Source organism: Balaenoptera physalus, assembly GCF_965194825.1.
Source record: "Balaenoptera physalus genome assembly, chromosome: 15".
NCBI classification, from domain to species: Eukaryota; Metazoa; Chordata; class Mammalia; order Artiodactyla; family Balaenopteridae; genus Balaenoptera; species Balaenoptera physalus.
In genome coordinates, this window is record NC_138894.1 from 3,625,541 (window position 1) to 3,913,898 (window position 288,358).

Here is a 288,358-nt window from a genome sequence, read left to right on the forward strand (position 1 = left end):
AGATATGGGGACATATGTATATGTATAACTGATTCACTTTGTTATAAAGCAGAAACTAACACACCATTGTAAAGCAATTATACTCCAATAAAGATGTTAAAAAAAAAAAAGATAAGCAGAGGAGAACAACTAACATGAGATATATAGAAAGTAAATGACAAAACAGTAGGTATAAGTCCAGCTTCATCATTAAAACATTCAATAGGCATGGACAAAACAGTCTAGTCAAAAGACAGATTATCAGAATGGATAAAAAATGGAAGACTCAATGATAGGTTGTCTTCAAGAGACATATTTTATACTTAAACACTCAATTAGACTGAAATAAAAGGATAGAAAAAGGTATACAAGGAAACATTAACCATAAGAGAGCTGGGGAGGCCATATTAATATTAGACAAAATCGAATCAAGAAAAGTAATATTACTAGAGACAAAGAGGAACATTTCCTAATGATAGAGTCAATACATCAAGAAGAAATAGCAATGATAAATGTATGTGCACCTAACAGAAGAGCCTGAAGTTATATGAAACAAAATTTGAATGAATTGAAAAAAGAAATCAATTCAACATTTATAGTTGGAGATTCCAATATTCTTCTCTCAGTGATTGATAGAACAGTTAAATGGAAATCAAACTGACCTAATTTATATATATTCTCTACTGGCATGTCTATAATACTCCACTAAACAACAGAAGAATACATCTTCTTCTCAAATGCACATGAAACATTCTATAGGATAGACCATATGTTAAATCACAAAGAAGTCTCAAGGAAAAAGGACTGAAATCATACAAAGTATGTTCTCCAACTAAAAGAAAATTAAATTAGAAATCAATAATAGAAAAAAACTCACCAAACCAGCAATAGAAAGGAACTTCTGTAACCTAACCCACAAATATTAGAAAGCTAAACAACATATTTTAAATAATCCATGGGCCAGAGTAAATTACCAGGGATATTAGAAAATTTCTTGAACTGAAAAAAATGAAAATACAATGTATCAACTTTTATTGGTTAAAGTTTTTTTTTTTTTTTTAAATTATTATTTATTTATTTATTTATGGCTGTGTTGGGTCTTCGTTTCTGTGCGAGGGCTTTCTCTAGTTGGGGCAAGCGGGGGCCACTCTTCATCGCGGTGTGCGGGCCTCTCACTATCGCGGCCTCTCTTGTTGCCGAGCACAGGCTCCAGATGCGCAGGCTCAGTAGTTGTGGCTCACAGGCCTAGTTGCTCCACGGCACGTGGGATCTTCCCAGACCAGGGCTCGAGCCCGTGTCCCCTGCACTGGCAGGCGGATTCTTAACCACTGCGCCACCAGGGAAGCCCCTATTGGTTAAAGTTTTATACTTAAATGCTTATATTCACAAAGAAGTAAAATCTAAAATCAATAAGCTAAGCTTTGGATTCAAGAAGATAGAAAAGGGCTTCCCTGGTGGCGCAGTGGTTGAGAATCTGCCTGCCAATGCAGGGGACACGGGTTCGAGCCCTGGTCTGGGAAGATCCCACATGCCGCGGAGCAACTAGGCCTGTGAGCCACAACTACTGAGCCTGCGCGTCTGGAGCCTGTGCTCCGCAACAAGAGAGGCCGCGATAGTGAGAGGCCCGCGCACCGCGATGAAGAGTGGCCCCCGCTCGCCGCAACTAGAGAAAGCCCTCGCACGAAACGAAGACCCAACACAGCCATAAATAAATAAATAAATAATAAAAATAAAGGAATTCCTTTGGGGGGAAAAAAAAAAAGCACCGTATCCCTGCTGGAACTCTAAAACCAAAAAAAAAAAAAAAAAAAAAAAAGAGAAAAATCAATCATAAAATACGTAGAATGGAGGAAATATCAAAGCAGAATTCAATGAAATAGAAAGCAGAGAAAGAATAGAGAGAATTGATGAAACTAAAAGTGAGTTCTTTGTAAAGATTAAAAATGGGACCAACCAGAGGTTGGAAGACTTTTAGTAAAGGTTCAAAAAGTAAATATTAATAGCTCTGCAGATTATGTATGGTCTCTGTTGCATATTCTTCTTCTTCTTCGTTTTTGTTGTTTTACAACTCCTTAAAAATGTAAAAACCATTCTTTATTCCTGAGTTATACAAAAACAGGCTATAGGCCAGATTTGGCCCATGTGCCATGGCTAACCCCTGAGCTATACTGAGCAGGAAAAAAGACACAAACTGACAAAATCAAGAATGATAGAGGAGACATCATTACAGACTTTACCGTAATTAAAAGAATTATAACAGATTATTATGAACAGTTTTATGCTAACATTGTAGACAACTTTGAGGAAAAGGAAAAATTCCTTGAAGGATACAAATTACAAAAACTGACTAAAGAAAAAAGTTTTAAAGTGAATTAGACTCCTATCAAGTAAAATGGATTGAATTAGTCATTTAAAATCTTCCCATAAAGAAAATCCCTGACCCAGGGGGCTCCGCTAGTGAACTCTATCAAACATTTAAGAAAGAAATAATACCAATCCTACACAAACTCTTTCAAAAATAGAGAATAATGGAATATTTCCCAATTCACTTTATGACTCCAGTATTACTTGGTACCAAAGGCAGACAATGATATGACAAACCACAAGATCCTCTTCCTTACGGATATAGATGCAAAATTCTTCTAAAAACTTAGCAAACTGAATCCAGCAACATATGAAAAAGATTATACACTATGACCAAGTGGCATTTATCCCAGGAATGCAAGATTAGTGTAACATTTGAAAATCAATTAATGTAAGACACCATATTAATAGAATAAAGAACAAACATAATAGATGCAGAAGAGAAAACATTTGACAAAATCCTACATTCATTTATGATAAAAAAAATCCTCTCACCAAATCAGAATAGAAAGGAATGTCTTTGACCTAATACAGAATATCTACAAAAAGCCACAGCTAACATCATACTTAAAGGTGAAAGGCACACTTGTTCCCTAAGACTGGGAACTGGGCAAGGGATGTTCACTCTCACCACTTCTAATCAGCATTGTACTAGAATTTCAATCCAAGGCCATTTATCAAGAAGAAGAAATAAAAGTTACTCAGATTGGAAAGAAAGAAGTAAAACAATCTCTATTTTCAGAGGATGTGATCTTGTATACAGAAATGTTGATGTATATGACTAATAAACTATTAGAACTAATAATTCGGAAGGTTGCAGTGTACAAGAAAATAATTCCATCTTCAATAGCATCAAAAAATAGGAATAAATTTAGATAAAGGGGGCAACACTGCAAACTACAAAACATTATTGAAAAAATTAAATAAGATCTAAATAAATGGAATGATCCTATGTTCATGGATTAGAAGTTTTAATCTGAAGATAGCAATACTCCCCATATTGATTTACAGATTCAATGCAGTCTCTATCAAAATCCTAGCTGTCTTATTTGTAGAAATTGGCAAGCTTATCCTAAAATTCGTATGAAAATTCAAGAGAACATTAAACGCGCCAACATTCGAATTATAGGGGTCCCAGAAGAAGAAGAGAAAAAGAAAGGGACTGAGAAGATATTTGAAGAGATTATAGTTGAAAACTTCCCTAATATGGGAAAGGAAATAGTTAATCAAGTCCTGGAAGCACAGAGAGTCCCATACAGGATAAACCCAAGGAGAAACACACCAAGACACATATTAATCAAACTGTCAAAAATTAAATATAAGGAAAACATATTAAAGGCAGCAAGGGAAAAAAAACAAATAACACACAAGGGAATCCCCATAAGGTTAACATCTGATCTTTCAGCAGAAACTCTGCAAGCCAGAAGGGAGTGGCAGGATATACTTAAAGTGATGAAGGAGAAAAACCTACAACCAAGATTACACTACCCAGCAAGGATCTCATTCAGATTCGATGGAGAAATTAAAACCTTTACAGACAAGCAAAAGCTGAGAGAGTTCAGCACCACCAAACCAGCTTTACAACAAATGCTAAAGGAACTTCTCTAGGCAAGAAACACAAGAGAAGGAAAACACCTACAATAACAAACCCAAAACATTTAAGAAAATGGGAATAGGAACATACATATCGATATTTACCTTGAATGTAAATGGATTAAATGCTCCCACCAAAAGACACAGGCTGGCTGAATGGATACAAAAACAAGACCCATATATATGCTGTCTACAAGAGACCCACTTCAGACCTAGAGACACATATAGACTGAAAGTGAGGGGATGGAAAAAGATATTCCATGCAAATGGAAATCAAAAGAAAGCTGGAGTAGCAATTCTCATATCAGACAAAATAGACTTTAAAATAAAGACTATTACAAGAGACAAAGAAGGACACTATATAATGATCAAGGGATCGATACAAGAGGAAGGTATAACAATTGTAAATATTTATGCACCCAACATAGGAGCACCTCAATACATAAGGCAAATACTAACAGCCATAAAAGGGGAAATTGACAGTAACACAATCATAGTAGGGGACTTTAACACCCCACTCTCACCAATGGACAGATCATCCAAAATGAAAATAAATAAGGAAACACAAGCTTTAAATGATACATTAAACAAGATAGACTTAATTGATATTTATAGGACATTCCATCCAAAAACAACAGAATACACATTTTTCTCAAGTGCTCATGGAACATTCTCCAGGATAGATCATATCTTGGGTCACAAATCAAGCCTTGGTAAATTTAAGAAAATTGAAATCGTATCAAGTATCTTTTCCGACCACAACGCTATGAGACTAGATATCAATTACAGGAAAAGACCTGTAAAAGATACAAACACATGGAGGCTACACAATACATTACTTAATAACGAAGTGATCACTGAAGAAATCAAAGGGGAAATCAAAAAATACCTAGAAACAAATGACAATGGAGATACGACGACCCAAAACCTATGGGACGCAGCAAAAGCAGTGCTAAGAGGGAAGTTTATAGCAATACAAGCCTACCTCAAGAAACAGGAAACATCTCGAATAAACAACCTAACCTTGCACCTAAAGCAATTAGAGAAAGAAGAACAAAAAAACCCCAAAGCCAGCAGAAGGAAAGAAATTATAAAGATCAGGTCAGAAATAAATGAAAAAGAAATGAAGGAAACAATAGCAAAAATCAATGAAACTAAAAGCTGGTTCTTTGAGAAGATAAACAAAATTGATAAACCATTAGCCAGACTCATCAAGAGAAAAAGGGAGAAGACTCAGATCAATAGAATTAGAAATGAAAAAGGAGAAGTAACCACTGACACTGCAGAAATACAAAAGATCATGAGAGATTACTACAAGCAACTCTATGCCAATAAAATGGACAACCTGGAAGAAATGGACAGATTCTTAGAAAGGCACAAACTGCCGAGACTGAACCAGGAAGAAATAGAAAATATGAACAGACCAATCACAAGCACTGAAATTGAAACTGTGATTAAAAATCTTCCAACAAACAAAAGCCCAGGACCAGATGGCTTCACAGGTGAATTCTATCAAACATTTAGAGAAGAGCTAACACCTATCCTTCTCAAACTCTTCCAAAATATTGCAGAGGGAGGAACACTCCCAAACTCATTCTACGAGGCCACCATCACCCTGATACCAAAAGCAGACAAAGATGTCACAAAGAAAGAAAACTACAGGCCAATATCACTGATGAACATAGATGCAAAAATCCTCAACAAAATACTAGCAAACAGAATCCAACAGCACATTAAAAGGATCATACACCATGATCAAGTGGGGTTTATCCCAGGAATGCAAGGATTCTTCAATATACGCAAATCAATCAATGTGATACACCATATTAACAAATTGAAGGAGAAAAACCATATGATCATCTCAATAGATGCAGAGAAAGCTTTCGACAAAATTCAACACCCATTTATGATAAAAGCCCTGAAGAAAGTAGGCATAGAGGGAACTTTCCTCAACATAATAAAGGCCATATATGACAAACCCACAGCCAACATTGTCCTCAATGGTGAAAAACTGAAACCATTTCCACTAAGATCAGGAACAAGACAAGGTTGCCCACTCTCACCACTATTATTCAACATAGTTTTGGAAGTGTTAGCCACAGCAATCAGAGAAGACAAAGAAATAAAAGGAATCCAAATCGGAAAAGAAGAAGTAAAGCTGTCACTATTTGCAGATGACATGATACTATACATAGAGAATCCTAAAGATGCTACCAGAAAACTCCTAGAGCTAATCAATGAATTTGGTAAAGTAGCAGGATACAAAATTAATGCACAGAAATCTCTTGCATTTCTATACACTAATGACGAAAAATCTGAAAGTGAAATTAAGAAAACACTCCCATTTACCATTGCAACAAAAAGAATAAAATATCTAGGAATAAACCTACCTAAGGAGACAAAAGACCTGTATGCAGAAAATTATAAGACACTGATGAAAGAAATTAAAGATGATACAAATAGATGGAGAGATATACCATGTTCCTGGATTGGAAGAATCAACATTGTGAAAATGACTCTACTACCCAAAGCAATCTACAGATTCAATGCAATCCCTATCAAACTACCACTGGCATTTTTCACAGAACTAGAACAAAAAATTTCACAATTTGTATGGAAACACAAAAGACCCCGAATAGCCAAAGCAATCTTGAGAACGAAAAATGGAGCTGGGGGAATCAGGCTCCCTGACTTCAGACTATATTACAAAGCTTCAGTAATCAAGACAGTTTGGTACTGGCACAAAAACAGAAATATAGATCAATGGAACAGGATAGAAAGCCCAGAGATAAACCCACACACATATGGGCACCTTATTTTTGATAAAGGAGGCAAGCATATACAGTGGAGAAAAGACAGCCTCTTCAATAAGTGGTGCTGGGAAAATTGGACAGGTACATGTAAAAGTATGAAAATAGAACACTCCCTGACACCATGCACAAAAATAAACTCAAAATGGATTAAAGACCTAAGTGTAAGGGCAGACACTATCAAACTCTTAGAGGAAAACATAGGCAGAACACTCTATGACATACATCACAGCAAGATTCTTTTTGACCCAGCTCCCAGAGAAATGGAAATAAGAACACAAATAAACAAATGGGACCTAATGAAACTTAAAAGCTTTTGCACAGCAAAGGAAACCATAAACAAGACCAAAAGACAACCCTCAGAATGGGAGAAAATATTTGCAAATGAAGCAACTGACAAAGGATTAATCTCCAAGATTTACAAGCAGCTCATGCAGCTCAATAACAAAAAAACGAACAACCCAATCCAAAAATGGGCCGAAGACCTAAATAGACATTTCTCCAAAGAAGATATACAGATGGCCTACAGACACATGAAAGAATGCTCAACATCATTAATCATTAGAGAAATGCAAATCAAAACTACAATGAGATATCATCTCACACCGGTCAGAATGGCCATTATCAAAAAATCTAGAAACAATAAATGCTGGAGAGGATGTGGAGGAAAGGGAACACTCTTGCACTGTTGGTGGGAATGTAAATTGATACAGCCACTATGGAGAACAGTATGGAGGTTCCTTAAAAAACTAAAAATAGAACTACCATACGACCCAGCAATCCCACTACTGGGCATATACCCTGAGAAAACCATAGGTCAAAAAGAGTCATGTACCAAAATGTTCATTGCAGCTCTATTTACAATAGCCAGGACATGGAAGCAATCTAAATGTCCATCGACAGATGAATGGATAAAGAAGATGTGGCACATATATACAATGGAATATTACTCAGCCATAAAAAGAAATGAAATGGAGGTATTTGTAATGAGGTGGATGGAGTTAGAGTCTGTCATACAGAGTGAAGTAAGTCAGAAAGAGAAAAACAAATACAGTATGCTAACACATATATACGGAATCTAAGGGGAAAAAAAAAAAAAAAAAAAGGCCATGAAGAACCTAGTGGCAAGACGGGAATAAAGACACAGACCTACTAGAGAATGGACTTGAGGATATGGGGAGGGGGTGGGGTGAGATGTGACAGGGTAAGAGAGTGTCATGGACATATATACACTACCAAATGTAAAATAGATAACTAGTGGGAAGCAGCCGCATAGCACAGGGAGATCAGCTCGGTGCTTTGTGACCATCTAGAGGGATGGGATGGGGAGGGTGGGAGGGAGGGAGATGCAAGAGGGAAGAGAAATGGGAACATATTGTATATGTATAACTGATTCACTTTGTTATAAAGCAGAAGCTAACACACCATTGTAAGGCAATTATACTTCAATAAAGATGTTAAAAAAAAAAATAAAAAATAAAAAAAAAAAAAAAAAAAAAAAAAAATTCAAGAGACCCTATATAACTAAAACAATCTTGAGAAAGAAGAAAGAAGTTGGAAGATTCTTAACAGTTATGAAACTTACTACAAAACTACAGTAATCAATACTGTGTGGTACTGGCAGACATATAGAGCAATGGAATAGAATCTGGAGTCCAAAAACAAGCCAGTACATTTATAATCAGTTATAATCAACTTATAATCAGTTGATTTTCAACAAAGGTGCCAAGACAATTTGATGGGGAAAGCACAGTATTTTCAACAAATGATACAGGGACAAATGGATATTGACACTCAAACAAATGGAATCGTGCCCCTTCCTCATTTCATACACAAAAACTGACACAGAATGAATCATTAATATAAATATAAAAGCTAAAACTATAAATCTTTTAGAAGAAAACACAGGAGCAGATATCCATGATCTTGTGTTAGGCAAAGCTTTCTTAGATATGACACCAAAAAAATGAGTGACAAAAGAAAAAATAGATAAATTGGACTTTCTCAAATTTAAAAAATTTTCTGCTTCAATGAATACCATCAAAAAAGTGAAAAGACACAGAAATAGGAGAAAAATAGAAAATAGAAAAAAATTAACCCAACTTTAAAAATTGACAAAAGATCTTAATAAACATTTCTCCAAAGAAGATATAGAAATGGCCAATAAGCACAAGAAAAGACACTCAACACCATCTGCCATCACGGAAACTCAAATCAAAATCATATTGAGTCACCACTTTATACCTGTTAGGATGGCACAATGAAAAAGACAATTATACCAAGCGTTGAGAAGGATGTGGGGAGATAGGAACCCTCATACACAGTCGATGAGAATGTAAAATGGTGCAGCCACTTTGGAAAACAGTCTGGTAGTTCCTCAAAAGGTTAAACATAGAATTACTACAGGGCCCAGCAATTCTACACCCAAATTGTTCCTACCCTCAAATATGCCCAAAAGAAATGAAAACATACGTCCACATAAAAACGTGTACATGAATATTCATAGCAACATTAATCAATAACAAACAGTGGAAACAACCAAAACTGATGAATCGTTAAGTACATCCACAAAGTGGAATGTTATTCAGCAATAAAAAGAAGTGAAGCACTGACACACATGCTACAGCGTGGGTGAAATTTGAAAACATTATGCTCAGTGAAAGAAGCCAGTTACAAAAGACCACATGTGGTATTATTTCATTTGTACGAAATGTCCAGAACAGGCAAATCCAGAGACAGAGCATCTAGTAACGCCTCAGGCTGGGGCGGGGGAACTGGGGTGAAATGGGGAGTGATTCCTAGTACCGCTGCAGTTTCTTTTGGGGGTGATGAAAATATTCTAAAATTGCTTGTGATAATGGTTGTACAACTCTCCGAATATACTAAAAACCACTGAATTGTTAGAAAAGCCCAGTGAACGTGCAGATGCAGTATGTATTTCACACGTGAGCTAGCTGGTGTTGTAGGGTCGAAATACTAAGCCTCCAGGGTGTCCACCACTGCACTGGGTGATGAAGATAGACACACATCCTTCACAGAGCCCAGAGCCCGGCTTAGCACATGTCAGGCAGTCAAGTTCAACACTGACAAGTCTCAAAATAGAGAATTTAAAACAGAACAAATTCCATGCTTTCCTTGTGCTATATTCTGTCTCCGTCTGTCCACCGACTGGGAAGACATTTCAGAATCCTTCCGACCTCTGAAGTTAACCGTACGAACTGCGTGAAACCGAGGTTTCCAGGTGCTGGGATCCACATACCGGACGGAACTTGTAATAAGCTAGACCTTTGTGTCCAGGTGCGGGAGATTTGTTTCAAGCCCCCAGGGAGTATTCTGGCGCGGTGTTGCTGGGTTTGCTTTATGTATTTTCCTGATTGCATTGACCATACATTTCCATCAGCTTGTAGGGGTTCCCATTCTTCTCAGCAGGCCGCTGATCTGTGTCATAAACGGGCCAGCCTCTCCCGCACTCACCAGCCACTGAAAGTACATCCGCTCACAGACACGCCAACAGGCTGGGACCAAACCACAGGTCTTGTCTCCACCAGTTGCTCTTTCCATCTCAGTCTGGAAGATGGTTCCCTCTGATCTGTTCCCTGGTAACCTGATCCCCTCCCTTCTCATCTCCAGGAGCCCCAGCTAGGTCTTCAACAAAAACTCCTGCACACCTGCCTTCCCCTCATTCAACCACAAGCTTCTTTAGGAAGGGATGTCTCTCTTTATAACACCTTCCTTGTGAGTTCCTGTACTGAGACTCACACAGCACTTTCTATAAAATGCGCACAGGCAAGGTAACTTTTGGTTCAGCTACCACTATTAGCCAGAGACTAGCTGGGACTCTGAAAACAGATTTTTCCTGCCATCTATTTCTGGTAAAAGAAAGTAGATTTGTAAAACCCAAAGGATTGTGCCAGGAATTTAAAAAACAAAAAGACTTTGTAAAAACCTTCTGGGATGTGTCCGGGATAAACAGACAGACGTGATCTTTACCGTTACAGTTTCGTTTGGAGTCGAGCGGATGCTTGCCACATTGGCTTGAAATGTCACCCCTAGAGATTCATCTTTTAGTTCCAACACTTCTCCTACTGTGTAAACGTAAATTCTCGAAAGATAGGTAATATATTAAAGTCACATGGTTTTTACTATTGTAGTGTGAATTAGTTGATTGGTGTCTCAGGTGACAGCTCACAACTCCTGAGGACTTGTTTTTGCAAGAGATACAAAGACACGGCCCCCAAGTTTATTAGGGAGGCGGGTGGGCAGATCCAGCCGAGCAGTGATGGTGCAGGCGCGGAGTCCGCAGGTGAGCTGGCAGTGCCGGCACCCAGTTGGAGGACACAAGGTGCCTCTCAGGAGAGGGGGCAACGCGAGGAGAAGGGGGGAGAGGCTGCCGGAAGGAAGGAGGAGACGTACCCACCCCAGAACGCACACGGAGATGCCTGGGGCCACTGGAGTTCTGAGCTCTCCGTGCAATGCTCCACTGCGGAGCTGGCTGGCACGGCAGCCAAAGCTGTCGCGAGGTGTCTGATCCCAGCTCACCGTGGCCCTGTCACTCTGAGAGGCTGCTTCTCAAAGCTGTGAGAGGTTCCTTGAACTCGGCCTGAAGGGTCCTCCAGCTATCCCACGCTTTCTCCTCACCAGGCCCTACTTACATGTGAGAACTTCCTTCCCGACTCCCCGCTCGGGCTGTAGAGAAGGCTCCCTGGTGCCCGGTTTCTCTCAGGACCCCGCCGCCCTGGCTGCTTGTGCTTCTCCGGTGACCCCTCCCCATGTTAGACCATAAAGGCCTGGAGACAAAGTGATGCTATTCATGTTTACAGCTCCTGCGCCCAGCAGAGAGGAGACCCTCAAAAACTAATAATAACAAAAACAATTTTCTTAACAAATGAAGTGACTAGTTTACAGTATTATGTTTACAAAAATACAGCCATGAATCAGTATTTCTCTGAGTAAATAAACCACTGAATTTGAGAAAGGTATTCTTTCCCAAGGGCTTTGCCACGATGGGCTCCTTGGGTAGGTAGAGAGCTATTTATGAAAGCAGGGGTTTTCACTTAAATCCTTCAGTCTCCTGGAGCGTTCAAAGCCCCTATACACACACATTCTCAATTTCGCAAGGCAAAATATATCTTTCTCACCTGTGATTTCATTGACAAATTATTTACAAAGCTAAAAAGGCTTTTTCCTGGGCCTTTGAAGAGGTCCCTTTTGTTCTTTGCCATATGACTGAAAAGCAAGAGCAAATCCACACTGCAGAAATAACTGTGCCGTATACCATGTGGGTCAGATAATGCTCGGTAATTCAGTCATCTGGGCCCTTTCCATGTGAAACTGATCCTGGCTAACAGGGCCAGATGAATTATGGGCTTGGGATTTGATCTGGCAACACCATAAATCACAAGGAACTAGGCACCCTGAGACTGAATTCCTTCTACATCTTCCCTGCGAGGGAGGAGGGGTCAACCAGCTGGGAGCCATGGACCCTTGAGAAGGCCCCGCCGCCTGCTGGGCCCAGGCTCTCCCTGGCTAACGGGGAGGTCCCTGCCCTTAGACCAGCCTTTCCTGTAGGGGTCCCCTGCCCTGTCAAGTCTGGGAAAATCAAACCAAACACTAAAAGACTATGGCACTAATAATACAGGGTGAAGGATTTCCAAATCTCCAAGGATAACATCTCATCAGGGATCAGGACTAATTCATCCTTTTTTTGGTGTGATTTTTAAACCTCATTTAACCTTGATAGCCTCTTGAATTTGTTTTTATTTAAATAGGTTGAAATGATATAAAAGCAAGTAAATAAATAGGCACATAAACTGGAAAAAAAAATCATTTTGGCTTAGGGATTCCAATACTGTAAAATTTTAATTAAGCACAAACCAACTTACTAGAATTCTAAATTAGCTAGAATTTTTAATATCCCAGTATGTATATATAATCATGTATTATTACTTTCGGTCTGTCCACATCTTTATGTATAATGTTACACTGGCTGAATTTCTATAACCCTTCAGTTTGGAAACCTGGGATTCACTGATAAACTTACTATTAGCACCTTTTTCTTTCAAATATTCCATTTAAAAAATAGCTTATATACATATCTAAAAACAGCTTACACATGCTTATTTTTAAAAAATAGCTTATATATACCTCCCTAAGGGAAGTCTGATGGACATAGCCAAGTTTAGAAGGCGTGCAATACCGCGATTCAGTTTTGACACTAGCCAGGCAAAGTTAGCACACGGAGTTAGGACTTGGTCCCAAAGAAGACTTCCCTCACTTCAGGCACCAGCCCCAAGTTCCAGGGTTCCCAAGGCACCCACACTGCTGACCACCAGGCTACAAATCCAGAGGGGCCTCACGACCCTCTCAGGTTCAATAATTCCCTGGAATGACTCACAGAATTGAGGAAAACACTATACCTATGATTACAGTTTATTATAAGGGATACAAATCAGGACCAGCCAAAAGAAGAGACCCCTGGGGTGAGGTCTGGGAAGGTTCCAGTCGCGGAGCCTCGTAGAATTAATGTGCACTACCCTCCTGGAACATCGATATACGGTCACCAACCAGGAAGCTTAATGGAGATTTAGTGTCCTGAGTTTCTGTTCTGATTTTATTAAGTAGATAATTGATTAAACGACTGGCCACACTCAGTGCCTCCGTGTCTGGACTGTGGCTTCCACGTGAGGGGTACACCCTGGGGAACATGCCAGACACCCCACTAGGCCATGGGAAAGAACATCAGAACATCGAGTTATATCTATATCGATTTTTCATTTGTTTGGTAGGTTTTACGGTGTGCAGAAGACATTAGTGTAGAAGTACATGCGTAGACACACAATGCGGCGCTATGCTCAGACATTTGTAACGATAAGAATTGTGCTCTAAATCAGATGGAGAGCCGTGTTTTAGAGATTGAGGAGGTAACGTCTCTCCAGGCTAATATCCTACATTTGGTTCCTTCTAACAGACCATGATGTATTCCCCTCTCTTGATAGATTTACCCCAATACACATTTGTTTTGTTTTGTTTTAATGAGGCCCTCAGACCTTGGGCATAATATCACGCTTTGCACTGATCTCTTGGTGTTCAATGTTAGTTCTCTAAATTTGAAAAAAAATTGTTTTTCTCTCCACTCTGCTGTAACAGCTTCCATGCTGGCAAATGCAGTCAAACCACCTAATCTTTCCAGGAGGGAGGACCAAGATTGCTGGCCTAGGCTACAGAGCACCTCCCTTTCTTCTCTTTCTCTTGTACTGGGGGCGGCAGTCAGTGTCTACACCCTCTGGACACCTGAGGGAATCACAGAGTTGTCCTCAGGAAGCCGACAGGTGGTGCTGTGGTCCTGTGCTCCGGATGGAGCCGGGGACGCAGTCAGAGAGCTTGTTCCCAAAGGGAGGACAGAAGGCACCTGTCACCGACCTGCGCGTGTCAGGTAAGGACGCTCTGCTTCACCGTATGATTGTGGAAATAATGGCAATTCTCAAAGGCAGCCCTGAAAGCTGGCGGAGACTGAGAAAACTCTTCCATTTTCCCCCAAACACAATTTGACAGTAGCTTTCTTTTTGGCTGGAATTCAGGGTTGGAAATCATCAAAGTTCCCAAGGCTGCAGGACACGGCCGGCCACGGTGGGCGGCCCCAGCGCTGGTGACGGTTTCATGGAGTTGCACCTGTCGTGATGACCTGGTAAACGGTCCACGGGGGGCACTGGCTGTCCAGATGGCCCCTGGGATCCATGCTGTCAGCAGACCCCCTTCCCAGCCCACCCAGACCCCCAGGTACCCAGAGACACTCCCCGCTGCGGTGCCACCACTAGAATCTCTCCTTCCTCTTGTCACACACCAAAATGTACCTTTCCATGGCCTATTTGTCTCCGCTAACTGCAAAGTATTTGAATGAAGACTCCTAGAAACAAATTTTCCATCGAATTGAAAACCTTTTATCAATTTCAATTTCTCTAAAACTGAAATATCTGGCCAGGCGTCGGGGAGGCCAGGTGGGGATATTTAATGGTAGAGGGCACTCGGGTTCCCTTAAAGCCATTGGTTTTCCACCCTGGCTGCACAGAATCACCTGGGAAGACTTCTAAAGTCCTGATGCCGCAGGGGACCCCAGCCCAGGGCCATGTTATGATCTTTGCGGGCCCCTCCTCTGTAGAAAGTATTGAAAATCATACTTTACGACTGTATTGGTAGAAAGACAAATATCTTAATGTTGCATATAAAACCTTTCATCTAAAAGTTCTTTTTCTTCTGATTTTAGACAAAATACAAACACTCTGTGGGCCCATAGAAGTTTTGTGGGCCCCAGGCACCATGCCAGCTGCGCCTGGTGGGTGAGTTGGCCCTGCCAGGAAGGGCGAAAGCAGACTTTTTTGGGTGGAACTAAGGCTTCAGTGTTTTTCCTAACATCCCCTGCCATTCCAGGGAAAAGGCAAGGTAGATGCTCACGCCAACCATCCAGGAAGGAATGCCTACTCGCCGGATGGTGAAAAAGAGACCAGAGAGGTCACCTTCCTCTGGTCCCAACAGACCACACACAGCCAAGGTCAGCCTGAAATTCTGGCAGGACAAAGCAACACTAATTCCATCATCATCATGCCTCTGGGATTCTGACCCTCACCTGCCTGATAAGACAGCCTTGAATCTTAGAGTGGAAGAAACAGGAAGACCTGTACACCCATCTCGTTTCTACATCAGAAACAGCCCTGTTGCGGAACTGCCTGGGCCAAGGTCATGGAGAGGGGCTGGAGCCAGAACACGCCTCCACATTTCACTGAAGGCCCCAAAGGGCAGCACATGAGCTGCAGGCCAGGTGTGGGGCAGGACGGAGCAGGGCCCATCATTGTGCCCAGAAGCTTACTGGACCTGGCATCTCACAGATGCCATTTGAGCCGAGTTTTAACAAAAGTTCCTGGGTTGCCATGGAGATGAGTTTGGGGGCTGAGAAGGCACAAAGCGTGGAATGGGAGGGGAGTTCGAGTGTCCTCCAGTGCCATTGACTTAAGTGTTTCCCATTAGGAATCAGGGCATTAATTAACTGCAAACACCTGAGTCATTTTCTTGGCGCCCTTTCTTGCAAAGGCAGCCAAGCAGCGGAGCTGAGTGCTTAGCTGGAGGAATTCTTTGTGCCTTCTGTGTACACCCCCTGAAAGTAAATACAATTATCGTCTGCCAAACCTGCATTCGTACAGTTTCCTCACAGCCATCAAATTAAAAATTGGGATTGGTGCACAGGTAAGACAGAGATGGAAATATAGCCCAGAAAGTGAAGGAAAGGACTGTGGGGAAGTAAAGCTTAAACGCTGATGACAATATATGTTTTCCTTGGTGGGGATGTCCTTCTCAACACTGCAATCAACACAGCTTGAAGCAGCCTTTCTGAGCCCATTACTGTTGGCTAGTTATTATGGTTTCTCACCAAGTCTATGCCCAGCGAAGTACGACATAAAAATGTTTTAAAAGCCCTTGATCTATCTTGCATTACTATTTTTAATCACTGCTTAGAGGAAGATTGAAAAGAAATATACCAAAATGTTAACCAGATTTGTGCTCGAGAGATGGGATTGTTTTATGCTTTTTCTTCTCTCATATTTTAAACTTTTTATTTTGAATTAGATTCACAGAAAGTTAGAAAAATAATACAGAAAGAGCCTGTGTATCCTTCACTCAGCTTCCCCCAATGCTTACATCTTACATAATAACTATAATACAATCACCAAAACCAGAAAGTTAACTATTAATCTGACTACAGACCTTATTCAGATTTCACCAGTTTCTACATGCCCTTGTGTGTGTGTTTCTATGCAAATTTATCACATATGTAGATTTGTGTTCTCATGTTTTTAAAACTTTTTATAATGAAAATGTTCTTGTCTTATTATAAAGAGAAAAGCTTTACTTTTAGATTCTTTTGTGGGAATCTGTCCCAGAAAAAAAAAAAAAACTCTAAATATGTACATTGCTAGGCTCAAAAATATTTCTCGTTAAATTACTTATAAACAAATTTAAACCACTTAAGTGTCCAACTTGATGTAATTGAATGGAATTAACTGGAGTACATTCGCTTACTGGATGTTGTGCAGTCGTATGAACTGTTTACGGAAAAGGATGTGATAACAGGTAGGTGTCATGATGTGGTTAAGTGGAAACAAGCTACCAACTGGAAGATGACTGTTGAAAGAGGTCAACACACATGGTGGGGGAACAGGAGGCAGACATACTGGAACCATTCTTCTCCACTTTTCCTAGATTTTCCAAAATTCCCTTCTTGAGAAGGACTTTCAAATTTTAATGTGCATCACTGGTGACCTTATTAGAATACAGATTCTGATTCAGTGGGCAGGGGTCCAAGCAGCAAATAGGGGCCTAAGATATGTTTCTAACAAGCTCCCAGGTGATATTGATACTGCTATTCCATAAGCCATCCTATTCAAACAATGGATTATAAGAAAACGGACCTTTTAGAAATAAAGTGCTTCTTATGTTTAAAACTGGCCTCAAATGACAAAGCATACCAAAAAAAAAAAAAAGTCCATCAAAATCTCCAGATTCCACTTGGATTTCAAGTAACAGAAGTGCAGACCTGGCCTCATCCAGCCCTAGATGGTGAGATTATTCCTTTGCTCTGAGTTACCTGATTTTTTTTTTTTTTTTTTTTTTTTTAGCCACGCCACGCGGCATGCAGGATCTTAGTTCCCTGACCAGGGATCAAACCAACGCACCCTGCATTGGAAACGCGGAGTCTTAACTACTGGACCACCAGGGAAGCCCCCTGAGTTATCTGATTTTACTGAAGGTGGGAGCATAGTTTTCTACAAACTCTTAGCTGTACTTGCTTCAATCCAAAGCTTGAGACTTGCTGACACACTGCTTCCCGGGGAGACCTTATTTTGTCCCTTTATCATGATGACTAAGAACCTAGGACCACACAGAAGGCAGGAGAGCAGCGCTCTCGGACCTGACAACTACCTGCTTGTTCAAGAAAAGTAACTTGAGGAACCCAGACGCCCCTTATCTCTTGGCGGCCTGAACCATGAAGCACTTTATTTTTCTTTTAATCTTTCAGCAGGGGCTGTTTCTGTTCTTTGGTTACCAAATTAGATTACGGTGCAAAACTTTCTATTTTTAAAACACCGCGGAGTCTTTCTTGGGAGTCAATAAAGCAATATGTGATGCCTTTTATTTATGTTGTCATAGATTCCAGGGCTCTTCTATGAATAGATTTGACCTTTATGACATATTCTTATTAAAACACATGCATGTTCTGTGCAGAATATATGGACTTTAAAAAATGTCATCGGAAAATAAACTCCCTAAGCTTACATGAGGGTGTTTTATGCTTTGCTTTGGTTTAGCCTGGATATAACATGCACACCTCTTTATGAAGTTGCTATCATACTGTATTAACAGTCTTGTAATATCTGCGTTATCTTACTTCATGCTCAGAGTAGCCCTGGGAGGAAGCAGGGCAGATGTTCCTAATTCCAGGTCACTGGACTGGCTCACCGCAGTGGTTATTCCACAGCGGTTCCCAGAGCTGTCAAAACTGCTCCTTCTAGGACCTGGTCTGGCACCTCTACGGGGACACTGCCTGAAGGCCACTCACAGCCCAAACTGCTCTACAAATATATCGATGAAATAGACTCGGAGAAAGGGAAAGTTACTCCTAAATATTCGTTGGATGAAATGGAATTTATGGAGAACTGCCATCTTGGAAGAGGTGTCTGCAGTGAACCACATTGTTTCCATCTGCTACTGAGTCCAAGCTCGTCCTGCTCACCACACGACAGGTCAATAAATTGAGAGACCAGTTGCTGGGGCAAAGAACAGCGACTTTATTCGCAAAGTCAGCAGACCAAAAAGACGGTGGGCTCGCGCCCCAAGGAGCCGTCTCGCCTGCGTCAGCGGTCAGGCTCCTTTTATACCAAAAGGGGCGGGACTAAAGCCCAGCACTTCCTGGTTCCCGGCAGCCTCCGGAGGGGAGGTGTTAATTTCTCCCTCGTGCAGTCATTCACAGGTGGGCCTGCTCAGGAGGGTCCCTGGGGGCTAAACACAGGTGTTTGAGCTGAATGCTCATTACCTGGGAGGCAGGGCTCCCAGAGATGGGCCGTGATGTAGAGTTCAAGCTTACAGGCAGCATTCCTTTAGTGATTAACTGGTAATAGGATACAGAGGTTCTTCTCGATGCCAATTAACCCCTGTCAACGTCCATTCCACAGTCTTGTGGGAAAAGGCACAAAGACTGCCCTGGCTATTTCCTACTGAACGGGGGCGATGAATATTCTTCAGAATCTTTAGTTGGTAGTAAACACTCCCCGTTTTTGAAGACAGAAATTCAAGATAAAACACAAACAGCACTTACAAGTGCTAGCCTTCAGAGAAGCAAACGAACCAGTTCACAAGTCGGGTCAAAGTCCAACAACTCCTTCCTCTCTCCGACAGGGTATACCCCACTCCAATACGAAACAAACTGGCTTATTCCAGAGAAAAAGCCCCAAACGGAGAGGAATAAAGTTGCCGGCTGTACACGCCGGAGCCACTTACCCTAGCGTACGCAGCCCGTCGGCTCCCAAATGTCGATTCCTTCCTTCCACTGCCAAGCGCTGGGGCGGCCGGTGCTGCTTCAGAGAACTTTGAAGGGCAGATCCTCAGGACAGGGGGTCCCGGCAGCTGCTAGGGTCTCACCCCAGAATTCCCCAACCAGGGCGGGCAGGCCACGCACGAGCAGCAAGGCTCCTGGGTGGCTTCATCAAAATTGGTTACTAAGTCTAAGCTTGTACTGCTCGCCACACGACAAGCGCATAAATTGAGAGGCGACTTGCTGGGGCAAAGAATAGTGACTTTATCTAGGAAGCCAGCAGAGCAAGAAGTCTTGTACCCCAAAGAACGATCTTGCCTGCGTCAGAATTCAGGCTCCTTTTATACTACAAGGGGCGGGACTAAAGCCAAGCACTTCCTGGTTCCCGGCAGCCTCCGAAGGGGAGGTGTTAATTTCTCCCTCGTGCAGTCATTCACAGGTGGGCCTGCTCAGGAGGGTCCCTGGGGGCTAAACACAGGTGTTTTAGCTGAATGCTCATTACCTGGGAGGCAGGGGTCCCAGTGATGGACCCTTATGGATAATTTAAGTTTATAGGCAGCATTCCTTTAGTGATTAACTTGTAATAGAATACAACGGTTCTTCCCTATTACACACCCAGCCTAGATAATGACACTAATCAGAAGTGTATTAAAACCAAGTCTCTAATAAACAGATTGTGGTCTTTGTACACAGTGGAGTTCTATAGTCTAAGGAGAACAAATGCTCTCCAACCACATGCAACAGTATGAATGAATGCATCTGTAAACATAATATGCAGTGAAAGAAGCTATGCACAAAATAATACACCCTGCATGGTGACATTTATATAAAGTGCAAACACAGACAAAAGGAATGGAATCCATGGTGTCAGAGGTCAGGAGAGGGTTCCCACTGGGAGCGTGGTGACTGGAAGTGGCAGGGGACAGGATTCTGGAAGCACTGGTAACATTTTGCTGTTGTTGTTGTTGCTGTAGAAAACAGATTTTTAAAAAAACACTTAATTGAGTTATGATTGACACACAAAAATCTATTTGTATTTAACGTATAAAACTTAGTGAGTTTGGACATAAGTATGCACCTATGAAACTATCACCTCGATCTATGCCATAAACACATCCATCACCTACAAAAGCTTCCTGCTGCCCTCTTTATGATTATTCTTTGTGTGTGTATATATATGATAAGAGCACTTAACATGAGACCTACCCTCTTAGCAAATGTTTAAGTATACGATACAGTAATACAAACTAGGGGCACTGGGCTGGACAACATATCTCTAGAATTTACTCATTTTGTATAACTGAAACTTTGTACCCTGTGATAATACCTCCTCGTCCTCCCATCTCCCCAGCCCCCAGCAATCACCATTTTACTCTCTGCTTCTGTGAGTTTGACTTTTTTAGATTCCATGATCACGCAGTGTCTGTCCTTCTGTGTTCGACTTATTTCACTTAGTATCATGTTCTCCAGGTTCATCCATGCTGTCACATGTGGCAGGATCTTTTTACTTTTTAAGGCTGAATAATATTCAACTAAATGTATATATATGCAACCGTACATTTTTCTTAATCCATTTATTCATCAATAGACACTTAGGTTGCTTCCATGCCTTGGATATTGTGAATAACGCTGCCGTAAACATGGGAGCAGAGATACCTGAGATCCTAATTTCAAGTTTTTGGATACACACCCAGAAGTGGGATTGCTGATTGTATGGTAGCTCTATTTTAAGTTTTTTTGAGGACTCTCCATGCTGTTTTCCACAGTGTCTGCACCAATTTACATTCCCACCGACAGTGCACGAGGGTTCCCTGCCCCGCAAGTCCCCCCTCAGCAGCACTCGCTATTCTTGTCTTTTTGATAATAGCCATTCTGACAGGTGTGAGGTGATACGTTACTATGGTTTTGATTTGTGTTTCCCTGGTGATTAGTGATGTTGAGCATCTTTTCATATACCTGTTGGCCATCTGTATGCTCAAGGGCACAGTTCCACACCCTGGGCTTTAAAAAAATCTGGTTATTTGAGGATTTTCTGTTGTTGAGTTTTGGGAGTTCCCTATATACATTGGATATTAACCCTTTGTCAAATATATGGTGTGCAAATATTTTCTCCCATTCTGTCAGTTGCCTTTCATTTTGTTGATTTTTTTTCCCCTTTGCAGCAGCTTTTCAGTTTGTTGTTTCCCACTTGTCTATTTTTGCTTTTGTTGCCTGTGCTTTGGGTGTCATATCAAAGAAATCATTCCCAAGACTGATGTTGAGGTGCTTTTCCCTTATGTTTCTTATTAGAGTTTTATGGTTTCAGGTCTTCCATTTAAGTTGTTAATCCATTCTGAGTTAATTTTTGTGCCTGGTGTAAGATAAGATTGCAATTTCATTCTTTTTTATGTTGACATGCAGTTTTCCCAACACCATTTATTGAAGAGACTATCTTTTCCCCATTGTGTATTCTTGGTGCCTTTGTTCAGATCAGTTGACAAAAGACTTTGAGACCAAAGAGAAATGTAAAGACTCTGAGTAATATTGTTTCATGATATGGGAGAGAAAAGAGACAATATTTCTTAATTAAACTGTGATTTTTCAATATTTCTCATTATCAGGTTAACTGGCACATGTTATAAGACTCCCGAATATGTCACCCGTGTTGCTAGAAATTCACATATTCAGATGGGCCATCCACTTTTCTGTGGGGTTTTCTCTTTGGGAAGGTGGCAGCTCTCTCTAAATATAGGGTGGCACATCTTGCTTCTTGATCTGGAGAAACACTGGGGTATTCAGGAAAACCTTTGAGCTGCACGCTTCCCCTGAGTGCACATTTCTGTGTATTCTATTTCACTGAAGAAGTTTTAAAATCCTGTTATTGGCATTAAGAATTGAAAGGCGGTAGGGTTACCTCTACCTCTGCAGCCCTCACACCCCTGCCACGCGAAGCCTTCTGACCTCACGGACCCAAGAGCCGCCAGCTTACTCCCTGGGGACTCAGTGGGGACTTGTAAACCCAGTGGAGCCCTTTCTTGAATCTCCAGGATGGCAGACCAGCTGTTTCACCTCTTAAAACACTGACCATTGGGCTGCTTCATCCTGGCTTCTGACTGTGGCCCAGAGCCATACCCCCCTCGCCTCCCCCTGGGATGATGGAAGATGCTGCCTGGCCCTGACCGGCCTGGGTTGGGGGGATGCCGGGTCCTCTGCTGAGGGCGCATCTGTGCTGTCCCAAGTGTGTCTGCCCACGGGAGACCAAGAATCTGTCCCTTTGCTCAGTGCTCCTCGGTCCATGGAAGTGGGGATCATTCTCCTGCTTTTATTCTTTCAGGCCTCAAACATCTGAGCCTAGCTGGGCAGGGCCAGGGGCGGGCCTGACGGCACAGAGGGGAGAGCTGCTGTCCGTCTGGTGAGAATTTGGCCCATGTGAGTTTTGATTAACATCCCTCGGAGTGAAAGGAAAGCTGGAGCTTGCTGGCAGGTTTTATCTGGACACTGTCGGTTTTGCTAGGGAGGATGGCGGCTGCCTTGGGGACCTGTGTGGGTTCCTCCTGACCCCTCGGAGGCTGGAGGCCCTCCCTGCTGTTTCCCTGCATCTTCCCACCCTCTCCCACCCACCTGTCGTAGCAGCCGCTCAAGGGCACAGTTCCACACCTGAGCTCTGCAAGGTGGTGCTCTGAAGGGCTGGGGCCTTGCATAACGGTCCATATTCAGAAGGCGTTCCCCTGGCTGGGAAGTGGTGGCAGCAGAGACGAGCCTTGCTCTGCTTTATAGCCTAAAGGCAGATTGTCTGGAAGTCTTCACTCTTTGGGAGGATGCAGCTTAAGTCGTTTGGAGCAAATTTTTCCAGGTGATGTGAAAGAAGCATTTATTGGAGCTGCGAGTGGAAACAAAGGGCAGGGCTCTCACGGGACAGGAGGTGTTTGTCAATGAGGTGGAGAGTGAAGTCAGGAGCTCTGCAATGTCTTCCAAGTCTAACATCCCCTGTTTGTAGTCTCTGTTTCTAAATTAGGGAAAATATGACCAAAAGTTCCGAAGGATAACTCATCCTTCACTCATCCAATTCACTGAGGACTGTCCATTAGAGGAAAAATTAAAAGTGAATAAAGGAAGCCGAAAATGTTTAAAGGTAGAGTTGACAATTCTAAAACCTAAGAAATTGTTTTAAGAGATGAATTCAAACTAAGTAGGAGCTGACAGGCAGAGAAGCCGCACAGAACTAAGACCACTGAGTGAGTGCAGTCCCAAGGACACCAGAAGCATAAAGAAGTCAGGTGCAGGAGAGCCTGTGCAGGGCTATTTGGTGGCTCCATGAATTTGTCAGGATCTGCTCTGTCATTCCCAGGCCTGTCCCATCTTCCTGGTCCAGGAGGGAGTGAAGCTTGAGCCACTTCAGCCGACATCTAGGAAGAGAGAACTGTGGCTTCAAGGAAAGCGATTTCCTGTGAGTGCCTTGGGCAGGTCTGATTGCATCTCATTACCTAGAACATCTGTATGTGACCTCTGTAGCTGCAAGAGAAGCTGGAATGCCTTTTGGTTGGGCAGGAATGCAGATTTTGTTATTTTGAGAGAAGGGAAGAATGGCTATTTCTGTCTGCCTCTACAGAGGGTAATATATAAAACTCGGGACACACAAAACAGGTAAGAGAGGTGATGATTCGCTCTACATGTGACATTTTGTTTTCCCTCCGTAGCAAAAGCCGTGCCCCGCAGCTCAGCATCCGAGAACCTTCCTGACAGCCCCTCCTCCTCCCCCTCCACACTCACCTCCTCGTCACACCCCAGGCAGCCCTGCGCTTCTGCTACACGAGGGACCTCTGAGTTCTGAGCCTCTGCTCGCTTCATCCCAGCTTGAAGCTCAATTCATACACGAGGGGCCGTGCTAAAACCACTGTGGCCTTGACCACTGAGGCCATGACCTCCCTGTGCTTTGGGAAATTTAATTTCATTCCCTCTTACTTTTACCTCTTTGTCTTTATTTTCCTTCACTTTTTAAACCCCCAGACCCTCTCCTCCTTCCGCATGCTCACCTTTCCTCTTCTGTTCCCGTCTCCCTTGGCCCCCAACCCCTTCCTTTGGAAGAACCATCCTTAGAGGAATCGGGCAGTGGTGCCTCCCTCCAATAGACACGGAGCTGAGCTCGGCTTTCAGCCAAATTGCCAGTTTTGTGCAGTGGTTGGAGCTCATTTTAAGACAAAAAGCCTTGAGGTAACAGAGGATGAAAACAGAGGCCACGGAGATGGGCAATCTGCATTTACTTAAAACAGTTTCATGGGGACTTCCCTGGTGGCGCAGTGGTTAAGAATCCGCCTACCAGTGCAGGGGACACGGGTTCGAGCTCTGGTCCAGGAAGATCCCACATGCTGTGGAGCAACTAAGCCCATGTGCCACAACTACTGAGCCTGTGCTCTAGAGCCTGCGAGCCACAACTACTGAGCCCACGTGCCTAGAGCCTGTGCTCCGCAACAAGAGAAGCCACCGCAATGAGAAGCCTGCGCACCGCAACGTAGAGTAGCCCCTGCTCGCTGCAACTAGAGAAAGCCTGCGTGCAGCAACGAAGACCCAACGCAGCCAAAAATAAAATAAATAAATAAAACGGTTTCATGGAGTTGGGTGTTCCCTTTAATAGGCAATTTAAAACAATATCAACATTTACGTGGCGTTTATACATCTGGGACTAATACCGCCAACCCCTCCATCCTGAGGCACTGAGGATTATATAAACACCGGTGGTCTGAGCCTTCGGGGGAGCAGAGCAAATTTCTCTCTGGAGGTGAAATCACTCTTCCAGGGACGAGGGGGGCCGTTTGCAGCCCGGAAAGAGGATCTGTGCTCAGTGGTCCCGACAGCCCTCCAGGAGAGCGCGGTCCCCTGCCGACGCCGGCCGCCGAGCCTTTCAGGCCCCTCATCCCTCCGATCAGCCAGAATCCCAATCAATCCATCAACCGAGGCACAGAGGCCGAGACTGCCGTCCTCAGCGGTTTACCCGATCCCGTCTTAGCTGGGCCAAAAGGAAGGCGCGAAGACGATTACTTTCCTCTTACAGACCCAAGCCATCTTGCTAAGTGAGTGGATCCAGAAGCAAATGACAGCAACGAGAACTCGGACCCCAGCCTCACCCCGGCTCACACACCACACATGCGGCAACTCCTGGGGCCGGAACAGAGGCTGCAGGCTCCCCTGGGTCCCCACGTGTGGACCTGGACAAGAGGCTTTTGCTAAACAACTCTACTTTCCCGTGGAAGAAACAGCGGCACTTTCCCACTTGGAAACGACTTTTGTTAAAATTTCTTTTTATAGAGAGACTGAAAGCCCAACTGTGTCCAAAAATGGCTCAGCAGAGGGGGTGGTGATGTAAACAACGTCTTCCTCTCAAGTTGACAGAGGCTCATTATCTCCACATCGCTTCCAGCACCACCAAGATTAGCCTGTGTTGATTCTGAAAGTTGTCGCCTCCAAGGTTACAAGACACCCCACTGCCTCTGATCTGCAGATCCCTGGGGGCCTCTGATCAGCCGAACACCGGCTCCTGACCTACTTGGAATCTGCACCAGTGGAAACTGTGCGGACTCTTGTAGAATCGGGGGCTGGATTATAGGAGTACCAGGAGATGCTGCAGGTGAGGGACTTTCACTGTTACTGACCCCAGGGCAAGGGACCCAGTCTTTTGTCTGAGAAAAATACTGCCAAGGAACCACGGGGCGGTCGAAGAGGCGTTTGGACGGTTGAAGACTCAAAATGAGGCTAATTGTAGAGAAAAAGCAAGGAAACAAAAAAGGGAGGGAGAAACTTCAGGAGGGGGGGTCAGAAGAGGAAGGCTGGGTTGAAAGCAGGATCAGACATCAGAAGAGGGGCCGCCAGAGGCAAAGGCTGGTCCTCGGGGCTGCCAACCAGCTGCCTATCTGGCCTGAGATCATTTCTTTGTTGATTAGACTAGAACGTCAGAATGCTCGGGATCACGACAGTACCCCGGTTCTGGGCTTCCCTCCAGACCAGAATCATCCCGCCTCCCATCTGCTTCCTGCAGCAACCCCCATGTTTCTAGCGACAGCTGCTCACAGCCATCTCTCCTTTCTAAAATGTGAGCAGCAAGGAGCACATCCCTGATGCTTTGTTTAGCCTGCCTTTCCGTTCAACTAGCAGGATTGCATACTGAGAAGTGCCTATGTTGCACGCAAACACCACGCCGTTTCATTTAAGGGACTGGAGCATCCGCAGATACTGAGGGACGATCGTGTATCCTGAACCTGTTTTCAGGTTGCCCCTTGCAGATCCTCTCGGCACCCCAAGTGTTTGGTTTCCCCTTTTCTTAAAATTTTTATTTATGTTTGGCTGTGTTGGGTCTTCATTGCTGCGCACGGGCTTTCTCTAGTTGCAGCGAGTGAGGGCTACTCTTCACTGCGGTGCACGGGCTTCTCATTGCGGTGGCTTCTCTTGTTGCGGAGCACGGGCTCTAGGCACATGGGCTTCAGTAGTTGTGGCACACGGGCTCAGTAGTTGTGGCTCGCGGGCTCTAGAGTGCAGGCTCAGTAGTTGTGGCACGTGGGCTCTGTAGTTGTGGCTCGCGGGCTCTGTAGTTGTGGCTCGCGGGCCCTAGAGTGCAGGCTCAGAAGTTGTGGCGCACGGGCTTGGTTGCTCCGTGGCATGTGGGATCTCCCCGGGCCAGGGCTTGAACCCCTGAGTTGGCAGGCGGATTCTTAACCACTGCACCACCAGGGAAGTCCCTGGTTTCCCTTGAAAGCCTTCCCTGGGCCCGGGTAAGTGTGTGTTCGGTTTCTGAATGCCAAGCCCTTGCATCATTTCAGCTTCCGCACAGGCTTGGGCAGGACAGCACAAGTGTTCCCACTCCCTCTGTTAAGCTGTCCGTCCGGGAACTGAGGCTCTCCGCGCTGCCCAGCGCTCGCCCGTCCATGGAGCGGAGATGGTCCTGACAGAGCCGCACAGGGGCCTCTGCCTGAAGCTCGGAAGGAGGAGGTGGGCGTGTCCTCCTGCTCAGTGTCAACCGTTCACATCTTTTCCCAACAGAGGAGAAAGTCCAGGCTCGCTCGATATCTTGGCACCAAACTTAACAGATATTCTTTCTTCCTTTTTCTCAAGAAAGAGATTCCTAAGCGATCGTCCGTCTCCACGAAGCAAGTACTGATCAGCATGGCTTTAGTGTTGCCCTTCCTTTTCCAAAACCGCATCATTTATTGATGGGGGCAGGCAGGTCAGAGTCGAGGGAAGACGACGAACAGCAGGTTAATTGCGAAGCCCAAAGTGATGGCGTGAGAGGAAAGGAAATGGGTCTTGATGCTGTCCGTCTGCAAAGGGACCTCACACTGCAGGAAAGGAGTCCTGCTGCCTTCGGGGCAGGACTGCTGCTGACCTTGCAATAAAGCTTGGAAGGACCACACCCGACTCACTTGAACAAAGAGGACAGAGTCCTGGTTCTTGACGCTGACCCCTTGCTTTGTGGAGGATTGCCACCGAGGACCAGAGAGGTCAAGTGCCTCACCCAGCAGCACACAGAGCCTCTGTCACCCAGACTTCCGTTTTTGTTCCCCTCCCTCACAACTATTTTTGGCCAATTATGCCTATATTGCTTATTTGGCAATGTTTTCATGAGTCTAAAATTTTTGATTTCAGAGCCAACTCTATTGTTTGAAAGAAAATTGGTTGAACATCAAGGTTTTCTAACCACTACACAGATAACTTTTGATTTCATCGTGTGTTATTTTTAAGTGTTTAAAATTCATTTTAAAACATTTTTCTTATTTCTTATTTACGTTTAGAAATTTTAGATACTTAAAAAATTGTGGTAAGATATACGTAATATACAGAAGGTGAAATTTAGCATTTTAATTATTTTATGTGTCTAGCTCAGGCAGAGGTGCCAGAGAGCGAACGGAAACAGACAGGCACCCCGAGGCCTGGGCACAGAATCGGCACAGCGTCCCTTCTGTTTCAATTCACTGGCCGAAGCGAGTCACGTGGTCGAAGTTTAGGGAGGGAGATGTGTTCTTCCTCTTGGGGAAAAACCGTAAGTTCACACAGCAAAGATCCAGGTACAGAGGGGGGCTGAAGAACTGGGGTCAGTAATGCACCCTCCAAATCCAGCTGCGGGAAAATAACCGAGCACAACCCATCCTCTCCAGAGAGGCAGTGGCAGCCCGGCGGCATCCAGATGTGCTCCTTCAGCACCGGACTGAGGACCGCAGCAGAACACAGCCAGAACCCGGCAGGGCGAGGGTGTGAGAGAAAGAACCACGCACCTGCCCCTCCCAGGGCGCTACCTGGGCTCACCAGCATGGCAGCAGCCGAGAGAATGAGGCACTAGCCTTCCCCACGCGGGTGGAAATTGTCCCTTTGCCTCAGATTCTCTTCACAGAATCTCAACCTCAGAACTTCATTAAATGGCAAAAACAGTCTTCTGACTATTTTGCTAGAGTAAACCCTGCTCTTTCCTACAAGAGAAGAAAGAAAAAGTATACCTTCCACCTTGCGCGCGATCCCTCCAGGATGCAAGGGCCGTTGGCATCAGAGGGCTTTGCTCTCCAGCAGCTGGAGGTGAGCACCTGGGACGAGCTCAGAAGCAAACAGCTCGGCCCCTTCTGCTGCCCCTCGGGATCCAGGTGCGGGGCCAGGTAATTAGAGCGACATGCCTGTGGCTCGGCTCACTGTGGCAAGGCGGGACACACGGGAACAGAGTCCCAGCCAGGCTGGGCTCCTTTCAGATGCCAAGTTCTCATGAACATTCCGGCCACATCGTGGTCCACATCAGGGATGCGGCCGTGGCAGGGCTGGGTGGCCCCAAGTCCCCTGCTGCCCGGGTCTGGTCACAAGAGGGAGTGTCAGAGACACAGGAGGGAGGAGATGCCGGGGTCTCCCCTGCACAGCTGCTCACTTTGGAAGGGCCCGGCCGTGGGCACTCCTCCGTCCTGAAAGCTCTCCCCAGAGCTCTTCCTCGGTCACAAGGATCTGAATGACCCCTTTTACTGAGACCATGTCTTGGGGAGGCAGGGCTCTGGGAAGCAGAGTTTACGCAAAAAAGACGATTGAGGTTGGAGGTGACGTGATGAAAATGGACATCAGGGAGAACAGGAGAGAGACCTCTCTGTGGATGGGTCTAGACATGGTTAGAGAGACAATAAAACTAAGTGTATTTGTATTGCTAATCCGTGGTGGACATGGCAGATTTTTTTCCATTTTACCAAAGTGCATTACTGAGGACGGACAGATGTTGACAAATCTGTCCCCCAAACTCTTTTTTTTTTTAGTTATTTATCTTATTTATTTATTTTATTTATTTTTGGCTGCATTGGGTCTTTGTTGCTGCGCGTGGGCTTTCTCTAGTTGCAGTGAGCGGAGGCTACTCTTCGTTGTGGTACACGGGCTTCCCATTGCGGTCGCTTCTCTTGTTGCAGAGCACGGGCTCTAGGCGCATGGGCTTCAGTAGTTGTGGTGCACGGGCTCAGTAGTTGTGGCCCGTGGGCTCTAGAGCGCAGGCTCAGTAGTGGTGGTGCACGGGCTTAGTTGCTCCGTGGCACGGGGGATCTTCCTGGACCAGGGCTCGAACCCGTGTCCCCTGCGTTGGCAGGCGGATTCTTAACCACTGTGCCACCAGGGAAGTCCCTCCCCCAACTCTTAAAATACAAAAACTAACCCAGACCCACAGCATTTCTGTTTGCCCCTAACTGTCCCTCCAAAGACTTCATCACAGCTCTCCCCCGCATCATGGCTGTATTTCCCTCCCCATCAGCTCTGGGCTTCCTTCCTTCTGGAACAAGCTGGACCATAAGCTCTTCGAGGGCAGGTATCCCCCCGCCACCCCTCTCGCTGGAGCATCCCGGGCTCTGACTTGAGCCTGGCACATGGAGGGTGTTCAGGCACCGTCTTGGCATGGATGCAGCCTTGTGACACAGCCAGGACAGAACGAGCCTGCAGGGACGGGAGCTCCTAGTGGGGGCAGCCTTAGACGCTTCTCCGGCCTCTCCCAACTTTAGCGATGGAGGTGGTGGTGATGGCAACTTGACGTAGGTGTTCTTTGCTCAGAGAGGAAACCCATGCATGACTCAGCTCAGTTTATGCAACATTCCCTCTATTCTGGGCCCTGCCGACTGCATCCTCCCGGGATCCTTTCGTACACCCTCTCCCAGGTTTGCAGGATCGGGTAGTTGGAGCTGTTGGCTCCACCAGGTTCAGACCCAGTTCTGGCAAGAACTCCTCGTGGGTGGCGCTTGTCTTTCCTGGTGCATCTCAGGAAGAGGCGGGCCTGCTCTGGGCCTGCTCAGAGGTCAGTCTGCCATTTGCTATCACTATAACTTCCCACCCAGAAAGGATGAGATGGGGTGACCTATAAACTCCCACCAGAGTCTGCTTACATCCACTGAAAACACCGGGGCAATAAGAACACACTCTGACCTTGGCAATGGCCACACTGGTGGGGTCAGCCCTTCACAAGAGCTCAGCCTGGGGCCTCGCATTCAGGAGGCCCTCGATCATAGTGGCTGCTTTTACATTATAGATGAGAAACCCAGGGCTAGGAGAGTTAAAAGACTTGCCCAAATTTCCCTGTCAGTGGGTGGCAGAACTGGGAAAAAAAACCCAGCTCAGTTTGATCTAGAAAGTTTGGTCTTACTCCCCGACCGCGCTGCCTCAGTGGGGACACGGCTGCGTGGCAGAGGCCTCGAAAGCCAGACTAAGCCCCCGAGGGGCTCTCCCCTGTGGGGAATGGGGAGCCCTGGATAGTTGGGTAGGAAGCAACCAGAGACGTGGTAACTTAGAAGCCCGTCTGGCGGCACAGAGTAGGGGGATTTCTGTGAACAGACGCCAGGGGCAAGGAGACCAGCTAAGATTCTATTTTAATAGGAAAGGGTGATGGTCCGGGGGGAACGCCGAGCTTCTGTCCGGTCCCCGGAAGATAATGGAAACACTGGGGAGGGGACCCTGGGCCCCAGGGTCTGAGGACCATAAAACTGGGAATCACCTTCTTCTCAGCCCGCTGCTCAATAGCTGGGTCACCCAGGCTTGAAGACGTCTAGGCAGGTCTTATTCCTAAGTGTAACCCAACAAGGGAAAGAAGAGGGTGAGATACAGTAACAGGAAGATGAAGTGAGGGCTGTAAGTGGAAAGGAGTGTGTGTGTGTGTGTGTGTGTGTGTGTGTGTGTGTGTACGTGTGAGTGTGCATGTGTGTATGAGTGTGTGTGCATGTGTGTGCTGGGTAGAGGTGTGGGAGTGTGTGTATGTGTGCGTGTGCATGTGAGTGTGTGCTGGGTAGAGGTGTATGAGTGTATGGGAGTGTGTGTACTTGTGATTGTGCATGTGAGTGTGTGCTGGGTAGAGGTGTGGGAGTGTGTGTACGTGTGCGTGTGCATGTGAATGTGTGCTGGGTAGAGGTGTATGAGTGTATGGGTGTGTGTGTGTGCGCGTGTGTGTATGTGTGTGTGCATGTGAGTGTGTGCTGGGTAGAGGCGTGGGAGTGTGTGTACATGTACGTGTGCATGTGAGTGTGTGCTGGGTAGAAGCGTGGGAGTGTGTGTACATGTGCGTGTGCATGTGAGTGTGTGCTGGGTAGAGGTGTATGAGTGTATGGGTGTGTGTGTGTGCGCGTGTGTGTATGTGTGTGTGCATGTGAGTGTGTACTGGGTAGAGGTGTGGGAGTGTGTGTACGTGTGTGTGTGCATGTGGGTGTGTGCTGGGTAGAGGTGTATGAGTGTATGGGTGTGTGTGTGTGCGTGTGTGTATGTGTGTGTGCATGTGAGTGTGTACTGGGTAGAGGTGTGGGAGTGTGTGTATGTGTGTGTGTGCATGTGAGTGTGTGCTGGGTACAGGTGTGGGAGTGTGTGTACATGTGTGTGTGCGTGTGTGTGTGTGCTGGGTAGAGGTGTATGGGTGTATGGGTGTGTGTGTGCGCGTGTGTGTATGTGTGTGTGCATGTGAGTGTGTACTGGGTAGAGGTGTGGGAGTGTGTATGTGTGTGTGTGCATGTGAGTGTGTGCTGGGTAGAGGTGTGGGAGTGTGTGGGACTGTGTGTACATGTGCGTGTGCATGTGAGTGTGTGCTGGGTAGAGGCGTGGGAGTGTGTTACGTGTGCGTGTGCATGTGAGTGTGTGCTGGGTACAGGTGTGGGAGTGTGTGTACATGTGCGTGTGCATGTGTGTGCTGGGTAGAGGTGTATGAGTGTATGGGTGTGTGTGTGTGCGCGTGTGTGTACATGTGCGTGTGCATGTGAGTGTGTGCTGGGTAGAGGTGTGGGAGTGTGTGGGAGTGTGGGAGTGAGTGTGTGTGTGTCCACGTGTGTACATAGGATGGGGCGCCTGAGCAGAGGACCAACTTCAAGCCGCAGGTACACGGTTGCATCTGGCAGTGAACATCGCAGGCACATCCCTTCCATGAAGTTACCTTGGTAGATGTGCCCTATAGTCGGGCCCCTACTCTGAATACTGGACCTTCCGATCTACGAGAAAGAGAAAGTCCCGGCATCTGCTGTTGTCGCAGGGATCTACCCTACACGCAGCCACACACTTCGCGCCCCAGACGGCTCGTGCTTTGAGGCCACGAGGACGGTGGGGCCGTTTCTCTACCTCGACTCTGTCGCCCTGGTGGGCACACGGCGAGGTGGGGTGAGGCATAGGCTGGAGGGGGGCTGGTGAGGCCACTTCAGAAAAGACGGGAAACTGGCGGTCAAAGTGCTGGCTAGAGCCCTCAACACAGGCAAGAGAAGCCTTAGGTGTAATTTTGAAAGCTTTGACAAACGCAGATTAAATCTTCAAGAGGTTGGCTACATGTTTTGGGCAGAGGGAGAAAAAAAATTTTTTTTCAAGTACAAGAAACTCTGGTTGAGAGGAGCAGATGTGTTACCAAGAGTTGCACTTAATCACTTAGCCATCATTTCCTGAGAACTCCTAAAGCCTCTGCTTTTAGGTTAGAGATGTAGCAGATTGACCTCAGGAGGAAAATCTGATTCAGCCTAGATTCAATCTAAGTTGATTCCAATACCTCCAAGACCCAGGGGCATTTTAAACACCACAATTGCGTCACTAACTACTTAAACAACTTTCTAACTGCCCTGTCATTTTTGAGTGGCTTTTGTAGCTTCTCACATTTCTGACACAGCCGTATTTTAAGTAAAATATTATTATTTTTAAGGTATTCTGCCCTTTCTCATCATCTTAAAAAGATCTTTATTATTTTCCTCCAGGCTGATTTCGTTTCTCTAAGGTCATCGGGGAAAACCCTCTGGTTTCTGAAAGCTTGCCTTGGAAAGCCAGCGCGTGGTGGAGATCCAGTGTCCAGATGCAAGACTCACACAGCCGGGCAGCAGGAGGGCCAGATGCCCTCGCAGCCTCTCTGCTCTGACCCTGTGCCTCAGGGCGCCCTTCACCCCGATGTCCGTGTGAGGCGGGGACGGGCTGCCCCAATGCCCGGCCAGCAGCCAGGGAGGTTCTTGAGCCTGATGACACCCAAGACCTCCACTTTCCTGAAAGGCAGAGACGTGCTTCCAGCTGGGGGCCCCCGAGGTGAAGCAGGGGCCCAGTGGGGATCCTAAGAGGGGTGTTGATGACTTTGTACAACAAATGAAATAATTTGAAAATGATCCTGGAATCTCTCATTTTCCCCTTAGTTCCTTCTTACTTACCTTCGGGTCCATCGCTCCTGAATTTCTCTAGAATTATTGAAGCGGATGGATCCGTGAGCACATCTCACCTTGTAGACGGGCCCAACGGCTGTGGATGGAGAGACAGGGCTACCCTGTGTCCAACCCCTGCCCCTCGCTCGTCCCACGTCTGCGCCCAAACCCAAGGACCGGCCACGGCCTGGAATCTCTACGTCCTGCATCATCCACCACTTGGGGTGATGGAGAGCCCAGTTGTCCTAGGAGCGTCACAAGTGCTGGTAGCTTCTGTCCCTGAGCTGCGCCCTCCACATCCCTGTAGGCAGATGTGACCCCTGACCTCCCCTCCTGGAGCGTAAGCCCCAGAGGGAGGGTCTGGGGTCTGGCACTGCCCACAGTGCATCCTGAGTCCCAGCACTTGGCCTGGCCAGGGCAGTCATTCAGTTAACATTCTAGAATAATGAACAAACGACCATCCCTCCCACCGTTACTGCTCCTTCCAGGCATCTTTCCTAATCTCCTTAGCACGTCTCCAAAGTCCAGGGGATAAAGAATGGCTTTGGTATTATTTCCATTGTCACCAAGTAATCCTGTCTGTCCTTCTGCTTCTGTCTGTGTCACCTCCATCTTCAATGTGAGGACAAGACACCCCTGGCAGCTCCGGAATGTGAGCCCCTCAGATTCCCTGAGGCTGGGTCCAGTCGGAGCTGGCACCTCGGGGCTTCCTAATTTCCCTCTGAACAAATCGGGGTGCGGAAAAGCCCTTCCTGTTCTTCTGCAGCTTCTTCAACCTTGCACACAGGCCCCTGGCTGCAGGGGGGCTGGTCACCCACAGTATCTTACACTGACTGCTCTGGGTGTTTCTATTCTGTCTTCCAAAACCCACAGCCTTGTTTGTGCAATTTCTTTAAGGGTTCGGGACCTTGGCCTTGCTTTCCAGTGACATTCCCATGGAACTTGAGAGATGGACTCTTTCAGAGCACACACTCCCTTGGTGACATCAGCGGACTGCCTGGGTCTGCGGGAACATCAGGGCCACGGCCGGCACGGCGCCAGCTCCAGGGCAGCAGGAAGGAGGGCGGGGGACAGACGCGGCCAGCTTGGCTGTGTGTGTTTTTTCCTTTCTCCTCCTTCCGAAGGGGAAGAGCCAAGACCCGCTTTCTTGGCCACATGCTCTTCAAGAATGTAACGTCGGGGGAGAGAAGGGAGGAGATGCTCTGGGATGAGGTCCAAAGGATGCACGTGCCGGTCCAGCGCCCTCGTTTGGGGCACTCACAGGCTCTCCCTCCCTGCAGCGAGCAGGTGGCGGGGCCTCTCGTTGGAGCCTCCCCTCCACCCAGCAAGGCTCTGTCCTCAGAGACAAGAGCCTCTGTGACCCCTTGAGGCGGGAGCAGGGAGCAGGCCCTGAAGAAGCCCTGCTCCCCCAGAGGTTTCCCGGAACTCAGCCCGTGGATCTGGGCCTCGACCTGATACGGCAGAGTCAGCGCTCACGAAAGCGGGGGCAGCTCCCCAAAACCACACTCTCAGAAGACAGGAAATCACAAAACGCTGGATACCGTGTTTAAAAAACCAGTCTCTGCACAGAAATAACTACCTTTCATATAGAAAGTATGAGCGTTTGATAAGCAGATAAGGCAGGCGGTGGAGGGTGGAGGTCCTTGGCTGCCACCCCCTCCCCCCCAGCCCCCTGCCTGTCACCAGTCACCAGGCGGGGCCGCCCCCAGAAAGGCACGGAGCCCCCTTCCAGGGTCCAGTCACGACTTGGTTCATCGAAGACCACTTGTGCCGAAATAAAATTTTTTCAGCCCTTAATTTTAGACTTTTCACCCAACCATCTTTCTAAGCCTGTCAGAAGGTAGCCGTGTCACTGGGTTTCCCTGTATCTCCCTTTCCCCAGCCTCCTTTGGAGAGACTTGATGAAAACAACAAAAGTAAGAGAAAAGTGGCGAACGAGGCAGGATGTGAGCTGGAGGAGGCTGGCGGGTCCTGGGGCAGAGCTGGACCAGACTCCTGAGGGGAATGGTCACGCAGCAAGTCGAGGTCAGGCCTGCAGGAGCTCAGAACGGTCGGCGCCTGGCTGGGCCTCTTTGGCTGCTCAGACGTCTGGCCTTGTGAAGGGAACGCCTTTAAGTCCATCCCATGGCACTTGTATTCTGGAACCGCAGGGCAGGAAGCGCTTGTTGGAGGCCTTGGGGTCAGGACCTCTGCTGTCCAGGTCCTGGATCGCTGGGTCGCTCCCATCCCCCCACTGCCCCGAAGTGACTTCTTCCCAGCGTTAGCATGTTTCTCTCCAGACAGCCCTGGAAGGCTGGGGCCTCACGCTGCAAAAGGAGAACCAGAACATAAACTGGTCAGCAACTTGGTCTTGTAGGATCCTGGGGGAGGGCGCATCCTGGTAAAAGCGGCAGAAACCGGTGGGTGGGGACCGGGCAGTGCGGCTGGGTGACTCCTTGCCCTGCTGGCAGGCCTGCATCCCCCAGAAGCAGATAGCAAGCGGGAACAGGGCAGAAATTCAGGGGGTGGGGGTAGGTGCTGAGCAGCCCACCCCAGACCCGCTTAGCCGAGCCCTGCCTCTGACAGCCCCCAACCGGGGGGCAGTGCCTGCGGTTCCAGGTGCCTCCACGGAGGGTGGGCAGGGAGGGGTCCCGGGGAGAACCGGCTGCCCTCACTCTGCCCCAGGAGGACACCTGAGTTGGGGCTTGGGACGTGGAGGCCACTCGACGGATGTCTGAGGAGTTGGCCACATCCAAACTCACCCCCCGATGGGGCTTAGACCCAAATCTGTCCAATTTGAAGCACGTTGTTTTTCCTGGATCAAACTGAGAAGAAAAAGTGATTTCTCCATGCAGATCATCGGTGTCAAAGGTCAGGGAGCCGAGGGGGTGGGGATCAGCTGCACAGACAGACAGACAGACATGGTTCGTCAGAGGGGAGCCCGCTCACCACGCGTGTGCCAGGAGGAAGCAGGGATGCTGGGGACACAGGTCACAGGAGACTTGCGGGAAAGCAAAGGACCAGTGTGTCTGGGGACCACACGGTGATGAAATGCTGGGGCCGCCTGGAGGACTCCGTGATGGGTGGGGTTCTCGGCCTCGAGATTTCCCAGGACAGAGGGTGTGGGCCGGGGTTCTCCAGAGACACAGAACCGACAGGGTACACAGAGACATGCAGACGGGGTTTATCACAGGGATGGGTTCACACTGTGACAGGGCTGGGAAGGCCCACGGTCTGCCATCTGCGAGCTGGAGACCCAGGAGGCTGGTGTGTAACCCAGGCGAGTCTGAAGGTGTAAGTTCTGGACGGAATCTGGAGGACCGAGGGCAGGAGATGGACGCCCAGCTCACTTGGACGGCAAGGTCTCCTCCCCGCACCTTCCCTCTCCACCCAGGCCCTCAGGGGATTGCACAGCGCCCACCTGCACTGCGGAGGGCGGTCTTTCACTCAGTCCACCAATTCAGATTTATTTTTATTGAAGTCTAGTTGATTTACAATGTTTCAGGTGTACAGCAAAGTGATTCACTTATACATACATACAAACATATATCTATTCTTTTTCAGATTCTTCTATAGGTTATTACAAAATATTGAGTATAGTTCCCTGTGCTATACAGTAGGTCCTTGTTATCTATTTCATATATATTGTGGTGTGTATCTGTTAATCCCAAACTCCTAATTATCGCTCCCCCCTTTCCCCTTTGGTAATCATAAATTTGTTTTCTATTTTTTCTATTTGTTTCTGTTTTGTAAATAAATTCATTTGTATCAATTTTTTAGATTCCACATATAAGTGACAGGGTATTTGTCTTTCTCTGTCTGACTTACTTCACTTAGTATGATGATCTCTAGGTCCATCCATGTTGCTGCAAATAGTGATATTTCATTCTTATGGCTGAGTAATATTCCATTGTATATATACACCACATCTTCTTTATCCATTCCTCTGTTGATGGACATTTAGGTTGTTTCCATGTCTTGGCTATTGTGAATAGTGTTGCTATGAACATAGGGGTGCATGTATCTTTCTAAATTACAGAGTTTTTGTCTTTTCCAGATATATACCCAGGATTGCTGTATCATATGGTAGCTCTATTTGTAATATTTTAAGGACCCTCCATAATGTTCTCCATAGTTGCTGTACCAATTTACATCCCACCAACAGCGTAGGAGGGTTCCCTTTTCTCCACACCCTCTCCGGTATTTCTTATTTGTAGACTTTTTGATGATGGCCATTCTGACCGGTGTGACATGACATCCCATTGCAGTTTTGATTTCACAGATTCAGATTTTAATATAGTCTGGAAATACCCTCACAGACACACCCAGAAATAATGTTTGACCAGCTAATGAAGCTCCCCCTAGGCCAGTCAAGTTGACACAAAATTTACTATCTCAGAGGGGAAATCACAATTTAACACAAATACTTCCACAGGGCAGGGTTAGCCCAGAACCCGCTTCCTGTCTCGTGCAAAAGCTGTACCAGTCCAGGGCTGGGCTGTCCCATCTGGAAGCATCACCACCTGCAGCCACTGGACCCTTGGAGCGTGCCTGGTCTGAGCTGAGATGTATTTAAGTGTCAAACAGACACTGGATTTAGAAAACTTACTTTAAAAAATCCCAAAAAAGAAAATATTAATTTTATTGAATACTTGTTGAAATAAGATTATTTCGATATATTGTTTTAAATACAATATATTATTAACCTTAATTTCAAGTGTACGTGGCTACCAGGAAATTTAAAATGACATCTGCGGGTTGCGTTTTTGTCTACTAAACCGGCACTGATCTAGAAGGAAATCAAAGATTCCCTTTCACAAGTTTTCTGACTCCAAGACCCCAGGAAGGAAGGGCTCTGTGGGACTTCCAGAATTGTCTGTTTTGAACTCCCCCACCTGAACCTTTAGGCCCTCCTGGTTCTCCAGAGTCAGAGACACCCAAGAAGATGCTCCTCTAGTCAAAAACACGCCTCCCCCAGGGACCCCTCCTAAAAGGGCCTTGGGAAAGGGACCCTGCAACGGCCTGGAGACTCTGTCTAGAGCACACCCAGCGCCGCTACAGCATCCCACGCCTGTCTCCCGGTGCCCGTTTCTCCGTGTGCTCTGTGGTGTGACCTGCAAAACGCTGTTAGCGAGCTCCAAGGGAGCTTTTCCTAGTGCAGGAATCCTCAGGGCCTTTATGCATCACTAGGTGTTGTGACTCCCCGAGGGCCAAACATTTCCCATGACTTTCCCCAAATCGGACGAGGACGCATCCCTGCCGCCTGTTTTGAGCATCGGCTGAGCGTCCACGAGGCAAGGCAGTGTGTTCTCTAACATCCGTCCTGCTCGCGGCCCTCCCCCTCCCTGGAGGAAGCGGCCAGAGCTACGAGGTACCCACGGCTGGATCTGAGCGGGAGCTGGAGCTGCTTCTTTCTAGAATATTTTGTTCACTGGCATTTGGCAAAATGGCAGTTGATTTACCAACAAGAGGAATTTGCCAATTTTCAACCAACCACTTTCCTCTGCCTGGTTTTGACATTCTCTCCTCTAGCCCTTGGAACAACTTAAGTGCCCTCTGATTTACATGATCATAGGAGAGCTCAAAAAAATACGTGTAATTTCTGTACTGGGGGTAAGAGAGGGAGCCTTCCAGCAATGCCTGACTCATTTAACTCGGGGGGAAAATATATTCGGTTTCCAACAGGCAGCTTTAAGATTTGCAAAGTGTTGGCTGAAGGACCTTACTCAGTAATCATCCGTATTATTTCATAAAGGGGCTCTAACCCTCCCAGAGTGCGGGGTGGCAGAGGATAAAACCGCTCTGTGGCTGGTGGCAGGGAGCTAACAGCAGGCTGGGGCTGTCTGGCTGGAAGGGGGCCAAGAAGATCATTTTCTTCCATCCATTTTGCTAACCGTGGCTGCTATGACATTCCACCCCAGGCCGCCCGCCCTCCTTGCCCCCTACCCCTCTGAGATTCTCCCAAAGACTCCACTCAGGCTACAGAGAAGCTTACAGCTCCTGCTATCCGCGTCGATCATTAGGGTCCCACATCCGGCCCATTTTTCTCAAAAACCAGAATGCCGCAGGTAGGCTGGCCTTGCCACCCGAGGCATTTTCTTACTCCTAGCTCTGCCTTGGTTTCACATCACTCAACAATCGTTTATTAAACAGAGCAGGTGCGCGTGCCAGGCCTGGGTCTAAGGGTGGGTCACAAAGAAAAGCTCCCTCTGGACTCTGCGCAAATGGACGAAATCGGGTGAGTTGGTGTTTTTTTTAAAAAAGCCCTCATTGGTTGAACTCATTGTTCCTCCTGGTTTCTTTAATCTTGATGACAACTGCATGAAAGTCTGGTCCTGATTCGTGCTGGACCGGGTCTGCCTCGAGAACCCTCCCCACGGAATCTCTCCCACCGCGCTGAGCTGCCAGCGCCCCAGCCTTGGGGGACCTGCCTTCCCTTCTCCTCGGCGTCCAGTCCAAGGGCAGGGCCACTACCGGACGCGCGGCCTTCTCCGCCTCTCAGCAGGCTTGTCGCTGTGCTGAGGCAGCAGAGACCCAGTTTCAGCTGACAACCTCATACCGCAGGTCAGGAAACAAAAGAGCAGTTCAGTTCTTGCGAAAACTTGCCAGATTTCCGTGCAACCGATTTTTCCTTCGTGAAGTCGCTTTTTGTGTTTCCATCACGGAAGTGCATTCGAAGGAAAATGAGTCATTGCGGGCATGCTCAGCACCGCTGGTCTCCCGCGAGTAGGTCCATTCCTGCGTGAAGCTATTAATTTCCACTTCTAGGGTTTTCAGATGTAAAGCAAATGTTTGATGTAACGCACACCACTGCCCTGTTATAATTAAACAGCCTCTCACGGCCTTAATTGGCGAAGCACTTCATCGACCAGCATAAATTTGGTCCTTGGGAAGACTGCTTTTACATTAGTTTGACACAGGGGAAAACAGTCACGAGCCTTTTCTTTTCTTTTTTTTTTTTTAAAGAGCTCCTGACTTATTTATTTATTTATTTATTTATTTATTTATTTATTTATGGCTGTGTTGGGTCTTCGTTTCTGTGCGAGGGCTTTCTCTAGTTGTGGCAAGCGGGGGCCACTCTTCATCGCGGTGCGCGGGCCTCTCACTGTCGCGGCCTCTCTTGTTGCGGAGCACAGGCTCCAGACGCGCAGGCTCAGTAGTTGTGGCTCACGGGCCCAGCTGCTCTGCGGCATGTGGGATCTTCCCAGACCAGGGCTCGAACCCGTGTCCCCTGCATTGGCAGGCAGACTCTCAACCACTGCACCACCAGGGAGGCCCACGAGCCTTTTCTTGATGGCCGCTCCCCGCCGGCTTCCAGCAACTGCTGCTTCTTGCTGGCCTTGAGGTGATTCTCACGCCGGGGGACGGCCCAGCACACGTGGGCTTGAAGGGGAGTCTCCAATTATGGATCAAATAGATTCCACTCGGTTCCTCTGCAACACCATTCTGGGCACAAGTGCCCCGTATGTACCAGAAGCTGGTCCTGGGGTTTAAGATGTGGCCCCCATAATTCTAAATGTCTTCTTTCATCTACTTTTTTCCGCTGCAAAGTGGGGATGCTAGATTCCTGCCGGGCCTGACAACCTAGAATTCCCCCCCACGCAGCCCAGAGGGGCCCCGATCCATCCCTTCTTGACCAATTATTAGGGCTGCTGGGCTGCCACATCCAGGCGAGTGCTCGCCCCGGATCCTAGAACCGTGAGGGAGTTGAAGCAGAAAGGGGTTTATCCCAGGCGGCTGGGTGGCTTCCAGAATGCTTGGAGAGCGGGAGCAGGGCCCAGGAGGAGCCACCCAGCAGACCCAGCTGCACCCATGATGACCAGGCAGGGGCGCACCACCAGCGCCCAGCCCGCACCTGCTGGCTCCTGGTCCCCCCACCTCTGCTCTCCTCAGACAGCGACGCAGGTGTCTCGGGCTTTGCCTTTCTGGCCACCTGACTGCTTCCAAATGAAATCTCCCCCGTTTGCATCAGGTGGTGGACCCGAAGCGATGCCAGCTTCCAGCTGCACCGAGGGGGGCTGAGGAGGGAGCCTCGGGCCTGCAGCGGAAGCTTCACTTCCTCTCGTCATCACCTCCTGGAAGCCCGCCAGGTGAGCCCAGCCCCCACGGTCTGTTACACCTCCTCCTCTCTGTTCCCAGGCAACATGATTGTCTCCGTAGAAAACCTGACGGAATTCACAAAAAGCTATTAGAATCAATGAGTTTAGCGAGGTTGCAGCACACAAAATCCAAATACAAAAATCAAGTACTTACCTACATCCTAGGAACAAACAATTGGAAATTGAAATGAAAATCAATTTTACTTAATATCACGTCAACTATATTAAGTTCTTACGGATAAATCTGACCGAAGATGAGAAAGATCTGTGCGCTGAAAACGGCAAAACCTTGCTGATGGAAATTAAAGAAGATTTAAACTAATGGAGATATAGACCTTACTTATAGGCTGGAAGATTCAATTCTCCTCAAATTGATCCACAGATTCAAAACAGACCCAATCAAAATCCAAGCAGACCTCTTTTTTTTTTGTAGAAATTAACCAGCTGATTCTAAAATCTATATGGAAATGCAAAGGACCTAGAATAGGCAGAACAACTTAGAACAAAGTTGGAGGATTAATGCTACCTGATTTCAACAATTATCGTAGAGCTACAGTAATCAAGACAGTGTGTTACTGGCATAGACATTGGCAAACAGAATAGAGTTCAGAAGTCGACCCACCCATATATAAACAACTTAATTTTGACAAAGGGGCAAAGACAATTCAGTGAAGAAAGGATAATCGTTTCGACCAATGGCGCTGGAACTATTGAATATTCATATAGTTTCAAACATTGATAATTTACATTCATGTAAAAAGTTAAGTTTGGATTCATAACTTGCACCATATACAAAAATCAACCCCAAATGGATCATAGTCTTAAATGTGTGACAATAAAACATCTGGAAGAAAGCATAAAAGAAAATCCGTGTGACCTTGGGGTTAGGCAATGATTTCTTAGTTACACCACGAAAAAGAATGATCTATAAAAGAAAAACATTAACTTTTGCTCTTTGAATGACACAGTTAATAGAATAAAAAGGTGAGCCATAGGCTGGGAGAAAATATTTGCCAGATATGTCAGAATAAAGATTTGATAACTCAGTAATAAGAAAACAAACAACCAGTTTTAAAAATGGGCAAAAGGTTTGAACCGATATTTTACCAAACAAGATATCTGGATGGATGGCAAAAAAAGCACAAGAAAAGATGTCCAACATCATGTGTCATCAGAGAAATGCAAATTAAAGCCACAGTGAGACATCACGACACACCTGTTGCACTGTCTAAAATCTAAAAGTGCTGGTGAGGGTGTGGAGCAACTGGAACTGTCCCTGGTGGTGGGCTGCAAAATGGCACAACTACTTTGAAAAAGAGTTTGGCTGATTCTTGTGAAGGTAAACCTACACTTACTACGTGATCCAGCTTTCCCACTGCAGGCACTTACCCAAGAGAAAAGAGGGCACGAATACATATCCAGACCAAGACTCAGATGTTTACAGCAGCTTTATTTGTAACAGTCAAAACTGGAAGCAACTCAAATGCCCACTAGCAGGTAGGGGGATAAATTCTGATCCATCCGTACAACGGGACACTCTTCTGCAAAGAAAAGGAATGGATTGTGGAAACATGAAACAGTGAGGATAAGTCACAAACAAGCCAGATGAAATGTGTACACACCGTGTGAGTCTAGAAAATGCAACTCATCATTGGTGACGGAAAGCAGGTGAGTGGCTACCTGGCGGAGGGCTGGGGGAAGGAGTACAAAGGGGGCAGGACGGGTCTGTTCTTTATCTTGGTTTGGCGATGGTTTCGCAAGTGTATACCTAGGTCAAAATGATCAAACTGTGCACTTAAATATGTGCAGTTTGTGGTATATCAGTTACAACTCAACGAAGCTGTTAAAGAAACAACTAGGACAGACTAAGTCTGCCCTCTACTCAGACTCTCCACTTCACTTGGACGGGAAGCCCAGCTCATCCACTGGCCCAGTGGGACTCATACCCTCCAGCTTCTCCCGGCCTGTCTGCTCTCCTCTCTGCCTTGATCACTCAGCTCCAGATGCAGCATGTGTGCTCTTCACACAACTGTTCAAAGATATCAGGCATTTGTTACCCGGATATCTCTGTGGCAAGCTCCTTCCTTTAAGCCTTTGCTAAAATGTCACCTTCTCAATGACACCCACCCTGACCACATTATTAAAATCACATGTCCAACCAGCACCCCACCAAAGTTCAGGCCCCTTTCCCTATTCTATTTTTTCCATAGCACTTATCACTTTCTAATGAGATAAGGTAATTTACCCATTTTTATGTTAACTATTTATAGTTTGTCTTCCCTCCCCCCCCAACCCCAGAATATAAGCTTCATGAAGGTGATGTTTACTGTTTTTCCCCCTGATGCATGTGGAGACCTGGCACAGAGTGGGCTTTCAGTAAATATTTGTTCAGTGAATGCATGAATGACTCACTAATACGTGAGTAGTTCTCGCTCAGGCAGAGGTAATAACCTGTATAACCTACATAAATGCTGTTATAAAATCCAGCTCAGAAAATGCTGACATACTTCTTTTGAGAAATGGAAATTCTTCTTTTTAATGGGGTTGCATTTGTCTATTATTTCCTTCAGGATTTACACATTTTATAAATTTTTTTCCATTTCAAATTCACAAAAATCTTGTTTAAGGCGTCCTCTAAAAGCTTTGCTTTTCACATTTATGCCTTTATTTTGGCTGGGATCATGTCTCCTGTTGTAAGTAAGAGGGTGAGAGGTCCTCGACGGTGGGCTGGGTGGTCTCTCCTCCTCGCGGATTTGCGATGCCCTGCCCCCTTCTCTCGAGACCACCACCTAACAGCTACGTCTGGACCAAATGTCTGCATAATGTGGTAAAACTGCCCTTTCCCAGTTGTTCAGTTTTAGGCACTTTCTATCACGTTCCTGCTGTGACAGACCAGGACTTAGCTTCTGCATCCTCTCCTCCGTCTCCCTGTACTTGGGATCATTTTCTTCTGGCCATTTTCTCCCATTTTCTGGGGGTGAGAATTCCTCATAGTTGATTGTTAGTTCTTATATATCCTATACTGTTCTTACCTTTTCTCTCTATTTTAGAAGATTTTTCTCAAAAGTACTACTCAACCCCTCTGATAAATCTATTAATAAGGGCATCTTATGTTTAATTTCCAGGAGCTGCTTTGTTTTCTCCCTGTTCTTGCTCTGTAGCACCGTCCTTTCCCTCTCATGGCCACACTGCGCTCCAAGGACAGAATTCTTCAACAGTGAGAGGTACGGGCTGGAAGGAGAAAAAGGGGCCCAGCTGGGGGACCCGGGGAATTCAGGTGGATAAACAGCCCAGGGGAACTCTGTCCCATAAAATATAATGTGACCCAATTATGTCATTTTAAATTCTCTAATAGACACAGCTTAAAAAATGAAAAGAAAGAGGTTGGAATGAATTTTAAGAAAGCATTTTCTTTAACCCAATAGATCCAATACATTTTCATTTCAACATATTATTGATACAAAAACGTATTAATGAGTTATTTCACATTTTTTGGTGCATCTTCGCAACTGGGTATGTAATTTACACTTCGGCACATCTGGACTCGCCACATTTCAAGTGCTCAAGAGCTACACGCGCTAGACAGCTCAGGCCAGCTCCAGGCTCATTTCAAAGCTGCCCTGGCTCCCCCAAGAATGTCCTCCAGTCTTTCTGGAACCTGACCCCCAGCTCTGGCCGCCCTCCTGGCCCATCACTCCTTCCCAGATCCCCGCCAGCCGGGCCTCACTGGCCCCCGCCTTGGACATCATCTGTATTTGTGCATTTGCTCCGGGTTTAAGCCCTTTGAAAGTGCTGGTTCCCCAGGGATTGCCCCGCCCGTCTCTCCACCAGGTCTGGTTCTGTGACTGGCATCCTTGGGCTCCACGTATGAGCCCAGCTCTGCTGTCCCAGCCTCCGTACCCTGGGCTACTGCCCAGCCGACCAGCCTCTCAACCCGGCTAGAAAGGCTGCAGCCTGAAGGTTTCAGGAAAGCTGGGACAGGGCTCATCCCTGAGATCCTGAGCCCTGGAGCCGGCAGGCGACCAGTTTCTGCCCAACCTCGAACTCTGGGTGGGGTGCGTCTCCTACGTGTACGGGCAGTTCTGGTCACGACTGGCTCAGGAACTGGGGTGGGCTGGGGGGCTGCCGTGTCCAGGGCCTGTGCTCAGCACCTCTGTACTGGCGGAGAGAAGGCAAAGCCAGGATGAGGCAGGACAGGGGCCCCCAGTGGTCAGGCCAGGGGCCAGGGGTGTGGAGTGAGGCTCAGGGCATCTGGGGAGCTCCGCCCGCCCCAGCCCTCAGGGAGGGGCTGGGCAGGTGTGCCTGGTGAGTCAGCCCTGGGCCCCGCTGCCCTCCCGATGACTTCCAGCTCACACAATAGCACAATCGGGTCACTGCCTTTGGCTGTGGCTTCCGTTGCTACCCAGGGACTCAGCCCAGGGACCTCTAGGGACAGAGGGAATCGGCTGTGAGAGGTCTTTGTGTAAATCTGTCCTCAGGAAGGAGCCAGGGTCACGGAGAGCAGGGATGGCCCAGGAGGAAGAGGAGCCGGTCCGACGAGCTTGGACCACTGGCCTCTGGGTGTCGGAAAGTGACAGGGAAAGCTTATCAAAGTGGTGTGGATTGACCGTGCATTTTAAGCGGGTTTGCAGACAAAGGAGCTTGAAAGTCTGAAGCCCAAGAGAGGAACCCAGTCAATGGATGTCTGGGCGGGGACCTCCCCCATCATAAAAAAATCCCTGTAGCGGAGAAGGCAAACCCAGATTCCTTTTAGGAAAGTTAAGCCACATTGTTGGGGATGACAATGATTTTTTTTTTTTTGGTAGATAAATATTTCTCAATCCTAGGAAGATTTTTGAATTAAATATATAGATGTTTAATCGAATTAAATTATAGCATTAATATTTTTGAGATAAGAAACTGTATATTTGGTAGTTCATGTATTTATAAAATTTAAAAGAATTTGGCTTGTTAATTTAAAATGTATAATTGAATTTAGACTTTTGAATTTAGGTTGGAATCTTAGTAAATGTATAAATAGCATTAGAGTATTTAAGAGAGCTTAAGACTTAACCATATTTATACGTTTATTAGATTTCCAAGGATTACTTAAGTACTTGGAAAGGTTTGTTAATTACATAACTTAAGTACTTAAAAAAGGAAATTTAATTAATAGACATATAAATGAATTTAAAATACTTAAAGGAGTTTAATTCCATTTTTAAATGAAAACAGACATTAATCAAAGTAATTAAAAGGAATTGTCTAATGCTGGGTTTGTAAATAGAATAAGAAGATTTGTAAGCTGGATTATAAAATTTAAGGAAGAACCAGGGTTTGGTAACTGTATTTTTTTTTTAACTCATGTAACTTGCTTTCGGATAATCTTTTCTATTCTGACACATGCTACAAGATGGATGAATTTTTAGGACATTATGATAAGCTCACCAAAGGACGAATACTATATGATTCCACCCATATGAGGTCCCCAGAGGAGTCAAACGCACAGAGACAGAAAGTAAATGGTGGGTGCCCAGGACTGGGGGGAGGGACTGGGTAGTTAGTGTTTTTAAGGGGGACAGAGTTGCAGGTTGGGAAGATAAAGAAGTTCTAGAGACAGATGGGGGGGGGGATGGTTGCACAGCAATGTGAATGTACTTAGTGCCACCAAACTGAGCCCTTAAAAATGATGAAGCTGGTAAAGTTTGTCATGTGTATTTTACCACAGTTTTTAAAAAACTCACAATAGGTCACAGGCCACATGTGGTGTCTAGTTTAAAGGATTTTCCAGAAATGTTGTGGTAGATTAGACAGATAAGAAATAACAGCTCTACTGAACGAGACCCTGGGCTCCTTTCCAGATGACACGTGATCTTAATCCGAGATGCAGACCCAGGGGCCGGTGGTCTGTCCTCCCACAAGGTTTGCATATAAATCAAAGTACCACTGGGACCTGGAATATACTTTCCGGCCAACGTGCGATCATATGCCCAGGCCTCCTTCTGAGTGTTTAAGGTGGGTTCGGTTTAACTCTCATTAAGCCAGAGAGAAGGATGCGATTTTCGTATTTTACAACTTCCCTTCTTCTCTCTTGTTAACCAGCAAATATTTGCTAAGCTCCTGCAATGTCCGGGAGAACAGTGTTAAGAACTTTGAGAAAAGTTTTTAGGTTGAACCTTAAGAAATTGCCAACATTCAACCATTCTGACCTGGAAAAAAAAAAAAAAAAAGGCAATTTTGTGCTGTTCAACCTGATCTAGAGTTGCTGACAGTCTGATGGGAGAGAGGAGACACACACACACAGAGAGGCGGGCTAGCGGCAGTCAGGCACAGACACACGCCAAGGTCTCCCAAGAGGGTCAGCGTGACCAGGAGGAGGTGGGGGTGAGGCTGGGATGCGGGCCCGATGGGCAAAGTCACGCTTATTACAGAATCGGCCGCAGAAGGGAGGCGGGAGTGCCTGGCAGAGCCTGTCTGTGGGATTGTGAGAACCTAGTTTTGATCAGGAGACGCTGAGAAGCTGAGGGGCCAAGGGCAGCGGGATCGTGCCAGCTTCTGGAGTTTGGACGTCATCGTGCCTGTGGGCAGGAAGGAGCGGATGGGCCTTCCTAGCAGCCAAGCGAGGAGACGGAAGCCCGTGTCCGGGAAGGACGGATGGTTGAGGGGAGGCAATAGGCAAGGCAGTGTGGTTGGCAGTTCCTACTCAGCACGGGGCGGGGGGGTGGGGCAGGAGGAACAGGGAACGGGGCGCTGTGAACTGGGGGCCCGTGAGCCCCTCACCGAGGAAGAGGTGGTGCGGGGCTGGAGTGGCCGTGGGAGCTGCCCGAGAAAGGCAGGAGCAGGTGATGAGGTGGGGCGGGGGGAGGACGGGAACACAGACGGAGACAGAGCTGGGCTGACCAAAAGCCAGAAAGATGACGGAACTTCACCTAGACTATTAAAAGAAAACATGTGGATGCACTAACCGTTCCCAGCCAAGCAAGCATCTTTTTCAAGGGCGTCCTCAAGGCACGTTCAGGGATGAAAGGACTGAATCCACTGCTCCTTTCTCTCAGGTTGATTCACGCAGAGCTATTCGACAAATACTGAGTACCTACTATGTGCTAAACACTGCTGACAACACAATATCCCCGCCCTCGTGGAACTTAATTCCAGCCCTACGAGGTATGTGTGTACAGACAGTAAATAATAACCAGAGTCAATCAGGGAATTATCCAGGATGTCAGAAGTTGGTAGGTACTATGGAGGGGAAAATAAGAGCAGGATAAGGGAGATCAGCATGGCCAGGGCGGCTTCACTGAGAAGGTTCTCAAGGAATCTTTCTACATGACCTAGATTACGAATTCAGTATTCTGCACCATCCACCATGCTGTTAACTGACTTTGTTACATTTTAAAATTTGACAAACGGGTTTCTAACAGGCATTTTTGATGAAAACATTGACTAACGATAAAATTATTTTCTAATACCACCAGAAACCAAGCAAAGTCAGCAGCAGAAATCTCTCTCCTAAATATTTTTCTACAACCAGTGCAACCGATGGGACACTGATTTTTATTCACCCAATTTTGGCCCATGCCATTTAAAATACATAAGGATTTTAAAAAATGTACTTTTCGGTCAGATCATTCATATCCACTGTAGAAAATCTGGGAAATATTAGAAAGTGTGAAGAAAATAAAATGTCACCAATTCCTTACAATGATTTCTAGATAGTTTTATAACCAAGGCCACCATTCCCACCTAAAAAAAACCCCAAAATACAAAACAACAACCCTAAAGATCTACCACGGGGAGTCAAAGGCTGAACCACAGTAGAGATGGGCTTTCTCCAAGGAACGAGCCAAAGCACTTCAGCAAAGATGTTGCCCTCAAACCTCCAACACCGAATGCGACAGGTGATGAATTAACATCTATTTGGACATCTGCATTCTGGTTGGGCAAATATGTTAATTGGTTTCATTACTTCAAGGTCATGCCTTATCATTATTCTCTACTCTTCATGGCATTGGAAGGGAGCTCCTGGTCTTTGTAGAAAGGAATTCTACATCTGAATTCCATCTGTGACTGGACCCATGTTCTAGGTTGAAATCGTTTGAACCAGGGCTCTGTGGTCCCACCAGCAGATGTGGTCTCGAAACTCGGATTACCAATGGCTTCATTTAGATAATAACTCAGCATATTAATCTATTTTTCCCTTTTCATTAAGATCATTTAACAGGCTGTACAAAGGTTCTAAGCATTTTACATTATTATGCAAAGCAGCTCACCTTATCTACACATATGATAACGTCTAACAGTTATAATATCACCCTTAAATGGCTGAGCAGAGAGTAGGTCTGCACCCGTGCTTCCAAGGCCATGAAGGCACAGGGGTTTCAGGACTTGGTGGAGGTCATGCTGCTGGAGTGACCCAGGTCAGGCCTCCCATAGTACTTACCAATTTCAGGCTTAGGTCCAAGGTGGACGCCAAAGTTGCAGTTCAACAACCAGGAAGGGAGGACCACCGCTTCTTTGGCCTTGGGGTTTCCCCAGGCCGTGACCTATTCTTCCACGGGCTCACCCATCAGCAGGAGCTTGAGTACACGGCTCTGGTCCTTTGGTTCCTGACTTTGGCTGCAGAACCTGGTCCCCGAGCCGAGCTTAGGAGCTGGCCAAATGCCCGTCCCCTGGGGAGGAGGCCATGCATTTTAAGACACTGTCACCGTGAGTTTTTTGGGTTTTTTTAAACATCTTTATTGGAGTATAATTGCTTTGCAATGGTGTGTTAGTTTCTGCTGTATAACAAAGTGAATCAGCTATACATGTACATATATCCCCATATCCCCTCCCTCTTGCGTCTCCCTCCCACCCTCCCTATCCCACGCCTCTAGGTGGTCACAAAGCACCGAGCTGATCTCCCTGTGCTATGCGGCTGCTTCCCACTAGCTCTCTATTTCACATTTGGTAGTGTATATATGTCCATGCTTGGGTTTTTATGCCAGCCGTCAGGCTCATCCATCTTCAGTAGTGACTTCCAGTCAAGCAACAGGACCTCTCCCCCGCCGCCCCCAGGATGGAACATCACGTGTCTTCCCAGTTAGCTTGTGAGGCTGGGAGCTGTGCTAGGAGAAATCCAAGTGGAGGTGCAGGCAAATAAGGAGTGGTTTGGTTTTTTCTGTTTTAAAAAATCCCATTCTAGTCATTGACAACCGGATGTTTCTCTCCAGACAAGGCACAGAAAGGGCAGGCTGTGAGGCTGCAGGAGGTGTGCACACAGAGTGGGAGACAGAATAGTACCTGCCGTGCCGGCCCCACTACCCACAGGAGGTCCCGGGAGCCCCTGCCCTCCAGTGGGTATCAGCGCAGTTGAGGAGCTCGTGGAGGAGCGTTTTCTCACGGGTGGAGCTGTTACCCTCCAGGTCTGAATCGCTGTATCCGGCAGTGGGGTACCACCTGCTGAGAAGAGGTTGCTCCGGGCTGCATGTTTGCATCTGGCTCCCCAACAGAATCTGGTGGTGGAGGGATCCCACTTCTCCAGTTTCTTCCTTTAGGGTAGTTTGCTGTACATGGAAAAGACTGTTATCAAACCTGTCATCAGATGATATCCTACTTAAGAACTTATGAGACTACCATCATTTCCTTAATATGGCAGTGTCTTGATTGAAGAATTATACTTTTAATTTTCCTGGTCACCTTCCTCGGAACAAGCATATATTTTTAGTATGTCCAACTTTTTCCATTGCCTCTAAGTTAAAAAATATTTGTATTGCAATAGTTTTTTGTAATATTTGTAATGCAATAGAAAACTGCATTTTCTACCATGAAAGAGGTAGAGCCTTAAAAAACCAAAACTTTCTTTTCCAATCCATTCAAGTCGCCAGCATCATCCACATAGCGAGAGCAGCCAGAGAACCATAAACACATTTGTCGACCCTTGGAACCTACCAGTAACGTGTGCATATTAACTAGGTACGCGGTACCTCCAGGGAAGTGCTCGGAAGAGGCAACCCGCGGGCCCGTGAGGGGTCAGGAGGTGGGGCCTTCGGGCGGCGATGAGGTCGTGAGGGTGGGGCGCTCCTGAAGGGGGCTAGCGCCCTCATCAGAGCAGGCGGGGGGCCGCTGGCTCTCTCTCCGCCATTGGAGGGTCCAAGTCGGAGGTCTGCAAACCGGGAGGCCCTCGCCAGAGCCCCGCCACGCTGACACCACCACCTCAGACCTCCAGCCTCCAGAACCATGAGGAGTCAATCTGCTGTTTCTACGCCACTCGGTTATGGTATTTTGTCCCAGCGACGGCAGCTGAGACAGGGCAAAGGTCTTCAGGACCTTTGGCTGTTGGCTTGCTCAGCTTTTGCCTGACGCTCGATGGCTACGGTGCTGCCAGCTGGGGCTGAGAAAGGTGAGGGCTTCTTCCCAGTAACATGGAGAAAACCAAGGGGTGTCCCCCTCAAGAGAGGTGACTTCCAGGGATGCGGGCTTGTCAGCTACCCAAGTGAGGATGCGGTCAAGCGTGGCGTTGGGGCTGCAGCTCCAGGAGGAGGAGTTGGCTGGAGCAGCACCTCTTCAAACGCTGGACGAGGCTGAGCTCTAAGAGAGGGGGCGGGTTGGCTCTAAGACCGCAGGGTGAGGACCACGCTCCCTGTGGGCCTCCTGGGGCCAGAGCTCTGGGTGGGGCCCTTGAGGAAGCCCGCGGGGAGCGAGGGCAGCGTCACGCGGGTCACGCGACACACGGAGGCCTGGCTGGCGTCCCTTGTGGTCGTGGCCACATCATACGATCCTGTCCAGGGCGCCACCCCAGCCGACCCCGCACGACCCTCAACACAGAGGTGGAAGCAGCCCTACTGACTTGTGCGCAAACACTCATAAAGGCTGGATAATTTGCTTGAAGTCACGGGGCCAAGAAAGATGACCCAGCACTCCCACCAGAGCGGCCACGTCTGGACAAGGGACGCTGTTTCTGGGGACAGCAGAGGGCACCCGGGCCGGGTGTTAGAGCGGAAATGATGTTAATTACATGAATCATACGCTCACAGATGAATAATGCTGGATTCTAGTGAGCAAATGGCCAAAACTAGACCTGTGTTTATTGGAAAGTAGCATTTTAAAAATACTTTCAAGCTTTTTTATCCTCTCAGTGCTGAACTTTGATCTTGAGAAATTATTCTGGCATTCTGGCGCTGGGCGGTAGAAATGGTGAGAAAAAGTAGATTATAAACCAGTAAGTACATAGAAACCAAAGACAAAACTGTAAGGCACCAAAAATGCTTTGTTTGGAAATGTCAGAGTTTCAGGAGATACAAAGATTCTAATTTACAATTTAAGACTTTAATTGGTGAGGCACTTTGGAAGAGAAGATGGAGTTTTAGCTCCTAGAAACAGGATTTAATGGCATTTGGCAAAAGTCACTTGTGAAGAGCCTGGTAGTTCCAGACTGTAATGCACAGGCTGTGAATGGAAAATGAAGGCACATTTGATGCAAACAAATGAGTAGAGACGACCTCATTGTCCCCTGCTGTCTGTGCAAAGAGGCAAGGGAACAGCAAAACCAGATTTGTCCAGGCAATCTCTGGCCAGGCAGGAAGGTGATGGCACAAGTGCCACCTGGACAGAGCGTCGGTGGTCCACACTCCAAACCACACGGGTACCCTGCCTGGCACCCCCTCCCCCGCACCCACTCTATCGACAGGCTCATACTGGGACGACCAGTTCACCCTTTGCTGGCCCACCTGGTGCTAGGACGTCCCGGAGTGCAGAACCTCAGAGATACGAATCCTGATCGAGCCCACGCAGCTGGAGACTCCTACACGGTCGTTTGAGATTAAAAATAATTGTCAATGGCAACTATAAGCCTTAAAGAAGCTCCTGAAGCCAAAACGTGTGTCTGTAGCGTGTCCTTTAATTGCTTCTTCCTGAACCGCTGTGTAAATCAGCGTTCCTGCTGTCCAGGCATTCACCGTGTACAGGGATTCCCACAGGGTGTCAACGTGGTACACACAGCAGGCAGATCAGAGTCGGGAGGAAGTGGGATTTCCATGACAACGTCCAGAACCCGCCTGTTTTGGCTAAGGTGATGGTCTGCCTCACTAACCTGGAGCTCTATTCTTAGGTAACTAGGTGCCCCCAACCTCAGGTCCCAGACACCAGACGTCTAATTTCAAAGGCAACAACTAAAGACACAACGAACTCACAGAGAACAGGAATGGTAGATTCAGTGCAAACTCTCACCACATACCTTACTTCTCCTGGAAGCCTCCCCGGCCGCTGTTGGGAGGGCGTGGCCCCGAAGCCAGAGTCCTGGGCTTGTCACATGCCCCACGAGGCACCAGCCATGCCCCGTGCGATCACCGGTGCCTCACCTTCTCCATCTGTGTGATGGGGACGATCCCAGGACCGCCGCGAGGAGCTGGGACGAGGATGCCATGTCCGGCCCAGAGGGAGCGCTGAGCACACGTCAGCTGTGATCTGCCACGGGGGCACCAAGGCCGTGCCCTGTGGCTCTGTATTCCCGGTGCCCAGTGCCCTTGGGGGCTCGACAAAGGCTTTCCCGAGCGCACGGAAGGCAGGCGGGACGGAAGGCAGGAGGGACAGGGGAGAGGAAAGCTGGAGGGGGGAGAGGAAAGCTGGAGGAGGGAGGGCTAGCTGACAACAGTTTGGTGAAATATTTTTAACAGATAATTTCCAAAGAGTAAAGGTAAGATCAAGCTTGAGATTCTGGTTCCTCTTGGAGTCGCTCTAATTAAAATTTATTATTTCAAGATACAAAAATGCGGCAGTAGAAAAAGGAAACACACAAGTAATAAATTTGTTAGAACACCTCTCTAGAAATGCTCCCCTTCGGGCACTGAGCATTTCAGGAAAGGCTGCAAGGGCTCCTGCCCCATCGCTGAGTCCGAGCTTTGCCACAGATGAACACACACAGAGTCGTGTCATAATACTTTTTTATTACAATATCCAAAAAACTGAGTATGCAAGTTTAGGAGGTCTCAAGACCCCTTCCTCAGCTGTAGGAATGTGCCATCTCAAGAGTGTATATTTAAACTATAAAGGAGTTCAAATGTAAAGAAAAAAGAAACTGCAATTTCTTCATAAACATTCTGTGTCTCCTAGAACCAATCACATATCCTTTTGTAAACCCTGAAAAATTTCCCTGTAAAGCAAATTTTATATATATATATATATATATATATATATATATAGTGTGTGTGTGTGTGTGTGTGTGTGTGTGTGTGTGTGAAGTGTTGGTTGCTCCCCTTTCCCAAAGATCAGCTGTTTTCCTTAATCATCTGTATTAGTGTCAACAAATGGCTATAGATACATATTACTTTGAGAATTAAATATATCATTGTGAAATTGAAACGAGCCGAAGGGCAACAGGAAAAAGCACTATGCAGATATGCAGATGGCACATCTTGGGTGAACATTTCCGAAACCTCTGTCTTTCCGAGTCTCCGGACTGACTTTCCAGGACTTCTTTTCTTTATTGCAAGTGCAGCCCCAAAGGCACTGGACAGCTTCTCCCCTCCCGTCTCACCCGGTGGTTCCAGTATTGCTACGCGTGCCCGGGGTCACCCCCGGAGAGTCTGGGAGCTGTGTGAACGCAAATGACACAGATCCAGGGATGCCGGGACCAGGACAGGTGGTCCCTGGGCAGGTGCCACCCAGGGCCCGGCCCCGCTGTCACGTGCGCTGTGGCTCACGGAAGTAAGGGCAGCTCCGGTGCGTCCAAACCACGCCCGATGTCTTTAAAGGGGGTGGGTTTGCTGGCACGAGCGATTTGAACAGACTAAGGCTGGCTCCCACGGAGAAGGAATAAAGTGAGCCGACTCGCCCCCTTCCACCTCCCCGTCACTAAAACCGTCCAGGAGGGCCTGGGACGGCAAAGGAGGGCGGATGGCAAACGACCCGACCCGGACAGAAAGGGAAACCAGCTGGAGAGAGCAAGGACGGGACGGCCGCCGGGAGCGGGCGTGCAGGAGAGGCCGGGCCGGGGCGCCTTTCCGGGGCGCGTCCCCTGGGCTCACTGCAGCGCCCGGACGAGGTAGAGCTTCTCCCCGCGCTCGCTGGTGAAGATGGGGGCCTTGTGGTAGTGTGCCACCAGCTCATCCATGGTGTGGAAGCGCCGCTGCCCGATGCAGTAGACGTCGTCCACCAGCTGCACCTTGAAATGCTTGTTCTTCCCTGATGCTTTGAGAGACACGGAGAAGTCACTGGGCTGCAGGGGAGAGAGAACACCAGTTACCACCGGGCCCTGGGCCACGAGCCGCGAGCAGGGCCGGGGGCGGGGCACCGGGCTCTGCATCCACGCCCCGGGGGTGCGGGGGGGCGGCCCCTGATCTTCGCGATGACCCGGAGGCCGGCTGAGATGCCCACGTTCTGCAGTGAAGAAAACGGACGCTTTGCTTAGTAGGGTTTCGGTGCTAAATGTATGTCGTTATTCGAAAACTGGAGACTCGTTATGGAATGGACGGCACCAGTGTTAACCGGTGTTAAATGTTCATCTCCCCGAGCTATTTCTTGAATTTGTAAAAAGTGATTTCTATACAGGCAGCAGCTAGAAGTTTCACTTTCTCTGACTTCTACCACTATTAGAAGTTCACCCAAGAGCATGGTGCTGGCACAAAAACAGACACATAGGTCTATGGAACAGGATAGAGAGCCCCCAAATAAACCCACACACCTATGGTCAATCAATCTACAACAAAGGAAGCAAGAATATACAATGGAGAAAAGATAGTCTCTTCAGTAAGCGGTGCTGGGAAAGTTGGACAGCCACTTGTAAAGAATGAAATTAGAACATTCTCTAACATCATATACAAAAATAAACTCAAAACGGATTAAAGACCTAAATATAAGACTGGAATCCATAAAACTCCTAGAGGAAAACATAGGCAGAACGCTCTGACATAAATTGTTGCAATATTTTTTTGGATGTCTCCTAAAGCAAAGGAAATAAAAGCAAAAATAAACAAATGGGACCTCATTAAACTTAAAAGCTTTTGCACAGCAAAGGAAAAGAAACCATCGACAAAATGAAAAGACAACCTACTGTGAGAAAATATTTGCAAATGATGTGACCAATAAGGGGTTATTTATATATATCCAACATATATAAACAGTTCATACAACTCAATATCAAAAAACAAACGACCCAATTAAAAAAATGGGCAGACAAACAGAATAGACATTTTCCAGAGAGGAAATGAAGGTGCCAACAGGCACATGAGAAGATGCTCAACATCGTTAATCATCAGGGAAATGCAAATCAGAACCACAAGGAGATATGACCTCACACCTGTCAGAATGACTGTCATCAAGAAGAACACAAATAGCAAATGTTGGGAGAGAGTGTGGAGAAAAGGAAACGCTCTTACACTGTTGGTGGGAATGTAAATTGGTGCAGCCACTGTGGAAAACAGTACCGAGGTTTCTCAAAACACTAAAAATAGAACTGCCATATGACCCAGCAATTCCACTGCTGGGTATATATCCAAAAAAAACCCCCAAAACCCAAAATGCTAATTCAAAAAGATACATGCAGCCCAACGTTTCTTAGCAGCATTATTTACAATTGCCAAGGTGCAGAAGCAACCCAAGTGTCCGTCAACAGATGAATGTATAAAAAAGATGTGGTACATATATACAATGGAATACTACTCATTCATAAAAAAGAATGAAATTTTGTCATTTGCAGCACAACATGGATGGACTTGGAGGGCATTATGCTACGTGAAGAAGTCAGGCAGAGAAAGACAAATACTGTACGATATCACTTACATGTGGAATCTAAGAAATACAACAAACTAGCGAACATAAAAAAGAGGCTGACTCACAGATATAGGGAACAAACTAGTGGTTACCAGTGGGGAGAGGGAAGCGGGGAGGGGCAATATAGCGGTAGGGGATTAAGAGGTATAAACTTTAGGTATAAAATAAGCTACAAGGATATATTGTACAACAAGGGGAATATAGCCAGTATTTTATAATAACTGTAAATGGAGTATAACCTTTAAAAATGGTGAATGACTACATTGCACACCTGTAACTTACAGAATATCGTACATCAACTATATTTCAATTTAAAAAATTTAAATTTTTCTAATTCTAAGCTATTTAAAAATAAATATTTTAAGAGCAGTGGAAAATTCTGGTTGCATTTTAACATGGTTCATAGTATCCCAGAGGCGGCTATACTATGGTTCACGTACAGATTTTATTGAGAAATGTTTAAATTTGTGATTATGTCAGTGCCCTACGTATATGTGAATGTATTATATTTTAGAAAGATATTATTACTTTTATTAAAATTAGTCTTTCATCTTATTTATTGAAAAATATGTAGGGTAAGACATTGAATGAGGAATATTCTTTGGGGAAAAAAAGTATTGCTGAATTGGATAAACAATTGGACTCACACGAGACAGGCCACGCCCTGGATACGTGCGCATGAGGGCACAGCATGTACGCTCTACATGGGTTTCTGCTCTCTTGGAAGTGGCCATCCAGTGGGGAAAACAGATAAAGAAGGAGCTGGTATATAGGTGCAAACTGTGCTGAGTTCTGCAGAGAGAAAGGAGAGAGTACTGAGGTGGCGCAGGGCATTTAAACTCGGGGCGGGAGGTCAGGAAAGTCCTCCACAGAAACCGGACCTGGGCCCGAGAGGCGCGCTGGTGGGTGAGCGCTGGGGAGGGGAGGGGGGACGTCGGTGAAGAAAGGGAGAGGGTCCTGCCTCTCCGGAGGCACTAAGTGGCCGGCGCGGCTGAAGGAGAGGAGGACGGACACTGGCCTCCCTCAGTGGCCTCAGAATAAAACCCAACCACCCACCACGGCCCACCAGGGCTGTGTCACCTGTCCCTGCTTCCCCAGATCCAACCAATGAAACAGAAGGATGCCCCTCCCAACCCCAGTCCCATTTTCACTCCTGTTCATGTGGTTTCTGAGCCAGCCTTTGTCCCCCTCCTTGGTCGACCATTCCCGTAGGTCTCAGCTCACAAGCTGACCACCCTGGAGAAGCCTCCCCATCCAAACCGGATAAGCTCTGCCCCCCTTGGCTACTGCCCAGCAGAAAGCGTCCTGACGCATCAGGCCGGGTAGGGCGGCGTCTAATGCACGGCTGTGTTCCGCAGGGAGCCCTACGGATGGTGGGAGCCCGATAGTCCAGGTCTAAACTGAATTCCTAGACCAGGCTGCCTCCTTTCTCCAAACCCAGGTACTGCTGGTGACCACCCACCAGCCCGGCCCCTGCTTCGCATCCCTCCCAACAGGGCAAAACCAGCAAGCACCCCGCCCCCGTCCTCTGGCTTTTACGCCGACTTTGCAAACATTTGATTTAAGGTGATCAAATCTTGCAAAACAAGAGATCACTCCACATAAACGAATGACAACTCAGGGAAATGGGGGTCTGAGAAAATCCAACTCTGGGGCGGGCTGCCACCTGTCACAGCTGTCGGCAGAAATGCATCTCAGAGACAGATGGATTTATAGTTTATATTTGTGTGTCCCTTTGCCCCAAACCGACCAAATAAAAACAAATCTTTAAGGGAAAAACCTCACCTTATCTCCATACTAAACCCAGGGCTTGACAACTTGGAGGAAACCCAGGAAGAGACAGGAAGTTTTATCTCTGATTAGGCCTTGGGCTATGTATTATTTTCAGAATCATGGCCATTAGAGGATTAGGGGCCCAGAGCAGCTGGGAAAGGAGACACAGAACTTGAAATTTATTTCCCCACCTTGATCTCTTAGAAATGAATCACCATGGGGTGAAGATCTTCTGAGCCAGCCCAGGAGGGCAACTGGGGATGGGGCGAAGGGGCCTTGGATGGCCCCTCAAGAAGAATGAATCATCACGAACGCTGATGTCACAGATGACCCTGTCAACCAGCTAAACAGCACAGAAGGACATTCTAAGTAATCATCTGCGCAATTCTCAAATCACTACTATTTTCATGAAACTGAACACGATGGATGCGAGCTGGCCTCAGTGTTTTCAGTATTCCCACCCAAGTTGGATGTTGTATATGGTTTTGAAAATAGAACAAACTAAAACAGGTACCGCCCGACAGGTGCTCCGCACCAGATGGCCCGGAGCCTCGGCCCCGGGGCCACTGTCACACGGTGATCAGTCCTGGCGGGTGAAGGAGAAGCTCCGTGGGCAGTCACCACGCCCCTGGGTCCAGCAGCACATACACACTGCGGACCGCTCAGCTCTCTCCTGGGGCTTCAGGTTTTTGTGAAGTCATATTTAGTTTCAAGCATCTGTTAATTTTTATAAGCATATACATTCTGTGCTGTAAGTCTGTGCCTTCAGATAAAGATAGAAGGCGACTTCAGTTTTATAGTTTAGCACAAGCCAGGCACTGAGCTAGCTTTAGAGATACTTTAATCAATTCATAGACAAAGTGGCATCGTACGGAGGGAGTAGGTGAGTCAGTCAGAGTCGGTATGTGATAGGCTCAATTTTAATTAAGCCCCATGATCAACAGACGACTCTGAATTTGCTTTTAATTTAAGCTCCTTAATTTAACATCATGGTGTGTCATGTGTATATGCGCATTACAGCAGTAAAACCAATGCAGCAGAGAAAGTAATTTTTAATCTCTGAGTAGAAACCTTGAAGTTAAGGACGTAGAATGAACTAAATTTATGTCAAGCAGGGCTGCTGAACCTTTGGGGAAATCTCAATTCAGCATGAGTACATTTTCCAATCTATGTACTAAAATGCACTGTTACGTGTTACCACTGAATTCTAAACGAAGCCTGAAGATGAACTGGGCCAGTGGTTCTCAAACTGAGCTCCCAAGACCGCACCATAAGCATCTCCTGGGAATCTGTCAGGTGAAAAATCGAATTCTCAGGAACCCCTGAATCCGCAGCTCTGGGGCGGGGCCCAGCCATCTGTGTTTCATGAGCCCTCCTGGGGATCCTGATGCAGTTTGAGAAATGCTGAGCCAAACCACCAGAAGTGTTTTCAAATGCTCAGAGCCACGAGGACACGACAGGAATGCGATTTACGGGCTAAGTAGCCTCTCGAAGGAGGCGGCTCCACGGCCAAGCTCACCCCGAGGCAGCGGATGCCCTTCAGACTCTGTCCTGAGAAGTCAGGCCCTGCTCTAGACAGTCCCTGTGGGGAAGCCCCCCAGAAGGGACAGCAGGGACTCTCTTCCCTCCACCCCGAGCCGGTCCCCTGGATCTGACGGAGACACGGCTGCTCCAGACCCAGAACGAACCTGCCCCGCACGATCCCTGAGAACTCGGCCCCGTCGGCCTTGTACACGAGGGCTGTGATCCTTCCAGGCTCAGCTCCCAACAGCCTCCGGGGAGTCGAGCGAAGAAGGACGGAGCCGCACTCGCCTGCACTGGCGGGGGGTGCCGGCGGGAGGGCTCAGCGATGCTCCAACGCTAAGCTTGTCACAGAACCTTGACAGGTGTCTGCTGGCCTGTCTGCATTGAGCAAGAGGACCGAAACCCACCAGCCCAGCATCTGTGGCGCGAATGATCTGGAGACGCAGGCCCACACGAGGGAGCGCTGTGCGCTTCCCACGCTGGGTACAGGGAGAGTCCCTCATCCAGAGCCAACAAGCCACGGTCATTTCCGAGGTAGGGAGAGAGCTGGACCGGGAACCCCTCCCAGTGGTGGGAGCTCGAGCCAGAACTGCTGCGGGCCTGGATACAGGGTCTCTGCATCATCGAGAAGCTGAAGACACGCTTTGTCCAGGACCCGGCTGTTTCACCCCAGGACGTGCTCGGGTTCAGAGGAGCGTGTGTACAGGTGCAGCAGGGGACAGGGTCATGAATGTCTGAGCAGGACCACTCATGCTGGCCCCAGGTGCTGACATGCCTCACGTCCACCGCAGGAGTGGATAAACACAGGAGGGGACACTTCATCACACAACAAAATGAATGCGTCAACACGGACTGAACAATCTCACAAAGTGTGGACAAAAGAAGAAAGTAAGAACAGAACAGCCACAGTGCGATACCAACTGTACAACCCAGAAGCAGGCAGAACCAAAACAGACAAACATAGGTCTAAAACGGTAAAGAAAACGACCAGCTCACAATGAAAGGGAGCAGTGATCCCTGGCAGGAGGTGTGGTGCAATCAGGAAGCACACACAGGTATGGGAGTAGCTTCCAGATGGCCAGCAACGTCCTACCTCTTGACCTTGACCTGGGCCCTATTTTTCGGCCTTCCTGACCTGGGTTCAACAAGTACTTTATTTATTTATTTATTTATTTATTTATTTATTTATTTATTTATTTTTGGCTGTGTTGGGTCTTCGTTTCTGTGCGAGGGCTTTCTCTAGTTGCGGCGAGCGGGGGCCACTCTTCATCGCGGTGTGCGGGCCTCTCACCATTGCGGCCTCTCCTGTTGCGGAACACAGGCTCCAGACGTGCAGGCTCAGTAGTTGTGGCTCACGGGCCCAGTTGCTCCGCGGCATGTGGGATCTTCCCAGACCAGGGCTCGAACCCATGTCCCCTGCATTGGCAGGCAGATTCTCAACCGCTGCACCAACAGGGAAGCCCCTCAACAAGTACTTTTCAAATGAAATTTTTTGGGTATTATGTGTCACAATGAAAGATGTCCTAAAGGTGCTGAACTTGAAGCTGGAAGACCAGGCTCGGCCACTAGTGAGTCACGGGGCAGGGGCACATCTCTCTTCAAACACGGCTCCACCCTCCTGTCCACTCCCACCCCGACGTCCCCTCTTTGGGACACCAATTACATGTATGTTAAACCTCTCACTTGGTCCTGTAAATCTTAGTTCTGTTTACGACAACAGAATACCGTAAACTGGGTGGTTTAAAAATGACAGAAGTGTATTCCTCACGGTTCGGGAGGCTGGAAGTCCAAGGTGAAGTAGCCAGGAGATTCAGTGTCTGATGAAGACCTGCTTCCTGGTTCACAGCCAGCCATCCTCTCACTGTGTCCTCATGTGGCAGAGGGGCCGTGGAGCTCCCGGGGGGGTCTCTTTTATAAGGGCACTAATCCCATTCATGAGGGCTCCCTCCCAATCCCATCATATTGGGGATCAGGCTCCAGCCTATGAATTTAACAAGGCGGGAAGTTGGGGGGGAAGGACAACACACAAACATTCAGTCTGTAGCAAAATCTCTACGCTCTTTTCTGTATTTTCTGTCCTTTTATTTTTTTGCATGTGTATCCTAACATCTCTCTTCCTCTGAGCTATCTTCCTATTTACTAATCCTTTCTTCAGCTGCATTTAATCTGCTGTAAACACACCAAGTCCTTAATTTCATTTACTGTATTTTTTAGTCCTAGGACTCTCACTTGATTCTCCCTTATTACTTCTAATTCTCTGCTCACATTGATCTTGCTGAGTTTCTTGAACCTATTCATCCATATACCTGAAAGACTGCATTTCAAAACTCAAAATCTGGACTTCCCTGGTGGCGCAGTGGTTAAGAATCCGCCTACCAATGCAGGGGACACAGGTTTGAGCCCTGGTCCGGGAAGATCCCACATGCTGCAGAGCAACTGAGCCCAATTGCCTCAACTACTGAGTTCCCGTGCTGCAACTACTGAAGCCCACGCATCTAGAGCCTGTGCTCCGCAACAAGAGAAGCCACTGCAATGAGAAGCCCGCACACTGCAACGAAGAGTAGCCCCCGCTCAACACAACTAGAGAAAGCCTGTGCACAGCAATGAAGACCCAACGCAGCCAAAAATAGAAATAAATAAATAATTTATAAATAAAAACTCGAAATCTGTGTGTCTGTTCTAATGTCTTTTTTTCTCCCCTTTGATTTTGGTCATCTAGTTTTCTCTCCTGGTAATTTTTCTTTGAATGCTGCATATTGTGTATAAAAAAAAAATCAAAGAGACGCTTTGAGGTTCTCAATGGTGTTACTGCCCTCCGAGAGGGTTTGCTTTGCTTCTGCACCCAGGGTGGGCAGGGCACCTTAGTTCAATGAGGGATGTAAGTAACTGATTACAGTCTGGTGTTATTCCCAGTTTGCCTTTGATCCCAGTGTATAGACTTTTGGGGGCCCTGCCCCCTCAGTGCGCCTGACCTCCCATTTCTGCCCCCCAGCACCATAGACTACTGAAGGTCTACTTCTCTGCTGCTTTGTGTTTGTCTCAATGTTTCGTCCAGCTTTTCTAGCTGTCTTCAGCAGAAGCGCCGGTCTCTAAGAAACCGATCCACCATGAGCAGATGGCCACATGACACAGGCAGGCGGTAACCCATCCAGGCCCCAGTTCTCCACCACAGTCGTGCTGCTGAGAAGCAGGAGAGCTGAGTCACTGGCTCCGTTACCGGGCTGCCTGCTCTCCTATTTTGGCTCCTTTACTTACTGGCTTTGAGACCTTGGGCAAGTTTCCCAACAGTTCTTCAGGTTTTGCAACTACGGAACAGAGATAACTCCTGAAACTGGGAAGAGACTGGGGCAGTTGAATAAATTACAGTAATGTCAGAAGCACAACATCTTTGGGGAGGTATTAAGCAAAACTGTCACCTAGTGGCCCTTCTTTAAGTTCCTTCTATGAAGCTTTATAAAGCCATCAGCATCTCGTCAATTTTTAAAAACGTCTTTCAGTTAAAGTCTCCAGAGAACATACTTTCCACACCACCTACAAGAGGCCTACATCCTATCACAGAAGCACTACACCGCGCTGCACCTTGATCACCATCATCAGTGCTTGTTTACATGGCTCTCCTACGAGGCTCTAAGCTTTTTGAGGGAGAGGCTCCTTCTTTCTTATTTTTATATATTTGGGAGAAAAAACTGGGCCTGATACATAATAAGCACTCAACAGATGGTCGCTGAGCTAACTGGCCCAGGAGTGACTGAGGCTGTACAGACCCCTACGTCTGCCACCTGGTACCTCTGAGGTCTCCTCCTGGGTTTCAGCAGAAGGAAAGGAACATCGCTGACATGAAAGCCACCTGTCTGTTCTCTCTTTAAACACAAAGGGCAAAGCACGATCTCCTTAACTTTAATTTTCAGTTCCTTTTGTCTCCTATCTTATTATCTGTTTTCTACCTGGGCTACTCGTACTATTTGTCTACCGCTGTGTAACAAATCTCCCCCAAACCCAGTGGCTTAAATAACAATTTATAATTGGGAATTTGGGAGTACCTTAAACCTTGACTGACCTGGAGCCACCAAGCTCCATCAGGCTGTCGTGAAGACATGGGCTGAGGCTGCGGTCATCTGAAGGCCCAGCTGGGGAAGCAGGTCCACATACAAGGTGGTCCGCTCACATGAGCCGCTCGGAGCCCTCCGTCCCTGGTCTTGCAGCCTCCACAGTGCTGCCTCAGCACCTCCACAACGCGACGGTCGGCTCCCCACAAATCAAGCGATCCCAGACGCAGCAAAGCCACATGCATTTACGATCCAGTCCCCGGAGTCGCCCACCACCTCTCCTACCACATTCTGTTCATCAGATGTGAGTTATCAAGTGACACCCTGCTGATGGGGAGGCCGTCACCTCCACCCTTTGAAGGGAGGGGTATCAGATGATTTGTGGACATCTTTTTAAGCCACCACGGGACCGCAACTTGTTAAAGCTGCCTTGGGCTGGACTAAAACATAGACTGGGTCCTGTACCTGTTTCCAGTTTTGGAACTAGCTTCCGTCCTCCCTTCAGTCCTATCTTCCTGCTTCTTCCCACTGCCCAAACTTCCCCATGGTTCCCTTTCTCCTTATTTGGTATAATTTCTCTTTGCAGAATACTGTGCTAACTTTTCAAATTCAATTCGAACATCACATCACTTCTTGTTCTCTCCTTCCCTCGGACTATTCTTCGAAGGATTGACTTTTCTATTCTCACAGTTTTTGAACCTGGGGTTCTGAAGAATTATCTGTTAGTTTAAGTCATTCACTCACCTGACATTTTAGGAAGTCATTTTCCAAGGGGAATGTGAGGACAGCTGATAGACTGATAAAAAACCACCCCCTCTCAGGGCTTTTATTATTATCACTATTTTTTTTTAAGGTTTTAGGTCCCTATTTGAATATAATCCCTCTAAGTACTAGAACCTGATTGAACTCCACGTCTCCACACCGGGATCACCGTAGGTGCTCAATAAGTGCACTGACAGGTGAATCTCCAATTGGGAGCATCTCTTCCACTATTCGTTCCTTCAGGTAATTCTTACATCTTACCTCTTTGCAATTTCTGCTCACAACAACTTTTAGAAAGGAAAACCAAATTATACCCTCTTTGATACTATTTCTACAGCTTCACCAACTTGATCCATTGTTTCAAACACTTGCTGAAAAGCACCTTTGCATTTTTATAAAGTAGACGCCCTGGTCAAATATTTCTCTCCTTTACTCAAGATTTAATCACGATTTTCTCATCACCAGTATTAAAAAAAAAAAAAAAAAGGAGCACTGAGAACAGCCCATAATATCCTTTGCTTCATTCTCCATCCCCAATAGCCTAGGTATTGATATGATTTTTTTCTAAGCATGTGGCTGTGAAGAAATAATAGAGGAAGCAGGGACCTTGCTCCCAGGCCCTCCTGAGTCTTTTTTTTTTTTTAATAAATTTATTTATTTATTTATTTATTTTTGGCTGTGTTTGGGTCTTCGTTTCTGCGCGAGGGCTTTCTCTAGTTGCGGTGAGCAGGGGCCACTCTTCATCGCGGTGCGCGGGCCTCTCACTATCGCGGCCTCTCTTGTTGCGGAGCACAGGCTCCAGACGTGCAGGCTCAGTAGTTGTGGCTCACGGGCCCAGTTGCTCCGTGGCATGTGGGATCTTCCCAGACCAGGGCTCGAACCCGTGTCCCTGCATTGGCAGGCAGATTCTTAACCACTGTGCCACCAGGGAAGCCCCCTCCTGAGTCTTTAATAACCTTAAAATGTCCACGTATCTTTCACTTCAGATTTTAGGGCAAGATGAGAATAGAAGTGCCCCTGGTGTGGTCTACTGAGCCTCCCAGGTGGGCGCTGGGTGGATTTCTGGTCATGCTGGTCTTCAAGCACCAACAATTGATACAAATATTTAACGCTCTCTCTGCCCCCAAAGAGGGGTCACCTTGTCGGTTTCTTATCAAAAGCTGTATCATTCTTTCCCCCTTGTCTGATACATGGAAATTTTTCTCTCTTTTTTGCTTCTTTAAGGAAGGTATTCTTTTGTCCAGAGAAGTAGTTCCTTTGCCAAAGAAACCTGAGAGCCAGTGGGCTGAAGGCAGATTGTACTCCGCTGATCAATACTCTCCCGGTTCTAATCTCAGAAAAGTGGCCTTCCAGGTCCATCACCCATTAGATCACCGCCACCCCCAGCCGCCCAGCAGAGCCTTTTTAAATCAAAATTGACTCCCTCTCTATACAGGAGCTCTACTCTTTGTGTTTACATCAGTTTACCTTCTAACTGGCATTTCTATTCTCCTATAAACGTGTCTCTGAAATATTTACTCTATAGGCCTAAAGCCAATCCCACAGGTGACATGATCAAATATTATGGCTCTCATTAGCTTCTGAAATAAACCTGTTTACACAAGTGAAGAGAAATCGACCAGCAACCACAGTACGGCCCTCAAAGTCCATCTACCTAATCTTTCCACGGAAGTGTTTACGGTCCATTTGTAAGTTAGTATGTGCATGTGGGATTATCCCTCTCTGCGTCCCCAGATGCATTTCCTAAAGTTAATGGGAACACCTCGGAGGACAGACTTTTAGAATACTGCCCTTGTCATTCTCTGTCTTTCGGCCATGCCATGCCTGGAGTGACTTATCAATAATAAATGGTATTATATATTTACACATATCAATTGACAGCTTGTGGCATAAGTACAGACAGGGAATCAATTTTGATTACAAGAAGGCTATACCCTGGTGGTCCAGTGGTTAAGACTCCATGCTTCCAATGCAGGGGGCACAAGTTCGATCCCTGGTCAGGGAACTAAGATCCCACATGCTGCGTGGCATGGCCCAAAAATAAGAAACTAAAATAAAAATAAAAGAAGGCTCTATTGGACGACTAGGGAGGGTGATCTAACAGAATGATAAAACAGCTTTCTGTGTTACAAGCTCCATGGGGCGACTCTTTTATTTCTCTGTGCTGCTCTCGCCGTGCTACTGAGGCCACGTTTAGGAACTGCTTGGTAACAGCGCCGTGAGAAACACCCACAAATAGGCCAAAAGCGCAGCTGAGACTGAAAGGCTCTGTGCTGATGTAAACCGGAACCACAGTGAGGCACCACTTTGCACCTATGAGGCTGGTGATTATGAAAAAACAAAAAACCAAAACAACAACTGTTGGCAATGATGCGTAAAAACTGGAACCCTTATGCACAGCTGGTGAAAGGTAAAGTGGTGCAGCCGCAGTGGAAAACAGACTGCGGTTCCTCAAAAAATTCACCAACGAATCACCATTTGCTCCAAAAACTCTGCTGGGTATAGACCTTCAAGAACTGAAGGCGGGACTTGAACAGACACTTGCACACCCATGTGCACAGCGGCATTATTCACGGTGGCCAAAAGGTGGAAGCAACCCACGTGTCCTTTGACAGATGATGGATAAACAAAGTGTGGTCCATCCATACAATGGAGTATCATTCAGCTTTAAAAAAGGAAGGACATTCTGACCCAGGCTACAGCATGGATGAACCTTGAGGACATTATGCTGAGTGAAGTAAGCCAGACACAAAAGCACAGACACTGCATGATTCCACTTATACGAGGTACTTAGTCACATTCATAGAGACAGAGAGTAGAAAGCAGCCTGGGGCTGGGGGAGGGGATGGGGAGTTATCATTTAATGGGGACAGAGTTCCAGCGAGGGAAACGGAAAAGCTCTGGGGAACGATGGCGGTTAACGCTTGCACAGCAATGTGAATACGCTTAACGTCGCTGAACTTGCACTTGAAAATGATTAAAATGTTCAACTTTTATGTTATATATATTTTGCCACAATAACAAACATTTTTTTAAAAAGCTGATGTGCTAAAAACTGGTGAAATTCCGGTGGAAACCTTGTAATCTGGACAGAGGAAACCAAAGTAGCAGGCTGGGTGAGGACACGTGCTCTCCTGCCTTGGAAGTTACTGCAGGAATCGGCAGGGGGGTCCTGGCAGAAGGGATGCTGAGAGGAGGGGCCTCGGCGGGGGTACAGAGGAGCCCATCATTTCCTTCAGCTCACCCTCGACACGGCTCAGACCGGCTCCTGAACCAAAAAGGGCTGCTCCCCTCTGGCCTGGGGTCAGCCAACAGTCATCCCTGAACTTGACGTTTTGCTATCTCAACCTCCTCGAAATGCAACAGGGATTCTGCCCGGCTCTGGCTGGCACACCCACCGGGCCTCCCGAGTATCTGAGTATCGGGAGTGTTAGTGAGATGCCTCGGACACCATCTCTGCTGGGCAAGTACGTTCCTCGCCCGCATCTTGAGACCAAAACGTAAGTGCTTCTTGTAGAATTTCTTCTGCAAGTCGCCAAGGAACTGTTTCCAAAGGACACGCGGTGAAGACCCCTGGCAGCGGGGAGAGAAGAGGCGGGCGTGCCTGCCTGCCTCCAAGAAAGAAATGCTCAGCAAGCGCCGAGCAGAGCCGAAGGCAAACGCTCCTCCCTCTGTCCAGGCTTCTCACCTCGCTTCACAAGGTGCTTCCCCTTCACCAGGGGAAGAAACCACAACCCGGGCAGAAAACACCCGCCGGAAGGGCCCACGTGCGCCTGCTGGGGCGGTAGCCCCCCGCCCCTCACTCCGGGTCTGCCTGTGCGTGTGTGCTGTTAGAAACAACAGGTACAGTTCAAAGAAACCCTAACAATTTCAACCATTTCCTCTCATTGCTAATAGAGCGCAGTGACCATCAGACTATAAGCCTTTCACCTCTTCTGTAAACCAAAGGGGGCCCTCGGTCTAGAAGACAAGCCTATTCAGGGTTATTTCTATAGTTGTTTCTTTCCAGCTGTAGCTAAAAGTAAAGACTGAAAGGTCTACACATTGCATCCACACACACCTTTCTAATACATTAAGTGCCAAAACCTTATTATATTTGATCCAGTTTTTTTTAAATTTCCACTCTACAGCTTTTTAATATTTGGGGGCAGTGCATGATGTGTCATCTTGTTGGCCCTTGACTCCTAGCTCCGCGTGGGACTCCAGGAAACGTTCTCCCCATTCACGTGTGGAGATCGATTGTCCAGAGCGTGCGCGTGGACAGTCCCTATTCCTAACAGGGACTAGCGATTTTACGTGACAGCAACATAAATGTTTACATCAGGGAGCTAATGATCTGAGGGACTGTTATGAAAACACTTCTGAATACTATCATGGATGAATTATTTACTTTGACACGGTTTTCTTTTCTAGCTTGAGAGGGTGGTTTTTCAGTTGCCAGTGGTTTACTGGACGACCATCTCCCTCCCCATTACACTTGCAGGCCTGAGGAGAGGGCGTCTGGACCCTCTGGCAGGTGGCAGCAGTCATGCACCAGAGGCCACCGGGTCCGACCCAAGCTCACGAGTGCGTGAGCAGGAGCCCAGGGGGCAGCGGGCGCAGAGGAAGGGCTGGGCATCCCCCTGCTGCGGCCCCTGCCGGGTCCCGGTCACCCTGAACCCACACGCACGTTCTGGACAATCGACCTCCACACGTGAACGTGGAGAACACTTCCTGGAGTCCCACGTGGCACAAGGCGTCAAGGGCCAGCAGGACGACACACCATGCACTCCGCGTGCGGAGCTGGCCGTGACGGGGCTGGCACAGCCGTTACGCCTGTGAGCACAGGATCCGCCGTGGGACCCAGGAGCGCGCCCGCAGGGAGGTTTCCCAGAAGCCGAGGTGGCGGAACGAGGCGTGAAGGCTGTGTGTGCACCGGAGGGGGCGGGGACTGTACCCCGGAGTCCTCCGGATGTGTGCAAAGGTCCAGAGGAAGAGAGAGCAGGGTCCCCGCAGCACGGCAGGAGCACAGGTGTAGGAGGGAGAGGCTGGCGGGGCTCTGGGGCCTGGAGGGATGCAGGTGTGGACAAGGGGGACCTGCCAGCTGCCATCAGCCATGTGACTGCGACTCCCGTGAGCGTCCGCTGGCCCAGCCCGGCCTGCACGGCCTCCCTCTGCAGGTGCCGTGAGGCAGGTGGGTTTCAGGTAACAAGCCTCTCTCTGCTCTGCTTTCTACATCATCTCCCTCCAAACAGAAGGGATTTGGTCCTATTTACCTTCTTTTACCCATAATACAGCAGAGATGAAACTCCATCCGTATACACTACTACTATATGTAAAACAGATAACTAACAAGGACCTCTACTCAGTACTCTGTAATGGCTTATATGGGAAAAGAATCTAAAAAAGAGGGGATACATGTATACGTATAAGTGACTCACTCTCCTGTACACCTGAAACTAACACAACATTGTAAATCGACGACACCCCAATAAAAATTTTTTAAAAGTTAAAAACAAAACAAAACAAAACTCCATCTAAATCCCTTCATAACAAATGATAGCGTTGAGGCTGAAATTCCACGATTCTCAAGTGCCTTCCGTATTACTGAAAGGCCGGTTATTCTTTGCCTGCTAGTTCCGTGCTCTGTTAACAAGCTCTGTGCCAACACAGGAGCCCCGAGGTGGAGCTCGAGGTGGAGCTCGCACAGAACGGAACCAGCAAGGCCCCGCCTTTGGGAAGAACTGGGAGCCACACCTTCAAACGAGGCCTCGGGCAGCTTAGGGGTCCTCCAGGGGCCCCAAGAGAAAAGAGGACACACTGAGCGGGGGCCACTATTGATTATACTTTAGGGACTAGCTTTAGATAGGACTCGTGTCTTCTTCACTGACCCCAGTATAGGGTGCGGGGCTTTGCATCTTGTTTGGTTTTTTAACGTCCAGTATTGAAGAGACAGTCAGGGCCGACGAGGCTGGGGTCTGAGAATTAGGTGACGAGGAGTGAGCTCTTCTTAGAAAAGTGCCCAAACGAAATGATCTTTGTGGCCCTTCCAGGTTTAAGAATTAAATATGCTTGAGGTGAGAAATATTTTTAAAAATCTAGGCTTAAAACTTCCATCAGGTCCTGGGCCAAAAACCTGACAATTAAAAACAACATTATGTTTGCAACCGGAAAGATGCATACAACAGGCTTTTTCTTAACATTAACGAATTTATGAGGAAATATCTAGGGATCGTGGTGTCAGACCATGGACTTAGGAAGCTTGTCAGCAAGTCTCTGCAGGAGGGAATTCAGGCCATGCTGCTCATCTTCTGAGCTGTGTAGGGAGCAAACCTCACTCCGCTCCGGCTCTGAAGCCTTTCCCATCCTCTGCCAGAAACGCACTGCAAACACAGCTGGCTTGTCACCAAACTCTAAACAGCTAAAAAACGAACAGAAAACACTTTCCGGAGATGAATTCCACTCAACAAAACCTAACGGTCTACATAAAATTAAGCCTTATGGTAATTATAATCTTCACCTTTAAGCATCTTTATATTTCTTGGAAATGTAGTAGTAAGCAGAAATGAGTTTAAATAATTGCTGTAAATATGTATAAAACCATGAAGATGTCACAACAGGAACCAGGGGTTTTCAAAGGGTGGTCCCTAGATCATCCACATCACCAGAGAATTGCTAGAAAGGCAAATTCTTGGGCACTTTGTGGGCTGTTGGGACCAAGCCCTCCAGAAGCTTCTGGCACACCTGCAGTTTGAGCACCACTGATCTGGAGAGATGGAGTGATGAAACTGCCTGAAAACAGGGTTTTGGTTAAAAGTTCCAATTACTATAAGAAATGCAATTTGAAAAATATAGCAAGGAACTATGCTAATCCTTCTATTCTGTTTCTTCCTGGCCAAATAATTTTAATAGATTTTTTTTAAAAGAGTAGGAGATGAAACCCAAATAGACTGTTAGTGTGGCCAATATATACAGTAAGTTATCTTTAGCAAGTCTTTTCACACGTGAATGTGCTGTATGACAAAAGATTAGTATCTAAATACTACTGTCGGACACAATAAATAAGGTGAAACAGATGCTCTCTTTGGGATCCTTAATGTCTTACAGAGAAAAATGCCTTCCTATACCACAGGCTGATGCTTTGCAGACCTCATCCTAGTTGTAACCTGTCACTTTCTATAGTAATGGAAAAAATAAGACACTGACCACTTACAGAGCACACAGAAATCTAGTAACTGGTTATTCTTCATCGTAAGTACAGCTTCCTAACCATATCCACAGGATAAGACTGAGCAAATATATAAGGATTTACGATAAGCATCAGAAGGCAGGTAGGAATTTTGAATTTGCTAGATTTAATGAGGTTTGGATTAGCAGGTGGAGGTATAACGGTTACACATGGAGAATAAGGAGCCGTACCGTTTCATCTTTAGCTGCTGAGGATAAATGACAATTGCAGATGAGGGAGGACAGAAAGGGAGGGGGAGAGAGAAGATGAAGAAAGAACAGTCGATATTAAGATTCAGGACAGGAAAGAGAGCCAAAGCAGGGTGGTCCGGTTCATTCACTGACTGATAAAACATGTCTAACAGATACCTCTGAAACACCCAGCATATCACTGACCTGGGATACCGCAGGATATGCCAAAGTTTTGCTTGTTTTTCTGAAATATGCACATCTCTCCCTCCCCCCCGCATCCGTCCCCCGCAAGCACAGATTTCCCAGGACTCAGAGCTGGGTATATTTTTACTTTTCAAAACAGAAAAATATGAAATATTTTTAAATGCAAAATATCAAGCAAGAGTCGAGCTTATTTATCTTGGAATCACTCAGGATATTTTAAAAATGAAACACATCTTGAAGATGCACTCTAAAAAAGCCGTACTTACAGAGGAATCACAGGTCCTGCAGTGACCTCAACCAAAGGTGAGCCCTGGGCCCAAAGACCACAAGGAAGGAAAGGAAATTAAATGGGGAGGCCTCTGAGTCCGGCAGGAACGCTGACCCAGGAGCTGTGCAAGATTATGAAGCTAAGGGCTCACACCGGCCTGGCGGTGGCTTTGGAAGCCAGGCTCTCACCTTAGGGATGCCAAGATGAACAGAAAAAAAGACAAAGCAGGGGAGGAAAGGAGATGCGGAGACAGTGGCAGGAAGCAGAGGCAGTGGACGGCGGAAAAGGAATAAGCAATGGACTTGTCCATCTGTACGTCCGGACGGTTCCTCACGGCTGCAGACGACAGCTGAGGACAGACTGGCTATGAGCAGGAAGACAGCGCAGCTGGCCTCTCTCTGTCGTGGCCCTTCAGGAGAAGAGCAGCGACACGCCTGAGAGTCCCCTGAGCATGCCTTTGGCACAAGGCAGGCGCACGAACAGCAGAAAATGCCACATCACGGTGAGTTCCATCAGGACAAGCAGCCCTGCGCACCCTCGGACCACCTGACAGCCTTCAGCCCAAGCCAGTGCCACCGTGGGTGCAGAGCTGACCAAGTCCCAGCAAACAAACCCCTTCCTCTGCCCCGGGAATCAATGGCCCCAGCACACGATGAGATGTCGTAGCTTGGTTTTCTAAGTTAAAAAAGAAGGAAAAAAATCCGGAAAGGCTCTCATAAAAAATGGTTAAAATAAAATATAAACAATTAATGTCTCAATGATTTAGAAAAAGTTAGCTTTTTCTCTAATAACGCGAGACAAATGCGACACTGGAGCTTCTTCAAGTTCTGGGATGGAGGCCAGATAAAGCAAGTACCCCTCCACCTCCGAAAGGACTCGGTCCCGAGATCAGACAGTGACCGCTGCCTGCATGTGTTTGTCTCACGGAAAAGCGACAGGTCCTCCCTAAGCCAGCGACGCCTCTCCACCTTCTGCCAAGGACGGTCCCCTACCCCAGACCCGGAAAGAAGGACATGGGGCACTGTCTCCACACTGGGGGGCCGCTTTCGCCCCTCTCCCTTCTAAGACGTCTCTTCAAACCCAACGTTCCTAAATCAAGACGTTACTCCTCGACTCTGGATCCTACCTGGCCCTTGATCACCTCCTACTGTGATCGGGTTACCGGTGCTTCCTCTGAGTTTCTCTCAGGAGGGTTGGAAGTGCTCCGGACCCGATCTCTGAAGCCTCCGCCCTGATCTGTGCACGGAGCTGACCTCACGTTAGAACAACTTAACGTGATGTCCTGCCAGAAACCACCAACTCTGGATAAGAAAAGCTCAGGGATATCATATGATATTTGTCTTTATGGTATCGCTTATATGTGGAATCTAAAAGAAAGGTACAAATGAACTTATTTACAAAAGAGAAGTAGAGTCACAGATATAGCAAACAAACTTATGGTTACCAGGGGATAAAGGGGGGAGGGCTAAATTGAGAGAATGGGATTGACATACACACACTACTATATATAAAATAGATAACGAATAAGGACCTACTGTATAGCACAGGGAACTCTACTCAATACCCTGTAATGGCCTATATGGGAAAAGAATCTAAAACAGAGGGAATATATGTATATGTACAGCTGATTCACTTTGCTGTAGACCTGAAACTAACACAACATTGTAAATCAACTATACTTCATTAAAAATTTTTTTAAAAAAGAAAGAAAAGAAAAGCTCAGCATTCAGACTTCAGATGCAGTTAACATTCAGGCCCTGTGCGCTTGCCCAAGCACAGGGCAGGCGCCGCCGTCTCCACGACCTGCCGCCACCATCATGGGGGCCAGTTTCCACCACCATCACATCTGCCCCCCTCTCTTAAGGGGAAAATCACTTCTGGGGCCTCGAACTCCTCCCAGATCAGTCAACAGGGAACCTTGACTATGCACTTACTTATTGTGGTATCAACCTTTTCAGAAGACAACAATTACAGTACATAGCACGAGCTTACTAGTCTTACAGGTTGCGTTTAAAAAATTAAACTGGGACTTCCCTGGTGGCACAGTGGTTAAGAATCCGCCTGCTAATGCAGGGGACACAGGTTCGATCCCTGATCCAGAAAGATCCCACATGCCGTGGAGCAACTAAGCCCGTGCGCCACAACTACTGAGCCCACATGCCACAACTACTGAAGCCTGCACGCCTACAGCCCGTGCTCTGCAACAAGAGAAGCCACCACAATGAGAAGCCCATGCACTGCAACGAAGAGTAGCCCCCGCTCGCCACAACTAGAGAAAGCCTGTGCGCAGCAACGAAGACCCAATGCAGCCAAAAAAATACAAAATAAAAAAAATAAAAATTAAACTGTAGTCTGCAGGAACCAATACAAAGTAATTACACTGGACTCTATCTTCAAAACTCTCCTTCTGGGGGGACTCACTCTGGAAGGTGTATTTGTAGGGATCGACAAAACCGGTTTAGTAGTACCTCCACAATGAAAACACAAAAAGGCTAATTCCTGTGACACAGCCCAGTTCCCCAAGACGGGCTCGGCCACACACCTGAAACACAGACCTCCGAATTTGTGCTGGAAACCAATCTGCTCCAAGTCGAGAGGCCTCATGCCGCCGACTCTGCTCACACACACAAACTCCTCTCTCTCAACAACTGTCTTTTCCCTTTCGGTTCTCTTCCTAAGGGCTTTAAAAGCTTTTCAGAAATAAACTCAGTGGTGCCTGAGGCAGAGATGTACTGAGGATTACACGGCTTAAAAAGCAAAACCAACCAACCAACAAAAGGCGGTGTCAGAAACTGTGTGCCCGCCTTGCTGAGAACATCTGATGTGTCTCAAACCCAGAGAGGAAACAAGGTCAACCGCCAGGGCTAAGACGGCGTCATTAACAGGGGGAAACCAGGGGAGAAAATGACATTTGAGTCTGCACGACAGAACAGGGGTGATCTGAGTCAAGAGGCAGCAAACCTTCAGAAGCTAACAACACACTGTACTTACCGTGCCATCTGCAAGAACGCACCTCCCGGAGAAGAGGTGCAGCTAAGGCCGGGCAGTCCAGGCGGATTTCAGCCCAAGGCAGAGCGGGGCGTCTCAGGACACACACCAACTGTGTTCATCCCTCTTAACATGAGCCCCAAATACCCTTGCTGTTTGAGGCCTTTCACACACCTGAGAAGGGAATGGCACACGCACGCACACACATCTCTCTGCTTCCTTCGAGCGTTCCACTCACCGAGGATTCTCTGTCCCTGATGAGCGAGCCGCCCTGCGCGCCCTGTGCACACACGCACACGTGTACACATCACACACACAGACACGCACACACGTGCACACACACGGGCACACCCCTCTGCCCCCCCAACCCCGCACTCACCGAGGACTCGCTGTCGCGGACGAGGAAGTCGCCCTGCACGCCCCGCGCGTTGAGCGCACACTCGGCCTGGTGGCGCGTCACGTTGCCGTAGTACCACTCGCGGCCCGCGAACCGGCCGGCGCGCGCAGGCCCCGCGGGGCCAGAGCCGGCGTGCGGCGCCGGGCCCTCGCTCAGCACCACCACGTAGTTCTTGGGCACCAGGCCGACCTGGCCGCGCGCGTTGCGGCAGCGCCACCACTCGGGGTCGTTCTCGGGCTTCTCGATCACCTCCATGGTCTCGCCCTTGTCGAAGTTGAGCTCCTCCTCGGTGACCGAGCTGAAGGGATACAGCGTCTGCACCACGTGCAGGACCCGCGCGCCCTGGCCGTTGCTGAGCGCGGCGCTGGGCCGCAGGCTCGGGCCCCCGGGCGCGTCGGCGGCCGCCTCGTCCAGCTCCTCCAGCACGTAGTTGGACGGGAACCAGCCCACCTGCCCGTTGTAGCTGCCCCGCCACCAGCCGTCGCTGCACTTCTCCATGACGGTGACGCGCGAGCCCTTCACCAGCGACAGCTCGTCCTCGCGCTCGGCCGCGTACGCGAACTTGACCACGGCCGGGATGCTGAGGTCGTAGATGCGGTCGGCGCCGCCCCCGTTGGCGGGGAACTCCGCGTCCATGCTGGGTGTGGGCGATGCATCGCGTGCGCTTGTCTTCCTGCGGGTCCTGCCGAGGCCTGCGGAGACACGGCAAAGCTCAGTGCGGGGACGGGGCTCAGCGCGCGGGGACCCGGCATGGGCTCCACGCGGGCACGGGGCTCAGCGTGCGGCGACCCGGCAAGGGCTCAGGGCGGGGCCTGGTCCAAGGGGCAGCAGCTGCACCTGATACAGGACGGACTGGGTCCCGTGTTTGGTGACCAGCCAGTCACCAGCAGAGAAGGTGACAGTGGCTAAATGCCTAAAAGCTGCGAATTACCAAAACTGATCTCTCTGCTTTCCTCAAAAAACTGCTAGAGCGCCAGCAAACCGAGAGGATAAAACAGTGTAAAGTCTGAAAATGATTTGAGAGCATCCCCATGCCACTACTACAAAAAACAAAACAAAAACAACAAAAAAACAAGGCATCAGGACAGAAAACATCTTATGTGTTTTGGATGGGAAGTTGGACAAAATGAGCTTGCAGAGCCGCCCCAGCTCTCAGCACCCCTCAGGGCTGGCCTGTGCTCAGGCCAGCACCCTCTCCTCCATTCCGAGGACACTCAGTGCCCTCCCAGGGCCACCTGGCAGTGGAGCGGCCCCACTGGGCAGAAACCCATACCCCTCCTTCCTCCTGTTCTTTTCTTTCAACACTGCAGAGACTTCCCACAAGTTGTGATGAGTGAATTAGAAGAAAAAAAAAATAGCCGATACATTAAATCTAAGGCAGAATTTTTCACATTCTGATTGAAAAACCATTAATGGATCAGAAAATCGGTTTAACAGGGTTGTGACCAGCCTGTATGTAGGTGCTGTCTTCTTTTTAAAAGGGAACAAAATAGAAAATCTCAGAGTGCATCAAACATAGAATTGCTGCTTCAGTCACATATGTGAGTCAGTGCTGAGCTATAATGTGAAAATTATCCCTTCCTGTGCCTGAGGAACACAGCTGGAAAAGCCCTAAGCTACAAATGCTTTAACCTGGTTAAAATGCACAGAATTCCGGGACCTTGTAGAAAGCGAGCCGAGGGGAGGAAGGCACGTCGGCCCCAGAGATGGGGATGTGCCCCTGGACCAGGGGCCCGCCGTGCCGCTCACCCGCCATGTCTGCCAGCTAAGTCAGTGTGGAGGTTTTCGTGGCATGGAAACTGTGGCCACTGGCAAGTGTTTGTTTCTTCCTGAAAGGACACCAAAGCGCTTTTATGGGTAGCTTGTACCTCCTTCTCCCTTAATTCCCTGCAGTAAAGACAGCTTGGTCCTGAGAATTACCTTTGCTTCTACTCCCCTGCCACGTGGGGAGGTCAGAAGAATAAAAGGAGGCATAATGATCGTGTCCAACCACGGAGAGTTGGGCGCTGGCTTCCAGAGCAGACCCGCCTCAGGCTGCGTTCTCTGCCCCGGGACACGTGCTCTGCTCAGTGCCACCAGCAGAGCAAGGAGTGTGAGGTGACAGCACTCCCGTGATAAGCGCTCATTCACTTGGGTCTTCAAGTGGAGACACCCTTTTTCTTTTTTTTAAAAATATATTCATTTTATTTGTTTATTTTTGGCTGTGTTGAGTCTTCGTTGCTGCGCGCGGGCTTTCTCTAGTTGTGGCGAGCGGGGGCTGCTCTTCGTTGCGGTGCGCGGGCTTCTCATTGCGGTGCCTTCTCTTGTTGCGGAGCACAGGCCCTAGAGTGCCTGGGCTTCAGTAGTTGTAGCACGTGGGCTCAGTAGTTGTGGCGCACGGGCTTAGTTGCTCCGCAGCATGTGGAATCTTCCCAGACCAGGACCCGAACCCGTCTCCCCTGAATTGGCAGGCGGATTCTTAACCACTGCACCACCAGGGAAGCTCCGAGACACCAATTCTTTAAGCTAATGGCTTCTGCTGTTTCTTTTTGTTCTTCAGTGTCTTACTCAAGTGCACGGGAAATAAAGAGTAAGCCGGGACACTGGACCAAGTTAAACACTTAGATTTCCACGTTAAGAGTTAATTTGCTTTACACCTGAAGACATGAACCTCTCAACCTTTGATCTCAAAGCTAGGTGAGTTCAACTCTGCAATGACACGGCATTGTGATGATTCAATGGCGTCCTAATCCAGAAGGCACACAGGACAGTTCATGGAAGTAAACTTCCATCCAGAAGTCTTGGGCACGAAGGCCTTCAAACCTCCCGGGGCAGTCGGCACGCCGAGCAGGAATGGCCAGGCAGAGTGCAATATTTATGGGTAACAAAGATTTCAAGAAATAACATTTAAAAATAACTCTCTAGGAAACCTTTCCAAATTTGTGAGCAAGGAAGCCTACTTGAAAAGCCAGGGAAGAGCAGCTTTTAGAATATTCATCAAGACGTAAAGGTGTCATCGCACACTACTATATATAAGATAGATAACCAACAGGGACCTACTGTATAGCACAGGGAATTCTACCCAATATTCTGGGATAGCCTATATGAGAAAAGAATCTAAGAATGAAACATATGTATATGTATAACTGAATCACTTTGCTGTACACCTGAAACTAACACAACCTTGTAAGTCAACTATAATCCAATAAAATTAAAATATATATAAAAAAAGGCAGAAAGGTGTCAAGATCAACAGAAAAGACAACGGCAGACCTTATGCCTCGTAATACGTCATGGAAGACACTTACGTAACTCAGTCATACTGCTGACTTACGAACATACTACTTTGTCTGCTTTTTTCAAACACAAAACAATTTAATTACTTCAGCCTTGAGCTCCTTCCAGGAACCTTCCTAGACTCTGGGGAGATTGAGATAAGACAGGCACACTCCCTGCCCATAAGAGAAGCTTATATGTCTCTATCAAGACTGGAACTTTCTACATACAAACACCCCTGGAAAATTAACCTGTTTTGCTCTAATATGACCTAAACAGTCTTTGAGGCAACTCTGGGCTGGGGTCTTGGGGACAGCACAGCAGAGTGACTGAGAGCACAGCCCCAGCAGGAATCTCGAGTCAGCCACTAATTAGCTGTGTGCTCTTGGGCAAGTTACTTAGTCTCTCTGGGTCTTAGTTTTCTTACCCTAAAATGTGGACAACGATGGCACTGGATAGTCTGCAAGGGGGGGCCATAACAGACTGGGGGGCTTCGACAACAGAAACGTGTTTTCTCATGGTTCTGGGGGCTGGAAGTCACAGATGAAGGGTCAGCAGGGCTGGTTCCTTCGGAGGCCTCTCTCCCTGGCTTCCAGACGGCTGCCTTCTCACTGCGTCTGCATTCTGTGTCCTAATTTCCTCTCCTTACAGGACACCAGTCATGCTGAATTAGGGCCACCCTCAGAAACCTCATTTAAACTTAATTACCTGTTTAAAGGCCCTATACAAATACAGTCACACTTTGAGATTCTGGGGGATGGGACATCAACATATGAATTTTGAGGGTGGACAAATCAGCCTAAAACAGGTACCTAAATTCAGATTACACATATAAAGTACAGACCATGCTTTATGAATGACAATTATTACTCTTACTAACTGAGCTGGGTGTTGAATTTCTTTTTTCTCAGATATTTTACCAGGAGAGGGTCTAAGTCCTCTCTGAACACTCTTGGCCGTGGCCCTGCGTGCCAGACGGCCACCCAAACAGAAACTTTGCCCATCAGGCGTTTGGCATCTGGGAGACATTATCTTATGGGAGCAGAGATACATGGCGGCCGGCGCAGTGAAATGCAAGAGGCAGGTGTGTGTCGGGGGCGGGTAGGGAGGGGCCCGACCTCACTGACATCTACATGATGTGAACCTCACAACGGTCCTGTGACAGACCAGGCTCCCCCCATTTCTGCAGATGGGGAAACCGAGGCTGAAAGAGACCAGGGAACTGGCCCAGCACACACAGCCAGCGGAGTGGCACAGACAGACCCTGATCCAATGAAAGCCTATTTAATCCAGAATCATGAAGAAGCAGAGTTCCGTTAGAGGCTAGTGTGAAGCGCGATGGCAGATGCTCATTACTTGTGTCATGATTTCCATGGGCAAATGCATTCAGGGCTGTGAAATGGGGTTTCAAGATCCCCTCATGCACCCTCCCAAACTGTGATGAACCCTTCCTCTGATTCTAGGGAATGAAATGGGCCCTGTGTGTCCGGGCGGAAGTGGGGCTGAGGTTAGGGAAAGAAGGTTTGGGATAAGAAATACATCAGGAGCAACAGGCCAGGGCCCCAGGACAAGTTTTGGGGCGGCTGGGGCAGGCTGGAGGGGGCGTTGGGTGGAAATGTGTAAATAGAACAAAGTCACCTGGGTTGTTGACAAAGGCTCTCCCCGTTTCCTCTTCTTCCCCAGTTCTTCCCTGACCCTGATTCTGCCCGAGGCCAGAGCCCGGTGGATGGGGCCGAAGGGCTGGGAGCCCCGGGGAGCCCCGGGAAGCAGCAGGAGGGAGCAGGAAGGCGTCAGAGGGAAGGGGACCCACCCACCAGCAGCCAGGGTGGCCTTTCTGAATAAGGACAACCAGGTGAAGGGCTCCGGAGAGTCAGGCGGCTGGGATCACAAGGACGTCGAACGAGCCGGCTCTGGAGGTTCAGGACCCCGTCACCTCCCCCTGCCTGGACCTCACCCGAGGCCACGTGACTGCCGCTGCATGCCAGCTACGAGATGCCAGGTTGGAGGGGACGGAGACCCGTGTGTGAGCCCCAGGCTCTGGACAGCCTTGGCGTCCAGGCTCTAATTCAAAGGCAAATCCGTTATCTTTTAGGGAAGGAGGCAGTGTGGGAACTCCCCTGCTCCCCACTTTCTCTGCCTGTGTATTTCCCCACATCTTCTGCTTTTTTTTTTCTTCGTTCATTCAAGTCAGACCACCTCCTTCTTCCAGTTGTAGCAAAAACACAGCCTGACTCCAATGTGTGTTTTGATTTTAACAAGGATAATGTGATTAATTTCCTTCTATGATTTCACATTTTTCCCGACAGGAGAGGCAAGAGCCTCACACCCCTCCTGCCAAGTCCCAGCCCATCTTCACCTACTGAACAGTAACTAACCAGGACCTGGCCCACCAGATGCCCTTGCTAACCGGGGCTTCCGCTCACCCCCTCTCTGGGCCACGTTTGGGAGAATGTGCTTCCCAGCCCTTTCCAAGGCCTGCTCCCCAGGGCCAGAGCGTGGATTCCGGGGCAGCCTGGGCCGCAGACGGAAGCGCCTCCCAGAGCAGCTGGCCACACTCCTCACCACACCCCGGCCTCGGGTACCGACCATGTGGTGCGGGACACCCAGGCGGCTCCGGCCAGGCCACGACGGACGGACCAAGGCCCAGGGAGCACGCACGTGTTCACAAGATCTAGGACGAATTCAAATGGTGTGCTTGTCTTTTAGTTCCCAAGTTCATCGTAAAGTCCTCCACTGTACAGAATGTGGTGTTTGGACGTTTTGCTGCAGGTGTTGATGCGGCCCGCACTGGGCCCATCACATCATGGATGAGGATATGGAGAACGCGGCCACCAGGAAACCTTTCCTACTGCCAGCACGTTGCATTCGGTGATGTGAAGCAGCTTTTTTCCCGCAAAGTTATGACTTTCTCTAAGCTCGTTCAATAATGTATAAACTGCCATACCTTCCACGAGGAAAGAACGAAGAAGGAATGGAAATCACTTTAAAAAAAAAAAAGCAAGATGCTGTCTGACGTGGCAGGTGCTCAGGATTCTAATGTCCTCCGTGAAGACCAGGCTCTGAGAACACCTCAGTTTCCTTGAATCTACGATCATAAAGTTGTGCTATTTAAGATGGAGAGGAAATCTCAGAGACGGGCTTGCTCAGCTGTGTTCTGGTTCCTGCTGCGGGGAGCAGGCTGCCCGGGAGGGGCACAGAGCTTACTCTCCCCGCCCCCAGCGGCTCTAGTGAGCTGTGCCCCCCACCCTGGGGTCCCAGGCAGGAGCCCCTCCGCAGCTGCCCCCGGACAGTCGGCCGAGGGAGGTGGCAGCCGAGCTCCTCAACGGGGCCACGTCCACAGTCACCACATGGAAGACCAGCCACGCGCTGTGCAACACACTTTATCTGCATTTAACAACCGTATAAAAAATAACGTGTGCCGGGCTTCCCTGGGGCGCAGTGGTTAAGCATTCGCCTGCCAACGCAGGGGACACGGGTTCGAGCCCTGGTCCGGGAAGATCCCACATGCCGCGGAGCAACTAAGCCCGTGCGCCACAACTACTGAGCCTGTGCCCTAGAGCCCGCGAGCCACAACTACTGAAGCCCACGCGCCACAACTACTGAGCCCATGTGCTACAACTACTGAGACCGCGTGCCACAACTACTGAGCCCGCGAGCCACAACTACTGAGCCCGTGTGCCACAACTACTGAAGCCCACACGCCTAGAGCCCGTGCTCCGCAACGAGAAGCCACCGCAATGTGAAGCCCGCGCACCGCAACGAAGAGTAGCCCCCGCTCACCGCAACTAGAGAAAGCCCGCACACAGTAACAAAGACTCAACGCAGCCAAAAATAAATAAAATAAATAAATTAAAAAAAAAATACGTGTGCACCATCAGGAATAGACATTTGATTCTGAGCAGACAGCGTCATTTTAAGTGGTAAACAGCTGAGTTGGATTTAAAGGTAAACTATGCTTTGAAAAGACCTCACATTTACTAAACTTAAGGATTTTTTGAAGGGCCACCGTTTAGGATCAATGCAGTAGTTCTCTCTTGCTTTAATCTGTTCCGCACCCTCTACGCCATCCCTCTTCAACAGAGTTCCTCTCTTCTCGTGGTCTCAGCAGGGCCCGTCCCCAGGACTCGGAGCAGAGCTCCCCCTGCAGTCTGGGGCGGGGGGAACCGGCTCTCGGAGCCAGCCACACCCGCAGGCGCCTGTGTGAAGGAGAGGCCCAGAGACACAGAGACAGCACCTGGATGACACGAACTGAGCCCGGGAATCCAACCACACTTCCCAGTGATGTGAGCTAATCCCTCTTTAAATTGTCCTCTTCTTCCTGTTGTTTGTGTTTTCTTTAACTACTTTTGAGTTGATCTGTCACTTCGATTAAGGGCTCTGAAAAAATAAAATGACCCTCCCCCACTCTTGCTCCTCTGCTCCCACCTCACCTCCTGAAATACGCCACTCAGAAAAGAGGTATGCTTGGGTGAGTACGCCGCAGAAAACAGAGTGAAAGTTGCAGAGCCCCCAGGCTTGTGCGCGGGGGTGAGCAGACACAGGCCGTGCTTCCTAATCCCAGGGCAGCCTGGGGTTGAATATTTACCCCAAGAGCCCGCACTCGAGGTCTGTGACCCTGGGAGGCATGGACGTTAGGCCTAACCGACCGAAGCCCCCCGACCTCGACTTCTGCTCTGCTCTGCACGGGGACCCAGGGCCACCGGCCCCATCCGAGGTGGGTCTCGGAGGACCCCCCACCCCGGGCAGCCCGGAGAGCGACGGGCTGGTCAGTGCAGAACATCTCAGACTCGGCCAGGGCTCAGGCCAAGCAGACTGGGGCGTGGCTGCCCCAGGTGGCACCTGCCCCTCCCGTCACTCAGAGGCGCAACCGCTGCTGCCTGCTGGACGTGCGAGCCTGGGGAGGGTGAAGAACGTGTGGAGAGCAGGGGGGGAACCGGGCAGGGGCCCAGGGAGGGGACGGGAGGGGAGGGAGGAACAGAGACGCGTCCGGCGGAGGCAGCATGACTGTGGCGGGCAGGGCGCAGAGCTGGCCCATCTCACCCTCGTCCCCGCGTCACTGCTGGAAGATACCGCACGTGGCACCGCACCTGCCTCACTGACAGGGACCGGGTCCACTCGAAGAGGAGGACACCCCACCTCCCAGCCGCGTCCAAGACGGAGGACCAAATGCAGCCCTGGGCGTCCAGCTTCGTCGCCCTCCCTGGGCTTGCACGCCCAGCGGGTCGCACCTCGGCCACGCCTCTGAGTGAGTGGCGGGAGGGGCCGGCGCCCCCTGGAGCAGCCGGGTGATGGCTCTCGTGCCCAGGCCTGAGACGCTCGGTACCGTCCCGCTGGTCCCCGGGGACGGATTTCACCCGCATGACACCGCAGCCCTGCGGCTGCCGCTGCCAGGGCCACATCAGCGCCAGCAAAGCAGACGCTTGCCCTGTAAGGCCCTGACAGCAAGCGCGGGGAACGCTTTCTCCTGACGGGCGGGATGTGCCAGACCCCAGGGAGGTGAGGATAAAGTCGGGCCAGGAGCCTTTCTCCCGCTAGCAGCTTAAATCGAGCTTTTGAAGATGAAAACCACAGTCCTTTCCTAAAGCGGAGTCAGCCTGCTGTACGGCCTGTGGGAAACACCGGGGGCTCCACGCTCCCCCCCGAAACTGCCATGAACCCAGGGGGTTTACTTCTTTATTCCTAGGCATGCGCACCTTAGGTGCGTACCCCTCACCCTACGATGAAACGTGCCCTTATGTGCCGTACGGAACCCCCAAGTTCAGGCAGGGGTGGTCCAGGACGGGGCAGGGGGAGGAAGGAGCCTTCATCAGATGGATGGGAGCCGCCACCCCTGTGGCAGATCCACACGGCCCGCGTCGGGCCGCCAGCTGGCCGAGGGACAAAGGAGCCATTCACCATCCACGTGCCCAGATGGTCCCCTTTCCAGCGGGCAGAAGTGCCAGCAGCCAGCACAAGACGGAGAGGCGTCGGGGGCAAAGGCTACCATCGCACGGGTCCACGGGTCCAGGGCCCAGAACCGGAACTTCCATCCCTGCCCGAGAGAGCCCGTTCCCTTGTGAGCAGGCAGGCAAATAACATGACAACGCGTAAGCCTGAAAAGAACTGGTTCAGAAGCACAAGATGATCTACTAAATGCTTACGTCAAATGGTAACACGGATGCTAGTGAAAAGAATATTTTAAAAAACTGTAATTAAAAATACATCTTCAGTACCTCTCAACACACATACCTGCTGCATCAGCACAAGCATCTCTGAGTGTGCAGAACGGGGGTGGGAGTGGGCCGCGGACACGCAGGGATTCAACGTGACCTTCTGAAGCACCACGCAGTGTCAGCCCCTGGCAGGAGCTCACAAGCGCAACTTTCTGAGCCCACGCCTGCTCAGCAAAATGAAATATGGTAACAAAAGAGAGAGAGTGAGTAAAGGGACGACACACTGGTGGGTGCGAGGGGCTGGCAGACAACTGGACCCCAGTTCTGACCCCGCTCCAGGCCCGGCTCCTGCCCCACTGGCTTGTGGCCTTGGCAGTTCTGCACTCTCTTCTCCCGTTTCTGCATCCGTAACACGAGGATGTCAGTGGCACTGGCGGGGCGGCTGTGAGGGTCCAAAGCCTGAGGAAGGGGCCGAACGCAGCGTCTCGTACACAGCAGGAGCCGCGCGACTGTGGCCGTGGTGTTGACTGCTCTCATCGCTCCATAAATTGTTTTCCTCTCTGGCTGAGGGCCAAGGTCCGCTGGAGAAAAGAACAGGTGGTGCTTTCTCCACGGAGGTGCACACGTGTCTGTTTTCTCCCTAAAACGCTCCTGCGGGACAGCCTGACCTCAGTCCTGCTCTCTGGGTCAGGAGCAGCTAAGACACGAGGGCCGCTCTGAAGCATCTCAGGAGAGAATGCCCCTCAAGTGCAAAGCTGGCCTTCAGTTAGGAAGTGGAAGAGGCACCCCATCTTCCCAGGCTGGACAGAAGGGCTTCCGCGACCACACGCTGCTCTGGACAAGGCGAACGCTGGTTACTAAGAGGCCAGGCCCCCGCCGGCTCCAGGAAGGGGTCCTGATGTAGCTGGGCTCGGCCTCCAGGCCCTCGCTCCCGGCTGGCTTTTGTGGCAGCGCCCTGCCTGGGCCCAAGGCCTGCTCCTGGCTCTGCTGTGAAGCACCTTGTTACCCTGGACAAGTTACTCAACGTGCCTGATTTTCATAGAAAAGCTGTGGACCAGGATATCTCCAGAGCCCCCTCCAGGATTCAAGAATTCTACACAGAGAGCCCAAAGTGTCGAGTGAACTTCACTTTTTAAACTTAACCGTACATACTAGGCTACACAAAAACAACCACCGAAGAACCGTAAGTGGCCCTTTTGGATCCTACAGCCAACTCCTGTCACCAGTGTTTGGCTGAGCATGTTGGGCTAAATATTACAGGACGGGTCACTTTAGAGCAGTGCCTAAGGACCCCAACCATTTCACTACCAATTCACGCTCCACGATGAACACCCACTTGTAAATTTTCCAAGCTAGACACTCAACTGCTTTGCTCCCTGAAAAAAGCCAAAGCTACAAAATCAATGGAGATTCCCCGCAAACAGCCACCCCAGGATGGCTGGCTTCCAGGAGGAAACACGGGCAGACCCCCAGCCCGAAAACTCACCAAGAGCTGCCCTGCAGGTGGCTTCCCAGCCCTGAGAAGCACGTGGGACAATCTGGATGCTCGCAGAATCCGTGAGTTTGGAAGCAGAGGAAGGAAGTTCAGAGCTGAGAGAGAGGGACGGCAGCCTGCGGGGGCTGATCAGGGCAGCGGCTTGTGGACAGAGATGACGTGAGCAGGGGCTCAGCGAGGAGAGAAACACTCTGTCCACTCGAAGTCACTGATGCTCGACAATTAGAGCCCGGCCTCACCTGGGTCAGGTGAGCAGGTGCCCTCCTGTACAGAGAGCAGCGGTGGGTGCAGGGCGGGGGGGCTCGGGGGAGGAGGGGCCTGGTTGGCCTGCCAGCAGCCCCAGAGGCTCTGCAGTTGGCACCACGGCACCCGTCCTGAACAAACCCCCCTGCGCCCCACACCGGCCCCCGGGGACAGACATGAGCGTGTAACAGGGAAAAGGAACGTTTGAGACATATGGATGAGATCTAAAAATGAGTGCGGGCCATATGGGGAAGCGCAGTTGGAAACACGGAGAGAAGATTTTACTTAATTCTCAGCATCTGTGGTCCACGTTTTCTCTATTCTAAAACCAAAGGCTCTCACTTGAGTAACTGAGTCAAGAAAGGCTGGTATCGATGTTCTTTAGAAAAACGATAATTTTAAGAAGAAGCAACCCAGGTGCCAGTCGCTGGGAACGAAACTGGGAAATGCTTTACATGGTGTCCTTGTCCTTCCTCAGGGCACGAGGGGCCCGGGGGCCGGCGCGTCTGGCTTCAAGACCCCGTGTCACCGCACACCTGCCTCTCCTCCATCTCCCGAGTGTAGACCCCTCCTCCTTCCCCATCCCCTCTCCTGGCTTTTCTCCCATTAGCGTTCTTTTGAACACTCTGTCTCTATTTTGTCTCTAATTATCCTCCCACTAATCTGTTGTGAGTTGTTTTACGTTTCTTGTTCTAAATACTTGGACACTTACAATATATGCAAACAAATCCAAGTTTATTTTGGGCGCTGGCACCACAATCGCTGTAGACGTTTCCATAGTCTGTGGGCATTACATCTGGCGGGTCATTTGTACCGTGAACGATCTCGCAAGACAGAATTCTAAAGAGTTCTAAGTTATGCCACATAATACGTAATTCGGGTTCGTACAACGATAGATTATACAACAGAGACCGAAAAGGTCAACCTCAAGTGTTAAATGCAGCTCTGAAAACCCAGAGCCCCTGCTTTAATACGGGGAAGAGATGATAGTTTGGAGAAGCTGGACCTTTAAAATCAAATTGAGATCTGTCAATCTTCTTCGCATGTTACATACAAACTTTTCATGGGGCGTGGTCTGGCTCTGCACTTTAAGTGACAAAAATGTACTTGGTACTTTTTGTACTGATTGCTTAGAAGGTGACTGAGTTTAGGAAGTATGTTTAAGTGACATGTAAAAAGACTAACGGTAATTTTCTTATTCTTTACGGACATTCAACCTAGAAAACCAAACTACTTCTAAGACAAATGCACTATAAAGAATCAGCTTCTCCTCTTCGGGTTTATACAGAGCATACTGACCACTAAGGAACTGGGAGGCATGGACCAAACTCACTCGGCAAAGATCCCTTCCAGCACGTGTCGCGATCAGGCTTCCGCGGAGAGGGTAGACGTTTCAGGACTGACTGCCTGGTGACAGTGGTATTGATGCCAGGAAGAAGTCACCTGTGCAACTTGATTTTGATGCTACGTGTGTAGAAATACTTAGCAAACAGATGCAAATGCCAACAGTGATTATTTCTGGGTGATAAGATCACAGGTGATTTATGGTTTTTTCTATTTTCCAATTTTTTTTTTAATAAGTATGCCAGTCTTCAATGAACAGTTTTATAAAAGACAGGCATTTCAGAGATGACAATTCTGAGGACTACCTGAGTGCAGAAACCCGTGTCACACAAAGAGCCTGTGAATGGCAAAGACGGCTGAAATCTCATGCGCGCAGACCCCCTGAACGTGCCTGCTGCCGACACAACTGCGGCCAAAATAAGCATCGATTTAAGGAAAAGCAGGTGTGTTCCTGGGACATTCGGCTTCCGAATCATTTTAATTAACGGCTCCTGCTCCCCTCAGTATGGAGGAAACAGGCAGTTATTGATAAGTGAATCCCCCAGGGCCGGGAGAAAACGATGCTCATGTAGTAGCTGGTCCCCTCGAGTCCCAGGGGCTGCAGCAAGGGTGGGAGAAAACCTACCCAGCCGTGCAGGTGGGACCAGGGAGCGACTGGATGCACCAATACCGATGCCAAGCAGGCAGCATTCCCCCCACCCCCCAGGGCTCCCTGCAATCTGAATCCCCAACCCCCGAGGCTGACCAACAATAGCAGAGCTTGAGGGGTCGGGCAGACCTGCTTTGAATTTCAACCCATCACTTACTGTGTGTTCTTGGGCACACACATCCCTTAACCTCCGAGTCGCATTTTTTTCACGTGAAATATAAGGATGTTATTACATTCCTCTGAGGGTTACTGGGAAGATTAAACAAAAAGGTGTACAGGTAGGCAGCACCAACGAGGCACACAGAAATCATTATTACAGCCTACACGCCGGAAAACGCACCCGACATCAGTCCCGGGTCTCGGGTTGAATTTTTCTGCTGCATTAAGCTTTCCCTTTGGCTTTGGGTGCGACGTGGGTGTCGGGAGCACAGAGATAGTGGTTACGGAGCCCGCGGGTCCCAGGCAACGGCTGGCACAGGGCCTCCTCGGGGCCTTCCTGCCAGGGGAGGGCTTGGGGGCGGCTGTAGAAAGTAGACGGAGGCCTGGGACCCGCCCCCGAGACCACAGCGGAGCGGAACCTTGGTGGAGGAACCTCGCGAAATGCCTCAAACGCCAGGGCTCCCCTGCAGGCCGAGACAGAACTGTTTCTACTGGTCAAAAACTAAGCTTCCCGTCAGCACAGCCCGTATGTGACAGCAAAAATCTGAATTCTCTCTCCTGAAGTTGAGACTCATGCCTGAAGCGTGAAACATCCCCACCAAAGGGCCTGCCATCAACTCCAACGCGTCTCGTCATCACGGCCCAGGTTCTCTTCCTACTTCCCTAACCCTCTGGTCTTTCTGCTGGTTGTTCATTCAGGCTGCAAACCCTTGAGTCACCTGTGACTAACCTGCTGCTTCACTCCCAGTTGGCACAGAGTTCTGGGCCTTCCCTGCGAAGCCCAGGGCCGGTGACATGCCCCCGGGCCACCCTGAGGTCTTATCCCCAGCCTCCTGCTGACACACTGGCACCTCCACTCCCACCCCGAGGACCAGGATCAAGGTGCCTGCCATACACCCCGACGGCCACCCCTCCGTCCACCACGGGACAACCGCTGGGACTCCCCTTTTCAAAAGCATCAGGCCTAATGACGGGGGCCTCCCAGTGCGGGTCACCCAGGGCCCTCAGTGCCACCGGCTCACTCACTGTCCTCCCACACGCCCCCTGCTCCCAGCCTCTGCCTCTCCCTCCACCGAGGACCAGCCCCGAGTATCCTTCACGTGAAGGATTTCAGTCTCAACCATCTGATGAGACAAGCGGTCCCTTATCCCGCCCTACGGACGCCGCAGCTGAGGCTCTGCGGCTTCCACGGCTCGCCCCGAATCGCTCAGCCGGCGTGTGGGCGTGTGCCGAGCCTGGATTTGAAAAGACCCCAGCCTCACCCTCCTATGCATGCTGCTTCCGCAAGGATAAGAGAGGCCCGAGTGGCCCCATCCAGCCGTTTCTGGTGGGCCAGCGCCACTGTCCTAAGGACCCCCGCGCACCCGGGCCAGGGTTACTCTTCCGGTTACCTCACAGGCTCCAGAGAGTCAGGGGCTGAACTCTGCCCGCCGGATGAAAGAACGTGCCGCCGGCCTCCCCCGTCTGATCCACACACGCCCTGTGACACGGTGCTGATCTCGACAGCACGTCTGCATCCCTGTTTCAAAGCTTTTGGTTATTGTTCCCAAAGGTCGCTCAGCGGGGAACCAGGTGGCTTAGAAGGACTTCCAAGGGACGGAGCGAGGGAGGGACGCCTCCAAATCAGCCTGCGACAACCAGCGACTACAGCATCCGTCACCCATGGCTCATTGGGACAGATCGCCTGCCCTGCTTCAGCCCTACTGGGAACGCTTCTGATCACAGCAAAGACCCACAGTCCTGCGGTGCCGGAAAGAAAATCCCCCCACGGCCTCACCAGCACGGAGGCCGGAGCCCATCTCTCGCCCCATCTCTGTTGCAACAAAAATGCCTACATTGAACTGGCACAGAGCAGCCTGGGCCGGTCCAGCAGGAAGCAGGGTTCCCTCACCTGCCTGCCAGTGATACGGAGGGAACCTGCTGGATGATTACGGGAAGTTCTGAACCAAGTCCCGGGGAACCGTTCTGAGGAAGAATCGGTTGGCACGTTCACACCCGGTGGCAACCTCGTGTGTCAGGTCCAATCTCAGCAGGTCCTCGGCGATCCTCTGACCTCTGAAAGACTGATGACAAATGTAAGGCCCTGCGGCACCGCAGATGCCCGGATAGAGCAGGAAGCCCGAGGTACAAGCTCTCCCCTGCTATGACCCAGCACCAAGGCCTGGGGTAGTCCCTAAACCACTCTATGTCTGCCTGTTTGGTTCAATGTACAGAGAAGCTGTAAGAACAGCACAAAGGACGTTATTTTCCCTGAACTATCTGAGAGTAAGCCGCCAGCGTCCTGTCCCATCACCTCAACACCTGGCGTGCGTCTCCACACACAAGGGCATCCTTCCTCCTCCACACAAAACCGGGACGTTAACACCGATACACGATTACTGTCACACTCAGACCCCACTCCGGTTTTGCTAGTAAGGCCCTGGTTTTCATCTGTAAAACAGGGAACCCAGTATCACCAGGATTCCCTCTAACATCCTAGCTGCTTATCTCTGTGACGCAGCCCCATCAAACACCCACCCAGTAAGCCCTGATATTCAACTTGGTGAAAAAAACCCAAGTTCAAGCTAAAGGCATGTGACCCGTCTCTGTCACAGGCCTTCTCTCGGGGAAGAAGCTCAGTCAGCCGTACACGGATAGGCCTCGAGGAACCCTGGGAACTTCACCCCCAGGAACCGCCCCTCCCCGACCACAAGCATCAACCCAGACAGCGCAAGGGCTCTTTTAGTTAGTGAGCGCTGGTCCCCTCCGGTAGCCGCTCTCTGCTCCCAGGTCTGGCTTGGAGTCGCAGAGGTGGGGGGCCGGTCCCGGAGCTCATCACCGGCAGGTGACTAACTGACCTCAGGCAGGGTCGCACCGGGGCCAAGGCTAAAGCAGCAGCCCTGGGGGCAGCTCACTTCTGGTTCCACGTGCCGCAGGAGGTGGTCAGCGAAGGATGTGTGTGCCTTGGAACAAACCCTCCACGGGCGGATGCTGACAGGTTATAAACGGAACCGTAGCTTCCCGGGTAGCCCAAGTCAGCACCTGGGCCCAAGGCAACCATCGCGAAGACAGGTAACCTTCGGGGCTTCGGCGGGTTCCAGCTGCTGTCGTCAAGTGGTGACAAAAACCGTTCTTCAGTAAAATCCCTCCCTGGGAGCAGCTTCCCCATCTCACAAGATTTAGCACAACGCCTTCCAACACCTAACCTGCATGGTTTCATGAGTCGGGTTGTGTAAAACACCAAGGCCGGGCCGGAGCCCAGGAACGCACCGAGCCTTTCAAAACATCGCCTGGGCTCTACCGGCAGGAACAGTTCTTGAGGATGGCTCCTTGTTATCTGTGGAAAAGCTCTCTCTGACTAATCGTGATCATAAGTTGAACGTGAGAGGAGACCTAGTGTATCAACGTGCTACCCGTCTACAAATATGAGCTCATATTGTTTTATTTAATTATAAATTATTAAGGGAAAAGGAAGAGCGTTAGTCCTTTCCTAACGGAGAGACCTTTTCGGGAAAGGTACTGCTTTCTGGAGGTTACTGTAACAAACTATTACATGTGATTAAATTAAATTGGCGACCGACCTCAGCACAGCACAGGGATACAGGAAAGCAGGAGAGAGCTCTGCCGAGTCACGGTTACCTGCAGTTAGAGATGCCGACACACAAGGAGAACACAAGGACTTTGACAGGGAGTCCGGTGCTATTGTGTTTCACACCAGGTGCCTGCCGGGGAAATCTTAACCACGGCTTTAGAAACTGGGTGGATTTCCGTGGCAGTAGAATTACAAATGTGGATGATGTCATGAGCCGCTATTAGAAGGTCAACATGTGTGGTGGTGTTTTTGACGTTGTTTTCACGCCTTCTAATACGCAGTAGAGAGAATTTCTGCTGGGTGCATAATCAGTCTACGATCACGCTGTAATTCCAACAGCACACCCGTCACGGTAGTTTACGCAGCAAGCCACGGATGCTTTAGCTCCAGTCTTCTCTGTAACGGAGACCAGCGGGCGACAGGAGAGGCTGCGGAAAGTTTTCCCACCTTCCTTCTCGACGCTGATGCCTTGCCAGGTCTGACGATGGAGAAATAAGTCACACCGCCACGGTGGTTCTTGTCGGGGTACCGCCCTTCTCTGTGACACCGTTCAAGGGGGCAATGGAAAACTCACGCCGAGACAACAAGGTCTCTCTTTGTCCAACAAAAGCAAGGCTTTGGTGACCACGACAAACACATAGAAGCAAAAAAGACAGACAATGAGTGGGGGCATTTCTCCCCGGTGACGGGCATACTGACCTCCAACAGTCTCTAGACTACAAATATTAACTGCCACGAATAGATATGGACGTTCAGAACACAGCTTTGTTGGTGTTTTTACATTAAATAATGCTAGGTACAAACGTTTCCAAGGCAGTAATGTGCCTGGCGGGGGAGGAGGCCTGGAAAAGGGTGGTCAGTCCACAGAGGAGAAGCAGGTCTCCCCAGCACAGCTCTCGAGGGCCAAGCAGAGCCGAGGGGAGAGGGTTAAAGAGAAGCCAACTTTGATTCTATTTAAGGAGGAGCTTTCTAACAATCTGTGTTCTCCCAAAATGGAACTTGGCTGGCTCTGGGGAAGGAGACGTGTGCCCGCAGAGCTGGGGGGCCATCTGTCGGGGTGGGGGAGCCAGCCCGGTGCCCACACGAGGACAGGCTGTCTGAGCCAGGCCCCCCGAGTTCTGAGAGGAGCCCCGGGGACTGACTGCCGCTCGTGAAAAACCGAACCCCAGCGCCAGATGTGCTTCGGAGCTCAGCTGTCTTCTCGTGCTAAAAACTGAAGGGAGGGATGACAAGCTGTTCAAGGGAATTTGTAGGTAACTCAGAGGGCTTGCTTCGCCTTATTTCACTCCCCAGCGTTCCGTTCCATTTCTGGGTGTTTCATTCTTTACTAGAATGTTGAGAATGTAGTTTTGAAAAAGGATAAGAAGACAAAACAAGTCAACAATGTTGAGCATCTCCAAAAAAAGGTACTTTAGTGGGTGAGAAGCTGAAATTGGAAAAAATAAATAAAATTAAGCGCAGGGCACTCCTAAAGTATTTACCTACTCACGCTCCCCGCATGTCTTAGTCACAGTTAATAGAGAGTTATAAGCACAGGACAACAACGTTTCTTTCAAGTGACATGCTTGGAAAAAACGATAAAGAGGGTCACTTTTGTGAAAAAGAATCAGATTGCTCATGAAAAACGGAATTTCTCCATCAGGCAGAATCTACGGTAGCTGGTGTGATTCTCACGCAGGCCAGTGTCTCATTTCTCTCTCCAAGCCGTGAAAATAACCTAACCCACAACACAAAATTCCTACCCAATGAATGAAGGCTTTACTTGGTTTTGAAGAGAGTTAGTGGACCCTTCAAGATTGCAGAAAATGAAAGATGAATATTTTGCAACACTCATCACATTCAGAGTTTAATTTTCTTTTCAGGTTTCCTGCCTGTTCCCCTCCTTCAAGTGAAACTAATTCTCTTATTAGAATAAAAAGGAAAACCTCAAGGAAATGTAACATGGGTGATAACATTGACCTGTTTCAAGAGCAAACTCTTCCGTGATAACCATCGGTCCCGGGGGCCACCCACATGGTGCTCACAGAAGTAGGCATTGCTGACTTTCAGGAAGTCACCCTCTCGCATCCTCTGCAGGACGTCCACGCAAAGGCGGGATCGGACACCATCAACTTCAGGGGACTTGGGGTCTTTCCCACATCTGGACACCAGGAAAGGGAACAGGCACGTGGGAAGAAAGCTGGGCGCCCAGCAGGCCCCCTGCGGGTCACCCTGGCGGCCTCGCATCACACCGCCGCTTGAGTCCCCCTGCCTTAGCTGCCACCGTCCAGGACTGCGGCGTGAAACGCCACCAATTTAACAGAGGGAAAAAATTCCCCGGGTTCAAAGTGCTTTTTTGCCATCTCCTCCTCTATGTGCAAACACCACACACACAGGACTTCGTGAGAGAGAAAAAGATTTGATGGGATGACCTGGGCGGACCTGGGGAACATGCCCGGAGGTGGTCATTCCATTTCAGGACCCTCCAGAAAGTTGATGGCAGGAGACAGAGACATGCAGGGGGCTCCGAAACACACAGAAAGGCCAGCTTACGTAAACCTCCAAACTCGAGAGCCTCTAGGAAATGACCAGCCGGTTATTTCTGCACTGGATCTCTCAATGTCCAGAGATTTTTTAAAAAAACAAGTAGAAAGATGTCAATATTTAAAACATACCCCCCTTTTTTTTTTCCCCTCAAACGCAAATGAAAGAGATGCCCTCCATCCCGAATCCCGCTGAGAAAGCACCAGGCCCCCCCTGCCCTCCAGGCCGGGCCCGGGGTCCTGCCGCACCCGCCACTCACCGAGCGTGTCCTTGAGGTTCTTCACGAGGGAGCCCTTCTTCAGGCTGTTCTTCCTCTCCACGTAGTTGGACGGCACGTAGCCCGTCCTGTTGGCCGCGTTCCGCACCCGCCACCAGGTCCTGGAGTCGTCCAGCAGCCACAGGCGCTCGTTCTTCTTGATGTCCAGCTCCTGGCCTTGCTGGGCTGTGTAGTCCCACTTGGCTATGACGATGACCTCCTCTGTCATCTTTCATGGAGTCCTTCTGCCAGCGAAACATTCGGAGAGGCTCATTAGACACCCGGCCAAGCGCCATGGCTACTGCATCCACTCGGAAAACTACACCCGGACAGCTTTTCGTTACAGCTTGGCAACCAGCTGTCTCCAGGGTCTCAAACACTCAACCTTAAGATGACCTCCTTTCAACAAGCTTTAGTGCGCTGTTTAGAAACGGTGACCTTATAAAAGCGAATCTTAATTTTGCACGTGGGGAGTTCTGCTTCTCTGCTAAAAACAAACAGCAACAACAGAAAACTTGCCAAAAAATTCTAAATAACCGTATCACGATTAAACGTGTTCACTGGATTAAGTGAACACCAGATCCTCAGAGCTGATATCTTTATTTTCTCAGGATAAGCTGAATTTTATGACCATATTTAATGACCGTGACACACCCAAACCGCAATGTGGTATCCTGGATTGGATACTAAAACATGAAAATTAGTGAAATCCAAGTGAAGCCAGTCAACAGTCTACCACTAACCAGCGTTAATCTCTCACTTTTGACAAATGTCCCTGGTCAGGTAAGATGTTAGCACTAAGGGAAACTGAGTGAGGGGTGTCGGGAATGCTTTGCACTATCTTTGCAGCTTTTTCATAAATATAAAATTATTCCTGGAACTTGAAACACAGATGTTTATAGCAGCTTCATTCATAATTGCCAAAATTTGGAAGCCATCAAGATGCCCTTCAGTTGGTGATAGATAAATAAACTGTGGTCCATCCGGATAATGGAATATTACTCAGTGATAAAAACAAATGAGCTGGGCTTCCCTGGTGGTGCAGTGGTTAAGAATCCACCTGCCAATGCAGGGGACACGGGTTTGAGCCCTGGTCTTGGAAGATCCCACATGCCGCGGAGCAACTAAGCCCGTGCGCCACAGCTACTGAGCCTGTGCTCTAGAGCCCACGAGCCACAACTACTGAGCCCGCGTGCCACAGCTACTGAAGCCCACGCGCCTAGAGCCCGTGCTCCACAACAAGAGGAGCCACCGCAATGAGAAGCCTGCGCACTGCAAGAGAGTAGCCCCCGCTCGCCACAACTAGAGAAAGCCCGTGCGCAGCAACAAAGACCCAATGCAGCCTAAAATTTAAAAAATTAAAAAAAAAAAACAAATGAGCTGTGAAGCCATGAAAAGACATGAAGGAACTTCAAATGCACACGACTAAGTGGAAGAAGCCCATCTGAAAAGGGTAAGACTGTATGATTCTCTCAAAGACTCTCTCCTTGACCAAACTTTAGTCAGGCTCCTCTGAATCCTCTTCCCAGACCAGGCCTGGACTACTGTATTTCTGTGTCTGTACTTCCATGTCCATTGCCCAATTTCAGCAAGAATCCTGCTGAGTTGGTTCAGCCAGAATCCTCCATCCCTCACCCAGGTGATGTCTGACCATCCTGGCCTGTTTTCAGGAAGGACCCTGTTAGGTCAGGGCAGCCAGAATCCCCTCTTACCTCTGATGTTTCCTCTTAGTAGTTTTCCATCCATCTACTCCCCACCCAGCTCCTGGGCTATACATTCCTACTCTTCCTTCTCGTATGTGGGCTTGAGCCCAATCTCTCTCCCCTATGGCAAAAATCCCTCGGAGTCCTCCCCTAAGTAAAGTCTGCTTAACCGTCCTTTAACAAGTGTCAGTTTTTCTTTAATAATTCCAAGAATATAACATTCTGGAAATGGCAAAACTACAGAGACGTTACAAAGGTCAGTAGTGGCCAAGGGCACAGGGGAGAGAGGGGTAATTAGGTGGAGCACAGGGTTTTTAGGGCAGTGAGACAATTCTGCACAATACTATAATAGCAGACACATGTCGTGACACATTTGTCAAGACCCATAAAACATTCAATACCAAGAGTGAACCGGAATACAAAATTACTCCAAAATTAAAAGTTTATTAAAACAAACAAAAAAAGACAGTACATTGCATACCTAGTTAAGTCAATCCTGGAAGTAATAAATAGCAAAGGTATACCTGAATGAGCTATTTCGTAACTTCTCGGGTAGAAGGTGGGCATTTTTGCAGCAGAAAAATTCAACATTCAGTCCTTTAAATGACTAGACGTTTACTCAGAACTAGGAAGAAATGAATAATGGAAAGACTATTGACTCAAATCCCCTTCTTTTCTGACAGAGAGGAGTTCTCATTATTTATAGGGATGGCTTCAGGATGACAGAGGGGACCTAGCGCACTGACTCCACAAAAGCATGCATCCCATTTTTAAATAACATGACACTTTCTGCTAGATGCTAAAGACACTTATAAATAATACATGTTCTCCTCTTTCATGAATTAACTTCCAAATTTAGAGATAACAAACCTTTGGGGAAGGAGGAGATGTTTCATAAACCTTATGCATAATGTACACAATATCCAAGAAGATAGTGTTTACACAAATCTCATTTCCAAATTGTAGACAATATTGTTATCTACTTTCAGAAAATCTCAAGTCTACGCCATGTCTCCCTCTATACTGAACTCACTGTCAGGTTAGACTTCTGAAGGTCATGAAGGTCGTTTCTCTTTTTTCAGTAATAATGGGAGGGACCAGAGCAGTAATAGGAATGGGCTTCAGAGAATATTTTATTTGAATACCGGGTTTGTGTCTTCATTACAGTTTCAAAAAGAGATTTTAACAAGAACAGACCATCACTTAAGACCAGTCAAAACAATTTATAAATTTTCTGCACGACTTAGCTACATGAAAAGCAGGTAAGTAAGGCACTGGCTGGGCCTGGTAGGTCTCAGTGCACATCGAACACCACACGGGAGGGAACCTAGAAAATGCTGTGCCCGGCTTCACCCCCATGGGACCCTCTAGGAGCTGGGCCTGAGCATCCACAGTGTGTCACAGGCCCCAGGTGACTCTGACAGCCCTCCTCACAGGTGCTCTTCCTGGGTCCGGGGCGTGGACTAAGCGCACTGCTCAGTCTGGGGGAGGACACTGGAGTGCATGGGGGCACTCATTCACTCGGCAAACACCCGCCTTTCAGGGAAGTGTGAGCTTTCAGGAGACAGAGGATCAGAGATTCAGTGCCTTCCTGAACAACAGAGCCAGGGTTTGAGCGCAGGGCTGTGCTCCTGTGCTCACTTCTGGGGTGAGCTGGGGAGGGGGTGAGAACTAATGTGGGGTCTTTGACAGGCTTACTCCACCCAGGACATCTGTAACTCTGGGACAGAAGAAAAATAAGTTTCCAAGCACCTAAAAAATGAGCAGCTGTTCCTTGGACATAACAAAGGCCTTTAAACCTGTTGTAATTGACTTATGAAAGCTTCCCATCAGTATAAAAGCTTCAGGAGTCCATCAAATCAACAACCACCCCACCCAGGGATCACAGCCCCCCGTCAACAACCACCCCACCCAGGGGTCACAGTCTCCCATCAACAACCATCCCAGCCAGGGATCACAGCCTCCCATCAACAACCACCCCACCCAGGGATCACAGCCCCCCGTCAACAACCACCCCACCCAGGGATCACAGCCCCCCGTCAACAACCACCCCACCCAGGGATCACAGCCCCCCGTCAACAACCACCCCAGCCAAGGATCACAGCCTCCCATCAACAACCACCCCACCCAGGGATCACAGCCCCCCGTCAACAACCACCCCACCCAGGGATCACAGCCCCCCGTCAACAACCACCCCAGCCAAGGATCACAGCCTCCCATCAACAACCACCCCACCCAGGGATCACAGCCCCCCGTCAACAACCACCCCACCCAGGGATCACAGCCCCCCATCAACAACCACCCCACCCAGGGATCACAGCCCCCCGTCAACAACCACCCCACCCAGGGATCACAGTCTCCTGTCAACAACCACCTAACCCAGGGATCACAGCCTCCTGTCAACAACCACCCCACCCAGGGATCACAGCCCCCCCCCTCCCCGTCAACAACCACCCCACCCAGCGATCACAGCCTCCTGTCAACAACCACCCCACCCAAGGATCACAGCCTCCCATCAACAACCACCTCCCATAAGGATCACAGCCTCCCGGCAACAACCACCCCACCCAGGGATCACAGCCCCCCGTCAACAACCACCTCCCCAGGGATCACAGCCTCCCATCAACAACCACCCCACCCAGGGATCACAGCCTCCCGTCAACACCACCCCACCCAGGGATCACAGCCTCCCATCAACAACCACCCCACCCAGGGATCACAGCCTCCTGTCAACACCACCCCACCCAGGGATCACAGCCTCCCATCAACAACCACCCCACCCAGGGATCACAGCCCCCCATCAACAACCAGCCCACCCAGGGATTACAGTCTCCCATCAACAACCACCTCACCCAGGGATCACAGTCTCCCATCAACAACTACCACAGCCAAGGATCACAGTCTCCCATCAACAACCACCTCACCCAAGGATCACAGCCCCCCATCAACAACCACCTCACCCAGGGATCACAGCCCCCCCGTCAACAACCACCCCACCCAGGGATCACAGCCCCCCGTCAACAACCACCTCACCCAGGGATCACAGTCTCCCATCAACAACTACCCCAGCCAAGGATCACAGTCTCCCATCAACAACCACCTCACCCAAGGATCACAGCCCCCCATCAACAACCACCTCACCCAGGGATCACAGCCCCCCATCAACAACCACCTCACCCAAGGATCACAGCCCCCCATCAACAACCACCTCACCCAGGGATCACGGCCCCCCATCAACAACCACCCCAGCCAAGGATCACAGCCCCCCATCAACAACCACCCCACCCAGGGATCACAGCCCCCCGTCAACAACCACCCCACCCAAGGATCACCGTCACCCATCAACAACCACCCCACCCAGGGATCACAGCCTCCCATCAACAACCACCCCACCCAGGGATCACAGCCCCCCGTCAACAACCACCCCACCCAGCCTCACATCAACAACCACGTCACCCCAGCGAAGGCTGCCAACCAACAAGCTCTATCCCAGAGCCTCTGAAGGCCAGCCAATGAGGACACCTCACTCGAGTACAGTCCACCAATCAACAACCTGCTCACTTCAGCGCTTCACATGTCAGCCAATCAACAGCTGTCCCGTTGTCCTAAGCAGCATCCGCTGTTAAGGGTCAACCAATCCGTGAGAACTTCCGCCTCAGATACTCGGCAGATACCGACCTGGTGGTGCGCAAAGCTTCCTGAGCAGAGCTGAGTGGGGGCCGAGCGGGCGGCCAGCGCCCTGGGTGAAGGCGGATGCGGTCAGGGTCCCTTAGGGCCCCGCTGTGGACCAGGGGAGGAGAGCCGCGTGGACGGGGACACGGACTGGGGGCTGCACGACCCGGTGGGCGAGGGAGGGACAGGACGTGAGGGCCGCGCTCAGGACGGGGCAGGAACCCAGGGCTAAGCAGGAGGAGGCGGCGTAAATGACTCCGGACAGCGCCTTAGAATAAAACCCCGCATGCTTCCTCTCCTGCTTGCGGTCAGTCAGCGCGCAGGTGCAGCAAGACCCCCGCCCCGCCCCGCCCCCCAGCACCCGGGCCACAGACCCCACGGCCTCCCCTCGGACGCCCAGCCTGGAGGGAGCCGTGCGGGGGGCGAGAGTTGGGGGCTCCACCCGAGGCCCCGGGAAACTGCTCCAGGAGCCCAGCCGGAGCGGTTCCTTTCAGTCGTGAGCGCTTTGCTATCAGCGTCGGACAGACTGCAATAGCAAGAGGCTGGAGCTGAAACAAGATTATTCCCCAATAGAAAGGAGAGTACAACTGACTTAAATTCCTAATATGGAAAAGCTGTAACAGAGGAAAGTCTGAAAAAGTACATTCTGACTGCTGAAACTTTAAGTCAGAAATGGGATTCTGATTTAGTCTAAGAATCACAGAGGTCAGATGCAAAGCATAATGCACGTTTATCCCTCCAGCTTGGGCAGTTCAAGAAAATCTAATTTTTTGCCTTCATTAACTAAGCTAGTTATCACCCACCGAAAGACAACAGAAAGGAGAGCCACGAATTTAATATTTTATAGCCAGATCACGTCTCATGTCATGTGACCAGTCTGGAATAGAGCTTAGCAAGAACCCCATGCTATACTAAATAAAAGAAATTCTCAGAAAACCTAACATGATAAGCTGCTTTTTCAAGTCTTGGATGGAAGAAGATTTTTTTAAAAAACCCAAACAGACTAGAATAGCTATAAAAACTTTCTTGGCCCAGTAGTTGTCACTAACTCCTAAAATAATATCAGTCCTATTCTGGGACTCTCTTTCTAAAAAGGATCCCCTGAACTGCGTCTTGGCCAGTTTATGACTGGGTTACATAATCCTCCTGATAGCCAACAGCCCAAAATGCTCACAGGTACCTGCAAAGGGGTCACGGGAACGAAGTCGAAGCGCTCGGTCATAACTGCAAACAGAAAACATGAGTCAAGGATCTGGGATTCGACGCTTAGCTGAGCCATTTGCGCGTCCTCCTTGGCCTTCGGCTTATTCTGTAAAATGGGAGCAGCAGTATTTGCCTCGCCTCAGAAGATACTTCAGATGCTCGGGAAGCAGCCTGATCATGTCGTGTTTAAGGGGTCGGGGTTTTGTGTCATACGGGCCGGGCTTGGAGTCCTCTGTGCACCTTAGCCCAGCTGCCCTTCTGTCACACGGGGTAAGAAGAGCACCTCACCTGGGAGCTTGTGAAGACAGTTCCGGGCACCCTGCCCACACAGAAAGACCCAGAACGGGAACCACAGTCAGAACGAACGCGCTGTGTGCACTGCAGCACACGTGGTCCGTGTAGGGGGCGGGGCGGGGGGGGGTTGGTCCAGTCCTAGTGACCCCTCCCTCCCTCCCTTCCTTCCTTCCTTCCGTCAGGCTCTCCTGAGCAGCAGATACGCTTCCAGGGCACCAGGGTTCCCTGGAGAGTGTGCAGACCCAGGGTCCGCTCTCCTGTGATTCAAGCCCCAGGCACAGAAGCACCTCTGCAGAGACCCCTCCCCTTCCCTCCCCATCTAAGTGTCACCGTCCAGGGTCTCCTCCCCAGAGGTCATTAGTGTACGACCTACGGCTGTCCTTCCCCGAGAGCACTTGCATCACCTGAGGTTACCTGTTCACTGTGTGGGACACCCTGTTATGTGCTGACAGTGGCTGCTGAGGCTTCAGCCGCCCTGTTTAATGGGAAGGTCAAGGAAAGGCAGACTGATAACTCAAAGTTAACGTATTCAATACATCTGCCTCATTCATCCTTCTACGGACTGACCAATCTAGCTGGCCTCAGAGAAGACCAGGGTCATATGGCTTTAAAAAAACTGCCAATCCCACTGTGTAATAGAAACCTTACATGGATGGAATACGATTTATTGAATTCAATTCAAAACAGAGACAGAGACAAAACAGGTGTAACATTTTACCTCTAGGATGTTAACTCGGAATTTCAGAAAAATACCTGTGTGCACACATGGATAAAGACATATCAAAATATAGAGCTATGAGCAAATAACTGGTTTAGAGAGGAACCAGGTAAGAAAAGAGACTGACTACATGAAAAAAAAAAAAAGTCACACTTGCCGTGATTTTCAACATACGGTCTGAATTACTCCAATAATATAATCTACTTCAAGATGCGTCTTGAGGATTTTTCTTTGTACCATCTCATGCCTTCGAGGCAGTCAACCGATTATTATGGAAACTCACTCAAACAGAGGTTTTCTGTAGATGCAGTTGGAAGAATAATAGCCCAGCGCCCCAAAGAGGTCCACATCCTCCTACCTGGAACCTGTGAGTATGTCAGGCTACATGGCAAAGGGAATTAAGGTCAGCTCATCTTGAGGGAGTATCCCGGGGGGCCCGGTGTGACCACAGAGCCCCCATGAGCCGGAAAGGAGACAGAAGAGTCAAGGAGGGACCTGCCAGGACGAGGGCAGCCCCTAGCAGCTGGAAGAAGCAAGGAACAGGTTCTCGCCTGGAGCCTCCAGAAGGTACCAGGCCCTGTGCAACCTTGACTTAGCCCTGTGAGACCTGGGTGGGACTCGTGACCTCCAGAACGGGAAGAGAATACAGCAGCCGCAGAAAACCAACGCAATGAGCAATCGTGCCAAGGTCAGTCCAAACAAGGAACACTTTCTATGTTTTCCCTCATTTATCACCATGTTTTCCTCCCTTGGTTCTTATTTGCAAACACTTCAAAACAGTACATTTGCATTAAGGAGACCCACTCAAAGAAACAGTCTCAGAAGCAGCTTTAAAAGACCTTATAAATTCTTGATTAAAGTTTCAGGTCGTGTTGTAGATAAAAGACTTTCCAGAGGCCAACGAATCTGACAGGAGTTGGCAGGAACCTGTGGTGTCCTGGGTGGACAGAAAGGTAGGTTGGTGGCTTTGTACAAGCAGTATCGCTGATTACAGCTGATGCGCTTCAGCTTTAAGTGGGACACAATATGGAATCTCATGGCTGTTTCAACTCTCAGCAAGTTAATTAACCTGTGACAGGGGTCAAGGTCTTACCACTTCCCTGAGGTACAAAAATACACTATGTGTAAAAGAGAAAATAAACAAAGAGAGCAGGCTTGGCACTCAGTCACAGGAGGAGCTGCCAACTCCCCTCGTGCCCGTGGGGCTGTTTCCTAAGTGAGCTCATCCGAGGTCTACAGCCACCCTCTGAAACAGAGAGGATCTACACACAGCCTGAGTGAATGATGAAACGGGGGCTTCGAGATATCAAATAACTCGTCCAAATCCACAGGCTAGAAAGTGCCTGGGCTGGGATTCAAACCCATGAGAACGGTCTTATCCCAAAGCCTGAGCTTCCTTCCTCTTGCAGCTGGTGGAGTCCTGGGTAGCAGAATTTTGCAGCATGGCCAAAAAAAGAAATCCCAAGGGTAAGGCGGGTGCCAATAAACAAAAACTGAATTTCAATTTCATTTTGATAAATTTCATCCGTGAAAACACCTGGGGGAAAGAGAAGTAGCTCCTATCTTCCAGGTCTGATCTGGGAAGAGCCTCGCTGGTGTTTTAACATTTTACTTGAGGAGAGGCCAAGGAAGGCCAGACCAAGTTGAAGGATAAACTTTCCCAATTTCAAAACACAAGGTCAAAGAGCTCCATTCCTCACGCCCTTCCCTCTGGGGGTGCGGGGGGGGGGGGGGAGGGGGAGGGGGGGGCAGGGAAGCCCATCTTTCCTGCTGTCTCCTGTCCTGCTGTCACCCTGAGCAGAGGCCTCTTTCCTGCAGCTGCTCCTGCTGGGCGTGGCTGAACGGTACAGGGCAGAGGCTTCTGAGTCTCTAAGACCCTAGTGACCTTTGCTCCGTGGGTTATTCTGGAGAATGTCTTTTTATGATTTTTCTAATTTTGTTGGATCACAGTCAAAGCCTGTGGCCTGTACAGTCTCTGTCTTTTGAGTCTGGAAAGGTCTCCTCTGTGGGCACCGATGGGAGCCATTCCCGGGAATGTTCCTCTCTGGTCGGAGGAGGCCGGGGATGGGAGATCCAGGCTCAGCACCTACCAGTGAGCGACCCTGGGGGGAAGTTGCTTAACTTCTGACCTCCGTTATTGTTTGCAGACATCAGGATGAAACGAGACAATCACAGGAAGTACCCGATACCTGGTCAGTGCCGGGTAAATGTTAGACATCCCCGCTCTACCTGTGTCTGTGTGACGCCCAGGGGCAGGTCTCACTGGACCATAATTCTATTTCTGATTATTTGAGGAAGCACCGTATCACCTGCACCAGTTTACACTCCCACCAGCAGTGCACAAGGGTTCCAATTTCTCCACACCCTCACCAGAACTTGTCGTTCTGCTTTTTGGTAGCAGACATTCTACTTACTGGGTGTGAGGTACACAAAATTTCCTAAATGAACTTTCTTGAACAGGACTTGTTAGTGGATGGCAATTCTCAATAAAGACCAAATTTTATACTTCTTTAATAAATCTAGGGTTTCTGCTGCACCCTCTCCCCGTCTTTTTTAAAGTGAATTTCTACTATTAATTCATCCTTCCTGCCAGGATCAGCACTTCTCTCCCCCAAATTAAACCACATTAGAAAAATACCTTAAAATGTGAGTCAGTTTTCAAGAGATAATCACCCAGCAACTCATTTTACTATGTGAAATGCCTGGACAAAACCAGTATTCCAAAGACTAGCCTATAAGTCCATACAACTCCCTAGCACCTAGGAAATTTTACAGAAGAAATAGGACTGGGAACTCTGTTGTTTCAGCTAGAATCTGGGAAATACTATTTTTCGCACATAATTTACTGCTCAAGCCCTGGAGTTCCCATTCTGCTAACTTTTGCTAACCTCTCTCAGTTTCCTCCTGGGTGTCTTAGACATTCATCACACTGGGAAGAAGGTCATGAACATTAGGTAACAGCCAAGCACCATCATTTTGGAGAATCACAGTCAATTTAATAAGCCAATTTTATTATATGGTATTAATTGTAAAACAGATGAAAGTCCATAAAACTGCACTGGACTTGGAATCAACACTGCCTTACGCCAACCTGGAAGACATCACAGTTAATGGAGTGATGGGAGAAATGCCAGCAGTGGGAAAATGTCCCCAAAAGTCAGATTCACAGAGACAGAGCAGAAGAGTGGCTGCCAGGGGCTGGGGGGAGGGGGAAACAGGGAGAGGTTGGTGAAAGGGTACAGTAGAAGCTTACAGCTATAAATGAATAAGCTCTGAGGCTCTAACGTAAAACATGGTGACTACAGTTGATAACGCTGTATGGTATAATAGAAATTTGCTGAGAGAGCAGAACTTAAATGTTCTCACCAAAAAAAGATAAACATGTGAGGTGACAGATGTGCTAATTAACTAGATGGGGAGAATACTTTCCCAATGTATACCTATATCAAATCACCACCATGTACACTTTAAATATCTTACAATTTTGTCAATTACACCTTGATAAGGCTGAAATTTAAAAAAGAAAAAAAAGGAAAAATACCCCTTTTTGAAAATGGACATTGATATCTTTGGTGAAACTTGACCTTCCTCTAAAACGTCAAGAGAGCATGAAGTATTTTCAGGCAATGCACACCACTGCTCCCAAAGTAAACAAACAGCCCTCTGTCACTGTATTTACGGGTTTATTAAGCCTTGCTATTTTTTTCCACAACCATGAAAGTAGTTGTAACTTCTATAACTTAAACACCTGGTTCATAAACATACCAAAGTATAAATGTCATGAGCTTCCTTGAATCATGCTAATGAATTCAGCTACACTATTGGATACCTGACCTTTTTCCTGGCTACCTTATTATTCAGGATTCTCTGCCTAATTCCAAAGCATACAAGGGTAAAAGAAGCAGAGTGATTTACAAAACACACCCTCCGTGATCTGGGTCTCCTAGCATCCAAATATGACTAAGCTGTCACAACCATTTTAGTTCTTCAGAGGTATGTGGTTTATGCCCACATTCCTACACATTCTGGTTTAGATTTTCCTATTTAATGGGAAAGGTAGTTACAGAAAGCCCCTCTGTTCCTCACTCTGGGGACAAGCACCTGCACCCGTCATGCTCAGCAGGGCAGGGACCCAGTTCCTGAGAAGGGACCGGAGCTACTCTGGTTTAATTACTAAACAGACACCTCTACAAATTCTAGAAAGATAAATGCTAACGTTTATCCCAAATGTACGCTTCTCTTAAGGAAATCTTCCCTATCATTCAAGAAAACAATGAGGAAATAAAGATTTCTAGCATCTGTACGCGACTTTTTAAAATAAATTTTATTTTTTAGAACTGTTTAGTTTCCCCTATTATTAACATCTTCCATTACTATGATACATTTGTTACAATTAATAAACCAATATCGATACACTAACTAGAGTCCACGTTTCACTCAGGCCTCCTAAGGTTTTTCCCTAATGTCTTTTTCTGTCCCAGGATCCCATCCGGGACACCAGCTTGCCTTGACTCGTCACGTCTCCCGACCCTCCTCTTTGCCGACAGTTTCGCAGACTTCCCTCGTTCTGATGACCCTCTCGTTTTTGAGGAGGACCGGGCAGGTGTGCTGCACGATGTCCCCCGGGTGGAATCTGTCTGATGTCTTTCTCCCCACAAGGGCTGGGCTCTGGGCTTTGGGGAGGAGACCACAGAGGTGAAAGGCCACAGTCCCTGCGTTGTCTCGGGGTGCCTGCTGTCACTGTGACTGCCCCCTGGGCTGACCCCGTCACCTGGCTGAGTCCTGACTGTCCGGTTTCCCCCCTGCAAAGTCCTTCTCTCCTCCTCCCCCCGGGCTTTGGGGAAGGAGGCTCCGAGCACAGCCCACAGTTGCCGTGGGGGTGATGCGCCACCTCCTTGACGGACAGGATCTGCAGAAATTATCTGGGATTCTGCCTGGGAGATTTGCCTCTTCCTCCCCGTTTTTAGATTTATTCAATCATTTATTCATATTAGTATAAACATATTTATTTCATACTTTGAGCTACAACCAATACTTATTTATTTTGTTGCTCAAATTGTGCTAACTTTGGCTGTTGGGAGCTCTTTTCGTTGGCTCCTGTGTCCCTCTGACATACCCTGTCATTGCAAGTGTGTGTCTATGTATGTGAATTTGTGTGAGTCTGTGTGTGTGTGAGTTTGTGTGTCTGTGTGAATTTGTGTGTGTGAGTTTGTATGTCTGTGTGTGTGTGAATTTGTGTGAGTTTGTGTGCCTGTGTTTTTGTATGTGTGTCTGTGTGTGTGTTTGTGTGTGTGTGTTTTTGTATGTGTGTTTCTGTGTGTGTGAGTTTGTATGTCTGTGTATGTGTGTGTGAATTTGTGTGAGTCTATGTGTGTGTGAATTTGTGTGAGTTTGTGTGTGTGTTTTTGTATGTGTGTGTGTTTGTGTGTGTTTTTGTATGTGTCTGTGTGTGTGTTTGTGTGTCTGTGTTTTTGTATGCGTGTCTGTGTGTGTTTTTGTATGAGTCTGTGTGTGTGAGTTTGTATGTGTGTGTGTGTTTGTGTGTTTTTGTATGTGTGTCTGTGTATGTATGTGAGTTTGTGTGTGTATGTTTGTGTGTGTCTGTGAGTTTGTGTGTGTGTTTTTGTATGTGTGTATGTGTATGTGAGTTTGTGTGTCTGTGTTTTTGTGTGTGTGTGTGTGAGTTTGTGTGTTTTTGTATGTGTGTGTGTGAGTTTGTGTGTGTGTGTTTTTGTATGTGTGTCTGTGTGTCTGTGTGTGTGCACACGTGCATGCGCATGCGCTCAGAGCACATCCTGACTTTCTGGCGCCGCGAGCTACTCCGGCTCACCGTGTGTACCTGCCGCCCCAGTCTCGGGACCACTGCGGCGGATTGTACTGGCACCGGCGGGACCTACGTCCCACTTCCGGTGTGTGTGACACGCAGAGCCCTCCTGCGGTGACTCCAGTCCGGCTCCTGGGTGTTGTTGAGAGCAAAGAAGCTCCTGTGAGTGATGGGACTTGATGTGTCTTCCACGCGCCTTCCCTCCCACCACACAATGCTTTTAGGTGACACCTTCCGCTGGGTCCCTAACCTGCTGCTCACAGCGTCTGCCCTGCGGCCATCCGTCCCCTCCACGTCCACCGTCACCTGCTTCTCCAGGTTCGGCACCATCACCCCCTCGCTGACCTGCCCCGAACCGGCCAGGCTGCCCTGGTCCCACCTGCGGTCTTGGCTGTACGTACTTCAGCTCCTCCAAGCATAATCCTTTACCCTCGACTTAGCGGAGCCAGGACGCGGTAACACGTCAGGAGCGCTTGCAGAGGTGTCCGTGCTGTAAGTCAGAGCCCCAAGCGCACGTGTAGAGAACTCTGGCGGCACCCGCTCCCCACCTGCCCAAGGGCAACCGATCGTGCGAGAGACGCACCCGCCCCCCGGCCCACGTCCTGTCGTCCTGTCTCTGACCCCGGCTCAAGGGAGCCGGGTGCTGCCTGGCAAGCCACGCCCACGTCCTCCGTGAACGCCCTCCCTGGTGAGGGCTGTTCCAGATCTTCCCTCTCTGCCCTTGAGCACCGCCTCCCACTCCCGCGTGGAGCTGGTGAATGACCTTGCCTCTTCTTCACTGAGGAAGCAGAAGCCATCGGGGGTCCCAGGGCTGCAGGCGCCTCTGTCCCTCCGGTCCCCGGGTGACCGTCGGGGGCCGCCTCCTGCATGCCGGACCCCACCCGCCCCTCTTCCCGAAGGGTCTGCTCCTCTGGTCATCCCCCCTTCTCTCCACCGTGGCACGAGTACTCCACTCTCTTCTCGGTCATCCTTCCTGCCCGCTGACGGCGGACACGGCCCGTGAGCCCGTCGGGGGCAGCCGCCCTTCACTCGGCTCCCTGGGGTCACGCAGGCCTGCTCTGCCTCCTGCCTTGTCTCTTACTGGCCCCTCCTCGTACCCAGAGATGCAGCGGCCAGGCCTCGACCCTCTCACCCCCGTCTCTCCCCAGGCTGCTCCCAAACGCGGCCTCCAGCCCTGCTCCCCTCCAGATGCCGCCTGCTACCCCGTCGCGGCGACACCTCCACGTGGACGCCCCACCGCCCTCCAGACTCATCCAGACAGAGCTCGTCGCCATCCACACCGAACCAAAAGCAAAAGAAAACCAATCACACGAACAGCAACCACAAAATCCCACCCCCCGTCTCCCCAGGTCCCCTCTGAGTACACGAACATGAGACGACCATTCACCCAGGTGCCCGTCGGGGCAAGAATCCTAGGACATCCCACAGCACGTGGCGTCCCCATCCGTTTCATCAGCAAACCCCGCAGGCTCGCCTTCAAGATCCGTCTCAGATGGGACCAGCGCCGGCCGTGCCGCCGCCCAGCTCCGAGCCAGCAGCAGCAGGGCCCGGACAAGGCGGCCTTCTCCTCCCCGGTCCATCCCCACCCTCTGGTCTGACTCCCCAGCAGCAGCCTGTGGTACCTGCAAACAGACAGCGGGCTGGGCCTCCTCCGTTCAAGCCCCGCCATCCCTTCCCATCACACTAGAACACAACCCGAAGCCACTGCCAACGCCAGCTCTTCCGCCAAGCCCGCAGCCCCTGCTCCCTGGCACCTGCCTTGCCCTCCTCTCCCTTTCACGTCTACATCCCATCCCTGATGAAACCCAAGCCTCCGCCCAGCCCCACGGCCCCAGCTCATCTAGAAGAGCTGCTGCATCCCCCCTGCCGCCCCCGCCCGACAATTTCCCTGCTCTGCTTTCTCTCTTCCTGGCACTTACGGGGACTTCGCGCATTATTTCTGGCTGTCTTCTCGCTGAGTGGGACTCCTTGCAGACAAGGATTCTGTCTCCGCGCAAACCGAGAGCGCAGAAGCGCCTGAGCCCGTGTACCCAGCAAGCACTGGAAGGCGTGCGTGGACGTTCTGCAGCTGTGCCCGCCCCACCACCAGCGTGGACACAAGACACTGAGATGCTTCCTCCGACGCCGAAGCCCTGGTTTGCGGCTGGATTCAAATTTAAGCAACTTCATTTAGAACAATCTCACCTCTGGATACCGTCATTGTTACTCTACGTAATAAGGGCTCTTCACTCATGAGGGAAGCCATGGAAGAATTCCAATTGAAAATTTAAATTTCATGTCGTGCAGCTACTTTGAATAAAACGGGGGAAGTACATGGAAAATGCATAAATATTCATGAAATACAGATCAATAAGGAAGGGTGAATCTTCCAACTTTTTCTGACAACTGGTGAGAGCCAGCAGCAGAAAAGGAAAGATGAAAGTTTAGCAAAGCTCATTAAACTACTGAGAAGGCACCATCTCAGACTCTATGATATCCCTGGCAAAAATCAGTTAAGTACTGTCAATAAAATTCCGGCATTTCAAAACCTTGCATTTATCTTTATCAGCCCCCAAATTTAAAAATAGGTTGTTGAACACTGAAACAACACAAAATACATATAAAACCCTTCCAGCAGAGTTATAAGAATACAAGACTCCCTTTTATAAGAAAGCATTAACGTTTATAAATAGTGGTATGCCATTTGTGCCACTGCTGGCACAGTAAAAGACTCTGTTCAAAGAAAGTCTGGATTCTCAAGTGAGAATTATCGATCTTCATAGATCAAAATGTGATGAAATATACTTGTAACGAAACCAGTACATATAATAACAAAGGACTGGTACCTAGAATATATAGAGTCCTGCAATTCATGAAGAAACAGACCAACAGCTCAATTGAAAGCAAGTGAGGACAAAGTCATTGCCCAGAAGGACAGCACAGAGGATGAATCGACACAGAAAAAGCTCCACCTCGTCCATGATCTGAGATGACAGTGAGATGCCTTTTTATGCTAGATGGACAGAAATGGACCAGGTGATGGATGGCCCGAGTGTCAGGGGGGCTGGGGGGCAGTGGGAGTCCTCATATTCTGCCAAGACAGGAACACGGCAGCCCTGCCCGGGGAGACAACGTGGGGTCATCTGGTAAAGCTGGGCGCTGACACAGCACACGGGAAGCACCTCCATGCAGAGAAACTCTGCGCCGGGTCAGGGGGCCTGCAAGCTGCAGGCAGAGCAGCCCTGCTTACGTCGGTTAAAGAGGGGCCGTAAATGAGAATAAATGAGAAAGGAGCAAGGCAATGGATGGCCGAGTAAGTAAACCAATGGGGGAGAAGACCAACTTCCCCAGGAGAATTCAAGGAAGTGACATCGATCCTCCCCGCTGGAGGAGGTAGAGCGTAACTCCCACCCTCAGGGCGGGCTGCACCTGGAGACGCCCTCCCAGAGAGGACACGCTAAGAGCGGGCAGGAGACAGCTGGCAGCCGCGCCCGCTCACCGACAGGTCAGATGCACGTGTGAGCCCCGATGCCCTGCGGTGAAGATGGCACTTTACCTCCGTGGTCCGCCCGCCAAAGACACACTACCCCAGTCCAACGAGGAGAAAAAGAGCGGACAAATCCCACCCGAGGGGCACCCAACACGTCCTCCTCAAAACTGCCGCGGTCAGGTCATAAAAACGGGGCGAGCCTGAGGAACCCACAGCCTAAGGACACACGGCAACTACCTGTGCCGTGCGTGATGCGGGTCCTGGTGGGACCGTCCACAGCCGCGGTCGTCCTCACTCTGAAAGACGCTTTATCTGATGTTAGCACAGACATTCCTGCCTTCTTTCCACTGTGATTAGTGTTTCCATGGTCTACCTTTTTCCATCCTTTTATTGTCAACATATACACACACATATAAAACGTCTATACAGCATGCCAGGAGAGTAGAGGGCACCGACTTGGCTGGTATTTCACGCTGACAGGGAGGGGTGCCGTGGGGAGCAGTCAGGAACGGCCCCCGCCCCGGGGCTGGCGCTGGTCAGAGGAGTTCAGGGCCCTTTACCCGGGAACCCATCTGGAACCTGGCTCTCATTTGGGAATAAAAATTGTCCGGCATGTTAGTTACATTTTTGCAGGACAAGCCCTGAGTGACCAGGTGTTCTGAACAGCGGCCCCCTCAAGTTTTCCATCCCTGAGACAGTCAAAGTGACAGCCTCCCCAGCCCCCCGCAAATGTCATCCACACTGCAAGCAAAACACCTGTGGGAACAGAACTGGGTCTCTCGGGGTCATCCTCCCAGGGACAGGGAACATCCGAGGCCCAGCCCTTGAGTCAGGAAGGACACAGCGTAATCATCTTCTGGTTATCAGAAGATCCGCTGGGACCCTACAGGGCCAGGACCTCCGATCCTGATGGTCAGGATGCGTAGACGGGAGAGGCTCGGACCCTGAGGGCTGGAGGGTCCAGTCCTGGAAGGGAAGGCATCGTGAAGGTCTTCAGGGTTTGCAGGGTATGACACAAGTGACAGAGCGGGACTGACCACGTGCACTGCCTTCTATGAAAGTGGAACCAGTTCCCATCCCTTCTCTGCAGGTGACCCAGATACTGGCCCCACTGGGCAAGAAATCCCTAAAAGAAGAGAAATGATCATTTCCCTCTCACACGAATAATACAGACTCTGCCATGTGATTTCTCCACCAAGGACCTCCGCACCTCCTCCCCCCGCCCCCACCCCGGCTGGAATCTCCAAGCACAGAACACAAGGCGTGGAGGGCAGGTATCGGCTCCTGGGCCTGCTGTGATCTCAGCACCACGGTGCCCGGCGCTGCTGCCTGCTTCTCTGTCGTGTCTGTTCGATTTCTGTGCCTAAGAGCAGTCTCCCTCGAGGGTCAGCTCCCTGCAAGGATCAAAAACCACAACTGCCCAACACACACTGTAATTAGGCCTGGAACGGAATTTTTTAAAGGCTCAGGAATTATCTGAAGTGTGAATATATGAAAATCCTCCAGTGGAGGACCTCAGAAGTTCCCTTTAGGGAAGACGGGTGTCAACATACAGACGCTCAGGCCCCTTCAGCCCGCTCCAGGTTGGTCTGAAGTGGGGTCCGAGCGTCCCAGGCGGCCCCGCGAGGACAGTGCACATTTCAAGGTGGCCCAGGGCACAGCGGGGGTCAACGTGCACAAGGGGAGCCGGCAGGGCCAGGGGGCCGATCCCCCACCTCCCTCTGACCTCACTAGGCCTCAGCCCCAAACGAGCCCCGCGGCGCCCCAGCTGGCAGGGGATGCAAAACCCAGGGTCCGGGTCAGCAGTTTCCAAACTGGTTATCAGAAGGACTTGGGAAGCTCCAGAGAGAAAGCACGAACGTCTAGGCTTCCCCAAATTCGAGTCCCTGGAGCTGGGGCCCGGGGTGCGTGTTTTCAGAGGTCCTCCACGACCCTCAGAGGGAACCAGGTATGGGGATGTCTCTGATGAAGCACTGACACCTCGGTTCTCTCCTCCTCCAGCTCCTCGGAATCCCGGGGAGCTTTCAGCCCCGGAGGCCCGGACCTGCCCGCCCAGCCCAGAGTGCAGCCGGCAGGCACGGGGCAGCCGAGGCCTGTGTGCCTCTTCTGGAAAGAGGAGGGAGGTGGGCCGTGGTGTGTCCCTCTCCACACCGCCCCCAGCCCCTAACCCAGCGTCCGTCTCCCCCTGCGCCCGCCCCACGTGGCCAATGGGAGAACGAGGGCCGGCAGCCTCGGCCTCTGAAGCTCAGGGAGGCCCCGGAGTCCTTTCCTGGAGGTGGGACTCAGGTGGCGGACGGGCGCCACGAGGTTGCTGCGCCTGGGGAGGGCCCTAAGCTGTCGCACACCCTGACCTTTGCCCAGAATCTGCGGGGTTGGCTGCAGTCCTGTCCCTAGATGCCCGGATCACAGACCCAGCGCTCACCCAGTGCCTCCGCGTGACTGTCCCGGAAACTAAGGCCCAGAGGGCAACACACACGATGGGACTCTCAGCCCCTCCACCGCGCACCTGACGCTTCCTCCAGGAACTTCTGTTCCGAGCACAAGTTGGGATCTACCCCCTGGGAAAACATGACCAACGTTCTGCAAAACTGTCTTCATTAAGAGCTTCCGGGTGATAAGATGTGGTTATTTGAAGGCGGCCTGTAAGCATGCAGCTCCTCCCACAAAACAGGCCCCCACAGACCCAGGCTACCGACAGGGAAGATGTCGACGGCTTTCCCAGCTCTTGCCGTCTGGGCACGGCATGTCCCTCTTAGCCTTTGTAAGTGCCACAGCATCTACCTCAAGAACTCAGGTTCAGAGCACAGGCTACAAACCCCCAATGTCTCCAACCAAAGCCAGTCTGACTGGGCAAGGGGGTCTCGCATCCCCTCCGTTTCCCACTCATTCCCTGAGAGCTGGGGGACCCAAGCAGAAAGCAGCGTTCTGCGGAAACACCCCGTCTGTGGATGGAGCATTCTGCTTCCCCAGTGGGCCGGGGGCTGCCCTGGGCTGTCCTTGACCGCGGCTCACCCCTGTGTGCCCAGGGGGGGTCTGCACACAGAAACGTGGGAGAGCCAGGGGCGGGCCAGGGAGCCTCCACCAATCCCACCAATTCACGTGTCAACGTGGCTGTGGGACAAGGTCGACTCCGAGAGGCTCAGAAAGCAAATGTCATCTCACAGGGAGATGTGGGGTTGGCCCCCAGTCAGGGCCCAGCAGGTGGACACGGTTTCCCCACTCACCAAGCACTGAGGGGTACTGGCCTCCATTCAGAACCTGCTTCTGTTACTATCCTGTTCATTAACACAGCACCAAAAGTCGCTCTCCTTAAACGGTGATCTTTCACGGTCTGAGTTATTCATCCTGTTTTATAACCATCTTAACATCTTGGAGCCAGACAGTTTCCAAAGAACGCACTTGTGGTGTTATAACAAAGGCCAACAGGAAAGTCGACCCTGATCAGCAGAAATCTGAAGCTCAAGGTGCTCTCTGCGCTGAGACACGCCAGCGACAGGGGAAGGGGGGGTCCCTGGGGCCACCACCAACCCTCCACGGTGTTCCGGGACCACCAGGCTGCACTGCACTTTGCCACACAGCCCCTTCAGATCAGCATGCACTGCAGGTGGGTCCGTAGAGGGATTTTCATTCTGCCGTGGCAGTTTAGCGCTTTTCAGCTTTACTGAGGTACACTTAACTATGCAAGGAGTTGCACGTATTAAATGTGTACAACTGGGTGAGTTTGGACATATGCAAACACACCTGGTACCATCACCACAAACAAGGTAATAAACACATCCATCACCTCCAAAAGATGTACCCGTTCAAGGTCTAGTTTGCTTTTCAAAAGCCTACACCCCCCTACCCGGCAATACACACAAACACACAGCAGGAATATGTTTTGCTTTTCTGGAGGAAGGGGGCCAAGGAAAACACTTCACCTCTCCTACTTTGGGAACCTCAAGTGCAGCAGTGCTTTATTTGAAGCTCCGTGTGGCCGGTGTGGCTTGTTTTTAAGAATCGCTCTCTCACATCTGCATCGTCTACACGCCTGGTCCAGGGACTCCGAGCAAACAGCGCGTGTGCGGTCAGCACCCTGCAGCCCCGGTGCAGCCGCGAGTCACGGGTCACCGTCTGCCGGGCCGTCTTGGCAAGTAAAGCAACCTCTCCTGGCTCTTTTCCAATTTTTATAAAATGGGGGTGGGGGGGACATAGCCACATCACCTGATCTCAGAAAGAATCTATATGAAAATGCCTTTGTAAACTGTAAGGTACAATTCAGAGAAGAGTGGAGAAATGACTGCAGTTATGAATTCAGTTCTACAATCTGTCCTAAGCAAGAGAACTGGGGGCAGGGGGTGGGGGGAAGGATTTGCTTTTTGTGTTTTTAATTTGTGTCCAGCCTTCGAGGAAGCCACACCGCTGGGGCATGTCGGCTGTGACAGAAAAGAGAAATGCCTGGCTAAACTTTGACCGTCACCTCAACCATCAGAAAAGGATGATTTCACTGCTACGTAAAGAAACGGTAAATCTCGACTTTATGCAGCCTTGCTCTGGACACAGGTGCCGTGGGAAGAGCAGGGGACCCCAGGGATGACCTCACACACAGGAAGTGTAGGAGGTCCTTCAGCCTCCACAGATGACTTCCCTCTCAGAGGTCAGTTGGGAGTCACAGATACACGGCAACATCTGGGAAGATCACAGGTGCAGGTCCCAGGCCTGCTGAGCTGGCCTCAGCTGGGCCTTGAGCTGCTGAGCTGGCCCTGGGGTCTTCAGGTGGTACCGAGGCCTTTGGAAGATTCAGGTCCTGTCTCCTACCCCCCCAACCCCTCCCAAAGCCTTCCTCCCTCCTCCCATCTTTAGGTTTCCAAAAGGGGCTCGCTTCCAAACCCTCCTCGGTTCCTCGAGATTTTGCTAGGGAAAATAAATAAATAAAATTCACGGTCAAGTAAGAATGAAAGGCTTTGGGTCAGGAAGATGTGGGTTCACAGCCCACTCTGCCCTACGAGCACAGGGTTTTGGCCAGGTTGTTTCATCTCTCAGAGCGTCGAGGGGTCCCAGGCTCAAGGTAAGTACGCAGATAACAGGTCGCTGCCGTGTCATTGCCACGGAAGGTCAGAGCCGAGGGGCAGAAGGAACGCGGGCTTGGAAGCAGCAGCTCGGGGCCAGAACGGAACGCTGCTTGTGGGTTCCACTCTGTGACCCTGGGCAACCCTCTTTGCTCCCCTGACGCTCAGTGTCTCTGCCTATGAAATGGGGGTAAAAAGATCTGCATTCCAGCCCCAGATAATATCCTGCAGGAGACATGCGGGGGGCGGGGGGCCAAGCACCTGGCAAGTGCCCGGTACATTATAGCTGCTCCCACTGACTCCCACTGACTCATCAGCAGGTTAACTGTGGTAGAATCAACACAGCAATATTTTTTTTTAGCAACGCTCAATACCTATTGGTCAACTATTTAACCAAGTATTACAGATCTAACCACTACATCGACTGGAACATCAAAGGCTACGGCCATCCCTAGACATTCAGTAGCCCCTAGAAAGACCCAACTGGTCCAGCTGCAGAGGCCCTACCCCAGGTGCCTCAGGGGTCCCAGTGAAGGGGGAGTGGTGGTAAGGGGATAGGATGGTCCCTTCTATTCTGGCAGAAACTCAACAAGGTACTTTCAGGTATCTAGCCTCCCAGCAACAGCTGTGACCCTGAAAACTTAATGACAGAGAAATGGGTCTTGCATGTGAAAAGTCTTTCTAAAGAATCTCTGTGGGTGCAAAGTGAGTGACCAGCAATCTCCAAAATACCAAAAAGCTGGGATATGGTAATAAAAGACAGGAGTAAATTTAAGTCAACTTTACTTAGTATATGAACCTTGGGAAACTGCTGTTATAAAAATTGAGGTTGGGGCTTCCCTGGTGGCGCAGTGGTTGGGGGTCTGCCTGCCAATGCAGGGGACATGGGTTCAAGCCCTGGTCTGGGAGGATCCCACAGGCCACGGAGCAACTAAGCCCGTGAGCCACAAGTACTGAGCCTGGGCGTCTGGAGCCTGTGCTCCGCAACGGGAGAGGCCGCGACAGTGAGAGGCCCGTGCACGGCGATGAAGAGTGGCCCTCGCTCGTCCCAGCTGGAGAAAGCCCTGGCACAGGAATGAAGACCCAATACAGCCAAAAATTAATTAATTAATTAATTAATTAATTAATTAATTTTTAAAAAGAAATTGAGGCTGATATGAAGACAAGTAATAAAAATTTCTTTTACTAAAAGAAATATGACGGGATAGCATTTTTACAAACATGAAAGTGAAAGACATGCTTAACTTATTTTCTCCTGCTGGATGCACAATTCAACAAACCACTGCTGCTTCTATAGTAGAATGGAAAATGATGCGTACAGACTTAAAATTGTTATCAGCTTAAAATAGACTATTATAAGATGTTTTATGTAAGCCTCATGGTAACCACAAAGTAGAAACCTATAACAGAGACACAAAAGAGAAAGAGAAAGATATTTAAGCATACCACTCCAAAAAAATCAGCAAATCACAAAGAAAAGAGACAAAGAGGTGAAAAAGAAACAAAAGAATATAAAAACATTAAGAAAACAATTTTAAAAAGGGAAGTACATACCTATCAATAATTACTTTAAATGTAAATAGACAAAATTCTTCAATCAAAATACACAGAGTGGGGCTTCCCTGGTGGCGCAGTGGTTGAGAATCTGCCTGCCAATGCAGGGGACACGGGTTCGAGCCCTGGTCTGGGAAGATCCCACATGCCGCGGAGCAACTAGGCCCATGAGCCACAACTACTGAGCCTGCGCACCTGGAGCCTGTGCTCCGCAACAAGAGAGGCCGCGATAGTGAGAGGCCCGCGCACTGCGATGAAGAGTGGCCCCCGCTTGCCGCAACTGGAGAAAGCCCTCGCACAGAAACGAAGACCCAACACAGCCAAAAATTAATTAATTAATTAATTAAAAAAAAAATACACAGAGTGGCTGAATGAATAAAAAACGAGACCCATCTATATGCTGCCTACAAGAGACTCACTTCACCTTTAAGGACACACACAGACTGAAAGTGAGGGTATGGAAAGATAGCCCATGCAAATGGAAACCAAAAGAAACCCAGGGTAGCTTATTCTTATATCAGACAAAATAGACTTTAAGCCAAAGAGTGTACTAAGAGACAAAGGAGGGAATCATATAATGATAAAGGAGTTGACCCAACAAGAGGAAATAATAGTTATAAATATTTATGCACCCAAAATAAGAGCACCTAAATATATAAAGCAAATATCAACAGACCTAAAGGGAGAAATAGATAGCAATACAATAATAGTAGGGCACTTCAATATACCACTTTCAACAATGGATAGATCATCCAGACAGAAAATCAATGAGGAAATTTGTACTTAAACTACACACTAGACCAGATGGACTTAACAGACATTGACAAAACAGTCCATCCAACAGCAGCGGAATACATATTTTTTCTAAGGCACACATGGAACATTCTCCAGGATATCACATGTTAGGCCACAAACAAGTATTAATAAATTTAAGAAGACTGAAATCACATCAAGCATCTTTTCCCATCACAATGGTGTAAAACTAGAAATCAGTTACAAGAAGAAAACTGGAAAATTCACAAATATGTGGAAATTAAATAGCATGTTACTGAACAACCAATGGGTCAAAGAAGAAATCAAAAAACATCTTGAGACATTAAGAGGTACAAACAACTATGTTTAAGCAACAAGGATATATTGCACAGCACAGGAAAACATAGCCATTATTTTGTAATAAATTTAAATGGGGTATAATGTATAAAAATATTGACTCACTATGTTGTATACCTGAAACTAATATAATATTGTAAATCAACTATACTTCAATAAAAAAAAAACCCTCGAGACAAGTGAAAATGGAAATACAATAGACCAAACCTCATGGGATGCATTAAAAGCAGTTCTAAGAGAAGTTCAGAGTGATAAAAACCCACATTAAGAAAAAACAAAGATCCCAAATAAACAACCAACTTTACACCTCAAGGAACTAGAAAAAGAACAAATGAAGCCCAAAGTTAGTAGAAGGAAGTATAGAAATCAGAGCAGAAATAAATGAAATAGACTCTAAAAAGATCATAGAAAAGACTGATAAAACTATGAGCTGTTTTTTTTCAAAAGATAAAGAAAATAGACAAACCTTTAGCTAGACTCACCTAGGAAAAAAGAGAGGACTCAAACGAACAAAATCAGGAAAAAAAAAAAAAAAAGAGGAGACATTGCGTCTGATACCACAGACATAAAAAGGATCGTGAGAGATTAATATAAACAATTATATGCCAACAAATTGGACATACCAGAAGCAGATAAATTCCTAGAAACATCAAACCTATCAAGATTGAATTATGAAGAAATAAAAAATCTGAACATACCAGTTATTAGGAGGTTGACTCAATAATCAAAAACCTCCCAACAAACAAAAGTCCAGGACCAGATGGCTTCACTGGTGAATTCTATCAAACAATTGAAGAATTAATACCAATCCTTCTCAAACTATTCCCAAAAAATGAGGAGAGAACACTTCCAAACTCATTTTAAGAGGTCAGCATCGGCTTCCCTGGTGGCACAGTGGTTAAGAATCCGCCTGCCAATGCAGGGGACACGGGTTCGAGCCCTGGTCCGGGAATATCCCACATGCCGCAGAGCAACCATGCCCGTGTGCCACAACTACTGAGCCTGTGCTCTAGAGCCCGCAAGCCACAACTACTGAGCCCGTGTGCCACAACTACTGCAGCCGCATGCCTAGAGCCCGTGCTCCACCACAAAGAGAAGCCACCTAAATGAGAAGCCCACGCACTGCAATGAAGAGTAGCCCTCACTCGCCACAACTAGAGAAAGCCCACGCACAGCAATGAAGATCCAATGCAGCCAAAAATAAATAAATAATTAAAAAAAAAAAAGAGGTCAGCATCACCCTGATACCAAAACCAAGAACACTACAAGAAAACTACAGCCCAATACCCCTGATGAACATAGATGCAAAAAATTCTGAACAAAATACTAGGAATCTGAATTCAACAGCACATTAAAAGATCATATACCATGATCAAGAGGGATTTACCCCAGGGATGCAAGGATAGTTCAATACCTGCAGATCAATCTACATGATACAGCACATTAACACAACAAAGGACAAAAATCATATGATTATCTCAATAGGTGCATAAAAAGTATTTGACAAATATTCATTTATGATAAAAACTCAACAAAGTGGGTATAGAGGGAACATACCTCACCATAATAAAGGTCATATATGACAAGCCCACAGTGAACAACATATTCAACAGTGAAAAGCTGAAAGCATTTCTTCTAAGAGCAGGAACAAGACAAGGATCCCCACTCTTGTCACTTATTGAACACAGTATTGGAAGTTCTAGCCACAGCAATCAGACAAGAAAAAGAAATAACAGGGACCCAAATCAAAAAGGAAGAAGTAAAACAGTCTATATTTGCAGATGACATGATATTATGCATCATAATATCAAAAACCCTAAAGGAAACCCTAAAGACTCCACCGAAAAACTGTGAGAACAAATGAATTAAGTAAAGTTGAAAGATGCAAAAATCAGTTGTGTCTATACACTAACAATGAACTATCAGAAAGAGAAACTAAGAAAACAATCCCATTTACAACTGTATTAAAAAGAATAAAATACCTAGAAATAAATTTAACCAAGAGGGTGAAAACTTGTGTACTGAAAACGATAAGACACTGATAAAAAGAAGCTGAAGAAAACACAAATAAATGGAAAGATTTTCCATGCTCGTGGATTGGAAGAATTAACATTGTTAAAATGTCCATTCTATCCAAAGAAATCTACAGACTCAATGCAATCCCTGTCAAAATTCCAATGGCATTTGTCTCAGAAATAGAAAAAACTATCTCAAAATTTGTATGAAACCACAAAAGACCCTGAATAGTCAAAGTAATCTTGAGAAAGAAGAACAAAGCTGGAGACATCACGCTCCCTGATTTCAAACTGCCATTGACCCTTGAACAATGCAGGGGTTAGGGGCAATCAAAAATCCACTTAGAGCTTATAGTTGGCCCTCTGGATCCACAGTTCTGCTGTATTTGCAGTTCCACATCCATGGATTCAACCAACCATGGAAAGTGCAGCACTGTCATATTTACTATTGAAAAAAATTGGAGTAAAAGTGGACCCCCACCGTTCAAACCCAAGTTGTTCAAGGGTCAACTGTATAGTCAAAACTATAGTAATCAAAACAGTATGGTATTGACATAAAAACAGACCTTGAGATCAATAGAATAGAATAGAGAACACAGAAATAAGGTCACTTAATTGGCCTAATGTGGGCACTTAGTTTACGAAATAGGTGCCAAGAACATACAATGGGGAAGGTCAGTCTGTTCAATAAATGGTGTTGGAAAAACTGGACAGCCACATGCAAAAGAATGAAACTGGACCACTATCTTACACCATACACAAAAATCAACTCAAAATGGATTAAAGACTTGAACATAAGACCTGAAAGCATAAAACTCCTAAAAAGAAAACATAGGGGGTAAGCTCCTTGACAACTCTCTCGTGATGATGTTTTGGATTTGACACCAAAAGCAAAGGCAAAAATAAGTAACAAGCGTCTGCACAGCAAAGGAAACCATCAACAGAGTGAAAAGGCAACCAACGAATTGGGAGAAAATATTTGTAAATCATATACTTGATAAGAGGTTAATATCCAAAATATATAAAGAACTCATACAACTCAACAGCAAAAAGACAATCAGATTAAAAAATACGTAGAGGACATTTTTGCAGAGATGTGCAGATGGCCAACAGGCACATGAAAAGGTGCTCAACATCACTAATCATCAGGGAAATGCAAATCAAAACCACAATCATATATCACCTCACACCTGTCAGAGTGGCCATCATCAAAGGGACAGGAGATAACAAGTGTCTGATGAGGGTGTGGAGAAAAGGGAACACTCTCGCACTGTTGGTGGGAATGCAAATTGGTGCAGCCACTATGGAGAACAGTACGGAGGTTCCTCAAAAAAAGTAAAAACAGAACTCTCATGTGATCCAATAATCCTACTTCTGGGTATCTATAAAAAGGAAATGAAAACAGGATCTGGAAGCGGTATCTGTACCCCCATGTTCACTACAGCATTAGCCATGAAAGCCAAGATATGGAAACAACCTAAGTGTCCATCAATGGATGAATGGATAAAGAAGATGCGATACGTCTGGAGCCTGTGCTCCGCAACAAGAGAGGCCGCGATGGTGAGAGGCCCGCGCACCGCGATGAAGAGTGGTCCCCACTTGCCGCAACTAGAGAAAGCCCTCGCACAGAAACGAAGACTCAACACAGTCATAAATAAATAAATAAATACATAAAAGAACGTGAATTTCTTTAAAAAAAAAAAAAAAGAAGATGCGATACATAGGTACGTATATGCATGTAAACACACATACATACGCGCAGGAATACTGTTCAACCACAAAAAGGAAGGAAATTCTGCCATTTGTGACAACATGGACAGACCTTGAGGGCATTAGGCTAAGTGAAATAAACCAGACAGAGAAAGACAGACAATGCACGGTAGCATTTACATCTGGAAGTTTTTTAGAAGTCTAAGTCCCAGAAACAGGGAGTAAAAAAGTGGCTGCTACGGGCTGGGGGGTGGAGGAAACAGGGAGAGGCTGGTAAAAAGATTTCAGCTCTAAGACGAATAAGGTCTGAGGATCTAATGTGAAACATGGTGACTACAGTTGATAACACTACTAAATAATTCAGATTTGCTAAGAGAGGAGAACCGAACTGTTCTCATTTTTAGAAAAGGATAAATATGTGAAGTGATGGGTGTGCTAATTAACTAGATGGGGGGACCCTTTCACAATGCATACGTGTATCAAATCAGCACAACGTACGCTTTAAATATCTTACAATTTTATTTGTCAATTACCCCTCAATAAAGGTCGAAAATGATGCCTACGCTCACATTTACGTTTTGGGTATTCACATCAGCAACCGACACAGTCTGAAATCCAGGTCTCGATTACTTTCCTTTACCCGTAAGTCTTGTCCCCTACGCACCGTCTTCCCCCCATAACGCCCACATCCTTCCACTCACTAGGCTTCTCTCCCGGAAAAGCCTCCAAGTAGATTTTCAAAAGATAAACAATCTTCCGTACAGCATATGATGCTGTTCACATCCTCCATCCCCAGGAAACACCAGCCAGCTTCCCACGACAGTGAATCACACTCAGTGTTCAGTTATCCAGGGAAGAATTAGGCACAGACTATACATTGTCAAGTTCATTCCAGTGGAAAAGGAAGGGGTGTGTGGCCACGCTCCTCCCATGAGCTCCACTCCCCCTGCATCAGGCAAAGTCAAGCCAGGGAGTTCTGAAGCCCGTAACTTCAGTGTGTGTGTGTGTGTGTGTGTGTGTGTGTGTGTGTGTGTGTGTGTGTGTGTGTGTGTGTGTGTGTGTGTGTGTGTGTGTGTGTGTGTGTGTGTGTGTGTGTGTGTGTGTGTGTGTGTGTGTGTGTGTGTGTGTGTGTGTGTGTGTGTGTGTGCGTGCGTGTAGTGGGACGTTGGGGAGGGCAGGGAGGAGTGAGCTGGGAGACAAGAATACAGGGCAGGGAAATGCAGCCCCTGGACACAGGGGGCTCGGGGACCCCCTCAGGTCACCCTGAGATGCAGCTCAGACATCCCTCCCCAAGACCGCTCCCCTCAGCCCAGCGCCAGGGGTAGGCAGGCTGAGACGGCACCAACTTGGGGTGCCCGGCAGCGGGGAAACGCTTCCGAGGCTGACCCCTCACGTAGCACTCTACCAGGTCAGCACTGCTCTCCTTTCTTTCCAGGACAGGGCAAGTGACAGGCTGACCAAGCCGTCACTTCTCCTGCGGGCACATCGAAGACCTCTGACCCAGCAGCACGTGCGGGTTCCCACCCGTTACTGCTTAAACGACGTGGAGACCGCTTACCCGCTAAGCCACCCAGCCTGCCCTGTGCCACGGGACCCATGACGCCTCAGCCCCACTCCCCCCTTCTTTAAAACTCACTCAGTTTACCCTGCCTCGGGCACCTGAAACTTGCTCTAAGAGCCTGACTGCAGCTGTCACCAGAGCCCCAGAGCTGTCAGGGTCGCACCCCATCCCACAAGGCCACGAGAAAGAGAGTCCGGAACTGTATTTCATCTATTTTTGTAGCTGCTAAAACAGTCACTGCAGGAAAAACAGCCCAGAATCCAGCTGTGCTCACAGTCAATATTTATTACACGAATGGACAGCCCTAGTGGTTTTCCCACTGGACAGTTTTCAAAACCACGAAAGTAATTTTTAATAAGTAAATCAGGGCTTTGGTGTGGCTCTCATAAACTTATAGGAGTATTTGTTTAAAATTACGTGCATACATATAAATATTTTTGTAAGTATATCCGCGTGATAATCTACGTATGACTGTCCATCTAGTGGTACCCAGGCATCGACTCTTGTTTGTGTGATGGTTACAGACTTCTCCTGGGCACCTGTGCAGAATATACTGCCCCAATTAAGCGTGTGACTTCCCCGACTCACCACTTTCTGGAAGAGGACCCTGACAGTCACTGAGAGTCTATTAATGTCACCCATGACCAAGACCTTCTAAAGAAGTCGTGTCAGACTCCGTGACTGATGAATCACTAAAGAATTCTGATGACCAGATTCCAGGATCTGCGCTAATTCCTAGCTTATATTCCCATGAAATCTGACAAACTGATTAATACATGACTGCATTTATAAACGACCAAGTTTTAAAAGGTTCCACTTCAATGGCTATTGAAAACGTTGAATGGTCATAACCAAGACTTTTTTATGTAATGGAAACCTCCCAGGATTAGACATGAAACACCCAAAGGCGTTCTACCCGTATAAGGTCTGGAAGAGAAACCTTGGAGGGTCCGACCAGCGCCTGGGGGGATGTAAAGCCACTGAAAACCAGCAATGTCCTGGGGGAAGGGGGACCTCAGGGTCACTTACGGGGACACAGTAAGGGGGAGGGCTTGGATCAGCTGCTGAGATGAGCTCTAGGCTCTCAATTCCAAACCAGGACCCAGACCTGGAAATCATAATGGACGCCTCCCCCCTTTAAACAGGTGGGAGACTGTCGTTCGCTCCAAGGAAATCATAAAGGAGAATTCATCATCTTACCCTATGAAACACTACATATTGATTCCATGCCCTGTGCTCACCACACATCAAAGGGGAACGTAATTGAAATCAAGCTGGTTCCAAAAAAAAAAAAAAAGTGGTTGAGGAGAAAAACCTGACTTACAAAAATTTTAGTAGTAGTTTTAGACCAAATGAAGGAAAATTCTAACTTATATTAAACTAATAAATCTACAGCAATCAAACCAAGAGATTTTATGGTCCAAAGTTATACGTTCAAGAATAGTTTAAAGCCAAACTTATGGTTACCAAAGGGGAAAGGTGGGTATATGTATGTGTGAGTGTGTGTGTGTGTGTATATATATTCAGTCATATATATATGACTGAATCACTTTGCTGTACACCTGAAACTAACACAACATTGTAAATCAATTACACTCCAATGTAAAATAAAAATTTTAAAAAAGAAAAAGGATAGTTCAAAGCAATTTGTGCATAATAGAAGCAAAATAAGGTTTTGAAGGAAAGCTCATAAATTGGGTGTTACCCCTACACTTCGGGGCAACACTCTGGAGGTGAAATTGGACCTTCTCATAAAGCACTTCTACTGCCCAGACAGAGCTGGGACCCCAGATGAACTGAACCATTAGACAGCATCTCTTATAATCTAAATCAAATATCCCAAACCCTTTGTTAGGGCTGAGAAATGTCTGTTACAACACGTGCTTCTGTCCAGTGTCTGCTATGATCTCAATCCACATGCTGTATCACAGGCACGATCTTATTTTAACGCACGAGCAGATTTCTCATACAAACCCTTCCTCAGAATCCTTATCTATTTGCATGTTTTGATGCAGACTTATCTTCCCAGCATCCAAATTGGAATGAAGCCTTCACTAGACGGAGCTCACCCTGAAGACAGCTCCTATATATCCTGGACCACCGCCCCCCGTCCCCGCCACCGGCCCAGGCGGCACACAGGAGGCCCAGCTCCTCCAGACCCAAGACTACCTGTCTGGCCCAGGAGCAGAGGCGCTGGGGTGGCTCACAGGTTGGAGGTGCCCACTGTCCTGCTTCCTAGCTACCTGACGCCACCACGTGCCAAAGCAGGAACGGCGAGTCTGATTTTTGAACCAGATCCGTTGGAAACTTACATTTTATGAGGCTCAACAAATCACAGCTACCTTTATTGCCATTCTACTAATGCAAAGCGAGCATCTGAGGCAAAAGCAGCAAGTCCTCCCGTCTGTTTTAGGCAGGAAGCCCCACTCACCTTCGGCACTCAGTTAGGAGAGAGGACGCACGACACGGAGCTCCTCAACAAGTGAATTCTTCAACTGACAGCGCCCCCGAAGTCACCAAGCTGCAGGAATTCTCCAAATTCTCAAATCCAACTCAAACCTCAGCAGAGAATGGTGATCCGGGAAATCACTTGTAGAAAAGGAACATAGAGAACCTGAAAAGAAACAGAAAGAACCGTCTATTAGGACCGCTTGCTTGTTTGATTTTAAGTCACTGCTTGAGAGATAACTGATTATTTATTTGCCTGAAACCATTATTTTTAATAGACCCCGGAAAACAGGTGCTTTATATTTACTGACCTCAACCCAATCAGAAACGCCCTCACCCTGCTCCACCTTCCAGGCCCCGGGCCGGCTCGGAGGCGGAGGCTGGGAGGGTTGGGGACCCCTGGCCATAGCCGAGGGACCTAAGGTCCCAGGTGTCTCCCAGCCCCCTCGCCCCAATGCCCCTGCCCATGGCCTCAGAGACTGCCGGAAAGAAAAGAGCGGTGCCAAGTGGAAATTCAAAAAGCCTGTCTGGGAGCCTAATTAGGGAGAAGAATTACAGAGCGTGGCCATTTAAAGTCATTTAGAGACTCCATCTCCTGCACTGGCCGTTCACTGAGAGAGGAGTACCCCTTCCCCCCAACCCACAGCTTTGTGCTTCTTGGGGTGAACGTACACACACTACTCTGTATAAAATAGATACCTAACAAGGACCTACTGTATAGCACAGGGAACTCTGCTCGATACTCTGTTATGACCTCTATGGGAAAAGGATCTGAAAAAGAATAGATATATTGTATGTGTATAACTGATTCACTTTGCTGTACACCTGAAACTAACACAACATTGTAAATCCACTCTACTCCAATAAAAATTTTAAAAATCCCTGCAGGAATCTGAGGACAGCATCCCGAAACTACAAGGAAGTCAAGCCGAGGAGCTGACAGAGGGGACCCGCGGTCCCCTCCCTCCTGGCCGTGGAGCTTGCTGTCACCTCATGGCCACCACACCTGGGTAACCATTTTCAGTCCCAACCTATCATTTCAGGGGACCCTGAGGCTCTGTGGACCTCCGAGGGGGTTCACTGTCATCTTTAATTACACTTCAGACCCAGAAGGGATCCGTCCTGACAGTTCACTCAGACAAGATCTATTAATTCATCCCCGGCATGATGATGACCCAAAACGTTAAATACCCCACGGAAAAGTCGAATTCTATTTTAGTCAAATAGAAAAGGATAATTCAAGTAGGGCTCTCATAAAAATGTTATAAGGCAAGTTCATAAATTTTGATTAAAAAACGAATTCCTCTTTATGCATTCTCTGGCATTATTTTAAGGGCTTGCATGATTCTTTTCAAACGTACGATTTAACACAGGACAAGGCACTGGGCAAACACAGCGGGGATACGAGATCGGGACAAGATGTTAGACATACAACAGGATGACGGCGCCCTTCTCCCTGCCAAGCGTTTACAGTAACACGACAGGTTCTGCAGAAATAGACGTTCTGGTATCTGGACTTGGGGGTCCTGACCAAGGATTCTGGTTTCTCACTGTGGGCCTTACACGTGCCGTTTACTGGAGAAAGTCACCAGCTAAACACAGCTGCCCCCGCAAACACCAGCGCTGTATTCGTATTTTCATGGGTCCTTCTGGACTTAAGTTGTAGTTTTAAATTCTTCATTGAAAAGTGAACATGCCTGAGTCAGATCTCCCCAAGCCGATGCCCGTGGGCCTCTGAGGGCTGTCTGGGTTGCTCTCCGCGTGCACAATGCTCTCACGGGGGGTGTTATTTAACCCTCCCAATAACCACCCGGCTTAGATATTAACACCCACTTTTATTACACGGGGCTTAATGATCTCAGACAGGTGAAAGGCTCTCCTTAGTAGGCTCTAGAGTGAGGAGTGCAGGCCTCCAAAGCTCTAAACTAAACCCACCGCACCAGTAGCAAACTTAGTGCCGGAGAATTTACCCGCCCAGTGCAAAAGCACGATGGCCTGGCTCTGGAAACCCCGTCCTCTGACACTCGGTGTGGCGGAAAAGCCATACCAAGGTGCAGGATCTGAGCGAACGGAGAAGCCCCAACCAGAGGCTCTGCTTCAAGTTCACGTAAAGATGCCCTGGCCACCTGGGGACTGACTGTGGGAGATGCAGGGGCAGCGTTTTCCTTGAGAAAAGCATTTCACTGACGAAGCGTCAATGAACGAAGCACACACCTTAGACAGAAATGAACACAGAGACCAAAACCGCTCTCTTGCTGGGTCTACATGCAGTCTTCCCACTACCATGCTTAACGTGGGTTATGGGCTTATTCAAAACCTCTGTTAAGGATGAGCATTTCAGATCAGGTCTTCATTACAACCTGTGATCAAATCCATCAGGAAAGCGTACACTTTTGTGCAGAAAACCACCTCCGACTGCAAACACTGCCAGGTTCAAGGTCACTGGGACCGTGGAGGCCCTCACCCAAGAGGTCACTCAAGGACGCCGCACAGCCCGCTCAGGCAGGAGGGGACACATGGAACGGTGCACGCTCGTCTTCAAAGATATTTCTCCACGAGCATCACCTGCATCTCCCCACAGAAATAAGAGAGGAGGAGGAAGGAGTGGAAAGGAATTAACACGAATACCAAACGCACCTCGTTCTCCACATTGATCTGGACCCCAATCACTTTACCAATGCAAAATCCACGCGATTATCTGAATTCCCTGCAACAATGAGGTTTTCTTTTTCTCAACTATGTTTTGGAAAGCCCAGGCCCGACCTGGGGCTCTCCACAGCCTCGGGGGGCGTTCGGCTGAGCGCCCACACCGGCGAGGGTGCCCGGGCCTCGCCGGGGTGGCTGTCCCCCCAGGAGCACCGTCTGTCCCCGCGGGCCTGGCTTCTGGACGCCCAAGCCAGCCGTCCCAGCCCAGCCTGAACTCCCAGTGCCACAGGGTGCCTGCCCCAGCTGGTCTTCTGGGGAGTCTGGGCAGTCTCCTCCGAACCTCCGTGCGTGTGGCCGTCCAGTGTTGGCGTCCGTCACTAACGGGCTTCCCTGCAGTGGAGTCTTCGGGGTTAATGAGAGGCCCGTGCCCTTCTGCTGAGGCCCAAGGTCACTGGACACGCTGCCCTGCCCACTTCCCAACTGGCCGAACTGCCCAGGGGACTAGAATCCCCAAAAGGCTCCCTGCAGAGACCAGCCTCCCTCCTCCTGACTCGCAGAAACAGAGGAGCAGGCTGGGGAGAAGCGCCTGGACAGGTCCCAGAGGACACAGCCCTGGCGGCTCCACCTTCACCAAAGCGTCGTCCACCTTCACGGCAACCCTGGGAGACACACCTGACCATCAGCTCAGGAACGAAAGCACCAGACCCTCAGGCCACAGCCAGGATTCGAGCCCAGGCCTGTCTGACTGCAAAGCCCTCTTTCTCCCCACGAAGATCACCACTAAAGGGCCAGAACCTGGACACTCGGGCAAAGGTCATCCGTCGCCACCATCTGTCTGGAGTGTCTGCCACGCTGGGGGGCCCTGCTTCAGCCCCCCAAATCAGGGAGGGACAGCATCACACGGCTTCCAAGACTCAAGCCCATAACCACACACACCACCTTCATTTGAGAAAGGGGGAGGAGAGGCGGGGGAGGGATGGGAGTTTGGGGTTACTAGATGTAAACTATTCTCTATAGGATGGATAAACAAGAAGGTCCTACTGTACAGCACAGGGAACTATATCCAATGTCCTGGCGTAAACCATAATGGAAAAGAACATAAAAAAAGAACATATGTATGTGTATAACTGTGTCACTTTGCTGTACAGCAGAAATTAACACAACATTGTAAATCAACTATACCTCAACAAAAATTTTTTTTAATAAATTATATAAATAAATAAAAACAAAGGTACTGTTTCTCTTAGATGTCAATGCAGAAAAAAAAAATGACTGAGTAACATTATCTGACTGTTGAACACTGCACACAAGCTGAAGACTCCCAGGTTACAGCAGGTGACCATCATGACTGAACCTCATACTTTATGCAAAACACACCCAGGGAACCACCCAGACCCCTGATCTGCAGACAGAGCTAAAAGCAAATGTCTTTTTTCTTTTATTAAAAAGAAAAAACAAGCCATGATTATTATAGGCCCTTTCTTCTGCCTCTTCCCCATCCCAATGGGACACCACTCTCCAGACCAGACCCCTCGGTGGCCCAGGTGGTCGCCCAGCTCAGAATGAACACCAGGATCGCCCCCTGACCAGGCCCACCTGGGCCAGCGTGGCCTTGCTGACCTCCTGCAGAACTGGCTGTATTTCACATCTACTCAACGACTTGGTGGAAAACTTGATTCGAGTGGGAGAATGCTGGTTTCAGACAGGCAACAGAGCTACACTAAAGTCTCCTTGAATGATCTGGCTGAAGATGAACCCTGGTTCCTGCCTCGTGTGGATGGACACCAGACCGCGTAGAAAACGCTTCTGGATCTGACAGCCGGGCTTCCAGGGAGAGGACCCACCCACCTCTCATCACCCCTCGCGCAGCGGCCCCGCCAGGCCTCAGTGCTGACGGCCAGAAGCGGGGTTCCACATATCAGGAGGTCCCGCCGAAATTAGGACTCTTACTCAAGATAGAGCTGTCCTGAAAAGGAAGCCATCAAATTTTTCCGCAATGGGCTGGAATCGATTTTAAACGATAACATTGGTTATCAGTTGATTGTATCTGTGGATCAGACGTTGATTAATGAAAACGGGGCAGGGGCTTCCCTGGTGGCACAGTGGTTGAGAATCTGCCTGCTAATGCAGGGGACACGGGTTCGAGCCCTGGTCTGGGAAGATCCCACATGCCGCGGAGCAACTAGGCCCGTGAGCCACAACTACTGAGCCTGCGCGTCTGGAGCCTGTGCTCCGCAACAAGAGAGGCTGCGATAGTGAGAGGCCCGCGCACCGCGATGAAGAGTGGTCCCCACTCGCCGCAACTGGAGAAAGCCCTTGCACAGAAACGAAGACCCAACACAGCCAAAAACAAATTAATTAATTAATTAATTAAGTTCCTCTTTAAAAAAGAAAACGGGGCAGAAAAAGCACGAGTTTCTAACTCTGTGGACAGCCTGAGGGAGACAAGCCTTCCAGGACGGAGAACAAAACTGCCCGCAGTGGGTCAGCCACGCGCACCGGGACCAGAGTGGCACAAGGCCGTGGGTCCCAGGCCCGGCTTAGCCCCCACACGTCCCGGTGGTCCTGCGCCTCTGTGTCCTCTTCCGTGACGAGGGTCCCTCTGCTCCAACCCGTAGCTGTGAGATCAGCACATGGGAGTGGACGTGAGAATTATCCAAAATCGATGGTGTGGTACCAAAAATGTATTAAAGCTTATATGACAAGGAAGTCATAACGCAAATCTTAATATGGACTTAAATTTTATAGTCGCCGCCTCAGAATTCTAGCAGAGAGGAATGGCATCAGTAACACCAGTTCTGATGGTTTGTAAGCTTTTGTGTATATAGTTGATGTTAGCCTCTTAAATACAATAGTCCCCCATCCTCCAAAAGTCCTGAGAGGCGTTTGTCTTAAGCTCTTTCCACTAACCCAAACCGTAGTTTTCAGAATCAGCATATATACATGTGTGTGTGTGTGTGTGTGTGTGTGTGTGTGTGTGTATACATCTCAACAGCATAACTAGACAGTCTAATTACATAAGACATTTTAAAAGGGTCACCCGCGTTCTTTATGAAGTGTCTGCAGGATTTCATTGTTGCCCAGGTAACTACACCACTAATAAAAAGCATGCTGACCAAAATAAACCTTCAACACAAAAACACACTAGAATAAAACCCCTTTTGTTGAAAACGACAGACAGAAGGAAAGACAGACAGAAAGGAAGAAAGACACACACACAGACAATGAATTCTCATCCGAGATAACTTAGACACCAGGTGAACCAAATGGCCCGTCTTACTGTAAGTCTGTGGAAGCACTATTTTGATTATTTTGCTGAAGTTCACGTCCCTAACCTTTGGGGGATGAAGGACTGAAAGAATGAGGGAAACTGCAAGAAAGGCCATACACACATACACACACACACACTTTTTAAAAATAGAATCTTGGAAAGCAGGCAAGAAGCCCAGACCAGGGTGTGCCAAGAGGGGCTACAACTAATAAACTTGTGGGGTGGAATCAGGGGGGAGGTATAATTTTACTTTTAACTGGATTCTTTTCTGGAACACGTTCACACTGTGTCTCACTCGGGTAATGAAGATGGAAGCTGTGAGATCAACTCCGTCCTCCCTTTCCTTCCCTCCTCCACTCCGTCCTCTGCCAGAAGCCTGGCCGGACACGGGGAGCCCCTCCCTCCCTCCCATCGCCGAGCAGGCTGCGAGGACAACGTGTATTACAGAGCTCCAGGGATCTGGCGTGTCACACACCCACCTGTGTCCCAGGTCACATCACATCGCCGGCCTTTTAAGAAACAGAACAGGCCTCTCACCATGAGTGTGGAGGACGGGTTTTTACAGCAATTAGATGAAGGTGATGGGAAAAAAAGACCGGGAATGGCCCATGCATGACCTTTGGCATCTGAGCAGCCCCTGGGAGGGCAGAACTATTAAGCTCTGCAGCAAAAGGTCAGGAAAGATTTCGTGGGAAGGTTGGCTTTTTTTTTTAATTTTATAAATTACTGGTAACTGAGAAGCCTCCTGCAGAATGGATTTGGGTCTAAGAAATGGTGAAAAAACACCTCACTTCACATTGCCCTACTTCACTTCTGATGGGTAATGAGTCAACGTGATGTGTTTCCCCCATTTTTGTGTAGGGTTGATGCTCATGTAGATTACAGTATCCCATAAATGTATTCCATAAAAATTCCACAACGTATAGAATGAAAAGGGAGTTGAACAAATTAAATTTTCCCATAAAAAAAAAAGGCTAAGAGTTATAAAAATGTAACTTTCAGACAACAAATTTATGATTATTCCAACTGAATAGAAATTTTAATGTCACTGTGTTTTTAAAGTATATTTAGGGGGCTTTTGAATATTCTGAAAATGGTCAAAGTGTATTCACCCACATTTTCCCCAAATGCCAGCTGCTTTCACAATTCTGTGCCTTCATGTCTGCTACTTCTTCCGCCACCCGGAGAACAGCCTTCCCACCTCCAGTCTCCCAAAACCACTGTCCAGCCAAATCCAACTCATTGCCCAGGAATGAACTCAACCGCCCCATCTTCTGGAACGTTCTACAGGAATGTCCTCCATTTCTGCAGCCATCGCTCTTTTATAACCAAACTCCCCTTTTAAAGGCTGTGCAGACACAAGTGCCTCTAGGAAGGGACGTCCACATGCTGGTGTCCATATGGCTCTCGGCAACATGGCAGGCTCTCGGCAAAATGACTCTTATCAGACATTCGTCATCCAATAAACTTCCACTTCCTCAGTGATATCTGTAAGATCTGATGCAACTACTGTGCAATGCCTGGCCCACTCAGCGCCCCAGAGTCCAGAAGCCTCTTCTCCCAAACTTCAAACCAAGAGACCCCAAATCCCTTACACAACTACCTGAACCAGCCCTTCAGTATCAACACGGAGCCTTCAACACAGAAAGCAGCACATCTCTGCCAAAACCAAATGATGGTTCTGCTTAGGAGCCATATGTCTTCATTTTATTGCTACAAATTTATTTTTCTTGAGTATTTCATTTACTATATAAATTAGCAAGAAGCCAATGAGACAGACTGAATGAATCAAAGAGGACTTCTAAACTCTAAAGCTCAAAAATGTATAGATGACTTCCCATGGCAGCTGCCCAATTGATGTCATCCATAAAGCCATGTAAATACTGTGTCTGGGCTGAAATCCAATTAAGTCATTTCTGTCCGAATATCCCCAAAGAGCCTCCTGCTGAGTCTGAAGTGGAAATAATTGCAAATGCCAGATTAGCTGTGTAAGCACTTCCAGAGCTGAAACCCAACAAGAGCATGAAAATCTACATGCCCAGCTTTTCAACTGGGCACAAAGGAAACATTTCAACGATCATCTGGCAGAAAGAAAGCCCACGCCCTCGTGCAGCCAGGTCTCCTTAGATAATCCTCACGCCCTGCACGCGTCAAAGAAAAGCTGCGATCCATTCATTTACGCGCGCAGTGAAATGACAAACTTGGGCTCCACCATGCCATTCTGTGCACAGAGGAAACAGAATCAAGACGAGATTTCAAGCCTTCTCTGAATTCATCATTTCCCTGACCGACCCCTTAGGCAGGACACCCTGAAATCAGTAAACCCTGAAATTCACCACCGTCTCCATGCATGTAACTTGTTCCGTGAAAATGTGCAAGCAGAGACAGGACAGTCAGGGAATAAGATAAATCTCCCCTGTACCTTGTGACCCATTACTCAGATTTACAACTCAGCAAAACACAAGGTATCTTCAGGTGACGTGCAAGAGCTGAAACCGGCGTGTTCTAACCACACATTCCAGAGACGGAAAGGGTCCCCCCTGCCTGTTCACTGCACGCAGATCTCACTGAGACCTGTTGTATCGGACCATCTGGAGTTGGTTATGACACCAGCCCCAGGTAAGAACCACTGTTGCAGAGAAAAGGAGAGCAAGTGAGAAGGGTCGAGTCAAAAACATTTATCTCCAAACCCTCCATATCGAACACCAGGCTTGTCTGAAAGAAGAGTCACCCAGGTGATGAGGCCAGCCACGCCTCCGCATGTGACAAAGGACACAAGGAACCTCTTCCAGTGGCTGCACAGCCCAGTCTGCCTCTTACCAGCTGCGTGCTGTGGAGGCTGTCACTTGGCCTCGGACGCTGGGTTTCCTTGGAGACAGTATCAGTCACCTCATTGATAAAAATAAAGTCACACTTATTCAACGGAAATGTGATGCACATCTGCTCCATGCAAACACCGTATGTAAATAAGACACAGCACAGATGCCGTCCTTCTTAAGGGACTCGGTCCAGCGAGGGGCCAAAGTCAAACGTGGGATGACACAGTGGTGCTTCTTTATTGTATCTGCTGCAAGAAAACTCACCTATAAAAAATTCAGTTAAACTTTTCTAGATAACTTCGAAAGCAGATGTGTGCTATCCAAAATACCTGCTAATATCTGCCTTAGAATTAAAAAAGAAAACTCTAAGGAGACAAGCAAACAGTGTATATATGAACATAATAGTTTTACATAAAAAGTAACTTATGATGGACTAGAAAGCAGGTCTGATCTCTCCTTCCCGAGACTAACCTTCCAACAGTGAGAGGAACTGCAGTGTCCCTTGGGGCCTCTTCTGCAAGCAAAACCTTCCTAAGTTGAAAAATGACTCTTCTGGATGGACTTCAAGATAAGTCACCCCACAAGTACTTCGGAAGCCCTCCGAGCACTGTGCCGGGTGCCGGACACACAACAGGCAACACAGACGTAGGCTTTGCCTCCACAAAGCAGACACACAGACAAGTGGACGGTAAGAGCCCAAACAGGGGAGCTCAGGCCCCTGCGGGTCACCCTCCATCACCTCTGTATGTGACACGTGGCCTCGGTGGGGACATCCTTGCAGAGAGTGGAAACGCTGACGATGCGAAATGCACGTCATTGCTGCCTGGGACGCATCGCGTAGGCAGCGCCACACCTGCACGGCCTCTCACACTGCACCTGGCAGGTGTTTTCTGAGAGGAAGCAGAGGACACGTGCACTTCCCTGACCCTCCTGGTCCACGTCTTCACTCCACTTTCAGTCCGGCGCTCCAGCTTCTCGAGAGTTTTCGTTCTGCTTCAGCCCCGGATGACCTCATCCCTCCATCCATGCCTCACCTGCAAACCCCACACGCCCGTTTCCAGGTCTCTGTGTCCACGCTGCTGTTCAGATCATGGTCAAGGGCAGGACACACCTGAGACCTTCCTTGGGAGGGAGCAAACTAGCAGACCGCACTCTGGGGACGGCCATCCCATCAGCTACCAGTGCACACGACAGTCCTCCGCGTAGGGAGACGGGCGTGTCACCTGGGTGCGTGAGATGCCAGCTCCATCCCCGACTGGCCTGTCTTTCGACAAAATGCCTGTCTCTAAAGCTCAGTTTTCTCACCTATAAGATGGAGGACAAGGAGAAAAGCATTACCTTGCATACCTGCTGTAGATACTAAATAGCATACAAAGCACCTGGCAAAGTTCCAGGTCCATAGTAGGTGCTCAGAGAAAAGGCTACTTTGTCCCCTGTACTAGCATCTTAATATAAAGGGCCGGCGGGGGTGGGGGTGAACAGAGGGCCACCCTGCCCCAAACACCCCACCTCTGAACCGGGCCTCCAGAGACGACCCAAACAACCCCGGCAGCTGCCATCGCTGTGGAGATAAGAAGCCGCTGGGGGGTACTTCCCTCGCGGTCCAGTAGCTCGCTTCCACTGCAGGGGGCTCGGGTTCGATCCCTGGTCAGGGAAGCTCCACGAGCCATGTGGTGCGGGCAAAAAGAAAATAAAAAATTAAAAAGTTTTTTAAAAAGTGTGCAATTCAACGGTTTAAAAAAATAAGAAGGAAAGGGCTTCCCTGGTGGCGCAGTGGTTGAGTCTGCCTGCCAGTGCAGGGGACATGGGTTCGAGCCCTGGTCTGGGAAGATCCCACACGCCGCGGAGCGACTAGGCCCGTGAGCCACAATTACTGAGCCTGCGCGTCTGGAGCCTGTGCTCCGCAACGAGAGAGGCCGCAATAGTGAGAGGCCCGCGCACCACGATGAAGAGTGGCCCCTGCTTGCCACAAATAGAAGAAAGCCCTCACATAGAAACGAAGACCCAACACAGCCATAAATTAATTAATTAATTAATTTTTTAAAAAGTCAATTTGTATTTTAAAAAATAAATAAATAAGAAGGAAAAAACACAAAAAAAGAGAGAAGCCACTGGGGGGGGGGGGGTGAGAGGACGTGGGGGGAGGAGGGGCACTCGCCGTGCTTCCTTTGCGCCCTGGACCACACTCGTCACCAGACTGGCTGGAGCCAGCCCTGGGCTAGGGCCTCTCACCACTCTGTCCCTCGGACCTTCTCCTTTTCTTTCTGTGAACGTCCTACACCCTGTGTGTGTGTAAACAGACTACGAAAGTAAAAACGCAACTGTCCCTCAATCATGCGCTGTGTCACAAGACCATGCAGGGAGGCAAGGGAGATGGTCAGCGGATGGGGCCGGGGTCCCACAGAGCACGGCGAGGGCGGACGACCACCGGCCATCCCCAAGGAGCCGGAGGCCCAGGACAGCAGGGAGGGTCCAAGGCGAGAAGGTAGGGTGACATCTAGACCTGAGGGCTGCGTTCACAAGGGGGTCCAAGCTGACCCAGCCACCTGCGGAATCAAGCCACAGGGCGTCGGGGGCTGGCAGAGACGCCCGCAGGCCTCCCGGCTTCACGCCCACTCCGTAATCTGTGCAGTAGTCTCTCTCCTGATCTTGCTTTTCCCTCCATTTAGAAAATCAGAACATCTGCCGGCTCCAATCTTCCAGCCCTCCTCTCCTTCGAGGCCAGCGGAGAATCCCGGCAGGACTTACGCCAACCAGCCGTGAACACACATAATCCTCCCAACTCGAGCCCTGCGTGTGCAGCGCGAGGTGCTCTCCCACAGATTGCCTCCCGTCTCGGTGCAAGTCCTTCTTAACGATGTGTGTTCAATACGCTCTGTCTTGAAGATCATTCTTGTGGACAAAAGACAGCAACCAAAACACACAGACACACGTGACACTTGATCACGCGGGCTCCTGCTCCCGGTGGCACCTTCACGAGCGCCGAGCCCAGACGTCCCGCCATCCTCTCAAAGAGACCAAAGTCAGACCCTGGAACGCGTGGGCGAACCTCCCTCACCGGGACCGGCTTTCTGCGTGCTCCTCACACGTACCTGCCCCTCTCTTATCCACCCTAAGCCCTGCCCTGCCTACCTTCACCTTCAGCCCACGAGTCCAGGAATTCTGTGCCGCGGAGCTTCACACACCGAGGAAAGGAAACAGACCGAGGAACTGGCTGTCACTTGCTCAGCACTTACTGGGGATACAGACAAGGCTAAGGCTCCTCCTGCATCGTCACCTTCCGTCCTAACACCAGGACGACACTTCACTGTCCCCAATCACACCAGAGAAGTCAGGGGATGTACACAGGTGTGCCATGCGCACAGGTGTGCCCAGTGCACAAGTGCAGTGGGAATTGCAAGCCCGCTGACCTGGGAGTCCCTAGCCTTGACCCTGGGCACGCTGCCCCTCACGCGGAGACCAAGGAGAGCCAGACGGCGCAGGGTGACCGAGCCAGACGCTGCACTGACCCTTTCTTCCAGAGGAGCAAGTGCTTAGGGGGAAACCAGTAACGGTCTCTGTCAAACACTGAGGTTTCACTGTGTCATCTGAACACAGACAAGATTCCTAAATGATACAGACTTCCTAAAGACCAGAAGCTAAACTTACTAAAGAAAGTTCTTCAGGGAACTCTTACATACTTTCCAAAATGTTCCTCCCCGCCCCCATTAAAAAGATGTTGTCACTGGGACTTCCCTGGCGGTCCAGCGGTTAAGACTTTGCCTTCTGATGCAGGGGGTACGGGTTCGCTCCCTGGTCAGGGAGCTAAGATCTCACATGCCTCTCTGCCAAAGCAACCAAAACATAAAACAGAAGCAATATTGTAACAAATGCAGTAAAGACTTTAAAAACGGTCCACATCAAAAAAATCTTTAAAAAAAAAAATGTCACTATTTTCATTCAAATTTCCCACCAGGCATCCTTCCCTCCTCCTGCACCCAAGAACACAGCTGGCAGGATGAGGAGGGGGGTCCAGGCGAGGCCAGCGTAATGACTTCTTGAATGGATATTCATTTTTTTACCCACTTTTGGGTGCACAGTGGAGGGGGCCATCTGCCTTCTACCCCGTGCCAAACACTCAGTGACCGACCTTCAGGCCTGTGCTGTTTCATTTACCTACATGTAAGCACAGGAATTAGCTTTTCTTAGACTTTGATATAATGCCACTTTGTTTTGTTTATTTAAAGTAATGGGAAGATTGCAAAGAACTCACCTGTTCATGTTTGGTGTGGGCTATAAGGGACAGACTAATGACACGTGAGGAAATAGGAACACAGACCCAAAGCACCTGCGAATTTGGTGCATGATACAGGGTGCCAGCTCAAGCACTGGGGAAAAGGTAAGACTTCTCAAAACAAGGCCACAGGATACCTTGGCAACCGTCTGGAACCTTCACATCCTACGACAGGACAAACTCCAAATGCGTTGAAGATTTACAGTGAAAAACAGAAGCATAGGAGGACATATAGAAGAAATACTTTATAACCTTGAAGGAAGAACTTTTTTAAAATCTAAGATTAAAAATCCAGAAACCACAAAAGATGGATGAATTCAATATATATAAATATAAAAACTTTTGTACATGTCAAAATATACCCCAGGCAAACTCAAAACACAAAAAGTTAGGGAAAATAATATTTGCAATTCATGACACAAAGGGCTACTTGTCCTGACACAGTGAGCGCTCCTTAAAATTGATTAGAGAAGGGTGGGAGGGAGGGAGATGCAAGAGGGAGGAGATATGGGGACATATGTATATGTATAACTGATTCACTTTGTTATAAAGCAGAAACTGACATACCACTGTAAAGCAATTATACTCTAATAAAGATGTTAAAAAAAACTGATTAGAGGAAAAGAAAAATTGGTTAATTTGAAAGAAGAAAAACAAATCAAAAGAACAATGGACACAGGAAAACCAGGAAAGAAGATACCTGGCTCTCAAACATAAGAAAAGGTACTGCACTTCACTCATAATAAAATAAACGTAAACTAAAATCACACCAAGATATCACCTCTCACCCATCAGGTTGTGAGATCAGAAAGTACTGGGTGGGCCAAAAGGTTCATCTGGTTTTTTTTCCGTAAGATGGTTCTAGTAGCACTTAGTTGTCTTTAACTTCATTCGAAACAATTTTGTTAGACCGTACGTGACAACTGTCATATCAGCGCGCATTTTAAAAGACTTATCAAAATTGGTGAATTTTTGTGTAGCCATTTTAATATTAAAGACGGAAGAAAAAAAGCAACATTTTCAGCATATTATGCTTTATTATTTCAAGAAAGGCAAAAACACAACTGAAATGCACAAAAAGATTTGTGCAGTGTGTGCAGAAGGTGCTGTAACTGATCGAACGTGTCAAAAGTGGTCTGCGAAGTTTTGTGCTGGAGATTTCTCACTGGACGATGCTCCACGGTCGGGTAGACCAGTTGAAGTTGACAGCGATCAAATCGAGACATTAACTGAGAACAATCAATGTTATACCACGCGGGAGATAGTCGACATACTCAAAATATCCAAATCAAGCGCTGAAAATCATTTGCACCAGGTCTGGTTATGTGAATCACTTTAATGTTTGGGTTCCACGTAAGCTAAGCGGAAAAAAACCTTCTTGACCGTATTTCCGCGTGCGATTCTCTACTTAAATGTTCTGTTTTTAGAACAAATTGTGACGGGCAATGAAAAGTGGATACTGTACAACAATGTGGAACGGAAGAGATCGTGGGGCAAGCGAAATGAACCACCAACCACACCAAAGGCCGGTCTTCCTCCAAAGAAGGTGATGTTATGTATATGGTGGGATTGGAAGGGAGTCCTCTATTACGAGCTCCTTCCAGAAAGCCAAACGATTCATTCCAACAAGTACTGCTCCCAATTAGACCAACTGAAAGCAGCACTCGACGAAAAGCGTCCAGAATTAGTCAACAGAAGACGCATACATAATCTTCCATCAGGATAATGCAAGACCGCATGTTTCTTTGATGACCAGGCCAAAACTGTTACAGCATGGCTGGGAAGTTCTGTTTCATCCACCGTATTCACCAGACATGGCACCTTCGGATTTCCATTTATTTAAGTCTTTACAAAATTCTCTTAATGGAAAAAAAATTCAATTCCCTGGAAGACTGTAAAAGGCACCTGGAACAGTTCTTTGCTCAAAGAGATAAAAAGTTTTGGGAAGATGGAATTACGAAGTTGCCTGAAAAGTGGCAGAAGGCAGTGGAACAACAAAAGAGGGAATACTTTGTTCAATAAAGTTCTTGGTGGAAATGAAAAGTGTGTCTTTTATTTTTACCTAAAAAACCGGAGGCACTTTTTGGCCCACCCAATAGGATAATAGTAGCAGGGCATCTGTGTCAACTTCCTACTTTGTGCAATTTGGTTAAGATGTGAGGGAGCTGGATAAAGGGTATACAGGAATTCTTTGTACTATTTTTGCAACTTTTTGTAAGCCAAAATGTACTTCAAAAGTAAAGGTAAGAAAAATTAATTTTAAGTGTGATGAAATAGCATACTGCAATGGGTGGCAGTGGACACAGGTGCTCACAGGCTGGTGAGGAAAGTACAGAACCACACGGCGCCACGGGGAATGCGGGTAGGACGTATCAAAATGGACCAAAAGGACACAGCCGAAATGCCATCAGTAGGCAAACAGTTTAATAAACAGCACCATACTGAAGTACCATCCACCTGCAAAACAGGATGAATGTCTCTAAGTTCTAAATAGGCAAAACTTCAAACATACATTCTGAACTCAGAAAAGTAAGGTAAGGACATTTTGGGTTCTTCTCCGCAAATGTATTTTGAGATGCCTCACCCGAGTGAACTTAACTATGTACCAGGAACCTTGGTGGGTTCACCACAGGCTTCTCCATCTAAACAATACATAAAAACATGTTTTTAACCCAAGCTACGCAGATCTTTGGGGAACCTCACTAGTCCCTTGTGACAACATAAAGAGGAAAGCGTTCCACGCTTCATTCATTTCTTCTCTCCAAATCAGTCCCCAAACTCTAAGGCTACTCTTTATTAAATCGAAATGCAATTCACAGACCATAAAAATTCACCAACTAAAGTGTACGATTCAGTGGTTTTACTTATTTTTAAAAATAAGTAAAGGAGAGGTGCCTTCATATTATAAGAAGAAAGAGGCAGAAAGCCAGAAGAAAACAAACGGCTTGAGTAACCTAGTACTTAGCTATTTCCAGAACATTCTGGATGTACACACAAGAAACCGTGGCCTTGACCCTGCTGAGGCACCATCTGGATGCCTGAGACAGAAGGGAGGCTTCCCTTGATGTTAGGTTTCAGCTGCCTTTTTTAAAAAAAAACGTGCGTTAAAATTTTTTTTTAATTTTTTTCGACAAAATGATAATAGTAGATAGAAGAAAACAAAACTTAACAACAAGCTAACTTTAACTCCTACGCCTTTCACAGAATATCAAAATCCCACAGAAGTTATGTTCAAACACGCATCTTCGGGAAGTAGGAGATAATTGAATCCTGGCTCTGAGACAGATGGATCACAACGGTAAATTAATGAAAATGGAGTTGTAATTTTGTTCTCCTAGGAAATGACTTGAATCAGATTAATACAGCTAGTCATCCTGCAGTCAGGCCTTACTTAAGGTGATGAAACGGCTTAGATATCTGCAGTCAGTGTCAGAACCTTTAACAAGTTATGAAACCATAAACTAATGAGTCCACACTACATCACTGACAGAGTTCTTCAGTGCCAGACTTCTGAGCTGGTTTTCTTTTCTAGAAGCATCCAGTTTCTATGGGAAGGCAGACACCAATAGGATTTCCCAGTTTAAGGCCTTTTGCTCTGTTTTAACTGATTACGGTTACCAAAGGCTTGGTACCTACCCCTAAGCCCGACCACGGGAGACTCACAATGAATCCACGACGTCTTCCTTTACCGTTACGAGGAGCTTCGCCCACCGCTGGGCAGGGATCCCACAAGGCCAGGACCGTGATCCCCGTCAATCCTGAAGCCCGAGGGGCTGTCTGGAACGTGGTCCCCCCATACCTGCGCAGGACTGCTTAAGAACTTCATCCCACCTGCCCCATCAGAAGGCCACCTGCCGCTAGGGGTGCCTTCTTCTCCTCCTCGGAAAGACGTGGAAACCACTTTGCCCTCACAGGGCACTACTCCCTGCCCTAGACCCTGAGTTCAACACCCACCACCCAAAACCAACACAAACCGTTTATTTCTGTGCTGAATAAATTAAAAAATCAACCAAGCCTTCAGACCCCTGTCAATATTTAGGGGCTGCCCCCAAAGCTAGTATAAATGCTGAAAAAGCGGTGAGTCCTTCCAAAGGTTCTCAGTGTCCAAGGGAAGAGGCCTGTAAGTCAATGTCAACCCTTCCTGAGAGGGGATGGGGGGAGGCAGGGGAAACACTGAACGAAAAGGGTTGGTGGTATAAGATGCCAGTCAAGGGCCTAAAAAGGATAATAAATGTTATCTCTTGGCGCCGTGAATCTAAAATCAAAAGGGATTTTGGTGACTTGATCTGTTTCTGCAGGACCACCCTTGTAACCATCACAGGACACTTTCACCCCCATGAGTGCCATCCAAGCAGCCCCAAGAGTCCAAGTTCACAGGAAAACGTTGAACAAAATGATCCTATAAACCCAGCTCCCCAGGGCTGACAACCTGTGAGCCATCACCTTACTGTCTGACTTTCCCATGACACCTCTTCCTTTCCACGGAATCAACCTATACTGCGTTCACTTGTGTCACAGAGACATGGTCAGCGTCTGTCCAGCTGGCTGAACTGACCTGGTGGAGGCTGGGCGGTACCGGAGCGGGGAAGAGCGGTGACGCAGGACCTTAGGGAAGGACACCACATCACCTGTCTCCTGCATCACCACAGGCAGGAGGGATGCTGAGATCCAAGGCCAGCAAGCCCATCACAGCACCAGACACGACCACCTCCAACACCTGCTTCCAACGCCCCGCGATCACACCCTAGGCCCCCCCTCTGCTAATGCTTGAGGGCAACCAGGGCCCTCACCGATACCCCTCAGGTGTCCCGACATGAGAAAAGGAGCGAGCTCCACAACCATGTCACCTGAAACCACAATGAGATGGAATCACTCACCCCTCGTCTTAGTTGAAACTGAGTATCTCATAAGACACTGAAGGGCGGCATGGGAAGTACAGAGATGGGAAAAGTTCCCCCAGAGGAAGGGGGAATGTCATCAATGACAAGAGAACTTCCTAAGAGCAGCAAAGCTACCCACTGCCCACTGGTCACCTACACTCACATGTGCCTGTGAATGAACTTCTTTCATAAGCGGGTAGCACGTCAGGATCCACTGTGAAGCCGCAGTGTCACCAGAATCACAATTTCAACTTCAAGCACTTTAAACCGTCCTGCTGGTGGGTGTTGCATGTGCCTGCACCGAACAAGAAATCCCATCTTCCTGAGACCCGTCATAAAGCAGAATCTGCTTCCTCCAAAATACCTGGTCGCACACAGGATTTATGCCAGAGTAAAAGGAAATAGCGCTTTCTGGTGCTGGATTCTCCCTCCACGCAAGCCGGTAAAGCACAAGACATGGATGTTCTCCTGTCTTTTCATTGTAAATGGTTTACGTTTTCCTAAAGCCCTAGAGGTAAAAATCTAGTTTTACTGGAAAAGAAGGGAGAAAAGGGAGGAAAAAGAAGAGAGGGAGGGAGGGAAGGAGAGAGGGAAGGAGGTGACCCAAGCTCTCAAGGCCCCTTGGGATCAGGCAGGGTTTCTGACCAGACACACGGACACGGACACGGACACGGACACAGGGCCTGATGCTTCTTGGCTGGAAGGCTGCCCCACGCGCTGCAGACGCTGAGCGGCTGCCCAACCCTCCCTCGAGTTGTGATGATCAAAAACATCCCCAGACATCTGAGGCGATGCCACACGTCCCCTGGGGATGAAATCACCGGGCAGAGAACCACTGAACTAGAATACATGTAAATTAAACAGGCCAGGTTTGGGTTTTTTTTAAAACAGCAAAAATAAGGCAGAAATATTCACGCATTTTCTAACTATTATGGGACAGGATTAGACTATTTAGGCGGCAGTCGCCTTAATTATCCCTTCCAAAATAACCGAGTAAGTAGGCACACACGGTTTAACTCAATGTCATGATTAACTAAGATACAACTTGCCCCATCATTAGAAGACAACCCTTCAAACTCTAGTTTGGGCTAAGTGTATAGACTATGCTACTGTTTATCTAAGAAAACATCAAGTATTAAAAACAAATATCTAACTTATGAAGACATGTACGTGCTTGCATTAGAAAGCAATAAATACAAGGGGGAAAACAAAAATAATCCGTTTAAAAATAGCGATGGAAGGAGAGAAGACAGAAACACAAAGTGAACCTCTCTGAGGACATTCTTTTGGCTCTGGACCGTGTAAACGGTTTACATAATTATAAACCAATATTAATTTTTTAAGTCCTAAAAATCAAAAGCAGAATGGAAACAAATTAACCAAATTATATACTGAGGTGGTGGCATTAACACAGAGAGAAAATACTCTGAAAGACTTTGAAGCACAGTCATTTGACTGCATTTTCCTAGTGGGATAAATGGTAAGGACAGAACATCTTCAGCTGTTTTCAGTACTCACGGTGTTGCCAGAAATATTGGTGGAGATATCCTAAACCTTTCTATGGTTTGTGTATAAATAAAGCAGGATAATCAAGCGAGTAAGTGATTACGTTCATGTTCTCAGGGACAAAAATTTTCGGCCTAAGAGCAAAGAGATACAAATATAAAATCAAAGAAGTAAAATGCCTTGTAATTCTAATTTTGAATTAATAATCGTGTAAATTTACAATAGATTATGTTAAAAAAAAATAGATCAAAACAATACCACCGGGCTTCCCTGGTGGCGCAGTGGTTGAGAGTCTGCCTGCCGGTGCAGGGGACACGGGTTCGAGCCCTGGTCTCGGAAGATCCCACATGCCGCGGAGCAACTGGGCCCGTGAGCCACAATTACTGAGCCTGCGCGTCTGGAGCCCGTGCTCCGCAACAGGAGAGGCCACGACAGTGGGAGGCCCGCGCACCGCGATGAAGAGTGGCCCCCGCTTGCCACAACTAGAGAAAGCCCTCGCACAGAAACGAAGACCCAACACAGCCAAAAATAAAAATAAATAAATAAATAAATAAATAAATAAATTTATATAAAAAAAAAAACAATACCACCTTTGTCCACGGAAAAGCCCCAAACACAATGGCCAACCGGGGGGCACTGAGCATCCCTGACTCCCAAACTGTGGTCCCCAAATTCCATCTCCTGCTGAAGGGAGCCCGGCCAGAGGCAGACACTGGCCTAAGGAGCCTGAAGCCCCACAGGTGCTCACCAAGCACCCCCAGGGAGCCGGCACTGGCCGCAGCTGGGCCTCCCCACAGCAGCAAGGATGTCAGCTGCAAGCGACGGAAACACCTGAGAAACACCTGAAATCACGAGCTCCTGATTTCTCTAAAACCAGACAAACACCTCACTGGTGGCTTATGAGGACGTGGGGGAACCAGCACTACTTCCTCTGAAAACTGCCAAATAAAGCACTGACCTCCCAGCACAACTGGGCCTTGGGCACAGCTGTGTGTTCTCCTCGCTGGGCTGGGACGTGTGGAAGGGCAGCCAGGGCCGAGGGCCAGCATGCCTCTGGAATGATGAATCACGGACCATGGCCACGACCTCCACGCCTCCCGCGTCCCCCTGATACCAAGCAGGACCCTGTGGGGCTCCTGGGCACAGAAACCTTTCTGCGTTCCCCAATTCTTGATTACAGGAAATGGGCTTCATTCAGTCTCCAGGACCTTCCCTGAGTTCCAATGGGCAGGTTCAAACAGTTGCTAATCAGGGAAGGGAGGGGATGCAGGGACCAGGGAGGAGCAGTCAGGAAACAATAGCGCAGCCTTGGGCCAGGGTCCTGGTTCCCCCTCAAGGGATACACACAACAATATCTTTGAGCTGTTTTGCAGACACTGAAATCCCCTCCAGGTGGGAGACGTTAACTGTCTGCTGCTCACAAGCACGGAGACCCCAGACCTGTTGGAACCAGAAGGTTGGTGATGCCCACTCCCGATTACCTCACCACCAGCCAATCAGAAGACTGTCCACGAGCTGACCACGCCCTCTTTGAACCATTACTATGAACCTCCTCACCACCCCCTCCGGGCTGGGACACACAGTCTTGAGGGCATTAGCCCGCTATGGCCCCCTTTGCCTGGCAAAGCAATAAAGCTATTCTTTTCTACTTCACCCAAAACTCTGTCTCCGAGATTTAATTCGGTGTCAGGATCCAGAGGCCGGATTTGGCTTCACCCTGACAGAAGCATGCATGGCACCATGGAGTCATCTTGCCAGAAAATCAGACCAGAATCAGCTTTCCATCTGGCCGGCAGTTTACAGGACACACGAGGACACAGAAGAAGGCTTAACGGGGGTCTAGTTAGCAAACCGCAGCAGTGGGAAACCCAAACTGGGGACAAAAGACCCGGTTCCTGCAACCAGTCAATCCACAGTGGGGGAAAATATGATTCCACTGCAATGTATGGACCTTATTTGGATCTTGCTTTGAACAAGCAATTTTTCAATAAAATGTTTGAGATAGCTGGGAAATTTGAACACTGGCTGCCTATTTGGTTCAGTTTATTAATTAACAAAAATTAATAAGGAATTTTTGTTACTGGAATATTTCCTATGATATTTTCAGATGAAAGGATAACTGGGATTTGCTTTAAAAATAAATCATTGGAGAGGGTGGCACTTTAGATAAACAAGACTGGCCATTAACTGGTAAGTCCTGAAGCTGACATATCCATGATTCATTCTTTGATTCTACCTTAAGAAAACGACACTGAATTGATTACGCTGTTAACTAAGAAGTCCCATCTTACAACAGGACAGCATCAGAAGATATGAGAGCTTGAAGGGCCTTTAGAAAACTCTAGGCTCCAGACTGCTTTCTACCCACGAAGGCCAGCGAAGCAGCTCCAGGGCAGAGAGCTGTTACCCGCGAGGCCACGACGGGCACCTCCTGTCTCCCCAGTTATCAAGGCCTGACCGGGTAGAGGAGATGGGGGAGGCCACAGAGGAATCACTACAGAGCCTCATGCACACTGCACGTGCCTGCGGTTTACAATCAACTGCTAAGACACTAAGGCCCTTCCTGCTGCTTCTGAACATACTTCCAAAAAAAAAATTAAAAAAGGTTTTCAGCAGGTTGAACTCTCCCCTGCTACCCGCCCAAAATGAAATCCGTTCATTCGATAGTCTTACCTATGCAAAGGCTGCATATACAACAGATATTAAAACGTTTAGTGTCAGGATTCCCTGGTGGCGCAGTGGTTAAGAATCCGCCTGACAATGCAGGGGACACGGGTTCGAGCCCTGGTCCAGGAAGATCCCACAGGCCGCGGAGCAACAAAGCCCGCGTGCCACAACTACTGAGCCCGCGTGCCGCAACTACTGAAGCCCGCGCACCTAGAGCCCATGTTCCGCAATAAGAGAAGCCACCGCAATGAGAAGCCCGCGCACGGCAACCAAGAGTAGCCCCCACTCGCCGCAACTAGAGAAAGCCTGTGTACAGCAACAAAGACCCAACGCGGCCAAAAAAAAAAAAAAAAAATGTAGCGTCCTACGAAAACACAATGAATAACAGCAGCTGTGTCTTTTTCACACCGATCAGACTCTGCACACTCCTCCCGGCTCACGGGCGACAGGAAGAGTGTGAGGCCCTGATGTGTCTGAATTATAAAATTATAGAAATGAAAACCTGCATCAAGCCCTTCCTTATAGAGGTCACGGTGATCAGTTCTAGTATAAAGTGAGCCAATTAGAAATGTTCCTTCCTCTAGAAAAGTGGACCATATAAGACAAAGGAACACATCGGAGCGCTGTATAAACAGACAGTAAACTACACACATAAACATACAAGAGTAAGGACATCCCAGGGACGGTGAATCGAATCACGAGACCACCGCTGGAAGCGCTGGCTGGAGAGGACGGTGAGAGGGAGAACGTGCATTCCCTAAACCCACACCCCATACACCCTCGGCCCCTGCCGGCCCCAAAGGACAGTCATCCTTAAATCCGCACAGCTCACTAGCCTTCTGGGGTCAAGAGGCAGAGATGGGAGCACGGGAGGTTAACGGTGGGGGGGGGGGAGGCAGAGGAAAAATGGCCAAGTCCTTACAATGCGGCTGTAATTGACATCCCTACCCAGGCTCCTCCAGAAGAAATCCACATTCTCTTACAAATTACGAGAAATTAAACCCTAAAGGGAAGGATTAAAGCTCTTCAGCTCTAAGCACTTCACTTAACAAAGGAGAAAAGGCAGGTGCAGGGCGGGTGAGCCCCAGGCCACAGGGTTTCGGGGTGGCTCACGGTATCAGGCCCCTTCGGTTACGCTGGTCCAGGGTATTTCCAGAGCCCCAAAGCGTCCTGAGCTGGAGGGGCCGCACCCCAGCAGTGTCCTCCAACTCCTGTCAAGTTCCAACGACAAGAGAACTGTCCTCGGGGTTTGGATCTGTGTGCTGATGTGAAAGGGGGACCGTCGGGTTCTGGCTGATTCCTTATGAAGCCCTGTGGGCGACAGCTCTCCTCGCTGGCCACATGGGCGTGAACGAGCCAGCCAGACCCCTCCTGGGGCACAACTCAGAGGCCAAAGCTCAAGAGGCGAACGCTCCACCCACGTCCTGACTGTGCACACCAGCTGGCGGTGACAGGCCCACCTGGATGGGGCCTCCCTCCCCCAGGGGCTCAGAGAACAGGGGCACCTGCAGCCCACCCGGCGCCCAGCTGTTCGCCTGAAAGTGAGGACAGGCTGGGGGCAGCGAGACCCCCCCCCCACAACTGGTGAGACAGTCCATGCAGCCTCGCCTGGAACCGGAGGCTCCACCAGGCTCCTCTGGGATGGGGGGGGGGGCTCGCAAGAAGGGGCCGGTGGAGGTTCAGGGGGGCTCCCGGGCCCCCTGCCCAGGGATCCACTTTCCAGCAGGCCACGTTGCCCGCGCCAGGCCCAGAGCCTCACCCCGTGCCAGCCAAGGGGCCTGAGAGGCAGAGCCCGGCATTGGTTACCACCTTCAGTCAACAGTGCGAGGGCCACTAAAAATAGGAGGTAAGCGATTATACAGGCTGCAGGAAGGGAGGAGACGAGAGAGTCTGCAATCATAATCGCATCAACCGATTCTGATGACAAAAGCGCCGTTTCCTAATGGCTACTTTTACATGTAAAACACGTGCAGGCCCTCCTGGGGGCTCCGAGGAAGGAGAAATGGGGTACCGCATATTTAGCTCACAAATCAACTCTTAATCCCGCCCATCGTACAAACAGGGGATAACATTTCACACGGCAAAAGCAATAAACACTGAGGTATTTGAAGATGGGCCAGTTCTGTTCTTTTGCGTTCAACGGATGCCTGAGGATACCAGGATGCTAGACTCCGACGCAGACACCCCCCCATCAAAGCAGGGAGAAGGCAGAGCCGACATCCACGTGTACAAAGTCAGCTAATGCTACCGACGCCCAGGCTGTTCTTCCTTATCCGGTGGCTCCACCTGCGCCAGGACCAGCGGACCAGCGGCAGCACCACCTGGGAGCTTCTTAGAAATGCAAATTATTGGGGCCCACTCCAGACTCCTGAGGCAGGAACTGGGCACGGGTGGGGTGCGGGCAGCATTCTGTGTCTTAAAAAGCCCTCTGGTTAATTTGGAACAAGTTCAAGTTTGAGAACCAGGAACCACAGGGCCGGATCCTCACAAGAGACCGTGACGGGTAATAATGCTTTACCGGGTGTTTTCCAGACCTTTATATTGGCCGTAGTACTAGGATGGTGCCGGGCAAGACAATCAGCTTCATCGGAAAGACGCAGAGAAACTTCTTCGCTGGGAAAGAACTCTCTTATTTGGATCAAAAGAAGTCGGTTAATTTTTTTCTCATTGAAAGAAGTTATTAAACACCTGGGTTCAAGTTCACCCTCGGCCCGGTCATCACCCCATGGGACGGTCCCGGTCAATCAGCTGAGGAAGGAGAACAAGTTCGGGCCCTCGACTGGCCCAAGCACTGGAGACTGGAGGCCTGGGGGAGGGGAGACTGGCGGCCTGGGGGAGGGGAGACTGGCAGAGAACGTGCACTAAACAGATCGCGGTCATCATACATTTTAAATAGGAATCTGTCTATATCCATTTAGAATTCTGGAAAGATGAAATGCAACTCCAATACATTTTTAAGAACTGAAACCAGTAAATAAGAGCTCTATGGTCCTCTCTAGTCTTCCTCTGTCAAAAACACACACAGAATTAATACAGATGGCTTTTGTCCTAAAGCACAGGGAACTGAATGGCAATGGTTTAGAACTGATTTAAGCTATTCTAGAATGAAGAAAAGGAAAGAAGAAAACAAGGAGGGGGGGGAAATATGCATTTTATGGATAAAGAACACTGACAGAAAACAAACAAACACCAGAAAGCCCTAGGAGAAGGGACACTGGGGGAAGGTTAGTCAGTTCTGCAATGGTAAACAGAGGAGTCTTACATGCCCTATACAAACTGTGATAGATGGTACAGCTACATATACATATGCAAATGTTTAAATATATAGTATTTCTATTATTGGGTTGGCCACAAAGTTTGTTCGGTTTTAAGTGACTAAAAGACACATTTTTCATCTTCACCAAGAATTTTATTGAACAATGTATTCGCTAACTGAACGAACTTTTTGGCCAGCCCAACATCGGACAAGAGATGAGGTACAAGCAACAGTAGTTTCAGAACATCTAGCCCTGTTAGGAAGAAAAGTTAATCGGGGTAGACAGACAGCACTCACGGGGCCGCCGGGGGGCCGGCAGCTGCCAGGTCCTTCACAGGCTTAACTTTCACGGCCCTGAGTGGAAGGAACCCCCAGGCATCTCGTGCCCAGAGAGGGGCAGGCAGAGCACCGAGGGCAGGCGAAGGCCAACCCCAAGGTGGGGAGGCCAGGCCCCCAGTCACAGGCCTTCCTGGGCCAGCCCACTGCCTGCGCCGGGGCGGCTGGGATGAGGGGGGTGCCGGGCGCCAGGCCCTGCGCCCGGCTCGCGCTCGGGTAGCCATGACTGTGCTGTTACGGACTCGGGATAAGCGCTCTGTTCTATGTGTTCGGTGTCACAGGCATCTGTCTACACGCCTCCTCCTCCCTCACATCGGGTGCTGAGATGTCTGCAATTTGCTGGTCCGTCCAGCACCCTGGTCACGCTGCCCTCCACAGAAGAGTGGATAAATAAAAGGCCGCCTGAGTGGATTAATTAACTGGTAGAGAAACGGACGATGGAAGGGACGTGAGAATAAGGCTGGTGAGGCAGGAGGTAAAGGAGAAATGCCACGGCCACACATACGTAGATGAAAAGACGCGAAGAAAAACGAGGTGAAAGATGCTCAGTGCCGGGGAAGGCGGTCTGGGTTGAATCGTTGGCCTCTCCCTGGGGCATCTTTCGGGAATGGACCTCTCTCACCACCAGCAGCTACGAGCACTGGCTCGCCGGAGCGCACCAGTGAGAACAGACAGACACAGCAGGTCCTGGGAAGTAAGCCCCCTACCCCGACCTCCCGCCAAGCCCCAAGGCAAACGGCACTGCAGGGCAGGGGAGGGGAGGGGAGGGTTGCAGGCTGGGGACACTGGAATGAGTGTCAGAGGAGCTCAGGCGGCTTCCAGGCCACCGGAGCTGTTGTAAATCTGACATTTCCCGTGTGCCCAGGGCAGAAAAACCCACTGGGTCCATGCAGAGTGTGAGAATAACCATAGTACAGCTCTCCACCGGCTGTCTTTTGATTGAGTCCCTTTTATCTTTTTGGATAATAGGAATTACACCCCCATGGCCATACCTCGACTACTCTCTCCTAGGACATCTCAAGGGAAGGAACCTTCCCACCAGGCTCCTCGGTGGCAGGGGGAAAGGATGGTCCCAGTTCTTCTCCCATCTGTCTATAGACACTACAGCCGCCTCGGGCTCCAGCTGCCCAAGTGCACCCACGGTTTCCTAACTTCACCCACATCTCCACGCAACCAGCATCACAGGACGAACGACTTGTGTGTATCGTAGGAACACTGAAATGGGAAATGTCAGGAAGGCTAGTGGCCTGAGGTCACTCCCCCGCTGGCTTCTCGGGGCATGGACCGGTGGCTGGACCTCAGGCCCGGAGCAGGGAGCAGGCGTGCCCTCCCCAGGCCAAGCCTTTCATGCCCTTTGTTCCCAATTGTGATGGCGCTACAGTTTCCATGAGGTGAAGCGAGAACCTTTCAATGGAAAGTTACAGAAACAGACTCACAGACACAGGAAACAGACTCACAGACACAGAGAACAGACTTGTGGCTGCCAAGGGGGAAGAGGGGTGTGGAGGGACGGACTGGGGGTTTGTGGTTAGTAGATGCTAACTATTATATATAGGATGGATAAACAAGGTCCTACTGTAGAGCACAGGGAACTCTATTCAATATCCTGGGATAAATCATAATGGAAAACAATATGAAAAAAGAATACATGTGTATAAGTGGATCACTTTGTTGTACAGGAGAAATTAACACAGCACTGTAAATCAACTCTACTTCAATAAAAAATAAATTAAAAAAAGGAAGTGTTTATTACAGCCTGACCCACAGATGTGCTCAAGTTAAATGTGAGTGATGATTATTTTTATTATAGGAATGAGTCAGTGCATTTATGCTCACCTATGTTGTAAAAACCCACAAACCTCTTCACACTGCATAGCCCGGACCCTTCCCCACTGGGACGCGGGGAGAACGACATATATTCCTTTGCCCTCTCAGCACCGTCCCTGGTTCACAGTAGAAACACCAAATGTTTCTTGGATTTAACATGTCCCTTCGCCTCAATAAATGCAGCACCAACACTTATGGGCCTGAACAGGCTGTTTTAAACACCTTGCTACGGCAGCGAATTAACCCCTAACCCCTCCTCCCCCTTTCCCCTACCCCCAGCTCAACCAGCAGGTGGCAATGCTTCTCCCTGGGTACACCACTGGAGTGGGAAGAAAGGTGGCAAATTTCTGTTAAAAATAACATGGTAAACACTTTCCTGAATAAAAATGGATTACATCACTGCCAAATCCATACACTAGACTGTGGTGTGGAGGCAACATCCTACAGAAGGGACCTGCCCCTTAGCGGAAGGGGGTCCAGATAATTACACGGTAACCCTAAAAGGCATCCGCAGGGAAAGAGCATTTCACTTTGTCCTGCAAATCCCAAATTCATTCAGATTTCTGACTGTCCCAGGCAATAACATAAAGAACAGAAATGACTCCTACTTTGGGAAGGAAAGTCCTTGTCACCCGTCCCCGGGGCCTCTGCATGAATCCCCACCACACACTCAGGGAACAGGCTGCCTTGCTCTTTCACTCTCCAAGAGCTGAAGTTTTCCATTTTTAATCTCTTACCAGAGGAAAATGTAACCTGGACATATTTATACAGGACTATTACTTGGAATGTTCATTGGGTTTCCTCATGCCAACCTGGTTTACAATCCCCAAGGGAGGCAAAGTGGAAAAACTACGCCCTTATTCTAAGTAAGGGTTGCCTCCCTAGGAACCCGCCCACTGTGGGAACTACCACAGATCAGCACACGCCAATTCAGGTACAAAGCTGACAGCCAGCAAGAAGGGCCAGCGCAGAGTCACGTCTGCATGAAGCTATTTTACCCTAAAGAGAAAGCATGGTATACGTGAGCTCCATGCAGAGTCCCAGAACATGGGCGCCCTGAAACACTCACTAGCTCTGCCTCTGACGGAAAATTCTATCGGAGGCAACTCCTATCCAGCTGTAGACCAGTTAACATGTCAGTAACATCTGATCAGGAACAAATGAATGCAGAGACTGCTAACCGCGCCTCTGTCCTCCCCATCTTCCAGGCTAGGCTCTAAGTCTTTTAAGACTTTTTTCCTCCTCCCTCGGCCCACCTATTTACTTCCTCATTAGCTTACTGGGTTCTTCTTTCAAAATATCTTTGGGTGATTTACCCTCTTCCCTCATCCCTGGTGTCAACCTTGTCGACAAAAATCTCACAGCAGCTGAGCCCATACCTCCAAGAACAAGAAGAGCAGCCAACATTTCAGCGCTCACTGCCGGCGGGGCCGTCAGGGGAAAGGGGGACGAGAAGGAAACACACAAAGCGCAGCGAGGCCGGCAAGGCTGCATCCACCGTCCCTGCCGCCGCGATGGGAGGGTCCAGTTGAGAGGGCAGCCACACCCCGTGCATTTCTGGGCTCCGCCTCAAGAGCTAAAGGGGTGCCCTGATGCCTCCCAGGGAGCATGGGCAGGGGCCGGACTGGCTGAGCCCAGGCAAACCCAGGAACCCGCATACACTGCCTGCTGCCAGGGCTGAGCCTCAGAGGAGCCCCGAGAGGCCAGGAGCCTGCCCTGTGGGCCGACCTCTGTGCCAGGAGCACCTGCGAACATGCACGCGTCCCTCCGCAGCCCCCCAGTGGCCGACGGGGGACCTGCAGGGGGTCACAGCGGCCGACGGGGACCTGCGGGAGGTCACGCACGGCCGAGGGAGGGAGTGGCAGGGCCTGCTTCCCACAGCTCCAGGACCCATGTCGGCTGTTCCGTGCTGCGGTATTTTTATTTACAGAAAAGGGGTTTATCTCCAGCAACTTGGCACTAGGGCTGCAGGTCGCTAAGCGTGTCCTCTTCTAACAGATACGAGGCTGGTCTTCCGCCTGCAACGCTCAGAGCAGGGACGTCCCTGAATTTACCCGTGACACAGCAGCTGCACGAGCCCATTCGAGGGACAGGCCAGCACCCAACAGCTGAGCCGGGGTCAGGCCGAGACGGCCATGGAAGAAGGTTGGATGGATGTTCTTTCTTCCCCTCCCAACTGCACCCATCACAACCGGAGCACAGTGAAGGGGGCCCGGCCCTATGTGACTGGTGTCCTGGTAAGAAGACGCAGACACACAGGGGCTGCCACGTGAGGGATTGGGGAGGCAAGGATGGGTGCCCACGACCTGGGAACCTGAAGCTGGAAGGGGCCAGGAGGGACCGACTCCCCCTGCAGGTTACAGAGGGAGTGTCAGCGCCCTGACCTCCGACTTTCGGCCTCCAGAACCGTGAGACAACAGATTTCTGTTGTCTTAAGACACCCAGTTTGTTGCCACAGCCCTAGGAAACTGATAGAGTTAGTTTCTGGGAACTCGGGGAGGCCTCCAAGGCCAGACCGTGGCCGTTCTTCCGAAAGGCTCCAGCCTCGACGGCCGACGTCCTACAGTTCAGCGGCAACTAAGTGGCACCAAGGAGCCAAACCTGATAAAGAACCAAATGATTTCCTCTTTGACTTTAATAATTGGGGGGCTTTTAAAAATGGCTGTAAAGCCATACACAAAAAGCGAAGGATTCTCTTTTAGAGCTGGATCAAAGAAATTAAAAACACCTGGGATCAGACACGCGCTCTCACATCTCTGGGGAAAGAAATACGCTGCAATAATCACTCAACTCACTGACCACAAAACAATGCTCTTTGAAATTTATAATGCTCTGAAGAAACACCAAAAGAAGTGACTTAATCATTTACACAAAATAAAAGCTTTAATAGGGGAGAGTCAAGAAAGTCACCTCCAGGGGATACGTATTAAAAATCAAATATCAACACTGACAAATCAGTAACGTTACCAGCACCAACAATTACTAATCTACATCATCTCATACACACGGCAGACATAAGGCACGTAACACACGGAACAGTACACAAATTGCCCAGCGCTCTTCAGAAGTGATCAGGGGTTGAGGCCAACTCCGTGCCCACAATCGGTCCTAAACTGTCATCAGCCAACAGCATCACACGGGACCCTGCGTTCTGCCCCTTCCCACCCGAGCAATCTCCACCCACCTGTGGTGGAAGAGACCCCCATGGGGAGGTAGATGTCCCAGGACGATGTGGATCTTATTTTACCATCTGCCCTCCACCCCCGTCCTCGGTAGATAGAAAAGTACCCGCACATGCCTGCTCATCAAATTGCAATAAGATGTTCGCGTAAAGCACAAACCCAGGCTCTCGGTTTCGAAAGGATCTATCACCGTGCCCGGGCGGCTGACCCCTGACACGACCATTGGCATTTGTGAGCACAGCGTACCCGGGGCAGGGGCTCACCAGGAGCTGCAGATGCTACGGGGGATGCCGTCCATCCTCCTCGATTCGGCACAGCCTCGGCCGTTCCGAGCAAGCCCGCCCGCAAGAAGGGAGCTAGGGAACCTGCCTCCAGTGAGTGACAGAGTGCAGGCTCCCCGGGGAGCGGGGCTGGGCCCAGCCAGGCTCAGGCAGCTTACGGAGGGCCCTGGACACGCTCTCACCGCCACTGCTTGCCCCTTCTAGATCCTTACGCAGTTCAAGGAGAGCCCGACGTGAAGGCTCGCTGCCGCCCTGTCGGTGCAAGGCCAGCGGCAGCCAAGAGCCAGGCTCTCTCCTTCCCGGCCCGCGTCAGGGGAAAGCACAGCAGATCCCAGGAGGGGTGACAACCAACTCTCAGAGCTCTGCCCTCCCCTAACCCTCCCTGGCCGACAAGCTCCAGCAAGGCAGCTTCCCGTCCATCAATCCGAGGTGCCCACGACCTGGCCTGGCCCCAGGGCAGCTCGCTGCCTGCATGCTGGCGGGACAGCCGCCCTCGCCGACAGATCAGCTGCAAGCGGTGCTTGTGATGACCTGAAATAAAGGGGCAGCGCCCATCTCACCCACGGGCACATCGCAGCAGTCAGCAGTCACTGCGCCTTCACCCACCAAAAACAGCCAGCCTCACAATCGGGAACGTCAGGGACGCTGCGTCAGCCCATGTGACCTGAGGTCAGTTCTGGGGACACGCGCTCGTTGCCGCCAGTGCTGGAAAGAAGCATAACTGCCACCCCTCCCCCGAACCCCCCGCAGCTGCTGCTTCTCCACGGACAGCTCCGGCCAAATGATTTCAACGGGCGGGATCCTTGGACTCTCAGAAATTATCAGAATTACCAGATCCTCAGCACGACGGGGCCCTGCCTCCCAGGAGACAATTCGGGGGATGAGGAGGCGACGCGTATTAACTGGAGAAGGCCCGGGGGGGTAACGCAGAGCCTTCAAAGGGGAGATGCCATTTCAGGCCCGCAAGGAGGCGGGGTGGGGGGGGGAGGTGGGCCAGGCACCGGGAACGGCACGTGCAGAGGTCAGGGGTGGAAAGTGCATGTCCTGGCTGGCAATGGCTGGTGTGGAATTTACAAGTGCCACACGGTGGACATCGAGGCAGAAGTCAGATGCGTAAGGAGCCCAGGCTTTAGCAGGACGTGGGGACCCAGAGGCTCATAGGAGAGAAGTGAAACAGTGTGGTGTATGTATTACAAAGTCGAATGCAATAAAGAGGCTGACGAGAGGGAGAAAAATCTGGAGCAAAAGACACAGGACCACAGCCGGCGAGAGATGAAGGCCCCGCGTGGGCAATGAGAAGGGAGGGCCCGGGTTCTCAAGGCTCCGGGGACCACACGCTACCCTAGCCCTGTGGCTGCAGGCTCAGCACCACTTTCCACTCGCAAAGGGGTCCTGGTGTAGACAAAAATACGATCACCTTACTCCATTCCATTTGGACAGGTTGTAGGGCATGAGGGAGAAGCAAAATGTGCAGGTGGACATAAGCATTTTAACCCAGAGACCAAATAAAAACACGTGTGTGTGTGTGTGTGTGTGTGTGTCCTTTAGATAAACTCACACATATGAAGCCAAAGTGTGAAAACTTGGTGATGGACGTCTACGTGTTTATGACTATCAGCCCCCAACTCATCCCAGATGCTGAGAAGCAAAGGTTTTAATACTGAAAATATCACGTTTAAGTCCTTTCAAATGTTCTACAATAAAACTCATTACTCTTGATTAATCACGCAATTAGAAAATGTTTTTCAATTCAAAAACATATGCCTAGTTTCTCATGCATCCAAAATATGCTTGGTTAAAATAACGTCATATCATAAGGAAAAGGCAAAAGTACACAAACAGAAGGAGGAGTGGCTTATGAAAATCAGAGTAGAACTGAATTAAACGATCGAGGGACAGCAAACACGTAAACGCCAGAGAATTCTCAGCGGTAAAGCGTGAGGGTGCGCATGCGATGTTACGTGAGCAGGCAGGAGAAGGAAGTCTGATCACACCCGGTTCCCGTGGGCGCTGGTCCCCCAAACTGCTCTTCTCGCGTCAGTTCCTCCTTTTCTACAGCGAAGAAAATTAAGCCCATCATACAGATTTAGGAGCTCCCCGAAATAAACATTCTGCCCGGGATGTATGTGTGTATACAGGGGTGTGCTATACACCACGGACTCACCAAGAAGTCCAACGCCAAAGCTGATTCGTGGAATAAAATCAGAGTTCTGCCCCCCTTCCTTCTCCTGTGCACCCCTTCCCCCAGCCCCAGAGTGGGGGTAAGTCCCCCCCTCCCTCCCGCACCGCGAGCCGAGCCACAGCACACAGCGCGCCAGCTGGTCCTCCACAGAGTCTGGACTCTGGGGCCAAAGTCGGTCCCAGGAAACCAAGGTGAGCTGCAATGCTGCACCCTCCCCCTGGCAGGGGGTAGGGGGGACACTGCCACACTCTGATACGCGAAAGACACTATAATGATTAGATGGCAATTGACCTAAAGCAGCCGCCTAATTAAATTAATGCAAAGAGATTAAAAGCCCTGAATGCTGGCCTTTTGAGTGATTCTGATACACACTAATCATTGCTAATAAAATTACTCTCAGTAACTTCTCAATTTAAATCTTTTAAAACCAGATTTCTGCATTTAGAAAACTATATGTTCTTGGAGCATATTCGCAAAGCTCTTTTTAAAATAATCTTTATTCCAATTTATGTGCACAACCAGCACGGTGACAAGGGCCTCCTTTCCTCCCGTCCAGGCGCAGTGCACGGGGACGCCAGCTGGGCGTGCAAACCCCACGCTGCCCCCTGCCCTGGGGCCCTTTTCCCTACGCCCAGCGCGTGGTTATTATGAGGGCGCCTGCCCTGCAGGACAGCACCCTCTACCCCGCGGGGGACGGTCCCCCGACTGGCTGAGCACCCCACCCGGGAGGTGGGCTTCAGAGCAGAGCCAGTGGCAGACACACACCCCTCCCCTCGCGGCCGGCGGAGGCCACTTCCCACCATGCGCGCTGGAAGGGGGACAGAGGGAGGGGCTTCCCAGGCCCCCTACACGCCGCACCCAGCACCGGGTCCCCTGCCAACATCCCCTGACAAGACATCTGCCCTAGTGACAACTTCCTCTCTTGCTCAGGGAGCTGGAGAGGGCGTCTGTCGCCTCCCCAGGCCCACTGGAGAAGAGAGAGGCACATGTGGCGACAGAAGCTGGGAGCCACACAAAGTCTAGCCTGAGACGAGACAGCCTCCCAGGTCAGCGGGGAAGCTAGGCGGATGGACAAGGAAAGCCCTCTGCCCTGGCTCGACCCTCCTGAGCCGTCACCCCAGCAATCTTCTCTTCGGTGAGAGCCAGGAGGACACAGCATCCTCTAGATGCCTGGGGCTGCTTCCTGCGTGTCGCTGGTGAACTGCCTGCACCAGGGCTTCAAAGAGAGGCCTGGCCCTCCACCCACCACGTGACCTGCCAGGGGAACCGCAGGCCCCCGGGTCCTCACACTCAGCACCCGGATGAGGAACGCACACGCAGGCGCCCAGGACCCGTTACCCAAGTCCAGCAGCGCCAGTCACCTCTGTTAGCCCAGGCCGGCCGTGCCAAGCCTGCCTCGGTGCGCGCGTCCACACCAGCGGGTGAGCAGGTCTGCGGGACGAGTGGACCCTCCCCCGCGGCTGGTCCACCTCTGACCCCTCAGGGAAGACGCCCGGCAGACACCACCATTGCCCACCACGGGCCAGCGCACTGGGTCACGCGCTCTGCCCACACCTCGAGTGTCCCCGCGCCACATGTGGCTGCTGGTATGGGCATCAGTACCGCTCTCGTGCCGCCGGGGAGGAAAACTGGAAAGCTCTGTTTCCCAGGCCCGTGCCAGCCGGATTCTTGTTAGTTCTGCCGGAGAGTGGCCCTGGTGCGACATTAAAAGGCAGGCGGAAGGGCAGAGACTTGCGGTCCCCGCCGGGAGGCTCCAGCTGCTTCCCGGGGCTGGGGGCCCGCATGAACCCACAGCTCCTCTTCCTGCTCGGGGGCGCGGTGCAGGGGTCCTGGATTTGCTCCCCAGACCTAGGACAGCGGCAGCTTCTTAGTTCCCATCTTTGGGTGACTCACCTTCTCCCGTGGCTGCTGCAGCCCTTCTCACACTTCATACACACCCCCTGTCCGATCCGGCCTGGCTGAAATTCCTGAGAGGTTCCCATTTCCTAAGAGAGAGGCCCCAAGGAAGAACCCGCGGCCCAAGTAAAGCAGAAGTCACCTGGAAAAGGAGGTCGGCAGTGGTGACTCCCAGTCGAGTAGAAACAGAAAGAGACCAGAGGGCTGTGTCACTCCTCACCTGTCACCTGGGGTCTGATGGCTAACGATCCCTGGGCCTGGGCAGAGACCACGTCGCCCTGCAGGACAGCAGCACTAGAACCAGCTGGGCAGGCAGCCTGCAGGAGGAGGCCGCAGGAGGAGGCTGCGGGAGGGAGGCCAGAGGAGGAGGCCACAGGAGGGAGGCCGCAATAGAAGGCCACAGGAGGGGGGCCGCAATAGAAGGCCACAGGAGGGGGGCCGCAGGAGGGAGGCCACAGGAGGGAGGCCGCAGGAGGGAGTCTGCAGGAGGGGGGCCGTAGGAGGAGGCCACGGGAGGAGGCCACAGGAGGGAGGCCACAGGAAGAGGCCGCAGGAGGGAGGCCACAGAAAGAGGCCGCGGGGGGGGGGCCGCAGGACGGAGGCCACAGGAGGAGTCTGCAGGAGGGAGGCCGCAGGAGGGAGGCCAGAGGAGAAGGCCACAGGAGGGAGGCCGCAATAGAAGGCCACAGGAGGGAGGCCGCAATAGAAGGCCACAGGAGGGGGGCCACAGGAGGGAGGCCACAGGAGAAGGCCACAGGAGGGAGGCCGCAATAGAAGGCCACAGGAGGGGGGCCGCAGGAGGGAGGCCACAGGAGGAGGCCGCAGGAGGGAGGCTGCAATAGAAGGCCACAGGAGGGGAGCTGCAGAAGGAGACCACAGGAGGGGGGCCGCAGGAGGGAGGCTGCAGGAGGAGGCTGCAATAGAAGGCCACAGGAGGGGGGCCGCAGGAGGCGGCCACAGGAGGAGGCCGCAGGAGGGGGGCCGTAGGAGGAGGCCACAGGAGGGAGGCCACAGGAGGCGGCCGCAGGAGGAGGCCGCAGGAGGGGGGCCGTAGGAGGAGGCCGCAGGAGGGAGGCCGCAGGAGGGAGGCCACAGGAGGAGGCCACAGGAGGGAGGCCACAGGAGGGAGGCCACAGGAGGTGGCCACAGGAGGGAGGCCACAGGAGGAGACCGCAGGAGGGGGGCTGCAGGAGGGAGGCCACAGGAGGGGGGCCGCAGGAGGGAGGCCGCAGGAGGGAGGGAGGGAGGCAGCCAGCCCTCAACAGCCACTCAGCAACCAAACCTATGAGGAAATTCTCAAGTTCCTTTCCCTAGTCATGTTCCAAACGTCAAAGGTCCTTCTCTGGGCCAGGGGACAACCAGGATACTCACACGCAGCCCTCCACGGGCGGGGAGGGGAGGCGCAGGAAGCAGCCGGCGTCCACAGCTGGGTGGCCCTGCACCGGCCACACAGATGGCCCACCTGTCACACGCCTGGTGACAGTGGGTCCTGACCCCGCCCCCAAACTTTCTTTGGCTACTTCCAGATGACGTTGAAATTTCAAGATATTTGGAATGCTTTATGGAAATAAGGGAGAACGATAGGAACCGAGTGTGCTACAGGAAATCCAGGATGTGACCACCATAGGTGGGACAAATGTTGGGGGCCTCCCACCCCACCCAGGACAGGAAAGGGAAGCGAGAGCTGCCGGTGACACCGGACAGCAGCGCAGACCCCGCCGGGACTCCCTGGGGACGGCCGAGGGCCACACGTGGCCTCCTCCACACCCACCTCTCCCCGGAGGTGGCCTGCAGCCAGGGACATCCGCGGTGCTGTGCCACAGCAAAACGCCAGGCCTTCATTTTCTTCAAGCCATGTCCTGGGTGGGAGTCATGAACTCCCTAAGCAACTGGGGGTCAGCAATCATGCCTCATACTGGTTTTTTTTTTGTTTTTTTTTTTGCAACCGCAAAACCAAAGGGAACTTTAACAACCAGCTTGTTCACAGATGAGGAGATTAGGAGCATGACTAGTGCATAAAGAAAAAAAATTCACATCAGAAAAATCCCAGTGAATCAGCGCAGCTCTTGGGAAGCTTACACACTGGGAAGTGGGGGTACTCTAGTTATGCCACCCAGGCACGGGGGTCAAGAAGGGAAGAAACCTAATTTTCAACAGGGTATAATTAGCTGATTCTTCTTCACTTGAAAGGTAGCCTGAGACAGACAGCTCCTTTGCCTACAGCAGAAGCTATTTAAATTAAGCCGCAAACTCATACATAATGTTTAAAACCCAAAGGAGACAATAAAGAACATATCAAGGGGCTACCATGACATGTGAGAAAAATAAACAAATGGGAGGAAACACAATTTCAAACAAACCAATTTGAAGTTAAAGTTAAAAATTACATTCTGGTTAAAAATAATACCAAGAAATGTTATATACCTGGAATTTGCTTTACAATAAAGTAGTGGGAGCATGGCAGGGGGTGGAGGGAGGGGCGAAGATGGGACAAGACTGGCCCCCAGCTGCTGACCGCTGGGGCTGAGGGACATGCTTGCTGGGGTTACCACTCTCTATATTTCAAAACTGTTAAGAATTTAAAATCCACATCAAAACAACCAAATTCTCACCAACTAGGTACCCGTGCACCACACACAGTGCAAATTACTTAGCGCGGAACGGGCACATAAACACCACCCTCGCCCGTGAACATCACTGATTATTGTTTTTCACGAAATACAGTTAAGTCAAAATCGGATCACAGGGTATTCAGAAGATGGTACATTACTCAATTTCTAAACGATTCAATCTGGTACCCATTTTAGAAAGTCTTTTTTCAATTACACGTCATATAAAAGTTGGTAACTGTATTTCATTAGATGAACACATAACTCAAAGAAAAAGTTGCTTTATCGATGAGATACTAGGTATTACTCAATCGGAGTCCCACAGATACCGCATACAAGTTGCTAAATAAACGTGAGTTAAACCTGGATCTGCTCGTGGACACAGATTTCTGTGATGGGGCACCACACGACTTGAGACCCACCCACCCCCACCAGTGTCCCCCATGGTGGGGTCTGTGAGTCCTCTGGCCACAGCTGACCAGACCGGCCGTGGACCGCTGCCCTAACAGACAAAGGAAGGGGCTCTGGGGCCCAGATACACCACTCCAGGGACTTGGCACCAAAGGCACCCCTCTACCCTCCCCAGGCGGGCCACCAGATTCCGACCAATACATCAGCTTTATTTTTGCTCATATAGAAAACACTGAGCGTCGATCAGACCATCATCACACAGGGCAGAGGAAGGGCTGCTGGGCAGAGGACCCTGTACCCAAAACCTCCTTCACGGAGACACCTGTTAGGATTCCTAGACGTGTGGTTCACTTGGGGGCTCTGGCATTTTCCTATGATACAAATAGGCGTTTTTTTTTTTTTAAACAAACTAAATCAGGTAAACAAATCATCCTCCAACTACCCAAAGGAGTCCACACCACCGCGCGCTCTCCGAGAAGCCGCCGGGGCCGCAGGCTGGGGGAGCAGGGCCGCCCCCTCCCCTGCAGGGGCGCCAGGGCCTCCCACATCGTTCAGCACAGAGCAGACACTCAAATACTTGTTGAACAGGAGACTGAAGCTTGAAACCTTTCAAGGAAAAGATAACCACAGACCAAGAAGCTACAGCATCTAAGTAACGCACTATGATGTGCTGAGGTGTCGCTGCTATGGTCTGAGTGTCTGTATCCCCCCCAAGTTCACACGCTGAAATCCTAACCCCCGAAGTGATGGGCCTGAAGGTGGGGCCTTTGGGAGGGGATCAGGTCGTGAGGGCGACACCCCCTGAATGGGACCCTACAGAGCTGCCGGCCCCTGCCACCAAGTAAGGACACAGGCGAGGCCTTCACTGACCGCCGCCCTGGATCTCCCATGTGCGGTCCCCGGGACTGAGAGAAATAAACGTCCGTGTCTATAAGTGCCCAGTCTGCGGCACTTCGTGATATCTGCCTGCACGAACCGGGCCTGTCACTATAGTGCGGGCGCTCTTACAGGACTCGGCGGTAGGTGTGAGGGGCACAGACGACACAGGAGCCTTTCCACTGAGCCTAGAGCCCCCTGCTCTGCAGGCCACACACACACATCGCGGGGGGTCACAAGCAGAGCTCGGGAGACGTGGCTGCCCTCCGAGGTGCCCTCCCTGGCCGAGAAGCCAATTCCAGAAAGCGCTCAGGAAACAAAACTCAGAGGCCCCAAAGGTGTGCCGTCTCCTGCCGTGTCCCCTGCAGGGAGGGTCTCGAGCTGAGCCCGCAGTCACACATCCAGGCTCGGTGCGGCCAGACGTCCAAACGCGAGGCTGCCCCGCACGGAGGCAGGGGGTCCAGGCCCGGAGATCAGCCCCTTCCGGAGAGTCTGAGATGGGCCGGGCCGTCCGCACGATGGATACGAATGAGAGCAGGACGCGGCCCACACTCACAGGAGGGACCAGGACACGCTTTCCTTTCTCCAGGCATCACCCCCACTAGCCATGCGCAGGTGGGTGGGACACGGTTCTATCTGGAAGGTTCTCCTGGGGACTAAGAAAGCAAGTGGAGTGTATGAGCTGGGCCTTGAGAAAGTTAAAATCAACAGTCTAACTCGTGGCTCTCCAGCTTGGGGCCAGAAAGGCCAAGCATCCCCGAGAGGCTCTGAGAGGCGTCTGGGAAGCAGCCGAGAAGAAACTGCTCTCCGACACCGTCAGCATCCCTCACGGGGCGCCCTCCCCGCCGAGACACCTGTCGCAGGTGAGCAGGGCTCCGGGGCATGGCCGCAGACAGGGGACAGCGTGCCTGCTCTAGCTCCCCGAGGCTTCAAGCTGAAGTCCTGGACGCTTCCGCAGCAGCAAATTTCTAGACGGTGGCAGGGAGGGAATGGAAAATTAGGCCCTCCAACTGCCCTGGGAGGGAGCGAGTCAGCCAGAAGCCCTGGGAACAGCTGCAGGAGAAGCACAGAGCTGAGCGGTGGGCGGGTTTGTCCACGGAAGGGAGCCCTGGACACCAGCAGGGTTTTCCACTTCAGACAGAAGAAAGTCAGGTAGGGGCAGCGGCAAGCTGTGTTAAACCAAGGCACATGCTTTTCCTAGAAAGGTTTACGAAGTCACAGCGAGTCTCAGTAGCTTCTGTTATGACTGAACGTTTGTGTCTCCCCCAGATTCATACACTGAAGACCTAATCCCCAGGGTGATGGCATTTGGAGGTGATTACAAGTCCAGATGAGGTCAAGAGAGAGAGGCTCCGACGGGATAAATGTTCTTAGAAGAAAAGGCCAGAGCCCCTCCCTCCACCCCATGAGGGCTCAGCAAGAAGGCAGCGTCTGCAAGCCAGGAAGTAGGTCCCAGCAGAAACTGAATCAGCTGTTCCCTTGATCTTAGGCTTCCAGCCTCCAGAACGGTGAGAAATAAAGGTCTGCTGTTTAAGGCCCCCCAGTCTGTGGTATTTAGTTACAGCAGCTCGAGCTAAGACAGCCTCTACTTAAGAAACATTAGCTTTTAAAAAATTATCCTTTAGTCACAAGAAAATAACATTTAAAATACATCACCTAAGCCATGTGATGAGAAAGAAAATACTCTTAAAATATCTGTCCAAACCATAACTTAGTTTCATGCTTCTCACTATACAGTCAGAATGAAAAGTATGAAAGAGGACAGAAACAGTGATATTAACAGCAGGATTGTCAACATGGAAAACTGAAATTGTAAGCAATCTAAAAATCTGTCTAATGCACTATAGCTTACTTCCCTAAAATGACTTTCTTGAAAATCTGAAAGAATAAAAAGGCTAAAAATACTTTTTCAAGCATACTTTTCTTGACCTGTTACAATCAAGATGTCTGAATGTAAAACAACAAAAATTAACTCAGAACACTTGAGTATCCGCGTCCATACAGGCAGGCAGCCCTGTGTGACGTAACACGTGATTCAGACTCTAAAGTGGGACGCCCTCATTTTACAGATCAGAGGCCCATGTTTCTGGAGCACACCCTTCGGAAACGATAGGTTTAAAATAATAAAATTATTATTAATTTTATAATTTTAAAATAATAAAATTATTTTAAACGGGATATTTTGATCACACACATGCATTTTACAGTAAGTTTCAGCACTTCTTAGCTGTAGAAAAACACTGTATTTTATCACTGATGTAGCTATAACTCTTAGAAAGATAAAAGCCAGATACAAACACCACCCTTTAAAGATCTTCAACATTAGACAGAGTTTAGCACTAAGTCTACTTCTAACTCAAGTCACAGTAACAGAAACTTTAATCATGCCCTCAAGGTTTGAAGAATTTCGCGTAGGCCATGTCCAAAATTCTGATGATATTTTTGCATTTTTTAAAATTCTGATTCTTAGAAATTTCTTTAGCAACCATGCCCCACTCACACAGTTCCCGGACTTTGCTTGCACTCATTTCTCCTCATTTGCGTCCTCACAACAACCCATTTTCCAGTGAAGGCCACTGAGGCCTCCAGGGGTGAGACAACAGGCCTGACACAAAGTCCTCCTGGTTGGCCAAGATCTAAACTGTTTCCAGAATCCTGGATTTCAAACTACAAGGAAAAGCTAAGAACTCAACACTAAGAATGCAGATGGGCTTCCCTGGTGGCGCAGTGGTTGGGAATCCACCTGCCAATGCAGGGGACACGGGTTCGAGCCCTGGTCCGAGAAGATCCCACATGCCGCAGAGCAACTCAGCCCGTGCGCCACAACTACTGAGCCTGCGCTCTAGAGCCCGCGAGCCACAACTACTGAGACCGTGTGCCACAACTACTGAGCCTTTGCTCTAGAGCCCACGAGCCACAACTACTGAAGCCCGTGCGCCTAGAGCCCGTGCTCCACAACAAGAGAAGCCACTGCAATGGGAAGCCCGCGCACCGCAACGAAGAGTAGCCCCCGCTCGCCACAACTAGAGAAAAGCCCATGCGCAACAACGAAACCCAACGCAGCCAAAAATAAAGGAAATAAATAGAAAAATTTTTAAAAAACGAATGCAGAAACATCACGCAAGGAAGGGAGACCAAAGCCTACGTGAGGAATGAAAATCCCAGTTCTTCCCTGGCTTTCCTCCTAAACCAGCCTTACTGGCTATCCTCAGTGCGCACGGTCCATGCCAGGAAGGGGCCTGACAGCTGGCTCCCCGCAGCGGGAGCTGCCAGGACCCAGATCTAATTGACCCTGTGGTTCCACCCGCAGCAGGCGGCGGGACGGCTTCTCCACGCAGCCCATTTCTCAGAAAACCTGCAGCCACAGATGCCTATCTTCCACAGTTTCATTATTCTTCTTGAAGTTATTAGAAGCAGAGTCACAATTTTTGTGCCACACTTACACAGTCTGTATCTCTGAGCTTCCCTAGAAATGTTACTATATTTTTCCTGAGAACCAGGAACTGGGGGAGTTAGCTGCACAGTGAGAGCCGTGATTAGCCCAGAGGGTAGAGAAGAATGTGAAACGAGACCGCATCAGCTGTTTAACGGAGGAGGAATGTTCTCCAAGGGCGCACAGCCCGCTGGGGAGGAGGAAGGGTGGGGAAGCAGTCAGGCGTCCTGATGCGGCTCAAATACGCGTGGTCCTGGCCCCCAGTTCCCGGTACAGAGCTCCTAAGGCCCGGGAATGTCCGGAGCGATAGGAACGTCCCTGGTTATTGGTACCCAGCCCCTTACCCCACGCGCAAGCTGAGGCTAATGAAGTGGCCCAGCGCTGGCCTCCCCGCATGGCTTCGGGATGGGGCCAGGAAAGACCGGCCCTGAGATCAGAGAGTGAGAACTGCCGGCCCCACCAGGGCGAGGAGGGGGCTGGAGGAACAAGATGCAGGGAGCCCGCGGGCTGCTCAACACCCCGATGTGCTGGGAGGAGAGGGCACTCAGACTCTGCGCCCCCCGTCCCCCCGAACACCTGGCCCTATGCCTCTCCTCCCTCGGGCTGTCCCTGAGCTGTATCCTCTGTAATAAACCATTGATAGTAAAGTGCTTTCCCGATTCTGAGTCATTACAACAAATCATCAAACCTGAAGGGGGCAGGGGGGTGTCACAGGAACCCCCAGCTCATGGCCAGTGGGTCAGAAGCACAGGAGGCTCAGGACTTACGCCTGGCGTCTGAAGGGGCGGTCTTGTGGGACTGAGCTCTTCACCTATGGGGTCTGCACCGACTCTCAGTAGCTGGTGTCAGAATGCAACTGAAGTACAGGACACACGGTTGGTGCCAGAGAATCCAAGACCCGTCCAATTCACAAGCCTCTGGTCCCACGGCTACTGAGCGCTCAAGATGCAGCCAGTCTGGCTGTGTCCTACTCTAAGGACACACCGGGTCTAGAGACAGGCACGAAAGAAAAAAGCACAAACGTTTAAAAATCACATATCCCAGACTTCCCTGGTGGCGCAGTGGCTGAGAATCCACCTGCCGGTGCAGGGGACGTGGGTTCAAGCCCTGGTCTGGGAAGATCCCACATGCCGCGGAGCAACTAAGCCCGTGAGCCACAACTACCAAGCCTGAGCTCTAGAGCCCACGAGCCACAACGACTGAGCCCATGTGCTACAACTACTGAGCCCACGTGCCACAACTACTGAAGCCCGCGTGCCTAGAGCCCGTGCTCCACAACAAGAGAAGCCACCACAATGAGAAGCCTACGCACCGCAACGAAGAGTAGCCCCCGCTCGCCGCAACTAGAGAAAGCCCGCGCGCAGCAACGAAGACCCAACGCAGCCAAAAATAAATAAAATAAATAAATAAGAAAAGGACTAAAAATAAAAAATAAAAATCACATATCCCACTGGTTATTTTTTATAAGTTGGAATGATATTGGGCTGTATACACACATTACTAAAATTAATTTCATCTCTCTTTCTGCTTTCTTAATGGGATTACGAGGAAATTTAAAGTTCCCCATTTAGCTCGCATTTGTGGCTTATATTACAGTTGTAGTGAGTAGCGCTGTTTTAAATGCCTTCACTTCTGAAAATTCAGGGACTGAAACCCTGTTTGCATCTCAGGTTTTTACAGGTAGAAAGAGAGCGGCTACCAGGATGGGAGGGTGTGCGTGACGACGACGAGGCGGAGAAGGCGCAGATGCGCACGCAGTGTGTACGCTGCGCTGGGTCTGCGGGGTGGGTTCGCCCTAACGCCCCCTAGTGGCGAGCATCCCAGCCTCTTAGCACAGAAAACGGCGCCGAGCTCCCGCCAGCAGTGACAGCGCGAGGACCCCCGACTGCACCCCCGTGCGTCCCTGCACTCCAGGGTGGGCGGACTTCTCCCGGCAAAGGGCCAGATAAATATCTCAGGCTTTGCGAGCCAGTTTCTGCTGCCATGACTCAGCTCTGCCCCCCGTACCGGGAAGACAAACAGAGGCCGCGTTCTAATACGACTACTCAGGAGACCAGCCTGGGAGCGGGTCTGGCCCCCAGGCCAGAGTGTGCCAACCCCTGCTCCACGCTGCTAAAAGCAAGACCACGGCCCCCAAGTGGAGTCACCTGCCGTAACCCCACGCCACCAAACTGAGACCTCATTACAGTTTCCGCTCTCCCAGAAACGGAATCTTAACCCAGTGGGTCAGGAACCGCCTGACCAGCACCGGTCAGCTGCCTGGTAGACACCTGCCACCCGTCCCCTACAGGAAGGTGACCCTGCAATCACCAACCCGCTCTGGCCAGCGTCACTTCCTTGTCCCTGCTCCCTTTTGACGATCAAAGTCCTTCATCTGTCCAGCTCCTCGAGGCGCCTCTCTCTCTGCAGATGGGACGCTGCCTGATTCATGAACCATTGAATAAAGCCAATAAGATCATTAACACTTACTCAGTTGAATTTTATTTATTTATTTTTTTTAATAGAGGCAGCAGGGCACATAGGCGAGCCCATCTTCCACCACTGACTATTTATTTTATTTATTGATTGATTTATGACTGTGTTGGGTCTTCATTTCTGTGCGAGGGCTTTCTCTAGTTGTGGCGAGTGGGGGCCACTCTTCATCGCGGTGCGCGGGCCTCTCACTATCGCGGCCTCTCTTGTTGCGGAGCACAGGCTCCAGACGCGCAGGCTCAGTAGTTGTGGCTCACGGGCCTAGTTGCTCCGCGGCATGTGGGATCTTCCCAGACCAGGGCTCAAATCCGTGTCCCCTGCATTGGCAGGCAGATTCTCAACCACTGCACCACCAGGGAAACCCCGAATTTTATTTTTTAACAACACCATGAACAGAAATAGAAATCCTAAATACGTGATTCTATCTAACATCGGTACGCCAAAATACAACATTTATAAAGGATACCTTTCACAAAATAGGGTACTGTTGAAACAAGGCTGACCCGGGGAAGTGAAAGCCTGCAAGGTCACTTTCTGTTACTTTTACTGGACATCACAGCAGGCCATTTAGGCATCGTCCCTAGAGGTAGTAAGTTCAACGTGGATGACGCGTGTGACAAAAGTGAAATTAAAATGTTCACCCAAGGGAACAGATGGAGGGATAAAGAGGCCTCCTGGTCAGCGTAGGTCCTGCCTCTGCAGAGGGAGGGGAACACCAGGGCCCACGTGTGTCCTGACCTGGGGGGCTTCCTGCACAGATGCCACGCACCTGGGCGGGCGAGCGCCGCTGTGCTCGAGGTGCCACGTCCTCTTGGACGAGGTACCCACGCCAGCCTTCTCTCCACTCGCAACTCTGACCGACACTCTCGGCACAGCAGGAAAACGCAGCAGGAAGGCTCCAGTCGGTTATCAAACTAATTTGAACACTTTAAAAAATATTGGCTCATAAATCTAAGACTCACTACAGATGGAAATGGTTTGGGGGAAAAACCCACACGCCCTCCAGGCAGAGGGAAGGCCGAGGAAAGGAGGTGTGGGGACCCAGCGAGGTGGTCAGGCTGTGCACCTGGGGACCCTCACTCCTGGCTTCTCTGCACGGACCACCCTGAAGGGGGCCTGGTGGATAAACCCCCAGGGGACGCAGTGCAAGCGCAAAAGAACATCGAAACCAGAAGGTGAGGGAGACAGAAACCCGGGGAGTCTGCCCCCTCGCTGTGGCCCCCCGCACCCCGCAGCTGCAACGGGCCCCCTGTCCATCCCTGTCCACATCGTGCTCCCCTCCCCCCCCCCACTACCCCCCTTTCATTCTTTCACTTTCTTTGAAAATCTTTTTAAAGGGTACACGATAAAGTGATCTCTACTCTGCCTTGAGCCGACTAGGGTTGGTCACAGAAACCCGACACAGAAGCAGGGCTGTCGTTTCAGGGAGTCCTGCCTGGCAGGGAGCACAGCCGGCTGAGAGGCAGGGAGGACCGTCAGGCCTGGATGCCATCAGTCACCCTCCGCTGGGAAACACACACCGCCTGCCACACACGGCGGCTCCAAACCGTGCGGCTGTGTCACCTCTGGAGCTTGCACGGCTCTCCTGGGCACTTCGCTTGTTACCGGGCAACAGACAGCACACACCCGGCTAGAGACTCTTCCCACGTACCCCTTCCAGGCGTGGCAAACGTACTGGAAACGTCTTGCAACGCTCTCTCTGACATGGTCCTTCGAGATCAGATCACTGTTTAAACAAGAGTGGTCCCGTTACCTCTGCCTCACTTGGCCAGTGACCAAACCCAAGCTAATCCTACGCCATCACCCCCTTTATGCCCCAAACAAGGCTCCAAAGAATGATCTGTTACTAACAAAAATTAAATTCACCCTCAAAGGGACAAGACATGCTGGGGACACTCCAGATGCTGTCACAGAGTCCTTTCAAGAACAGCCACCAGCTAGGAAGTAAGCTCCAAGCTTGGCCTTGGGATGACCGGGAGGGAGCTCTGACGGCAGACAACACTGGCCCTGTTTCATGGTCACTCTGAGGTGAGGCCTTCTGGAACCCGTCGACTCCAGGTGCCTGTCCAGAGGGGCCCTCCCACCCTGGGGGAAACAGATGCTTGCACATGACCGAGAATCGGTGTGGCCGCTTTAGAAGGGGGGATTTTGGAAACACGTATCAAGAACCATAAAGACATCCATACCACTTAACTCTGCAACCCCTCGCCGAGGAACTTACGTCAAGGAACAGCTCAGTAGAAGAAAAGAAATATAAAGGAGCACACAGGCACCTCGTCTACTGGAGCAGGAATTTAAATGACCAAGTCAGCGGCGAGCAGCTTACACTACTGAGGGCGCTGTCCCTCTATGGGATATCGGGCAACAAGAAAACATCACCAAGATTACTAATAAGGTGGGAAAATGCTCATATTAAGAAGAATATGAAACTGTACAAATGGTCACACATACACTTCCAAGGACTAATGACAAACGTGAAAAGTTTCTCTTTTAGGATGTTAAGGTGACAGGAAGCGTTTTCCTTTCTAAATACGGTCTTTAAGAGTTAGTTAGTAGGTTGCCTTTATCATTAAAAGAAACTCCACCAAAAAAAGACAAAAAGAGCAGTGCCAGAAAAGATGTCTCGGAAAGCCAGGTCTCATATGGGAAGGTGTGTGTTCAGCCTGCACGTTCACATTCGTAGCTGGCAGTGCTGCAAACCTACCTGTGGAGACCAGAGCAAGTGACCGGGATCATTCTGCTCCCAGGGAAGGGGCAGCCTGGAGAGCCAGCAGGCACAGCGGGGCAGCTCCCGCGGGGATGCAGCCCTGAGCGCACACAGCTCGCCAAGCCCAGGCGAGTGCACTAGGGATGCGGGTGCACGAGGGATGCGGGTGCACGAGGGATGCGGGTGCATTAGGGATGCGGGTGCACGAGGGGTGCGGGTGCACTAGGGGTGCGGGTGCACGAGGGATGCGGGTGCACTAGGGATGCGGGTGCACAAGGGATGCGGGTGCTTTAGGGATGCGGATGCACTAGGGATGCGGGTGCCTTAGGGATGCGGTGCATTAGGGATGCGGGTGCACGAGGGATGCGGGTGCACGAGGGATGCGGGTGCATTAGGGATGCACGTGCACTAGGGATGCGGGTGTACTAGGGATGCGGGTGTACTAGGGATGCGGGTGCACAAGGGATGCGGGTGCTTTAGGGATGCGGGTGCTTTAGGGATGCGGGTGCATTAGGGATGCGGGTGCACGAGGGATGCGGGTGCACGAGGGATGCGGGTGCATTAGGGATGCGGGTGCACTAGGGATGCGGGTGTACTAGGGATGCGGGTGCACAAGGGATGCGGGTGCTTTAGGGATGCAGGTGCATTAGGGATGCGGGTGCACGAGGGATGCGGGTGCACGAGGGATGCGGGTGCACGATGGATGCAGGTGCATTAGGGATGCACGTGCACTAGGGATGCGGGTGTACTAGGGATGCGGGCGCTCGAGGGATGCAGGTGCACTAGGGATGCGGGTGCACTAGGGATGCGGGTGCACGAGGGATGCGGGTGCACGAGGGATGCGGGTGCACTAGGGATGCGGGTGCCTTAGGGATGCGGGTGCACTAGGGATGCGGGTGCCTTAAGGATGCGGGTGCACTAGGGATGCGGGTGCACTAGGGATGCGGGTGCCTTAAGGATGCGGGTGCACTAGGGATGCGGGTGCACTAGGGATGCGGGTGCACTAGGGATGCGGTGCACTAGGGATGCGGGTGTCTGCTGCACCCCTCCCACCTGCCTGGTGAAGACGCCCAGCCAGCCGCCACCAAGGGTCACCGCACACGTGTGCAAATACAACACACCCACGTGAAAACACTCCAGAAAGGCCGCCAGGACCGCACTCGGATAAATTCCCTATTTACACGGGGAGGAGGCAGCCTGCAGGGGCACAGTGAAGAGCGTTATCAGAGGAGGGCAGACGAAACGTTAGGTAAATGTCGGCGGTCGTTACCGCCAAGCTCATTCTTGAGGAAGGGTCCTCCACACAGCCCCGCAGCTGATATCACAGCTCCGTGCACCAACTCTTCTTCCAACCTACTTCTTATTTTATAACGTATTTCTGTGAAATACGGGGTCAAAAACTCCAGGGACCCTTCTGCCGTTAACACGAGAACCAGAAAGTCAAACTCTTTAATGCGAGAGATTTTTAAAAGTCCCTGACAGTTTCCTGACGCTGGAAGTTACTCTAAACCCCTAAGTCCCGAATCCACAACCCAACCCAATCACTAGACTATTAAATCATCACAAATCCCAAAACACTATTTACATTCATTTTTTTCAGATAATAAACAGATATGTAATTTCCCACTATGACAATTTAAATAATTAAATTTACAAAAACTGACTAGGTCTTCTATCTGATTTAAGTACAATTAATTATTCTTAGGTTTTTCTTACACACAAAGGATTTTATGTTATGCGCTTGGGGGATGTTTTATCATCACCGCATGACTGGAGAGACTTCTGTGAGGCAACAAAATTAAATTACTTTCCGCGACACCCATGTGGACCATCTCTGGCCCGAGGCCTGGGTGCCCAGCAGCTCCGTCATCAGATAAGACAGCACCCGGACCTGCCAGGCCCACGCACTGTGCCGTGCACGCCCTCCCCATGTCAGAAGGGGAGGCCCAGGGCCTCCCGCTCAGGATGCTTTTAAATGGTTTTCATTTTATGCAGTTGCATGAGAAGACAGTTACTAAAGTATGATTTAAAAAAAGAATTTGAGGGATTCCCTGGTGGTGCAGTGGTTGAGAATCTGCCTGCCAATGCAGGGGACACGGGTTCGAGCCCTGGTCTAGGAAGATCCCACATACCGCGGAGCAACTATGCCCGTGAGCCACAACTACTGAGCCTGCGCGTCTGGAGCCTGTGTTCCGCAACAAGAGAGGCCGCGACAGTGAGAGGCCCGGGCACCGCGAAGAAGAGTGGCCCCCGCTTGCCGCAACTGGAGAAAGCCCTCGCACAGAAACGAAGACCCAACACAGCCAAAATAAATAAATAAATAAATAAAAATTTAAAACTGGAAAAAAAATAAAAAAGAATTTGAGATGTACATGTGCTTCTTTAGGAATACGCTAACCAAGAGGGTATGGCAGGTCTAATAACCCCCGTAATTTCAAAGGAAGATGAGAGTAGCCCAAATCCCAACCATCTGCAACCACCACGATGGTTTGATACAAAAGCCCGGCTCATTTCTCTGATGGCCGTGAACGTCACCCGTTGTGCTCCCTACTTTCACAACGGAAGGAAACACTAGTTAATAGCTAGTGAAGATAAAAATGTAAGTTTTTCACCCCAAGGCCACAGACCCCCTGAAGTCCATCCTCTCCCCACAGGGCCCCCGGAATAAGAACCGCCTTTGGGGAACCACTCAGAACTTCCCATGATGTCATGGACCAGGGCAGATTCAACAAATCCCTAGATTCCAGATTCGGGCGGGGCCCCAGGGAGGACCGTCAGAGCAGAGGCTCCTGTGCTGTTGTAACAGGAACGCGTGCGGATGTGCGGAGACAGCCCGAGCCAGGAGCCCAGGGCTGGACCAGTCCCCCACTCCTTCCCACACCCCTGGTTCGACGCTCTGCCACCTACTCACTACCGTTGCCTCCAGCAAGCCCTCTTCCAACTTGAAGCTGGAAGGAAGCTGAAGAGACCACCTTGTTCAGCCCTGCTTCTACATATGGAACGCTGCTTCCAGCAGACTTGCTATAAAGAAAACCCAAGCCCAGCCAATTCCAAAAATGCTGTCCTTAAACGTTTCCCAGCAAAGTGGGAGTTCTCATTTTCATGTCATGATTCTTCTACACATAGACGCCAAAACTCACATAAGCAACCCCAGTCAAAACAAAAAATTCAGTGAAAGATTTTTTTAACAATTATCAGAAACTACAGGTCAAAATAGAAGTCATAAATTATACTTTAACACGGAGGCATGGATTTAAAGAAAATAATGTTCAAAAAAGTCACTGCAGATGTTTATATGCAGTCAATTTTAATAAACAAAATGCACTAATACAAGCTATATGAATGCGAATGAACGTAACTGATTCTCTCTAATGTACGTAGCTCTGGGGAGGGCGGAACGGTAAGTAGTATCCCGACAGGGGGCCTTCCACCTCCACCCTCAAAGCATACCGTCAGTGGCAGGGCGCAGGGGAGGTACAAACAGGAAAGCGAAATAGGCTACCGGCCCTATTAACCCTGACCCTCTCTGCACCCCGGAGAAAGGCCAACCACCCTTCGGCCTGATCAGCCACTGGAGGAAAGCCCCACGCCATCCCCTCCCCAGGCCAGCTCCTGAGCCCACTCCCCGCAGCCCAAATCTGCTAGCACGCACACCTGGAGCCGCGTCAGGGCACCTGGGCAGCTGGTAAGGGCCGCCAGAGCGGCTGTGTCCACAGATGCAGCGCACCTTCCCTGGGCTGGGACTGCAGCAGGACCTCCGCCCGCCCTTCACCGGGTCTGCCTGATTACAGGATGGCCATCTCAGAGCGTGAAGCGTCGGGCCTGTGCCGAAATCAGGAAGATCTGCTTCTGGTTTTTATTTGCCCAAATTGGACGAAGTCCACGGACACTCCCATCGTCACACGTGCACACACTCACCTGCTCTCACTCACACACACACATGACAGAACCATTTCAGACAAGCCTGGCACTGAGGACCGCCCTCCTCTGGCCCAGACTGACCTTTGCAGGGCAGGGTTCACAGCTGTGACTCCATTTCCCTCCACCGGACCTCTGAGGGCGTTGGGCTTCCTTCCAAGACTGCAGCGCAAACAGAGGAGCCCTGGGTCACTCCCCAGTGGGCCCGCAGCGGACAGCCTGGCAGAGCCGACCTCGGCCAGGAAGTCAAGGTTAGCGGGGACAAGCCACGTTGATATCATGCACCCTTGATAGGATGTGATGTAAATGTCGCTCTCCCTCTGTGGTCTTCTCCCCCAAACCTGTGATCCAGCCTAATCACGAGAGAAACACCAGACAGATCCCAACAGACGCTCTCCCTCTGTGGTCTTCTCCCCCAAACCTGTGATCCAGCCTAATCACGAGAGAAACACCAGACAGATCCCAACAGACGCTCTCCCTCTGTGGTCTTCTCCCCCAAACCTGTGATCCAGCCTAATCACGAGAGAAACACCAGACAGATTCCCAACAGAGGAACATTCCAAAAAACACCTGATTGGTCCTCCTCAACGCTGAAAATATCGTCAGGAGGAGGAAAGTCTAGAAACTGTCACAACCAAGAGGAGCCTCAAGAGACACCGTGAGTAAATGGAATGTGGTCTCCAGGATGGGATCCTGGGGCAGAAAAGACCATTAGGGAAAAAGTAAGAAAATCCAAAAAAGTACGGACCTCAGTTAACAATGAAGTACCAGTCTTGGTTCATGAGCTGTGACCAGTGTACCAGAGTAACGGAAGACGTTAACAACAGTGGAAACCGGATGCTGGGTATGGCAACTCTCTGTACTCTCTTTGGAATTTTTCTATAAATCTAAGACTTTTCTAAAATTAAAGGTTCATTTGAAAATATATACGTACTGTACATACTACACATAAATCCATATATGCAAAGCAGAACATGAACGCCTTTCAACAATTACACAGTGTACTCTGGAAAACTTAGTAAAAACTGTACTCAACAAAAGGAGATAAACACATTTATTGATTGGCTCAACACAACAGTATAAGGTTATTTACTTGGTTGAAACAGTACAACTTTTGCTGTTCTTCAGAAAACACATGACCTGTACTTACATACATAAAATAATACTCTACACGAGTCTGTAAACGACAACAAAAATCTTGCTTCCTTGAATGAGACCCAAAAAAGACTTACTTAGCATGCGTTAAATTCTCTCCTATTAAGGTCCCTGAGAGCCAGGAATCAATGTATTCCAATCAATCTTTAAAACGGCCAACACAAAACTCATACTTCAAATTAAATTCTCATTATTCTCAAATTAAGTTTCACTTAAACACTAAGCATTAATTACAGCGTATCACAAATCAATTACAATGTATCACAAAAACTATTTTACACTAACCCATGTCATCAAAAGTTAAAGGAGGAACTGTAAACTAGTTCAGTGTGAAACAGAGGACAAATCACTAATTATGATTTGAATTGTTTTGAATGCCAGGATTAAATTATTTCCGGATGCTAAACAGAAACACAGAATCTGGTCCACCGACTTGCTGTTCAAAGGACACAATGATTTGGGAACTAGATGAGGCCGAGGTCAACGACCTGAAACACTGCATTTGAAAAAATACAAAAAATAACATCTATAATGGAGCGAACAAATAGTTCACATTTCAAAGGAAACACTTCAAACTCGACAATCAGGATAAAAAACAAACCCGCAAAATGCCTGAACAGGACAGATTTACAATATTCATCACCAATCCAGGCGAAGCAGTAATCTGACTAAATAAATCTTTTCTAGATTAAAATGTAATGGCATAATGCACTTATACCGTCATCAATTAGAAAAAAAAAAAAGGAATTAGAAGTATCAGTGGGCTTCCTGACACCGGCGTTCCATTAAAAGCAGCAATAAGTAGTTTTGTTCTTTTTCTTTTTAAGAGCTCAAAGTCGTAGGCAAGTAAATCACATGTAAGCAGAGTTTATATAATCTGAAAATTACGGAGTAGTTGACCCCAAAACCACATGTTCATCCTAAGCAAACTGACAGCGTGGCCTCACACAGGCCCTGGAAGACGGCGCCGTCCCGGGAAGGGAGGGTGGTGTCGGGGGAGGACAGGGTGCCGGCCCCAGCTGCAGTGGCCACAGAGCTTCACCAGGGGCAACTGGGACCATCCCTGCTCAGCGGACACTCCACGGTCTCAGGGCTGCCTGACTCTGCCGAGATTATCTGAAATGAATTCTCCCTGGCCTTGAGGACTTTCCAGGGCTCTTCCCTGCACCACCCACAGGACCCCACAGAGAAGCACGGGCACTCGTCTTGTACACTGAGATGAGAGTCGATCGTGAACCTGCAAAATCACTCTGGGCTGGTTCACAAGCTCCCTGAGGGCAGGGCTTTGTGTGGTCCACCTTCGTATGTCCATGGCTCCTAGCACGGTGCTTCTGCTGTAGCCGGCACTCTAAAGTCTTCACTGGGTGACAATTCAGGGACAGCAAACTAGTCCGGCAGTCTGATCTGTGGGTCAGATCGGGATGGAGAAGGCAGCTTGTGCTTTGTCCCCGCACACGTGCCCTTCGGTCCTCCAGCCAGATTCACAAAAAGGGACCAAGCAGCCTCAGTTTACCACGCGCAGGCCGGTTCAGCCACTCTGCTTTGAAGACCCTGCTCGAATAAGGAACTGCACAGCTGCAATTTCTAAACAGGGAAGGCAGAGCCACAAAAGGTCTTTGAAAACATCAGCGTTAAGCCCCTGCTTCGCAGAAGATGAGACGGAGGTGGAGAGGTGTTAGAAGCGAGCCGGGCAGCTTGGGCCAAACTAGCAGCAGGGGGAAAGGAGCACGTGTACCCTCGCTGCTCACAGGAAACCAGACGTCTCGAGTTCACATTTAGACCAGCTATTACTGAAGTTCAGGATGAGGCTGCTTGAAGCCAGCCCCTATCATAATGAAAAGGCAGGAAGTTACTGCATGCCGGCAAACGTTTTATTTTGAGGGAAGAGGGGATTTCAATACCGTAAACACAAAGCCCTGAGGAAGCCCTGCGTCCCGCAGCTCCAGATCCGGGGCATGACCTGACAGCAGGACCCCTGCGGCCAGTCCCTGCCCCTGTGACCCTCACTTTCCTTCTCTCCGCAGTGGCCAAGTCACAGTACTTGCTCCTCCACCGATGTGTCAGGATCAAATGATACAATGACACACGCAGAACAATTAGACACACACAATGTCATGCAGCACACAACTGCAGAACCTCCAAGTCTGTCCAGAGAGTTACTATTCATCTTTCCTAGGTCTTTCTCAGTGCCCATGAGGATGGGAGGTTAAGGAAAGAAAAAGACTGACTGTACTTTTAACCATCTCCACCGAGAAAAGTTCAAAAATGTCCAGAGCGCTGATTCTGTGTTTATCCTAGCAACAGAACAGGAAGAGAGGAGATACAAGAAGTGACCAAGTAAAAGGGAAGAGCAATACAACAGGAAATGATTTACAGAAAACAGATCTAGATTAAGCCAAGGAAACTTCTAACCGGCAGCCCTCTCAATTTCTAGGCTTCTCTGACTTTATCAAGTCAGAGCCTGCTTATAAAGAAAAAGAAGTACGGACAGAACATGACAATCAAGGCCAGCTAACAGGCAGCTCTGCCACTGAGCCAGACGCTGAAAGACACTCACAACCCAATTATCATTTTCCCTTTCCTCTTCCCTGGATAAGGTCTAATTTGTGATATTTTGGTCCTCTCTCCCCTGAAGAGTTTATTTTAGAACTATATAAAAAAAGGAAATAAAACATTCAAAAGCTAACAGATGTGACCAGCTCAAAGATTAGCAGGCTGAATCTAGGATCTTATAAACTTTAGTAACAGCAAGAACTTTTTTTTTTTCTATAAACAATCACCAATTGTAAGGATTCTGAGCTAAGTAAACAGAGGTCTTTGATTAAACCAAACTCTGAAAATCAACTACCTATTAAAAGCCATTGATAAGGGACCCCATTACTTCCCTGTTTGTGGACATTCTAAAGGGAATGTGTTGTCACCCCGGTTCAGCCAGATTTCATAATGCTTCCTACAAAATCAGCATTTCGTATTTATATGGTCCAAAGAGGCAGAAGGAGAAAATTTAAAAAACAATGCATGCCATACTTTACCACCAACAATATTACAGATAAACTATGGTTAACTCAGTTATATTAAAGTTTCTCCTTTATATACTTAACTGTAGAGGTGTATAAATACTGTTTAGCTTTCTAAATAGGTATTATTTTTCATGTTTACAAAACTGCAGGGAAAAAATGATCTCCAAGAGGGCAACTGTGTGAAAGAATACACGGGCCATTAATTGAAAGGTTTAAGCAAAGTATAAGAGCAGTTGCTGGTAACAAGGCTGCTGAAACACTGACTTTTCAGGCCAGTTGACCCTCTGATGTGGGGACAGTCTGGTGCATTGTGGGATACAGGCTAGCATCCCTGGTCTTTGCCCACTGGACACCAGGACCACTCTCCACTCTTGACAACTGGAAAATGTCCTCAGACACCACCAATTGTCCAGAGGGGCAGAGCCACCCCTGGTTGAGAACCACTAATTTACATACAAGAGTAGAGGATCAAGTCTCAAGTTCCTTTTTTTTTTTTCTTAATTATTTGTTTACTTATTTATTTTGGCCGCGCTCTGCAGCATACAGGATCTTAGTTCCCCAACCAGGGATCGAACCCATGCCCCCCGCATTGGGAGCGCAGTCTTAACCACTGGACCGCCAGGGAAGTCCCATCAAGTTTCTTTTTTTAATATTAACCCCTGAAAAGGTATCCTCTTGCATTTGCAAAAGTGAATTGCTTTTATTTCTTAACCCAAATCTACCAGCTAGGAAAATTCAAAAACGAATGGGAATTTTCAGGTATGCAGTTATGTTGAAAACATTTCTGCCTTTGACTGTAACAACCCTCTCCGACCTGAGACATTAAGGAAAAGAGGATCTCCTTCTTCCAGAAGGCAGGGCAGCCTTCCCTCCCGGGGCTGAGCTCGCCTGGTGCAAGGCACAGTCAAGTTCAAGCAGCAACAATTACACACCGGAGCCCTCATCTACGACCCTCAACGGAGCCTCAGTTCCACCCAGGCACCCCTGAAAATGAAAATGACAACAGCAGAGGGTCTGTTGTCCTCCCATTTTTAAGAGGACAGTTTCTTTATAGTCACCGCTGGGTCTTATCTCCTGAACCACATGAAAGAGACCTACGACGGAGACACTAAGAAGGGAAATGAAGCAGCAGAGACGTCTTAATAAAGGGAGGGGAGCTTGTACATACGAGCCAGGCCAGTCCGAAGAAGGCAGTAACTGAACACGTAAAGGAAAACCATCCGAGTGCAGGTAAGGAAGGCAGATGACTTAAGCTGCATGGTCAGGGTCGGGGAATCACACACAAACGTGAAATACAGAGGGAAGAACCAAAAGAAAGGAAAAATCTGCTTTTATATCCGTCTTGCCAGATTCTGCTCCTAAATCTGTTCCTTAAAAAAGAAAGCAGTTTGGTGAAAATTCACTATTCACCTATATCAAATGTCCTGAAACTGATTCTAAAGTAACTCCCTGAATCCCTCGTTATTTCATGGTCTCTTAAAAATACTCCAGCAGCTTGCAGTTTTTACGTCCATGCCCCCAAGCTGGTTCCCATCACTCAGAGCAACAAGAGAGCTGTTTATCCCCAATCCCGACATCTCCCCACCACCCCTGCCCACAACACACACGGACTTGAAAACAGGGACACAAGCTTTTAAAGGGACTGTCCTTAAAACGAACACAGCTGGAAAGGGGGAAAGAGACAGAACTGCTCTTCTGCAGCCAGGCTTGCAAGTGACATAATTAAAATATCTGTTGACTCGCAGACATCCTTAAATGCTCAGCCAAAACTCATAGGATACGAAACTGAGGCACATCCTTTAAGGAAGATCGATGCAGACACTGATGGGCTTCGTCCAATGAGACAGCCACTGGCGCCTTCTCTAAGCATCTCACGCCCACCTCTCCCTCTTCTAAGATTCCTCCCGAGCTGGCCGTCCTCACCGCCGCTGGGAGAATTATTAAGCTTGTTTAAGTAAATAAATCTTTGCTGCTCCTCCTCCTGGGACAGGCTGCACGGAGAGAAGCAGCTGGACGGCAAATCTAAGCCTGTGAATTCAGAGAGCCTGCCCGCGTGATAGCCCATCGGAGACCACCGCCTTCCCGACCTGGAAACACACAGAAGTCCCCCCAACAGCACCACACTCTCGACTGTATGTCAGTTCCATCTGCCCCGAGGGGAGGCTACCCAGTGCTTCCAGGGCCCTCCAACAACGGAAGGGCGAGTTTAGGATGGTCCGGCACTAGAAGCCTCGCTTAGGACGGCAGCCGATGTCGAAGTTCCCACAAAGTTAGAACAGCAGTCTTCCAAAATTCCAAATCACCTGAGAACTCATCAGGAAAGGAAACTCTCAGGTCCCCCTGCAGATGCTCTGGTGTGCGTCCAGCCATGTGAGTTTGAAGGAACCCTCCAGGGGATGCTGAGGCCCTGCTCTGAGCTGAACAGTGTGCCTGTTTGGGGGCCCCCTGGCCCGTGGCACTCAGAAAGGAGGGCTGGCAGGCAGGAGCAGCAAGGCCGGTGGTGCTCGCCGCTGCGCCTCTGTGACCCTCCGCGGCACACCCGCCAGCACCACTGGAGCAGCTGGTGACTATTCGTGATGCCCTTCCAGAGTCCAGGGCCTCCAGCATAACTTGGCTGGTAAGAGGTTCCCAGAATGAACGACCTCCAAGCTCTACTCCCTATCAATGGTTTTCCATTATGTTTCTCCAATCTTACACCATCATAAAAGTTTACAGCTCTGTTTATGCATTTTCAGATACACCTTAATGAAGAGATGGTGGCCTAGCTTAGTGGATTAGAGCAGAGCCTCAGAAGTCAGACAGCCTGAGTGTGAATTCCAGACCTGCCACTGACCAGCTCTGGAACCTTCGGCAGCCTGAACTGCTATGTCTCCATATCCTCGACTATAAAGAGAAATGCAAGAAATCACACTCAGGTTTTTTTTTTTTATAAATTTATTTATTTTTATTTATTTATTATTTTTGGCTGCATTGGGTCTTCACTGCTGTGCACGGGCTTTTCTCTAGTTGCGGCGAGCGGGGGCTACTCTCTGTTGTGGCGCGCGGGCTTCTCATTGCAGTGGCTTCTCTTGTTGCGGAGCATGGGCTCTAGGCGCGTGGGCTTCAGTAGTTGTGGCACGCGGGCTCAGTAGTTGTGGCTCACGGGCTCTAGAGCGCAGGCTCAGTAGTTGTGGCGCACGGGCTTAGTTGCTCCACAGCATGTGGGATCTTCCTGGACCAGGGCTCGAACCCGTGTCCCCTGCATTGGCAGGCGGATTCTTAACCACTGTGCCACCAGGAAAGCCCCACACTCAGTTTTTGAAGGCATTCAATGAGCTAGTATTTTGTGTAACGTGGTCAGCACAGTCACTACAACGTGTGGTGTGTGTGCGTTAGGGAAGAAGCCAGTGATCACTAAAGAAATATGATTTTTAGGTTCTATACTTAGAAATTAAGTACTTAAATATATCAGAAATACACTGAACACTACAATCCCCCAAAAGTTATTTTGCATTGGTAACGTAACCTCTAGAATTCTACACACATTTTAAAACGTTTGTAAAATATACAAGTATCCTGATTCTAGGTAACCACATCTGGTTTGAGTACTCTAAAATTGCTTGAGTACCTGAAATATCACAGTATTCCTTAGAACTACAGATTACACCTTTCCCACTAAAGAATAATAATTACCATTACTATGATCCCAGGTTGCTTCCTCTGTGTCTCTTCAGCTATCTCAACTTAGGAAAACACAGACTAAACGAAGCTTGCATCATCAAAGTGTACAGACCTGTGCTCTCCAGCATGCAACCACCAGCCTCATGGGGCCACTGAACACCCAAATGTTGCGAGGGAAGAGGTATGCCACGAACGGAGAACACGTGCTGGCTTTCAAAGACTTCACACAAATAGAAGAATGTGAATCATCACATTAATAATGTTTTATGTTGAACACGTGGGAATAAAAATACTTTGGCTCTACCAGGTAGAAGACTAGATTGTGAAAATTAGTTTCACTTGTTTCTTTTTACATCTTTAATGTGGCTACTAGACAGTTAAAACCCCATCTGTGGCTCGCATTATATTTCAATGGGACAGCACGGCTCCTGACAATCTCTTCAAGGGGCGTTTGCAGGAAACACCCCGCATTAAAACAGACACAGGCAGCGTTTTCGGCACCAGCCTCTCCTCCTTCCTTAAGGGTCAGGTACAGTTCCGGGGCACGAAACTGCAGTTGCACCGTGATGCTGTTATTACAAGGGTAACACTGAATCGGCCCCAAAGTACAGAAGTCTTTAAAAATAAACTGACAATAAACGTTATCACAACTAGCAGGCAGCCATCCAGTGTGTCCTGGGGGTGGGGAAGCATATTCAGAGGCTGGAAGAGCAGTGAGGAGCCCATGGTGCAGGCCCACCCACAGTGGCCACACTGAGGACTGGGGACACTGACCCGAGGGCAGTGGAGAGCCAGCGATGGGACCACGGCCAGGCTCGAGTACCCGGGCGCAGTGGGCAGGGTGGTAGGCGTGGTGAGACAGGTGTTCCGCCAGTGCGAGAGGGGAAGTAAGTACCGCAGGGCTCAGATGTAAGAGATCTTTTGGAGGTAGAATTAATAAGATTGGGATTTGGGAGGCAAGGGAGAGTCCAGGATGACGCAGTGAGTCAATGCTGGGGACATTAACGAGAAGGCAGGCAGGTCAGGAGGTGGTGCCGACAGCTGTGACGTTCAGAGTTTTCAGTGGAAATGACCGGAGAGAAGTCGGGTGATTCACTTGAATGCCCGACTGAGTCATGAACGAACAGGTTTGCCACTGGAGAGCTGCGGTCACACAGGTGATCACCTGGAACAGCTCACGCTGGCCCAGGCCAGCAACGCAGGCAGCGATCGGGGTGGACGTCACCAAACCCGCCCGCACCTGCCAAGGGGACGCTGGCTCCCAGCAGATCCACGGTCTCAGCAGCAGCCCCAGCAATGCTCCTGGCCCCAGGCTCCATCCACGGCCAGGAAACGCTCTGGTTTCCATACCAAATCCAGCACTTTCCGTACATCTCGTAGTTGATCATGATCCTGATCCAAAAACCGTGCTGCAGCTGAGCCAACACCGGCTGAGGGCAGGCGTCCACAAACGGAATTGGTCAGGGCTAGTTCTCTCTCCTAATGGTTCTCCTCAAAGCCTGAAGCATCTGGATCCCGGCGGCCGCCTTCCCCGCGTGTGGAGGCTGCCATCCCCTCCCCTCCCCGCCGCAGATGTCCTCAAGCACCAGATTCCAGATCGGGGTGACAGAAGCCACAGGAAGCCCTAAAATCAGCAGCCTGGTTTTGAACAGAGTGACGCACTGTTATGAACTGAACTGCCCCCCGAATTCACGTGTTGAAGCCCTCACCCCCGACGTGCCTGCGTCTGTAGAAGGAGCCTTGGCAGCAACTAAAGTTCAATGAGGTCGGAAGGGTGGGGCCCTAACCCAACAGAACTGGTGTCCTCCTAGGAAGGGGAACAGACGCCAGAACTCCCCACATGCAGGGCGTGTGAGGGCACAGCAGGAAGAGAGGCTCACCGAGAACCGAGAACCGAGTCTGCCAGCACCTGGATCCTCACTTTACAGCCTCCAGAAGGGCGAGAAATAAGCCACCTTTTCACGCTCAGCCTGTGGGATCTGTGAGGGCAGCCTGAGCAGGCGTGCACACACTGAATGGGGACAAGTGCCCTTCAACTCGCAGAGACTGTCCAGGCCGAGGGGTTCAGACACCGAAATCAGGACAGGAGGTCACCTCCAGAGTGAACTCACCTGCCCGCCCTGCTCCCACCTGCAGCCGGGCAGAGGCCCACTGGGTCCACACACTCCGCCCATCAGGACCTGCAGCAGACCCGCAGCCTCCCACGGACTACCACGCCCAGCACCTCTGGGGGTCATCTCCTCCTGCTGAGCAGGCAGGGGGCTCTGTCACCCCGCCACTGTCTCTGGGCTCCGGGGTCCTCACACAGACCTCAGGGCCGAAGCCCACATCACCATGTTATTTTGATACTAAGTATGGTGGCAGATGGGAAAGCTAATTGGTAAACCATAATTTTCCATTTGAACACTAGTACCTGTTGTTTTTATCTGACTTGAGCGTTTCAGATCTTCATTTAACTACCAACCAGCAAAACAATCCCACTTTCCAAAACTCTCAAAAGGGGAAATTGCAGTATTTCGATTCTGAGCGCACTTGAAGCTTCTTTTCTTAAAAACATTAAAAAATGGTATAAAAAGAGCTAAGAGGAAACTAAATGGCTAGCTTACCAGGCCAGGATAACAAACGCTCTGCCCAGAGTTTCCAGTTCAGGTTAACCTGGACAGACAACCTATTGAAAAGTAAAATATTTAGGCAACCCACCAGGGGGTTATATAGCTGGGTTTGCTTTTCGTCTCGCTTTTTTTTTTTTTTTAATTAATTTTAGCTTCAGGACTATAAATGATTCGTTTGACAGAGAATTTACCAAATAGAGAGGCCACCAGACCAAATCCTCCCATTGTCTTGACCTGGACATGCTGGAAACAAAACCTTATGAACCTAGAGCCTTAATGACTGACAGGCTCAGAACTCAATGTTCACATGTTCGATCAGTATTTTCTGGGCATCCGTGTGTACAAGGAATGAACACAAACCACAGGGCCAACTGTGACAAATGTGTGTGTGTGTGTTGGGGGAGGGAGTTATAACTGGTTAATGTTGATTATACCTTCAGAAATTGACACACTTTGGGAACCATTCAAAGTGAAATGCAGGAAAAGAAAAAAACAGTCTAATTTTTAAAACCGTGTTACTAAAATGGCCTAAAGAAACAAGAAACTATCTTTACTTTAGCTCCATACGTTTGAAACCGTTAAATGGCTCTCTTGACCTCCTTCTAAACTGCCTTAACTCAAGCATTTAACGGTATCATCACGATGTCATTTTTAGCCTTTGAAAACACACCACAAAGGGTTTCCATCACTCATTTTAGGAAAGAGAAACATTTTGGAAGGGACATTTGCAACTCATCTGGATGGGAAAACTCATCTCGTAAGCCTCGGGTTTGAGTTGCGGGGAGTTTCCAGTTCATCTGTGAAAAAAGTTGGCTTACTAGAGTTCCAAACATGGTCCACCACCCTACCCTGCAGTTCTAGCGAACAATCTTCCCCTTGATTCTTCATATAGGAGAAGCATGTCCCCAGCCCTCTCCCCTGGTTCACTGCAGGCCATTCTGGGCAGTAACAAGCATGAGTATCCCGGAGAAGCATGGTAACACGGCCTCATCCAGCCGATGCTAATGAAGTGACCAAGGAAAAAGCTCCAGGTCATTCTGGGCAATGGAGAAGACTTCAGGGTATTTTAAAAGGTTATCCAGTTTGTATACACACAAGAAAGATTTCGGGTGTGTTTACAGTGGACGGTAACACATTTCTCAAATACTGTGTACATATGATCTGTTTGTTGGAAAACCTCAATAATCCCCCAATGCAAATATTTTAACACAGGCTGGGAAATATGGCAGCTTCAAAGAGATGAGGGATGAAGAGAACTGAAGTATAGGGCATGTAGTAAAGAAAACCTCAAAGCCTGACAAATGAGCACAGCTACTTGCAATCACCTTAATCAGGCCCCCTCTTAAATGGGGAGCGAAGGCGACGGGTCAGCCTATCCTCCGGATGGCAATTTACCACCCAATTTCATCCCGTGGCCCAGGATCAATCCTGCTGAGTATTTAGGTAGCAGCTGAGAAGCCCGGGGCCCAGGTGAGGCCTCTAGGTTACTACCAGCTTACAGCTGCTTTAAGTTCCCAATTTCAGCCTCAACTAGCTGCAGCCAGAGGACCACTAAGATCCGGCCACTTTCTTCAAAACTACTTCTAGGGCTTCCCTGGTGGCGCAGTGGTTAAGAATCCACCTGCCAATGCAGGGGACACGGGTTCGAGCCCTGGCCCGGGAGGATCCCACATGCCGTGGAGCAACTAAGCCCGTGTGCCACAACTACTGAGCCCGTGTGCCACAACTACTGAGCCTGCGCTCTAGAGCTCGTGAGCCACAACTACTGAGCCTGCGCTCCGCAACAAGAGAAGCCCCCGCTCACCGCAACTAGAGGAAGCCCACACACAGCAACGAAGACCCAACGCAGCCAAAAATAAATAAATTAAAAAATAATAATAATAAATTAAAAAAAAAAAACTACATCTAACCAACCTGGAGGAGAGAAACATCAAAGTAGGATTTTCCCTCGTGGTCACTAATTCAGAAACACGGTTAACACCCACGTCTGGGGAAACCCCTGTTCCAAACACCTAAAAACCTACATTGACAGCTCAGTCTCCTGGTTAGGCCCACTCGATCTGCTCATGTTCACTGGCTGCCACCCTCTTTATACAACCCCACCACCCATGCCTGAATCCTGTCATTAATTTACCCGTTTATCTAGGGCCACTGGGTAAGTGAATTAAGGGAGTGTTCAGAAGCAAAGTTTTGATCTGCTTTGATAAGTTAAAGCAGCCCAGATTAATTTCATTTTCAGTCGTTTTAAGCCTTGCAAAGCCCTGCTGCTTACGATATCAAATGCAGTGGATGAAACACACCCTGAATAACTCTCATTCCTACCAAAATCCCTTTGGCGAAGCCCAGGAGAAAGCCGCACTGGGCCGGGGCCAGGCAAGGACTCCCCTACCTGTGGGTCCCGCAAGCCACACCGGGCGGCCTCGCAGGGTGCAGTTTCTTTGGGGTCAAAGGAAGGGGTGGGCCTGCGCGGGCCCAGCGCTGCGGCCTGCTCATCCCGTTGTGCAGACGCAAACTTGCCAGGTTCAGCCCTAAACCTGTTGGCAAAATAAACAAAGCCAGATACAGGGGACACTGCCGACCTGACCTGTCCTGGGTGCCAGAGGCCGACCCGCGCCCGCTCCTGCTTTGTCCCCCGCGCTGTAGAGACGCCAGTGAGTCCGGAACCCCCGGGCACCCGCGCAGCCCTTCCAGGGCGATCTCCACGGTCCACAAACGAAAGCGTTTTGCGATTACACCCCCCGCACACTCCACGCCGACTGCGCTCACCAGGGAGTTACCGTCTACGCCCTCAAGTCACACACCGAATTCTTCCAGAACCGCTGGGTGGTTCGATCGCCCAGAATAAGCCCAGGGCAGCGCGATCGTGAGAAACTTTGTTTCCGGGGCCGGTTATCTCGGGCAGGATGCGGAGCCCGGCCCCGGCACAAAGCGCCGGGCCCGGAGAGCCTCCCTGACGCCAAGTGACAGCAGCTCCACGCGGGTTCGCAAACAGTCGCGACCCACAGAAGTTCCACGGGCCGCGCTCGCCTCCCGCGTCCTGAGCGGAGCCTGCGATCCGCGCGGTCCTCCCCGGGGGCGCGCCCGGCCCCCGCTCCGCGCCCCCGCGCGGGCCCAGTCCCGGGACCGCCGCGCAGGCCCGCCTAGCCCGCCCGGCCTGGGGAGGGGACGAGCCGGAGGTGCCGGCGGCCGCGGGGCCAGGCCGCGAGGGGACCCGGCTCCCGGCCCCGGCGCGCCCCGCCCCGCCAGCGCCGCGGCGCCGCAACTCCGAGAGCGGCCCAAGTTGGCGGCCCCCGCCCCGGCCCCGGCCCCGGTCCCGGTCCCCGGTCCCCGGCCCCCGGTCCCCTCCCCGGCCCCGCTTACCTCGCGCGCCGCCCGCCGAGGCCGGGGCAGCGGCGCGGGTCCCGGGCGGCGGCCGCGCAGCGCCCGCCCAGGCGCCGCTCTTTGTCTGCGCCCCTCGCTCCTCCCGCCGCTCGGCGGACGCTCAGGCCCGGGCGGACCCCGCGGGCCCGGCCGACCCCAGCCGCCGAGCCCCGCGCCCGCCGGCCCGCTCTGCTCCGGCCTCCGCTCCCGCCGCGGCGCCCCCGCCCCTACCGGCAGCGCCCCCCGCGCGCCCTTCCTCCTCCACCTCCTCCGCTCCGCCCCGTGACGCCGCCGGGGCCGCCCAGGCCCGCGCGCCCGCCGCCCGGGACCCACCTGGGCGCGCACGGCGGACGGGCTCGGGCGGCGCCGGAACGGGCGCGGGGCGCGGGGCTCGCGGCTCGGCCGGGTGCGCAGCCCGGCCCGGGGGACCCTGCGCGGGGCCGGGCCGGGCGCCGAGGAGAGGGGAGGGGAGGCCCCGCTCCGACCCTGCGCGCTGGGGGAGCGAATAGGAGGACGGGAGAGGCGAGCAAGGCAGCAACTTCGGCATCGAAGGACCGGCGGGTGGTCTTTCCATCCTCTTTTTGTTTGATTTTCTTATCAGGACGCCCTGGGGCTCGGCCACCGCCCCCCTCCCGGAAGCCTTCGCCTGGCACCCTCGGCGAGGCAGGCCTGCGGTCCATCAGAAAAGTGACTTAGAAAAATGTCACTTCCTCTCTGTAATTGCTTCTGGGCATTTTTATTTATTTGCCTTGTGTCTATTTACTTTCCCAACCAGACACTTTTTGACTCTCTGTTATCGTCGGAAGCACTTCTTAAAAGCAGGGGAGGAAACCCAAAGTGTGTGCCTGAGTTCCCTCGTGTCCAGCTCGAGCCCGCCCACCGGGCAGAATCCTGGAAGGAGTTGTAGGAATGTGGGCCCCAGAGGGAGTTGTCACTGGTAGTGGAACCCTCCGGTCACCTGGCCACATGCTTACCTGTAACCCCAGAGAAGGGGGAAAGACGCAAGTTTCCTTAAACAGGCACATGTATCCAGATGTCTGTCATCAATCCCCTCCCCATATGGCTTCCCAAAAGGAAATCCTAGTACTCAAATGATCCTGATTTCCTGGTGGAATAGCCCGGATCCATGTTAATGAAATTCTTTCTTAGGCTCCAGGCTTCTTATTATATTAAAGCAATAATAGTTTACCCAAGGTGACAAGGCGTTGTCCCTGAATGAATGGGTCATCCCCTGCCTTGTTCCCCAGCAGAAGTACCCAAGGAGGGTCCTTGGAGCCAGTATAATTTTGAAGTCGCAGTTGAGTGGTTGAGTCTCTGCTTCTTCAACTCCAGAACAAGTGTTTCTGAACCTATCTAAAATCTATCACATGGGGAGATAATATTTACCTCGCTCCCCTGTTAAGTCCCTGGCGTGCTTCCTGGCAGTAGGAAGCACTCAGTGGTCAGTGACTGGAGGGGATACAGTGCACTGAGCCAGGATGGGTCCAAAGTCAGGGAGCTGGACAGCCACCTGCTCTATGGTGTTGAGAAAGAAGCTCCCTCAGTCCATTGTTTCGTGAAAACTTTGTCTTCCTAATAAGGAAAGCAGGATTATAGTAAATGGTCTGGCCCAATTTTAAATTAGTTACTCAAAATGGGTATAACAACATTGACCCAATTTCTTACTGCTTGTCTGTTTTGTAACCTTCGCTGAATCAGGAGTTGAACTCCTCATCCTTCTCTGATTCTTTGTAAAGTCACCAAGGACATTATCTAAAACCCAGTGTCTCTTTCCCGGTCTTTATCCCATGCAGTTTTCCGAAGCGCATGGCATTTGTGCTATTTCCTGAAATGCGGTTGTCTGTTCGATTATGTAACACAGCTACCTTTCTGACCTGCCCACGTCTGTCCTCGTCAGGCATGCTGTACTCCCAAACTCTAAAAGTCATATTCCCAAAGCACACTTTGGCCCTTTGTTTTTCTTCTGATAAGTGCCTTTTTTTTAAAGAGAGTTGATCATGTTTTGTACGTTTCCAGTCTGACGTTCAGTGATGAACTCCCAGATCTGCAGCCTTAGAGAGCTTCCTGCTCATCTGCAGCCCCTCTGGGCGGCTTCTCAGCTCTTCAACATCACCAGGTTCAGAAGGAAACTTATCTCCTTCCCAAGGGAGCTCTTCCTCCAATGACCTCAGGCTTGGCCAAGAGGCCACCAGGCATCTCAGCTCCTGGGAGAAAGTCATTGCAATTCGACTTCTTCCTTCCTTCTCTCCAGGCTTGGCCTTGGCAGGAGGCAGAGTGGCCTCCTCAGCCTTTCCACTCCCAGACGCCCCATGAGAACAAATGGCCTGGGATGGGCCAATAGACCCCTCCCACTCAGAACTCTGGAAATGGAGAGGGTACCAAAGGCCAGGGAGGAAGAGATGGAGTTTGCTTTTGCCCAAAGGATCCCAGAACTTCCCTACAGAGGCCATTAACCCTCCTGGTGTCCCCCCCTCTCCCAGCTCCTCCAGCCCCACCCTCTGTGAACTACCTGATTTCCTTCAGTAAGTCCCTGTTCTGCGTAAGATAGCCAGAGGTACTCTCCCTTCTTGCAACCGAAACCCCCGAATGATGCAAATGCTAGGATTTTGGAAACAGATGGGAGGGAGCTTAGAGTCCTGAGGACAGAGAGGGGGAAAGTGGGAGGACACCAGGAGGACAGAAGATACTCCATTTAGAAGGGAGCAAAGGATGCCTGCAGAGGATCCTGAGGAGGTAAGACCAGGAGACACAGGAATTAAGTGTGGACGTCATCATGGTGGCAGGATGACTCATTTGGTGCCTGTACCAAAGAACGCCGAGGGGTAAGGAAGAAAGAGCGGTCAGACGTTTGCAACACTTAAAAAAATAAAAGATAAAAATGTAAAAATAAATTTTAAAAAAGTCTGCAACACTTAGAAAGGTAATAACTCAAACTTGGGTGGAGTGACTGGTTGGAGGAGGGATAAACTGGGAGATTGGGATTAACATATACACATCACTATATATAAAATAGATAACCGACAGGGACCTACTGCAGAGCACAGGGCACTCTACTCAGTATTCTGTGATGACCTATATGGGAATAGAATCTGAAAAGGAATGGATATAGGTATTTGTATGACTGTATCACTTTGCTGTACACCTGAAACTAACACAACGCTGTAAATCAACTATACTCCAATATAAAATAAAAATTTTTTTTAAAAAGTTTGCGACACTTAGAAAGGTAATAACTCAAACTGGGGTGGAGTGAACCAGTCTAGGACAAGTTGAGAGGAAAAGCCCAAAAGGAATGGGCATTCCTGGATATGGCGGCGGAGGAGAACGGGAACCCAGTGTCACCTACAGGTTTGGATATGGGTAGCTTCAAAGAGGATGGTGCCCATATCAGAAATAGAAAAGTTGGGTAAATTGGTTTGTGAGAGATAAACAGTTCTGTTTTTTGTTTTTTTTTTGAACTAATTCTCTGTTTACTGCCATTTTTGCTACGATTGGTATCTTTATTTATTTTTATTTTATTTTTGGCTGTGTTGGGTCTTCGTTTCTGTGTGAGGGCTTTCCCTAGCTGCGGCAAGCGGGAGCCACTCTTCATCATGGTGCGCGGGCCTCTCACTGTCGCGGCCTCTCTTGTTGTGGAGCACAGGCTCCAGACGCACAGGCTCAGTAGTTGTGGCTCACGGGCCTAGTTGCTCCGCGGCATGTGGGACCTTCCCAGACCAGGGCTCGAACCCGTGTCCCCTGCATTGGCAGGCAGATTCTCAACCACTGCGCCACCAGGGAAGCCCCCAACAGTTCTGTTTTTGTATGTTCAGTTACATTGAATGAATCTTTATTGCTGACGAACTACACAGAGAGTGCTCTACAGGAAGCCAGAAATGAGCAAGTCACGGTTCCTGCCCTCAAGTGACTTTTTGCTAGAAAACTAGCTATTAGTGCTGTACGTATTCCACTGGCATAATGAGCTTTATTGCTCTTTGTGTCATGTCTCAGCTCGGATGTAAACAGCCTGAGGGCAGGACCACGTCTGATTTTCCTCTGTGACTCCAGTGCCTTTTCCTCTGTCCCCAGATGATGGACGGAAACGCCAAACCTTTATGAGTTCACCAAAGAGAACAGAGGACTGTGTTAGCAAGGAGGCCTTGAAAGAGGCCTTTATGAACTCACTGTAAGAATTTCAAAGCAAATGCTGGTGGACTTGCAGATTTCAGCGTTTCATTTTATCCACATTCTGCCTACAAGGAGAAGGGACAGAAAGATGGCATGATAATTTCTTACCAAAACTCCAAAGTACCTCCCCATTACCTCTTCATCCATCTCTCAGGGACTGACAGGATTTTTTTTTTTTTTTAAAGCCACCCATACAAAGAGTAAAGTTCATACAAAACAAAAAAAGTAAGATACTGTCCACATGTGATCAATACAATTCTCCTGCTTCTAGCTCTGAATAATGATCTGGATTTCAGGAAACAGCTATGTGTTACCTAATTGTTTAAAGAAAAACAGATGAGGTAACACCATAAAGTCAAGTGCAATTTAGCGTAAAAGGAAAATTGGAGCAAAGTTAGCGTGCTATGCAATCTTTAGTATGTGTTTTGTCAAGGAATACTTCCTGTGGTTATAGATACACACGTCAGAACTTTAAAACTTGAAGCCTGCTTGCTCTGAAATAGAAAAATGATCAAACTTTAAATTGTTTTTGATTATTAGCAGCAGGGTGAATTAATTTCAGATAGGAAAAATCTTAAGAGGAGCTCCAAAACTTTAGAAAAGCTAAGAGGATTTTACTCACATTTCCATTTTGAAATCTGCCTTTAGGTGAACATCACCAATGAAACATTTCTGCGAGATACAATAAACCCTCAGTTAATCAGGCTGCCTCAGGAATGGGCTATTCTGCTAAATTAAATTTTCATATTGGGTAAGGATTAACTAGAAAGCCCCTTTAGCTGGAACATAAGTTAAAATCTTAAAACTATATATTGCAAATTGCTATCTTACCTTAAAAAATGCAATATAGTAAGTGAAATGAACCTTTTTGATGTTGGGGTACCCATAATGCCTCAGAGTCACCATTCTGAACACAAATCCTCATTTTATGGTGCTAAGTGTGTATAAGATTGGGTGGAGTGTGCACTAAGTCAAGGCCATGCGCTAAAATTGCTTTTTAAACAGTTAATAATACTTCCCTGGTGGCACAGTGGTTGAGAATCCACCTGCCAGACACGGGTTCGAGCCCTGGTCCGGGAAGATCCCACATGCCACAGAGCAACTAAGCCCGTGCGCCACAACTACCGAGCCTGTGCTTTAGAGCCCACAGCCACAACTACTGAGCCCACGTGCCACAACTACTGAACCCACATGCCACAACTACTGAGCCCACATGCCGCAACTACTGAAGCTCGCATGCCTAGAGCCTGTGCTCAGCAACAAGAGAAGCCACCGCAATGAGAAGCCGGCGCACCACAACGAAGAGTGGCCCCTGCTCGCTGCAACTAGAGAAAGCCCGCACGCAGCAACGAAGACCCAACGCAGCCAAAAAAAATGTTTTTAATAAATAAATAAATAAAAAATAAAAAGTTAATAAAGCATATCTGTTTTTCTGAATTTACTACTTGTTTTTTCCCTAAAAGTGGAGTACTGAGCAGGGAGACGTACAGTTAGTGAAGGTTCCCGTATGTAAAGTCTAGTTATTCAATGTCTTACAGGCATATTTTAAAAGGGAAGATTTCTAGAATATAAAGCAATTCTCAAGTAGAGGACTGGTGGATAGAATGTTGCTTTCATTAATCACACTCTTCGCTAAAGCACAAAGAAGTTAATGCAACAGTATGTTCTAGAAACACCGTGATCTGATACCTTTTTCACTTCGCTGTTTGTGGTGTGCTGCTCGGAACAGCTCTCTCTATTCAGTGCATTTGGTGGGAAATTTTAAACTGGAAACTGGCTGTGGGTGAGGAATAATCCTGAGCGGTTTACACCTGGTGGTCTGGGACACCCTCCCTTCCAAACAGTGTCTTCCACTCATTAGTCAGTAAACCCTCTCTCTCCTTGGAATCCCTCTCACTCCCCACACTCCTGCTGGGGTACTTCGCCCCAAATGCCTCGATTTAGTCATTTACGTCTAAGTGATACTGAAAGACCACAAGCTGACTCAGAGCAGGAATGATTTCTTTGAATTCTCCAGAGTACCTCATACAAAGTTGGGAGTTAATAAAGGTTTTTTGAAGGGATGCTGTGGGATTAAATTAAACTCTTTGGAAATAGTGTTTTTTAAATGCAATATATGTTCGGCTATTTATATTGTAAGTTATTATTAATGCTATAGTTACTCATTCACTGTGTTCTTACCACTTGCCAAGTGCTTTGTCTGCTTCTCACAACACAGCGAGGGAAGCCCAGTGGTCCCCATTTTAGAGATGAGGCTTAAAAAGCTTCAAAACCTTGTCTAAGTTCACAAAGCTAACAGGTGGTTGTGAATTTTTTTTTCATGGTCTCTCATACAAATATTGGTTCACAAGGTGCCTGAGAAATACAACTGAGATAAATAAAGAGCACTTATTTTAATTACCCATTATATCACTTTCATGCTATATTCTTTTTTTCTCCATGACTTATTTATTTTATATTTATACTTTTATGTTTTGTGACCCTCTTCACCTGTTTTGTCCACCCTCACCCTTACTTCTGGCAACCACCAATCTGTTCTCTGCATCTATGAGCTTGCAGGGGGCAGGGGTGGTTTTTCAGGGTTTTTTTGTTTTGTTTTTTTTTTAGATTCCACATATAAATGAGATCATATAGTATTTGTCTTTCTCTGTCTAATTTATTTCACTAAAAATAGTATCTCAGGGTCCATCCATGTTGTTGCAAATGACAATATTTACTTCTTTCCCCTGACTATTAACTATAATATTCCATTGTGTGTGTGTTTTCTTTATCCAATTCTTTATCCATTCATCCATCCATGGACGCTCAGGTCGTTTCCATGTCTTGGCTTCTATGAATAATGCTGTAAGGAACATGGGGTTGCAGATATCTCTTTGAGATAGTGATTTCATCTCCTTCAGGTATGTAGCCAGAGGTGGGATTGCCAGATCACATGGTAGTTCTATTTTTTTAATTTTTGAGGACCCTCCATTCTGTTCTCCATAGTAGCTGTAACAATTTGCATTCCCACCAGCAGTGCACAAAGGTTCCCTTTTATCCACATCCTTGCCAACACTGGTTATTTCTTGCCTTTTTGATATAGCCATTCTGACAGGTGTGAGGTGATATCTCATTTTGATTTGCATTTCCCTGATAATTAGCGATGTTGAGCACTTTCTCATGTGCTTGTTGGCCATCTGTATGTTTTCTTTGGAAAAATGTCTATTCGGTTCTTCTGACCATTTTTAAATTAGATTGGTTTTTTGCTATTGAGTTGTATGAGTTCTTTATATATTTTGGATATTAATCTCTTATCAGATATATGATTTGCAAATATTTTCTCCCACTTTGTACGTTGCCTTTTCATTTTGTTGATGGTTTCCTTTGATGTGCAGAAGCTTTTTAGTTTGATGTAGCCCCACTTGTTTACTTTTGCTTTTGTTGCCTTTGCTTTTGGTGGCAAAATCAAAAAGTCTTCAAGACCTATGTCAAGGAGCTTATGGCCTATGTTTTCTTCTAGGAGTTTTATGGTTTCAGGTCTTACAGCCAAGTCTTCTGTCCTTGGCTTGCAGATAACCACCTTCTCGCTGTAGCCTCACCTGGCCTTTTCTCTGTGTGTGCATTCCTGGTGTCTCTGCCTCTTCTGTTAAGGACACCAGTCATGTAGGATTAGGACTCCACTCTTACAACCTCATTTAACCTTAATTATTACTTTAAAGACCCTATCTCCAAATACAGGCACATTGGGGCATAGGACGTCAACATATAAATTGAGGGGGGGGATGCAATTTAGTCTATAACACCTACCAAATAAATCACTTGCACTCAAATCATTATCTCAGGATGTGACCCCAAATTAAAACAGCCATATACCAACTTGCCTCAGACCTTGAAGAAAGCTGTTATAAAGGACAGACACACACACGCACACCTGGTTCGACAAAGCGTGGGTTCTTGACATCAGAGAATGCACTGACCATCACAAGCAGTTTCCTGGCAGGCTTGGATTGCGTAATCCAAGAATAAAAGTTGGGGTGGGTGGTTCTCCTTAAAAAGATGAGCCTATGGATTCATAGGATTTTGCTTTTTCTGCACCAGTTACTTTCCGTTTACCATTGTTCCGCACAAAGGCAGGTTGGACGCACAGCTACCCTGATGGATGGGAGGAGATTCAGGAGACAGATTTCCCAGGGGACTCCCATCTCAGGAAGGTGTCATGTGATGTGTTTTCTGGGCACAGGAACACATGTCTAAAGCAGTTCCGTGGTAGACCTTTCAGGGTCCTCCTGACATGACCCCCTTTGAGACCGAGGCCCACCTTCAGCCGAGAGTCACTGCGGTGGGTCCCTGACCAGTGCGCTCTCCCCACCTGCGGTCTGAGCAAACCTCACCTCGTTCACTCACGTGCATTAACTGCTATTTTTCAAGTCCATGCAGCTGCCATGGTGAGGACTAAAACACGAATTGGTGTTGTGATATTACTGAATTCACTGTAGCTTTTAGTCCTGTGACTGTCTAACCAAAGGATATTTAAACTACTATCACTAACACGAGAAGATATTTGAAAAAAACATGTGTTTGTGTAAAAAGGGATCGTCCTGCTCAAAACTTTGGAGTCACTGTTCTAAACTGTAACAGAGAGACATTTCTGACTCAGCCGAAGCTCCGTGGACAGGGTCTGAGGAGAGAGTCTGTAATCGGCTTCCTATCCACAGCCCCTCGGCCCCTGAATAGTTCCCTCCTGGATTGCCAGGCCCACACTTCTTTGCTCTAGCCACCCTCATCCTCTGCTTCCTGTCTCTTGCTCTCTTCTGCTACCTGTATTTTTAATTCTCTTCAGGTAGGCGTTCCCTCCGCACCTTGATCAGCTCTTTCTGTGTTCTTCAATTCCTTCTTTGAATCACCATCCGCCAGTATCCCCGTCAGGTTTGAAGAACTTGGCCAAATGCAGAGATGGAGAATTAGACTAGAGAAGGTGAACTCGGGTATACAGCCATCCTCAAAGGTCGGCTGCGCCCGGTGTAGCAGACACAGCTGGTGTCCAGTTGCGCCCCTGGAACCCACCCTTTCCCCGCCCGTGGGCCCAGCTTCCGCCGCCAGGGATACAGTGCTCCAGGATCTCTCTGGCTCAGTGTCTGTTCCCCTCAAGCGCGGGGCAGAGGTGTGAGGGCAGGAGCACCTCCCAGAGTCCTCCCAGCCACTGACTGCTGGGAACTGCTTGGCAAACATGCCAGCTCCCTCCTCCCTCGGGTGGCATCGCTGGGGTGTGTGCCCCACTGGCTTGCAGAGTTCCCTGTGCGATGATCGTCCAGGTGTCTGCAGGAGTAACTTGCTTCGTAAAAAGCCTTACGTCACCCTCCTTCCTTCTCCTGCTCCCCCCGATGATGTTTCCTGGGCTCCCCTCCCAAATAACCTTGTGCTCTAGTCCTAGCCTCAGAGATTGCTTATGGGGAACTCCAAATTAAGATGCCCTGGGAAGTTCTTTGGCCTGATACCTTTTGAACGACCTATTTCTAGATGAAAGAAAAGGGTATTTGGCGGTGGTCTAGTACTGCTTGGATTTATAATTCTATTACCTGGATGGGCACTTAAATAGTTGTGACCCAGGTAAGCCACTTAACTTCTTCATGCCTCGGTTTCCATACGGTAGAATAAGGGTCTGCACTGGAGAAGTGATTTTCCAAGTGTGGAATTCCCCTGAAGGATTTTAAAGATTCTCCAGAGCTCCAGACAACAGTAAAATCTGAAAAGGAAAGGCTCCCATAGGGTTATTCGAATTAAACTGCAACAATTCAGGGCAAGGGGAAGAACGTGCTATTGGGTATCAGGAGATGATTATAGGTCTTTCACGTTTGTGCTCATCCTGCAAACAGAGGCACTAACAATCTTCATTCCAGACCATCTTTTCAAAGATGTTGCACAGCAAAGAGCCTTGGGAAATACAGGTAGTATCTTCCAATGGGCCAGGGCAGGCTTGTTTACTGTCCAGTATAATAAAGATCATGATTCCCCCCAGTGCAGTGGTTGAGCAAATTTGATTGCTTGCTGCCCATTATAAGAAGCTCAAGTTCCCTGAGCTCTAGGTTTTTCAGCACTGATGTAAACCCACCGCATGCACAGCGTCTACTGGGCCACTCTGTGTCACCCCCTGGAGACTGGAGGCTGGGGGAACCAAGGCAGACACGAAGCTCATGCCACTTGCTGTCTGGGAACACTAAGCCCATTGTCTCTGACCCAAGCATCTCATGTCTTCTGGCGGCGTTCATGAAGCTATGCAAGCTAACTTTTCTTTTTTTTAATAAGTCTTTATTGGAGTATAATTACTTCACAATACTGTGTTAGTTTCTGTTGTACACCAAAGTGAATCAGCTAAATGCATACGTATATCCCCATATACCCTCCCTCTTGAGCCTCCCTCCCACCCTCCCTATCCCACCCTTCTAGGTCATCGCAAAGCACCGAGCTGATCTCCCTGTGCTATGCAGCTGCTTCCCACTAGCTATCTATTTTACATTCGGTAGTGTATATATGTCCATGCCTCTCTCTCACTTTGTCACAACTTACCCTTCCCCCTCCCCATGTCCTCAAGTCCATTCTCTACGTCTGCATCTTTATTCCTGCCCTGCAGCTAGGTTCATCAGTACTTTTTTTTTTTAGGTTCCATATATATGCGTTAGAATACGGTATTTTTCTCTTTCTGACGTACTTCACTCTGTATGACAGATTCTAGGTCCATCTACCTCATTACAAATAACTCAGTTTCGTTCTTTTTTATGGCTGATATAAAACTCTTAGAGGAAAACACAGGAAAAACACTCTTTGACATAAACCACAGAAAGATCTTTTTTGACCCACCTCCTAGAGTAATGGAAATAAAAACAAAAATAAACGAGCTAACTTTTTATTTAGGTAGAATCTCAGACCCTTCACAGTACTTAACTTTCGGAGAACGCTGCTGAATCCTGTGCTATTGGTGCTGCCAGTGAGATGCGGGCTGGTGAAGGTTCGTATCATACGACGATTGCCAGTGTCCAACGACATGGTCTAAAATAGAACCTAAGAGCACAGACCCAAGTTCTGAAACAACTGGCTTGAAGACCGAGATGAGCAAAACCTTCATATTGCAAATAGGCAGGTATATGGGTGTTGGTGATTTCCCCGTTTTGATGGTTTTACATGTGTGCCTGCAGGCAGACAAGAGGGTTATTTATCACTTTATAAAACTCTCACCACAGACATTTTAGGAAAGGGAAAATTTAACTGCTTAGAACACAACTAACACACCACAGATAACCTTATAAATATGTAGCAGTGTCTGTGTAATGAGTGATAGCAGTGGTAGAAAAACTACTCACATAAACATGATTGCCAATATGTGTGCAAGTGTGTTTGCATAACAAGCCCTGGCTGTTACAAAGAAGCAACATTGTTTTTTAGGTGTTGGATAATGTCATACAAATTAACAACTTTTATTAAAGGATTGTCTTCCCATTGTAAGCTTTTCAGATATTTACAGTGATGAATGTGGTAAATTCCAAAATTTACTTTTCATACTGAAGGTCACTTGTTACACTGAGACCATTACTATCGCATAACAGAAGCATCTTTACCTAAAACCCTCAATCACAGCAGGGCTGTGCTGTTTGCACATCTTGCTGATATATTTTTTTAAATAGATCTTTATTGGAGTATAACTGCTTCACAATACTGTGTTAGTTTCTGCTGTATAACAAAGTGAATCAGCTATACGTATACACATATCCCCATATCCCCTTCCTCTTGTGTCTCCCTCCCACCCTCCCTATCTCACTCCTCTAGGTCATCACAAAGCACCGAGCTGATCTCCCTGTGCTATGCGGCTGCTTCCCACTAGCTATCTATTTTACATTCGGTAGTGTATATATGTCGATTCTACTCTCACTTCACCCCAGCTTTGCCCTCCCCTCCCCGTATCCTCAAGTCCATTCTCTACGTCTACCTCTTTATTCCTGCCCTGCAACTACATTCATCAGTACCATTTTTTTTTTTTTTAGATTCCATATATATGCGTTAGCATATGGTATTTGTTTTTCTCTTTCTGACTTACTTCACTCTGTATGACAGACTCCAGGTCCATCCACCTAACTACATATAATTCAATTTCATTTCTTTTTATGGTTGAATAATATCCCATTGTATATATGTGCCACATCTTCTTTATCCATTCATCTGTTGATGGACACTTAGGTTGCTTCCATGTCCTGGCTATTGTAAATAGAGCTGCAATGAACATTGTGGTGCATATCTCTTTTTGAATTACGGTTTTCTCAGGGTATATGCCCAGTTGCAGGATTGCTGGGTCATATGGTAGTTCTATTTTCAGTTTTTTAAGGAAGCTCCGTACTGTTTTCCATAGTGGCTGTATCAATTTACATTCCCACCAACAGTGCAAGAGGGTTCCCTTTTCTCCACACCCTCTCCAGCATTTATTGTTTGTTGATTTTTTTATAATGGACATTCTGACCAGCATGAGATGATACCTCATTGTAGTTTTGATTTGCATCTCTCTAATAATTAGCGATGTTTAGCATCTTTTCATGTGCCTCCTGGCCATTTGTATGTCTTCCTTGGTGAAATGTCTATTTAGGTTTTCCGCTTGGCAACGTCGGGCCCCTATGTTAGCATGTCTTAAATTACAGTTACGGTGTCAGGATTGAAACTGAGAACTAAAGTTTGGACTCAGGAAGAAAAACAAAGTAGATTAGACATTTAGAAACTTCAAATTACTATCTGACAAAGAATTCTGCACTACAGTATCTGATTTTTAAAAAATTAATATAGTTGTATATTGTTCAAGATTACATTTAAAAAGTATTTCCTTCCCAGTGATAATTAAAAAGGGCTGAGGTATTTGATCAACCATCACCAAATTTAACAACAATTAATTAAGAGCTAACAGCGCTCCTTTGATATTGTTAGATAAAGATTGCCTTACTCTTTCTCTATCAAGCTTCTGAATTAGCTTAACTGATGTGTATCCTTGGTTGCTAAAAAGCTGTTTTTAAAACTTTTACAATTCAAAACTACCTGTCTTTGTGAATTATAATTGTTTTAATTGTTTTAATCGGTTTTTCCATAATCTCTTTACTAGGAGCAAGAGACTAGGTCCGGTGCCCACTCAAGGGGAGGGAATTACACAAGGGCTTTAACACCAGGAAGTACAGATCACAGAAGTCCATCAGAGACGTGCCCACCACAGGGTGCGATGCAGAATCCGAAGTGCCCACTCTCCCAGCAAGCCCAGCTCCTGAGTGCGGATGGCAGCCTGAGTGAGCCCACGTCACACCGTAGGTCGTCTGCGTGGCTGGCGTCACTCTCTTCAGGAATGCAAAGGAAACAAAGGCTTCCCTGTCCTCATCATGCCAGCGTTTTGTAGCCATCCGAGTCAGAACAGAGGGATGGTGGTGGACAGCCTCTCCCCTCATCACAGACACTGAGAGCCTTTCAGTGGGGACCCCCACCCCCCCAGAGCTGGAGATGGCAAGCCCAACTCTGCCCCTTGGAAACGGCAGGGCACACCACACCAGAGGGCCTCTCCTGCTCTGTAATCACACCTTGTCCCTACCTGTCAGACTGTTACCATGCCTCACTGCATACAAAGTGACTTTTTAAGGTTAAAATAATTCTTGCCCCTAATCGGGGTTGACATACAGCAGGTCTGCTGCAGCCAAGCCTTCGTTGCTCCGACTGGCAGTTTCCGGGGCTTGCTAATTGGTGTGTGCCCAGGTTTCAGGACTGTGATTGCTTCAACAGCTACGGAAAGCAGCAGCTGACGTGCCAAGATCTCTGCATGGCCCAGCCCCTGCTCACCCATCAGCAGTAGCTGCACTGAGAGCCGCCTGGGTGAAGCTTGGTTACCTGTCAGCTGCCACTGCTAATAAAAATAGCATCTGCATGACGCGATTAAATAAAGCGCTGGATATATGTGTGGAAAACGTGGATCTACACGGAAAAACCTGTATGATGAGTTCATTCATATCCTGAAATGCAGAGTAGACAAGAGGAGGTGATAGTGTCAATTTGGGGATGAAGTAGAGTATCCCTCCCTGGAACACCCACGGAGGGTGACATCAAAATGGGCAAGGAAAGCTCTGGCTTTCATCAGTTCGCAGTAAACCTCAAAGCATATATGGTTCCAGACAGTCCAAGTGCAGATCGGTTTTTGCTCAAAGTTACGTTAGCATTGCAGTCTTGGGGACTTCCCTGGCAGCCCAGTGGTGAAGACTCCACGCTTCCACTGCAGGGAGCACGGGTTCGATCCCTGGTCAGGGAACTAAGATCCCTCGTGCTGCGAGGCACGGCCAAAAAAAAAAAAAAAAAAACTGCAGTCTTTAGCAGCCTGTCTGAACCCGACTGCTGGGGTGTTGGGATGCTGCAGGAGCGCTGGTGATCGCAGTGGCCGGAGCAACTGGATTCCCTGAGGTTTCAGCTGCTCCACCTCCCAGTGCAGAGTGCAGGGTGGGGGTGAGGGGGGCAGGTGCTAGGCCAGCAGCTATTTTAAGGCTTGTACATTAACTAAAGAGGCGGATGTATTTTTAGCCCAAATTTATAAATGTTTATTACCTGAAACCCAAGAGGGACGATGAGAGCCAGTTGGCGGTTCCTTCTCTCCCCAGCAGATCCTCATCGGATTCTCAAGGGGAAGCATCAGAGGTATTCGAATTCTTCTCCAAGCAGCTCTTCAAACATGCATTATTTTTGACTTTTAAACTTTGCCAGCACCCAGCGCTGCTACTCCCATGCCGTAAACTCAGGGGATGTATCTTCCGCTTTGAATGAAGCCTGGCTGACACAAGCTCAAGGAAGAAGCTTAAAGGTAAACTAAGGAGAGAATTAAAATCAGAAAAACCGATTGGATGTCAAGTTCAAGATTAGGTTACAAAAAGCCTGCAGCCTCTGTCTTGGGCACCAGCTCACGTGAGGTCCTTCTCCTGTTCACGCTGAGGGGAGTCAGCTGCCGTGTTGTGAGCTGAACGAGGAGAGGTCCATGTGGGAAGGAATGGAAGGAGGCTTCCAGCCAATAGCCGGTGAGGAACTTGGGCTCTCAACCCAACAGCCTGTGTGACTGAATCCCGCCAACAACCTCGTGGGTCAACCTGGAAACTCGGAGGCAGAGCCTCATCCCCAGAAGAGCCTTCAGATGAGACCACAGCCCTGGACAACAGCATGACAGTAACCTCATGGGAGACCTTGACTCAGATGCGCCCAGGAAACTGCGCCAGGTTCTGATCCACAGAAACTGTGAGATCACGTGTGCATATGGCTCTAAGTGTTACGTTTTGGGGTAATTCGTTACACAATAAGAGATAGCTAATACATAGCCTGGGACACAACACCCTGATCAGAGATCCAGAACATTTCAATTGTGTGATATGAGGCTTCCCCAGAATCTTTCATCCTACACATATTTCATAGGGCAGCATGAAAGACTAAACTATCGTCCCAGTTAATAATTCTAACTCTTTACTAAAAGCTTTGTATTAGAGTTAACAAACTACCCCCAAATGACCTGCTTTCCTTTGTTGTTGTTGTTGTTATTCATAAATTATTCCATCCACCCCCCAGCGGAAGTATAGATGATCAGAGAACTAGAGCAAAAGCAGCTTGAGGGAAGAGAAACACGGACTTACAAACTGAATAATCAGAAAAGCCAGCAGGTCTGATTTAGAGAGTGACTAAAAAATGCAACCAGATCACATTAGAGAAGACAAAGCTGGGACAGAAGGAGCCAGGTGGTCCGGGAGGTAGACACAGAGTGTGGACAGGCTAATGGCATCTGGGTTGCTTCCTTTGTGCCCCAACTGATTCCTGGGTATCTCCACTTCCCATCTTCACATTGCGAAATATTAGTAATAAATAAATAGTAAAAGCACAGAATTTTTTCATTTAATACAACTATACTCCTCTTACAGTGAATGTGAGGTGCCAAACTTCAGATTTTCAGGATTGACAAAATAAGGAATTAATTTTCTTTAAGCTGGCGTTGCCGACTTGAATACTTTTTAGGGTGTCGTCTATCACGTGCCTACACGTGTTGTACTCTTCCCCATCAAATGTCTTCCACTCTCTTTCTGAAGATTTTTCTTTCCATGGAAACATAGCTCTGGCTTTTCGACGGAGCTCAGTGGATGAATAATTGACCGTTAATGGACACTTGCTGTACAAGCTACTGAGGTTCAATTATCTGTTCCCTGGTGAAAAAGGAGGCACGGATAAACACATGCACACAACCGTTTATCACACGTCACTGTTGTGAAGCGCCAACCAGGGGTCCCCCCGCACTCCCCCTATTTTCTTGTGCTCCCCACTCTGTGATGTAGGGCGCCCCCCCATCCATGGCCTCTGGGGCAGATCAGAGGACAGAAGTCAGGGCAAAGTGTCAAAATCTGAGGCCACTTTGGACAGACCCAGTAGATTTGGACGTCTATCTGGCAGCTTTGGTTCCCAGCCAAGGAGTGGGGAAAGAAAAGAGTGAGACGGAGACTCCTGTGCTCCTGAGCTTGGCCCGGGGGGGAGGAAAAGACCCTACAGAAGTTCGAGGATTCAGAGATTAAAGAGGTCGTGAGCCCCTTTTCTTGGCAAGAGCCCCAGGAGGCGCCAAGACCCTCCATCCGGAGCCCATCGAATGGCGCTTCAGATGCTTCTAGATTCTCCCTGGAACCCAGAACTGGGAAGGACCCACAGATTAGCTCCCGCAACAGAGGGTGGCACGGGTGCCACAAACAGATGGCCAGACCCAGGAGGCCCGAGGGGCTCGAGCAGGACTCCATGGGAAGAGGGACATCCCTGAGGGCCAGCAGGATGGGTGTCACCACTCAGGGAGGCCTCAGTGCCCTGACACTAAATATGCAGACCAACCCTACAAACAGCATGTGTGTGTGTGTGTGTGTCTGAGGGGACACTGCAGTCATAAAGGTTAAGTTTATATCACCTGTGTGGACTGTACCCTCCAAAGAGAATTCAGTTCAGTTATAGACGAATGAAGACCACCTAGGGTTTCTGGATGCAGGTTTTTACCCGTTGTCCAGTGGATTCCTACACGTGGCTGTATTTACAAGGCCCCCGACTTTCTAAAATAATACAAAATGAATTCCAAAGGGACATGTTCATATTTCCTCAGGGAATGTTTACCATGTGCTATGAAATAGTACTTCATTTTTTAACAGCTTTAGTGAGGTAGAATTGACATTTTCTAAATTGCCCCTGTTTCAACTGTACGATTTGATACAACCAAGAAACCATCACCACCATTAAAAAAAAAAAAGAACATATCAGGATTCCCTGGTGGCGCAGTGGTTAAGAATCCGCCTGCCAATGCAGGGGACACGGGTTCGAGTCCTGGTCCGGGAAGATTCCCACATGCCGTGGAGCAACTAAGCCCGTGCGCCACAACTACTGAGCCTGCACTCTAGAGCCCGTGAGCCACAACTACTGAGCCCGTGTGACACAACTACTGAACCTGCGCTCTAGAGCCCGCGAGCCACAACTACTGAGCCCACGAGCCACAACTACTGAAGCCCGCGTGCCTAGAACCCGTGCTCCACAACAAGAGGAAGTCCACGTGCAGCAGCAAAGACCCAACAGAGCCATAAATAAATAAATAAATAAATAAATAAATAAATAAATAAATAAATAAATGACATTAGCAAGCAGGAATAATTGAGCTGGAAAAAATAATGAAATTTTTAAAAAAAGGAAACGACATGGCAGCTCAGGAGAAATACAACTTCATTCTCTTTCAATTTTTTTTTTTTTTTACCATCCTTTCCACCTTTGCTACAGAAATGTCTAATCTTCCCAACCCTTCACACTCAGCGCCATTTTCAGTGCAGAAGAAGTGATACCTGTGTTCTTCAGGTTTTGAGGGTTCATCCAGCCTGTTTGTATCGTGTCATCAGGTCTGTGTTTGCTTAGATTCTAATATATGAAGCTTTCCATCAAGACTTGAGTAGGGTATCTAGTACCGACCCTAAATGTGCTCCTACGTTTACTTTATTAATGTTATTCTTTTCTTGGCAAGACAGATTTGGAATCTTCAAATGTCTTTTGACTGTATTGTCAACGATGGAGATTAAAATAATGTTCATTTTGTCAATGCATCTGTCAAAAGAAGTAAATGCTCTCTCCTTGAAAACCTAATAATTTATTTTAGGTGCTTAATAGTGACATGTTTCTGCATATTAAATAATCACAGCAGTGGGATGAGGGCAGTAGCCAAGGAAACAACACTTTTATTGGAACAAGCATTATGTCAGGAGAGGATCACCGTGAACAAAGGGAAAGGTGTGTCTTATTTAACAAATGGTGTCTGGACAAGTGTTTGGCAGTTCTGGGGGAAATCTACTTAGATGTTGTAGCAAAGGCTGTAATCTTCCTCTAGGTCCATTCTCCCCTGCCTCTTCAATAAAACCTCTGAGCTGTAGCAGAACAGCTCGGTTGCTGCCCAGCTGTGCTCCCATCTCCCTGGCAGGTGGGTGAATCGTGCACCTTCCAGGCACTGCCTTTACAAAGAGAACTGCAGGCTCTTTATTCTCTCTCCTGCCCGCAGACCAGGACTCAGCCTTGCTGGTGGCAAACAGAGTGGCCATGTGGCGAGGACAACAGCCTAGAGGGTGAACACATGGAAGGAGCCTGGGTCCCTGGGCGGCCTTGTGGAGCAGAGCCTCCTATCCTCATCTGCTCTGAGCCCTCAGCAACCTTGGCCACCATATAGCTTCCTAAATAATTACTGAATGAAAAATTGAATGACTAACTGAATATTAAAAATGGAGACCAGGGCTTCCCTGGTGGCGCAGTGGTTGAGAATCTGCCTGCCAATGCAGGGGACACGGGTTCGAGCCCTGGTCTGGGAAGATCCCACATGCCGCGGAGCAACTAGGCCCGTGAGCCACAACTACTGAGCCTGCGCGTCTGGAGCCTGTGCTCCGCAGCAAGAGAGGCCGCGATAGTGAGAGGCCCGCGCACCGCGATGAAGAGTGGCCTCTGCTTGCCACAACTAGAGAAAGCCCTCGCACAGAAATGAAGACCCAACACAGCCATAAATAAATTAAAAATAAAAAAATAAAAAAAAAAAAAAAAAAAAAAAAGAGTATTAAAAAAAAAAAAAAAAAAAAAATGGAGACCAAAGACAAAAGATAGAAGAAGTTCATGGGAGAGGAAATATGATAGCTCCTGAACAGGAGAAAGAATGTCCACTTTACTCCTAATACGAAAAAGCCGATTAAAATAACACTTTTAACCCCTCAGATTGGCAAATGATTAATACAAATTGATAAAACAAAAAGTGCGCTTCAAGTAAATAATCGAGGAAAGGATGCAAATAAAAATCATCCAGAAAACGAAATACATATTGAAAACAAGCCAACATTTCCCTATATTAATTGGCAGTGTCGCCAATAACAGGGTGAATTGTGTACATTCCAACAATGTTGAGATGGTGAAATTGGTGCAACCCTTATGGAGAACCATAAAATTGGTTTTTTGTTAGCCTTTGACAATCTATTCTAATGAAATGATTCAAAATACAGCAAAGGCTATAAACATAAAGATATTCATAGCAGTCATTAGTAACAGCCAAAAATTAGAATCAAGATGCCCAAATAATATGAGATGGTTATTGTGTAACCACCCACTGGAATAGTACAATCCTTTAATATACTACTTATGAAAGCTGCAGCCAATGACACGAAGATTGATATGTTTTTTTAAACGGGAAAAGGAAGATTCGGAACTTATATACATTAATTTTGCTGTTTCACTTCCTAGGCCTACATCGTCAGACTCTGTATCTTCAGGCCAGATCCGTCTTTTCAGCAGAATCCTGAATTTCAGATGGATATTTCTACCTGCGTACGCCTTGTCCTTCTCCAAGAAATCTTCCGCACTTCTGCCAAATTAATTCATCCACTGTTTATTCAACAAGTATTTGTTGAGGGCTAGTCTCTGGCCAGGAAGAATTGCAGAAGCAAGTATGCTCCAGTCAACGCAGCGAAGGGCTCTGATTGCCCAGAGCTTGCGTTCTGGCCGGGGAGACACACGGTAAACGTAGGTCAGTAAACTACTCCGTGTGTTAGAAGGTGGTTAGTGCTGGGGAGAGGCTGGAGCGCTGAGTGCGGGGTGGTTGTGAGGTGGGAGGGGGATGCAGAATTAAACAGAGCAATCAGCATAGGAAACGGTCAGAAGGGATACGCGGGAAAGGAGGGGAGTTAGCCGGGGGTATGCAGGGCAGCGGCACGTCAGGCAGAGGCAGCAGGTGCAGCCAGAGCTCCGAGGTGGGAGGCTCTCAGCGGCAGGGGGTGAGGGGAGCGTAGTGAGAGATGGAGCCCGTGAGGAGTGTAGCTCCACCTCGGGCCAGCACTCCAGGGCTAGGCAGGGAGGGGCAGCTCTGATGGCTGTGGAAGAGGAGTTCCTCCCCTGGGCTGAGGATGGAATGAGGGGGCGACAGGGACACTCCTAGGCATGGGGGAAAGATGAGAGGGTGAGAGTTGATCAGATTCCATATATCTTTCGGAGCTAGAGCTACAGAACTTCCTGGTGAGACATGCGAGTGGAAGAGAAAACCAGGGATGATTCCAAGACTTTTGGCTGCAGGCACCGGGGGGATGTCATTGCCGCCTAGCGCGGTGGATACGGGGGTTTGTGAGGGCTGCCAGGCCTCCAGGTGCTGGTGTTGAGTAGCCGGGGATGGAGGGGTCTGCAGCATGAAGATACATCAGACTGCGTTTCAGGTACAGTAATTCGGACATTTACCTGCTGAGGGCTTGGGTGGAGTTCCCATTGCCTGGTTAGCAGGGTTTTATGTCACCCACTTCCACTGCAGAGTCTAGTGTAGGGCTAATCATTTTCTCTCAGTCCCCAAAGGCCCTGTAAAGTCTGCAGGCCTTGGGCACTGGGTCTGTGACCCTGATGCATTAAATGGGCTGGCAGAGTGGACGGTGCCCCTTGGCCATGAGCCCCGAGCTAACTTCCCGGCCCAGTTTCTGCCATCAGATCCTCTGCAGTTCATCCACACCCATCTCCCTGTGTCCCCTCTACACAGCCTCACACCTTATACCTTTTTTTTAAAGTTTATTTTCTTCTTTTTTTAAAGATTTATTTATTTTTATTTTTGGCTGCATTAGGTCTTTGTTGCCGTGCGCGGGCTTTCTCTAGTTGCGGCGAGTGGGGGCTACTCTTCGTTGTGGTGAGCGGGCTTCTCATTGCGGTGGCTTCTCTTGTTGTGGAGCACAGGCTCTAGGCACGCGGGCTTCGGTAGTTGCGTCGCGTGGGCCCAGTAGTTGTGGCTCGCGGGCTTAGCTGCTCCGCGGCATGTGGGATCTTCCCGGACCAGGGCTCGAACCCGTGTCCCCTGCTTTGGCAGGCGGATTCGTAACCACTGCGCCACCAGGGAAGTCCCCACACCTTGTACCTTTAATCACACTGCCCCTAATGCAGAGTCCCTCCTCCCTCTTCTCATGACATGTTTGTTGATTGAAGTACTTAAGTCCTAAGAAGACAAATATCCCCAAATGATAGGAGCTTCTGATCATTTTCTCTGCATTTTTGAGAATGCTGTAGTTATACTGTTGGAAAAACTCAAAAAATTTGAAAGTCCATTATTTTTTTTCAAAATGAACTGTGGAAATATTGACTATAAAAGTATCACATGGATGTCGGCTTTTCCGTTTACATGCAACTTCTAGTGATGCTTTGTCATAAAAGTCCAGCTGTGATTGTCTTCCTACCTTTACTTACATGCTTGTGATTTAATTTCTTACGACTTTTGAAATGAGCCAGTTCACAAATTAATCCAAAATGACAGCCGTGCCTTTTCTGCCAGGCAAGAACTCTGTCCGAGACAGGAAACTAGGTTCCCAGCCAAGCTCCGGAGGGCACGGCCGCACTGGGTTCTGGGCACGTGGTGAAAAGAGCAGCTCTGAGTTCAGGTGGCTGGCAGGGCAGGGTCTGGGGCAAGGTGCGCGTGAGAAGGAAATGGACAGAACTTCGAGGCGTCCAGCGTGAGGCAGGGAGGGCAGGCATCCCGGCTCAAATTCTTGCCTCTGTGAACCCAGACATACCTCTCAACAACTCTGTTTCTTTATTTATAACCAAGGACAATAAAACTGTGTCGTAAGGTTCAGTATGTGTGTAAGGACTGTGAAAGTTTGGGACACACACGTGCCTGCAGGGCTGTGCGCTCAGTAGATGTTAATTTCCCTTCTTTTTGCTGGGATGTTATAACATTCGAAGTGTTATTGATCTAATAAATCCACACGCTGAGATGGCTCCTAAAGATTCTGCAGATATCTGAGATGCCTTAACACTTACCCTGGTTCTCACATAATCAGGCTGCATACTTATATAACAATAGCTGAGGCTGACAGTTTTAAAGCACCAGCCAGGGCTGCAGGCACTTGACCTGTATTTTACAAAGCAGCCTTTCGGGGAGATACAAGCCTCAGGAGTGGGAAGCCACGCCCCCCCCCAGGTCTGGTCAGTTAACAGGAGAGGGAGGTTCTGACAGCCACCAGGCTCTAACCCCCCCAAGCCCCCACCCCAGCCTCCCCGGCTCTGCAGGTTTAACTGGTCCGTGCAGGGTGTGAACATCCCTATCAAGGGCTCCTGCATCCTAAATGCACAGGCAGCTCCTGCTGAGTCAGTCTTGTTGATCAGGTTCAGACACCCTAATTCACTGTGACTCCAGCAGGCTATTTTCACCTTTCCTGTGTGGTTACGAGGCTACAATGACATTGGCAAACATGTGATGCGGAATGAAACAAAGCATTCCTGGAAGCTGGATTTGCAACAGGGCTGTCACTGTCTGCCAGCTTCCTCTCCTCTCACCCCAGGAAGCCCCCCGCCCAAGGGAGGGAGGCCAGAAAACACCCTCCTACAAATTTCCACCCTGACACTCTCTGCCAACCATCTCACCAGTTCACGTCCCGCCCCTGCCACTCACTCACTGAGTCCTTCCTCGGGACGGGGGGATGTCAGGATGTCACAGTGGGTCACTTCACGTGGGAGGTTGTTCCATCTCTGTGCCATCCTGTAAGGACCACCGTCAGATCTTTAGGGCTTTGCAATGTCAAGTCCCCGTATTCATCTATTTTACTTCTGTTGACAACTGACTGACTGAAAATTGCCTTTGACTCTTGTTCAAACATCTGAAACCTGCATCTCATTGTTCCCGGTCCCCAAGAGACCCTCAGGAAACTGCGTAAATCCGATGACTGGATGGTAAATTCCTGAGCATCTGTCCTCTCCTTTGCTAGGAATCCGCCTCAAGCTCCATGCATAGAGAGAACCAAAATCTTTGTCCAAAAATTCCACTGTGTGTGAGCGCAGGAAAAGGTGGCGGGCAGGGGTTGGGGGTTGGGGGTTGGGGGTTGGGGGTTGGGGGAGGTGTTTGTTGATGATGAAATCGACATTCCTCAGAGACAGGAGGCACTGTCTACTCAATACATGCCGGACACCTGAGGTCAGTCGCTGCAGGAAGTGACAGCTGGGCTGTGGAAGGAGGAGGAGGGTAATTGGCTAAATTAAAATTTAGGTCAGAGTTAACAGTCCCATGTGTGAACCTCACAGTGTGATCTTAAGTCAGCTAAAGCTCTTTGGGATCACAGGACTGTCTGGGCTGCATTTGAATTTCACCGCCCATCCCCATTCCTGGCCGTTTCCCGGCCCGCCGCCTCTCTTACCTGGATGGCGTGGAAGGACCGACCTTCCATAGCGCCCCCGACGGGACCTCATCACTCAGCGCTCCCACACGTGAGGGACAGGGGAATCCCGGGGGGGTGGGATGCTTCCTAAAGCACAGACTGTCCAGCCCACCCTCAGAGCCCTGGAGTCAAAACTCGAGGGTGGGCCTGGGGATCAACATCTCTGACATTTCCAGGTGATGCTGATGTGACTGTGCTGGTCCACGGACCACACTTTGAGAACCACTGGTGTACGTAACAGGGACTAGGAATCCTTCCTAATTTCTATACGTCCAGTGGAGCTGGGTTAAGGATGGGAGAGGAATTGGTCTGGGATTAAACAGAGTCCCAGCACTGCCAATTACCAGCTGCGTGAACCTGGAGAAATCCCTTAACGTCCAGGAGGTCCGGCGTCCTTACCTGCAGGACCCTACCTGTGGACAGTACAGCTCCCTGCAGAGTGGCTGTGAGGACACACAGGCTGCAGGGGCCCGCAGACATCAGCTCAGAGGCTCTCTCCACCCCGGACCTTCGTCTCCACGTAAGCCTTGACTGCAGGTAACAGAGTCTTCCAAAATGCTCACTCCTAAGCCTTAACCCATACCCAACAAACAGGCGTCTGTTTCTGGGACATTTTGGCCTCTTATTTGTATTAATATTGCCTTTTTGCTTTGGTTCCTATTTCACCTGACCACGTGGGCAGCTACAGCTCTGTACTGATTTTGTCCTGAGAGAGAGAGAGAGACTATCTATCCAAACTGACTGGTATGTGTCCCGGGATCACAGCATAGACACATGGAGAATTTTGCATCAAAATGTCACCTGTTAAAAGTCTGGCCCGCAGTTCTTAGTAGCTCATGGCTGGCAAGTGTAACCACATCTCTACAGTGTGTCCAGTTGACTCTGGTATTTGCTGGTGTTGCACAAAGCTACATGCGAGCTTGGTGAGCAGACCTTAGATGAAGTCTCCCCCAGACAATTCCCTCCTATGATAATTCCCAAGAGAGAATGGGGGCCAGGCCAGTGATGATTCAACTACAGTGACCAAGAACAGAGGCTCAGGAAGGTGACTAAGCCCCTCCCCATGGTCCTGTGACCTCAGTCACTCCGTGTCCCATTTGGTTAAACACTAATCACTCAAATGAGATTTTTTAAAAATATTATTCAAAGTCTTACTTATCTTTACTGAAAACTCAGGTGACATGTTCATAGCAACATTATTCACAAAAGCCACTGTCCCACAACAGGTGAATGGATAAACAAAATGTTATTTGCCTTTAAAAGGAAGGACATTCTGTCACACGCTACAACACGGATGAACCTATGCTCAGTGAGAGAAGCCAGTCACAAAAAGACAAATACTATATGACTCCCCTTATACTAGGTACTTAGAGAAGTCCAATTCATAGAGACAGAAAGTAGATGGTGGGGGCCAGGGGCTGGGGAGGAGGCGGGGAGTTAGTGTTTAATGGACAGAGTTTCAGGTTGGGAAAATGAGAAAGTTCTAGAGACGGAAGGTGGGGATGGCTGCACAGCGGCAACGTGAATGTGCTGGGACTTCCCTGGCGGTCCAGTGGTTAAGACTCCGTACTCCCAATTCAGGGGGCGCAGGTTCGATCCCTGGTCAGGGAACTAAGATCCCACGTGCCGTGCGGTGCGGCAAAAAAAAAAAAAAAAGTGAATGTGCTTATTGACACTAAACCGTACACTCAAAAATGGTTAAAATGGTAAATTTCACGTTATGTATATTTTACCACAATAAAAAAAAGAAATTAAACAACAGCAACAAAACTCCATGAGTTCAGCTCAGGGCCAGGCCTGTCACTAGATAAATTTGGAGAATGAATAAAGTCTGGGTCCTCTGGCTTCTAAATTACTTCTCCAACATGAGGGTTAATCCATTGTGGTGTCTGGAGGCTCCCTAGACCCCCTTTAAATCCATCCCACCAGCAAATAGCAGGAGGAAAGAACTTACACGAGGAAACAGTAAGGTTCTGATGAAAGCAACAGGCTTATAACAAAGGGATGTCAAATAAGAGCCCAGCATTTCCTGCAGTTCACTGAAACAGAAGAAAACCATTGCCAGGCGGTGGGGATTAAATCATTTATTTCCCCCGGCTACACTTTTCTCACATCCACCAGCTGATTCTATTCCCTGTAATTGAATCTCTGGGGGAGCCTCTGGACATTCTAGAAAATGACTTTTACTGACAAATTCATTTTGCAGAAGCAATGGAAGAAGGGTCCACCCCCAGCTTTGCCCGGTGCTCCTTTGAAAGGCAGAAGGAGCTTTAGGGCAGAGGGACGGGGGAACCTCAGAACCCCTCCCGTATCTTTCAGCCACACTTCCCCTTCGGCACAGCCCTGTCGGCGAGGCTCTCCTTCTCTCACGAGTGCTATTCCTAACTTATACAAATCTAGGCACAAATGAAAGCACATGGAGACGCCCAACTCCATAGCTCATTCAAGGATGGCCTTAAGCCCTTAGAGAATTGCAGAGGTGGGACAAGCCACAGGAGGGGGAACCGTTATGAGTATGTAGGTGCCCCGTGCTGTTCCCGGGTTTTTCTCTTGTGTTCCTCACAACATCCCGTAATGGTGTTACCCTTATTTTACAGCTGAGTAAATGAAGGCTCAGAAAAGTTTTAAAAATCTAAATCAGATCCCACAGCTAGTAAGTAGACAAAGTAAAATTTGCAGTCAGATCGTTTGCATTTTTATTCCCACTAATGAAAAAACAAACAAACCACTGATTTTCTGTTTCCGTTTATAATCTCTGATATAAATATTCCTTTAAAATCAGGAAGAATCAAGAATGTTTACTAACACTTTTTCTAAGTCCCAGTCAGTGCAATAAGAAAAATCACAAGAAACTACCATACTTGAGGTCTTTTAGTGTTTTCCTACAAGAGAAACGTCTAAAGGTCAATTGCCTTGGTTTATTCAGTTTAAGGGCACTTAAGACCTAGTGATTGTTGAGAGGAAAAAGATTCTAGCCCTCAGGGAGCTTGTGCTCAAACATCATTGCATAGGAAATCCACTGAGTCAGAAAGCTACATGTAAAATACAAAACTAATAAAAACTAAATGTCAAAGGGATACAGGCTATCATAACATTCATTGTATCAACCATCTATTTTGTCAAATACTATCACAGATTGACCCTTCACATTGGCCCCAGAAGTTAGGCGTTTTTACCACATTTTATATATTAGAAAACTAAGACTCGACAAAGTCACACCTAGCAGACCTCAAAGAAATTTCAGTCCTCAGGGCCCCTTGACATAGGTGTCAAGGAAGCTCCGGCCACCTCCTAGTGTGGCCTGGCCTTTCCTCCACGTGGCCACACAGGCCGGCCTCACCCAGCCCCCATGCCTCTGCGGGTCACCCTTATCTGGGCCCTCCTCTTTTCCATCCAGTTTATTGAGGCAAACTCAAGGCCTTAATCTTCCTGGGCCTTCCCTTTGGAGTCTCAGGAATCTTTTCTCAAACAAAAGCCAATACTTGCAAATCATAAAGCTCTGGCTTTCAAAACCATTGCTTCTGATGGCAGCTTCCAGAACCTATTTTAGAGATCAAAAAATCACATCGGCTGTTTCTCTTTCCATTTCTGCTACAGCCATCTTAAATTCTGACTTTCCTCTTGGCAATTTGAATACCTCTAAATGGCACTTGGAGAAATGTGCATATAAAGAACTTTAAGAAAGAAAAACCCAAATATTAATATTCCGAAGTATTATCTTCCTACACACATAGCAAGATATTTTTTTCTCCCCCGAATGAATCATGTTAAAGTTTGTCTTCTCCTGCCTACACGGTTCTAGCACCGGGCTGCCTGAGGGGCATGAACCAGACCCAGCTTCTCTGCCTGTCCTTCTGGAACTTACGTTCCAGTGGGAGCCACAGACCAAAAGCCAATTAATGAAATAATTATTTAATGAGAATTATGAAACATGTTTCAAAGAAGACTTATGGAATGCAGCAAGTGTGTTACATTGCGGGGAGGAGAGGCTTTCCCAGATTTTCTGGATTTTTTTCTGGACGTTTGGGTGTTGAACCCAGATCTCAGAGAAGAATCAGAGTTAGGATGGAGAGAAGGGCAAGGAAAGAATTTCTGGTCAATGAATACTTTCTGTCGCATGATTTTAAGTGACTGAATAGTATTTCTCTATAATTTATTGAACCAATTTCTTATTGTTGCAAATTTAAATCATGTCTTTTCCCCCTCCTACTATCAACACTGTTCCAAGATAGGTGAATCTCTGAGTACAAATATATTTATTTCCTCAGGATAAATTTCTAGAAGAGGAACTCTTTCGTCAGAGGGGATACAAAGGTTCGGATGTTTGATACATATTGTTAAAATATGCTCCGGAAAGTGTGTACAGCTTACACCTCCGTCAACAGGGCATGGGAAATTCATTTTCAGATGTCTGATAACTATTACTATCTCTAAAAATCTTGCCAATTTTATAATGGACACAGGATATACTTATTTTATTTTATATTGTGTGTTTTATTTCTGGTGAATGTTGACATATACTCACATGTTTAGCAGTTACTTAAATTTCTTCTTTCATTAATTGAATACTTATATTCTTTGCCCATTTTTATAATGTGGTGTTCTTTTCTTGATTAAGTTTGAGGGCCTCTCATGTATTAAGAATATTCGTTCTTTTCAGCACATTATAGTTGGCCTTTTACTTTTCTTTCTGGTGTTTTTTTTTTTTCACATACACAAGTACATGAATATTTCCATATTAGTAGGTGTGTATACATATACACATTGGTGCAATTGTGTCAGTATATCTGTAATGTAAATTCCTATAATATAAACGCAAATGGAATTACTGGGTTGAAGAGTACGTGCATTTATTTATTTATTTACTTATTATAAATTTATTTATTTATTTATTTTTGGCTGCATTGGGTCTTTGTCGCTGCACGTGGGCTTTCTCTAGTTGCGGCAAGCGGGGGCTACTCTTCGTTGTGGAGCGCAGGCTCTAGGTGCATGGGCTTCAGTAGTTGTGGCACAACGGGCTCAGTAGTTGTGGCTCGCGGGCTCTAGAGCGCAGGCTCAGTAGTTGTGGCGCACGGGCTTAGTTGCTCCATGGCATGTGACATCTTCCCAGACCAGGGCTTGAACCCGTGTCCCCTGCATTGGCAGGCAGATGCTTAACCACTGCGCCACCAGGGAAGCCCAGTAGGTGCATTTAAAATGTTGATAGCAAAACAAAATAAAATAAACATAAAATAAAACAGTGATGGCTGTTCCTAATTACCCAGCTCTTTTGATGGGCACAGCAACCCTCTGAGATTGTTATTATGATTGAGGCTCTGGTGGCAACCTGCTCTGAGGCACCCAGCTAGAAACTGAAGAGCCCAGATTGGAGGCCAGGCCGCTGCCTCTCACCCCTGTATGCACCGTCTCTGGTTCATTCTAAAAGGGGAAAAAAAAGGACTTGATTTTCAAGTTCTCAAACGTTTCCTTTACCAGAAATTAGGATCATAGAGACCAAACGAAACAGTTTATTTTAAACATCAAAAGAGAACATGACCTCAGTTAGGAAAGGGGAATCTAAATTGTCTGCCACGTGATGGTCTCAGCGCTGTGGCCTCCTCCAGCATCGAATGCCTGACGTTGCTGAGAACAGACATCTGCTTCTGTCCTCACAAGGGACAGCCCTTCATGTCAAATCACAGAAAACACATTCCTACGTCCTCAGTATTATTATTATTTTTTTTAATAAATTTATTTATTTATTTATTTATTTTTGGCTGCACTGGGTCTTTGTTGCTGCGTGCCGGCTTTCTCTAGCTGCAGCGAGCGGGGGCTACTCTTTGTTGTGGCGCATGTGGCAGGTCAATGGCATCTTACAATGGACAGCTTGCCTGTTTATTTGTCTCAGATTTTTTGTCCTTAGTGGTATGGAAGATAATCGTGCATCTTCCAACCACTGGCACCCTAAATTCATGGAAGCAGAAATACTGACGTACAGATGAGCAAGGAGTGGGGAACATTTTAAAGGAGCAGGTGGCCATCACTCACACCCACAGTTATCGGTTAAGTGTAATTACAGTATCAGGGGCCGGCACACGAGACTTCAGAGCAAGGCTAAAGGGGACTGAAGCATTTGGGGAGGACAGGAAGGTGAAAAAGGATGATGGAGCTGCTCATTCACTGTTCAACTAAGACCACAGCCTGAGCCCAGCCACACGACTTCACCTCCCAGAAGCAAATAAGCAGTTTATTTGTTTTTAAGTGCATTTCATGTAGTAGCATTAGAGACTGAAATCCAAGTGAATCAGGGTTTTTATTGAAAGTATTGGATTGTTTTGAACACGGTGTTTGTAACTATGGATTGTGATTTGTAACAATTAATTAATACTCAGATGTAACATCTAAACAAAACACTTCTGTTCTAAAACGTGATTATAGAATTGATTTTCTACAAAACATTTTAAAGCGATGTGGAGTTACACGGCTAGGGAGGTGTAAGGGGAGGAGCCTTAGAATTTGAACTGGAATCAATTCCAGCCTTTTTAATTTGGAAAAGTACTAACAGGACACCAAGCCGTGACCCCAGAGACCCCAGACCCAGTACTGCCTGAGCCTCGCTCCCTCACTGAACAGGAAGTTGGGGGAGATATCCGTGAGGTCCTTTCCAAACACACATGGTCATCGTGCGATCAGGCCACCTGCCAGCTGCTGTCACATGAGGCCTGAGAAGAGGAGTGACACAAGGAGGGATAAATGCCATGAGTGTTCGAATGACCAAGCCCTGCTTGGGATGGAGGAGTGAAATGGCTTCATGGAAAAGCCCACGCGAGATGGGCTCCCAAGGGGGCTTCCATGATGATTCTGTGATGAGAAGGCGGCAGGTGGGCATGTTCCATAGAGAAGGGAAAGCACCTGCTAAGCATAGTGGCAGGAAGAGCCGTGTTCAGGACGGATGCTCTCGGCCTGCCCGCGTGTCAACATCACCTGGAAAGCTTTAAACAGGCGATGCCTGGGCCCGGTGCCGCCCCACCCAGCCCAATGTTTATGGTCTGACCCGCCTGCATCGGGCTGGGTGGACCCCCCCTGCCCCCCAGGTCAAAGGAGCCAGACTCTCTGAGGGTGAAGCCCAGATACCGATGCTTCAAAAAAAAAATTTTTTTTTTGAGTAATTCTGATGTGCAGTTGGGTTGAAGTCCTCTGATTTTTGGTACCCCAGGTAGAAGAGTTTCACTGACGTTCAGGGTACGAGTTGGGACGGTCAGAGGGACTGAAAACTAGATTTGTCTCTTTCCTTCGGGATCTTCTCCAGAGGGTTTGTATCGTGACGGTCCTGGCAGGAAACGGAATCCAAGTCAGCCGGGTCAAGAGGCTGTGGGCAGGGGTAGGGGCCTCAAGGAGAGACACGAGGGCATCCAGATGGTGGCACGGACGGCAGCCCATCACCCCTAGGCCTGGGGAAGGAGGAGGCTTCCTGGAGGAGGAGGCCGGCGTCCTGGCGTGGCCCTGAGCAGGGCGGGGGCGGGCGGGGGGAACGCAACCCCTCTCTTCCCGTCCTGCAGTTTCCTGCAGCTTCTTGACCAAACCCAACCAGCAGCCCCTGGGCTGGCCTCCCAAAGGCAGAGCCCGACAGGGCTGGGGGGGTGTGGAGGGAGGTGGCAGATGGAGTATAATCGCACAGCGTGAAAGGCATCCGTGGAAGATTTGCCTGAACTTGGAGTCGTGATTAGAAGCATGCCTTTAAAGGTTTTGGCTCCACGCTATTAAACATTAATGTGAGTGGGAAATATGGACATGTAGTTTGATCAAGGCCAGAAGGAAGCAGGCGATTTCCGGCCTGCACGCTGCCCTGCAGGGTCAGAGGGCCTCCTGGGGCCGGAGACGTCGCCAAGAGCAGTGGGTGATCCGCGGCAGCCGCCCTGACCTTGGCCTGCCTGCGCGGCTTTCTCTTGCTGCGAGGCTCCCTTCTGAAGAACAAAGGCCTGTCTGTTATTAAACCACATTTACGGGATGGCTTCATCCCGTGTCAACACTAAGGAACTATGCAAATGCTGGCGACACATAGGAGCATGTAGATTCTGAGCTCCTGCGTGGGACTCGGGGACGGATACTTCCGTGAAGAGGTGTGAGAGGGAGGGAGGGCTTTCTGGCTGCAGCCGCCCTGGGAAAATCCTGGCCCGGGGAGCTGGCTCCACATTCGCGTGGGAAAAGGACCTCTGAGGCTGTCACTCGCCAGTGGTTCTGACCCGAGCGCTCTCAGCCGGAGCGCAGTCGAGGTACCTCCTTTGCTGTGGGTCAGCGGTGAAGCTGAGTCTGTCTGTAAGTGCAGCTCCCCCTCGGCAGAAGGAAAGGTCCCCTCCCCCTTGCCGTTTCTAAAGCAAGAGGGCAAAGGAGAATGTTCAAGGATGATCACCGGGGTCCAATGTGTGCAGAAACTCGAGCACTCAAACTGACACACACGCACTACTATGTATAAAACAGGTAACTAACAAGGAGCTGCTGCTCAATACTCTGTAATGACCTCTATGGGAAAAGGAGCTAAAAAGGAGTGGGTATATATGTATGTATAACAGACTCACGTTGCTGTACACCTGAAACTAACACAACATTGTAAATCAACTCTACTCCAATAAACATTAAAAGAAAAAAAAAAAAAGGAATATTCTGACTTGTGAAACGTGAGCTGTCCATCCTCACAGGGACCCCAGCAGGTGCCTGGCGGGGACGTGTATGACTGATGTTTTGGAAGACGTTTCTGCAAAGGGACCAGAATGAAGGTTGAATTGGGTGACCTTCTGTCATGGGCAGAATTGTGTGCTCCCCAAATTCACATGTTGAAGTCCTAACCCCCAGTACCTCAGGATGTGACTGTGTTGGGAGAGAAGGTCTTTAAAGAGGTGATCAAGTTAAAATGAGGCCTTTAGGGTGGGTCCTAAGGCAAAATGAGTGGAGTCCTTATAAGAAGAGGAGCTTTGGACACAGACACACATGCATAGAGGGAAGAGGACACATGAGGGCACAGGGAGAAGGTGGCCGTCTACAAGCCAAGGAGAGAGGCCTCAGGAGACACCAACCCTGCTGAACCTTGATCTTGGCCTTCCAGCCTCCAGGACTGTGAAAGAATACATTTCTGTTGTTTAAGCCACTCAGTCTGTGGTAGTGGGTTATGGCAGCCCTGGAAGACTAACACATCCTTAATCTTTATAAGATTCTACTATTTGATTTGAAAATTTAAAAAAAAACATTCACTGGAGTTAGAATAACCTCAGGATAACAAGCCTTGGTGGTTAGTAAACCAGCAGGAGCCTCAAGCTGCAGTCACACATTCCTTCCCTTAAATAATTGAAACGGGAGAGTATCACAGAGGAGAAATCACACGCAGGATGTATTCACTCATTAATGAATATCTGTTGAGGGCTCTCTGTGTACCAAGCAATCAGCTGGCCCGGTTGGCAGGAGGCAAGTAGGGCTCGCCAGCAGTTGGGCAGGTGGAAGGCATCCAGCTAGGTGGGCACTGGGTACCTGGGTGTTAGAATGTAGGAACAAATGGCTCTTGTATGAAAGAGAGAATTGGCTTTCTCTGCACTCCTACAACTAAGAGCAAACAGCGGGAGTTTCTGAGAAGTAGACTTTAGTGCATCATTAGAAGACCTAGCAAACTCCCAAAGTTCCATGGAGCTGAGATGGGTTTCCAGGGGGAGGAAAGGGGATAAAAGCATTGGCTTTATAATCCCAGGCACGGATGGTCCAGCAGGGCTCAAGAACCACAAGTGAGCTAGACTGGAACATCGTGGGAGCTTCCCAGCCTTGACCTCCCACCAGGTTTCAGGACAGTTAGCTCCACAGTGGGAAAGTCTGTTAGGGAGAGTTTGGAATCATTCAGTTCTGAGAGGCTGTAGATCTTTGTGAGGCCCTGCCAGCGGAGTGAAGAGCTGGACGTGCAGCCTCCCCTGTACGGCCCCCCCTCTGCCTCCAGGCTCCGACGCCCTCTCCCTGCCCGTCTCCCTCTGGGTCTCAGGACGGCTGCAGAGCCTCTGCTCCTGGCCTGAGTTCCTGCACTTCAGTTCCCTGCACTGGGCCACACTTTTTTAAGCAAACCTCCTCGGATTATCCTAATCTGAGTGTGCCATCTATTTTCTTTCTTCTTTTCCCTCACCCACACAAATTGCATCGCTGAATTTGGTCGAGGATAACTTTTCTGTAAATCAGTGTATTTCCACATGCACTTCAGCGCTGGGGGGACAGTGTCTGTGTGTGGCCAGCCAGGTCTTCTCCATTTACCTCTTGGGCTTCTCCCTAAAATTTTACGCGTAAAAGGATTTCACAACTGAGACACAGTTTGAAAACCTCTGGGGAAAAGAAAACAATGCCTGAATTTAAAGGATGGATGGAGAATCAGAGTTCTTTGTCCAAGCCTTGTCACAGACCTCAGGCAACCCAGGACCTCGTCCGGTGCCCGGGCTGTAACTTCGCAGGATGACAGCAAATGGAGTCTTGGCATTTTTCCATCTAATTTGATAGATGCACACCACTGGCAAGGTGGAGTGGCTTAGTGACTAAAAAAATCCACTTTGCAGTCTAAATTATTCAGGTAGCCTGTCTATATTAATCAAATCAGTTGGATATTTGCCAAATCACCACTTCTTAGGGCTGAGATGGGAGGAGGAAGTGGGTGAGAGGGCAGGGAAGTGGGCTCTGCCGACGTCCTCATAAAGATGCCCTGAGAGAGAAAGCGGCTTCTCTCAGAGCTGCAGGAGGCTGGCAGCAAATACTTGTTATAAAGACGGCTCTGCATAAAACGTGAACATCAGGACAAACCGGGCCCCCTTGGGAAGAGACAGGGGCAGGACCGCACTCCAGACGTCTGGGGGATCGCGACCTCCCTCCCAGGGCAGTGGGCTGTCAGCAGGGTGTCAGAAACACCTGCACTCAACGAAGACCCCCAGAACAGAAGCGAAAACTAACTGGAAAAGCAGAGGGCCAGTCATTTCAGGGCCATGTCAAGAATCGTGGAGTATTTGGAACTGTTTGGTTCAAAAGGATATTTCTGGCTTCTAGAAAAAATAAATGTTTCCGGTTTGCAAAGCACCAGACCACGGGGTGGAAGGAGGCGCACCCGAAGGGCCGCAGCAGCAGACACTGAGTCCTCTGCGCAGTTTCCGGGCTGGGGACCCCAGGGCGGCTCTTCAGTAAGACGTCCCGCTCATCCCAGGCTGTCTTGTCTGGTCACTACTTTTTTCCCAGCAGAAGGTGGTTCGGAAAGAGCATTGATTGGGCCTCAGAAGAGCTGGGTGCTAGTCCCACTGGGCGCCACCAGCCCTGAGTGCAATGCTAAAGGCACAATCGCTGCAGCAGAATCCACGTGGTTTGGAGGGGCGGGGCCACAGGGAGGGCGGGGTCTTTGATCTGCGGAAAGCTTAGTTTAGCAAATTGAGCCAGAGGCAGCAGTGAGGCCTTAACAAGTGGGATCCTCTTGGGCTGGATTCCCAGATGTATCCGAACGTGGATGGATGGCTGGGTCCACAGATGAGGGGCCGTGGGACGGCGGGGGCGGGGCTCGCTGCACCTCACTGGGCTTCCGTCCCTCTACCCAAGAGAAGGACTTGGTCTAAACGATTCTGTCATTCCTTCTGTCCCTAATGCTCTATGATTTTATATCTGTTCATCCATCAAACACCAATTCTTCTCTCTGCACTAATGGCCCAGAAAAAATTCATAGAGTTCTTCACATACTCAGAAATCTTTCCCTTACTTTTATTTCGTAAAATAAAAAATGGAGACAGATGACTGGTTTTCATAAACAAACTCTAAAACTTAAAAAAATTTTTTAAATTTTTTCTAACGAAACCTATTGTGTAGTTTTGAGTTGCTTTTTATATTAGAAGCAACTTTTTAATTGGTGGTATTTTAGCCGAGATAAGTGAGAAAGATTACCTTCCACGCTTTGGCAGTTCCACGGACAATGGAGAAGTCCCAATTCTGTGCCAGGCAGATCTGATCTAAAACTGTGAAGGTCAAAACTCAGAATCCTCAAGTCTGGATGTTCTCTTTGAAGGTTAAAAAAACCCCCCACATACCAGGTGGGATTGTCAAAAAGATAAAGACCATTTCATCTTCTTTCTCCCAGGAATCTTTCCTGGGAAACCGAGTATCATCCCAGGAGCTGATATGCTGACCCACAAACTTACATTTTCTGTTTTCCAGGATCAGAAGCCCGTATCTAAACTAGAGGCCAGAAAATTCAGAAGTTTCTCCTAAAACGGCTGTTAAAACACTAAGTAGATTGGTTTTTTTCTTTTTTGATTTTTTTTTTTGATGTGGACCATTTTTAAAGTGTTTATTAATTTGTTACAACATTGCTTCTGCCTGATGTTTTGTTTTTTTGGCCCTGAGGCATGTGGGATCTTAGCTCCCCGAACAGGGATCGAACCCGCACCCCCGGCATTGGAAGGCGAAGTCTTAACCACTGGACCTCCAGGGAAGTCCCTAAGCAGATTCTTAAATCGTGAGAAATCCATGGCTCAGAGAATTTGAAATAAGAATAAAAATTGCCCCCCCCCAAATCTGCAGTATCTGGTTAGAAAAAAATTCCACGGAATTTAGATCTTCTCTGGCCCCGTCTCTTGTCCTGGTCATGTGAAGACAAACACCCCTCCAGCAGGAGTGATGTCTCATCAGCCTGGAAGGGAAAAAAACATCACGAACCCGCACACACCACAACCCAGGACTCACCCAGCCAGGTGACGTGCGTTAATGGCGTGAAGGGAGCGTGAAGGCTTTTCAAGTCCAGCAAAGCGGCCTCTTTTCGTTATTTCAAGTGAACAGCTAAGACCAAGGCTACGTTGAGTCATTAAAAGATGTCATGGTTAAGTGGTCTTTTAAAGGATGGTTGATTGTATAATAATAACATGAAATAATTGCAAGTACCTCTTTCTCACCTGGGGCAGGGCCTGCAGCACTTTTAGGGAGACGGCTTGTAGGAACACAAGCAGTGATGGAAACATAGCATCCACCGACGTGCTCTACCAGGATCTGGAAGGACAAGAAAAATGCCAGGAGGTCGTGCGCTTATTTAGAAGTTGACCTGATGAGTGGGTAGGTATTAGTTTCTCTTTCTCTTTCTCCTACTCACACTTCGGCAGCGTTTGCTTGTTCTGCTTTGGGCAGCAAGGAAAGAAGATGCTGACGGCAAGCAATCCTGAAACTCCAAGCCTCCAGGGATGAGTCTGGTTTCAAGTGCACTCGGCGTCTTGGCCCAGGTGAGCTGGTCCTCGAAGCTGCGCGGCCACAGGCAGAGGCAGGGCCTCAGGCGGCAGATTGCTGCCCTCTCCTCAGGGCAGGACGTGGTCCAGAAGGTGGCCCTGTGGGCTCCGGCCTGAGTAGCCAGTGATGTAAAGTGACTGCGAAACCCAGGATGTCTCTGGAGAAAAAATCCAGAAATCCTTTCTCTGCAGACAAAAACAGATCAACTGCCATGTGACTTCATTCAGATTCAGAGTGAATTATTCAATAAGGCAGTTAAGGCATATTTTATCAAAATATATCATAAAATATTTATACCAACTACACAGTTGTATCTTTGAATCATCATGGAATATATGAAGGTTAGAGTTTTTTCATTAAAAAAAAACCCCTCAATATAGTACATGCTTTCAAAATAAAATAGAATAATGAGCTTGAAATAAAAGGTAATGTTTTTCTACCCCATTTCTTCCAAAAGAAGTTTTAAGACCTTTATAGATTTTAGGTACAACTGTTTTTGGAATTCCTAACATACATAAAAATATGAATAAAACAATTCCTGAGGATGTAATGTACAGCATGGTGACTATAATTAACAATTCTGTATTGTATATTTGAAAGTTGCTAAGAGAATAGATCTCAAAGGCTCTCATCACAAGGAAAAAACATGTAACTGTGTGTGGTAACTAGACTTCTTGTGGTGATCATTCTGCAAATACACAAATATCTCATCATTACGTTGTACACTTGAAACTGATATATTGTTAAATGTCAATTATACCCTAATAAAAATTTTTATGTATTAAAATGCATCCACTGCCTTATTAAATGTAATTTTTGGCTCTAGAAATTAAAAGAATTTTTATCATTCTACTTTTGAAATTACTTCTCTTCAAGTGACTCAGCAACCATGGAAACTGCTGGAGGATTTTTGCAAAATGAAAAATCTACAAACTGTTTTCAAGTGCATTAAAATGTCCATGTATATTGAGTTTAATAATTAGCCAAGTTGATATATGATATGTTTTGTAGGCATTTAGTGAGTCATTTGTAAATGTTAATTTAGCTGCTTTCTTTTTGAGTCTTGTTTTGTTTTGTGTGAAAGCATAGCCTGGGGTCTGAGAGCCTGATTTCCTCCCCCTCCTATTCTTCCTGAGACTGTGACCCGGGCTCTTTATATCCCCTTCCTGTCCCTCTATTATATAATTTGTAAAATGGGGCTCCTTTAATCCCTCATCTATGATTTTGAAATCCAGAGAGTTCGAAAACTGAGAGTTTTCAGGCAAAATCTGGCCTGCGTCAGCGTGAGGCTCTGTGCTCTCTGCGTTCATGCCGGTGACTGTACACGCTGCGTGTTTGATTCTGCGGGGGGTGGGGGGGGGGCTTGGGTGATATATGATATGGGCACCCTGTTTCTGTTCTGCAATCAGAAAAACTCTGAATTCTGAAACATGTCCCCAGAGCGTTTCCGGGGAGGGGTCGTGGGCCTGCAGCCCTCCCTGCAGGGCTGGCAGGAGGTGAGCTGGATGGAGGGTGATTAACACCAGCCTGGTGCACGGTGAGAGCTCGTGGGCAGCACACGTGATGACGTCTCTTCTCGTTCTTCCCAGGTCTCAGAGCGTCCTGTATGCCTCCTAAGAGCCCTGAGCCCTTCTCCCCTCAGCCCCGCTCCCCGCTGTAACTAGTCTGGTTTCTGTTATTCACGTGGGCACCAAGGCACCTCCACATCGTGGCTTGGATTTCTTTATTCACTTCCCCCCGACACCTTGAGCCTTCACTGTCGGTGACGCATGTGGCTCCCTCCCCTCCCTAGGAGGGCTCCCTCCCTGTTTCCTTTCCTCTGCTGGTGTGTTTCTCATTGCATCCACCACAGACACTGCCTCCTGTCTACCATGTCAGCTCTGGAATCGGTGACCCTGCATCTCTTCTCCGGTTCTTTAACTTCCCCAAAGTGGGGCGTGGGGTGTCTTTAAAGGCTAAACGTGGGCTTCGTATGACTAGCTGATGTTTTACTCTCAACCTAGCCGTATCAATTTAATTTTAACTGGATCTGTGTCACAATGAGGCTGGGATGCCCGCGGAAGAGCCAGGAAACATGAAGAAGGGCTGGGGGACGTGGTGCTTGGCCCCCGGAGGGGACCCCGGTGGCAGTGACAGACTCAGAAGCTGTGTTTCACCTTACAGTTGAAGCTGCTAATGAGACAGAACAGCATGGGTTCTGAAGCAGAAGTGACCGCTCGGTCCTGCAGATGAGAAAACTGAAGTTCAAGGTAAGGCATTGATTTGACCCGAGTCTTGTAACCGCGAAGCTTTGGTAAGAGCTGACCTGGGCTGGACGCCACGTCTCCTAAAGGTCAGGTGTAATACACTCCAGGCCCACCCTGCCCCTCCCCACCGGCGAGAACAACGCTTGTTTGCCTGGGGAGGATATTGTGTGTCCTGTGATGCCTTTCCTGATGTATTCAAAATATAACCACAATAGGTCACTCTTAATGGCCTTTCCAGCCACGCTCGGGTGCAAGCCCTGTCCTCGTTTGCAGGGGACTTATTTCCACAGCTGTCTAAGCGGTCTCCTCGCTTCTACGCTCCCGCCCGAAGCTTCAGTGCAGGTGGTGCCTTTACACCATGTGTCCGAGCGCGTCCCTGCCGTGCTCAGAGCGCCGCCGGCCTTCTCCTCGCTCAGAGGTCAGAGCCCGCGTCCCCTCTGCGCCCTGCCTGACCCCGCTCGACCTCACTTCCCAGGGCTCTCAGCCTTGTCACCAGCCCCCACCTGCACTGATGGCCTCGTTGTCCCTGAGCCACTGGCTTACACCGCCCTCCCCCGGCGAGGGGGAGGGGCAGACCCCTCCCCTCAGGCCCCGCAGTGGGGGGCCTTGAATGCCAACCTCACCACCCGCGTCTCTGAGCCTGAGGACCCTCTCCGAGCTCAGAGCCCCAGCAGCTGGAAGAGCCAGAGAAGGTGCACCCAGCACCCCGTGCTTTCACCCACTGAGCGAATCGGTGGACAAATACCCCAGCTCCCTCTCGCCCAGGGGAGGCTGGAGCTCCAGGGTGCTGTTCAGGGTCACCAGATGGATGGAGCGCCAGCTGCCCTCGTCGGGAACTTGCTTAAGAACAACCTCCTGTCTCCATCAGCTCCGGCTCTTGTGACAAAAGAGACTTGGGGCTTAAAGGACAGGCATTTATCTCTCACAGTTCTGGAGGCTGGACGTCCAAGATCAAGGCGCCAGCCAGCGTGGCTCGTCCTGGGGAGAACCTTCTTCGAGGCTCCCAGGTGGATGCCTTCTTGCTGCATGTTGGAGAGAGGTCATCTCGCGATGCTTCTTCTAGGGCGCTAGTCCCGTGCCTGAGGGCTCCACCCTGGTGCCCCGAACACCTCCCACAGGTCACACCTTCTCACACCATCACACGGGGGGTCAGGGCTTCCACGGATGACCTTGGGGGACACAGGTTCAGCCCACAGATCTGCCCTCTGCTGCCTGACTTGCCTTCATTGCCCTGGGACCATCTTGCGGGTAAACTACTTGTCCTAGACTTCTCCGAATCTACTCCGGAAAAACCCCAAGAAGACAGTGTGGCACGAATGACGTCTAGGGTTCTTCTCCGAGATCAAGGACTGTAATGTTCAAATGTGAAAGGCCATGTTTTAGTTAGATGCTTTCCTCTTCAATAGTGATAAAGCAAGATTCACAAAAATGAATGGCGTATGGCCAATTGCCTACAAATCAAGTTTGCAGGGTAGTGAGTGGAGAACCTTTACAAAGGAAAGTGCTCAAGAGTTGTTTGAATTTTCTGTTCAAGGTGAAGTCTGCACAGCTGGACCGGTTGTGCATCTGAGGGTGCAGGGTGGCGAAGCCGTGAGGCCAGGCTGGCCCCTGGGGTGCTGAGGGCCTGCCCATCAATGGCAGCCACGTGCGCCCACAAACCGCCCAGAGGGCATGCCGGTCTCAGGAACCGCTTCTGGTGTCAGCGTACAGAAGCCCCAGTCGGTTTTCCCAATTTCTGATTCAAGAAACTGCAGGAGCCTGTGTTCAGAGCCCCCGGGACCATGCCTGATAGAGTGATCACAGCACCGTGGAAAGAGCATCTACAGAACAGGCGCCCTGTCCTCGCTCAAATTTCCTTCGTATGAAACCGCAGCCTACTTCTATCAAGACACAGGCATTTTTCCACCGGCTGGAAAACTCGCCCGCTGTATTTTGGTTTATAACAAACAAAAGAAGCAACAGTGCTGAAACACTGCTGCATATTTATCCTTCAATGATTGGAGACGGGTGGAAGATTTCCCTGACTACAGCACGTAAGTACAATCCCTGAAAGACAGTGTTCTTCACAAAAAGAAGGGGGAACATTGGCATCTGTGCCCACAAAGCACTGATTCACTGCAGTGGCGCTGGGGCTCCACTGCGGGGTCAGCGCCTCACGCTGAAGGCCCAGGTCAGCACGCTGGACGCTACCCTATAAAACAAAGGCAGATCATCAGAGGGTTGTAACGTCCCCAGGATGTTCCCAGGAGCCCCCTTGGGCAGCACCTGGAGTTGATTGTCTCCTTACAGCCTCTGAAAGGAAAAGTGGGCAGGATAGAAACGGTTAACTGGGTTCTAAATTTATTGATGTCGGTGATGAGAAGCAAGACTGATTTATACTCCTCTTCCTGGCATTTAGAACATGATTAGTTGAATATTCAAGAGGGAGCTAAAGTTAAATGGAAATGTGTTTTTGAAAATGCCTCGGCGGAGTGAGGGAAAAATCCTAGGACTGAACAGACTATTACTGTTTATTCCTATTCTAGAATAAACAGTTTAAAAACATCTCTCTTCTCTGGCAGGAGTGAGAAACATTTGACTCCAAATGCTTCTTTTTTTAAAAAAATTTTTAATGGAAGTATAGTTGATTTACAATGTTGTGTTAGTTTCAGGTGTACAGCAAAGTGATTCAGTTTTATATATATATATATATTCTTTTCCAGATTATTTTCCATTATGGGTTATTACAGGATATTGAATAAAGTTCCCTGCGATGGCTCTAAATGCTTCTGCGGGGGAAGCCGTGCCCGGAGGTCTAGGGGAGCCTCCCACGTGGCAGGCAGGGGTGCCGTCCACACCGTCCACCCCGAGGGGACCCTGCTCCAGGGGCGCAGCTACAGCGGCCTGGAAAGTTCCAGAGGAGACCTGGCAGGGCTGTGCCGCTCCACGTTTGTGCCATAAAATACCGAGTGACCAGAAAAGGCAGGATCGCTCACGCTTTCCTGCAAACCCCTGCGGCACTGTCAGTGAAGGGCAGTGAAACCTGTGGGAGGTCCCGGGAGGAGCCAGCGCCCTGGGCGGTCAGCAGGTGGGCGTGCAGCCCCCTGGTCACCAGGAGCCAGCCTTAAATAAACGGCGTGAGGGAGCTGGGGGTGGGGGGGCGAGAGGCTGCGCGAGTTTCCATCCAACAGGCCCTGGAGGGCGTGGCCTCAGGGAGACGTGAAACTAGGCAGCAGTGGCCGCGTGACAGCGGAGGACGTGAAGAGATCGATGCTACACACACATGCAAACTGGGCCCAGGGTCCCTCACACCCTCAGGGGCGCCTGGCTCCTCAGGGCAACCAAACTCAAGTGCGAAAATGGATTTCCTTACCTTCTCTCCAACACGACAGCTACCTCCCCTCCGGTTACTTAGAGACGTTTCCATTCTCTCAGTCACCTGTGTTAGAAACCTGGAAATATGTTCAGATGCAGTCACCCCCGCTGCCCCCACCCCTACCCCACGTACACCGGTCCTTCTGGGTCCCCTGAGTCCCTCTCTCCTCACGTCCACCACCGTGGCTCAGGGGCAAAATATTTTTCGCCTGGAAAGAGCCAGCTGGACTGACTCCTGGCTTTCTGAAATGATTTCCTGCCACCTCCCTACATTAATTTTTCATCCTGGTCATGATGAACAATTTGCAGCTGTGGAAGAAAAAAGTTTCTTAGGGCTCCCTGCCTGTGCACTCACTGCTCTATCTGTCCAGAATCAGGAGGTCTTCCTCACCTGCCCCCCGGGGCCCCTCTGCTCATCCTTCCAGACTGAATGCCCTCTGTGTGTCTTCCTACAACATCCTGAGCACAACCGCAAACCACAGGACTGACACATGCTGGTTCGGTGCGCACCCTAAGCTTTCCATTGGAGCCCCAGGAAGGCCATGCCTCCGGAGTAAGTTCTGTGTCCTAGGGCTGGAGGGTTCACCCTAGTACGAAGGAGAAACCAGAATAGATTTCCCCCAATAGAACACAAAACCAAGTCATAACAATTCAAGGTGGGCAGCCATTAATTTATTGCCTGTTAGAACGAAACCAACACTCTTTGGAGCAAGAGCATACAGAGTCACTACAAAGTATCCTCCACAAATGCTTAGTGCAAAACAATTTTTAATTACTCAACATATGAAGAAATAGAAAGATGTGAACCAGAATCAAGAACAAAAGTAGTCAACAGAAAGAGAAACTGAGACGGCTCAGACACTGGAGTGGAACTTTAAAACTGTTCATCTAAAGACGTTCCAGGAACTCCAAGGAGGAGATGGTCTTAATGAGTGAACGATGGAGAATCTCAGTAGAAAAATGTGAATTAAAAAAGACAAAACAGGAGATTGGTTCAAGATGGCGGAGTAGAAGGACGTGCTCTCACTCCCTCTTGTGAGAACACCGGAATCACAACTAACTGCTGAACAGTCATCGACAGGAAGACACTGGAACTCACCAAAAAAGATACCCCACATCCAAAGACAAAGGAGAAGCCTCAATGAGACGGTAGGAAGGGCACAATCACAATAAAATCAACTCCCATAACTGCTGGGTGGGTGACTCACAAACTGGAAGACACTTATACCACAGAAGTCCACCCACTGGAGTGAAGGTTCTGAGCCCCACGTCAGGTTCCCAACCTGGGGGTCCAGCAACGGGAGGAGGAATTCCTAGAGAATCACACTTTGAAGGCTAGCGGGATTTGATTGCAGAACTTCGACAGGACTGGGGGAGACTCCACTCTTGGAGGGCACACACAAAGTAGTGTGCGCATCGGGACCCAGGGGGAAGGAGCAGTGACGCCATAGGACACTGAACCAGACCTACCTGCTAGTGTTGGAGGGTCTCCTGCAGAGGCGGGGGGTGGCTGTGGCTCACCGTGGGGACAAGGACACTGGCAGCAGAAGTTCTGGGAAGTACTCCTTGGTGTGAGCCCTCCCAGAGTCTGTCATTAGCCCCACCAAAGAGCCCGGGTAGGCTCCAGTGTTGGGTCGCTATAAAAGAGGAAATCGACAGTAGCACAGTAATAGTGGGGGACTTTAACACCTCACTTACACCAATGGACAGATCATCCAAACAGAAAATTAATAAGGAAACACGAGCTTTAAATGACACAATAGACCAGATAGATTTAATTGATATTTATAGGACCTTCCATCCAAAAACAGCAGATTACACTTTCTTCTCAAGTGCGCATGGAACATTCTCCAGGATAGATCACATTTTGGGTCACAAATCAAGCCTCAGTAAATTTAAGAAAATTGAAATCATATCAAGCGTCTTTTCTGACCGCAACGCTATGAGATTAGAAATCAATTACAGGGAAAAAAAGGTAAAAAAAACACAAACACATGGAGGTTAAACAATATGTTACTAAAGAACCAAGAGATCACTGAAGAAATCAAAGAGGAAATCAAAAAAATACCTAGAGACAAATGGCAACAAAAATAGGACGATCCCAAACCTGTGGGATGCAGCAGTTCTAAGCAGTTCTAAGAGGGAAGTTTATAGCAATACAAGCCGACCTCGAGAAACAAGAAAAATCTCAAATAAACAATCTAACCTTACACCTAAAGGAACTAGAGAAAGAAGAACAAACAAAACCCAAAGTTAGTAGAAGGAAAGAAATCATAAAGATCAGAGCAGAAATAAGTGATATAGAAACAAAGAAAACAATGGCAAAGATCAATAAAACTAAAAGCTGGTTCTTTAAGAAGATAAACAAAATTGATAAACCATCAGCCAACTCATCAAGAAAAAGAGGGAGAGGACTCAAATCAATAAAATTAGAAATGAAAAAAAAGTTACAACAGACACCGCAGTAACACAAAGCATCCTAAGAGACTACTACAAGCAACTCTATGCCAATAAAATGGACAACCTGGAAGAAATGGACAAGTTCTTACAAAGGTATAACCTTCCAAGACTGAACCAGGAGGAAATAGAAAATATGAACAGACCAATCACAAGTGATGAAATTGAAACTGTGATTAAAAATCTTCCAACAAACAAAAGTCCAGGACCAGATGGCTTCACAGGTGAATTCTATCAAACATTTAGAGAAGAGCTAACACCCATCCTTCTCAAACTCTTCCAAAAAATTGCAGAGGAAGGAACACCCCCAAACTCATTACCTCCTAGAGTAATGGAAATAAAAACAAAAATAAACAAATGGGAGCTAATGAAACTTAAAAGCTTTTGCAAAGCAACAGAAACTACAAACGAGACGAAAAGACAACCCTCAGAATGGGAGAAAATATTTGCAAACGAATGAATGGACAAAGGATTAATCTCCAAAATATATAAACAGCTCGTGCAGCTCAATGTTAAAAAAACAAACAACCCAATCAAAAAATGGGCAGAAGACCTAAATAGACATTTCTCCAAAGAAGACATACAGATGGCCAAGAAGCACATGAAAAGCTGCTCAACGTCACTAATTATTAGAGAAATGCAAATCAAAACTACAATGAGGTATCACCTCACACCAGTTAGAATGGGCATCATCAGAAAATCTACAAACAACAAACGCTGGAGAAGGTTTGGAGAAAAGGGAACCCTCTTGCACTGTTGGTGGGAAGGTAAATTGGTGCAGTCACTATGGAGAACAGTATGGAGGTTCCTTAAAAAACTAAAAATAGAATTACCATATGACCCAGCAATCCCACTCCTGTGCATATACCCAGAGAAAACCATAATTCAAAAAGACACACGCATCTCAATGTTCATTGTAACAGTATTTACAATAGCCAGGTCATGGAAGCAACCTAAATGCCCACTGACAGACAAATGGATAAAGAAGTTGTGGTACATATATACAATGGAATATCACTCAGCCATAAAAAGGAACGAAATGGGGTCATTTGTAGAGACGTGGATGGATCTAGAGACTGTCATACAGAGTGAAGTAAATCAGAAAGAGAAAAACAAATATCATATATTAACACATATATGTGGAACCTAGAAAAATGATACAGATGAACCAGTTTGCAGGGCAGAAATAGAGACACAGATGTAGAGAACAAATGTATGGGCACCAAGGGGGAAAAGTGGCGGGGCGAGGGTGGTGGTGTGATGAATTGGGAGATTGGCATTGACATATATACACTAATATGTATAAAATGGATAACTGATAAGAACTTGCTGTATAAAAAATAAATAAAATAAAATTCAAAAATTCAGAAAAAAAAAGACAAAACAAAAATTCTAGAACTGAAAACTAAAATATCTAAAATGAAAAAATTCAATGAATGCTATTAGCAGCAGATTTTAGCCAGATAAATAATAATTACCCAATCTAAACAAGAGAAAGATAAAAGATGGGAAGAAATGAACAGAATCTTGGTAACTTGTGGAACATAATCAAGCAACCTGACATGCGAGGAATTGGAACCTTCAAAGGAGAGGAGAGAGAAAATGCAGCAGAAAAAAGTATGTTTGAAGAAATAATGGCTGAATATATCTCGAATTTGATGAAAAACATCAATTTAGAGTTCCAACAATGTCATGGAAACTAAGCAAGATAAACACACTGAAAAAACCACATTTAGACACACTATAGTCAAACTGCTGAAAACTAAAGATCAAGAGAAAATCTTGGAATCGGCTAATTAAGGGGATTCTATTATTACATGTAGATGACTTTTCATCAGAAACAGTAAAGCCCACACACAATGCAACAGTATCTTTTAAGTGCCAAAAGAAAAAAAAAACTCCAAACTCAACATTCTACATCTAGAAAAAATTCTTTTACAAAATAGAATGAAATAAAAAAACATCTCCAGATAAACAGAAGCTGAGAGAATTTGTTGCCAGTAGACTTGTACTGCAAGAAATGCCAAAAAAATTCCTTCAGGCTAATGAGATATGATACCACATGGAACACAGATCTATAGGAAAGATTGAAGAACCCTGGAAATAGTAAATGTGTTGGCAATTTTTTTTTAAAAAAAGACTATTTTCCTCGATTTTTAAAATAGAGAACAAACGGTTTAAAACAAAATTATAGCACAGCATTGAGGTTTATGCAGAAAATATGACCACAATAGCACAAAGGAAGGGGGCAAGTGGAATTACATTGTTCAAAATTTCTCACAATTTATGACAAGTGGTACAATTTTACCTCTATGCAGACTGTGTTAAACTAAGGATGGATATTGTGTTCTCTAGGGCAACTACTAAAAAGATTATAGAAGGTGATATAATTAAAAAGCCAACAGAGGAATTTAAATTGAAGATTAAAAAAATATTCAATTAACCCAAAGAAGGCAGAAAAAGTTGTTGTATTCCCTTTACACACACAGGTAGTGCCTCCATCAACTCATTGGAGAAAACTTCCACATCCGTGTCTGGGGACGGAGAGATTGGGGATGAGGCCAGGAGATGCCATCCTACACAAGCTCACCCTCCAACCTTTCCGGAAAAGGCAAAGGTCTATCAAACAAGTGATTCCAGAGAATGTAACAAATACACTGGGGCTCACCATCCACTGCTATTTGCACGATATTAAGGGAAATTGTGAAATTAGAGTACTGTCTTGGTCCACTCGGGCTGTAAAACAAAACACGACCGACTGTGTGGCTTATAAACAGCAGACATTTCTTTCTCACGGTGCTGGGGGATGGAAGTTCAAGGTCAAGGTGCCGGCAGATTCAGTGTCTGGTGAGAGCCCACTTCCTAGTTCATAGTCAGCACTTCTCTCTGTGTACTCACCTGGTGGAAGGGGCAGGGGAGCTCCCTGGGGTCTCTTATGGGGGCACTAATCCCCACCATGAGGCTCCACCCTCATGACATAATCCCCTCCCAAAGGCCCCACCTCCAAACACTATCACTTTGGGGATTTGGTTTCAGCATATGAATCCTAGGGGGACACAAACATTGAATCCATTGCGAGTACAATTTTCATATAATCCATAGGGACATTCAATTATTTTTGCCCTTAAAAATGTTAGTCATTCTTTGTGTGGCAATAATTTTCTGTAATTATATGATTTTTGCTTCCTGGGGGTTTTAATTATAATGTTAACATAAAAATATTTTTAAATGAGAAAGAAAAAGGCCTAGACTACCCATGTCATTACGATATTTTACTAGCATGAAATTCATGTAGAGTAGATTTGAGAAGTTGCTTTTAAAAAATACGTTATTATGGATCTCAGAAATTTATTTTATTAAAATGAATTCTGTTTATTTCCTTATTGAATTTATTGAATTAAAACATGACACTCCTTTATTAAGTGCCCTTTAAGAAAAATGTGGCAGGACATTTATGAAAATAATTATATGGTTACTTTTATGAGTCATATATATTTCCAAATATGTAATTATATACTTACACAAAACCCCATATTTAATTGATATTTTAAAGCACAGACTAGAATTTTCAGAAAATAAATGAGATATGCTATAGAAAACATTATTTATCAAATACAGTACAACTTTAGAACAAAGGCTAAGTTTTTTAAGTCAGAGAAGATTGAAGTCAGACTAAGATGAGATTTTTTTTACCCCAACATAGAACCATGCTAAAGGGCAGTGGAAATTTTTTTTTTTATCTCAGTTCCCCAACCAGGGATTGACCCCGGGCCACAGCAGTGAAAGCCTGGAATCCTAACCACTAGGCCACCAGGGAACTGCAGTGGAAATTTTTAGGTCAAAATTCCCAAAGCCATAATGGAAGCAAAGGGACTCTCTTCTTTGATCATATAATCACAAAGACTTTCTATAAATATTAAGATTTGCACAAAAGGATACCTCTTAAAAATCTAGTTTGCAGCCTCTGGTCGTGATGTCACGTGACTGTCTCATAGGCCAGTTGGATTTGTGTGAAAAAGCTGGGTTTTACCCAAGTCTTCCTCAAGGCTGGTCTCGTCACTCCCCAACCAGGAGGTGAGTTTCAGTGGCCAGATTTTTCTGACATTAGTCACCAAGAACAGATCTGGCATTTGTAGACCTTCCATTTGGAAATCAAGAGGAATCTCTACAAATAGACGTTACCAAAAAAACAACAAAGTAAACAGTCGTAAACAAAATACCCTCTCAGCCACCATGTGACTTTCCATCGCTGCAGGTGTAGTCTTGCAATTTAACGGTGGAGTCTTGTTTCTGATAACGTTTTATTTTTGGATGATGAGAGTACCACTGAAAACTTGCCTGAATAAAAAATCAGGTTCAGACTTTTACCGCTGTTTGGCGGGGAGTGGGAAGTGTGCTAACTCAGGGCACCTTTGCCCTTTTTGGCTTTTAAGCCCACGTTGTCCCCTCTGCAGACCATCTCCTGGAGGTCATCTTGTCACGATCTGGTCTCCTTCCTCAGAAACCACATCTGCTTCCCCGCGGCCGTCTGCCCCAGAGCGTATTCCATTCGATACCTCATCTCTCCAGGCCTCAGGCCACGGCCTCCTTCTGGCAGACGCGGTCTCGGTCTGGGGTTCCAGCAGGAGACCTGCTCTCAGTCACAGAAACCCATGTCCCAGGGGCTGCGGCCCAATCTTAGGTGCCTTACAGACGTACCCGCTGCCCAACCGCCCCTACACACACACACCCACATAGTATATAAACTGATACACTGTTTAAACTGCACAATGCACACATCCACACACTGCATAAACTCTCTAACACACGTACACACACTACGTAAACTGTATATAACACACCATATACACACATACACATACACACACCCTATAAACTATACACACACTATATAAACTATATAACACACACGTACACAATATACACCCATGTACACACACTATATATACACATCCATACACTATATCAACTGTATAACACATGTACACACACTATACAAACTGAGTAACACACACATCTATACACTATGTAAACTATATAACACACACGTACACACACTACATAAACTGTATATAACACACGCCATATACACACATACACATACGCACACAAAAATACACATACACACACCCTATAAACTATACACAGACATATACACACACTATATAAACTGTAAACACACACGTACACACTATACACCCATGTACACACACTATATATACACATCCACGCGCTATATCAACTGTATAGCACACGTACACACACTATACAAACTGAATAACACACACATCTATACACTATGTAAACTATATAACACACGTACACACACTACATAAACTGTATATAACACACGCCATATACACACATACACATACGCACACAAAAATACACATACACACACCCTATAAACTATACACAGATATATACACACACTATATAAACTGTAAACACACACGTACACACTATACACCCATGTACACACACTATATATACACATCCACGTGCTATATCAACTGTATAGCACACGTACACACACTATACAAACTGAATAACACACACATCTATACACTATGTAAACTATATAACACACACGTACACACACTACATAAACTGTATATAACACACGCCATATACACACATACACATACGCACACAAAAATACACATACACACACCCTATAAACTATACACAGACATATACACACACTATATAAACTGTAAACACACACGTACACACTATACACCCATGTACACACACTATATATACACATCCACGCGCTATATCAACTGTATAGCACACGTACACACACTATACAAACTGAATAACACACACATCTATACACTATGTAAACTATATAACACACACGTACACACACTACATAAACTGTATATAACACACGCCATATACACACATACACATACACACACTATATATACACATACACCATGTAAACTATACACAGACATATACACACACTATATAAACTGTATAACACACACATACACCCTTTACACACATGTACACACACTATATATACACATACACACACCATGTCAACGATACACAGACATATACACACACTATATAAACTGTATAATACACACGTACACCCTGTACACACATGTACACACACTATATAAAACTGAGACCCATTTGTAGAACACGAGTTCTACATGCCATGATCCCAATACTAATCTTCAAGTCGCTCTTGGAATGTCATTTGGAATCTTCCCCCACCCCCTCCCCCGACCCTTTTACATTAAAATAGTGTTTGAAGGCAACTCTAAGTAAATCTGAAGCATGAACTTGTGGTGCCTTGTCTGATGGGCCCCGAGGCTCCGACAGTATTTAGTTCTAGGACACGCATCTCCAAAACGCTGAAACCTGGCAGCAAAAGAGAGAAGGAACCACTGGTCCAGCAGGATGCTGGAGACCCCAGGGGTCCATCCATTGTGATGGAAGGTGGTGGCCATGGCAGCTGTCAGATGGTGACAAAAGAACAGGGTCATAGGTAGAGGGGCCTTTTAGGGATTTGTGTTCCTGCCATGGGGATCCAAACTGAGCGGGGCTAGCGGGGGCCCACCTTGCGATGCTGGGACCGTCCTCGCGGGGCGGGCGGCCTCTTCCAGCCTCTTCTAAGGAGCGTCAGGCTCCTTGAGGGGAGAGAAAGTTCCTCCAGCTTCATCATCTAAGTCCAAACCATCCTGGGAACTAGGGTCCCGAACAGCCCGCCCACCCAGGCGACATCCGCGGACACTTCCCTTCAGAGAGGCGAGTCCACCAGCCCTGCTGTGGCTCTGGGGCTGCAGACGGCTCAGCCTGCACCCTTGGTCCCACCTCCCTCCTGTTGCTTTAATTCTCAGACGAAGAAGTGATTTTCGATCACACGGATGCCACTTTAAGACGTGTGAGGTATTTTTGTGCTGACACTCGGTAGGAGGTTTTTTTCTCCCCTAAGTAGGATAAAGCCCCCCTCTCCGCGGGTCTGTGAAGGGAGGACGGCCGGGAGCAAACACTCTGGACGGCGTTCTCTGCCCGCTGCTGCTTGGTTTCCTTTGCCTGCGGTGCACGCGGCCCCCCGTCCAGCCCGAGCTGAGCTTCGGGCAGGTGCCCAGGTGTAGCCACAGCTGAGAGCGTGAGCTCACCTGGGAGAGGGCGAGGCGGCGGCCCAGATGTGGAGGGTACTTGGGGAGGAGCTCAGACAGGAGGTGGGAGCTCTGGGCTCTAGTCTTGGCCCTTTCTCCACTGGGGGCTCGGCAGTCGCCGGGCTGGTACCTCCCGAGGAGCGAGAATCTCTTCCATCAGGGCCTGTAAGAGGCCGACCGACCTGGGGCGTCTGAACCCCCTCCGCACCGCGGGCACATCGTCCTCTGTCCGGCCTCCCTCCGACCACGAGCCCGCAGTCAGTGGAAGCTGGAGAGTCAACAGGATGCGAAACGTTACTGAGCACGTTCGGATAGCTAAAAAAAAAAAGGCAAGAACTTTCCAGAACAACTTGAGAACATCCAAGGGCCAAAACGTGCAGGAGAAAAACACCTCTCAGAAATAATCAGGAGTTGGCTAAACCGCCTACGAAGCTGTTTACCCTAAACCACAAGGGAGAGGCAGACAGACGGCACGAGAAAATGCAGGTTAGGTCTGGGGGGAGGAGACGTCCTCGCCCCCTGCTCCTGCAGAATCTTCCTACCGGGCAAAGGAGACACTCTTGTTTACGGAGAGGTGCCTGGTGATCTCGCTTGCTCCTGCTCCAGCCGCTGACTCACTGTTTACGGACAGCAAGGAGCAGACACTCTCCGTCTTCTGTAATAAACCTCATCTGCGTCCCACAGAGACAGCACAGTCGGCCACTTGTCACACGCAGAGCAGTGGCAAAGCCTCCCAGAATCTTCTACCATCTCAACCCTGGCCCAAATGGCTTTTTTTTAAAAAGAAGGCTACTTTTCCTAGCCTATGGAGCCAGTACTTACTGTGTGACCTTGAACAAGTTTCTAAACCTCTCTGAGCCCAGTGTCCATATTTGTAAAATAGGACCAATAATGGTATCCAGCTTGCAGAGTCATTGCTGTGATTAAATAAGATAATATATGCAGAGTGCCCTGTGTGAGGACATAGAAAAGTCCTCAATGCATGTTAGCTATTAAATAATTGTTTAAACAGACTTTATTTTTAGAGTACTTGTAGGTTCACAGCAAATTGAGAGGAAGGTACAGCAATTTCCCATATAATCCACATGTGCACAGTCTCCTCTGCCTTCCACCTCCCCCATCGGACAGCACATTTGTTACAATGACTACATGGTACATCATCACCCAAGTCCACAGTTTCCACAAGGACTCACTCGGTACATTCTATGGGTTTTCATAAATGTATAAGACATATATCCACCGTTATTATATCAAACAGAGTGGTTTCACTGCCCTAAAAATCCTCTGTGCTGTGCGTACTCTTCCCTCCCCCTCCCCTACCGCTGGCCACCAATGAGCCTTCTACTGTCTCCGTTGTTTTGCCTTTTCCAGAATGTCATTTACTTGGAATCGTGTAGTCTGTAGCCTTTTCAGATTGGCCTCTTTCACTTAGTGACATGCATTTAACGTTCCTCCATGTCTTTCCATGGCTTGATAACTCATTTCTTTTTAGTGCTGAATAATACTCCATTATCTGAATGGACCACAGTTCATCTATCCAGCTATTACATTATTTTATGATTATTATTTCTCACATTTGTGCCAGCACAAATTTGTGCCAGCTATACTTAGAAAGTATAGCCCTAGAGGAACTCATAAACCAGTTGGTTAAGTAAGACATACACACACATGCAGTCACCGTGGACCAAGATGGCAAACTCGCCATCCGCCTGGATGTAAGTGTGCATATAATCAGCTAGTGTGCAGAGCTGGGCAGAGAGAACGGGACATTTAACACAGAGCGGATGGTGTGCTCTGGAGACAAATCATAAGGAGGGGAGGTGGCATCGGCTGGTATCACCAAGAAAAGCCTCTTCCCAGGAACGCTGGTCCTGGGTGATTAGGTGGATAGAAAGTGGCCTGGACATAGGGGTCAAGGTGTGTAACCAAGACGGGCCGGGCAGCCGACTGAGTGCAGGGCGAGTACAGGGTGTGTGAGAGAGGAGCGTAGGAGACGGGAGAGGCCTCAGCAGTGCCCGGGCCGCGCACTGTGGACAGACCACTGGGTGGGTCCATCCAGACAGTCAGGAACAGGTACGGGGAGCAGGGGACAGTTAAGACTGTGATGCCACCGCGAAGGGACTGGACACCCGTCTGGCCTCGAGGAGGCAGGTGGGGAATGGAAGGTCCCTGAGGCCTGAGGAGGTGGAAAACGTGTGACCCAGAACACTAAGAAGGGGACGGGGCAGAAGGGCTGGATGAACCCTTTAGAAAAAATGATTAATAGGATTTAGTTTTAGACTCTTTGAGGTAGAATAGGTTGTAACAAATTGTGACAAATCTGTGTCCCCACTGCAGATAGATGATAGATAGAAGATGGGTCGGTAGATGGATAGATAGATAGATGATAGATACATGATAGAGATGATGATAGATGATTGATTATCTATATTATGTATAGATTAGATAGCTAACTAGCTGGATAGAAATAGATGACAGATAGAGAGATACCACATACAGATACACCCCACCTCCCCAATCCTTCCATGGAGCAGGGCAGGCTGATTATGAAACCCCACATGGAGAGGTGATTCCAGGGCGTATTTGCAGGCTGAGGGCTAAGTGCCGGAGCCCTCACTCCGCAGGCCTGCACTCCCCGGCCCCCCTGCCGTCACTGCTTCTCCTGGGGGCTCTGGCCTCCCTGCCTGTGAAGGTTCACGGCAGGGGGGACTGGGGATAGGAAGGCTGAGGGCCTCTCCTGGCTGTTCATTAACAAAGCCTCTCTGTAATTTGCTTGATAAAGTGCCCAGTGCAGGCAGGTGCTTAAATAAAGATAATGATTTATTCACTTTCTCATAAGCTGCCCACCCCCTCTCCACTCCCGGTTCCCAGCTGACTACCCTCCTGGTTTCCCTCTGGCAGGCGTGAAAAAAGGTTTGTAAATACGTGGATAAATATCAACGAAAGCTTCTCTCGTGGATAATCCTGACTGTATACACTTGAATTCATCACAGGCCCCTGGCAAGGGGCTTCCTTACCGCTAAGGGCCAAGAGGGAGGAGAGAAGGCGGCGGCCACGGGCATTTCTCTCTCCTCTGCTGCCATGGCCAGCCCTGATGACCTGCTCCCGGTGGTCCGCCTGGAAGGACAGGGTCCGGCCTGACAGCAGGGGCTCTGGACCCGCCCTTTTGGACGTGGACGGGTCGCCCAGCCTCTCTGTGTCTCCATTTCCTTGTCTCGAAGTTAGGATGACGAACACGGGCTCTTTTGAGGGCTAATGAGCTAATATGTACAATCACACATGAAAGATGAGCTCTTACTCTCGAATTAGGGTCGGTCCAGGGTGGGCTGTGGTAGCAAAGGCTTAGAAAGACCCCTCTCCCTCCTGCCCTCCCATTTCCCTGCAGTTCCGGCCCCTCCTCCTCCGGACCCCTACGTCCCATCTGTGCCTCGTGGAAGAGCTAACAGGTGCTGCCCCCTCTCTCCCACCCCCTTCCTTCACTGGGGGCCCTTCTCCAGTCTGAGCTCCCGGGATGAAGCACTCAGCCTGGCCCAAGGCCAGTTTCCATCTGACCTGGAAGGAAATCTTACTTGAGTCCTTTTTCATTCCCAAAGATCCCTTATTATCACCTGTGCATGACTTTCTTTGGGAATTGTATGGGTAAAGAGTTGATAACACCAACTGTTCAGCCCTTTAGATCTCAGTCTACCAGAAAACTGTGGCCGGTGCATCTATTAACACATCATGTGTGCATTCTCCATCAGGAAGAAAGGCAAGATGGAAACCATCACAGGAATAGCTTTCAAAAATTGCAACTGTCTGTTGTTGTTATGGGAAGACCAGTTATTATGTCTCAACCCTTCACGGTCTCTGAGCACATTTAACCAAACTTCAGGGGCTCCTGGGATGACGGGGGCCCCACGGGGACCACACACCCCTCCGAGGGCCACCATATCCTTTGTCCTGTGCTTTTACTCTTCAGGTACCAAAAGAACCCTCACTAACAATTGTGTGGCTCCCTTCCCCCGTCCCACCCTCCCTTCTGTGTCCTCCCCACCCCCTTCCCTCCCCCAGGCCCTGCCCCCTAGGTCCCCCTCCATCTCTGAGGAGTTGCCCCCTCCCTGCCCTGCACACCTCCCACTCCAGCTGAGACACTCAGCCTTTGAGTCTACAACTTCCGGGGCTGAGAGGTCACCAACCCAACCTCCTCGATGGTGAATGAGAAAATTATGTCCCAGAGACTTCAGGGAGCCGAGGGCATGCAGCGGCCGGCACGAGGCTGGGGCCAGAGCCGGGCCTCCCGACTCCAAGGCCATGGTCCTTTGCTGACACGTGGCTCGGCCCGCAGGGACTCCCACCTGCCCCTTGCTGGCCTCCCTGCTTTTGTCACCCTGCCTGGCGTCTGATCTTCTGATTATCCTAAGCCTAACCACCCAGCGACCTCGGCTCTGTCCCTTCACACACCCCAAAGGCACAAAGTTCTTGAGTGACGCTTGAACTCAGCTGTGGGCACGGGAGGGGTTAAAGCTCCCAGCACTTATCGGTGGATAAGAGCTCTGAACAGGGCTGGGCTCCGAGCTTTACCCCTTATTCTTCACTCAGTCCTCACAGCCGTCCTGTGAGGCAGGCGAGGAAACGGAGCCTTGGACAGGATAAGGAGGTTTGCCAGGATCACGCCACAGGAAGCAGAAGGGCCGGACTTCAGCCTCCAGACCCACTGGTCCTGGACCCGCGGTGTCCACAACTCCTGGGAGCCTGTCAGAAATGCAGGCTCTCCTCTGCACCGCAGACCTGCTGAATCGAATCTGAGGGCGAGGGGCTGGCACGCTGTGATTTGATAAGCCCTCGTGTGATTCCCAGGGGTTCAGGCCAGAGCCTAGGGACCGTCGTGCTGGACCACACAGCATCCCTCTGGGGCACTGGGCAACCCAGGATCACTGCAATTCGCCGGTTGTGCACAGAGCACAAATCTGTACTGTGCACAGAGCACTCTGCCCTTCCATTTTACAATGAAATCTGGAGGTTTGAGATGCTTTCCAACACGCAAGTAGAAGGTGGAGAGGTCCCATCTGGGGCAGAAGCCGGGAGCTCTCACACCAAGTAATTCTAATCTTAGGGAGCAGTGCCTCTCCTCCTGGCCCTGGGCTGGGCCTGAAGACAAATAGCTAAGGAGCTAAAATAAATGAAAGCCACGCTCTCCAAGTAGATCAGTAGTTTTCTCCTCTAATAAGGATCTTCTCTGCAGACCCGGAATGGCCACTGCCAGTACTTATCTTAGCAAAGCCGCCAAGTCCTTTCTGCCCATCTTAAACACTCCAGGTTTTATCCATCATCTGTGCCCTGGGGACCAATGTGCTCCTGCGGGGTGGGGGGTGGGGGGCTGACGTCAGAGCTCCCGGCTGCCCTGAAGATGCCGACAGATGGTGCACTGTTCACGGTGGCATCTGTCACACCATCGCTCTGTTTATACTCCTGCTGCAGAAGACAACAGTGGACGCAGAGGTGTCTCCCCGAGGGACGAGAGAGAAGAGCAGGGAATGTTCATTTCACACAAAAAATCAGGTGAACTCAGAGCTGAGGAGACGCAGTCTCGTTTAGTCCACTGGAGGCTGACAGTAGACCCTTTAACAGATGAGCAGCGTTGCAGTGATTCCGTCCCGGCTGCCTTGACCCCATTCTCACACACGGGACAGAGACACCCTCTCCCAGGCCACAGTGAGAACCAGGGGAGACAAATGCTTCAGCAAAACTATTTTAGGAAAGTTTATGCCTGAAATATGCAGCGGAACCCGGTGAAGGCCTTTTTTTTGCAACCTGCTCCGCACATAGTAGGTGCACAATTAAAACAGCGTATTGGCTGCTGTGATGCCTCCTGTCTCTTTGATCGGCAAGGGCGTCAGCTGCTGCTGTTTGGATCCTGTCTTTATTTCATAACAACCGTCCTAGTCATTCATGTATCCCATTATTTATTCACTCATTATTTATTCCTACGCAGCAGGCATGTGCTAGAAGATGGAAATCCAACGATGAATGCGAGTCCTCCACCCAACCTCGCCTTCCAGGAACCGATGCTCCAGAGAGGGCGCTGGGCCTGGAACCCCGGCTCTGAGAACAATAGGGCATCTCCTTAACTCACGTCTCTCGTTGGACACTGGTGGTATTGGTGAGGGAGCCGACAGACTGTGGTGCTGATTTTAAAGCCAAGGCAAAAATGAGGGCTGTCTGATGAAAAGACAACCTCTCCAAATAAGATTTCTTCACCGGCTTTTACACATGGTGAGGACAGAGCTTTGCTTTCTCAGAAAATTCTCTTCCTCTTCCAGAGCCACTTCCTAAGCTGTGGGTCCCTGTGATGCCAAGAGGCGGGGGGGTGACAAGCACGCTCTGCGGAAGGGGTGACTGGCCCTGCTAACCATCTGGCGGGCTTGCTGCTTCCAAGATAGGCTCCGACAAGGCTCGGAAGTGATGCCACGGCTTCTGCTGAAGCAGATGACGGAGATAAAGGAGGTGTAGACACTCCCGGTGCTGCCTGAGCTGGGAGGGAAGAGGAGGGGCCCGGCCTCTGACTCCCTGGGGGGCCACGTGGATGCGAGGGTGGGAGGCCTCACCTCCTCTCTGCTGTGGCTTCTCTTGGCCACACGGCATCCTCAAGCCCTCGTAAACAATAGGTGACCTCAGGATCAAAGTGCAGGGAAGACAGGCAAGGACCGGGATCCTCGGTCACTTCTCCTGTCCAGAGGCCCACATCTCACAGTCTTGCCGAAGGGCTCCTTAGATGTGGGCGGCCCATCAGAGCTTAGAAAGCTCAGCCCTCGGAGAGCCAGGGCTGCAGCGGGGTCGCACTGTGTGCCCCAAATCGAGGAGAGCTGACTGAAAAGGAAACCTCTCCTAGAAAGGGTGCTGAATCATAGACTCATCCGGCTAGGTAGTTTGTTTGTTTTTCTCTAAAAATGTGCATCTTTATGCCGTCTCTGTCGACGTTATTTTGTCTGAGTTAAACACCTGCTAGGCGCCAGGCACTGTTCTGCACCAGGTTCTGGCACCGCATCTCGTGAATTTTTCATTTGGGTGCAGCTGCCTTCGCTCTGCCTTGCTCGCTGGCCCCTCCGCCCTTTCTCAGGCTGCAGCTCATCCCAGACAGTAAAGCACGTGGACTTTGCAGGAGCGTTTGGGGCGTGAGCAGGGGGCATCTGCCGTCCAGGTCACCGGGTCACCGGAACCAGGTTGGCTCTTTCTGCCCGAGCATGTGGCCCAGAGATGCTTATGCACACGGGCCCCTCCCCTTGGCCTCTTGGTTGTCCAGTCCCAGACTTGGTAAAGCAGCATCCCTGGGGCAGAACAGATTCAACTGCAATAGAGAAATCTCACAGCAGAGCTTTCTGAGCAGCAAAAAATGGAAATTTCCCTTCTCCGGGCGTTGCAGAAATATCATTAATTTTCCTTGCAGCAGTCAGCGCGTGCACAGGAGACCTCACCAGAGCTCTCTCCCTGGACGCGGGACCCTCTCGGGACTGCAGTTTTGATGGTCCCTGAATAAACCGCAGCTGTGTCCTCAGAAGATGAACACAAACAGTGCAATAAACAAAGACTCAGGCTCGGGGGTCCTGAGTGGGAAACAAGCGGGGCTGTAAACAAGACCCCCGTCTTTAAAAAATGTGTTCCCAGAACTAAAAATGCCATCTTTTTCTGGAGAACACCTGCGCTCGGCTGGGCAGGGGCGCTGGAGGGGACATTGCTCATCTGAGCCTCTAGATTGTTCTTGTATGTTGGCGGGAGTTTCCTTCCAGCTCACAGCTGTTTTATAGTCAGGGCATCATCTGCTCTGAAAACCAGCTGAACTGTTTATCTGGAGCTGTCCTCCTGCCATCCCCGCATGAGGAAGGGCGGCGGGGGGAGGGTGGTCACTGCACCCTCTATTTGGAAAAAAGAAAAGGTAACACGTGCTTTAGAGAGGCAGGTTGCGTGGTCTCAAATTCACTCTGTCTGCTCTCCTTGTGAATATGCAAGGAGAGAGGGAAGCTGGGCAAGGCTGGAACCTAACAGGCCCTGATCAGTCATTCCCTGCTTTGCTTTCAGTGTCTTTACTTCCTCCTCTGCCTCGACAACAAGAAAAAGCTCTTTCTAACTGATTAAGATGCACTAGCCGCCTCTCCGTGGCTGCGTCTAGTAACTGAGTACCAGACGCCCCGTGTCGGTGCTCCACATTTGTGCCAGGAAAAGTCGACGTTGTCAACTTGAGTTTCTGAAGTCCCACAAACATCCTGCAGAAATCCCTTTTCAGACATCGCGACCGCAAACTCCTCTCTCGCAGGCCCTGAGCTGGGGTGAAGGGAACACATTCTCCAAGCCTCAGCACTTTCTCTGACGGGCTTTGCTGCGCACACGCCCCCGGGTGTCAGGACACGCCGTCCAGCCATCCTGGTGAAAAGTGCCAGACCTTTGCCGGGGGTCTCGGCAGAGCCACTCTGAGAAGGGGCCGGTGGGGAAGGAGGCTGTGAGGACTGCCCGCACGGCCTTCCTTTTTTTTCTTTTATGTTGCTTTAACTTTATTATTTACTGCATATTTTCTTAGCCTTTGACTCTAAGAGATGTACTAATGGGGAAAATACGGATATTCTTTTTTTTATTGAAGCGTAGTTGATTCACAGTGTTGTGCCAGTATCTGCTGTGCAGCAAAGTGACTCAGTTATACACACGTATACCGCATAGCCTTCTACGTACCGTGGGTTAACTGCCTCCCTGGGAGCAAGAGAAACTGACCCCAGGACCTCTGAACGGGAAAGACAGGAGGTCCTAGCAACGGGCTGATGGGGGCCACCACCCTCCCTCGGCCCCACTTCTGGGGCCCCTCCCTCCCACCTGCTCCTCCTATCTCACTTGACCTTCAAGTTCTGCATCTTCCCTGCTCCCACCCAGCCTCTCTTCCTCAGAATTCCTAGATTTTGGCGTCCAAACCAACTATTTGACTCGTATGAACTGCCTTGCAGTGCGATTGTTTTCACTTGATGTAATTTCTCTTCTTTTGAACCAGAGATAAACTCCTCAACCTCAGGGCTGGAATCCTTTTCCTCTCGTCGCGTCATTGCTTTGCAAGTATCAGGGACTTCATGGAGTTTGTTCATCCTCCATTCAACACGCATGCCCCACCAGCGTTTGAGGCAGAGACACAGACTGTATCCATTTCCAGTGAAAATAAAGCAGCCGTGAGGCTGCAGCCCCATGCAGGGACACTGCCTCAGCCTCCAGGAAGGGCCCGCCTCTGTATGTGATTTCCCCCGTAACCACCTGAGCCTCCCATTTGCAAAGGGAGGAGATTGCTTCCGACACCCTGCAAAGGTCTCTTATTAAACACTAAACTCTGTCAAAGTTCACTGTATTTCCTTTGTTGTACGATAAGGGTTCAGTCACCGCAACTTTGCGGTGCTGAAGTCCCATCCGCTCCCACCCTGCCTTCAATGGGCGTCTCACCAGTCCCCTTCCCTGGAAGGCCTGCTGACATGGAGCTGAAATCTTCCTCCTTTTCAATTCCATCCTCAGTTTTTAGTTCTGCTTTTGAAGCCACATACTCAATTGAATCCACCTCTCTCCGGACAACTCTTCAGTTGCTAGGAGACAGGCATCACCAGCCACCCCACTTCCCATCACCTTGTGCATACCTGACCTGAAGGCCACCCAGACGCAGGGCCTCTGTGCAGGCGGGCAGGCATCCTTGGTCAGCGCTGGCTGCAGTGCCCCAGATGGGCCGTGCTCCAGGAAGTGTACAGAACAGTGGGGCAGTTATCACCCTTGCAAAGGACACTGTACTCTTATTAGTACAGCTTAAATTTGCACTAGCTTTTTTGGACAGCCATGACCCATTTTTAGCTCCAAATAAACTTGTGGTTTTCTAAAAACTGCCATGCCCTTTTCAGAGAGAAAGCCAAGTTGCCTCCCCAAGTTCTGTTAACAGATATTTTTTTAATCTAATTTAACTTTTTATTGAATCACATTTACTAACTTCTCCTCATTATTTGTTTTAAAAGGGTGGTTATTGTGTAATAGGAAATTTTCTTTAAGATTATACTTTTGAATATTATGTTACTTGGATAATATTTTAACTTAATAAAATAAAAGAACCATTTTCGGTACTTCCATTTCTAAAAACAAGGTTTTTTCTATGTGGATAAGTGGGAGTTGTGATCTTTGGAACTCTGAATTAAAGAAGAGTCTGTATTCTTTCACCCATCTCTCATTCTCTAGTGTGCAGATTATTCCAAATATATCGGTCTGTGGTGTTTGGGAAAATTGGGATAATTTGAGCAAGGGAACGCTGAGTAATTAAGTGATGTTGGTGGGAATGATCACTCAGGTGTGTTCTGGTTGCTTAATTGGAAACGAAGTTAATTATGAGATTCACAGATGAAGTTTTGCAGTTATTGGATTCGCAGACATTCTCAAACCCATCTGTACTTTTGGGTACCCTTCTTGTTTGGGGGTTTGTCAGGATTTCAGTGGAAACAAATCATCCGAGGGCTTTATTATTAACCCTGGGCTGGATTTAACCTTGAGAAGCGTGCCAAGGCCTTCTTACTCCAGTTTGCTAGTTGAAGTCGTTGGGACCACAGACACAGTGGTGTCGTTCATAAAGAAAAGCCTTGAGGCCTTGGGGGTCTGCGCTGGAGCATCTGGTGGAATTTAGGACCTCGGTGCCAGTGAAATATGAGGTAGCATCCAAATACCCAACCATCCAATAATCGGCTTTAAATGTGTTATTCCATAAACCTGTCATATGTGTTTTTCTTTATAGAAAGTGAAATTCATCTGGAAAAACACCTTTGGAAATATTTGTGAAGTCGTGTGGTCTCCCAGATTAGAGCCACCAAAACGAGCCTTTTCTCTGACACCTGTCATTTTAAACTGCGAGGGCTGCATTTGGGGTTAGGAAACATCACCCAGCTATTTTTGGAATGTGTGTGTGTGACATTTTGCTTCGTTAGCGCCTTTTTAAAAATAAAACATTTTTCTTGTAATGTAACATATATATGAGATATATATGATATACATATCTTCACTGCAGAAAATCAGAAAAGTAAATAAAAATATAAAAGAGGAACATAATCTCAACATCCTAGCCAACATTCTAGTGTATTTCCTTATTCCTTTTTTTTTTTTTTTGATTCATAAATGTGAATATGTAGGGTAATTTTTAAACAAAAAAAGACATCATTTTGTACACATAATTTTGTAAGCTTCTTTTTTCTCTTAAAATTATAAAGTAAGCAATTCCACACATCATTTACTGTTGTTCAAGTATCTGATCTTCAACGGCTATGTAATTTCCATATATATGCACATATAAATATAAATATATAGTATTTCTCCTAATGTAGCACGTTTAGGTGGCTTCAGCTCTTTTGCTGTAATGATGCTGTGATAAATGTCTTTGTGCATACATCTCTGACCATATATCAGATTATTTAGAATAAATTACTAGAAGCAGGAACATTCAGTTTAAAGGAACTCACAGTTTGTAAGGCTCTTGATACATATAAACCAAGTGCTTTTAAGGAAACTTTTCCAGTACAGATTCATTTCAAGAGAGAATGAAAGTGGCCCTCACATCATCCTTTGTAGCACTGAGTCTTATTTTATTTTTCATCTGCCAATTTTATATGAAACAGTAATTTCTAGTTTTAATTTGCACATCTGTGATAACTATTTACAATGAACGTTTCTACGTGCTCTGTATACAGGCTCCTTTTATGAACTGGCTCTTCTTGTCATTTGCATATGTTATGAATTTTATTAACCTTTACCCCCTTTTAAAAGATCTTAATGGTTGCCCTTTTAATAAAAGACTCTGGACTGCGCCTGCTTGTAATGTATTGTTCTTGTAAATTATAAGTTAATTGTGGGTTATGGAGGGTTCAGGCTGGTGATTCTTTCCAAAGCATTCAACTTTCTTTTTGTTCAAGCAATCACTTTCTTTCCTTCTGTGCTCATATTTCGCTGGTTTAGATAATGTTCAAGGAAATTATACAATGTTGATAACAAGTTCTTAACAGATAAGAACAGTTTTAAGAAAGGATATAAATGAGATTGGGAACAAAGCCACCTTGCTTGTGGCTTTTTGATTCCACCGGTGGGGTCAGACACACCGTGTACATCAGGGGGACCTTGGAGCCTTCGGCACAAGCTGGTGCACCTGGGTCCAGCCTGTGTGTTTTACAGGGGATGGAGGGTGAGGTCTGGTCCAGCCAGCCAGCCTGGAGGGTAGAGCTGGGCTGGGGGTCTCCTGCATCTCACATTTGAAGAGGAATTTTACCCCAGGTTTCTCTTCGTTTCTTCTTTCCTCCCTTTAACTCTCTGGCTCACCCCTCGGTGCTAGGAAGGTGATTCACTGACACTCCCTTTATTTTTCTAGCAGCTCTTTGATGCTCTCCTCCCGCAAGACAGCTGCAATTTTGACAGGTATTGGTGAAGTCTCATAATGACATGCAGAAACTCTGACATCTGGGATAAATAAGTAAGCGAATGAATAAATGGATGAGTTGTCAAATGTTAATCATAAAAACCACAACAATGACCTTCCAAAGACTGATGCTCAGGCTCTAATTAGGGCAGGATTATCCTTCTAGAAGATGGGCATTTTGCTCAGAGACCACTTGACCGTCTGCGGACTGACAGCTGAGGAAATTTCCCCCAGAAAGAGGCCATAAAGCTGTGGCCCCGACACCGAGACATTTGGGGGTTGGAAGAGGTGACTGGGTGTCTATATTTTGGCTGTAAGGTTAGTAAGTTCGTGCATTTTTGAAATGAAGACTTGGTGATACAGATATCAATTCATGAACAGAATTAAACGGAGAAAAAAGTGGAAAACTACGTTGGGTGAAGAGAATAGGGAAAAAGTAATAATTTGGAAGTACTGAAGGAAATACTTCTTGCATTGTAAACTGGGGACATATCTTGAAGACAGGATGCAAAACAAGTCCTTCCCAAGCACTCCCGGCCCCCTGGGTGACCAGGTGGGACAGACAGCTCCAAGTAGGGAGAGTGGGTGTCTGCACGCAGCCTTACACCACCCCCCATGACACCTACCAAAATGGTTTGCCCGGTGAGAATCCCCCTATCAGCAGAAATCAGGGCGGTGGCACCTGCAATCAGAAGAAAAATGTTGGTGGGGAATTTGCCGCAGGCAGGCACCTCTCAAAACCTAAGTGTAAAAATGCAACAGAAAGGTTCCAAGCATGAAATCATGACAGTGGGTGTTCTTTGCTTTTACCCAAGCACATTTTATTGGCCTCTGGAATCTTGCTTCCCTACACTTGCTGCTTCTCTCTAGTTTCCTGCTAATGTAAAAAAACGATGTCACTTATACGTGGAGGCATCAGACAGACACCAGACCAGTTCCTGCCAATGGAGTGAGCAGAAGAGAGGTGTGTCACCTCTAGGCCAACTTGGGGGGTCTCTCCCTCGCTCTTTCTCCCCATCTTCCCGTGACCATCAAGGCCCAGGGCTGCTGGAAGCTTCATGCTGAAGATGGCAGGGTCTCCATCAGCCTGACTGTCTAAAGGACCACATGGACCCAGCCTCCACACTGGACCTGACACTATGAGGAGACAGACTTGTGTCGGGTTTAGTCACCGAGATTCAGGGCTGACCTGTCACAGCGGCCAGTGTCACTTTAATACTCGAGCATCCCCCCTTCTCAGAAGCTTTTAGCCTCTGCACACATGGCAGCCATCTCAGCAAGAGATGTGCCCCTGCACTGCCTCCCTGAATACAGGGCTGCACCATCCCTCTGCAGAGATGGGGGAAGACCCACCCGGGGGTCTTGCTGCCCCAAGTGTGGTCCACAGACCAGCGGCATCAACACGAGCCTCTCTGAGAGCCCCCATGTCAATGCCCTCGCCTTGTCAGTCATTGGTTAAGAGTGGGCGCCATGGGGCAGCCCTCCCAGCAGGGGCTTTGGGAGGCTTCGGGAGCCAGTCGAGGGGACAAGGGCGGAGCGATCAGTGTCTCCTACAGATGACGGTTTAAGGAAAGGCAGAATCAGGACTCAGCGCTCTCCAGACATTCCAGGGCTGGCTTATGATACGATGCCTTCGCTTACCCATTCATTCACTCATTCATTCATTCCTGATGGCTCTACCATCCCACCACCTTCCCTGCTTGCTGTCACTTCTATTCACCCAAAGCCCTAGTTGGGGAATAAAAAAGAGAGAAATATTTGTCACCTTCAACATCTCCTTGAAAGACTGTCATCACAGACTCAGAGACCACACTGTCACTTGGCTCTTCCCACCCAGGCCAGCAGGGAAGGGGGAGGAAAGCGCGTGGGGACAGCCCCAGGGGCCTTGCTGAGCTGCCCCACGAGCGGAGGACCGGCCGGTACCGCCCACCCCAGCCCCTCCACCACCACACCCACCATCCCTGGGCAGCTGCCATGCAATCAGGTCGCGCCATGCACCACGCTGATCTCTCTAGCTGTACCCTCCAAGCCAGGACTGGCCATCAGAAAACCCACAGGAGCTGTGGGACCTGCTGGGAGGTGCTGGCCCCTGTGCCTGGCTTGGCATTTGGTGCTAAGATCACTGAGAACAGTTTTGTGGGTGTATTTACACCTGGGCTGTGCTGAGCCTCCCAGGCTGCAAACACAGGGCTCCGCTTTGCTGTGTTCTCTGCTCTGGCTTATACTCCCCGGGTACGATTTTAAAGAGTCTGTGTTTTCACATGAAGAGAAAAAAGGGGAGATGAGCTACGTCTCCATATGCCCTCATTTAAACCTTTGTGCTGCCTCGTGACGATGTCTCAAGCTGTACAGTCACAACGTGCAGTGGTCTGTGTTTGTTATACTTCAATAAAATGCTGAAAAAATAAACAGCAGGTCACATTTTACCTCCAGAGCGTCACCAGCATCCATGAAAATCTTGTTTGTTCCCGTCTTGCACTTTAGCTGGAACCCCTGTGTCAACAGGCACACAGGCAGCTGCCGTTCACCTGCCCCAAGTTCAGACCCCAGCCCCTCGTTTGCCCGGTAGCCACAGCACTGGGTGGAGCCAGAGTCAACCCCATGGGGAGCAGAGATGAGGTCACAGAGAAAGGGGACAAACCCAGAGGAGTGAAAGGAAAATACTGTCCGTTTTAGAAGAATATGAATCTCAGGCATCACGAGCTTGTGTCTGAAAACAAAGTACCAGGCACTCAATTATTTATGGCATATTTCTAGCTCGCCAGGAATATTTTGTGATTATAAGCAGAGCTAGCTGAACCCTATAACTCTGTCTGTTTGCGTGACCCACACGGTCTGAGATAGAATTCTGGAGGAAGGTCCTGGTGCTGAATAAGCAGACTCAGGAGGTCACTGTACCTTTCTGCACCCCGGCCTCCGTGAGTAGAACTCCCCCAAACTCCCCAAGTCTGACTTAAATGATGTTTCGGAGATGGGGTTCCAGGCCACTTCTCACCCTACGTAGCCTGTAACTGTAACTCCTTCCCGTTCTAAAATTCTCTCGTGTGTGAAAGCTTCTTGGAGAAGAGATGCTAAAGAAAAACCAAGAACCAGGTCAAAAGCATTTTGAATGTTTCCTTCAATTGGTAGAGTCAAAGCTATGAACCGTGCAAGGCTGTTTTCAGAAGCTGCCCCCTTCTATTCCCGGGACATGTGCAGGGGGTTAAATGTGTGGAACCAGCATTCTTTGCTCTCCCCTGACACTCTCGTCCCTCGGCTCAATGAATGGCTTTTCCAAGACTGATACTTACTAATAGGAGACTAGCCCTGATTCTGACCTCAGTGATGATTTCTGTCTCCAAGGGGTTATGACTTTGTAATTAAGAGGCTTCCAATGTGCTTCTGCAGCCTTCCAGCTCTACTTTAACAGACATTTACCAAGAGCACCCAGAAAGCTTGCAATTTAACCCAAAAAATGTGAATTACATCACACACCAATCCAAGGCCCAATAGGTTACATGCTTTAAATTCAAACTATTTCAATAAAAATTGTATTTTCTGGTGATAGAGGATATTTAGAGAGGCATAAAGGTGAGAAGAAATAAATGAACATCGTTCATAATCCCAATACTTAGAGGTAATGACTACATTTTGTGTGTGTGTATGTACACACATAAAATTCTATTGAACGTAATTCCGTATTTTGCCTTTTTCAATTGATATTATATTGCATCTTTTCATACCATCACGTAGTCTTTAAAATTATGCATTACTTAAAATTCACAGAAAGATAGGAAGAACATCCTTGCAACCAACTCCCAGCCAAAGAAATGAAATATTCTATAATATAAATTTTTAAATGACATGGGAAAATAACAACATGTTATCTGAAAACAGCAAATTGCCAAGCAGTTTATATAGTATGATTCCAATCTTGGAAAAATAATATTTTATGTGTACAGAAAAAAATAGAAGGATACTACCAGGTGATGGAAAAGGTGATTTTGGGGGGTGTGCTTTTCTATATTTGTCAAATTGTTTATAATTAACTTTACTTTTCTAGTCAAAGAAAAAATGAAATGAAATATTCTAACACAGCTGAATCTCCCCGTGCACCCACGCCTCTCAGTTCTCACTCAGTTCCTCCCACTAAGAGGAAACCTTCTTTCAGATTTTGGTGATTACTTAAGGAATGTAAGTAATCACATTTATTTGCTGATTACAAATAAATTTTGGTGATTAGTTACTGAAATAAATGATGTCTTGTTTTTACACATTTTTCTTTGTTTTGCTTTTTGTCCCCCATTATTTCTGGGAGGTGATGTTTTGTCTGGACCTTCCCGCTTATGGAATCGTGTCACCCTAGGCCACCCCTCCCCTGCTACGTGGTACCCACCGCCCAAAGGCGCCACCACACCCGCCGTCCTGCTGATGGACAGATGTGCCCCTCGTTCCCCTTTATCTCCAGTTTCACCTTCCGAGGTTTCAGTTAGCCTTGGTCAACCACCATCTGAAATGTTTAAATGGAAAATTCCAGAAATAAGCAATTTGTCAAGTTTAAATTGTGCACCATTCTGAGTAGTGTGATGAAATCTCGGGCCATCCCACTCTGTCCTGATGGGACACAAATCATCCCTTTGTCCCGCCTATTGGTGACCTAGGAGGCATCTCTGTTAGCTGATCAGCTGTCACAGTATTGCGAGGCTTGTGTTCAGGTAACCTTTATTTTCCTTAATAATAACCCCAAAGGGCAAGAGTAGTGGTGCTGGCAATTTGGATACCCCAGAGAGAAGCAGCAAAGTGCTTCAAGTGCAAAGCTGAAAGTTCTCAACAGAATAAGGAAGGGAAAAGTCGTATCCTAAGGTTGCTAAGATTTACTATGAAGATCAAGTAAGAATGAATCTTCGATTCATGAAACAGTGAAGAAGGATTAGAAATCGGTGTTGGTTTTGCTGTCGTACCTGAAACTGAAAAAGTTACGGCCACAGTGCGTGATAAGTGCTCAGTTAAGACGGAAAAGGCATTAACTTTGTACGATAAGAAATTTTGAGAAAGAGAGAGAGCACATCCACATAACCTTTATTACAGTATATTGTTATAATTGTTCTCTTTTATTAGTTACTGCTGTTGATCTCTTACTGTACCTAATTTGTAAATTAAATTTTATCAGAGGTATGTATAGGAGAAAACATAGTGTATGCAGTGTTTGGTACTACCAGGCCTCCATCAGGGGCCTTGGACCATATCCTCCCCACGGATAAGTGGGAATGATGTCTTGCCAAATTCATCTCCAAAGTGGTTGTCACAGCTTTATTTCTACAAGCAGTGCATAGAATTCACATAGTTTCACATTGGAGCTGCCAGACATTTGGATTTTTACCAGTCTGATGAGTGCAACATAATATATCACTGTGGTTTCATTATCTTGCCCATTGTTCCAAAACACGAGTTTTAATAGATGCACCATACGATTTCATCCTAAGGAGAGACCAGAATTTATTCACTTTTCCCTTATTATTGGACGTACAGTGTGTTCCCAATTTTTCACTATGTAAACAATGCTTCATTGAATATCCTTGTGCATAACTCTTTAACTAAAACGGCTGTTGCCATTCCTTAGGATAAATTTATGAAAATGTACATGATTCAAAGTGCTGACACATGTTGCCAAATTTCCCATCAGGAGAACATGCCTGCTTACTACCAAGTGGCAGCTTCTAAGCGTGCCTCTTTGCTTGCCCCTCTATAAACACTAGCTAAATACTATTTAACAAATGATATTTATCAGTTTAACGGGTGAACAATTGTAACTTGTTTAAATTTGCATGTTACTTTCTCACTGGTGAGTTTGATCTTGTATCTTATATGTTTATTGATTACTTCTTATTTGGTCAATTATTAACACGTTCTCATTACCTATTTTCATATTGAATGCCTACGGAATAAAACAACTTGAAATTTGAAAATATTGTAATTTAAAACAAATTTTCTATCCGCACAGTTGCAGGAAAAAAATTCCCGTAAGCAAACAAGGTCTTTTGTAAAGTGGTGTCTGTCCAGAACGGAGCATTAATGATCAAGTCACATGGTACCACCAGGAGATAATTACATGGATTCAGACTTTTTCACTCGTGGACTCAGGTTTTGATTTTAGTTTGAGCCAAGCCACTTGATAAAGTTTCTTAATAATGATAAGCCTGACAGTAAGTTTAATATTGAAGATAAACAAAATATGTTAAAAGAATATTTTCTATAAATCCAGGGTGCATGTTTAGGTGAGAGAAATCTCACAGGACCAGACAGCTCCTTCCAGGGTATGTGCTCACACACAAACTCATGGCCAACTTCATAATTAAAAGTGGCCATAGATGAGAACATAATTCAGGGCTGAGACAATTTTCTATGAGGACACAGAGCTGTAAGAAAGAGGCTCACCCCAGCTAAGAAGGAAATCATAAGAGAAGCTGGTGGTGAGCCTCATTTGCAAGGGAAATGCAACATTTGTATGAGCTGAGCTGATTGCTTTCCTTAAATGGGAAAAGACTGTTGTCTCTCTAACCTGCCAGGAAGGCTCTTGATGTCTCTTTCAGGATTGCCTGTCTCCCAATCTTTTCTCCCCTCCCTACACTGGGATGAGAAGCTCAAGATGTTAGTATGGCACACAATTAAATGGCACTCAATTCATAAATAGGCAAGAATTGTGAGAAAATGGCTAGTTGGAAGTGAAATGAAATCGCCATCGATCTGAGAGAAGTGTAGTGTAGAAATTAAGTCCAGAGACCAATCACCTAAACATGTTTACAGCCTACTCTTGTTATGCACAATAGTTTCTATCTAGAAAGTCGCCCCAAACACTGAATTAGTGAGAGTTGAACCACTGCTCCCAGGAGAAAGACAAGATTCAGTTCCTGGGAGCATCTGGTCACCTGATCGATACATAACCTTGTTTCTTGTGTGTTTCTGTTTAAAGACACCTTATTTAATGTATATTGTTGATCGACTGACTTTGAACTCACAGCCAACAGCACCATAACTCATGCCTAGACAAAGCTCATTCAACACACACATTTTCTCCATCAGGTACATCACAACCTACTTGTTCCTGGGACTTCAGCATGACACACAAGGGCCATTTTAAACCTGAAGTCACCAACAAAAAGCACAAAAGTGCAAGATGTTTAGTGGTACTAAGTAGGCTGGAAAAAGGACACTTGTTTCCGGTCTTGGAGCCGAGCCAAGAAGACAGAGCATCACCTTGGGCCACCCCAGCTGGAATCGTGTGCGTTGGGCAACACAAACTTGCCCCCAGTTCACGTCTGTGAAGGACACGGAAGCACCAGGAGTTCTGATCTGGTGGTTGCAGACACGTTCTAGTGAACAGACGAATTCCTGAGTCCGGATCCATGAACAATGAGACCCAGTGTGTTTCAAATGCTCCGCTCCAGCGTTGCCTTTTTTCTAGGCACCAGGGTGAAGCGAAGCTTTGCCCGCTGTGGTAGACTTGTGTTGTTTCATCCTCGTTCCTTCTTTTTTTCTGATAACACCTCTTAGTTTTTCTTGAGAAACTCCCCCTTCCTCCACAGTGAGCATTCTTGGTGGTGTTTCAATCAATGATCCTGTTCTCTTAGGACCAAGGGATGGACGTGCCACCTGAGCGAGACCAACAAGAATCTCCTCTCTGGGGACGTGATTCTTGACTTGAGTGACTCATGGAAATGGTTGAAGCTGATTTGTCTGGACAGCGGCACCTGCAGGAGATGGTCCTCTGGATCCCATGCTCTAGATCCCCACGTTGCTCTGAGTTACGTCCTTGCAGCTTCTTCCCCGATTATCAGCTACCTCCCGTCTTTCCATTGGATTTCTTTTCTGCTTGAATTACCCAGAGTGAGTTTCTATTGGTTCTAACCAAAGGATCTTGACTGATACTCATCCTAAAAATACGGGAGGGCAGGCACCGGGTCCATCTTGGCTCCTCCTTCCCAACCATGGTGATTCCTGTTCATGGATAAGGATAGAAGCCGGGTCCTGGTATCTGCACATTTTAAGGCCTTCACATGAAATTGTGGGTCATTTCCATACATTTTTAGTGTATGTGTTTGGCATTTGTTTTTTTCTTTTGAACCATATCATACTAATTGTTGGAAAAGGACATATAAACTTGCACATCAGGGACTTCCCTGGTGACGCAGTGGTTAGGACTCTGAACTCCCAATGCAGGGGGCCCGGGTTCAATCCCTGGTCAGGGAACTAGATCCCACATGCATGCCGCAGCTAAGAGTTCACATACCACAACTAAGGAGGCCACCTGCTGCAACTAAGACCCAGCGCAACCAAATAATAATTTTTTAAAAATGATAAATAAATATTTTTTTAAAAATACATGCACATTAGTCTGGCCACCTACAGCTTTATTTGTTGGCAGTTAAACTTCAACAGCCTCAGGGAGCCTGACCTCAGGTCTCTATCGGTGGTGGGAATAGAAGGTTCTGGAAAGCAAGAACCACTGTCCTCTTCCTTCCCGATGTCTGAACTCCAGTGAATAAAGTAAGGCCTCTATTATTACTTCTCATTCAAATGAATGATGAGACTCTCAACAGATCCGAAATTTCTTTAGTTAAATAATTGGCCTTATTGTTAAAATGGAAAGTTGAGTTCGTGTTATACAAGGGTATTCCCAGATATTTTTATTTGAAAAGTGACAACAGAATTAACCTAACTACTTTGAAGGCAGCTGTTTAAGAATCCTAGTGAGTTCATCTCTTCAATAAGCATCTAACAAACACCTGCTGTGCTGTAGGAACAGACAGCCATTCTGTGGTTCAGGAACATTGGCTGAGCCTTCAGGGAACGAACGCTGACCCTCTGGGACCTCTCATTCTGGTGGAAGAGGTTTACATATAAACAAACGACAGTAAAATACCCTCCCTTCATGTTTATTTTGTAGACCTTGGCTACTCAGAGTACACCTTCTTCCGTGCTATTCACACCTGAGTTTCCATTATTTTACATTAAAAGTGAAAGAGGCCTTTCTTCTTTACGGTCAAATAACAAATCCCTTGCCCTAAACACTGGATCTTTTTTGTTTCTGCGTGGGGAGATGGTAATGTAAGCTGCCGGATGGTTCCTAATCCTTTATTTGAATAACATTCAAATAGCAAAAAGCGCTTACTGACGCCACACGCGGTGTGTATGAGAATCGTTGGGTTCAGTTTGCATTTTCTGCAGGAGTTTTTCAGGTTCCAAGGCAAGACGGCCTGTGCTGGGATCTGGTGAGCCCTGAGTCTGTTAGCCTCTGCGGGGCCTCATCCTGGCCTGTCCAGAGCGGGACGGAGGAGTTCTCTGGACTCACAAATTACAGACTCTCCGAGAAGAGCAGGGGGGTAGGTTCATCCCCAAGGAGGGGCTGGGACAGAACCGGAAATAAGCCTCATGCGTGCTGGGGCCTCGTGAGCGTGAGTTCTCGTCTGTAAACTAGGAATAGCAACCCAGGGGCACAGGGCTGGGGAAGGGACTGAATGGGTGGGCGTGCGGGGCAGGCGCCTGGGCGATGACAAAGCGACAAGTGCCCACCTCCTTCTCCAGCTGTCGCCTTCAAATTCAGACAGTGTGGTTGGTTTTAACTTTTCTTCTCTTGGGCATTAAATGTGCCGCCCAGAGAAGGCAACGCTAACCTGAGGGAAAGCAGGTCGAATGGTGGCGGTTTGAGTGCAGAGCTACAGGGTGGCGGGGGCACTGGGCGGGGACATGTGGCCGAGACCAGAAGATGTCCTGGGCGGCTGGCTCAGCACCACACAGAGTGCACAACCTCGGCCTTCCGGCCCCTGGGGGCGTCCTTCAGGCTGAACAAGGACGGGCCTGTCCCCCTCAGGAAGAGCAAGGGCAGGCGCTGCAGATGGAAGCCAATGGGGCATCCTACTGGGATACAGGGCACGAGGCAACGCAACAAAAATCCACCCACGGGAAGATGCACTTTCATCCCTTCCTATTCTGGACAGATGCTCCCCCAGCTTCTCCGTGCACAGCAGCCCTCCCCCTGCCCACCCTCTGGCAGGCCCTCCGTTTCAACCCAGACTCTCAGAACAGCCCTCTCCTGGCCCTCGGCCTTGGTTTTCCGAATCAGGCTGTGAGGCTGGGCTCACCACCCCTCAGGGCTCCAGTGCTTTTCGACCCGTGGGCTTTAGATTGTGTGTAAGGATGGAGCGCTCCATGAGGGCATTCCTGAGCCCCTTCCTGACTCCCGTGGGTGAGTACCGTGAACGGAAGGCCGCCCAGCCTCAGAAGAAGGTCTCTGCTCCCGTGCACAGGAGTGCGTGGGCCAGAATCAGCACGTCTTCATCACCCTCAGTCACCTCCCCGGGCTCCTTCCCCACTAATCACCGCCCACTCCAGCCCGAGTGCCCACCAGGGGTCTGGCAGCCCCCCTGCATTCCCATCCTGTCAGGCAGGTGGGCTCCCCATAAACCTGTGCGTGTGTGCGTGTGTGCGTGCACACGTGCGCGCGTGTGTGTCTATTCTGAGAAGGCAGAATAACACCCTGCCCGCCCCCAAAGATACCCACGTCCTAATTCCCTGTGAGTTGTACCTTACGTGGCATAAGGAGCCTTGCAGGTATGATTCACCTAAAGACACTGAGGTGAGGGGACAATCCTGCTTGAGCCCAACATAATCACACGAGTCCCGAGAAGGGAAAGGAGGTGGAAGTCAGAGTCAGAGGGGGACATGTCGAGGGAAGGACACAGCCAGAGCTCGGCCTCGGCCACCTGTCCCTGGCTGTGCCGGTGGAGGAGGGGCCATGAACCAAGCAGGCATGTGGCCTCTGAAAGCTGGAAAAGGTAGCGGATGGGCTCTCCCCTGGAGCCTCCGGGAGAAAGTGCCCACACCCTGCTCTTAGCCCGTGAGACCCACGCAGACTGCTCCCCTGTGGACTGCAGGGGAGCAATGAGGTGTGTTGTTCCAAACCTCCAAGTTTGGGGTCACTTGATATAGCAGCTATAGTAGAAACCAACACACCCCTCCAAAGTGACGTTAATAACATCCACTCAATAAGGAGATTTTTGTTTTTCAAATAGCTATGGCTTCAGACAAGTTTTGTCTTAATCCCCAAGCCCAAGCAGCTCAAATGTAGCCTATCTGTTCCCAGAACACCTTTCTAAAGCTGATGTCAACACAAAGGAGGAGTAGGGGACGTGCTCCAGGCCACACGGTTTGTTAGATGCCACAGCAGCTCCAGAAGTCAGGCCTGTGGGGTCTGTGAGACCGCGTTTCCGGGAAAAGGTGGGCTCAGCCCTCTTTGTGCATTTTGTCCCATGGCTTCTGTGGCATCTGTTCTGTTTTGGCTGTAACCGTCTGACACACATACAGACACACACGCACACCCTAAAAATGAAGGGGAACAGAAGCTTTCTTTAACGTTGCCCCTCAGTTTAAATCACCTTCCTAAGCAGAACAGTGTCTAAATGGTCTGAGTTTCAGTCTAATGCAGTTAAAAATCATTTACTGAATGATGTATCATGTGACCCTGTAAATATTGTACAGAGATGGACAGGATCACCTCTGCCCTGAGCAGCTCAGCCAGGTGGTTGGAGAGGAGGGGAGAGGATTATCTCAGTTCTGTTCCGAAGGTGCTCAGAGGACAGTGGTCCGCCCCCTGGGACCAGGGCTCTGTCCCCGCCTCCCTGAAGCTCTGCTTTCGGCCTCAGACGCTCACCATCTCCTCTTTGCGGGTGTCCCCTTTCTCCTGGCCCCGAACGGGGTGCGCCCCGGGTGTGACCTTCACCGATCGCTCCAGTTCTTCTCTCTCAGAGGTGCCTGCCCTCCCCGTCCACTCCAGACCCAGCCCTGCCAAGCCCTAGCCTCCTGCTCTGCGCCGACACTCCCCTGGGTTGGCTGGATGCCTAAGCCCGGCCCTGGCCTCTTCTTGCCCACACGGACACACCACCTGCACCCCGTCCCCGTCGGGGGCTCTGTCCCTTCCTGTGAGTTCTCTTGGAACCACTGCCCCTCACTTCAGTTTGGTCCTAAGTCCGCTGCTCGGTTGTTCATTTTCATTTTCCTCTTACTTCTTAGGTGCTTGCCCATTGGGCCAGACACGGTAGTCCCTCCTCTCCTGTAATTCCTACAGCCTATGAAATGGGAGCATCATCTCCACTTTGGAGAGGAAGAGACTGAATCTGGGAACTCAAGTCCACAGGCTGGTAAGAGCCAGCCTGGGACTTCCCTGGTGGTGCAGTGGTTAAGAATCTACCTGTCACGCAGTGGTTAGGAGTCTGCCTGCCAATACAGGGGACTCGGGTTTGATCCCTGGTCCGGGAAGATCCCACATGCCGCGGAGCAACTAAGCCCGTGTGTCACAACTACTGAGCCCGCGTGCCACAACTACTGAAGCCCACTCGCCTAGGGCCTGTGCTCTGCAACAAGAGAAGCCACAGCAATGAGAAGCCCACGCACCGCAACGAAGAGTAGCCCCCGCTCACCGCAACTAGAGAAAGCCAACATGCAGCAACGAAGACACAATGCAGCCAAAAATAAATTAATTAAATAAATAAATTTATTAGGAAAAAAAAAAAAAAAGAGCCAGCCTGGGTCTGTCTGGCTTGTCTTCTGTATGGATTAGGGTTTTAATTTTTTATATTTGATGATGTTTTGACATCTCAGGACCTCTCGGACCTGGGGAGGGGCTGTCCCTCCCAGGCTTAGTTATTTCCTAGAGAAGCAAACATTTGACGTGCAACCAAACAGCCTGGAGGCCACCATCCAACTGCCTCCTCTCACCCCAGGCCAACGTGTCCCCTGCCTTGAAGCCCCCCAGGGTCCCAGATAACCAGGGACCACCCCTGTGGCCCAGAGCCCGCTGACATTATTCAGACTCTGCAATCCTGAGCTTATGCAGCCTGCCTACCCCGCCTCACCCAATTCTTACCAGGAAAACCACAACAAAGGCTCTGGCCCGTGCCCTCCCCCGGCTTTTCCACCTCCAGCCCCCCGTCCCCGTGCTTCCCCCTGGGCCCTGTGTGGTCCCCACCCCCTTGGGAACTGTGAGAAATAGGTCTTCTTCCGGTGGTGTGTCCTGTCTCTCTTCTCACCTCGCCTGCTTAGAAGAAAACCCTGGGTACCTTTAAAACAACTTCCTGTTTCCCCTCCTTCTCCTGGCGATTCCCCTTACTCCTCCTTCTGGTAGTGCCTTCATTTCAGGGCACGGTCAGGAGCTTCTCGCCTTAACTAGAATCACCTTGGGAACCTTGAACGCAGCCACGCCCGCCTCACCTGCCCTGCAGTCCTGAGTTAGTTGCTCTGGGGGCGCCGTGTAGATTCTCCACGTGGACGGGCGTCAACATCACCTGAAGGGCTGCTAAAGCACAGGTCGCCCAAGACCAGGCAGCTTCTGTTAGTGATTCTCCTCGTTAATTTTACATTTCTATATTGCTTATTCTTTTCCTAGAATGCTACCGGTGTCCCTGAAAGGAGAGGACATAAAAAGTCTGGGTTCAACCTGCCATCTCAGCCCAAATAGCTCTTTCCATCTCAAATGTCAAATGTCTTCAAATTTAGCTCAGGTTATGTTTCATGTCGTGGCCTTGTTGGCCAGAGAGAAGTCTGGTTTCGCCCTTCTGATCTCTTGTCTTTGGCTGTGGAAGGTGTGTTAGTGACCGAGGGGCTTAGGCGAAGGCCGTGCTGTACACGGTGGGTGTCACGGGTCCAGATCCCTGGAGACAGACCCCGAGACTCAGATTCCGTGGGCAGCTCCGTGGGGAGTAATGTCCGTGAGGAGTGAGGGTGGGACAGGGCAGAGCGGATGCTGCAGCAGGGGCCTCAGTCACACCTCAGGGAGCTCAGGGGCGGGGAGGCACTTTGGAGACTTTCCAAACCCAGGTGAGGGACCAGGGCTGCCTGGCACCCCACGCTGAGCACCTCAGGTGTGGACTCTCGCTGGGAAGGTGCAGGACCGCGACTGAGGGTGGGTCCCAGGGTGCGAGCGGTCAGCAGCTCCCAGTGGGTCTGCGGGCCTCGGCCTCACTTGTCACTCCCGGGACCTGGGGCAGACGGGCCTCAGAGGACTGCCGTGACCATGTCCTAGCATGAAGGCATGCCCGCAGCAGGGCTACCAGGCAGCAGGAGGAAAGGCCAATGTGGATTCTGGACCTGGCTGCACTCAGTGATTTCCTTGCATGAACAGCACCAGACATGGAAAGGCCCGGATCCCTCCGCCAAGGGGCAAAAGAAACCATCTCGACGTGGATGCTGTGATTGGCTGAGTTAAAGGTGAAGACCTGCAAACTGAAATTGTAAAACTCCAAGGTGGTCTGAGCCTCGCTGTGGGTTGAATTGGGTCTCCCCAAGATTCATGCATTACAATGCTAATTCCCAATGGGGTGATAGTTGGAGATGGAGCCTCTGAGAGGTTAACTGGAGTTGGATGAAGTTGCAGGGGTGTGGCCCCCATGATGGGATTAGCTCCCTTACAGGAAGAGACAGCACAGAGCTCGCTGTCTCCCTCTCTCTGCCACATGAGGACACAGGCAACAGTCCTGTGCAAACCAGGAAGAGAGCTCTCACCAGAAACAAAACCCGCCAGCACCTTGATCTGGGACTCAGCCTCCAGAACTGTGAGAAATCATCGTCTGTAGTTTAAGCCATCTGGTCTGCGGTATTTTGTTACATCAGTCTGAGTTAAGAAGAGCCTTAAAGAAAATGCAATCCAAATGGTACCTTGGTGTCTGCTGGGCTTGGAGCAGTTGAAGCAGGGAGGACGTAAACTTTTACATTGTTGTAGGATGGCCCCTGAAGATATCAGCCTGATATGATGTGAAGCCAAAGCCCAGAAACCTCAGGGGGATGAAGCAGCAAAGCCCACCTACCTGGCACATTTCTCTGTGATCAGTGAGGATGCCGTGAGGAGGTTTTGCTGCCCCTCGGGAATAGTATGGACATGGAAATGATCTAGATGCTGATCAAGAGGTGAAAGGTCTGCCACGTGACCCAGACAGCAAACAAGCCCAGACACACCCCAAGGTAGATTCCAGCCTGAACAGTGGGAAGCCTGACCCACCCCCAGCAGTTTTCTTAAATGGGCTGCTGGGGACTTCCCCTGGTGGCGCCGTGGTTAAGAATCCGCCTGCCAGTGCAGGGGACACGGGTTCAAGCCCTGGTCCGGGAAGATCCCACATGCCACAGAGCAACTGAGCCTGTGCGCCACAGCTACTGAGCCTGCACTCTAGAGCCCGTGAGCCACAACTACTGAGCCCACGTGTCACAACTACTGAAGCCTGCGCGCCTAGAGCCCGTGCTCCGCAACAAGAGAAGCCACCGCCATGAGAAGCCCTTGCACCGCAATGAAGAGTAGCCCCCGCTCGCCGCAACTAGAGAAAGCCCATGCATAGCAACGAAGACCCAACGCAGCCAAAAATTAAATAAATAAATAAGAAAATAAGTAAAAACAAAAAAAATGGGCTGCTGCAGTTTTGTGACTGTAAACGGTGGAAGGGCTTGGCTGTAAGGCAATCTTTCCAGACAAGTTCAGAACAGAGTGGAAGACACGTGAGCTGTGGTTTTCTTCGTTTTTCTGAAAGAGTATTTTGTGGGTCCAGGGTAGACACAGCATAAGCAGAAGATGCAAGGCACACCCAGCAGGGGCTGAGTCAGCTCAGCTCGGGAGGAAGGGGCGAGCTCCCTGCAGCAAGGAGGAAGCAAGAGCAGGGTTGCGGTCTAGAGGGTCAAGAAGGCGAAGCGGCACCTTTTTCAAAGGACATCGGTTGTAGTTTTTTTAATTTTCATTGGAGTGTAGTTGATTTACAATGTTGTGTTAGTTTCAAGTGTAAAAAAAAAAAGTGCATTGATTGTGGATGTTTAAGACACAAACCCAGTGTAGAGGATAATAGGGGGCCCCCCGTGCGTGCGCCACCCAACTTTAATCATAAGTCACCTCCAGCAGTGGCGTCTGCCTCCCTCTGACCAGTCTTCCCCAGGAAACTGCCCGTCTAGACCTTAGTGCTGGTCACACGCAGGCGTCGCTTTGCTTTTTGACGTCTTTTTCCTTCTGGGCACAAACATGTAACGGGGAGGCGATGGGGAGCAATGCCGGCGGCGTTGTTGAGGATTTGGCCTAGGGCAGGGCTGGGCCAGAGAGGAGCAACCAGGAGACCAGAGGCAGGAGAGCGCTCGGAGGGCATATGCCACTTGGCCACTCCTGGGGCTCCTTCTGGCCCCTTTCGTCCCCCACCAACTTTAGCCCCCCCCAGGCCCAGGCCTCTCCTGCAGTGTGGAGGGGAGCAGGGCAGGGCCTGGGCTGGGGTCTCCCCAGGCTGTTTAGCAGATATGGGGCTTCCCGTAAGGCACCCCACATGGGCTTTGGGGTGTGTTGAGTAGATAACCTGACATTTCTTAGATTGGAGACCTGGTCCAAACACAGGCTGTCCGCCCTTCCTGGACATTGGCCCACATCCCTGGCCAATGCTCTCAGCCCAGCCGTCCCCACGTGGGAATATATACTGGCAGGTAAGGATCCTGTCCAAGGAGCCTCGCGTGGGTTTCCTAGGTTGTGAAGTGCCTCTGCCCGACATTATGACTAACCTGCGCGCTCTTTCCCATCTGTAAGCGGCACTGTTGCCCTGACGGCTTTGAAAGGCCAGGAACTGAGACAAGAATGTGGGTCCAGGGACTTCCTTGGTGGCGCAGTGGATAAGACTCCGCACTCCCAATGCAGGGGGCCCGGGTTCGATCCCGGGTCAGGGAACTAGATCCCCCATGCGTGCCCTCCTGCCTCAACTAAGACCTGGTGCAACCAAATAAATAAATATAAAAAAAAAAAATGTGGGTTCAGTCCGTGGGTGAAAGAAAGTGAGTCACCAAGGTAGGTGACATGGGGCCCAGGCCAGTGGCCCCCCCCAACCCTTCCCACTCCCACGTGTGACCTTTCCACGCAGTTTGTGGCGTCAGGTTAAGAGTCCCCGTGGGTGGGTGCTGTGCCTCATTAGAAGGTGCCGGTGCAGGTGTGTAGGAGGCCCTCGGAAAATGCCTGTGGAATTAATGACAGAGCGTATCAGAGAGAACAGTGGGTTCTCAGGCCTGGAACTGGGGCTTTCAAGGCCAGATGGAGAGTCTGCGACATGTCAGGACGATTAACAACGGTGGTGATGTAAGAAAGGATGCTGAGCGGGTTAGACCAGCCAGGGACCCCCAGTTCAGCAGTGTGAGCAGTTACTAAACACTAGCATCGGGCAGCTGTGTTGTCAGGCCCCACAACAGAAGCAGCAAAATGCGGCCCCTCTTCATAGAAAGCACAGCCCAGCCTTCCTGCCCACGTCCAAGGGCAAGGCTGTCACGGCCTGAAGGTTGACCTAGAAATCTGGCTCTGAGATGCCTTGCTCACCGCTGGGAGAGAGTTATGTTAAGTTTATATATTTGCAAATAATATGGGAAGATGTAAACCATGATTTGTGACATCTCAGTGTTTGGATTATACAACCCCCGCAGGGTCCTGAGCAAAAATTGGGAGCCCTCATCCCCGAGGGCTGCATTAGCGCCTGGATTTGTTTCTAACCAGGCAGGATCTCCAGTCCTCAGCGTCTCTAGACGTAGTTGTTGGCTAAAGATCTATGGAAGCTGAGCAATCGGGGGGAGAAGACGAAGCCAGCAGGGGAAGGAGGGAGCCCCCGTGGCTGCGTCCACCACATGGGAAAGCTCAGGGAGGCTTACCCAGGGCACCTCCATCTCTGTAAGCCCACCCCTGTTGTCTTCCATGCGTGCTCTACCTGGGGTTCCCGGAATTGGGAGAATTGGACCAGCTTAAGAATAACTGTTCGTCCAAAGGACATCCTACGTAACAAAGAATTCTGTGGTGCCTGCACAGCTTTTGAATATCTCACGTACAGCATTAAAAACCCAAACTAGAGACTGTCATACTGAGTGAAGCAAGTCAGACAGAGAAAGACAAATATCATATGATATCGCTTATATGTGGAATCTAAAACAAGGGTACAAATGAACTTATCTACAAAACAGAAATAGAGTTACAAATATAGAAAACGAACTTATGGTTACCAGAGGGTAAGGGGGAGGGGAGGGATAAATTGGGAGATTGGGATTGACACATACACACTACTATATATAAAATTGATAACTAATAAGGACCTACTCTATAGCACAGGGAACTCTACTCAGTACTCTGTAATGGCCTATATGGGAAAAGAATCTAAAAAAGAGTGGTTATATGTATATGTATAACTGATTCACTTTGCTGTACACCTGAAACTAACACAATATTTTAAATCAACTATACTCCAATAAAAATTAAAAAAAAAAAAAACTGTTGGTCCAATCTTGATTTCTACTCTCCCTTCTTTAACATACTTGCCTGAGAAGCAAATCCACAAAGACGAGGCAGCACTGTGTCATATTCCAAAACCAGATTGTCAAAGTCTCATTCAGAGTTGTGTTCCCAGGGGACCCCAGCTCTAGGGTTTAAAATCTGAAATCACTTGTCCAAATGCCACTGCGTATTTATGGGAGCGGTTAAGGCTGTTTGAGTATCCTCCTCTCCAGTGTTTGTGGGTCAGCGAGTGGCCAAAGCAGGACTCACCCCTGTAAGTTCATAGAGATGTCAAACCCGGACGAGCAGAAGAGCCCATCTTTATGACCGACAGGTCAACTTAAAGACTGAACATGAACCATCAAAATATTGTTTTCCAAAAAGTTATACATTTATTTAAAACTCTTGAATCCCCGCACATTTCAAGGGATGTAGTATTACATTATTGCTAAAACGTATGGAAATTTTATGTCAGACATGAAAGGCATTCTATTTCCTTTTAAAAGAAATGCTTTCACAGTCTGTGTTTCAAAAATGTCATCTGGGTTAGAAATTTGGTTATGTCCTTCCTTGGTAGGGTTCAGAAATATTTTTAAAGCTAAATATTTCCAAACTATAAGGAAATAGCTTTAAAACATTTCAAGTTGTTTTAAATTTTAGATAATTCACAAAGTTTCGACCTATGCAGTCGTTTTCATTATATCTCTAATGCATCATTCACTTGGCTACAGTTACATGATTTCCCTGTAATTTTTTGACACATTATCTTCTCCATGTTTCTCTACGGCTTTCTTTGACCCAGTAACCGGACTGTCCTGCGTGTGTCTGCATTCCCTGGTTGCCATCTCTGAAGACACTTTTTCCCGTCTTTACATCATCACCCTTTACCTCAACACCCTGTATTTCTCTTTATCTCTGACCCTCTTCTTGGGGACCTCAAGTGATGGAATGAGCAGGGTCTGACAGGTTGATGTAGACACGATGCTTTTCTGGATCTCCGAGGGCTGATCCCTGAGGCTGTGTACTTCCATGTGCCCTGCAAGTGTGGAGGAGGGAACAGAACACTCGGGCTGGGAAGGGATGGGGCACAAACACGGGGCCCCGCAGCAGGAGGACACCCGTCACTTCCCTGACCTCTGGTCTGTGCCTCTGGTCTAACATCTGGGCAGGTCCCTCCTCTCCTGGTGCCCCTCCCTGAAGCACGGGGAGCGCCCATCCCAAGGGCCAGAGAAGGAGCTGAGTCCCCGGTGATCAACCCCCGCGCTCCCAACAAAGTGTGCAAAGTCAGCGAAATGCTCTCTGCAGGGAAAGCACCCTTGTCCACAGCTGCCCACCCACTGTGGGCACAGAGGGGAGGCCCGCCCGCCCGAGAGGGGCTCTGCCTGCGGACCCCCGTCTCCCAGCATCATGACCAGTGCTGGAGCATCCGTCCCGGGGTGGCTTCAGCCCTGCTCAAAGGCTCCACTTCCTTCCCACGTTCCCAACCCTGATGCTCAGCTACTCCTCGAAAACGAAACGTGGGAACCTCTGGTTTGGCCTCTGGGCCTTTTCGTCGGAGGACAATGGTCGTCCTGAGGTCACCTCTGTGTCCGTGTGTCTCTGTGCCACAGGGTCCCGGCGCCTCTGGAGGCCCCTCTGCTCACAGGGCTGGAACAGAGGTCAGGCCAAGGTCATTCGCTTTCTAGCGGAAGCCTTTATCATCCCGTATGAGTTTGGTTTCTTTTTGTCCTTATTTGTCCCGGGAGACGCTTTCCTGCTCGCTGACTCTCCCACCCCCGGCTCCCCTCCGTCCCCCTCTGTTTCTGCCATTTACAGTCAAAAACCTGTCCTTGGAAATCTAACCACAGCCAATCAGTGCGTGCTCAGGAGGACCTGGCTTCAGATTTTCTGGGTTCTGGAAAGTCACAAAGCCCACCTGACACATCTGCTCTTTTCCTGGCTGTGGGTAAACGCCGAACAAGAGGAGATATTCATCACGTGGGTTTAGCTATACTCTGCTCCTAGTTAACAATGATCAGAATGGTGTGACTCTGAATGTTCCAGAATCACATCACAGGAGGTTTCGTGCATCAGATGTCTCGGCATATTTAACATGTAAGAGCCCAGATGGAAAGACCTTGAAACCGGCCGAGATACCGGTAGAGCGACAGGCCCACTAGAGGGGCAGCTGGTCACGCAGAGGGTTTATAATTCTCCAGAAAGCCCCCTTCTGTCAGAAAGTTACCATAAATAGGAAGCTTGCACGAAGCCAGAAATAAAATGAAAGAGAGGAGGGTGCGCTTTCCCAGGGGCTCGGGCCAGGGTCAAGTGGCCAGTCAGCCAAAAAGCGTCCACTCGCACAAGAGTCTGGCTGTTCCCCAGGCCTCGCCTCTCCAGACGGCCCCTCGCATGCCTTCAGCATCGTCTTTCCAGCCCTCCTCGGGGACCACGGCCACGGGCCCTCGGAGAAGCAGCTGGCGGCTAAGAGCTGGCTGCCGGGAGGGCACGGGAGAAGCAGGTGGTGATGCAGGGATGCAGGGCAGGCTGGCCCCCTCCTGGGGCAGCCGCGTGCCTGGGGAGGCTGCTCCTGGGACAGAGAGGGCCGCTCGGCAGCGCCCCCCCGCGTCGGGGGGCTCCAGGGTGTCTTGAGAAAAGCATCCCGGGGCCCGTCCATCCCAGGCTGCCCGTCTGGAGGCGTGTCCCAGCATCCGCAGCCGGAGCCGGGCCCTGAGTCATGAGGAGAGGCAGTAATGCGTCCTTTCTAAATAAAGACAAACTCTGCTGTGGGTGAGGAGAGAGCCTCTGAGGGAACTGAGCCTGCTTCCAACCTCTGCAAAAACAGTATATCCCTGGATTGAGAGAATTACGCTCGGATGTTCACAGTATCCACAGAAAAGGGCACTCACTAGAGAGAGCGGAAGACAGTGCCCTCTGGGGTCCAGTCTGCCTGTGGTCAGCCAACAGCTTAAGGATAAAAAAGCTACACGTCAACTCCCGGCCACGATTCCTTCCCTAGTTGAACTGGTTGGCCAGGCCCTTATGCCAGTCCTAGCCACACAGAGACAGGATCCGTCGACTTGATAGAAAGTTGAAGAGGGAAAGGCAGATCTTGGGTGGCCCAGGAATGAGGAGTTGGGTGTCAAGAAGGAAAGAAACCTTGGCTAGGGAGGAGGAGATGCGATTGAAGACAGACTCCCAGGGTCCCCCGCGGCCTGTGCCAGATCTCGCCGTGACAGCGTTACCTGTAACCTGGCACGAAGTGAAGCCCTGGAGGGATTTGACGTCTACATGATTTGTTTGTTAATATTTCAATATTGCTGTTGGGACCTGGGAAATTCATGGCGTTTTAGGGTCACCTTCCTGCCCCTGGTTTCAAGAAGAATCACCCATCTGCTTCTCACCTGCCTTCCAAAAGGTTCTTCCGAGGAAGCACAGCCCCACGGGATGGATCTGGGAGGGCGTGGGTCACCTGGCCCAGTCGTGTTGATTTGCAGGAGTCACACAGCTGCCAGTGGTAATAAGGCCAAGTAAAGGCATGATTAGAACAGCATCTGGGGACTTCCCTGGTGGTCCAGTGCTTGGGAATCCATCTTGCAATGCAGGGGACACCGGTTCGGTCCCTGGTCGGGGACCTAGGATTCTCACGTGCCGTGGGGCAACTAGGCCCGCATGCCACAACTAGAGAGAGGCCTGCACACTGCAATGAAGGATCCCACATGCCCCAACTAAGATGCAATGCAGCCAAAAAATAAATAAATATTCAAAAAAAAAAGGACAACATCTGGCCATTCCCACCAGGCCATCCTAGAAAACAGTTCAGAAGAGCTCACAATCATGAAAGCCCCAGAAAGGCTATAATAAGGATGGCACTGAGCCAAAAAGTAAAGCAGTGTGGGCACATTAAGAAGGAAACTGGAGGACAGGTGGGCAACCTGGTGAGGTGAGATGTGGTCCCTGCAGCCCTGCTGAACCTCGACACCACCTTCTGTGTAAAGAGATGGAAAGCCATCGTCCTTCCAATGCAGGAGAGTTTTTTGTTGTTGTTTTGTTTTGTTTCTTTGTGGCCACGCCACATGGCATGCAGGATCTCAGTTCCCCAACCAGGGATCGAACCCGTGCCCCCTGCAGTGGAAGCACGGAGTCCTAACCACTGGATGACCACGGAAGTCCCAACATGAAATCGCAGATATACAGTTGACTTTCGAACAACTCAGGAGTTAGGAGTGCCAACCCCCCATGCAGTCAAAAATCCAAGGATAACTTTACAGTTGCCCCTCCTTATCTGCAGGGCCATGTCCTTCGATTCACCCAACCTCGGATCATGTAGTACTATAGTACGGATTTAGTGTTTCCTTTTTAATGTCCCTACGCTACTTTATTTTTTTTGTTCAGTGCCATCCTATTTTCTAGGATGGCCTGGTGGGAATGGCCAGATGCTGTTCTAATCATACCTTTACTTTGCCTTGTTACCACTGGCAGCTGTGTGACTTATGCAAAAAAATCTGAGTATAAGTGGGCCCGCACAGTTAGAACCCCTGTTATTCAAGGGTCAACTGCGTTTGAAAACTCTTCATAGTCTGGGAAGTGTGATTTGAGTACAGGTATTTAAAATACAGGTGTGTGCTTGAACTTGCACATCTGAAAGTTGACACTAGAAACACATGATTTCCCAGTCAATTTGCAAATGTTGCCAGAGAACTAGTTGCACAAAAATGAGATACACAAGCCTGCAGGTCTACCCTTAGGATCTGCCCGCCCAGGGGAAGATGAGATAAGACTTACCCAGCACACGTCTAAATATTCAATTTCTAAACCATGCTAACTGTGGAGCAGGTTCCGGCCTTCTACCTCTCTATCGACCTGGGAGGCCACCTTCCAAGCTAAGAGCTCAGCTTCCTCAGCCGTCGTGCCAGCACGACGTGCCAATCTCGCAGCTGCTCCCCGTCTCTCTCCACCCTGGCCCTGCCTCAGCAGGACCAAAGCCTGAGCACGTCACCCGCCTCAGCCGCATGTCCGAAGCCCGTGCACACCACTCGCAAGCTGCTGCTGCCCTAACCAGGCAGATGCACTGGGAGGGCATGCCTGTGAAGCCCACAGGTGACAAGAGACGCCACCAGATGCCATCTTGGGGACACTCCTGCCTGTCCCAGCTCCCAAGTGCTGCTGGGAGCAGGGCGGCCAAGGTCACCGACCTGAAAAGGACGTCTGGAATAAATTATTCAGGGGAAAGGCAGGTTTTAAAGTGCCATATGGAGAACAATACAATTTTTGTTACAGAAAAAACAGAGTGAGACATCTGGAAATATAGACACCAAAATCTGTGATCTTCATTATCCTTTAAATAAGGCTATTTCTACTCCTATCTCTCCTCAAAAGCAATTGTTTTTGATTGCTACTGTAGTGTGACACTAAGATGGATAGATAGATAGATACATAGATAGATACATAGATAGATGATGGATAAGTAGATAGATAGATGATAGATAATAGATTGATGATGGATAGATAGATAATAGATCAATGATGGATAGATAGATGATAGATGGATAGATAGACAGATGATAGATGGATAGATAGATGATAGATGGATAGATAGATGATAGACGGATAGTTAGACAGATAGTGGTAGAGATTCAAGTATAACAATATATTGTATTTCACAACTAGGAGAGGCACACAAATGATGGACATATCTGAGGAATATTCTCGACAGGTGATGACTGACCTGCGGTCGGAGGGGCTGGGGATGGAGAAGGAGGTACACAGACACCTGTTCTCCGTCTTGTTATGAACAACATCATAAATAACGTGGATAACAAAACAGCGTGTTCATACGTTGGAGGATGGGTGAGCAAATGCCGGGAGAGAGCAGGGCCAAAGGCAGGAAGGGCAGCTGGACCAGCGGAGGAAGAGCGCGTGCAAACAGACTGAACCCACCGCAGCCAGCAGCACAGCCCACCGAGAGCAAGTGTGGCCGGAGGAGATTTCAGGGCAGAGCAAGCAGACAGGTGACGAGGCTGCAACTAGGCTGCCCTTTCCACAGACGCACGTATCTGCTGAACCAGAATGAGTCCGAGGAAAGGGGCCAGGAATCACGCGATGGCCTCTGCCCTCATGACCGCTGGGCCGGGCATTGCCAGGGCTGTGGCTGGGGGGTCTCATACCTGAAGCAAGAAATAATAGAGGGTGAAGACCCTGAAATGATGACAGGTTTGGGCGTGAGAACTTTCAAAGCAGCATTTTAGCTGAAAGGAAAGAAAGTCAAGATATGATGGGCTGGTGCGTAAAATAATGTAACACCACCACACCACCCCCAGACTGGGGCAGAAATTGCAGATATAATTTAAGTGCCTTTGGCTCCCTGTTCCCCCTCCCCTCCTTCCTCACTAGAGATAAACAACTTAGGGACTGCTCTTAGGGACTGCTTTTCCTGACCATGTTTTGATATTTTTCCTATAGAAACTACTGTTTGGAGTAATTTTGAATAATTGATATTGATTTAAGTGATGTAATTTTGCAACTTGCCTTTTTCCCATGAGCTTGGCGTTATATTTTTGGCACTCCCTCATGACGAAATATGTTCCATTAACTTTCCCTCCTGTAGAGAACACATCGTATTCCACTATATAAATATACTAAAATCTACCCATTTCCTGTTGACAGACATTTAGATTTTTCCTTTCTTTTGCTGATACAGACACCATACAATGACCATCTTTACATATCTTCCATCGCACATGTATGAGATTTTCTCCAGGTTAGAACTGTTACAGTAATGCTACTGGTTGGGAGAATATTCGTACATCTTCACCTGGACCAAATATCGCCCAGCTGCTCGCCAAAGTTCCTGAGCTGATTTATATTATACTTCTGCCAGGAGCTCAAGAATTCCCATTTCTCTACATGGTCATCAATACTTGTTGGCTATAAACTAATTCACTGTAATTTAATTATTTTCCTGATTACTGATTACTAGTGAATAACCATATATACTTAATAACTACGCAGCTTTCCTTTTCTGTGTTTTCCCCATTCATATCCTTTGCCTGTTTCTCTCTTGGTCTGTTGATATCTTTTGATTTGTAGAAATTTTGTTTCTATAGTAGATTCTAAGTTTTTTCTGGTTATATGAATTGCAAGTCTCTTTCTAACTTGTGGCTTGTCTTTTCACTTAGTTTATGTCTTTTTACATAAAATTTTTCACCTACCTGTAGTGAAGTACATCAGCCTCTCCCTCTCAGTTTTGGGTGTATTTGGTCACATTTTAAAATATCCTTTCCTACTCTGATGGCATAAAGATATTTTCCCATATTTTCTTCTGAATGTTTTAAAGTTTTGTTGTTTGCATTTAGAGTTTTTAATATCTCTGGAAGGAGTCTATTTCCCCTACATTGACAGTTAATTTTCCCAAACACCATTTATTGAATAGTCCATCCTTGGGACTTCCCTTGTGGTGCAGTGCTTAAGAATCTGCCTGCCAATGCAGGGGACACTGGTTCGAGCCCTGGTCCGGGAAGATCCCACGTGCTGTGGAGCAACTAAGCCCTTGCACCACAACTACTGAGCCTGTGCTCTACACCCCACGAGCCACAACTACTGAGCCTGTGTGCCACAACTACTGAAGCCCGCGCACCTAGAGTCTGGGCTCCACAACAAGAGAAGCCACTGCAATGAGAAGCCCGCGCACCGCAAGGAAGAGTAGCCCCTGCTCGCTGCAGCTAAAGTCCATGCCCAGCAATGAAGCCCCAACGCAGCCAAAAATAAAGTTAAATAAATTTACTTTTAAAAAAAAAGAATAGTCCATCCTTTATCCAGTGTGTAATGTTGTCTCTGTCATACCTCCAAGTTTCCATATGCTTGAGTCCTGGATTCTCTGTTCTATTCCATTGATCTTTTTGTGTACACTTTGTAATATTTATTTTTTGTAGGGCAAGTCTCCCAACTTTTTTATCTTGAATTTTTATGTTCTTAGGTTTAGAAATGTTTACAAAATCTGGTCACATTTTTCTGTTTCCTTTAGGACTATGGCAAAGCATCAGTTAGGAATCTTTCTCTTCTATGGTACAAAAGGTGCCTCTATTTTAAGCAAAAAGAAGTGGGAAAAAGATTCTTTTGGAAAGATATGGGTCTCACAGAATTGTTAGGAAGGAAACTAAGACCCAGCTTAGATGCAAGATGTCTTGTCAGATGCAAGACAGTCCCAGGAGACCAAGCAGGAGGAAGCAGGGACCCAGAGTGGCCTGGAGGCTGGTGGAGGTGACACCTCCCTGCTCAGCAGCTGGGAAATGGACCCTCGGTGGGTATAACTGAGTTGACCTCATAGGACCGGCCTTTTACACACAGGAGGTTGCCCTAAAACAGGGTGATTTTATTTGATATCGAACCACTCCAATTTTCATTAGCCAATAGATAAAAAGACCCTGAAATCATGTCATCGAGAAGGACAAGCATATTTGACTTGTTCCCCTATGTATCAGGTATAGACAAATAGCGAATTCAAGTCAACCGGGTGAAATGATTTTTATATTGGTTCAAACAGGGGTTCTTAATCCTCGATGTGTATTAAAATCACCTGGGAAGCTTTCAAAACGTATTGATCTCCTTGGCTCTCCACAGACCAATTAAGTCAGAATCTCTGGGGATGTGGCCTCAACTTCGGGACTTCTTTAAACGCCGCCCCCTTCAATCCAGTGATGCTGACAGGTGGCCCGGGCTGGGAGAGGGGGGCTAAGAGGATGCAGCCGTGCTAACAAGCAATTCCAGGTGAGAGCACCTCCATCTCTGACCCGCCCAGTAGCCCCATCACACTAATTAAAAAGAGGCATTGGTAACTCGACTCTGTTTCATAACTGCATAGTCTATCAGTGGAAGCGAAGGCTGGTGAAAGACACATGCTTCAGACACACTTAAATAATCTTGATGAGATGTACCAGGCTATAATAGTGTTTGTAGTGAAATAATGGTGCCTGCAACCGGCTTCTCTCTCGAGGGCAATGTTAATTTTTGTTGTCCTTCATATACCTGAGGGGGAAAAAGTCATGTTTTGAAGAGAACTCATATTGAATAATAGACTTATAATTTAAGGGAGATAAAAGACTCCTTTCACCAAAGATGTAATATACCAATCTTTATTTTCATCGGGAGAAAACCATGCTGATAGACTTAATTACGGTAAACAGTTTGGCAATTAAATTCTCTCAGAACAAGATCTGAGTAATTCTGATGGCAAGAGAGCAGCTGCTCCTGAGGCGTATTTTTCTTCTTCAAATTTGAGTGATTTAATTCTTTAGTATTGGTTAGAGCTCCTGGCTTCCAGGAGAGAGTATCCTTGGAAACATTTTATAGAGTTCTCTGGATGAATTTAAAGTGGATTACTTAGTTTAATCATATTCCTACAAAGATGTGTGTTTCCATAATCTTCTTCCAAAAGCCATACTTTGATGAACATCCTCAGACGTATCTGTGTTACTGATCCCAATACCTGAGCCCATACTGTACACGTTATTCGTGGTGTGCTGGAGACGTTTAATAACCAATTCTCCTGGGGAAAAAATCCTGGTACATAGTGATTTCTGTTGTGTAAGTGCTCCCACTAGCCGATTTAATTTCAAGCTACCAAACTGAGGCCACTTATCACAGAGTTGGGAAGAGTAGCGTCCAACACATAATAATTCTACTGTACAGATGTGTATCGATAGGTGTATCGATAGATGTATGTATCTCAAGAGTAAAACTTGAGAACATAGATAATAGTAAAATATAATAAATAAGGAGAACGTGGTGAGTTTTGGGTGTTTATTACCTCTGATTTTAATGTGCTTTATTAATTAAAATGGATACAGTTTAATTTTTAATAGATTTTATTTTTTAAAGCCCTTTTAGGTTCACAGCAAAATTGAGAGGAAGGCACAGGGATTTTCCCACATACCCTCTCCCCCGACCCCGCTCACACAGCACCCCCATTATCAGCATCCTCTGCCGGATGGTACATTTGTTACAACTGATGAACCTGCATGGGCACGTCATCACCCAGAGCCCACTGTTTACGTTTGGGTTCACTCTTGGTGTTGTGTAATCTATAGGTTTGGACAAATATATGATGACATGTATCCACCACTATAGTATCATACAGAGTAGTTTCACTGCCCTAAAAATCCTCTGCTCTGCCTGTTCATCCCTCCCTCCCCCCAGTCCCTGGCAATCCCTGACCTTTTTATTGTCTCCATAGTTTTGCCTTTTCCAGAATGTCATAGAGTTGGAATCATAGTGTGTGGACTTTTCAGATTGTCTTCTTTCATTTAATAAAATGCATTTAGGTCCCTCCATGTCTTTTCATGGTTTGATACTCATCTCTTTTTGGCACTGAATAATATTCCATTGTCTGGATGCACCACAGTTTATTTATTCACCACCTACTGAAGGACATCTTCGTGGCTTCCAAGTTTTGGTGATTATAAATAAAGCTGCTATAAACATCTGTGCGCAGGTTTTCAACTCATTCGGAGAAATACCAAGGGGTGTGATTGCTGGATACATAGTTAATTTTTTTTTAACATCTTTATTGGAGTATAATTGCTTTACAGTATTGGTTAGTTTCTGCTGTATAACAAAGTGAATCAGCTATATGCATACGTATATCCCCATATCTCCTCCTATTTGCGTCTCCCTCCCACCCTCCCTATCCCACCCCACTAGGTGGTCTCAAAGCACCGAGCTGATCTCCCTGTGCTAATGCGGCTGCTTCCCGCTAGCTATCGATTTTACATTTGGTAGTGTATATATATCCATGCCAATCTCTCACTTCATCCCAGCTTACCCTTCTCCCTCCCCGTGTCCTCAAGTCCATTCTCTACATCTGCGTCTTTATTCCTGTTCTGCCCCTAAGTTCATCAGAACCATTTTTTTTTAGATTCCATATATATGTGTTAGCATATGGTATATGTTTTTCTCTTTCTGACTTATTGTCTTGGAAAGTTCCTGGAGGTTTAGCAGCTTCCGTTAGCCAGCGCAGGGCAGCCTTGGCACATTGCTGCC

The 288,358-nt window shown here is 48.7% G+C and overlaps 1 protein-coding gene across 5 annotated transcripts; it reads right to left on the minus strand.

Moving 5' to 3' along the window:
• Nucleotides 1–54,874: 54,874 nt before the first annotated feature.
• NCK2 (NCK adaptor protein 2) lies at nt 54,875–194,666 on the minus strand. 5 transcript variants are annotated; one of them, XM_082426394.1, is made up of 6 exons: nt 194,310–194,563; nt 193,339–193,483; nt 129,038–129,220; nt 96,729–96,970; nt 77,061–77,770; nt 54,875–56,165 (listed from the first exon to the last, which is right to left on the minus strand). In XM_082426394.1, the coding sequence occupies exons 4-6, from the start codon at nt 96,952–96,954 to the stop codon at nt 55,971–55,973; spliced, it is 1,131 nt and encodes a 376-aa protein (XP_082282520.1). In that variant the 5' UTR covers nt 96,955–96,970; nt 129,038–129,220; nt 193,339–193,483; nt 194,310–194,563; the 3' UTR covers nt 54,875–55,970. The 5 variants fall into 5 exon arrangements, with proteins under 5 accessions (XP_082282520.1, XP_082282522.1, XP_082282523.1 ...); XM_082426396.1 differs by lacking the exons at nt 193,339–193,483; nt 194,310–194,563 and adding an exon at nt 194,643–194,666; XM_082426397.1 differs by lacking the exon at nt 193,339–193,483 and having other exon boundaries at nt 96,729–96,967; nt 194,310–194,564.
• Between the last annotated feature and the right edge of the window lie 93,692 nt (nt 194,667–288,358).

Bases quoted from the DNA above. Each gene is read 5' to 3' on its own strand.
- NCK2 (XM_082426396.1), bottom strand. From the start codon at position 96,954: ATGACAGAGGAGGTCATCGTCATAGCCAAGTGGGACTACACAGCCCAG. The intron at 77,771-96,728 runs GTGAGTGGCGGG...GTGTCTCCGCAG, and splicing joins GAACCTCAAGGACACGCTCG to GCCTCGGCAGGACCCGCAGG. The intron at 56,166-77,060 runs GTGAGTGCGGGG...TCTCCCCTGCAG, and splicing joins TCCGCGACAGCGAGTCCTCG to CCCAGTGACTTCTCCGTGTC.